At 54.5% G+C, this 278,203-nt stretch overlaps 5 protein-coding genes and 2 long non-coding RNA genes across 10 annotated transcripts; 3 read left to right on the top strand and 4 right to left on the bottom strand.

Annotated features, from left to right (window-relative positions):
* The first annotated feature begins 35,473 nt into the window (after positions 1-35,473).
* On the top strand, positions 35,474-37,403 carry LOC132674354 (uncharacterized). Its single transcript, XR_009608508.2, has 3 exons — positions 35,474-35,586; positions 36,018-36,184; positions 37,348-37,403. It is a non-coding gene; the product is annotated as an uncharacterized LOC132674354 (long non-coding RNA).
* A 57,511-nt stretch (positions 37,404-94,914) lies between these two features.
* On the bottom strand, positions 94,915-109,768 carry LOC132678990 (uncharacterized). Of its 2 annotated transcripts, XR_009609916.3 has the most exons (4): positions 107,837-109,768; positions 98,009-98,079; positions 95,944-96,491; positions 94,915-95,573 (listed from the first exon to the last, which is right to left on the bottom strand). It is a non-coding gene; the product is annotated as an uncharacterized LOC132678990 (long non-coding RNA). The 2 variants fall into 2 exon arrangements; XR_009609915.3 differs by lacking the exon at positions 94,915-95,573 and having other exon boundaries at positions 95,581-96,491.
* Positions 109,769-109,913: 145 nt separating this feature from the next.
* IGFBP3 (insulin like growth factor binding protein 3) lies at positions 109,914-117,345 on the top strand. Its single transcript, XM_060632066.3, has 5 exons — positions 109,914-110,444; positions 113,425-113,651; positions 114,354-114,473; positions 115,255-115,394; positions 116,114-117,345. Exons 1-4 carry the CDS (start codon positions 110,036-110,038, stop codon positions 115,378-115,380), a joined length of 882 nt encoding a protein of 293 aa, XP_060488049.1. The 5' UTR covers positions 109,914-110,035; the 3' UTR covers positions 115,381-115,394; positions 116,114-117,345.
* A 10,168-nt stretch (positions 117,346-127,513) lies between these two features.
* IGFBP1 (insulin like growth factor binding protein 1) lies at positions 127,514-131,688 on the bottom strand. Its single transcript, XM_060632065.3, has 4 exons — positions 131,248-131,688; positions 129,871-130,022; positions 128,848-128,973; positions 127,514-127,962 (listed from the first exon to the last, which is right to left on the bottom strand). The coding sequence occupies exons 1-4, from the start codon at positions 131,588-131,590 to the stop codon at positions 127,837-127,839; spliced, it is 747 nt and encodes a 248-aa protein (XP_060488048.1). The 5' UTR covers positions 131,591-131,688; the 3' UTR covers positions 127,514-127,836.
* Positions 131,689-131,785: 97 nt separating this feature from the next.
* Positions 131,786-135,232, bottom strand: LOC144615661 (uncharacterized). Of its 2 annotated transcripts, none has more exons than XM_078442626.2 (4): positions 133,165-135,232; positions 132,954-133,042; positions 132,494-132,570; positions 131,786-131,895 (listed from the first exon to the last, which is right to left on the bottom strand). In XM_078442626.2, exons 1-4 carry the CDS (start codon positions 133,180-133,182, stop codon positions 131,846-131,848), a joined length of 234 nt encoding a protein of 77 aa, XP_078298752.1. In that variant the 5' UTR covers positions 133,183-135,232; the 3' UTR covers positions 131,786-131,845. The 2 variants fall into 2 exon arrangements, with proteins under 2 accessions (XP_078298752.1, XP_078298751.1); XM_078442625.2 differs by having other exon boundaries at positions 134,683-135,232.
* Positions 135,233-142,108: 6,876 nt separating this feature from the next.
* Positions 142,109-151,236, top strand: CCDC201 (coiled-coil domain containing 201). 2 transcript variants are annotated; one of them, XM_060632064.3, is made up of 3 exons: positions 142,109-142,195; positions 147,726-148,148; positions 150,500-151,236. In XM_060632064.3, the coding sequence occupies exons 1-3, from the start codon at positions 142,178-142,180 to the stop codon at positions 150,662-150,664; spliced, it is 606 nt and encodes a 201-aa protein (XP_060488047.1). In that variant the 5' UTR covers positions 142,109-142,177; the 3' UTR covers positions 150,665-151,236. The 2 variants fall into 2 exon arrangements, with proteins under 2 accessions (XP_060488047.1, XP_060488046.1); XM_060632063.3 differs by having other exon boundaries at positions 147,726-148,151.
* A 3,728-nt stretch (positions 151,237-154,964) lies between these two features.
* Positions 154,965-268,141, bottom strand: ADCY1 (adenylate cyclase 1). Its single transcript, XM_060632062.3, has 20 exons — positions 267,408-268,141; positions 252,871-253,020; positions 234,873-234,991; positions 229,977-230,088; positions 218,054-218,181; positions 211,779-211,937; positions 209,366-209,507; positions 208,213-208,368; positions 197,753-197,947; positions 197,484-197,581; positions 196,390-196,474; positions 190,712-190,801; positions 190,038-190,294; positions 189,654-189,780; positions 172,166-172,282; positions 171,560-171,706; positions 170,954-171,052; positions 165,432-165,546; positions 164,260-164,384; positions 154,965-162,537 (listed from the first exon to the last, which is right to left on the bottom strand). The coding sequence occupies exons 1-20, from the start codon at positions 268,056-268,058 to the stop codon at positions 162,211-162,213; spliced, it is 3,399 nt and encodes a 1,132-aa protein (XP_060488045.1). The 5' UTR covers positions 268,059-268,141; the 3' UTR covers positions 154,965-162,210.
* Positions 268,142-278,203: the final 10,062 nt, after the last annotated feature.

The raw sequence follows: 278,203 nt of genomic DNA, 5'->3' as shown, positions 1-278,203 counted from the left end.
AGACATTGTTAAAGATCTGATGATATGAGAGCTCATTATAATGTAGCTGACGAGGAAATTCAGTTATTTCTGTGACATAGAACACTGCAATAATCAGAAAATCAAGTGATGACCTTATCCCAGAACATAACATACCGAATAAACAAGCCTAACTAGTCAAAGAGACTTGGTTTACAGTTTAAATCTCATGGAAGTTTGTTGAAACCCTTAGGAAGTTTTAAAGCACATGTCGAAAGAGGATTAGGGATCATCAAAGACTTGATAAAGACAAAACATAGAAACTGGTTTTTCTGGGCAGATAAAGAAAGAAAACAACTTTGTTTATATTTTCTTATCAAGAGCAGACCAGCAATTCAGGAAAACTTTGTCTTTTTAACAGAGTAAGCAGAATACCAATGTACTTTTAAAATCCATTCATTTTAACCCTAGTCCCTCCTGACCACACATAAAATTCTTTTCCCAAGATTTCCCTTCACAAACCTTCTACAACTTACTTTCCTCTGTCCTCAGATTTTGTCCCAAGCCATCTCTCTCCCAAACCAGTCTCATTTAGGACAAAATTACCTTCTTTCACCTCCAACAAAAATGCATTCCTTTCCTTAGATCTTTCTTATACGCACATAGTTGTTTCCCTCATTTCCACCACTTAGCAGAATTTTAACTCTTAGAAACCTTAGTCTCCAGTGAAAACTAAGTAGTGACCAATTGTGAACTGTTACACTGAAATTCTTCAGATAGCAAATTTATGAATTAGTTAAGCACGAAGCATGTTTTCCCAACAGATTTAAATATCCTTAATTTCTTTGCAACGAGAAGCCTAAAAGACAAGCCTGTGTTCAGTAATCGATGGTTCAGAATTCCATCCTATTTGGGAAAGACCCAGATATCCAATGAATTCAATCCCAATTTATCATCCAAATGAAATTTTAAAGTTTCAGGTTACCAAAGACTTTGTAGCTATCTTAACAATTACCCATGAAAACTCTGAGACAAAATTAACCATCATTTTGCATCATCTCTTTGTTAACAGAGATAACATGAGTTTATTTGACCTTTAGTAAACCTTGGTAGAATAAAAGTTTCATATTTAATGCTGATAACTCTGAAGACAGATCTATCTTAATTAAACCAACAGACTTAAATTAGTTTAAATCCCAAATTATGTCCCACCTGGGTCCACTTAGAAGTCAGTCAATTTGATCCCCATTGTCAGTTTTGTCCTGGGACACTGGTGGGGAGATCTGAGGTGGGTGGTCCAGGGGGGTGCTCTCTGCTCCTCGACAGGGAGTGGAGAAGAAGAAAGGTCCTGAGCAAAGGGTCATCATCCAGGCAGCTGAGCTCCTAAGGAAGGTCACTCTGCCTGGCCCAAGAGCTTGTCCGTGGGCTGTAAGGATATTTGATTTTTTCTCTTGCCTTTGTTTCTACTTCACCGCTCTTACCCTCCTTCCCCTTCCCAGAGACAGTTGTGTCCTGCCCCCTTCTCTACAGGACTCTTCCCCAAACTCAGTTTTGATTGGGTTACTTTTCTTAAAATCTGTAAATTCACCTTTAAATCCAGAGCGCCTCGTCTGTCTGACATAAAGTCTCTCCATGTGACTAATATTTCCTACCCAGACATTTTATGTCTCATTGATCATATCGTGGCACATTCTCTAAACCAAGTACAAATGGGTCCATTGTTCACCACTGAGGATAAACTTGACCTTGCTCCTAGTGATACAGACTTCACTCATTTTTCCCAAGGGCATTTAAAAGGACCCTTACCGATGTTTACTTTGACCCAGTTCCAACCTCGAAGACACCACAGGCCAGTAGGCAATTGGACAAGCAGACAGGTACTCACAACTCATAGTGTAGTGACTGTGCAGGACCCAGGGTGAGGGGAGCAGATGTGGGGCGACCACTACAGGGGGAAGACATGACAGGCCTGATCCAGCTTGTGAGGAATGTGGGGAGCCTTGGGCAGAAGACAGGATGAGGATCTTTGAGGCAATGCAAAAGCAAAACCTTATTATGTCCAGAGACCTACAAATCGGCCAGGATGGGGAATAAAGGAGCCCCATGTCAGTGTAGAAAGAAATGGGGCAGGAAGGGCCACCTGCAATCCTATTATTAAAGATCACCTGGCCATGCTTCAAAGATCAGGTTTCATCTCAGAGCTAGTAGGTGGCTTTGGAATACTTCTCATCAAGGCAATGGCATAATAAAGTTTGAAGTTTATGGAGCTATGATATAAATAATCCTGCAAAGAATAAATCGGAAGGCACTGGGGTTGGACACTGTGAGGTAGAGTCAGGAGGCGGCTCTCGTGGTTCAGGAGGGACATGAGAGCCTCTGCTGAGGCCGTGCAGTGGCAGAGAGGGGGCCGTGTCCATGTCTCTGGGAGACACGGTAGACAGGAGACAGTGGAGGAGGGGTCTGGGCTGTGCGCTGGCAGGGACCGTGCCCCAGGCATGCAGTGGATAACGGCTGAAGATACACAGATTAAGGAGAATCTGAGCTCAGTCTGGGATGTGCTGGGTCTGCAGCTTTGATGGGCAGTCCAGGTGGAGAGGCTCAGTGGGCAGTGGGTGTGGAGCCAGAGAGACACAAGGTGAAAACATTGATTTGAGGAATCCTATGGACCGGTGATGAGTGCTCATGATAGACCTGGAACATACTCTTAAGGAAAATCTATGTTTAAAAAAGGGGCACATGGGGGCGCCTGGGTGGCTCAGTCGGTTAAGCGGCCGACTTCAGCTCAGGTCGTGATCTCGCGGTCAGTGAGTTCAAGCCCCGCGTCGGGCTCTGTGCTGACAGCTCAGAGCCTGGAGCCTGTTTCAGATTCTGTGTCTCCTTCTCTCTGACCCTTCCCCGTTCATGCTCTGTCTCTCCCTGTCTCAAAAATAAATAAAACGTTAAAAAATTAAAAAAAAAAAAGGGGGGGGGGCACATGGGTGGCTCAGTCAATTAAGTGTTCAACTTTGGCTCATGTCATGATCTTGCGGTTCCCGAGTTCAAGCACCGCGTCAGGATTCTGTGCTGATAGCTGGGAGCCTGGAGCCTGTTTTGATTCTCTGTCTCTCTCTCTCAAAAATGAAATAAACATTAAAAAAACTTTTTTAAGGCAGAGGAATTCAGCTGCATTCTAAACATAAAAGATACGAAGAAATAGAAGAAGAAGGAGGACAGGATGATCTGAGGAAGCTGAGGCAGGACAGCATTTCCAGGAGGGAACAGCCGACCCTGACTCAGCAGAGGAACCTGAAAGGCAAACCAGGAGGCCATTCATGACCTTGTTGGGAAACGCACTAGCTGAAAACACGGAGCAAGTCCTCCCCGACACGGCCACCTGCCAGGCCCTTCCTCATGGCACATCCCCAGCCCGGGCGTTCCTGAGAGATGCCAGACAGTCATGCTTCGCCACGAAGACAAAATCAGATCCACTCTAACAAAGCTCATAATCTTCAAGCAATCCGATGCCTGTCAAAACAAAACTCAACACACTCTAAAGAAAGAATTCAAAATGCAGTCACTCAAGAATGCAACGTTTACAATTTCCAGCATCCAGCTGAGATTTATTAGTCATATGAGAAAGCCGGGCACTGGGAGCCCCAACCAGAAAAGAAAAATTTGTTAATGGATATCATATAAAACCATGGATGCCAGAGACAAAGCAACTGGTAGACGAGGTCTGTGATGAAGCCATCACAAGTGTGTTCAGTTATTTAAAGAGAAGCATGAACATAATAAAAGGAGAATTCGAAGAAGTGTAAAAAAAAAAAAAGTCAGTGCAACTTCTAGAGACAGAAAATACCGTATCTACAATAAAAAAGTACCACGGGATGGAGTGAACAGCACATCCGTAGCTGCAGACGAACAGAGGGAACAAAGACCAAACCATTGCAAAGTAATCCCTGACTGGACAATACCAAAGGCCAAGCACAGATTCACTGGGAGTCCCAGGAGGAGAGGGGAAAGAAATATTTGAAATAATGGCCAATTTTTTCCTCCAAATTGAGTGAGAACTGTATTTCCACATATACAACAACCTAAGTCAATCACAAACAAGATAAACGCACACACACAGCAAAGCAAAGCACATCATAATAAAATTGCTGTAAGCCAGAGGAAAAGAAATTTTTCTTTATTTGGAGAGACACATAGATAGCATGAGCGGGGGAGGGGAAGAAGGAGAGAGAAAGAGAGATAATCCCAACCAGGCTCTTGCTGTCTGTGCAGAGCCTGATGCAGGGCTCGATCCCAAGAACCGTTGAGATCGTGACCTGAGCCGAAACTAAAAGGCAGGTACCTGACCGACTGAGCCATCCAGGTTCCCCGAGAAAAAGAAAAATTTTAAAGCAACCAGAGAAAAAAAAATCAAACATACAGGTGACCAAAGTTGAAAATGAATGCTTGCTTCTTGGCAAAGACCAGAGGAAAGTGAAACATTACAGAGAAAAATCAAAGAGGATTGAAGTAAATTGAAATGTGTATCAAGCTCATTGGTTGGAAGACTCAATTAAGCTACCCTTTGTCCCCAGATAGGTCTATTTATTCAACACATTTCCGGTAAAAATCCCAGCAGCATAATGGTATAACTTGGTAAGCTCATTTCACATTTTATGGACATGCAAACGTTCCAGAATATCCAGCCCATGTTGGTAGGAACAAATTTAGAGAATTCACACTGTCTATTTTAGGTCTTACAATGAAGGATGGACCCACAGATCATTGGAATGAAATAAAGGACCCCAAAATAAACCAAGATAGCTACAGTCAGTACATTATAACAATGGTGCCAAGGTAGTTCTTTGGGGAAATGATAGGCATTTCAAGAAAAATGTCAACACTACCGGATAATCCCACAGTGGAAAATAGACCCATCGCAGTCCCCAACACACACAGATAATTCCAGTGTGTCATGCACGGAGAGGCAAAACCTCTAAAAGAAATCAGAGAAGAGTATCTTTGCAAATTCAGTGCCCCATAGAGTTTTCCTAGTCGGGTCATATAAAACACTAACCAAGAGCAACACAAAATGTTAAAAATGTTAAAAACTGAAATGTAGACTCTATCAAAATTTAAAACGTTGTGCTCATAAAAAGGGCATCATGAAGATAACAAAAAGGCAAGCTGTTGACTGGGGGGAAATATCTCCAAGCTGTATATCTGGAAAAGGTTTGTAGACGGAATAGATAAATGTTACCTATGATATATAAATATATCATAAGGTACAAAGAAATCAACAAGAAATGCATTAAAATTTGCAGAAACGTGAACAGACGCTTGACAGAGAAAGAAAAACAAATGATCAACGGACGCTGATGGTGCTGGACATCACCGGTCACCAGGGAGATGCAAATCAAAGCCACACTGTGAGACCCTTTCACACCCACCAGAATGGCCAGAATCGAAAGTGACAGACGATACAGGTATTGACAAGGGTGCTGGGTAACCAGAAACTCACGCGTCGTTGACGTCAAGGTCCACCCCCACATCCATTCTCACAGTTGAACGCGCGCCAGCCACAGGACCCCAAACCCCATGCCTGGCACCTGCCCCCCAAATAAAAACATGTGTCCACAGAGCAACAAATGTTCATAGCAGCCAAGACTGAGGGGGGAAGAAGAAATTAGATAAAACACCTTATACCCATGCAACCGGCACAACACTCAGCAAGAAAACCCCAAACCTATGGATACACACGACCATATGATTCCCGCGTTTGAGCACAAGCGGCCTGACACAGATAAATGCAATCTCTCTGAAATTGTCTCCACAACAGACGAAATCAACCCAAGACACCCCGGACTGTGGCTGTTTCTGATGGCAGGTGTGGTTGACTTGAAAGGGGCATAAATCTATGCCAACATTCAGCAAGCTGTGAGCTTAAAGTTTCCGCCTTTGGCTGGACGGGAATTGTACCTCAGTACCTGGGCCGGAAAACCAGAACCGAATACATTGTGCATGTGGAACGGGGCATAATCACGCATGACAGCACGAGACGGCCGGTGGGCAGGGGGGACCCGGATTCAAAGCTTGCAGTTAGCTGGGTGTCCTCGGGCAATAATCTGCCTCCTCCTCTTATAAAGAAAGGATGGCGGGGAGGGAGGTGTGGGGTTAAATGAAGTAATGGAAGTACGGTAGTAGGAACAGAGCCCACAGGGAGTAAGCTGTGTAGACCCTAACTGGCCACATTGTTCCTACTGACGCGTAAATACAGTTACACAAAGTGTGTAAACAGCAACACCCCTTGGATTACTCAACGGGCGGTTCCCTCTGGAATGCAGATCACCACCATCAATGATGCAAAAAAGCGCCTGAGACAACTTAGCTGGAGTTCCAGTGTAATTACGAAGGAGCCCTGCTTTGAAAATTAAAGCCATTAAAAATAATAATAATAATAATAATAATAATAATAAAACCAAAAGGCAGCACTTGCATTTACAGAATAAATAGCCAAACAAAAAAGAACAAATTTGGAGGATTGTGTCTCCCTCTTTCTCTGGCCCTGCCCCACTGGCGCTCTGTCTCTCTCTCTCTCTCTCTCTCTCTCTCTCTCAAAAATAAATAAACATTAAATTTTTTTTTCACGTCACCAAAAGCCTGGGGTTTTGCACTCAGAGCACAGGGGGTCTTGGAGCAACGGGGTGTCTGCTGGGGAAAGGGAGGCGGCAGGATGGCCCAGACTGGCTGGGACCACCCTAGTATTCACTGAACTGGCCTGGAACACAGAATAGAGAACAGGAGAGTGACAGGTGTGCACCACGGGGACGGGAGGCACCAGACCGCCTGCGGGGACTTGGGGGATCCCTGGGCAGGTGCCCGGGCTGCACAGGGATGGGGCCCTGTCCTCCCGGCTGCAGGCTGAGAAATCAAGGCAGGTTCCTCCCAAAGGAGACCGAACACGGCCTCCTGCAGTGGTGGCCAGGCGAGTTCAGAGAGGGTGGAGTCTTTTTCCTTTTATTTTAAAGGCCTGGTCGGAGAAGCAGCAAGCCTGGGCTCTAAGTGGCCACATTTCTATTTGCTCTCTCTCCAAGTGGCTAGATCTCCGCCGCTGCCCTGGCACCAGGAGCTGCGAGGAAGGTTAATCATCTCAGCTCTGAGGCTCCAGCAGTTCAGGCTGTGGAGTCCCGGGGCCGAGTACCTTGTGGCTGAGACCCCAGGGCGCCCCGGCAGGGGCCCCACGGGCAAGAGCTCTCGGGGAAGCTAATCATCTCTCTCCCCAAAGGCTCATCGCAGGAAAGTATTTGCTCCAACAACTCACGATAAAAGCTTGCCCCACAAGGCGCCTGGGGGGCTCAGTCAGTTGGGCGTCTGACTTCGGCTCAGGTCATGATCTCACGGTTCGTGGGTTCGAGCCTGTCATCTGGCTCTGTGCTGACAGCTCAGAGCCTGGAACCTGCTTCAGATCCTGTGTCTCCCTCTCTCTCTGCCCCTTCCCCACTCGTGCTCCGTCTCTCTCTGTTTCAAAAATAAATAAACATAAAAAATAATTACAAAAATAAAGTTTGCCCCACGCTTAACCATCTGAATTTGAAACTGGTTTTATAATCCCCTCCCCCAACCCTGTGTGAGCCCAGGGAGGAGGCTTAGAGGCCAGAGGGGTTTCGGGTCTTCGCCCGGGATGCCCAGCGGGAACTGTGCACTGGATGTGCTGAATGAGGATGATTGGTGATCTACACAGTGCTTGTTCAACTACAGTATTTGCCAGAGTTTTATGTTGGTGCGTAAGACGGTGGTAATGGGGCTTGAGAGCCTGGCTGGTATCTTCGATTCCGTACGATGCATTATTGGTTTTCCTACTTTACATATAGGAGTGAGGGCCTGCGTGGCTCAGTGGGTTGAGTGTCCAACTCTTGATTTCGGCTCAGGTCATAATCTCCTGGTGCATGAGATCAAGTCCCATGTCTGGCTCTGTGCTGAGCTTGGAGTCTGCTTGGGATTCTCTCTCTCTCTCTCTCTCTCTCTCTCAGGATTCTCTCTGCCCCTCTTCTGTTTGTTCTCTCTCTGTCTCAAATACAATTTCTAAAAAATCCTAAAAAGAAAAACCATAACGAAGTGAAAGTATCTTATCTCTGATACTTGCAATATCTCGTCATTAAGGATTGTACTTGTCCAAGGGAGAAAGCTACCCTGAGTGGTGCACTCACGATTTGGGTAACACACTGGTCAGAAGAACAACACGATCCGACCAGATGATCAGAAAGGCTTTCCAGGGTCAGCAGTGATGGAGCCTGCGCAACTTTGTGACCGTCTCTAGTGCCCCTGCCCCCTCGACAGGCCCACCCCACCCACAGTCCCTGTCACTACAGAGCAGTCTGCATTTTCTAGAGTTTCATGTAGAGGAAACCAAACAGTACATGGTCTGTTCTGGCCGGCTTCGTTCACCAAGTCCAATGGTTAGGGATTCATCCGTTCAGCTGTGAGTGTGAATTCTTCATTCCTCTTTCCTCCGGACTTCACTCCATTACCTGCATGTGTCTCGATCTGTTTCTCATTCACCTGTCGCCGAGCTGGTTCCCAGTATCTTGGGGCCCTGACCACCTGTGGGAGCCCTCATATGGGCACATGTTTCCTTTTTCCCTTGGGCAAAACCTGTAAGAGGACGGCTGGGTCACTGGCTGTGTTTAGCATTTTCAGAAATGGTCAAACTTTTTTTTTAATTAGGTTTTTTTTAGGTTTATTTATTTATTTATTTATTTTGAGAGAAAGAGAGTGAGTGGGGGAGGGGCAGAGAGAGAGGGAGAGAGAAAGAATCCCAAGCAGGCTCTGCACTGTCAGGGCTTGAACTCACTAACCGTGAGATCATAACCTGAGCCAAAATCGAGAGTTGGAAGCTTAACCAACTGAGCCACCCAGGTGCCCCCAAACTGTTTTCAGAAAGGAGTTCCCATTCCAGAGTGTATGAGAGCTCCAGTGACCCCACACCTGGGTCAGCACTGAGCAGGGAGTGGCTTCCCGATGCGGAACATTCTGACAGGTACAGGGAGAACTCGATGCGGTTCCCACCGCCCTGCCCAGTCTCTACAGCAGCCGTCTGCGGGCTTTTATTTCTCCTTTATGTCTCTGTGTTTCTCCTTTAGTGAGGTTCATGCGTTTGCCATTTTTCAGGTTTGATTAGTATTGAGCCCTTTATCTTACATACGATTTGTAAATACTTCCTCCAGAAGTTCTTAATTTTAATGAAGTCTAAATGATATACTTTTTCTTTAGCGGCTTGTTTGGTTTCTAAGAAATCCTTGCCGCACCCACTCACAAGTGTATTATTCTGTGTTTTCTTGCAGTATGTTTGACAGCTAGGTTTGTAATCAATTTTGAGTTCATTCTAGCATATTGTGTACAAGAAGTTTATTTTTTTGTGTATGGATGCCCACTTGTTCTAGTTAATAAATTCTCCCCTCACCGCACTGCCCACTTGCCTCTTCAGAAAACAAATCAGCCGTATTTCTACCAATTGGTCTATTTGGGGTCCACCAATCTGTCTCTCTTGATGCCAATACCACATGGTCTTGATTAGTCAGGACTTAAAACAAGGCATGAAGCCAGGGAGTGGAAGCTCTCTGACCGTGGTCTTCTGAAAAGTTGCTTTCTAGATCCTTTACACATTCACATCAGTTTTAGAATCAGCTTTCCAGTTTCCATGAAAGACCACTGACATCCTGATTGAGGTTACACTGAAGCCATGGGTGAATTTGCAGAGAATGGGCACATCCACACTTGGCTGACCTCTGGCCAAGAACACAGTGTACCCTGGTAAGCGTGTCGTGTGCACTTGAAAAAGAATGTTTACTCTGCTGCTGTTATGTGAACTGTTCTATACATTGTGACTACACATGTTTGCCAATAATGTTCTACAATTCTTCTGTATCCTTACTGATTTTCCATTGGGTTTTTTCCCTATCAATTATTGGGTGAAAACTATTAAAATTTCCAAATATAAATTGTGACTTTGCCTATTTCTTCTTGCAGTTCTAAAGCTTTCTGCCTTATCAGTTATGAAGGTCTGTTATCTGGTGCATACAAATTTAGAATTGCTATATTTTCTGGATTGAATGACACCACCATGAGTATGAAATTCTCTTTATTCCTGAGACTATCACTTGCTATGAAGTTGACTTTGATGCTCAAACAGCTACTCCAGCTTCTTTTGATGAGAGTTAGGTAAAGCCTATGCCCATCCTTTAACCCTTAGCCAAACTTTGTCTTTATGCTTAAAGTGGATTTTATATAATAGCATATCATTGAATCTTGCTTTTTTATCCAATCTGACAATCAGTCTTTTTTTTCATAATTAAACTTTTTATTTTGGAATAGTTATAGATTCACATACAGTTGTAATAAAAACTAATACCCAGAGATCTCATGTATTGATTACCGGTTTCCCCCAAATGTAACATCTTGCAAAACTATAGGAAAATATCCTAACCACAGTTCTGACATGGACGCAGTCAAGATGCAGAACATTCCTTCCCCACAGGGACCTTGCATGCTGCAAGGTCATCATCACACCCAGTGACCTCCCACCTACTCCCTCTTTAATCCTTGACAGCCACTAATCTGTTCTCCACTTTTATAATTTTGTCATTTCTAGAATCTTCTATACATGGAATCATCCAGTATGTAACCTTTGGGATTTGACCTTTTCTACTCAGCATGATTATTCTCTGCAGACTAGTCTAGGTTGGTGTGTGTATCATAGCTCTTTCCTTTGCATTGTCCAGCAGCACTCGGTGGAATGGATATATTATGGTTGGTGTAACCATTTGCAGATTAAAGAGCGCCTGCGTTGTTTTCAGTTTGGAGCTGTTACCAATAAAGCTGCTGTAAACATTGATATACAAGGTTTTGTGTGAACTTGGGTTTTCATTATTCTGGGAGAAATGACCAAAAGTGGAAACAGTGGGTCAAGTGGTAGTAGCACGTTTAATTTCATTAAAAAGTGTCGTTATTTTTCCAGAGAGGCTCTACAATTTACATTCCCACCAGCAAGAGATGTGATCTGTATCCTTGCTGGCATTTCATGTTATCATACTTTTTATTTTCACGTCTCATAGGTGTGGACCGATACCTCACGGTGGTTTTAGCTGGCACTTCCCTGAAGGTTCATGACGCTGCATGTATTTTCATGTGCTTATCTGCCATCTGTATGTTTTCTTGGGTGATACATCCCTCCGTGGATTTTGCCCATTTTCTAATTGGGCTGTTTTTTTTTTTCTTTTATTGTTGACTCCTGAGAGTTCTTTATGTATTTAGATACTAGTCCTGTGCCAAATATGTGGTTTGAAAATATTTACAATCTTGTAAATCTATTCTTGTCCTTTTGTCATCTCATTTGACTCTGCAGAGCAAAGGCTTTGCATTTTGACAAAGCCCAATTTATCAGTGTTACCATTTATGCTTTTAGTGTCAAGTCTAAGATCTGTGCCTACCTTTGATCCTTAAGCTATTCCATCGTTGTTTTTTTTTCCTAAAAGTTTTATGTTTTATGTTTTACATTGAAGTCTATTTTGAGTTTACTTTTGCATAAGGCATGAGATTCAGGTTAGGGTTCTTTGTTCTCCAACAAAGTACCGATGGTTGGAGCACCATTTACCAGAAACACTGTCTTGCCTCCATGGGATTGCTTTTGCACCTTGGTAAAAAAAAAAAAATGCATTTGGGTGTATCTGTGAGGATCTGTTTCTGGGGTCTCTGCACTATTCCACTGAACTGTGCATCTATCCCATCAACCAATGCCAAATAAATGTGACTGCTGTAGATACATAATAAGTCTTGAAAGCAGGTAGATTGATTCCTCCCACTTTATTCTTTTTCAAAGTTGTTTTAGCTATTCTAGTTCCTTTGCCTTTACATATAAATTTTGGAATAATCATGTAGTGCCTGGAAACTTTTCTGGGGCTTGGATAGACATTACTTTAAACCTGTATATTAATTTGGAGAGAACTGGCTTTAAAACTGTATTGGGTCTTCCCATCCGTGAAGATTTACATATATTTTTTGAGAGATTTTAAATAGTATAGTATTTCAAATTTTGTTATCCACATGTTCACTGCAAGTATATATAAAAATAGTTGATTTGTGTATTTGTCTTCTATCATGTGACATCACTGAACTTACTGGAAATGTAGATTTCTTGGGATATTCAATGTAGATAATTATGACATTTGCAAACAGACAGCTTTCTCCTTCCTTCCTCCCTTCCTTCCTTCCTTCCTTCCTTTCCTTCCTTCATTCCTTCCTCCCTTTCTTTTTGATATTCATGCCTTCTGCTTCACTGACAAAAACTTCCAGCACTATGTTGAATAAGGGTGTTGAGAGCAGATGTCCTTGCTTCCTTCTTGATCTGAGAGGTATCTTAGTCACCCCAAGGTTCTGGAGGCTGAAAGTCCTAGATCAGGGGGTCAGCATGGCCAGGTTCTGCTGGTGGCCTGTGTCCAGCTTACAGATAGCCATTTTCTTGTCATATCCTTGAAAGGCAGGAAGTGTGTGGGAGCTCCCTGGGGCCTCTCTCAGAAGGGCACCAACCCCATTTATGAAGATAATGCCCTCAGGACATAGTCACTTCCCAAAGGTCCCATCTCCCACTGACCATCACCAGGGCAGTAGGGATTTTAACATGTGAACTCGGGGACACGAACATACAATATACAGCAGTTGGGATGTATTCAGTCTTTCCTCATAAATATAACATTAGCTGTAGTTTCCGTATTCTAGTCTTTATCAAGCTGAGACAGTTTGCTTTTATCCCTAGCCTGCTGAGTTATTGTCATGAGTGGGTGGTACATTTTGCCAAATGTCTTTTCTGCATCTGTTGATATGATCGTGTGATTTTCTTTTTAGAAATAATGCCATGTAGTGCAGTAATCGACATGGGACTACTGAACCAGCGTTTTACACCTGGAAGAAGCCCCACTTGGTCACAGTGTATAATTCCTTTCACATATTGCTGGGTTCTAACTGCTAGCATTCAGCAAAAACGGTTTTGCACATGTGTTTATGTGGGAAGTTAATCTGTACTTCGTGTGTGTGTGTGTGTGTGTGTGTGTGTGTGTGTGTCTTTGGTTTTGATAACAGGGTAATATTAGGTTCATAATAAGAATTTAAAAGTTTTCCCTCCTCCACTTCTTTGTGGAATAGATTGTGAAGAATAAGTATTAATTCTTACATGGGATGCCTGGGTAGCTCAGTCGATTGAGTGTCCGACTTCGGCTCAGGTCACGATCTCACGGTTCGTGGGTTCAAGCCCCGTGTCGGGCTCTGTGCTGACAGCTCGGAGCCTGGAGCCTGCTTCGGATTCTGTGTCTCCCTCTCTCTCTGCCCCTCCCCTGCTCGCACTCTCTCTCTTCTTTTCTCTCTCTCTCAAAAATAAATAAACATTTTTAAAAATTATTTAATTCTTACTTAAACATTTGGTAGGATGCTCCAATGAAACCATCTGGGCCCAGAGCTTATTTGGGGTTGGGAGGGGGAATAAAAGTTCGATTTTTTAAACAGTTTACAGGAGTCTTCAAATCATTGATTCAGTATTGGGTGAGCTGGGATTGCTTGTGCTTCTGCAGGAATTGGTTCAATCCTACGAAGCTGTCAAGTTTATATGTGCAGAGTTGTTTGTACTATCCCTTACCGTTCCTTCGAGGCCCACAAGATCTGCAGAGATTTCCCTGGACTAGTTCCTGGCGTGTGTAACTTGTGTCCTATTCCCTTTGTTTTCTTTGTCAGCCTTATTAGATATTTATCAATTTCACTGAGGTTTTTAAGGAACAACCTCTTTTTTCCCTCAGTTTTTTCTCTCGCTTGTTTCCAATTTCATTGGTTATAGCTATTCTCTTTATTGTTCCTTCCTTGTGCTTGCTTTGGATTTATTTTTCTCTTCTTTTGAAGTTCCTAGAGGTAGAAATGTATAGGATCCATTTGAACATTTTTCTCTTTCCTCCCGCGTTCATTCCATGGTGTCCGTATACCTGTAAGCCCTACACGTGTCCTCCTTCTGTTTTCCTTTTTACTCAGTACAGTATAGTTTTCATGGGCTTCCTTTGAAATTTCCTCCTTGAACCATTTTTGGGTTATGTAGAAGTGTATTTTTTAGTTTCCAAGTGTGTGGAGGCTTCCTCGTTAAGATTTCTACTTTCATTTCATTGTGGTTGGAAAACACGATCCGTGACACCTGCTGCCTGGGACCTAGGACTCAATAACCTCAGTTTTCCTGAGCCTCTCCTGTGTCTCTTCTCATGGTCCCACCTGACTGGCCATCCCATTAAAGGGCACAGAACATGCTTAGATTGTTCAAGCCTTGATCTTTGATTTCTAGATCATTCTACATGGTCTCATACCACACTTTGTAGTTCTACTCTTTGAATCTTTGTCAGGTATGTTTTATGGCCCAGAATGTGATCTGCCTTGCAGAATGTGTCCTAATGGCATGAGAAGATTGTGTGTGTTTTGCTGTTGTTGGATGGATCGTCCATGGACATCAATTGGGCCAAATTGATGGATGTTATTGATTACTATTCATTTGTAGTCTCACTGACTTTCTGCTGCCAGATCCATCAGTCATTGGATGAGGAGAGGGAAAACCACCAACCAGAGCAGTGGATTCATGTGTTTTCCCCTCCAGTTTTTGCCTCACGTGCTTTGACACTCTGCCGTGACGTACGCACCCATTACGTGTGGTCTGCTTTTTCCTTCGCCGTGTCTTCTTGGAGAACATCTTCGTCACCGTGTAAGCTGTCCCTCCACATTCCTACTGTCTGCTCTCTCTCTGAAGTCCACTGTGTCTGGCATTAATGTCGTTAGTCCAGCTCACGGTGGCCAGTTAGCACAGGAGACCCCCACCTCCTCACGTTCAGCCGCCTGTGTCTTTCTACAAATTGGGCTTCTCTCAGACAACACTTAGTTGCATCTTGTTTTTATCCTTGATAACAATTTGCTTTTAACCGGTGGGTTCAGTTCACTCACATTTAAAGTGATCATCGCCACTGTTGGTCTAATTTCTGCCACGTTTGTGCTGTTTCTACTGGCCGCGAAGCCCCTTAGTTTACTTTGTGTGAGGATGTCCTCACTTCTCCACAGCAGGTGCAGGATCACATCACAGGATACGGAATTCTCGGTTGCTAGTGTGGTTGGGTTTCCCCCTCCCTACTCTCCCCACTCGCTGGCATGGTTTGGGGGCGAAGATGCATGTGGTTCTCATGTTGGTTCATGTACATGTAAGGTGTTCCCCCTTGGGCTGTGTTCAAGATTTTCCCTTTGCCTTGGATTCTCTATCCCTTGATCATGATGTGCCCACACACGGTTTTGTGCCGTATCCACGTCTGGTGGACCCTGAGCTTCCAGGTTCTGTGGTTTGGTGTCTGCCGTTAATTTGGGGGAAATGTGTGCACGCAATTACTTCAAACGTGTCCTGTGTATCTTTCTCTTTCCTGCATGTTCGTTAGGACTTTGAAATTACTCAACAGTTCTTAGATACCATGTTCTATTTCCTGTTTTCATTCTTGGATCTGAAGCTCAGAAAAGCTCCTGCTGGACACATCTTCCAGCCACTGACCCTCTCCCGACCGCACCCAGCTCTTTAATTCCTCTGAGACTGTCTTCAGGCTGCTGTGTTCCTGATTTCCCCCATTTCCTTCTGATTCTGGCAGTCTGTCTGCTCACATGACTCATTTGTGTCTGCACATTCTCTCCTTGTGCCCGGAGAGCCTTCCACGGGGGCATGGCTATTTCAAATTCTTGTCTGGTAATCCCGATGTCTCTGCCCATCCCAGTTCCATTCGGACACTCGTTTTGCCTCTGCAGATGGTTTCACCCTCATGCTTCCTAGCATGCCTTGCAATTTTGGGGGTGGAAGAGGACGTGATATGTCCAGCAACAGGAACTGAAGTGAGAAGAATTCCAGTGGGGTTTCAGTTTCTCTGTCGGAGACTCAGGCTCAGTTTAACATTCGTGGCCCCTCAGGTGTCAGAAGCTTCCATTTTCTGTTGTTCTGGGCTCCCTGGAGCTTGTGCACAAGAGTCCGTGCCTGGCGACTGCAATCCACCGCCACTGCAGCAGCACTCCGGCAACGCGGCGGTCGGGCCTGGCGAGGGGTGTCACGCCGGACTCACACAACATCCACCTGCTCCTGCGTTTGCGTCCCTGTCCCCGGGCTGTGACCCTCACGAGTCCCCCCCTGGGGTTATCCTCCTTCCCTGGAACAGGGAGACAAACGGGGCTGAGTTTGGGTAAAGGAAGGTCTCAGAAAGCTCAGCATGATCCCCTCCCTCGCTGAGCAAGCCTGGCGGAGAAGGCTCTGGGTGGGAGTCAGCATGCTTACTTTGCCCCCTTCCTGCCAGAGACGGGGTAGGGAGGGTGTTTTCCTTGACTCTTCATGATGAGAAGCTGCCACAGCTCTCATGGGTGGAATCCGTGGAAGTGTGGGCCCCCTGCGTCTGCAGCTCCCAGGACCCCCACACTCCCACACTGGCCGACCCCCCGACCCCGGTTCCCCACTGGCCGTGGGTACCCGCTGATTCATGGTTCCAGGGCCACTGCCCAGTGGCAACTGTGTCTCTGAATTCACCTTTTATCCCAGTTTCAGGGGGATCATTTGCCCTCTGCCCTCAATTCCCTGAAGGGCCCAGGAGAAGCCTGTACGGCTGCCCATATGTGTGGGTGTGCTCACCATGTGCACGTGTGTGCGTGTGCGTGCGTGCTTGTGTGCGTGTGCACATGAGTCACAGCGCCCATGTGTTTGATACGCTGTAGCTGAAAACCGTTGATGTTTTTCGATTCCATCCCAGCACCCCATGGACTCGCTGGCTGTAACTCTGCTGTGTTATTTCCTTATTTCTGTGGCCGCTGTAGGCTTTGTGGACCACATTGTGGGTACGAAACTCACAACGGCGCACGTATCAGGGTCGGGGCCATGACTGTAAGTCTTACGTCTTCGCTTGTGATAAACCACACAGTGTGTTCTTCCTCTCTCTGCTCTAAGCGATCCGTCATCTTCCGGGGGAACAAATGGGTAAGGACAATGCCATCACCTGATCACCGGTGTTTTGTCACTTCCCGGGCCCGGGTCCCCAGCTGCACGAAGGAGCCCCTGTGGTGCGGGTCTGCCCGCCACAGGCTTCCACTTTCATATGTCAGAAAAACGTATTTATTTCTCCTTTGTTTTGAAAGACATTTTCACTGGGAAGAGCATTCAATGTTAATAGATTTCTTCTTCCTTTCAGCACCTTGGGGATGTTTCCCCACTGACTTCTGTGCCTTGTTTTTGATGACAAACTGTCCTCATAACAGTGGGAGACCAGCCCTCTGTAGCTAAGTTATATCTTGTTTTTCCTGTCCGTGCTTATATTGTCTCTTTATCGTGTGCTCTTAATTTTTTTTTTTTTTTTTTTTTTGAGAGAGAGAGAGAGCATGAGCAGGGAAGGGGCAGAGGGAGAGGGAGACACAGAATCGGAAGCAAGCTCCAGGCTCTGAGCTGTCAGCACAGAGCCCAACACAAGGCTCGGACTCACAGACCGTGAGATCATGACCTGAGCTGAAGTTGGCGCTTAACTGACTGAGCCTCCCAAGCGCCCCTATCATGCGCTCTAAGCACTTTGCTCGTGATATGCTTGGTGCCATTTCCCTCATTTTGTGACTGGAATCATTTCAACCTCCTGGATCTGTGCATTTATAGTTTGACTCAGATGTGGGAAAATTCTGGTTCTTTCCTCAGATATTTTCCTCCCGGCCCCTCTTTTCAATACTTCAGTCACAGGTGCTGATGCCCTGTCCCCCCAATCTTTCTTAGACTTTTTCATCTGTTTTTTTCAGATTTTTTACAATGTTTATTTATTTATTTTGAGAGAGAGCAAGCAGGGGAGGGGCAGAGAGAGAGGAGAGAGATAGAATCCCAAGCAGGCTCTGCCCTGTCAGCACACAGCCTGATGCAGGGCTGGATCCCATGAATTGTGAGATCATGACCTGAGCCTCAACCGACTGAGCCACCAGGTGCCCCCACTTTTTCAGATTTTAAGCAGTTTTGTGTTAGTTTCTTCAGGCAGCTGTGACAAATGGCCACAAACCGGCGTTTTTGGGAGGGGGGGCTGGGATCAGAGAAATGCTTGTCTCTGGTTTCCAGAGACCAAGGTCGGGATTCACAGGGCCAGGCTCCCTCTGATGGTTGTGTGGACAGTCAGCGACCCCTTCCCGCTCTGGAAACCCTGGCCATGGAGCAGATGTAGAGCCACCTCACCCGATTCCCATCCCTCTGGTCTCACTGCTCGCCATCGTCTGATGTCCAACGTCTGCAATGCCCTTGTTTTTTGTACTTTATCCAGTTTTTCAGTTCTTGCAGGTGGAAAGGCTAATCTAGCCCCTGTTACTACAAAATGGTTAGAAACAGAAGCCCATCTAAAGGTCGCAAGCAGGAGCGGGGACCCAACGTCACATTTCTGTTTTGGGATAATCGCCCTTCGCAGAAGCATGAAGGGTGGGTGGGATGGTGAGTTTCCAGAGGCAAAGAGAAAAGTCACCACCACAGCAGCACCTTGGTGTCAGGGTAGGATTTGGGCCCGAATCTGGGAGTGGCATTGAGAGAGAGGCTGGCTGGATCGGGGGGGGGGGGGGGGGCAGGGCACGGGGGAGCAGGGGGGGAATGAGAGGGAAAGACAATCCACAGGCACAGAGGACTTGGCTTCGCTCCCTAAAGGGAGAAACCACGGCCGCCTCCCCGAGGGAGGGCGGGGGGATGGCTCTGTGCACAACTCTGACGTGTCCACTCCATGCTCGCTGGGGATGTTTGGAAGTGAGATCTGGTCTGAAGACGCAGACCGGGGACGTGGTTAGGGGCCGAGGATGGGGACAGTGGGGCAGGGGATCCTTCATCGCTCAGGGTTTGGGGACCGACCTAACACCGTGTGGCCCACTCGCCACTTCCGATCTCCTATGAGGTGACCCTGAGCAGGGACCGCGCATCACCACGAAATCGAGAGAAATACTCCAGATAATACCCCAGATATATTTAGTCATGGCGATCCAATCATGTCTGAAAGCATCGTTGATGTCGTTGAACTCGGGTCATTTTCAGAAAGAACGGTGTCTCCAGCAAGCAGAAACAGGTGTGTCATCCACAGCAGAGGGGACACTCTCCCGGGCGGGGGGTGGGCGTGCACCCCAGCAGCGGATCGGAGGGACAGGAAGGAAGGGAGACAGGGAGTGGCCTCCCGGAGCACCGTCTTCACCACCATCTCATGAGATCATTATTGCTACTTCTTACATTCAGACACCGAGAATCAGACCAAGTTTACACCCCTAGCAAGTGACAGAATCCAGCCCCACAAACCCCAGGGCCACCCCCTCCCCGGCTTTCTCGCCACCCCTCCTGCCTGGGGATGGTGCTGTGGGACAGCTGCCACGGACCTTACAGCCAAAGGAAGAAACAGAAATTTTCTCTCTTTTATGGAAAGTAACAGCACAGCTTAGATGAAGTGAGGTGACCTCCCTAGCAGGCTCCCTAAACTCTGCTGTTACTACCAGCCAGGTCAGATCCAAGAAAAGTGAGCATCCTGGGGGGAAATCAGCACATACTACCTCAGCTCCCCAAGCTGAGCGGACACAGCCAGATTCTCCAACACAAATTCGAATTCGCTCCGCCCTGAGGAGCCTGTGGGTATGTGTATACAAGGAGAGTTTTGCAAAACAAAAACACAGTTCCTTGTTGAATGCGAGTGTGGGTGCAAACACAGGGATTCTGACTGCAAACATAGTCCTAGGAGGTGGCCTCCAACAGCCCACGTGTAAATTCACCCTGCACGACGGGGTGAATGTTCACGGGGCCCGGGGGGCCCTCGATGCCCGTTCACAAGATTTCAGGTGACGTGGGGCTGGAGGGGGTGACACACACCGTGCCATCACATCCCCACTCACGTGCAGCCGAGTTATTAAGACAATATGCTCCGTTCTCGAGTCTGAGTGATGGCGTAACTTACTTTTGGGGTCAAGTAGCAGGAAAGCGGGCAGAGAGGTTTTGAAGCCAGCAGAATCCGAGATCAGAAACAGTGAAAGCTTGGCGAGCCGCGGGATCGCTTCGCCTCCAGCAGGTGAAACAAGAAATCCAAACGCCAGCCTCGGCCAAGCCTTTCGGCACATGTCACATCAAAAGCTTCTTTAAAAAATACTTCAGATATGCCAGCAAATTGGACAACCTGGAAGAAATGGACAAATTTCTAAACACCCACACTCTTCCAAAACTCAATCAGGAGGAAATAGAAAGCTTGAACAGACCCATAACCAGCGAAGAAATTGAATCGGTTATCAAAAATCTCCCAACAAATAAGAGTCCAGGACCAGATGGCTTCCCAGGGGAGTTCTACCAGACATTTAAAGCAGAGATAATACCTATCCTTCTCAAGCTATTCCAAGAAATAGAAAGGGAAGGAAAACTTCCAGACTCATTCTATGAAGCCAGTATTACTTTGATTCCTAAACCAGACAGAGACCCAGTAAAAAAAGAGAACTACAGGCCAATATCCCTGATGAATATGGATGCAAAAATTCTTAATAAGATACTAGCAAATCGAATTCAACAGCATATAAAAAGAATTATTCACCATGATCAAGTGGGATTCATTCCTGGGATGCAGGGCTGGTTCAACATTCGCAAATCGATCAACGTGATACATCACATTAACAAAAAAAAAGAGAAGAACCATATGATCCTGTCAATCGATGCAGAAAAGGCCTTTGACAAAATCCAGCACCCTTTCTTAATAAAAACCCTTGAGAAAGTCGGGATAGAAGGAACATACTTAAAGATCATAAAGGCCATTTATGAAAAGCCCACAGCTAACATCATCCTCAACGGGGAAAAACTGAGAGCTTTTTCCCTGAGATCAGGAACACGACAGGGATGCCCACTGTCACCGCTGCTGTTTAATATAGTGCTGGAAGTTCTAGCATCAGCAATCAGACAACAAAAGGAAATCAAAGGCATCAAAATTGGCAAAGATGAAGTCAAGCTTTCGCTTTTTGCAGATGACATGATATTATACATGGAAAATCCGATAGACTCCACCAAAAGTCTGCTAGAACTGATACATGAATTCAGCAAAGTTGCAGGATATAAAATCAATGTGCAGAAATCAGTTGCATTCTTATACAATAACAATGAAGCAACAGAAAGACAAATGAAGAAACTGATCCCATTCACAATTGCACCAAGAAGCATAAAATACCTAGGAATAAATCTAACCAAAGATGTAAAAGATCTGTATGCTGAAAACTATAGAAAGCTTATGCAGGTAATTGAAGAAGATATAAAGAAATGGAAAGACATTCCCTGCTCATGGATTGGAAGAATAAATATTGTCAAAATGTCAATACTACCCAAAGCTATCTACACATTCAATGCAATCCCAATCAAAATTGCACCAGCATTCTTCTCGAAACTAGAACAAGCAATCCTAAAATTCATATGGAACCACAAAAGGCCCCGAATAGCCAAAGTGATTTTGAAGAAGAAGACCAAAGCAGGAGGCATCACAATCCCAGACTTTAGCCTCTACTACAAAGCTGTCATCATCAAGACAGCATGGTATTGGCATAAAAACAGACACATAGACCAATGGAATAGAATAGAAACCCCAGAACTAGACCCACAAACGTATGGCCAACTCATCTTTGACAAAGCAGGAAAGAACATCCAATGGAAAAAAGACAGTCTCTTTAACAAATGGTGCTGGGAGAACTGGACAGCAACATGCAGAAGGTTGAAACTAGACCACTTTCTCACACCATTCACAAAAATAAACTCAAAATGGATAAAGGACCTGAATGTGAGACAGGAAACCATCAAAACCTTAGAGGAGAAAGCAGGAAAAGACCTCTCTGACCTCAGCCGTAGCAATCTCTTACTCGGCACATCCCCAAAGGCAAGGGAATTAAAAGCAAAAGTGAATTACTGGGACCTTATGAAGATAAAAAGCTTCTGCACAGCAAAGGAAACAACCAACAAAACTAAAAGGCAACCAACGGAATGGGAAAAGATATTTGCAAATGACACATCGGACAAAGGGCTAGTATCCAAAATCTATAAAGAGCTCATCAAACTCCACACCCGAAAAACAAATAACCCAGTGAAGAAATGGGCAGAAAACATGAATAGACACTTCTCTAAAGAAGACATCCGGATGGCCAACAGGCACATGAAAAGATGTTCAACGTCGCTCCTTATCAGGGAAATACAAATCAAAACCACACTCAGATACCACCTCACGCCAGTCAGAGTGGCCAAAATGAAGAAATCAGGAGACTATAGATGCTGGAGAGGATGTGGAGAAACGGGAACCCTCTTGCACTGTTGGTGGGAATGCAAATTGGTGCAGCCGCTCTGGAAAGCAGTGTGGAGGTTCCTCAGAAAATTAAAAATAGACCTACCCTATGACCCAGCAATAGCACTGCTAGGAATTTATCCAAGGGATACAGGAGTACTGATGCATAGGGGCACCTGTACCCCAATGTTTATAGCGGCACTCTCAACAATAGCCAAATTATGGAAAGAGCCTAAATGTCCATCAACTGATGAATGGATAAAGAAATTGTGGTTTATATACACAATGGAATACTACGTGGCAATGAGAAAAAATGAAATATGGCCTTTTGTAGCAACATGGATGGAACTGGAGAGTGTGATGCTAAGTGAAATAAGCCATACAGAGAAAGACAGATACCATATGGTTTCACTCTTATGTGGATCCTGAGAAACATAACAGAAACCCATGGGGGAGGGGAAGGAAAAAAAAAAAAAAAAGAGGTTAGAGTGGGAGAGAGCCAAAGCATTAGAGACTGTTAAAAACTGAGAACAAACTGAGGGTTGATGGGGGGTGGGAGGGAGGGCAGGGTGGGTGATGGGTATTGAGGAGGGCACCTTTTGGGATGAGCACTGGGTGTTGTATGGAAACCAATTTGACAGTAAATTTCATATATTAAAAAAGAAAAAACAACAAAAAAATATATATATTAAGTAAAAAAAAAAAAAATAAAAAAAAAAAATAAAAATAAAATAAAAAATACTTCAGAAATTGTTTTTAAACTATTTTAAAATTATCCAGTATTTAAATAGTTTAAACGTAATATAATTTAATACATTTCAAATAATATTTGTTTTCTTTTTTAAAAAAATACACTTTTTTAATGCGTTTCTTCGCAGGAGCAGGCTGTGGGACACTGACACTGACCCCTGGGCCTGAAGGCCGTCCAGGTGGACAGAGAGCCCTGCAGCCACAGCCTCCTGCCACCAGGGAGGGCGACTCTCAAAGGTGGTGACAAGCGGGCCTGTCATCTGGTGACCAGCCACCACCGGGGGCCAGGGCTGAGGGCGGGACTGAGACACGGGACTGAGAAGTGGACAAATGAGAGGAGGTGGTCCCTTTGTAACATGACCCTAGAGGAGGCCCGGCAGGCGCCTATGGGACCGGTTGCCACCTGGCCATCGTGCCAGGTTCCCAACGTGTTCTCCTAACGTCCTGGGATATCAGTGGGTCCTTTCTCCTCAGCTGGTGACCCCTCTCCGTCACTGAGGAAGTTAGCAATCAGAAGAGGACTCCCTCCGGATATCCTGCCCCACACCTGGCCCCAGGTCCCCCCGACCTGCCCTCCCCCCACCTGCCCCTGATCACCGCGCTCCCCCCCGCCCACCTGGCACCAGCTTGCACCTGCCTGTTAGTTAGACACCTGTGAGTGATTCTCTCTTCTGGGCATTTCTCATCAACACACAGACCTGCTCCCCGACCTGTGCACACGCGTGCACATACATGATCCAGCGCTCTGTGCCAACATTCTCCCCGTTTCTCTGCTTCCCTTTGAGAAACCTCTCCAAATGACCTCCTCCCCATATGCAACCCCTCTCCTCTGGTTCTTTAGTGACATTCCGGCCATTCCCAGCGGGCCACCAAAATTACCCGGCGCCAGCCTGAAGGACCACTGTGTTGCTGTGTCCAGAGACCAGCTGTCTTCATCCCAGGTGCCGAATTTGACGCAGCTGCTCCGTCCCCATTCTGCGAAGTGGCTTCCAGGAGGGACGCTACTCTTACCTGCCACAGGTAATAAGCGCCTGCTTTGTGCACAGCCCTACGTTAAACACTTTGAATGATGTTTTTACAAAATAAACGTATTTTCTGTCGACCTGTAGACTTGTTATGAATGCTACTGGCTAGTGCAGGGAAGAAAAACCTTCATTGTGATGCAAGACCAAAGTGTTCATAACTATTTTCAACTTGGGACACATTAACTTCTGAATTCAGAATCACTTTTGCAAATTCAAATGGCCGTAAAACTCCTAGCTGCCTTCAAGGGACCAGGAAAAATCCTTAGATCCTGCTGGAGTTTTCATCAGCCACTTGGGAGAAGCTTCTCCCACTGATGAAAACGTGAAAAAGACAGCATCAGAGGACGTCTGACAAGACTCCGTAAGTCCCGCTGTTCTGCTCACTACCCACCCACACTGGGGGGGGACAGGCAGGGGTGCAGTGCTCTGGCATGGGGGGCAGGGATGCGGCACCCCTGAGTGGAGGGGGGTTGGGACAGGTGGGGGTGCGCTGCTCTGGAGTGGGGGGGGCAGGGGTGCGAGGCAGGCAGGGGTGCAGTGCTCTGGAGTGGGGGGCAGGGGTGCGGCACCCATGGGGGGCGGGGCAGGCAGGGGTGCCCCAGCAGACACCACATTTCCAGGCTCTAGTTCCCCCTGAGACAGAAAGCTGAGTGGGCATTTACTTAGCATTTCTTAGAAACTTAAACAATTGGCTCTCCACATAATTCTGGACACAAATACTTAGAAAAACTGTCCAAAGAGTTCTGTGCACCTTGACCCAGCTTCCCCAAAAGCCAAGGTCTTGTGCCAGCACAGTCATCTATCCAAATAGGACATTACCTCTCATGCGATGTGTTAACTGGAGTTTATCCGGATTTCCTGGGGGTCCCTCAGAGGCTCGCCATCTGCTCAGGGCACTAACGAGGTGTCCCCTTAGTGTAGTTGAAGTCCCCGCAGCATCTGCAGGGAGGCAACGAAGAGCATTTGTTCAGGAGGTGGGGACAGGGACACCGCACATCAGAGGGATGGGCGTGAGAGGGAGCGGGCCGGGGTCTTCTAGACATGGTGGAGGGGCCCAGAGCCACCACGGAGGGGAGGTGAGTGCCTCTCTGAGGACCAGGCGGACGGCCTCCTCCTGTGTGACCCTGGGTCTCTCCTCTGTCCCAGCCTTGGCCCCTGTGAGGGACGCCAGGCAGGCTGCGGGGCACTGGCCCCGGTTCAGGGTGGCCTGCTGTCCTCTCACGGTGGACCCAGCTTCCGGGTTCGGGACAGAGACCACACGGGTGACGTGCCTCCCCTCCCCCGGGGTCTGTGATATGACCACAACTTAATGCCTCGATGTCACTGGGTCCCGGCACTGGGCCAGGCACTCGCAGGCTCCGAGCACTCAGATTCGAGCGAGAACCACCCATTCCCTCGAGGAGCCCGCCGTCCCACAGGGCGGGGGGGTGGGGTCCCCGTGGGGCCCCCGCCAGCCCGTCGATCCCCACGCGGCCGCAGACACCCCCCGCAGGCGCCCAGAGGCTCCTACTGAAACCCACCCTGTGTCCTGGGCAGACTGCCAGCACGCTGTGAGGGGGGAGCTGCTCCCGAAGTTAAAGAGACAGAGAAGAAACAGAGAAGTGGTCTGTGTCATGGATGCATCGGGGCAAGCTCAGAGTCCGGACGGAGGAGGTGAGGCAGCAACAGCAGGGCAGGCAAGGACGTGCACTGTGGGAGGCTCGGCTGGGTCCGAACCCCCACGCGCTGCTCCCAAAGACGGAAGGGCCCTCCTGTGCACGGAGATCAATGTCTGTCATAAAGAAAAGAGCAGGAACCCAAACAGGGACTCGGGGGGACATCCTGTGCCTCCCCTGCACCCCTCCATAAGCACCAGCTCATCCTGCCATCACCGTGAGTGTTCACCACCCTTCCCCATGCCGGGCATCGGCCCGACCCTGTCATCCCACGGAGCCACTGCTCCAGAAGTCCCGGCTTCCGTGTCTGGGCCCAGCATCCAGAATGCTCTCCATGAAACAGTATCTGAGCATCGTGCCCACCCGACACCTTCCCCCACACCCACTGGGGAAGACTCCACCCACCTGGACACCCACACCTCACCTGGCACCTTCCCCACGGCCCCTCCCCGCCCACCTCCGTGACTTCCTTCCCACCGGTGGGAAGCGTCCCTCCCCTCCTCTGTGTGCACACCTGATCCACCTTGAACACTTTCCTTGGGCCACCCTGTCCAGGCCACCTGGACTCCCCCGCTCAGTCCCCCACTTGACTGTCCGGGTCCTCCTGCTGAGTGAGCCCTCTGGTGGCCCGCACACCTGTCCCTTGTCAGCTGTGTGACACCCTGGAAATGTCACTAGCCCTCTAGCTTGTGTCCTTATCCGGACACATAAGGATCATCCCAGTAAGGGCTTTGCCTGGTGGGGGAGCAGTCCCCACACGTGCTCAGCAGAGGGCCCCGCACAGACCTCCCGCCCCACCCTGGGCTGTGACATCCTCGCGGGCACCCCTGGGCCAGAGCCACCTACGGCCCCTTCAAACACCACAGCTAGGCCACATGTTGCTCCCAGTAGACAATGAAGGAGGAAGGAAGGAAAGGAAAAAGTTAATTTATTCTGTCCCCAGTGCTGTCAAAGCCAAGCTCCTCCTTAATCAATACGTTGCATTCATAAACTCAGCTTCCAGCCAGAAAGCAAGGACAGTGCCCATCAATACAGACAGTATTTGGGTGGGTCCCAAGTAAAAGCTCATGGAATTAAGGAAAAAGAACCGGCGTAGAAATAATTGCTGAACTCTGCTTTCCGATAACAGTCTTTCCGTAAACATTTATTTTAACAATAAGGAGGCAGTGGAATGATTTCTGAGTGGAAACGACCATGCTCCTGCCAGAAATGCCAGACGATTTCTAAATTCTAAAGCTTCGCTGTAGAAATGTCTTAGTCACCACAAAATAAGCCTTTGGAAAATGCCTGCGTTGGTCCAGACACATTCTTTGATGCCAGGGCGACCTCGGGCCCTCTGACCTTTGTCTCGGGCTCCCCACTGAGGAATCGCGTGGGACCAAGAGGCCGCGGCCACCGTGAAACGTCAGCCCGGGACCCCAGGGACCGTGTCCCCTGTGTGTCCATGCCCAGTGCGGGGAATCGGTCCCTAGGGCAGTGCAAGGCTGCATCTCCCGAGATTCTGTGCCCTGCACAGACGTTCGCCCTGTTTGCAAGAAAGTAGGGGAAATACGTTGAAAATACAACTTAATGGGGCATGTTTGGTCTCACAGAAAATCTCAGCAGCCAGTTCCCAATTCCGCCTCATTGCTATTGACTGACCATCTAGAGACAGCGTCGCTGTTCTCGTCTCCTGTCGCCCCCAGACCAGCACCCTCACGTCGGAGCCCTGACGCGATCTCCATATCCCCCTTCTCCATGGCTTCTCTCCTCCTCGTGGCGCTGAGAGTGGTATTTTCGCCTCCGAGCTCTGACCTTCCTTCCTCCAGTGGGAACACTCTCGTGGAGCCCCCAGTGGACCCAACCCGAACACAAGGGCCAGGAAGTGTTCGGTCTCCATCAAAGGGGCTGCGGACAGCGGATGCCTCCCTTGTCCAGAAGGCGCTTCCTTGCGAGCAGCCGGTGCCCCGGCGTGTGACCTCGCCCTGTCCTGTGCCCGGGGATGGCTCAGCTGCCTGCTCATTTCTCCATATTTGGATAATAGCAATTTCGGCCGTGATGTCCCCCAAATGGAACATATATTCCCAAAGGCCCAGTACACGACACGCCCCCAGGAACCCCACAGCAGGATGCCAGGGGTCTCCAGCCCCTGTGGGCCCTCCCAGCGCTGCCCCATCTCACCGCCCCTGCACCCTGGGTTTCCTGTGGATAAGCAGCTTCAGGACAAGACTTTCAAAGCTCTTTATCAGCACTCGTGGGAATAAAATCCAGTTTGGGTCTGTGTTTTGAAGAAGGTGCCGTTTGATACCCACATGTCACATTCAGGACACGGATGTGTCGGTCATATTCCCTGACCTTCCTTTTCCAGCATCTGTGGGATCTCCTTTGGTGCTGACATCATCTCTCTATCTCCGTCCGCGCTCTCTGGAGCCCAGGAGGCAGTGCTCATACTGACGGCAGGTGCATGTGGGACCACCCTGCGGCACCCCAGCAGGAGCTGGCCCAGCCCCCGAGTCCCTGCCCGGTACTGGCTCCTCGCCCATCACACGTATTCCCAGCTCCGTGAAAAGCACCACGTAAATGCCTGATGAAGACGTACGTGGGAGAAACTTGCAACCGTCCAAGGCTGCTAAAACTCAAGGGTCAAGGGCACCGGAGCTCCCCAGACTGGAAGCCTTCCCCTGCCTGCCCTGTGCATTCACATCACCTCACCTGGAGAGCCTCCCGGGTCCCAGCACCCAGGCTTGGCTGTGCCCTCCTGTGATCGGAGCTGCTCCCGATGACCTCCCCGATCGGCGGGCTCCGAGTGGAGCCGCCGTGCCCTGTGCCCCGTGCCCTGTGCTCCAGGCTCAAGGCCTGTCAAACTCGGCCCCTCATCGCGGCACAAACAAAGATGGCAAAGAGAGGGATGGGGGCCCTCGGGCCTTCATGCCATCCCGCTCAGGCAGCATCTCCAGCTGGCAGGTGACCAGACAGGAGCCGGACGTGGGTCAGCGCGTGCCCAGCGTCACGACTCGTCTGAGACACAGAGACGCAAGTGGACGCGGTAGGGAGCACCTTCACCTGAGGTCAAGCTGCCGGAAAACTGACCTCGGCCTTCTCCATTTCTCCCTCCCGAAACCGTTTGCAAATGGCTCCCACCTCTGCCTGGCAGGGTCATGGGTGCTGCCAACAGGAGCCCTGCCCTCCTGAGCGTCCCTGCCACCAGGGGTCCCACACCAGGAGACTAGAAGAATGTGTGTGGACAGTGGGAGCAGGCGGGCACTAACGGGACAAGGAGGGCAGGTGGCGGGGTGCATGCTGCCCACAGGCCCGGGTTGGTTGGAGGGCGGGAGGGGGTCTCCCAGAGGAGGTTTCTCAGTGGGGGCCCTTTGGGAACATGGGTGGTGAGCACGGAGGCTGCAGGGGACCCTGAGCTGAGGGATCCTGACACAAGGGGACCCTGAGCCAAGGGGACCAGGCAGAGGGGACTCTGAACTGAGGGGACCCTGAGCCAAGGGGACAGCATGTTGTGCTTTGCTGGAGGTCAGAACACAGAGCTAAGACTTTTGTGAGTCGGTGACAGGAGGGAACACCCCAGATTGATAAATGATGGGTTTTCAATAATTTGGGGCAAGACTTCCTCCCTAAACCTCTTGGGAAGAGACCCCAGCAGCAGGCAGAGGACAGGAGTCTTCAGGGGGATCTGCACCCCCTTCCAGGGCTCACCTCGCCAGCTGAGTCTGCAGCAGACCCGGGAGCAGAGAAGCAGGGGACTTGAGAAGGGGGACAGGGGACAGGACGGACTTGGGAAGTAATTGGTTTTCCTTCCCATTTCACAGATGGGCACGCTGAGATGCTCCGAGGGAAAGGGTTTGACCAGTCACAGAATAAACTGTGTGTATGTTTACGTGCATGGACGTGTCTGTTGATGCATAATACACACGGAGAAGATACACCTTATGAATGTGATATTCCACGCCCACGGATCCAGACACACGACACCAGCCATGCTGCCTCCCCGTCACACCCTCAGAGGCAACCACTTCTCAGAGCACTGTCACCACCAGGCACGTTCGACCCTGAACTCGGAATCAGTGGACTCTCCTGCTCAGCATCACGTCTGTGACATTCCTAAAGCTGCAGGAAGTGGTACTTTGTCAGCTTGCATCGCTGGGTAGTGCCTCCGTTATCTGAACAGAACAAAGTGCGTTAATCCATTAAATGTCGACAGACACTGGGTCCTTCCCGGTTGGGGGCGAGTATATCACTGCTCGTGTGAATATTCTCACAGCGTCACTGGAGGTCACACATGTGCACACGTGCGGATCGCGCACCTTGAGGTGTGACAGCCCAGGGTGTGCTGGGGTGAATCTTCGGCAGACAATACGCCCAAACGTTGTCCAAAGTGGTGACGGCCACCGGCATGCCTGGGAGCAGCCGGTGCCTCCCGTGTCTGTGGAGCAGACCCTGAGGTGTGGGCCCTGGTCCTCGCTCTGCTGTGACGTCCCTGCGACCCTGAAACGTGTGTCACTTCTTGGGTTCTCCGTCCTTTCCTCTGACAAGTGCTAACGCACCTTCAGGCCCTCCCCTCACCCTGACTCTAGAAGACATACTTGCATATCTGTTCAGGGACAGTGTGTGTATATTATGAGGAAAGCATGTTAGAAATCTCTGAAGTTGAGGTGCACCGGGGGGCTCAGTGGATTAAGCGTCGTCTCTCGATTTTGTTTCATGAGTTCGAGCCCCACGTCGGGCTCTGTGCTGACAGCGTGGAGCCTGCTTGAGATTTTCTCTCTCTCTGTCTTTCTGACCCTCCCCCACTCATGCTCGCTCTCCCTCTGTCTCTCAAAATAAATAAACTATAAAAAATATTTTTAAAACATGTTAAAGTTGAGGCTACAAAAGTACTTTCATGCTGATGGGGCATACATCAGGATTTTGCTTCAAAATGCAAGCTCTTCTGATTATTTAAATCACTCTGGAAGTAATGATAGAATAAATTTGCTGACATGAGCACAAAGGAACACAAATTCTGTTCTATAGAAAGCCGTTTCTGACAAATACACAAAGAACAGAAGAAAGCGCTTCACTCTGCTGGGTATTTGAAATGCTGACAGTAAACCGTCACATGCCTGACCCTCAGGCAGGGCTCAGCGATATCTCGGGATAGAAGCCAAATTCTGCATGATGGAAACACGTGTACCTGCTCTTATAGGGTCCCTCGCTCCCTCTAGCACGTGTCACCGCAGGTACATCTGGAGGGAGAATGTGAGCACTTTCTACTGATCAATCAAGAAAGTCGTTACTACCGGCCTGTGAAAGGGGGGTGAGGGAAGACCCAGTGGCCATCCCCAGCCACCTCCCCGGGTTTTACGCCTATCCGAGGGGAGCCGACAGTGTCATGGAAAAACTCGCACCAGAACTGCACCCTGAAGTTGAGGGGGCTATTGAGGTCACCAGGAAGATGACAAACACTGCCCCGGAGCTGGTGGGCCCCAACACTGTCCCCTCGTAACAGAGAACACAGGGAAAGGGCCAAGAGAGTGGGGCGTGTCGTGTGGCAGGATATACCTGTGTCCACCACGGGAGAACTGGATCCAGGACTCTGACAGGATCCCGGGATCTTCATCACCTTTCTGGGCCACTTAACCTTGCTCCATTCCCATGTTTTCCCATGAAGCTTTCAGTGAGGTGCTTCATAAAGCAAAGGGTCAGGAAGTGTTGGTGAGGTAGAGTTTTATTTAATATAAACTGTTCACCCTCCGGGAAGGTTGCCGTTGGGATGAGCGGCAAAATATATGGCGTAGGAAAACTCAAAGTGGGGGAGGAAACAGCCCATCCACAAGCCAGAAACAGTGAGGAATCACCGCCAGAGGCCTCACGGATGAGCCGCATTCGGAGGATGAGCACAACGAGGGAATGTGCACAATGAGGCCATGAGGCTGTGGGCGAAGGCACTGTAAACCTCGCTGACATTCCCAAGCAAAGGTGGGTATTTGCCCTCTAGCCTCGGGACCCACAAGGCACTGGGCAATCTCAGGATCACGGCTGAACTGTCTGCCCCATACAGCAGAGGGGAGGGCGTGGCGGGGCCCTGAGTGGATGGACGCCAACGCCACTCCCAGAGTATGGACACCCGGTCTCGGTTCCCGCAGTTACAGCCCAGTCCTAAATGTGGCCAAAGCCATTCCCGTAATGATGAAAAGGGGGCACAAAAAGAAAACTGTATTAAAAAGAAGAGAGACATCCCATGAATCTAAGGACACAGCACCTGTGAGAACAAACATCCCCAGGAAAACGGAAGGGTGGATGAACATTACAACCACCCAATCAGAACAAGCCTTCAGGAGGAAGAAACACTAAAAATGAGGAAGCAAAGAGTGAAGTAGAGAAGGCAGGAATGCTGGTCGGTGATGACAAAGGCACTCCAAAGCTGAGGGATGCATGAGGGGTTGAGAAAACATGCAGGATGTGCGTAAAACTTGGAGGAAAAATGGAAAAATGTATGAACATAAGTCCAGAAAAGCCACGGAGCAAGGAGAACAGACCCAGGAAAGGCACAGTGGTCCTCGTGATGAGAAAACTGAAGAAATGGAATGAAATCAATAACCAAAGAAACAGTTGAAACAAATCTCTGAGCCCAAGAAAGATTTAAGGATCAGGGGCCAGCAAGATTTAATGGGAAAAACAGACAACCCCATCAGTCTTTAAAAAGAGTTCAGGGGGGCCTGGGTGGCTCAGTCGGTTAAGCGTCCGACTTCGGCTCAGGTCATGATCTCACGGTCTGTGAATTCAAGCCCCGCGTCAGGCTCTGTGCTGACAGCTCAGAGCCTGGAGCCTGTTTCAGATTCTGTGTCTCCCTCTCTCTCTGCCCCTCCCCTGTTCACACTCTGTCTCTCTCTGTCTCAAAAATAAATAAACGTTAAAAAAAATTAAAAAAAAAAAGAGTTCAGGATGTGTAGGTGAAGGAAAATACAAAGCCACCTGCAAAATAAGCACATATTTGTTTCCTATTCTACAACACTACCATTATAACAAAATGGCACATGTTTGACATAGTGTTGAACAGAAACCATCTTAACTGTAAATTTTCTAGACTAGATTTCACTCATGAATAAAGACAAAAGAATGGCATTTTCAGATATCCAGGGAGTAGAACATCAAAGTATATGCTTCCTGGAAAACACTGCCTGAAAATTAGCAAGATTAACCAGGACACAGAACTCACCACAGTGGGTCATGAAAGGAAATCATGGGAAGCATCAGAGCCATACTTACAATACCAATGTTTGCTGTAAATTTTGGTTGAAAATCTAATGCAAGGAAGAAAATAATTCTTGAAAGGCAAGTTAAATCATGTGTTAAAAAAAAACTAACATTGAGCTGGCCCTAGTGGAACAATAATACCAAGAAATGTAATAGAAATAAAGATGGGGAAAATTAAGAGAAATAAAGCTTGTTTAAAATAGTCCCATCTTAGAGGCACCTGGGTGGCTCAGTTAGTTAAGTGTCCAACTTCAGCTCAGGTCATTATCTCACAGCTTGTGAGTTTGAGCCCCATATTGGGCTCTGTGTTGACAACTCGGAGCCTGGAGCCCACTTTGGATTCTGTGTCTCCCTCTCTCTCTGCCCCTCCCCTGCTCATGCTCTGTCTCTCTCTCTCTGTTTCTCAAAAGTGAATAAAACATTTTTAAAAAATTAAAAATAAATAAATAAGTAAATAAATAAATTAGCCATCTTATCTATATGTTGGGCAGAGAAAGGAATTTAATATAAACTGAGTGACTGTCAACACTGAGCATGAAAGGAAAAGAGTGTTCAATATTAGGATTGAAAGAATACATAACTTCCAGAATATTAAATAAATATATGAAAAAGGAGACATCCACTTGCAAGAGCAAGGCAGTGGGGAAAGAAGTTATAAAATAAAACTAAAATAATAATAGACAATTTACAGATTACAATAAATGTAAATGGGTTATATTCTCCTCTTAAAAGTGATTCTACATTGAGGCAAAAATAAAACCAATTTTCATTTATGAAGCACATGATAAAAAGAAAATATGCAACAAACAAAGATGTGGTAGACTGCATTAATGATCCCGGTTCATCAGCACCATTTCTACCCATGCAAAGTTGCATCCCCCCAACTATGGGTCACGAAATTCCCCAATACTGGGCTCAGTCATGTGATTGGCCAATGAGACACTAGTCAACATGATGTAAGAAGCATCTTGGAAATTTCTCATCCCGTCCTGTGCTCTGCAGTCACCAGGAGAAGATAATGGTCCATTGGTTCCAGGGATAGGATGTAAGAGGTGTGCAGTGGGGCCACCCCAGGCTGATCCTAGCCCTGCTCACCCAGCCCAGGACTGATCCCTGAACCACGAGTGACTCCAGCCAAGGTCAGCTTGGAAGGCTTGGAAGAGTGGAAGCCCCAGATTCAGGAAAACAAATTGTTACTGTTGCATGCCATTGATCACGCCTTATCATCCAGAGAAAGCTCACTAATATATTAGCTCAGGTTTTTCCAACCTTGGCGCCATTGGGGTTTGGGGTGGGATAATTTTTACTTGATGCTGTCAATAAACAGACTTCAGGTGACATTATGGAACACTCCCCAACAACAGCAGAGCAGAGACCCTTCCCAAGCACTTGAGGAAGCATGAGGGAGAGGTTTGTGTTGACAGAAGAGCTCTGTATGTTGACATGCTGATGGTGGTTTGGTCACACAAATCCACATGTGGCTGAAGTGGTATAGGCCACCCCCAAAGGGAGAGGTACACACAAAACTGGTGACATAACAGTCAACTCCACTCTTTTTATACTGTACTTAGTTACATAATGTGTCATCAGCAGGGGGACAGGGGACACGGGGCTCATCTCTACAACTTCCCCTGAAGGGAATCTATAATTATTTATAAATAAAAAGTAGCAAATACACACAGTATGCTTACAGCTCGTATCCTCCTATACAACCTAAACAAAAGTACGAACCAGAAGACCGGCCAAGGCAAATGTGACCTGGAGTTGCATTTCATGCTGAGTTTAACACTGGCCTTCTTTGAACTGGGTTAGCACCTGTGGCTCTGTCCCTTGTCTGTTTAAGTAAGTAATTCCGATTAAATTAATGCTGTCTGGTGACAGAGCAGTCTTGAACAGAAGCATAAATCTGGTCTTGGAAATTTCAAGGCAGTGCTAAGTAATGATATGTTCATCCACGAGATCCGGCATACACTTGCATTTTTATTTAGCCTTCATGTATTATCAAAATGAGGAAACAAAATGAAACATTAATTTTCAGAAATCTCACAAAATTCTGAGAATAACTGCTTCCGATTAAAGAAATATGGCACGTCACATCTAGCTCAACTGTATAATGTGTATGTTATATTTTGTTTCAGCCTTGGCATCCTCCGTGGATGTCCCGACCTTGGAAAGGGTGATAGATTGATGCATAAAAAGAGACAAGATGAGAGTAATGTGCGAAAAGACTCACGAGTGATATGGTGTTTTTAAAAGCAAAATACATGGCTGCACGTATTTGCTCTAAATCCTAATTTTGTTTTCTTGCATGTGTGAGCATCTGTGGGTCGGAAGACAACTGTGTGTCAGCAGTGGTGTTACCTGTGTAGCGATATGACACAGGTGTATACAACTTCTATAATTTCCATGGGTTTCTGATATGGAATAAAGAACATGTATTACTTTGACCAAGTAATCATATTGTTCAAAACAGATTATATGACAAATGTTCTTTATGTTGTCATAGTTGTGTGCCCCGCCTTCCAGCACTGGATGTCCCCGGCCCCATGCTGCAGAATGGCAGTTTTCCTGCTTACCTTCATGTTGAAATAGACTTCACACTATCCAGGTGATGAAAATAATCTCCAGGGACTAAGTCATTCTTTGAAGGTATGATTTGAATGTGATTCTATTCAGTGTGGTGCCCCCAGAATCTAGAACCTTGTCTGGGTTGTTGTTTTTTGTCAAGGAACCAGCTTGAATTTATTTATAAGTTCCAATATATCTGTTTTTAATGTATCTTTGTTCTCTGGGGGAAATCATGTATGCCTATCATAAATTAGAAACAAACACTTAAAAGTGTAAGTAACAGGTCAAAGTAAAATGGAATTGAACCACAAAGTTCAGTAACTGCCGCCATTTTGGTAAACCTACCTCGAGACACACATCCCTATCCACACCTGCAGAAGCAGATTATAAAGTACAAAACTTCACATCACCGAGCCACATGTTGTTTCATTACTTGATTTTTAAATTCCGAATTATGTTGTAAACCCTTTCTAGGAAGACAAATGTAAGTAAATGTCATCTCTTTAAAATAGATGAACTGAATCTGTGTACCATGGAACATAAAATTGTGGGGGAATGTGTAACCTACTGGCCTTAGATGTGAAACCATAAAATTATGAGCTACTGAAACCAGGAAAACATACCTAAAAAAAGAAAGAAAACATCCTTGGACTTGAAGAAAGATGTATAAACACAAAAGGTGAGCCAGAGTTTCCTGTCACTGGCAGTTTTCCAAATGCATCCCACAGTTTCTGCAGAGTCCTCGAAGGACAGCAGGATGCGGTCACTGTCCCTGTAGGGAGCCTAGAGTGCTGCAGGACACATATCTGTGGGACAGCTCTTGTGATTAGCACGTGTATAGGAAGCATGTACGATTTACTGGAAAGAAGCCCCAGAGCCGGGCCTTCTGAGACCTGAGGAGGAGCACATCTGCTCAGGGAGGAAAGAATCCAGGGAGGTGTTCAAGATGTTCAAAGGCTGCTGCCTTTCCCTGTTAAAAACACCAACAACATAACAATGCAGGGAAATGATTCGACCTGACGTTTCACTGTATGCACATAGCAGGTACTCTACACCACTTTGCTCCCAAATGTTTCTCCTTAAATGAACCTGATAAATGACAGTATCAGGGAAGACATTCCAAGGCTTACCAAGTCACCATCAACTCAGCTTTGGAAACAGGGCTTTCGGTACCTCCCGTCCTCCAGCCCAGGAATTTAACACGCAGGTGCTTTTAAAATAATTACCTTGTTTTGCATTCTGTATGTTAATATTACATTCCCAGAGTAGAGAGCACACACAGCATCCACTGACTTGGCCAAGTAGGCTGTGCCCTTAATAGTCTGGTTGCACATTGTCTTGGCTTAATGGGGAGTGTAACTGTGGGGCAAAGTGCAGGCAGAAATCTGTAGAGAACGAGTTTGGCTCCAGAAACCCTAGGAACATGAGGCCAGGTCCCAGCTGTGCAGGTGTGGACAAGTATTCAAATTTGACAGCCCTCCCCCCAGCCCTGTTTCTTCCACTAAAACTGAACAGAGCAAAACCGACTTAGAAATTAGAGGGATATCGTGCTAGAGAATCTTGCCCGTCACAAGAGCACTGCTGTCAAGAACACCCCCCTCCCCTGTTTCTAATTAAGAGTCTCAGCACCCTGTAAACCCCCAGGGGGTGCATGGCTTCAGATTTCTCAACACCTCCGACTAAGTACCAGCCTCACACACCCGTGTCTTTGCCTTTGGAAAACATGCTGTAACAGTGTAGGCATCTGGTTGAATGTCACAAATTTATATGCACAAAATACTTACTCCCTACCTTGAATCTACTGGTTCTTTTATATTTACAATTTTGTTTTATTATCAACAGGAGAAATGCGTGGTGACAAGGGCAATAATACAATTTGCAAAACTGGCTTGACGGTCCTTTGAGTAAGTGTCACCTAGTGGGTGCTGGAAAACGCCACAGGAGTTACCATAGAAACTGATGAAGATTCCTGAAAATAGTTAGGGACTAAACCATTGGTCCACCTGGGGCCAGGACGCATGCGTTTCCATGGGAACGGAAGCTGTTGCTGCTGGGTGATATGAGGGAGATGGAAGGGCATGGCTTCCGGGAGTCATGCGTTTACTGGAAACGTGGTTAAAAGTCCTAGTACAGCTTTGTCAGGCACAGATTCAGTGTGACCTTCTGTAGGGAAATTGAACATAAGTGATGAGGTTTGGGGTGTCGGGGGGTGGGGATCTGGAGCCAACAGCCAAGAAAGAATTCTTGAAGATGTCTTTGGTGCATAAAGGTGGTTTATTAAAGCACAGGGACAGGACCCATGGGCAGGAGGAGCTGCACTGGGGTCGTGACGGGTAACTCATCACATACCCTCAGCTTGGGAGGGGGCGGGGATAGAGTAAGTCTCTTAGGAATTTTGGAAGCAAGGTTTCCAGGACCTTGAGGGGGTCGCTGTGGCCAGGGAAACGCCATTTATTACCATTTAGTGAAACCTCAGTCCTGAGACCCCTCGGATGTATATCGGGGGCCCTAAGCCTGGAGCATGATGCCAGCGTGTGTCCTGGGGCAGTTGAGATAAAGGAAGGAGACTTACAGGGTCCTCGAGGTGGGGTGATGTGAAGCTGAGATTCCCTTCTGTCCCCCGCAAAGTGTCATCATGGAGGCAGCTGAGCCCCTGGAGGGAGGTCACTGTGCCGGTTTCAAGGACTGGTCAGTGAGCCGTAGGCAGTAAGGGGATTTGATGTTTCATTTGCCTCCATTTCCCATGTCACCACGGCAAGCACTTGAACCCCCTTCCTGTGTTCTTGGGCGGCCAGGAGTGTCTGAGGAACATCACACAGATCCACCTGGGGGAGGGGTGCTGTCCACCTGTGCTCTGCCCTCAGCCCACCCCAAGCTCCCTTATCAATAAGTGTATTCTATTTATATTAAATACACATAAACGTGTGTGCATACATATATATATTCAGTCCCCCCAGGTGAAGACCACAGTTGACAGAGGTGGGTTGACACTCACTAGAACGGGGAGGACTCCTCCCCTGGAGAACCGTGGGCCGTCTCAGTTAAAGGGCGCAGGCAACTGTATTTGGGGGGAGGGTCCAAGAAGGCGGGGTTTTGTTCTAGATTGGATGCTGTCAGACAGTGGGGGCAATTCTGTGGCTACATGAGGAAGGCACTCGCCTGGTAAAAGGGAGTTGTTGGTATTTTGTAAGCTGCCCAGTGACGCGTGTCTGTGCACAAATTATTCTGCCCCATTTTGTCATGGTCCCAGAGTAAACTGTCTGAGGTTTGTATTCCGTGAGATTGTTTTTGTCTCATAGCAGAAGACCAATCACAAAGAGGCTGTTAGTGTCAGGGGCTCCTTGGTGGGTAGACAGATAGATGATAGATACATAGATACATAGATACATAGATGACAGATAGATGACAGATAGATAGATAGATAGATACATGGATGACAGATAGATGACAGATAAATGATAGATAGATACATAGATACATAGATGACAAATGATAGATAGATAGATAGATAGATGACAGATAGCTGACAGATAGGTGATAGATAGATACATACATACATACATACATACATGACAGATAGATGACAGATAGATGATAGATAGATAGATACATAGATAGATAGATACGTAGATAGATACATAGATAGATAGATACGTAGATAGATACATAGATACAGATAGATGATAGAGAGATAATAGGCAAATGATAGATGATAGATATTTAGATAGATATTTGGATAGACAGATAACTGAGAGATAACAGATGACTAACAGACAGATCGTGGACAGTCAGGGCCTCAGCACTAACCCCTTGAGGCCCCCCATGACTAACGGTCAATCCACCTAAGCAAACGGTCACACAAATAAATCTGTGCACTTGCCAAGGTCCAAACTGCCGAGTGCTTTCTATGGCCATCGTGTTAAATATAAAAGTTTTTAAGTGACAAGGGGAAATGCTCTTGACCTAATGTTAAAAACTGAAGGTAGGGTAAAAATAGACACAGATGGGGGTATGGCCACAGGTGCAGACGCACACCCTAATCAGGAGTGACACCTGGAGAATGGAGGGTCGTCCTCGGCACCTTGTCCAGACCCCGCCTGGGCCACACGTGTGGCTGAGAGAAAGACTGGAGTCCTCAGGACCGCCCCACCCCCTGCCCCTGACCTCTCACTCTTGATGGCTGCCACGTCCTGCTCCCCCCCTCCCCGTGAGGCCCCGCCTGCGAGTTGGGAGCTGGGACACTGTGTCCCTCCCCGTCAGCACAGACCTGCCCGTTCTTCCAACCTGCCCCAGTGTTCGCTTGCTCGCTGCACTGAGCCTTATTGTTTTTCTCCCTCAAAACTCCAAGTGCAGGCTGGCAGTGACCTCTGCCTGTGACCTCTGCCCATCTTGTTGGCTAACAGCCTCGCAGCACCTGGAACAGAGCCTGCAGCGCTAACGCCCTGTCCCCAGCCCCAGGAAATGCACGTAACCAAGTAACACCACATTCAAGATACTGTCTGAGGAGCTGTGATCACCAGCTGTTGGACTGACGGCTGGTTTTTCTTCTTTAACTACCACTTGGCTTTGTTTTCCGTATGTGTATAATGTTCACGTATATACATTCTATTTTCTGCTCGCAGAGAAAATAGGGCAAGAATGGTCTCCTTAAGATCTCACCTGCCTCCAGGGTGCCTGGGGGACTCACTCGGTTGAGCTCAGGTCATGATCTCACAGTTCGTGTGTTGGAGCCTCGCATCAGACTCTGTGCTGACAGCTCAAAGCCTGGAGCCTGCTTGGGGTTCTCTGTCTCTCCTCTCTCTCTGCCTCTCTCCTGCTCAAGCTCTTTCTCTCTCTCTCTCTTTCACAAATAGGTAAATAAAACTTTAGAAAACAAATAAGATCTCACATGCCTTGTTTCATTGAACAAATACTGATTGAACATTGATTCCTCCACCATCGAGAAGACATAGTCTTTCTTAGTTATAGTAGGTACACATGACATAAGCAACATGAACAGTCATTGGCCGCCAAGGACCAGGCCACTGGGACAGATTTCAGCAGAAGGCAGAGGCGCGGAGAGAGCTTGGACCTGGAAGGTCGGGGTGTCTTCGGGGAAAGTGTCAGAGCCACAGGAAGGCAGGTGGGCCGGGAAGCTCCACTCACCTGTTCCTCCTCTAGGGACACCTGCCCCTCCCTGCCCACGGCCCCCGGGGAGCAGATTCCCCAGGCAGACTTCTCTGTGGCCAAGCTAATCCATTTCTCCTTCCAGAGCCACACACGCCTCCCTCAAGGACCAGAGAGTTCTTTATTCCGGTAATTCTCTACACCTTGGCAGGCGAGAAAAAAAACAAACACAGCCATATTGACAACATGATCTTCCGGAAAATGTCTTCTCCATCCTGAAAGGGTCCTGTGGTGCGTATTTAACGTATAGTGTTACAACATTCAGTGTCCCTTCAGTGCACTGGGTGAGTGGGGACATCACACTCCACGTGGTCAAGGGGTGCCTCCTGGAGCCCTGCACACACAGGATGGGGTAGGTCGGAGCCCCGTGGAGGGGGGTGAGGACACCCACTCCCCATCTCTTGTGCCAGCTCCCACTGGCCCTTTCTCTGCCATCACGCTCAGCATCAAGCTCGTAAACCAAACGTTTTCCCGTTTTATGAACTCGGCCAGCGACCCCAGTCGCTCTCTTGCAAAGGGCACAGTGTACTCTTGGAGGGAGGGGCTCACACAGCCTGGCGAGGGCTAGAAGTCTGCAGCGTTGATGGTCCTGAGGTCCCAGCACCTACAGACGTTCTTGTGCAAAACACTCCACAGCACAATCAGGGCCGCACAAGTATTTGAAAGCTGGAGCGAGGTGGCACTCAGCGTGGACTCTGACCCTGGAGCAGGCGCGGGCGGTGTGTTCACGTCCCCGGGACCACTCTGAGCTCTGTCCCCAGCTCCCGGTGCCTCCCAGGGCTTTCTTCAGCTGACTGCCGCCTGGAAGCCGAGAGGGGACGTGGCCAGGGATGGGAGTGAAAACCCAGCTCCTTCCTCAGGGCAAACTCTGCAAACAGGCTTCCCGTCCCTGCAGGTGCCCCCCAGGCATCACCCAGGCCCCAGACTTTGCCTGAGTCTTCATTTGTCCCTTTCCGGACCCCCGCCCCGCACCTCCTCTGGATCCCTTCCTAATTTCTTCTTGGAGCAGAGGCTTAATAAACCTCTCGCACATGAAGCCTGGGCTCGGTGCACCTGCTCTGGGAGCACCTGACCCAGACGGGCCCCCGATGGGAGCACCAGGACCAGTGTGGCACCTGGTGGCCAGTCAGTTGGGGATCCTACCTTGGCTCAGGTCATGATCTCACATATCGTGGGTTCGAGCCCCGCGTGGGGCTCTGTGCTGACAGCTTGAAGCCTGGAGCCTGCTTCGGATTCTGTGTGTTCCTCTCTCTCTCTGCCCCTCCCCTGCTCATGCTCTGTCTCTCTCAAAAATAAATAAACATGGGCACCTGGGTGGCGCAGTCGGTTAAGCGTCCGACTTCAGCCAGGTCACGATCTCGCGGTCCGTGAGTTCGAGCCCCGCGTCAGGCTCTGGGCTGATGGCTCGGAGCCTGGAGCCTGTTTCCGATTCTGTGTCTCCCTCTCTCTCTGCCCCTCCCCCGTTCATGCTCTGTCTCTCTCTGTCCCAAATATAAATTAAAAAAAACGTTGAAAAAAAAATAAATAAATAAACATTTAAAAAAATGTTTAAAAAAGGACATGTGGCTTTATCCCTGGGCACCAGGAAGGGGCTATTCAGGGCAAGAGTAACGCATCTGACGTAGAGTAGTTTTATTTCGAACAGTGTCTAGCTTGACCCTCGGGCGGCACTCTCCTGGGTGACTTCAGTTGTGGGGGTAGGCGGTCTTCAACTCAAGCGTAAGCATATTCCTCCAACAGGCTTCCTAGCTCTTACAGGAGGAGGCCCACCGGGGAGGCGGGGCAGGGCTCTTGCCTCTGAAGAGCAGGACTACGTGCCACTGGGCCTCCTCGTCTCCAGGAGGCGACGCTTACGTGACCTCCAGCCACGCGAAACCTAACACCTGCCATGACTCACAAGCTCACCTTCAGAGGGGGATCCCGACTGCACACACGGAACCCACAGGCAGGCGTTTCTAATCCCCCCGGCAACACTGCACCGGGAGAAGCGACAGCTGCTCTCATGTTCCCAGATGGCATATCTTTCCTGGCACTGGCGCCCGAAGGGCGCAGGGAAACCAGAAGTGAAAGCCCAGCACCTGCCGGGGCCTGAGTCAGGCTGGGCTCGCCAGCCCGGCTGCGGCTTACCCACCGATGGCTCAGCGCTGTAAGTCATAGCTCGGAGTCACAGGTAACCGAGCCCAGGATGGAGTGAGCAAGTTCGGACAAAGAAACTATGCAGCTTGGAAATCACCTCTGTCCCCAATTCGTTTTGCTCTACTCCCTGCATTTCATGGAATCCAAGAAGGTAACGCACCAAGCGGTCACCGAATCCCAGTGCAGGGACAGCCGAGCTGGCCAGGGTCATACGGAGCCCTATGCAGCACTGCCCAATAACGGCCAGCTAGCGGCCCAGGAAGAGCTTCCTGGTGTCTTCAGAACCAACCCTCTACTCCAGGGTAGATGGTGCGAAACTTCGGGGCTGAATTTACCCCCATAATTAGAGTTTATTTATTTATTTTGAGAGAGAGAGAGAGAGAGAGAGAGAGAATGCCAAGCAGGTTCCTCGCTGTCAGCTCAGAGCCCGACGCAGGGCTCAATCCCCCAAACTGTGACATCATGGCCTGAGCTGAAATCAAGAGTCACTCAACCGACTGAGCCACCCAGGCGCCCTATCTCTGTTTACTGTCAACATAGGTTATCGAAGACCTTAGGCCGCAACTTTCTCATGCAGAAAAACACCTCCCTTTGCTTGCACAGTATTGTCTCTTGGGATGAGGCCGTGCCCGTAAGGCTATTCTGAGTGAGAGCTCTTCCAGGAGGGACTTCAGAGAGAACAGAAATGTTTGCAGAGATTCTCTGGTTGAGCCAGGGGTTCACGCCTCCTGTTTTCGGTGGAAATGGTATAAACACTGGGTCAATGTTTGCGTAAAGGCGTGCTGTCTATTCAAAGCTGATCCAAGGCCACGACTGACCCTCTGCCTTCAAGTCAGACTCGTCCACCTGAGCAACACACACTGCTCAGTCCTCATATCAAAAATCCCTCAGTTTGTCTCGAACAAAGTCAACTGAATCTTCAGTTCATTTCGAATGCTGAAATCATTCTTTAATTCTGGAAAAACATCCCCAAATTCATGCTGACTTTTTAAATAATTCACCCAGTGAAGCCTTCTCGTTCCTTAGTTGGTTTTCAAGGTCTCTTCAGCAAAAGGAATATGCAAATCAAAGAAAATCAAATAATATTATTGTACCTACAGGAGCCTGTTGAACACGTTAAAGAAATAATTGAACAAAATGTTTCCCTTTAAGCGAAAGGCTATTATGAAAAGGGACAGCATTAATTAGGAGCAGAAAAGGAAACTGTGACTGGAAATGGATCATTATTACAGCACTTGCCGTGACCACGTTAGAAATGGGTGTCACCCCCTCGGGGACTCCTTCCTTGTGCGTGGATGTCAGTAAATTCCCCTCCACACGTGGACGAGGGGAGTGTCACTGTCGTGTGAAGGGCAGGGACAGAAAGGAGGCCAGGCTCTCTCTTGTGCATGTTCGTGGACACAGGAGGCAACGCCACCCCAAAGATGGACACGTGAACTCCTCCATAGGAGGGGGCGGCCAGCACCTGCGGAAACCCACCGCCAGCAGGCAGCCCCCACAGCTGTCCACGTTATGTGGCTTGTGGCGGGAGACCAGCTCCCTGTGCTGGTGCTGAGCGTGTCTCCTTGTCAGGGGGACGTCAATGGCACGGGAAGCACACAGGGGCGTGTGACCCTGAGCAGGAGCACAATGCCGGGGAGGAGAACACGGGGTCACCGCCAGGAATCCGTAAGCAGGAAGCACGGGCAAGGAGCGCCAAGGCACCGTGGGGACGTAATTAAAAAGGGAGGAAGCTTAGGCACTCAGAATTTATCTCAGGGGCGCGGGGGAGGGGGGGGGCGGCGCTCAGTGGTTGAGCGCTGAGGTCATGGAGACCATTGGTGGGTTCAAGCCACCCCCCTGCCGTCAGACTGCACCCACAACTCATTGCCTGCCTGGGATTCTCTCTCTCTCTCTCTAACCCTTCTTCCCTCTCTCTCTCTTTCTTTCTCTCGTGCGCGTGCTAATAAATTAACAAACTTTAAAAAACAATTTATTTCAGATAAACAATGAATAATTTCAGTCTCGGTGTGTCTGGCGTGTCCCACGCAGTCGTGTTCTTTGACCTCGGGCTCGCGTGCCTGGGTGATGAGAAATAACTCAGATCTAAGTGGGCGCCCCGTGTTTGTATCCACTGAGTGAGGCGGCTCCGTGTGAGCCCCGCCTGCCTGGAACTGGAAGCTCAGCCCCACGGCCCCGCTCCCCCGGCCTCTGCAGAGCCGGCGGCCTCGCAGCGCTTGCCGTCCAAGGGCTTTGTCCTCATTCAAGGGGTAGGGAGCAGGCGCCTTAACGGGGCCGCATTATTCACGTGAGAACGTGCACGAGGTCAGCGTGCAGACACTGACCTTACATGCGAAAGCACATGCACACACACACGCTTGCACAGTAGCACATGCACGCGCACGCAAAGCACGCACACGCGCTAATGCACGCACACGCACTAATGTATGCACACGCAAAGCACACACACGCGGTAATGCACACACACTCTAAAGCATGCACACGCACTAATGCACGCGCACGCAGAGCAAGCACACGCGCTAATGTACAAGCACGTGAACGCACGCACACGCTAAAGCACACAGAAGAGTCCGCGGCCCGCCCGCCCGCCTTGTGTGCACCCACCTCACGTCCTCAACGTCCCTTCCCTTCAGTGTCTGCTCCACTCTCAGCTATTAAATGACTTCTTCATGGTTTTCCAGTCTTCCACTTCTGTCTGTAAACCGTGTTTCCCCCCGAATCTCTCAGGCTCCCAGACGGGGATGCTGGGTCCCATCGGCCTGGGACGGGACACCTGCCCACGGCGGACACAAGGGACCCTGCATCCCTCCCCCCACCCCCCGCAGTGCAGGTCCGGGCGCCTCCTCCCCTGGGCAGGGCTGGGCCCCAGCCAATGCCGCCGCTGCTGCTGCCACCGCCGGGTCTGCTCGGGTCCTCGAACCTGTGATTCACGCGTCTCCCCGAAGGCAAGGCCCCTGCACCTTCTGCACAAGCGTCTTGCTTGTGGCCTGAGACTGAGCCGCCTTGCCCTGCCCTGCCCTGCCCCCGGGACTCCTGCCCTGGGCCTGTTCGCCCCGCGTGGTCCCTCTGCCCCCCCCGCCCCACCATCCTTGCTCCTCGCGCCCCACTGCCCAGGACCCTCTGGCCTGTCTCCCTGGGACGCACAGCATCTGCCGCCCACTGGCCCCTCTCCCGCGTCCCTGAAGGGTCTGCCCCAGTCTCACCTCCCATAACAACCCGTGGGACCACCGCCCAGACCAGCACCAGCCACCCACCCAGGCCCCCATGCGTGCCCCCACTCTACCTGTGGCGCTGGCGCTCATCATCTGCGGCTTCTCACGTGTCACATGGACGTGTCTTTGGTGTCCTTTCCCTGTCAGAACCTGACCTGTAAATGGACCCTTTCTGCCCTACAGTGTGCCTTGCACGCCCCATCAGTGGCCCTTACATAATGGGTCTCGGTAACGTGTGTCGAGCGCATCAGCCTCCCCGGCAGGGGTGTGAGCACAAGCTCCAAGGATTCTGGAATCTTCCAGGGCAGGCTTGATGCCCGTGGACAGCAAACCTCCAGGCCACAGGCCACAGGCCACGGCGGCTCCAAGCATGGCCTGGTGCCACAGAGCCTGGGTGGTGTCCACAGCAGTGGCTTCTGGGCCCTCCGCTGGCCCAGGGGTGCGTCCTGACCGCCCGGCCAGGGTGCACTAGACAGTGGCCGACCCAGCACACCCTGGGCTTCACCTCTGTCTGCCCCTCACTTCCCAGGTGACGACTGAAAACTATTTCAGTTTTAACAGAAAACCAGACCTGCTTCCTGAGGCTGCATGCGCATTTTCATAATATTGGTTTTCTTTGGTTTTTCTTCATTACAGATGGAATGATGGGTTGATTGAATCACAGTGAATTCCCAAACATTCGTCACGTCAAGAGTAAAGTTGAATTATACCATTTTTTCCCCAAATTTCGCAAAAACTTTAATTCCTTTTAAAAATTCAATAAATTTTGAATTGTAGCCAATTCAATGTCTGAGTTGTAGCCAAGAGAGGAAACAGAAGTGTCACAGCTCCCCCAGAAAATTTGGAAATTTGGTTGCACGTTGGAATAGCGGAGCCAGAAGCCCCGTGAGAAAGCCTGTTCTCATTGCCCTCCTGGCTTGGTCAAGGTCACAAATTTAAACCTGGGTGAGCCACAGCCCAGCTTGGGCACATGACTCCGTGCTGCCCTCTTTCCCTGTGTCCACGGGAGATGCCGGGAGAGACAGGGTGTCCCCCACCTGGGGAGCTACTGTATCCCCAGATCCATCATAATTCACGGATCAAGTCCCAATATAAAATGTGGTTAGCCCGCAGTGCCTTTGAACTAGCTGTGGAAACACAGACAATAGCAAACAATGTGGGTTACTATTACTCCCCCAGAAAATGGCCTTTCTTTCCGTCCTGATGCCCTGAGAAGTCTGAGCGGTCACGGCAGGCGCAGCCAGAGACCGGACAGGGTCCGCACAGGGAGGCACAGAGGCGGGGCAAGGTTTGGGGGCAGGGCACGTCCTGAGAGTGGTCAAAGCACAGGGATCCCTCTGCAGGGATGTGGGGAGACCCTGGCCGGGCGCTGGAAGGCTGAAAGGCAAGAATCCGATTCTGGGTGGATCTGAACAGGCCCTAGATGAGGGGCCGTGACCCAAAGAACAGCTGAGCAGGGCAGAGGCTCCCGCGTTGAGGGTCTGAGCCAGCAGCCGGGGGTGGGGGGGCCTGGAAGAGCAGAGCACTGCCCCCCCACCCTGCTGTCCTCATGACCAGTGTGAGCCACACACACCCCCCCACCATGCACAAGCTGTGAGCCCACCATGTCCCTTATGTCCGGGTCCCCGTGTCCACTTGTCTGAACTGTCAGGGCCTGTGAGGGAGCCTCCCTACCTCAGATGCCCCCCTGCACATCCCAGATTCCAGCACTCAGCCAGGACAGGGTCTCAGGCTCAACCCACTCTCAGTCACAAGAGGGCTGGCCCGAAGCCAGGCTGCTGGGAGCGCGTGCGGGGGTCACAGGGACGGGCCTGAGCGTGTGCATTCCCGTAACATCCCCGGGTGAGGCCGATGCCGCTGGGAGAGCTTGGTGAGCAACGTAAGGGTTCAAGCACCAGCTGGAAGGTTCGGCTCTGGGGACCCATAACTTCCTCCCAGCCTGTGGTCTCATGTCTGAGGTTTCAGGCCCTGAGTGGGGCTTGAACACTTTCCTGGGGCTTCATGGGGAACCGCCTGCAGATTCACTGATGTGTGAGATTCTCACCCCCCGGGCCAGCTCTGGGAGCTACCTGTCTCCTGGCTTGGCCTCCGGGAGGCCTAGAAGCTTGGGGTCCTTGCCGCGATGCCAAGGGGTCAGAGACTCAGGGGCGGGTGCCCGGTGCCACAGCACACAGAACTAACAGGTAAGGTTCGATTAAACGGGCCCGGTTATGTCACATGGTAACTTCACGGGGCCGTCACGTGTCACCTTCCCTTTGACTTAAACCACCTCTGGGGACAAAATCTTGACTCCTGGGAGGTTCACACCCTGGCCAGCTACCTCAGTGGCTCCTGTAAGTCCAAGAGGCTCGTGGCCAAGGTTCCTTCCCGCAAAGCCTTGATGTGACAGTGGAGCTGGAGCTGAGCCAGAGGCGGAGCCAGGGCCAGACTGGAGGCTCCTGAGGCAGAGAGCACGGTCACGGTCCGGGGTGCACAGATGGCCCCCTTGTGAAGGCACAAGCAGGGCAGGACTTAATCTCACTTGTCTCCTTTTTTTTTTTTATGTGTTATTTGTTTATTTTTGAGAGAGAAAGAGAGTATGAGCAGGGGAGGGACAGAGAAAGAAGGAGACACAGATTCCGAAGCAGGTTCCACACCATCAGCACAGAGCCCGATGTGGGGAACTCAGGAACCGCGAGATCATGACCTGAGCCCAAGTCAAGACTGAGCCACCCAGGCGCCCTCTTTTGTCCCCTTAATCGTGGCCTTGGAGGGAACACCCTTGGATGGCCCGTTCAGGAATGGTCTTTTATCTTGTTCTCCATTGATGAGGAATCTACTGTGCCCGACAGGACGAAGAATGTATAATGAGAGTTTCTTTCTTCAATATGCATGACAACTGGGTGAGGTAGGAATTATTTTCCTCATTTATTAAATGAGGAACCTGAGCTTCCATACAGCTGAGTCTGGTGAGTACAGGAAGCGATCCCTTCATCCCAAATGCAGAATCACGGCCAACCTCCTGCTCAGGGAGACTGGAAAGCCTCCACTTCTCGAAGGCCCCAGTGCAACTGTCACCAAGTTCTCACCATGCCACTGGTTTATTCTACACAGCGCATCCATCCGATTCTTCCCTAGTCCTCATGTTCCTCTTTCCAACAGGTTTGTAAGACGCCCAAGGCTACGTAACAGACTGTTCATCTCTCTGTTTGACATCCCGGACGGCCCAGCATGGCCCCCATGGCCCCGCACGGCCCCAGGAGTTGCAGGGCACAGGAAATCATCCATTTATGCCCCGAAGACCTGAGTGTGCCCCCCCGCGCCTCTCTTCACCCTGGACTTGGGGCCAGACGAGCCCTGTCTTCTGTACATCTTCTCTGTAGCCTGGGCTAAGCTACTGCATTCTGTGTGTTTACTCTGCTGGGCACTGAGCAAATAGTCGCTGAGGCGAAAATTCAATACGTGAATGGAAGGATGGGTTTATGTCTATGAAACATAAGGGACATATTTTACACAATATTTTTAAGTTGGATTTTTGTGGCTTTGATTTTTAACAAGGTCAAATATAGATGTCAGGAAAAAGCATTCCTACATACCTCTGTCAACTCACCTGAGCCCGGTGAGAGATTCTGTGACAGCAAAGTACCCTGGCCCATTATGAGTGACCACGAGGGGCATCTCACAGAGTCCTTTGAAACTGTGACCTAGCTCCTTCTTACTTATCCCGATCAACATAACCAAGTCAACCCAATATTTTAATGAGTCCACTCTTCAGGATCTCCCCAGATGAATATGACTTGCTTCTAAACTTTTCACCATATTTGAAAAGTCGATGAACAGAGAGGAGGCTCCCATCAAGACCCAGACCGTGTCCTGTCTTTCTGACAGAGTCGTGAGAACCGAGCCACCTGCCCGCTACCCGTCAAAACCGTGACCATCCACACAGCTGCTGGGGGTGAGCGAGTTCACTGAGCCGTGAGGTTCTGATTTGGTCCCACCTGTTTGGGGTTTTCGTATAAACTGCACGTGTTTCTGCCCGTAAATTTCAGGAATGCCGTGTTGGCTCCCAGACTTCCTGTGGGGGGCAGGGGTAATGAAGTTACACAATTTAGTGTCCCACAGAAGCTTTGTTCCCACAGCTGCAAACCTTCATCTGTTCCGATACACGCGGACCTTATGGGTCCCATGAGTGCAATTTCTACAGCCGCGCAAGATTCCCATAACCAGTGTTTAGTTACACATGTAGAAAAGCAATTTCTTAAACTTTGAATGTAAACATTGCAGATGCACCGTGCTGATTGATACAGACTGTTTCTGCACCCTGAACCAAGAAGGAAGACATAAGCACTTTTAGGCAAATCAGAGAAACATTAGTGAGTAGGTTAGTTGTTTGAAAGCCATATCTAGATGATACATTTTCAAGTGACTTATTTAAATGAAGGGGATCCCCCCCTCCTCCCTGAGGGAGAAACACTGTGATTTTTGGAAGGAAATCCAGGAAATAGTCTCCCTCAAATATTTTGAAACAATCTTCATTATTTTGCTACTCAGACTGAAAATATTGTGTGTGTGCAAGTGCGTGTGTGTGTGTGTGTGTGTGTGTGTGTGTTTACTGGAAGGAACAATGTTACAATGTTATGTTTGCAGAATTCAAGACAGGAAAGAATGATGATTCTCAGAAGATTATCCCTGAAACATTATAGTTACATTTTTTGTGTGTTGGGTCCGTGACTCACAGACCTTTCAAACACTGAGGTGTTCATATTTCACCAGTTTGATGAAGGCAGACAGTGAAGGTTCCAGTGCCCATTTGGCTGTGCAGGCAGCAGAAAAACAGCTGTCCCTTGGATCCGATTCCCGATTCCCGATTCCCGTTGAGTCCGCCGGCCACACCCACCCGGAGGCCAAGGGTGAGGGCCCAGGGATGCTGTCTGTGTGGGTCAGGCTGGTGAGGAACAGGGCTAGAGGGGCCGGTGGAGAACATCCAGCATAAAGCAGATGTCTCCAGAGTCATGCGGTGTGAAGGATTAGACGGTTCCTGGAATTCTCCTTCAGAACTCTTTCTCATGTAAAGGGGCCGAGGCTGAGGGGAGGGACGACACTTCCCCGGGGCCACCCAGAAAGTCCGGGAGACCAACAAGGCTGCTCTGAGACTCCCTCTGTGCTGTAGGTGGACGCCTTGGGCTTTCTCTTAGGACAGGGGTGATAGTCTGTTGCGACAGAGGACGGTGGCATGCCCCAGCATGGAGCCAACCCCAAATTTTGGCCTCAAGAGTCTCGTGAGCTATCCAGTTAAGCTACATAGCCACAGACTCCGACCCGGTTCTAAAGGCAGGCTGTCTTGGTCTGAGGGACAAAAGAGACAATCGGGGCTTGAAAAAACCTTAGCTCTGTTTAAAGAGCCAAACCTGAAATGTCTTTAATCTGTCTTCATTTGGAAATTGAAAAAATACACTGAAAAGAAGGATAGATTTGCAAAACACATTTTGACAAAAACTAAACACAAAATTAAATTTAGGATATTGTGTAAAATGTATTATCTGTGTTTTATAGACATAAGCTCAGAGATCCCTCCACTTGGTAATTACTTCCAAGCGCCTGTCAGAGTGAACACCAGACGCTGAGTAGTTTACAAGCCCATTGCTTTGAAAGTATCAAATGCCAAAGTCAAAATGCAAGAGCCCAACAGATACATGATGGGGAAACAGAGAACCGATACCCGTAGAGCTGGGTGCAGCAAAACCAGAAATAAATATGAACAGATTTTTTTAAAAGCCATTTCTCTGTGTCCCGAGAAATACAGCTGCAAGGAAGTGGAAATGGGCAGAGTCAAAACAATTAGGGATAAAATTCGGGCAGGGAGACCAACACGGAGTGTCACCAACACGTGCGTGTACAATTCCACCTGCAGACGGGAGAATAGAAGAAACCGAAGATACAATTCAAGGAAAGTTTCCGGAAACAAAGTGACCTGAATCGGGTCATTAAAACGACCTCCCGGATCTCGGAAGGGGTTTGCAATGGACAACGCATCCTTATAAATACATCAAACATGAGAGTGAATATTGAGGGCAGAGGGTTCCGACTGCCCCCAGGGGGAAGGACAGTAGGGAAATGCTCGGCCACCATCACAGGAGAGAGACATAAGTGGAATTGTAAAGGGAAACCGAAGCGTCATTGCGCTGTAAGAAGCAAACACGACACGGCTTTTGTCCAGGAATCCCGTTTCTAAATGTTAACCCCGCACATTTGGTCATTCGGTGCCGCACGTGAGAAGTTCAGGGTCTACGCTGGTACGTGAGAGCCACTAAAGATAGGAAACAACCTCAATATTTTATCTTTTAAGGGAAAGAATTAAATCAATTATGATTCACTTACAGAACGGAATTCTGAAAAGCCATGAAACAGAAAGGTCCTGTTCGGTGATGGTCCGGTTAGTGGAAGAAGCGGGAATGTGTTTTCGCTGCTTGGGTGTTGTCATGCACGTTCCTGGCACACGGGAGGACATGTAAGTGTTAGCACACACGGACCGCACCTGATACGAGCACACGGAAGGTTCTGGGCTGATGCACAGGAAGCTGACGAGGGTGACGTCCCCGGGAAGGGGCGGCGTTGGGAACAATGGTGAAGGCACACACGGCTCCATCTTTGGGATTTTGTGCCACACATGTGTGTGGCAGACAGAGACCCAGAAACACAGCGTGGCTGTGTTTATAAACACTACGCCTGGTTTATAAAATCTAAACATCCCAGGTAGGATAACCCAGGAAGGGTGAGCGCCGTCACCCAGCCCCCAGGAGGTCTGTGCCCCAGAATGCCACGGCTCCGGCCTCCACGCCCCCTCCATGAACTCAGGACGTGGTGATGTGGTGTGGGGAAACTCCACACCCCTGCCTGTCACTCCACGCCCCTGCCCGTCACTCCACGCCCCTGCCCATGACCCCACGCCCTGGGTACCACACTGCTCTGCTTTGTGGAATTTCTCCCCTGGGACCCTGGGCAGCTTGGCTGGAGAATCTTGCCGACTTTCCCTTCCTCGAGGGTGACATCACCCAGGAAGGCGGGAGGTAGTGAGCACCCTCTCCCCCAGCACCCCTACGCCCCCGTGGAGCGCTTCTAGCTCCGTGACCAGCCCAAACTGCTTTCCAGCCAAGTCAGAGAAGCTGCCGTTCCGGGACAGGTAGCCGACAGGTGGCTGCGGTCTGGAGCACACGGCCTGGAAGGGAGCCCTGCCTTTGGTCCTGGGACGGGCTGGGTCAGGAGCGCAGGGACGTGCTGGCCGTGTCGCACTGTGGAGCTGCCATTCCAGAGCACGCAGCGATGCACCTCCTGGCAGCTTCTCGGAGAAAAGGATCTTCCAGGCCCTGGGTTTGAAGCAGAAGTGAGAAGGGAAAAGAAGACGCGACGCCATGAGTGGCTGGTAACAGCCCAGTGTTTCTGGGAGATGGGAGCCGTCGAAAATTGAAAACGTGCTGAAAACCACATTTGTTTACGATTAAACTCGGGGGGAGTGTGGTTAAGATTGATCAGGACGCATACAGTGTGAATTGGCAGAAAATAAATGCTGGCACAACAGCAGCCCCTTGGGTGCCGTGACGCCTAACGCTCACTTTCACAGGGTGTGTTGGAAAGAGACCTGTATGGATAAGTCCCGGGGGCCTGCAGACAAAACGTCACTACCACAAGTTAGCCAGTGATAAAATCCAAATGCCACCCTCTGCACCGTGTGCCTTCCCGAGTGGCTGCAATTCACAGCATTTGCCACTTCGAGCCCTGGTGAGGTCTGGCAGGAACATAAACTGGTCCAAACCCTTTGTGCAAGTTTGGTAACTGGCACTAAAGTTAAACCCGAAAGTTCCGTGTCACCTGCCAGTTCTCCTCAGTGTTTATCAAGTGAAATGAAAACGATGTCCTTGGAGAGTCTGGCGCAGAAACCTTCAAAACAAAGTTCTTCAAGAGATTAAAGGATGAAAACCAAAGAGGCACCGGGCCTGCGGGAATCGTAACAACGTCCCCATCACCGCACCCAGCACCACAGCCTGACGCACACGGTCCAAGTTTTCTCAAATCATTTGAAGAAAACAGGAAGACAGTTTTAGATACACAGAAAAATTGAAATTACGTGCCCCCGTGCTCTGCTCTGAAAAAAATTACTCAAAATATTCCCGATGGGGAAATAAAATAAAAGATACAAATGTAGAATAGTTTACAAAATAGACAATAGCGAGCGATGAAAGCAGAATTAAGAGGCACAGGTCTAAATACTTCAACACAGCAGCGTAATTATACCTGGAACCTGGAGGGGCCTGTCAAGGGCTGGCCACGGGGCTGAGGCCTGGATTCGGGCTCCGCAGGCCTCCGCCCGGGAGCGCAGTTTGCAGATAGCCCGTCCTGGGGCTGCTGGCTGAGCGCCAGGCACCATTCTTATGGATCTCTGTGAACCCTACATTGGTAAAATGTGATGGGGCGGTTATTGGCAGAATTATGTTCCACTGTATATAACTACGCTCAATGGAAAAGCTTTAACCAGCACAAAATAGGTGCTCAGCAAATATTTGTTTGCTGAGTGAATGAACAAACAGGGAGCACTTCGGTATTATCCCATGGCATTGGTTTCGTGCCCGGGTAGGAGGTCACCAGCATCCTCTTTATCACAGACAAGCAGGCACGGGTGGGGGGTTGCTTATGGGATTTTCCGACGTCCCACAGCAAATCAAGGGTAGTGCCACGGCCTTTGGCCCAGGACCGACCACCTTCAACAGCCGGGTTCACGGTGGACCCAGACGTCATCCAGGCTTCAGATGTGGCCGCCTCTACTGTCTGACCCTCACCCCAGCGGGACAGACCAGGGCTCAGGAGGGAAGCCCTGTGACGCCCGTGCAGCCCCAGAGGATGGGGAGCACCTTGCTGTCCCGATGCCAGCACCGCCAGGAAGGAACGTGAAGGGCACGCATCACAGCAGTGTGCCAGGTGCCGTTTCTGCACTTTGCACATGTGAACTCAGGGAGCATGGGGCTGCCTCAGGAGGAACACGCTCACGGTGTCCATCCTGCAGGCGAGGAGACAGCGGCATGGGCTCCTGCGTGCGCACACGGAAGATTCCCGGCTAGAAACCGCAGAGCTAAAAACAGCATCGTCCACAAGGAGTCTGCAGGCGTGCCGGAAACTTGCCGGGAATGGGCCGCAGGGGGCTGCGTGTGCCGGCTGCCCGTGTGCTCTCGCCATGCGAACGCGTGCCCACGAGAAAGCCAGGCTCCAGGAGCAAGGCTGAAATGGCTGTGCTCCGGCCGGCCGTGGGGAATCGGGTGCGCCTCCCGGGGCCCCGGAGGGGAGGGGGGACAGGGACGAACGAGTGGGTGAATGAATGAATGAGTGAATGAATGCACACGGCCACATCACCGATTCTGGGTAGCTGTTCGTTCCACTCCTGCCCACCACACCCCTGACCAGTGTAGCCCGTCTTGGCTGGCACACTCTCCATAATGGAATGGAATTTATTGCCAGAAATTTGGAATTGATGTAAAGTCACTCTCCAGCCCTGTCTTCCCTCCTCATGCTCCTGCCTGTTTACACAGCGGGCCTGGGGCATCGGTGACACAAGGTGATGGACTTATAAAGACAGAGGGGGTGCTGGCTCTTTCTACCTGCGTTACAAGTCTTGGGGGGAAGAAATGATAGGTTCAGGTCAACTCACTATTTATTCAAGACATTTATTCAAGACCAAACAGCCTCCGTGGCAGATACAGAAAGATCTTGTCTCTCATAGCTACAGCGTATCTTGCACCAAAATCCAAAGCCAGGATTTTACTGTAACAATATCATTTCTACAAAGATATCTGAGTGCATACAATTGGCAGACAATGCTCTGCTGAGGTCGGGGACCTGACAGGACAGCGGGTGGCTGACACTAAGAATGTCTCTAATTTCGGGGCACCTGGGTGGCTCAGTCGGTTGAGCATCTGACTTCGGCTCAGGTCATGATCTCACAGTTCATGGGATCGAGCCCCACGTCAGGCTCTGTGCTGACGGCTCGGAGCCTGGAACCTGCTTCCGGGTCTGTGTCTCCCTCTCTCTCTGCCCCTCCCCTGCCCATGCTCTGTCTCTCTCTCTCTCTCTCTCTCTCTCTCTCTCTCTCTCAAAAATAAACAAATATTAAAATAAAAGTCAGGGGCGCCTGAGTGTCTCAGTGGGTTGAGCGTCTGACTTCAGCTCAGGTCATGATCTCACAGTTCATGGGATCGAGCCCCGTGTCGGACTCTGTGCTGACAGCCTGGAGCCTGGAACCTGCTTCGGATTCTGTGTCTCCCTCTCTCTCTGCCCCTTCCCCACTCATGCTGTCTCTCTCTCTCAAAAATTAATAAACACTGAAATAAAAGTCAGGGGCACCTGGGTGGCTAAGTCGGTTGAGCGTCTGACTTCAGCTCAGGTCATGATCTCACAGTTCGTGGGATCGAGCCCAGTGTCGGGCTCTGTGCTGACAGCTCAGAGACAGGAGCCTGCTTCAGATTCTTTTTCTCCTTCTCTCTCTGCTCCTCCCCCGCTTGTGCTCTCTCTCTCTGTCCCTCAAAAATAAATAATCATTTTAAAAATGCACCTATTAAAGAACAACATACTGTGTGTTTTGCTTTTTTATCTGGTCTGACAACCCTTGCCTTTTAATTGGAGCGTTTGATCTCTTACCTGCTTTAGAGAAGCATCTGTTGATGGACAGAAGCTCTCTGTCCATCTCTGTCCAGCTCTCATATGGCAGGTGCATTGGGCATCGCAGAGCGAGCCGCACGCATTCGGGAGCCATTTGAAAGCACAGCCCTCACCAACACCCCCAAGTAGGCCCGCCCGGGTGCGGCTGAGATCTCATTTACAGAGAGCGTGTGCCCAGCACTGAGGCTCGGCCTGAAGCCAGGCGTGCTGGCCACGGTTTTGCGGTGGGAGGTGGAGAATGGCGCTAATGGGCTGTTGATAATACTCAGCCCACATGCATCCCCTTCTTTTCGGATTCCAGGGCCTCGACGCTACGGATGTTACAGAACACAGGAGGCTGAGAAGTCACGCAAAAACCAGAAATGCCAGAACAGTATCCCACCTCCTGGTCTGCAAACAGAGGAAGAAATAGAAAATGCCAGGAATGCATATTTTTGGAACTGGGCAAGTGCTCCTGGATCAGAGCTTCCTGAAAGGCCAACGGCACCCTGGGACCAGCCGATGATTACTGGAATGTTCCTGGTGAGTCGTGGAGGGCACTCTTTGGTTGTTGAGAGGAAGGAAGGGGGGATAAGGAGGAGAACAAAGCAGGGGGGTAGGGGGAGGAGAGGCGGGAGGCAGAGGACTGGACGCACAAGAGCATGCAACTCCAGACCCGCCTTAGAGGTGCTCAGGGAGGACCCACAAGGATTAAGTGAGAGTTCCACATGGAAATTGCTTTTCCGTGCAATGCTCTGCCAAGGTCAGGGACCTGCAGGACAGTGGGTGGCTGACACTAAGAATGTCTCTTAGGGACAAATTCCCACCCCGTGACTGCGCCTCCTTCAGTGCGGGCTGCAGGCCGCCGTCACTTCCTGTAAACCGCACAGCGTGGACGGGGGCGGAGCCACTCTACACGGGAAGGTTTGGTAACTGCGACCTCAGCCAAGTCCTCGAGGTCAACGCCAGCACTGACAAATCACACCCACAGCACTCTGATGTGACAATGAAAACGGCTCTTTACCCCTGTGGACTTCCTCCGATAACCCATCCCCTCTCCCATCGCAGGATAGTCCTCACAAAGGCCAAGGTCATCAAAAACAAAGTCAGAAATTGTCACAGCCCACAACAGCCCATGGAGACGTGATGACAAAATCTAATGTTTTCTTGGGACAGGAAAGGAAATCTGCACAGAGGATGATCTTTAGTTAAAAATACATCAATATTTGGTTCATTAACTGTGACAAATGGACCATACTGATATAAGGCGCTCATACTAGGGGAAGCTGGGTGAGGCAACTCTCCAAACAAGCTTCACAGTTTACTGTAAATCCAAAACTATCCTTAAAAAAAAAGTTCATTTTTGAAAACACCCCAGTTAGATCATAACTTACTGTGAAGTGCTGAATGTACCCCCCTCTGAGGGGCAAAAATTCAAGCACAGCCACCCTCACATCTTATTCCACATCACATTAGAAGTCCTAGCAATAGAGCAATGAAAGGAAATAAAAGACAAACAGATGAGATAGGAAGAAATAAAACTGTCCCTATATTCAGGTGACATGATCATCTCTGTAGAAAACCCCAATCTGCCCCCAAAACTCCTATAACTTGTGAGTTCAGTGATGCTGTATGATACAAGATCAACACAAAAAATCAATTGCATGTATATTATTTTTTTTTAATTTGTTAATGTTTATTTCTTTTTGAGAGAGACAGAGCATGGGCGGGGCAGGGTAAGAGAGCGAGGGAGACACAGACTCCAAAGCAGGTTCCAGGCTCCGAGCCGCCAGCACAGAGCCCAACTCGGGGCTCGAACTCATGAGCCGTGAGATCATGACCTGAGCCAAAGTCGGACGCTCAACCGACTGAGCCATCCAGGCGCCCCGCATGTGTATATTCTAAAAACAAATAGGTTGCAAACAAAAATTAAAACATAACACCATTACTATAGCCACATAAATAAATTGTGAAAAGTAACTAGTTAGAAATCCAACAAAATGTGTACAGGACCCATATGCTGAACGTTACAAAATGTTGATAAAAGGAGTCAATGAAATTTAAATAAACGGAGACACATACTATATGTTGGAAACTTCAGTGCAGAAAAGATGTTACTTCTCCCCAAATTGACCTATGCATTTAATACAATTCTTAGCAAAAATCCCAGGAATATATTTTTGTAGATATAAACTAGCTTATTCTAAAACTTATATGGAAAGACAAGGGAACCAGAATAACTAAAACTATTTTGGAGAAAAGAAAGAATAAAGCAGCAGGGTGATAAGACTCACCACCATCACGGCAATGATCCAGGCTGAGTAGTGTTGGCCGAGAGACAGGCAAAGATCATTGGAACATACTAGAAACAGAACCTCAATAAACATGCCCGGCTGGTTTTTTACAAACAGACAGAAGTAATTCAACAGAGAAAACTTGGCCTTTTCAACCAGTGGTGGAAATCCATGGGCAAATCAAGTAAGTAAATAAGTAAATGAATAAATAAATAAATAAATAATCTCTACATAAACCTCATGCCACACCGTGTACAAAATTGATTTAAAATGTCATGGATTTAAGTGTAGGACTATAAAATGTTCAGGAGAAAAATCTTTGGGACCAAGGGCTAGGTGAAGACTTTTGGACACAACACCAAAAGTCCAAACCATAAAAGAAAAAAAAATTGATAAATTAGACTCTATCAAAGTTTGATGTCAGACTTCATCAAAGTTTGAAACTTTTGCACTGGGAAGGAAAGAATAAAAAGACAAGATAGAGGCTAGGATAAATATATCTGCAAACCACTTCTCTAAAAAAGGTCTTGATGTCCTCTCATATACAAAGAGCTCTTAAAATTCAATAGGAAAGTAGCAAACAGTCCAACCAGAAAGTGGGCAGAAGACAGGAAGAGACATTTCATCAAAGACGAGGTCTGGATTCCTCACTGGATTCTGCACAACACAGAAGCTAATTGCATCAAGTTGAACGTCTCCAGCCTTTAGAGAAATGCAAATCTAAAACCGCAATGATAAATCATTATGTCTAAATAATATCTGAAATAAAAGACAGTGATAACATCAGATACTGGTGAGGATGTGGAGAAGTTAGAGCTCTCCTGCTGCACCGCTGGTGGGCATGTGAAAGGGCGCAGTCACTCCAGAAAATAGTTTAACTTTTGGACAGATAAGACTGAACATGCACTTTCTTTACAAGGAAAAAATTGCACTTGGGGGCATTTATCCCAGAGAAAAGAAAACACATGTTCATAAAAAATTTACATGAATGTTCACGGCATCATTCATGTCACATGAAAGAAAAAAACTGGAAACAACCCAAATGATCTCCAACAGGCGTGGCAGCACTGAGGAATAAGAAGAAATAAGCCGGTGCATGTGAGGTCCTGGGCGGATGGTGAGGCATTACGTGGAGTGACGAAAGGCCACGTAAAGGCTACGCACAGTATGGCTGTTTATACGGCATTCCCTTTTTGAATAGCTTTCTTGAGTATAATCAAACAAAACTGCGCATTTTTTACGTATAAAACTTGATGAGTTTGGACAGATGGATGCACCTGTGAAACCATCACTATGATCAACGTAATAAACCTACCCGTCACCTGTAAAAGTTTCCTCACGCCCCTTTGTTGTTCTTTGTTTTGTGTCGTGGGAGGAACACGTGAGACCGCCCTCTTAAGAAAACACGTCAGTGCGCGGCACAGTGTTGTTGCCTGTGGACGCTCGTCCCGCAGCACCTCTCCCTTAACCTCGGCGCGTGACGTAAACTTCATACCCGTCGACCGGCAACGGCCCACTTCTCCCCACCACAGCGATCACCATTCTGTTCTCTGTGTCAATGAGATTGACTATTTTAGATACCTAAAATGATATGCCTAAAAAATAAAAGCATACGAATATACAATGAGAGGAAGAGTCTCTTCAACAAATGCTGCTGGGAAAACTGGACAGTCATGCAGAAGAATGACCTGGACCACCTTCTCCCACCACACACAAAATAAACTCAAAATGGGTGAAACAGAAGACCTGAGACCATAAACCTCCTTGAAGAGAGCACAGGCAGTAATTCCTCTGACCTCAGCCTCACAACGTTTTTCTAGACACGTCTCCCAAGGCAAGGGAAACAAAATCAAAATTAAAATATTGGGAGCCCATCAAAATAAGAAGCTTCTACACAGCGAAAGAAACAATCAACAAAACTAAAAGGCAACCTGTGGAATGGGAGAAGATATTTGCAAATAACATATCAGATAAAGGGTTAGTATCCAAAATACATAAAGAACCGATACAACTCAACCCCCGAGAAACAAATAATACAATTAAAAAATGGGCAGAAGACATGAACAGAGATTTCTCCAAAGATATACAGATGGCTAACAGACACATGAGAAGACACACGACTTGACTTATCATCAGGATAATACAAATCAGAACCACGATGAGACACCACCTTACACCTATCAGAATGGCTAAAACGGACAACACAAGAAACAACAAATGTTGGCGAGGCTGTGGAGAAAGGAGAACCCTCTTGAACTGTTGGCGGGAATACAAACTGGTGCAGCCACTCTGGAAAACAGTGTGGAGGGTCCTCAAAAAACTAAAAATAAAACTACCCTATGACCCAGTAATCAACTACTGGGTGTTTACCCAAAAAGTACAAAAACACTAATTGAAAGGGAAACACACACCTCATTGTTTATCATGGCATTATTTACAATAACCAAACCATGGAAACAGCCCAAGTGTCCAGCAACTGATGAATGGACAAAGAAGATGTGGCATATATACAATGGAGTATTACTCGGCGATCAAAAAGAAAGAAATCTTGCTGTTTGCAGCACTGTGGATGGAGCTAGAGGGTATTATGCTAAGCAAAATAAATCAGTCAGAGAAAGAAAAATACCATATGATTTCACTCATATGTGGGATTTAAGAAACATGAAGAATGATCTTAAGGGAAAAAGACAGAGAGAGGCAAATCAAGAAGCAGACTCTCAACTACAGAGAACAAACTGATGGTCACCAGAGCGGAGGGGGGGGGGGGTGGGGGGGTGGAATAGGGGAGGGGGATTAAGGATGCACCTGTCATGATGAAAAATAAATAAATAAATAAGTAAAAAAATAAATAAGTAAATAAAATGATTTTGGAAAATAGATCCAGGCAAGAAAAATTAAATAAAATTACATAGTGACTACAAAAAATAAAATACATTGAAGTAAATAATTAAATTAAATTAAATTAAATTAAATTAAATTAAAACCCCTGCAGGATGTGTCCTCCTATGACTGGTTTGTTTCGCTCTGCGTACCATCCTCCAGGTTCATTCGTGCTGGATTCATTCAGGCAGGATTGCCTTCTTTTTCTTTTTTTTTTTTAAAGTTTTTTTTTTTAACATTTATTTATTTTTGAGACAGAGAGAGACAGAGCATGAACGGGGGAGGGGCAGAGAGAGAGGGAGACACAGAATCGGAAGCAGGCTCCAGGCTCTGAGCCATCAGCCCAGAGCCTGATGTGGGGCTCGAACTCATGGACCGCGAGATCGTGACCTGAGCCGAAGTCAGACGCTCAACCGACTGAGCCACCCAGGCGCCCCAGGATTGCCTTCTTTTTCAAAGCCGAATAATAATCCGCTGCAGGTATGCACTGTATCTACTTTATCCATTCTTCTGTCAGTGGGCCCTTTGGCCATTTCCATCTATTGGCTACTGTGAATACTGTTGCCGTGAGCACGGGAGTGCGGACTGTCTCTGAAGACAGTAACTTTATCCCCTGTGGATGCAAAGGGGAGCGGGATTGCTAGGTCACATGGTATTTCCACTTCCAATTTTTTGAGAAGCCGCAATACTGTTCACATAGCGGCCGTGCCATTTTACACCATCGCCAACCGTACACGAGTGTTCCACGTTCTCCACACCCTCCCCACGCTCATCATCTTCTGTCTCTTTGATGACATTCATCCTAACAGGTGTGAGCTGGTACCTCGCTGTGGCTTTGACTTGCATTTCCCTGATGGTGAGGGATGCTGAGCATCTTTCCAGGCACCTGTTGGCCGCTTACTGATCTTCTTTGGAAAAACGTTTCATAACCAAGAAGTCAAGACCAAAGCCAAGAAGCTTCCGGATGGCCGTATATGTTAATAATGGGATACATATGGATAGAATGGAATGTATATAATGCATTATAATATATATAATATGGAATGGAATAATCTGTGTATATATAGTTGTGTGATGCAATAATATTCAGCCTTCACAAAGTAGGAAAGTCCGTCATTCCCAACAATGTGAACGAACCTAGAGGGCATTATGCTGAGTGAAATAAACCAGACACTTATTCTGTGATCTGGTGTGTTCTTTTTTTTTTCCTTTTAACTTTTGTTTATTTTTGAGAGAAAGACAGAGCACCGACAGGGTAAGAGGCAGAGAGAGAGGGAGACACAGAATCCAAAGCAGGCTCCAGGGTCCGAGCTGTCAGCACAGAGCCCGACGCGGGGCTCGAACCCACGAACCTGGGAAGTCACAGGAATGGGAAACCCAAGACAGTCTTGTTCCACCCCCCAGAAGCTGCTGGTGGCCGACTGTCCAGTGAGAGCATGTGAGCTCAGAGCCACAGGCGTGTGTGAGTGCAGAGCCTGGGGCACGTGTGAGCGCAGAGCCACTGGCGTATGCGCCAGGCTGAGCCTCTGCTCGCGGACAGAGCGTCTCCCGCTTCTGGTTCTCATTCCTCAAGCGCATCTGCAGCCTCCCAGCATTGTAACGGATGAGCTATCTTCACCAGGACTTTTGTCCACAAACCTTGGCTTGTGTCATCTCCACAAGGCCGCAAACAGGTGGACATTTGCACACAGGAAGTGGGGACACGGGCAGGGAGAACGGGCCTGTGGGCTCGGAGGAAGGGCCAGGCACTTTGCTCCAGGTCCCACTGACCTTGAATTTGCCCGATGTGGCCTCCAAAGGCGGGCATTCGAGGCACCCACGGAATACTAATTTCCAGATAGAATGGCCTGGAGTGTTGGGCGGGCACAGAGAAGGGCAGAGTTTGACAAAGCGCAGGACGGGAAGCACCTTGCCAGGCCCCTGACCACCAGTTGCACTCAGCCAGCATCTCTGCCCCCTGGTCAGCTCGTCCGAGCCACAGCTGGGTGGGGGGGGAGGGGGGGCAGGAGGAGACTCACCCCGCAGTGCTGGGAGGGGACAGTACTAGGAGGGGACGGGAGGGGACTCGCCCCGCAGTGCTGGGAGGGGACGGGAGGGGACTCACCCCACAGTGCTGGGAGGGGACAGTGCTGGGAGTGGACGGGAGGGGGTTCACCCCACAGTGCTGGGAGGGGATGGGAGGGGACTCACTCTGCAGTGCTGGGAGGAGACAGTGCTGGGAGGGGGCTCACCCCGCAGTGCTGGGAGGGGACAGTGCTGGGAGGGGACAAGAGGGGACACCCCGCAGTGCTGGAAGGGGACAGGAGGGGACTCACCCTGCAGTGCTGGGAGGGGATGGGAGGGAACTTACCCTGTAGTGTTCCCCGAGCCTCCTGTCTTATGTCTCAGGCCCCACGTGTGCTGGGACTCCTGCCTTTCTCTCCCTCACCTCCCAGATCCAGTCCAACATCTCCGCCCCAAAAGTGTAACTTGCAGGGGTCTGCACATCCCTAACAGTCTGTCTGTCTGTCCTTCCACACTAGTCTGTCTGACCACCCTCCCCAGAGCACCAGGACCCCCTCCCCCTGGCCATCTTTCCAGGTCCCCCATCCACCTGCTCTGACTCAACCTCACTGTCCTGCTCTCTGTCCCCATGACACCAAGTTTCCCAAAATGTGCAGCCCAGACCAGCCCCATCAACACCATCAGCACCAGCAGGGAACGTAATAGAAACGTAGACCCTCGGGCGTGGACCTGCCGAATCAGAACATCTGGGGCCGGCACTCGGTGCTTCTGCAAGACCTGGGGATCCAGGCGCAGCCGGGGGGCGGGGAGCACACCCCCCTCCCCCAAGCCTGTTCCCAGGTTCTGTCGGTCCTGCCCCAGGGCCCCACCGCTGCTCCTTCCGCTAATAAACGCCCTTCCCACCCATCTGGCCACATCTGACTCCTTCTCTGAGTGTCTAACATATTTACTTGCTTACTTTCTGCTCCCCCGCCCCACCCGGGAGACTGAACGCCGTGAGGACAGGCCAGGGTCCACTCATCCTGGATGTGCATCTGGCACAGAGTGCCTGGTCAGTCAGCACGTGCTGCGGGGCTGTCCGTGTGCGCGCAGTGGGTCGTCGTTGCCCCACTTGGCAGATGAGCCAACCGAGGCTTAGGGGAGCTAGTCAGCTGGCCTGGGGTCTAAGAGCCAAGAAGCTGGGAGGCTGGAGCTCCCTTTTGCACACATGTGGCTAGGCGTCCTGGAAACCCCACTCGGAACTACTCCCCCTGTGTCCAGCCCCCCCCCACCCTGGCCCAGAGAAAACACTGTGGCTCCTCCCACGTGGACAGCAGGCCCAGCACGGATCGGCAGCTACCATGTCTGTGGGACACGAGGCCCTCCCCTTGCCCGTGGGACCTGCCTTGAGATGCCCCTTGGAGACCTCAGTTTGGGTTAGATGCCACCCTGCAGGTCTCTGCAGGCAGAAAAGGGCCCTGGGAGCGAGTCTGTGGCACACGGCAGGCGCTCAGGCCCGGTCACCCTCACTCTGCCACAAAGGGAGGACACCCAAGGCTTCCAGCACGGCAGAGGCTGGTTCCCACACCCAGCGCTCCAAATGCACGATGGCTGCCTCCCAGGTCCTGCTTTTTCTACGTGCGACACCTTCTCCCCAGAGCCAAATCCCTGTGGGCCCTTCTGTTGCACAACTGAAGACAAATCTGCAGAAAACGTGTAATGAGAGGCTCCAGCAACGAGGATGCACAATGACGTTTTCATCTGATTGTGGCTCATTATGTCTCACAAAAAGGAAACCAGGCACTCAAAGTCTTGTCCATCGATGGTACGGCCTAATGTTCCTGGGTCGCCTCTAGTCTCCAGACTGGGAAGTCCTACGTAGATGTAGAAAAATCATATACGTAATTAGCCGAGAAATTAAGTCCTCGTGTCGCCGTGTGGTCTGAGCAAGAGAAGTCGCGAGTGTCAGACCTGCTCACAGCCTGCAGCTGTGTCCACACGTCCCATCTGGGCAGCGGCCGGGCCCGCATCCATGTCAGCCTCCAACTCCCACCCGGCTCCTCGACGGCCTGGGGTAACTCGCACCATCCTGCCCCACCTCGCGTTTCCAGTCCTGCCGCGGTCACCCCAGGCCCCTTGCCGCTGCCGGCACCCCTGCTCACCGCCCCCCTCCTGCATGGCATCCGACATCCCGCCGGGGTCACCCTCCCTCTGTCAGCCGGGACTTCTGTGCTCCACCTGGAAAGGCAGACTCCTCCCCGAGGTGCAGTTGTGAGCTCTCGGGGTCAGAGGGCCCGGTGCAGGGCTTGGCAGACAGTCGCTCTCACCCCCAGGAAGACAATGCTCACCGCGACCTGCCTGTCCCGGGAATCCAATAGCGGATCCTGCAACAGAAACGGAAGGGGTGAGGGGTACGGAATGCAGGAGGGACGTGTGTGTGCTCGTGCACCTGCTGCCATGGCCGGTCACTCTGACACTTGTCTCCGTGCAGAGACATGTGAGGAAGCCCTCAGTTCCCCCCAGTAAATCCTCGGACATCCCAGCGTTAGGCTGTGATCACATCTGGGACCCCCGGGGCCATGTGAAGAGCACAGCACGTCACCCCGGGGACCTCTCCCCAAGTCCACATCCGTGCTGCCCTCATGAGAAGACACCAGACAAACCCGGATTAAGTGACATTCTATAAAATCCCTGACCATTGCCCTTCAGAACGGCCAGGGTCACGGTGGACAAGGAAACACTGGAAAATGTCAGACAGCACAAGACCAAGCGGTGGGGTGACCACCAGCAGGTTTCCCAGGACGTGGGGGTTCACGACCGGGACACGTGGGGCACACGGGAGGTTGTGATCCTGCAGAAACACGGTGAGCACACAAGATGAGCTCACCCAGCGGGATCCACGTAAGTCTGCAGTTTTGCTAAGAGTCCAGTCCCAACGTTCAGTTCTTCTGTTTAAAAAGTCCGTGAGGAGGTGGGGGCGTGAGAGTGTGGGTCGGGCAGCCGGTGGCATGTTACAGCCTGGGGGACACTCAGGCACCGTGACAGCAGGGATCAGTGGGAACGGGGGACGATACATGATATTTTCTCCTGGCACACCACTACTTTTCAAATGTCCTAAAATGCGTTAATTTTGGAACAAGAATAAAAGAGAAACATTTATTTATTGTATTTTATTAAATGTTTATATTAGAAAATACGACACACATAAAGAGAGTTCACATAAAGCATAAATATTTGCCTTCAGGAATAATTACAAGCCAACTGCAGGGAAACCATCGAGCAGATAAAGAAATGAGGATTGCCAGGATCCCGAAGGTCCCCTGGAGATCAGTTATTTTTGAAGGAGACATAGATTGAACGTAATTGCTAATAATGTTGATGAGAACTCACAGCATCTATGATCTCATTTGCATTTCCCATAAAGAATGCACAAGCAGAGGTGTCATATTTAATACAATCAACCTACCGGATATTGGACAGATACCAAGCAAATTGTACTTGTTGAAAGATAAATATTTTATAAAACACAGAAATGCTGCCGATGAATTCAGTCTCATGGGGATGACATAACTTACTTGACAAGACACTGAAAGTCTTTAAGGCAGAGAAATTCACCCTCTGGTCAGTGCGGGAGGAACAGTGAACTCTCCCCGGGGCAGGGAAGGGGGGAGAAACAGAGAAGCTAAAGACCATGAGCCAGTGGGGCCAGAGCTGGGACAGGACCCCAACCTACTCCTGCGAGTCCACAACAGCTGTCTACACGGCAGATGAGCACAAGCCGGGACACGTGGCAGCACCATCAGATAGAGCTTCACGGTGTCAGTCAGGGGGGTTGTGTGAGAAGCCGGAGCCCGAGGATTGAACTCAGAACAGTAATAGTCTCAGCTAATATTCATATTAATATTCAGACTATTCATATTCTCATTTTCTTGGGGTACACATTTGAAAAGGTGCACGCACCCCTGTTATCGCACTGTTATTTACAACAGCCAAGACACAGAAGCAGCCCAAGTGTTACTGGAGGATGGATGGGGAACAAAGATGTGGTTCACACACACACACACACACACACACACACACACACACTCAGAGGAATATTACACAGCCATGTAAAGGGATGGGATTTTTTTTTTTGCCATTTGCGACAATATGGCTGGACCAGGGCGTGTTGTACTAAGTGAAATAAGTCAGAGAAAGACAAACACCATATGGTTTCACTTATGTGTGGAATCCAAAAGACAAAACAAAACAACAAAAAGCAGAAACAGACCCATAAATACACAGAAAGAACTGACCATTGCCAGAGAGGAGGAGGGTAGGGAGTGGACAAGATGGGAGAAGGGGAGAGGGACTGAGACACAGGCTTCCTGTTGTGGAAGGAACGAGTCACAGGATGAGAAGAATAGCACAGTGAACAGAGTCGTGGTGTTGTAATGGCGCCGTAGGGAGACAGGCAGCGGCCAGGCTTCGGCGAGCGCGGCATAACATAAAGAAGCTGAATCGTCAGGGCGCCTGGGTGGCTCAGTCGGTTGGGCGGCCGAATTCGGCTCAGGTCATGATCTCGCGGTTCGTGAGTTCAAGCCCCATGTCGGGCTCTGTGCTGACAGCTCAGAGCCTGGAGCCTGCTTCGGATTCTGTGTCCCCCCACCACACCCCTCCCCCACTCGTGCTCTGTCTCACTCTGTCTCTCAAAAATAAATGTTAAAAAAAATTTAAAAAAAAAAGCTGACTCGCCATGTTTGCACACCTGAAACCAATGTAACAGTGCATGTCCACACTCAGGAAAAGGGAAAGAAAGCAAAAATGATATGTGGGGGCGCCTGGGTGGCACAGTCGGTTAAGCGTCCGACTTCAGCCAGGTCACAATCTCGCGGTCCGTGAGTTCGAGCCCCGCGTCAGGCTCTGGGCTGACAGCTCGGAGCCTGGAGCCTGTTTCCGATTCTGTGTCTCCCTCTCTCTCTGCCCCTCCCCCGTTCACGCTCTGTCTCTCTCTGTCCCAAAAATAAATAAAAAAACGTTGAAAAAAAAAATTTAAAAAAAAAATAATAATAAATAAAAAAAAAAAAAAATGATATGTGGATGGTGGCCTGCTGGATGAGGGGCTCACACCACCCACTGAGGGCGTGGTTTCCACGTCAAGGAGGTAAAGTCACAGGACCTGCCACTTAGGGTCCCAGAAACGGGGTGGGGGCTCACGTCCCCCGTTCCAGGCCACGGTCCCCGGGGAGCGCAGGGCACCAGCACCTGGTACTTACGGAGGGGCGGGGACAGAGGGTGTGGGCATTTCCTGGGATTTACTGTATGTAGGTGGTTGTTTGGAAAGTGCCTGGGGGGAGGGGGGAGGGGAATAAATAGAGCAGAAGGTGGGAATGTGACCGTCCAGGCCCAAGGGGAGGTTGTCCTGCTGTCAAATGCCTGGGCAGCGACACAGAATCACAACAGGTGTTTGTCTCATCGCAAACGTCTGGGCCTGGACCTCAATGGCCTGATACAAAGAAATATTTCTCACACACGAAGACGCAGATGTGGGTCAGATGGTTTTCCAGGCATCTCTCCTCCATGTGGCAACCGGTGACCCAAATGGCCTCATTCTCGTCCCACAGGTGCTTCTGGTCCCCCACACCAGCTCTGAAATGCATCAGCACCGAAGAAAAACACATTGCTCCTGCTCAGAGCCCACTGCCCAGAGACAGGGACGGGATCAGCCTTCGGTCTGTCCAAGGAGGCTGGGAGTGGAGGGGAATTAGGTGCCCACTGGGAACAAGTGTCTCACCCACAAGCACATGTCAGGACATAGCAGCCCGACCTCGCACAGCCGGTCAGAGGACACTAAGGAGGGCACTATGGCAGCTTCACGGGGTGCACACGGGGTGAGGGTCATGAGAAACACGTCCACAGAGAACACGGACAGGGCGTGCCGCACGCAGGAGCCTGGACCTTATCTGGCAGCTGGTGGGGGTTAATGGCGGGTTTTCTGCAGGGACACAGACAGATAGAACAGACCAGTCATGTCAACGTTGCGGCTCAGGGACATTCAGCAGGACTAGGGTAGGAGGCAGAGGTGGACGGCCAGATGAACCCCGCGCTTTCCTAGGAGAAAACCCAGCCCTGGCATTTGCTGGATACTCCCGGCTTCGGTTTCGTTTTACTTATTTTGGGATTTGTGCCTCTACGTTCATAAGGGCTGTGCTGGTCAAGGTCATCGGCAAAGTTGCCAATCCAAGGTCAAATCCCCGTCTTCACTGGACTTAATCTGTGGGCACTGCTGAACTGCCTTGACCAACACCTCCTCCTGGACACACTTCCTCACTGCATTTCCTCGTTCTTGGCTTGCTGCCTGCTCCACGGATACTTTTGTCACCGCTCCTGTCGGTTGCTGCTTCCTCCCAGATTCCTTAATGTCGGAGTGCCCACTGTGGTTCTCCCCCTCCCCTGGATGACCTCAGGAAGACACAGAACTTGAAGGACCATCCACTAGTCGATGACTCTTAATTTCTCTCTCCAGCCCACATGTCTGAATTCCACACGTCTGTCCCGTGGCCCCGACAACATCCATGCCAGGAAGTCTGATAGATCACAGCTCCATGTGTGTGACCAATACAACGTCACCTCGTCACCTTGTTTGTTCGTCCTGGTCTGTGCCGGAAGGATCCATTCGTTAATTAACTACCCCCTCAATTATTTAATAGATTAGGGACAGTCAGGTTATCAATTTTCCCTTGAGTGGATTTTCATAGCTTGCATCTTTCAAGAAACCTATCTGTTTAATGTCAGTTGTAAAATAAACAGGCACATGGTTTGTTTGTGATGGTCCCTTATCCTTCAATGACCGTGGGTCAGTAGCAACGACCCCGCCTTCATTCCCGATAGTGGAAATTTGTAAGTTTTCTTTTTCTGGGTTAGTCTGGGCTAGAGGTTTATCATTTCCATTGACGCTTCCAAGTCACTGTATTTTTGTTTCATTAATTTTCTCCATTATTTCTCCACCTGTTGATTTCTGCTCCAAATTTTATTGTTCCTTTTCTTCTGCTTGCTTTATAGTTGCTCTGTAACTGCCATTCTTTCTCTAGTTTCCTAAGAGTGACGTCTGGGTTGTTGATTTCCTTCTCCCTTCTTTGCTAACACGTGCGTTCAGCGTCACCAGCTCCCCTCTCCGGGCTGCCTTGGTTGCATCCCACAAATCATGACCACTTGTGTCTTCATTTTTATTTAGTTCAGTTGCTTTTAAAATTCCATTTGAGACTTCTTCTTTGACCCCGGGATTATTTAGAAACGTGTTGTCAGACCTCCGCATATTTGGGTATTTCCAAGCATTTTTCTTCTGTTACTCACTTCTTATTTAATTCTACTGTGTCCTGAGAATGTATTTTGTATAATTTCTATTCTTCTCGATGTGACTGAGAATGTGGGCTGCCTCGGTGCCTGTTCCACATGTTCTGAACAAGAATAGGTAACCTGCTCCCGTCGGCGACGTGCTGTGTAAATGCCAATCGGATCAGGCTGATGGACAGTGCGGTTCAAATAACACGTGTCCTCACTGGTTTCCCGCTCACCTGAGCTACCCAATGCCTTTAGAGAGGTGCAGGAAAGTTCCATTCTTCCTCCTCCACAGACAAGGCACATCCTTCCCCAGCTTCGTTCACAATGTTCTCTTTGGCCTTGGTCGTCTGCAGCCTGAATACGTTATGACCAGCTTCTTGGATCTGTGATTTGTGATCTGCCATTAATTTTAGCAAGTGTGGGGCGCCTGGGTGGCTTGGTCGGTTGGGCGTCCAACTTCGGCTCAGGTCACGATCTCACGGTTTGTGGGTTCGAGCCCCGCGTCAGGCTCTGTGCTGACAGCCCGGAGCCTGGAGGCTGCTTCGGATTCTCTGTCTCTCTCTCTCTGCCCCTCCCCCACTTGTGCTTTGTCTCTGTCTCAAAAATAAACACTAAAAACAAATTTTTTTTTTTTAATTTAGCAAGCGTTGGCTATTACTTCAAATATTTCTTCTGCCCACTCTCTTTTCCTTCCCCTTCTGGCATTCCGGGCATGGGCATGTTATAATCTTTTATATTACCGCACAGCTCTTGGATATCCTGCTCCATTTATCATGGTCATTATTGTTATTTTTCTCTCTGTATTCCACCTCAGGAAGTTTCTAGAGACTGTAGTCAAGTTGAGCGATTCTTGTTCGAGCCAGCCTTCTGAAGAGCCAATCGAAGACACGCTTCCTTCCTGTTCCTGCAGGTTTCTTCCAATCCACCCAGCACGTCCTCCCGATACATGTTTATGGTGTCCACCTCTCTTCTGACACTGCCCACCTGCCTTGCTTGCTGTGTTCTTCCTTTTGAATTTTAGCCCTTGACAGAGTTATGCTAAGTCCCCTGACGGATAATCCCAGTCCCCACATCCAGGGTCTGCTTCCGGTGGTGGTTTTGCTTCTTCTGACCGTTGTTTGCTTCATTTTGCCTTTCGCCGCGGCTTACAAATGGTCTCTCCAAAGCCACGCGTGTTGTATCGCGTAATAGGAAGTGTGGTAAATAGGTCTTTCCTGTAAAGACTCTGACTCTCTCTCTCCTTCAAAAATAAATAGACTTAAAAAGAAAAAATGAAATGAGTGTGCCTTGTGTATGGAAGGGCCAGTGTAGGCAGGGCCAGGTTTAGAGAAACCACCGCCCCGTCCTGTAGTGCCATCCCACACACTTCCCGTTCTTTCCTACCACCGAGGTCACTGCCCGCACACGAGATCTGCTGTCTGTACCTTATTACAAACTTGTGCAGAACAATTTGGCGCGAGGTTAACAGATGGGGAGCTGAGCCCAAGCCTCCCCCTGCCTGCCGTGTTTCATTGTCTGTACGCACGGAGGTGGACTCAACCCTGCTCGCCTGGTGCCCTTGTCCTCACACACTGGCTCCTACCACATAGCTGGAATTCCCCAGGGCCAGTGTTGACCACGTCACGGACAGTCGCAGGGGTGGCTGACGGACAAATGCACAGACCCTGTGTGCGACTTGAGTCCCGCTCAGCACTGACAGGTCCTGGCCGCCATCACGTGGAGTGAGTCACCAAGCTGTCTCCCAGAGCGACCTGACCTTGTCGGCCCAAAGCAGGAGTGGCCTTGGCAAGCTTCCCTTCCTCCCAGCATCTGGCATGACCGAGCCAGGACCCGATACCCTCTCTTCCCCCGCACCTCAGTCAAGGTGCCTCCACGTTATCATTATGAGCTTTCCCTCATTCACCCTGGACCCCCAGCTGCAGTCTCTCCTTATTTCCAGGTCACTGACGTTTCCACCTTGGAAGGAACAGTAGGTTTGGCCACGGCGCTGGCCCAGACCACAGGCAGCAGCCTAGTGGATTGAGGGGCTCCGGCCACCCATGCCCAGCCAGGTGGGGCAGGAGATACAGGTGCAGAACCGCCACCCCACTCCTCTGAGGCTGGGGGAAGGGAGGAAGCCTTAGGGAATTCTGACACAGGGTCTAAGCTACCACTGCGCATTTGGGGATCGTCGTGTTTCGGCTCCTGTGGGAGATTCTGTGTGGGGGACCCGTCAGGCCAGGTGTGAGCATACACTTGTGGACAACAAGCGTTCCGATTCTCTGCAAAACCGCTACCCAGGAGACGTGCTGTGCACGACGCATCCACGTGATGTGACACCTCCTCTTCCCCCCACTGGACACGCGGGACGACACCCAGGGGACACCGGTGGCCAGGAAATGCGTCTGCACGTGGGGGCTTTGGTCTCTGTGAGCGACTCCGGGCCCAGCAGTATCCACCCTTCCTGCGGGCCCCTCAGTCAGCCTTGCCCAGGAGATCAAACCCTGCCAGGAACTCCAGACACAAAGAGCCCGAGTCCTGTCGCACATCCTTACCAGCAGGAGTCAGCCTCGTCCTCACCTCCACCAGGATGGGGCGCTGGAAGCCTTGTCTCTGCAACCTTCCACCAGCCCCCCAGAGTCTCTTCCCGAGGCCAACTCTAATCCACGTCCTCTCGCTGCATCGGAACCACGAATGTGGTGTCTTTCAGTGAGTTCTGGGTCCTTCCAGCACATTACTGAGTGTGGGAGTGTCTGGGGAGCCCCTGAGCTCCGCATGGGCGTCAGAACGCGGTCTTGATGGTCCCCTACTTTTACAAACACAGACGAGGAGTCTTTCCAGAAATACTCACCCACCCGAGAAGCATCTGTGGGACCGGGCCTGTCCATGCCAGCGGGAGGGCAGCCACGGAAGGTGGCAAATCCCCCGTCAGAGGGCAGAAGTTAATCGCTGTCTTAGAAAACGAAACAGGGTCCTGCCTGAAGTTGGCGTGACCATGTCTCTCATTCACGGAGAAACATTTTGATCCTTTTCCTTGAAGCACTAATCCACAAAAACCTACATCTTGCTTACTCCTCAGATAGAGATGAGTGCTGAAACCACACGAAATGCCAGAAAACCAGTCCCGCGACATCCCCCTACCACGTTATAAATACCAGCCACCCCCCAGTGCAAATGAAGCCAGGGCACCACCCGGTAACAGGAAGCCAGGTGGAGACGGCAGAGAAGGGGACCCGTGGGAGCAAACACGAGACAGGAAGCTGCCCGGTCTAGGGGGGACCACAGGGCACCCCCCCCCACCAGAGTCCCAGCCAGCACTGCGCCCGCCTGGGCCAACACAGACAGAAGAGCTCACCATGAAAGCAAGCATGGTCCCAGCCCACAGAGGAGCAGGGTGGAAGCCTGATGCTGAGCCGGACACGGTCACCACCTTGTTCTAGAGTCTCCAAACCCCCCTTCTTTTGAAAGGAGGACAGTAAGGCTCAGAGGGAGGACATGATGTGCCAGCATTACACGGTTTGCAAAGAGCCCAAGCGGATGATCTTGGATGGACAGGGGACAGGGTGGGGGGGACGGCAGAGCACAGCCCTCGGGCCCCTCGTGTTGCGTGAGAAAGGAGTCGCTGCTGCACAGCCACAATCGCCGCCCTTGCGTTGAACAACACAGTTGAGTCGACACCAAGACTGGGGCCTGTCAGGTGTAAACCACATGCCCCCTGGGGCTTTTCAGGACAGCATGCTGACTCCTGGTCTGCGGCGTCTTCGTTGTGCAGTCTTAAAGCCCCAAACTGAGAAGCACTGTGACATATGCTTTATGTTCAGACCTATTTTATTTTTCTAATGTTAATTTAAGTTTTGGTCAGAGGAGGGCAGAGAGAGGGAGGGAGGAAGAGAGAGAGTCCCAAGCAGGCTCCGAGCTGTTAGTGCAGAGTCAGGCTCAGGCCTCAAACTCACAAACCGTGAGATCGTGACCTGAGCCAAAGGCAGGAACTGGACGCACAACGGACTAAGCCACCCAGGCTCCCCAGCGCTATTTTCAATTAGGGCCACCAGTGACTGGTTTCTTACTTTGTGAGAAAGGAATAAAAGAATTTAAAACACACACACACACATAATTTCTTCCTCTGCCAACTATTCAACCCATGAATTTATTTCCAGTAAAATACAATCCTGCATCCCGAGAGCATTTGGCATAAGACAGTTCTAGAAAACAAAAAGAAACACATCCGTGTTTCAGGCATCCTGTCTCGAGGACTCATGAGAAAGCACTTTATTTTAAAAATAATGACGGGTTACTGTGAATTCTGCACATACGATTTGCCGGGAACATGCTAAACGTGTCACGGTATTTTTTTCACCTCAAAACAAGCCAGTGAGAGGGGTATCTGGCATGTGCAGGACCCAGCATACACGCTCCCCTGCCTCGGGTGCAGGCAGGGAAATGGAGGTGGGGGGGTGGGGGGTGGGAAGGAAGCTCTGAGACTGTTCCCATTCACGACGACCCTTTCCTGGCCTCCGTATTTCCGATTCGGGCAATCCATATCAACATCACAGAGTCGGACTCTTATACACCGGTGCTCCAGGACGGTATGGTGGGGCGACCCTGGGAAAGTCGTTCTAGCTCCCAGAATCTGCTCTGTGACAACAGCACATCCCTGGGCGTGCCTCTGGGTGTCTTCAACATGTCCCACAATGCCGTGCACCCTGGAGACGGAGCAGGTGCAGAGAGCACAGAGAGACAGAGTGGAAGACGCCTCTCGTTGATCTCCTGGCCGGCATCCTGGGGAACAGTCAACATCAAGACAACAGGACAGAGAAGGAAAACCTGAAGCCATCAATTCCTGGAAAGAGCTCCATTTGGGTTGCAAGAGTGAAGAATGACAAGAGCCGTGCCGGGCTGGATAACTGTGGTTTTACATGACTTTAGTCTTCCCAATTCCTTCTGTGTACAAAGTCCCACCTGAAAGCAGAGCTTTGCAGGTCGTGGGGCTGGGAGCTCACGCGGGGGCTGCAGCCCAGCCCAACCAGCAAGCCTGGTGACCGGGACGGAAGGGGCTGGCAAAGCTGTGGCCCAGGCTTGCCAGGGCACTGGGCCAATGGGGGTCTGCACCCTAGAGGCCGGCAGTGGGGTGTTCAGCCTCTCTTCCAAACTCCGTGGCATTTACCATCTGCAATCTTCTCGACTTTTCAACCTTAAGAGCAAACACAAATGAGGGCACGCGCCTCTCCCCCTCGCCAAATTTGTATTATGATGAAAAAGTTCTTCTCTCACTTGGTGGAGAGAAAAACATTCCATGAATCCCTTGGAAATCATAAATAACACGGTTTCAAGAAGCTATGATGTCATCCTTGCTTCCTGAGCAAAAAAAAAAAAAAAGTCAACATGACATTTCAATGAGCACCAAACACAAGACAACAGCTCTCTCCAGGGCTGGGCTCCAGTCAAGTCCTCCCTGAGCGCGGGTCTGTTTATCTTGCACTGAAGTCCCAGCCACATCAGGAACACAAAGTGAAGGGGACCATCAAGGGGACGAGGGTTTGATTCGAACCGGAGACGGGTCGCGGTGCGTCCAACCGAAATAGACCACGGTGCGTTCTGTGATGAATAACTCTTCCATCCACACCTGCCCTGCCTTCCTTCCCTCGTTCCCCACATGCTTGTCCCACATCCTGGACATGGCACTGGGCTCCCAACTCAGAGCTGAGAGGGGGCTCTGAGGTCCAGTAGGAACCGGAGGGGCAGCCCAGCGGGGGCTGCGGGGAAGGGCCCCTGGACGTCTCAGAAGCCTGAGCAGAACCGGAAGGGACACAGGAATGGTGCCCGCGGCGACCAGGGAAAGGCCATCCCAGAAGGAAGGGCAGGGAGCCGGTGGACCCAGTGTCAGAGAGGCTACACCGCCTTCTTCCCGCGCACCTGCAGGACGAGAGACACACCTCACGTCCACCAAGATGCTCACTAGATTTCAGAAGAAAGGGCTCTGGAGAGCACAGCCAGCCGTCACGAGGGTGTTGTAAGAGAGAGAGCAGGTAGTTCAGTTCAAGTTGACGGAGGGGGGGGAGGGGGGGCGGGGCACTCGCTAACCAGGTGTCCGGCCCCTCACTCAAGTGAGGACCTATCTCTCACCATCCCGGAGGCTGGCGCTCCCACACCGAGGACAGGGGCTTCTCAGCCAGGCGCAGGGTCCCCGGGTGACTGCAAGAAGTCCCGGACCCCATCATCACTGCCCCCACAGACTCTCCTATATGTCCCCCTTGGGCCCCCGCAGGCACCCCCTCCCCCCACCTCTGGCCTCGGTGTCCCTCCTCGTGGGTGAGCTCCAGCTGTGACCCCGAACCCCCCAGCTGCCCCCTTGTGCTGCTTTCAGCCGGGATTTTGTCAGATGCATGGCTGGCGACCACCACCCACTTTCTGCAGCCACGTGCAGACTGCTCCTTCCGTGCACCCCGGGTAGTTTTAGCTCCTGGATCGTCCTGATCTCTCCAATGTCTCTGGAGAAGCCCCAGGAGAGATCCCTTCAGCACCCACCCTCCCTGCCTTTGTGTCCCTCTTCTCAAAAAGTTTGTCCTCGCCGCCCCAGCGCATCCCACACCTGACATCACCAATGACGGCGGCTCCTCTGTCCGCTCAAACATCACACCTGTCATCCCCTGTTCGTCACTCACACTCACGCCCTCTGGCCCTGAGGCTCCAGAAGATGTCAGCCCCTGGCATGAACTCCCACCTGTGGACCCCAGTCCTAGTCCCTCCTGACACAGGTTGGATCTTACATTATGACCACTCAACTCCCTTGCACGCCTGAAACACTCCAAGTCTGGTTAACAGTGTGGCTGTACCAACTCCAAGCCTCCCCACTGCCCAGAGAGAAAAATCCACAACCTGCCGGTGATGCCAACTTATGTTCTATTGGTGGCCAGGCACCCAGGGAAGATAACTACCACTGTGCAGGGTGTGTGGGAAAGGGGTCCTCACACATTCTCTCTCCCTGCACGCCCACTCTGGGCTGATGACCATGCTCCCAGTGCAGGCAGAAGTAATGCCAAGAAGACTCCCAACTTGTCTTCTGCACACTCAGCCGACCCACATAAATCTGGACCATAAAAGCTGGCTTCCTTCGTTTCACTCAACAAATACTTACGGGAGATTCTTCTAAGTGCTGGAGATTCTGTAATGAAGGGAGAAAAAAGGAACAAACCCCTGCTTTCACTGTGATTATATATTAGTTTCCCATTACTGCTGTAACAATTTCTTCCAAATTTAATGTCTTAAGTCAACACAAATTGACAGTTCTGGAGGGCGAGAGTCCAAAATTTGTCTTCAAGGGCTAAAATCAAGGTGTCTGCATGGCTGGCTCCTTTTGGGCTCCAGGAGAGAATCCGTTCCTTTCTTCCTTCACTGACAGAAAGTCAGCGTCCCTTGGCAACTGGTCACATCGCACAACCTGGTCCATCATCACGTGTCTTCCTCCCTTTCGATTTATCGCCTGGTTAGGATCTGCATGGAATACCTTACCAATCTTATTTCCAACTCCTTTGTGTCTTGGTACCTACAGTGAGTCTCTTGTAGACAGCACAGAGCTGGATCATTTTTGAAAGAAATACGTGCCGTAAATCTCTGCCTTTTATTTGGATACTGTAACCCATTTACATTTAAAGTAGTTAATATTCAGGAAGGGCTTGCTTCTACCATTTTGTTATTTATATTTCATATTGTTTTACACCATTTTTGTGTCTCATTTCCTCCATTACTACCTTGTTTTGTGTTAATTTCTCTAGTATACTGTTTTTATTCCAATCTCACTTTCTTTTCTTAATAGTTTCTGTTTATTTTCTTAATTAAATCTTTCTTTGGTTATTTCCTACTTCATAACCTGGAGATAATAAGTAACGTCTTTAATAGATAACAACATAGATTAAATAATACCAACTTAGACTTAATTATATAAAAACTCTACTATCATACAGCCCCTCCTTTCCTTTACATTGTTTTTGTCACAAATACATCTCTATACACTGGGTGCCCATTAACATAGATTTATATTGAATTTTTATTCATTTGGATTTTAAACCATATAGGAAAAAACAAAAGAAGAGTTATAAGCCCCAAATACAGTACCTAGCTCTCATATTTTTCTCTATAGTTGCTTTTACACATGTTCTTTATTTTTTCATATGGCTTTGAGTTTCTATCTATTGCCCCTTTATTTCAGCCTAAAGAAATCTTTTTAGCATTTTTTAGAGGTCAGGCCTAAATGTAATGAGCTCCCTCAGCTTTTGATTACCCAGGAATGTCTTAATTTTGCCTTCATTTTTTAAAAAGTCTTATGTATGTATGTATGTATTTTGAGAGAGACAGAGTGGGGGAGGGATAGAGAGAGAGGGATAGAGAGAGGGAGAGATAGAGAGAGAGGGAGAGATTCCCAAGCAGGCTCTGTGCTGTCAGCACAGAGCCTGATGAGGGGCTTGAACCCATGAACTGTGAGATCACAACTGAGCTGAGACTGAGAGTTGAACACCTAACTGACTGTGTCACCCAGGCACCACTCACCTTCATTTTTGAAAGAGAGTTTTGCCAGATATAAAATTCTTGATTAACGGTTACAGTTGACCCTTGAACAACAAAGGTTTGCACTGCACGGGTCCACTTATATGTAGATTCTTTTCAACAATTACAGTACAGCCCTGTAAATATAATTCCTCTTCCTTATGATTTTAACAACATCTTTTCTCTACAGTACTTTACTATAAGAGTACAGCATTGTAACACACAACATATGTGTTGAGTGTCTATGTCATTGGTAGGGCTTCCAGTCAATAGTAGGCTATTAGTAGTTAAGTTTTGGGCGAGTCAAAAGTTGTACGTGGACTTTTGGCTGCATGGCAGGGGGGAAGGGGGTCTGCCCCAACCCCCACGCTGTTCAAGAGTTGACTGTATTTCTTTCAGAACCTTAAATCTCTCACCACCTTCTTTCTGGCCTCCATGCTTGCTGTGGGGAAATTGGCTGTTTTTCTTACTGAGAATCCCTTGTACGTGAACATGACAAATTTCTCACTTGCTGCTTTCAAGATTCTTTCTTTGCCTTTATCTTTTGAAAAATATGATCATAGTGTGTCACAGTACGGATATCTTTATTTGCCTGAAGTTCACTGAGATTCTTGGATGCGCAGATTTAGGTATTTCCTCATTTTGGTGAGTTTCGGCAATTATTTCTTAAAATATTCTTCCTTTTCTCCCTCCTCATCTTCTGGGACTCCATTACGCATCTGTTGTTACACTTAATGGTGCCCCAGGGATCTCTTAGGATCTGTTCATTTTTCCTCATTCTTTTCCTTTCTGCTTTTCAGACTGGATCATCTAAATGGAGCTATCCTCAAATGTGTTGATTTTCTTCTTCCTGATAAAATCTGTTGTTGAACCTCCCTAGTGAGTTCTTCATTTTAGATACTGTCTTTTCAACTTCAGAATTTCTACTTGGTTTATTTTCATATTTTCTTTCTGTGTGCTGATATTCTCTATTTATTTAGACTTCATTTTCCTGGTTTCCTTCAGTTTTTGTCTATGATTTTCCTTTAGCTCTTTGAGCAGATTTAAGATTATTGAGTTAAAGTCTTTTCATAACAAATCCAAGGTCTGGGCTTCCTCAAGGACAATTTCCATCTATCTATTTTTTCCTGTGAGTGGGTTATACTTTCTTGTTTCTTTCTATGTGTTGTAATTTTCTGTCAATAACTGGACATTTTGAATATTATGATGTGGTAACTCTGGAAATCAAAATCTCCCTCTCCCCAGGGTTTGCTGCGGCTGCTTTTTTTGTGGGCTGTAGTCGTTTAGTGCCTCTTTCTGGAATACCATTCCTTGTCATGTGCGGTCACTGAAGTCCCAGTTGTGCGAGCTCAGCGGTCAGCTAGTGATTTAACGGACAGGTCACACGCCTGAAGCCAACATCGTAAAATACTCTCCCAGGATTGGCAGATCAGCTTGTGTTTGTGCGCTCCCTCCACGCTTGGCCACGCCATTTACAATCCCGCCCTAGCCTTCACTTCCAGCTTGAGCAGAGCCTGAATGTTGGTTAGAGATAAAAGTGGAGGGTCTTCCCAGACCTTCCTGAGCTCCCAGCCCTGGGCATGTGTGTGGCCTCCCAGACCCTCCAGGAAATGTGGGAGATGTTCAAAGCTCTATTCCCTTTTGCTTATCCTCCCCCCAGCCTCATCCTAAACCTTCAGTCTGATTGCTGCCTGTTCTGCTGTTACCCCTTGCCTCGTGCTAACATATCTGTCTTCAAATGCCTCTGACAAATGCCACCCCCAAGTCTGTTCCAGCCCTGCGAAGGTTCCAAGGAAAGTAAAACAAAGCCCCCAAGCAATCTCTCTGGGAGGCACCTGCCAGACACACAGCCATACATCTAGGAGACCAAAGTCAGTATTGCCCCTTCTGGCATGAGCGAGTCACATGAGGAACACAGGCCAGCATCCCCACAGCCACCATGGAGCTGGGACATGCGGGGTTGTAGGAGGGCAAGTTAAAATGCCACAGTAGGGTCATCCTGAAATTCAGGAGCTTCTTTCTTCATAAAACATTCCCCTGGGTGACTAATTTTTTATTAGATTCCGGAATTTGGAAACGTTGTTTATGATCGTGTTTTCCAGCTTAATCAGCGCTTGAGTGGAAGAGACTCGCTGGCTGCTGGATCAGAGGATGGGGCTGCAGGGATGAGAAGAGTCACGAGGGTGCCCCGGGACGGGACGGTGGCAGTGAGAACAGGAAGGGAGACATGGCGTACTGAGAAGGTACGGACAGAAGGGTCTGCAGGCAGGTTGGAAAGCTGGTCACAAAAACTCTGGATTTGCCATGACAGGCCTGACTCCTGTAGGAGCCCTCCAGACTGGTCTCCCTGCGCCCAGCTCAAACTTCTGTCACCTGTTCTCAACAGAGCAGCCGGCGTGAGCCTTTCAAACGCCAAATCGGGTTATGTTACTCCCATGCTCCAGCGCCCCGTCTCAAGTTCCTACCATGGCCGGCAGAGCCCTGCATAATCTGACTCCTTGAGACCTCTCTGTCCACCCCTCCTAACCCACTCACTCTGTTCCATGCCGGCCTCGTTGCTGGTCCTCCCACTCACCATACAAGTTTCTGCCTCAGGACATTTGCACTTGTGTTCCCCAATACACTGGGCTCCTCCCTCACTTCCTTATGTATCTAGGCAAATGCCACTTTGCTAGAGGTGCCCTCCCCAGCTGCCTTGTGCAAACAGCAGATTCGACCACTCTTGCTTGTCCTGGCACTTCCTGCTCCCCTTTTAATTTTTTTGATGTGTATTTATTTTTGAGAAAGACAGAGACAGAGCGTGAGTGGGGGAGGGGCAGAGAGAGAGGGAGACACAGAATCGGAAGTAGGCTCTGGGATCCGAGCCGTCAGCACAGAGCCCGATGCGGGGCTCAAACCCACAAACCGTGAGAGGCTGAGCTGAGCCAAGATCCCGACCTGAGCCAAAGTCGCACACTTAACTGACTGAACCCCCCGGGCGCCCCTGGTTGCCTCTTTATCTGATCATTCTCCTTCCACATCCCCTTTGCCCCACAGGATATTAGCTGTGAGCATGAGACCGTGGTTTTCCTCGTGTCTGTATCCCCAGCACCTTGAACAACACCTGCAGGCAGGACGGTGAAGTGCATCTTTCCTGAGGTCACAAATTATACAGTCTCATGAGAGACACGGTCATTCTGCTCGGAGACTCCACGGATGAGAAGGGAAGAGAAACCAGCACACCAGTGATGGTTTACAAAGGATGGGCTCCACACTGCCAACAGGCACGGGGAGGAGGGTCAACAGTGTTCCTGGGATTCGCTGAGCCCCGTGGACACGATGGCACGAGAGGACCAGGCAGCCTGCAGCCCCATTGGGACGATCCTGCCTCTTCCTTTTTTGGTCCACCTAAGGCTTCATTTGAAGAGAAACAAAGCAAAATATTCCTGAACCTTAAAATAATGTTGAAAAATAACTAGCCCACAAAAATTAACTCCAAATGGATTAAAGACTTGAACATAAGACCTGAAACCATAAAGCCCCTAGAAGGACACACGTGTAGTACCTCCCGCACATGGGTCTGGGCGAGGATTTTTTTTTTAATGTGAACCAAAAGCAAAAGCAACAAAAGCAAAAATAAACAAGTGGGGAGACATCAAACTATAAGAGCTTCTGCGCAAAAACAGAAGCCGTCAACACAATGACATTTTTCTACCGAATGGGGATCATGTTTGCAAGTCATACATCCGAAAAGGAGTTAATGTCTAAACTATATAGTAAATTCATACAACTCAGTAGCCAAAAAAAAAAAAAAAAAAAACCCAAAAAACAATCAAATTTAAACATTGGCCAAGGAACTGAGCAGACATTTCTCTGAAGAATTCATCCAGATGCCAACAGACACACGAAAATGTGCTCCGCATCACTCATCGTGGGGGAAATGCAAGTCCAAGCCATGATGAGACACCACCCCACACCTGTCAGAGTGGCTGACATTAACAGGAGATGACAGGTGCCGGCCAGGAGGCCGAGGAAGGGGAGGCCTCGTGCACGGTTGGTGGGAACGCAGACTGGTGCGGCCGCTCCGGACGACAGTGTGGAGGGTCCTCGAAAAGCTGGCAGTAGACCCTCCCTGCGGCCCAGCCATCTCACTACCGGGTATTCGCCCAAAGGAAACGAAATTGTCAACTTGAAGGTACCTCCGCCCATGCCGACTGCAGCCCTGTTCACAGCCGCCAACACGTGGAAACCTACGTGGCCACTGGCAGAGGAGCTGATGCTGAGGAAGATGTGGTTCTCTCTCTCTCTCTCTCTCTCTCTCTCTCTCTCTCCCACACACACACACACACACACACACACTGGCTGGAATATTATTCAGCCATAAAAAAGACAAGTACCATATGATGTCTCTTATACACAGAATCCAAAAACGAAACAGAATGAAACCGAGCCCATAGATGCAGAGAACAGGTTGGTGGTTCCCACAGTCCGGGGGTGGGGGAGTGAGTGAACTGTTGTTCCGTGTTTCGGTTTAAGCAAGTTGACTAATAAAAGAGGAAAAGAGAGAAAACAGCTGGTCTACACCACAGGCAGAGTCGGTACCCAATTCCTACGCTCTGGCCCCTGCCTGGGGGAGCCCTGCCACTGACCACTGCAGGGTCAGGGCTCTGCTCCCTGGTCCTAAAATCCAACACGAAGGGGCTTCCGTGCGGTGCCCTCCAGCTCCAACAGTGTGGGTCCGAGTCCATAAACATTTGGACAAACAGCAGAGCACCCTCATGAATAAAACAGTTGAAACCGAGGATTCACCAACCGTTTACTTTCCCCCCGGGGGACTCTCTGCCATCGCTTGGCTTTGACCATCGGTCCTTGGAATGAGGTTTAATGAGCAGCTGTGATTCAGGCCGTGCAGTTGCAGTGAGTTGAACTTTGATATTACATTTTTCATTCTCTTCCTTGCATTTGAAAGATTTGCACCAGGTTTAGGAAGACTCCCTTCTCGGCTTTGTTTACAACAGACGCTAGGGAACTACAGCAAAGAAGGGAGAAGCACCATCACCTCTCCACATAAACTTCCATCCGCTTCCCCAGTAGATGCAAAAAAACCCCAAAGCAGGTGGCGGGGTGGGCACAGACCCCACAGAAACGCACAGAGTCCTCTCCTCTTAAAGACACACAATCCTCACGTCACATTTTTAAAACCCTTGACATTTAAAAGAGAGGCTCCCTCCTGCGAAAGCCGTTTCTGATTAACTGTTACGGCCAGTAATGCAAAACCAAATCCCATGGGGTTCTTTATCACAACGGACTTACAGTCTTTGAAAAATGGGAACAATCAATATCTAAAAGCACCCCACTAGGGAATGGAGAGCGTGTGCTGGAGGATGAGGGGTTCTCCGTGGGGTAACGAAAATGTTCCAGAATCAGATAATGGGATGATTGCACAAGGACATTAAAAGCCATGGAATTGTGCCATTTAAAGGGGTGAACTGCACCAATGTGCCTGAGCAGGGGGATCAGGAAGGGCCTATGGATCAGAGAGGCTATCACAGCTCTCCCCCGACCCACAAAGCCCCACACAGCCCCCTACATTCACCGGCCCCTCTCCCTGTGTGTGGCTGGCTGAGTCCAAGCCCCACACTGGCCTCTCCTCCAGACCACTCCAACTGGGGTCCCCGTCCTGCCACCTGCCATGCGTCCCCGAGGGGATCCCTGTAACGCGCCCCCCCCCAAGCTCAGCCACAGGCGCTGTCCTGACCATGGCTGCCTCCTCTCTGGTCTGCCCCCCAAAGTCGACTGTCACACATCCCCCAAGGGACGCGCTCAGGTGCGCGGGCCGGCCATGCAGTTCCAGACGCTAAAGCCCACCCCCCCCCACCCCAGACTACAAATCCAAGCCTTGTGCACCTGACGCACACACCTGGGCAGCCTCAGGCACCTGCCCTGGGCGCCCACTGTGCACTTCTGTGGTTCCCGGGCCCATTTGCTCCCACACGCTCAGCGATTGTGGGACCGACCTGGCCTCTGTAACCTGGTGACTCTGCAAACCAGAGAAATGTGTCGAGAGCTGCCCTGCCCTCCTGCTCAGTGCAGCTGGGAATGAGTTCGAGGGGGCCCGGGCACCCTGCTCCATAGGTGACCCTGTACAGGGGAGGGCGGATCCGAGGGATGAAGGGGGCCCTGGGGGTGTACCCGCCCCGTCCAGCTCTTGGAGGCTGGGGGGGGCTGGGGGAGGCTGCGCTCCTTACAGCATCCCGGGCCCCCTGTGGCCCCTTCCCTCTGCTCAAGGTCCCCTGGAGAGTCTGTCCTCCCCTCCCCTTCCCTCTCCCACCAGCCCTCACCCCAACCCTCTCACCGTGCATGGCACCACTGGCCTGTTCAACCCTCCTTCTGTTCAGGAGTCGAACTATTTTATGAAGTTTCTACTGGATTTGAAATCAGACCTCGGAGGCAGGTCCTCACGGGGCTCCTGTCAAGTCTCACTGGCTAATTGGACCATCACTCGAGGAGCACGCCCATCAGCCCGGAGGCTTCATAGCTGGGTCCTCGGGCTGCCCAGGGGGATGACCCCAGTGGGCCACACCAGCCTCTCCCCCAGAACCGACAGACCCCGTGTCTGCAGACAGGGCCCCGGCTGTGTGGATGGCGACCCCCAGGAGAATGTGCTGAGTAAGCCCGGATCCGTCCAGTTTCGAGGTTAAAGTCTCCTGTTCACAGTGATGTCTCCATCCTCCTCCTCCACTGCACTCGAGACTCGCCGTGTGCATGTTCTCGAAGGTTTTCCACGTTGATCTGGGATGCACTAATGTCCTCTCGTGGGGCGCCCTGGGGGCCGACAGGTGCCGACGCTTTGTGGCCTGAGCTCAGGTCTCCCAGACACTCTCCTTGTAGAGATGACCTAACAGCGGCTTTAGCCCTGACACAAACCCTCGGCAAGTGCTAGAACTCTCCGCCTGGTGGTCAAGGACACTGCAGGGAATGCGTACCTTCCCCAGGACGCTCGCTGCTTCTAAACTGGGAAGGACCCGAGACCCACCTTCCCTGAGGGTGTGAGCGCATCTTCTGGATGAAAAGACACTGCTACCTATGTGCCCTCCACATCCAGAGTCGCCTCACCTGCTTTCACCTCAGGAGACACCTGTCTGCCTCGGATCCCTGCTAAGACCTTCTTGTCTTGACGTTGCTTAACCCTTTCGAGCCTGTGTCTCTTGCCAGCCAGGCTGGATCCGATTTGGACAGGGCACTTGGGGAGAAGGCCTGCGGGGATGCCACCCCAGATTCAGGTGGGCCCTGGGGCCAAGAGCAGGAAAGGAAGATTCCCCCCACTCGGGAGCCCACTTCTGCCTCTTCACACTTGGATCCTTTGAGTCTGGGGGTCATTGGGAAGGGTCTGTGGTTTAAGCACGTAGGGACGGGGGGGGTGCTAAAGTGGGGCACCCTGAAACCCGCCACCCACCCAGCTCTGCAGCCCTACACTGCCCCTGTGCAGCCCCTACATTGTCCCCGTCCAGCCCCTACACTGTCCCTGTGCAGTCCCCACACTGTCCCCGTGCAGCCCCACACTGTCCCCGTCCAGCCCCCACACTGTCCCCGTCCAGCCCCACACTGTCCCCATCCAGCCCCACACTGTTCCCATCAAGCCCCCAGACTGTCCCCGTGCAGCCCCACACTGTCCCCGTCCAGCCCCCACACTGTCCCCGTCCAGCCCCACACTGTCCCCGTCCAGCCCCCAGACTGTCCCCGTCCAGCCCCCACACTGTCCCTGTGCAGCCTCACACTGTCCCCGTCCAGCCCCATAGGGGACAGGAGGACCCGAGTCCGTATGGCTGTGAGGAGGTCACCACAGAGTGGGCCAGGGCCCCTGCCATGTCCATGTGTTCACCAGCCCGCACACCCAGGTCCGAGGAGAGAGTCATACACCTCGGGTCTCACCCACACCCTGCACCTCTCCTCGCTCCTCCCTGCAGTCACCCCGATGTCTCCCAGAGTCTGGAAGTCCAAGGCTGTTGTCTGGTGGGTCAGCTTGGGCAGAACGTGGATGGCTCACCAGGTGCGTGCAGGCCCTCCCACCAGCCATGCCATGGCCCTGCCACACTCACCACTGCCCAGACTCGCCACCCTGCGCTGGCCTAGGGGGCCTTCTCAGGAGCCTTTCAGCTGGACAGCGGCTCCACACTGCTCTTCTGTGCTCTGGGCGCCCCCTCCGACCACCATGTGCCCTCTGGCCCATCCTCAGCCATTTTTCTCATCCCCTTGAGCACCGGGCCCTCCGTCAGCCTGCCAGGCCCCGTCCTGGGCTGCTGTGGGTGGCTCGAGCTTCTCTCTAGTCCAGAAAGCTGCCCAGCCCACAGGCGGGACTGGATGGGTGCTTTGGCGTGGGCTTCTCCTCGTCTTCCAGACGGCACGGCGTCCCGTCTGCCGGCAGGCGCAGGTGCACACACCGCCCGGCAAGGCAGGTGGGGGAAGCCGGAAAGCTCTAGGGCTAGAAAGACGCCAACAGCTGGACCACCCTGCTGAGCTCTCAGCACCACAAAGGAGCTCTGGGGATCGTGGTCAGCGTCGCGAACCTGCCGTCCCCAGGACCCAGGACTTACGCTCTGGACTTTCATTTCTCCTTCTTCACATGGGGCAATGTCCCTTTCTCGACGTGGGAAGGATCACGGAAGTGACATACCACGCCCGGCACACACCAGCACCCAGCATATGCCCCTTCTAACAGGCTCTAGAAGCGACCTTCCTGCTAGGAAAGCAGGATGGGGACACGAGTGTCAGGGCACTGGATGGCGGGATGTGAAGGGTCTCGAGCACTTGCAGGGCCTGACTCGGCTCCTTCAGCAGGTGAAGAAACAGGGAGGTCCCCTCAGGCGCAGCTGGTTTGCTACTCGCAAACGTGGTGGGAGAAAGAGCAGCCAAAGTCCTCGCATGGGCCGTGGGGGCTACAGGACAGCCACCGCAGTGAGGGGACACCAGGCAGCTCTGCCCCTTGCAGCTGTGCCTGAGGGGGGCCGGTGGAAGGTCTCGGCCGTCTCAGAACCTGGGGAGGCTGTGAGAAACTCATGATAGCCCCCTCCACTCAGGAAGCGACTTAGAGAGGGCAGTTCCCCACAGGCCCCCGAGATCGATCCCAGGGTCTGGGAGGACCACAAGGCATTCTGCAAAGACCTGCACTCAGCCACAGCCCCAGCCTTGCGTGTGGCCCACGTGGTCACCAGGGCCCCAGGGAGGAGCCAGCCCCCTTCCACGGGGACAGGGCACAGACAGAGTGGCAAACAGCAGGACTCAACAACGGTGAGAGCCTTGCTCTGAGCTTGGGATTTCCCCCAAACGGCACCAGGAGCCCTCCAGGAACTCGAAGCAAAATAACCACCGAATCAAGTTGGCGCCAGGTTTGGCTGTTAGTTTTCCCGAAAGCAGAAGAGAGCGAATATTCAAATCATCACTCGATGGGGAGGGCAGTTTTTTTTATTAAATAATATTAAATAACAACAGATTTTCAACTTGGCTCTGCTTAATATCCCGACTAAACTCCATTAATAATCGAGAAGCTAAGAAAACATGTTTTTCGTGATTTTTCTTGGGCTGCCCCACGCTCCCTCCGTTCCCTGGAGGTGGGTGTATTTTTATGTTATGAGAGGCCAGCTTTTCAGCAGGCATTCTGAGAAAGAGGGGGTTTTTTGCAGGGATGAGAGTGGGAAGCTCCTGATGTAGATTCCAGAGGAAGCTGGAGTTTGGACAAGAGAGGTTCAGCTTTGCTCAGAGTTTACTTAGTACCGCACAGGCGGGTCAGGGTCAGGTCAGAGTGGGACCTTCTGCCCCCGAAGCCAAGCCCAGGGGCAAGGAGATACTGTGAGGAGAGCACAAAGTCTACATCTACTTTTAAGATGGATGGTGAACGTTCTGGCTCTGTGTCCCCTCACCAGGGTGTGCAGCTGAGCGGCCCTTCCGGAACTTTCCACACAGCACCAGCTTCCAGGAGGGTCGGGGAGCCTAGGACCTCGGAGACTGCAGCCTGTGTCTCAAACGCCCTGGGGCTTCTGCCTGAGGCCCTGCGTTCGGATGTGCCCACTGGAGCGGTGCACCTGCCCCGGGGGCGCAGGGGCACCCACAGGGGAAGGGCCTCCAGCAGCCTTTTCAAAAAGTGGTGAGTTCCTTCCTCTGAAGTGGCTCGGAGTCCCCTCCCCAGGAAACAGCCTTGGCCTGGGGGTGTCCCTCGGTTGCCACATGGATGCTGACCGCTGACAGCACACGTGTCCCCCCACATCCAGGGTCCCCCCAGATGCACACATCCACGGCCTCACCTCGCCCCAGCTCCTCAGGCCCGCAGTCCAATGACCACAGCCCCTGCTGGGCAGCCGAAGGCCCACCCAGCGTGCACTTGTGCCCCCGCACAAGTGCTCTGACACCCACCACACTGGACTCGGCTCCCAGGCCTCCCAGCTACCCTGCTCTGGCCACCCCCTGGGACCAATTCCATGACCCTGCGTGATGCCAGCCCAGAGATGACGCCTCCAATTTCACTGCATTTAACCCACTTCTGGACCCCATGAAATTTGAGCATCTGGAGGGAAAACGGCACCTGGGATCCTGTGTGTGCACGAGAAGGTGCTGGAACAGTCAGAGCAGGCTGGCTTCAAGGGCAGCATGATCCAGGGGCACACCCACCTTTCCTCGTGTTCATTCCCTCACTCTGCCAGCACCCAGGTCCACCTGGGGGACTGGAGGCCAGCGGGTCCCCTACAGATGGGTCCATACAGCACTCCCTCCTTGTGGGGCGGACGAGTGAATCAAAAACTTCACTTGGAAAGTTCAACACATTACACTTTTATTCATTTCCAACATCAGCCACATTAATTTCTAGCTAATTAAAAGTTTAACAGCCTCGGGGCCCCCGGGGAGCTTGGTCAGTTGAGCATCCAACTTTGGCTCAGGTCATGATCTCACGGTTCCTGGGTTCGAGCCCCATGTCGGGCTCCATGCCGACAGCTGGGAGCCTGGAGCCTGCTTCAGATTCTGTGTCTCCCCCTCTCTCTGCCCCTCCCCTGCTCATGCTCCGTCTCTGTCTCTCAAAAATGAATAAACGTTAAAAAAATATATTTTTTAAGCTTAACAGTCTCAACCCATGGCATAGTGTTTATAGTCACTGAACACTTACCCTACTGGGATAAAGGGGGGGAAGTTCAACAGATCAGGGCTCTTTCACCATAGGAAATTCCTCACAGCCATTGAAAGGATGATGTAGGTATGTGTGAGCTTGTAGAAGGAGCCGGCGACACACTTTGCAAGAAAAAAGCTGCCACACACCATCCCCGTGTACCCTAGTCCTGTTCAAATTCTACACGGCACACAAGCGTACAAGGAGGGCCTTGGGGACACTCACTGACCAATGGCTACATCTACCTCTGGGAGGAGAGGGGGAGCAGGTGAGAGCAGGTGGGAAGAGGTGAGGGCAGGGAAACCACCTAAGAGCAGGTGGAGACAGGTGAGGGCAGGTGGGGGCAGGTAGAGATATGTGGGGACAGGATGGCTGGGTTTTCCCGGAGCAAACCTTCGCTCGTCCTGAAGGCAAGGGCCGCAGCGCATTCGGCCACTGAGTGGAGAGCCCCTTGGGCCCTCCCGGGGATGGCGAGGGGGGCGTCCTTGCTAGCACTCGTCTCCCCCAGGACTATGAGCTGCTGGTGCCCCATCAGAGGTGAGCTTCCGGTCTCCTGGACGAAGGCAGATGAGCTTCCCGGGGAAGCGCCAGGCCGGTCCCCCAGGGCCCTTGGCCATGGCTGTGGGGGCAGGGAGATGCCTCAAAGTGAGTAGGATCGAATCTGACCCCGTGTTTTTATGAAGATCCTCTATCTTCAAGTCGGAGGGGGGGGCGGGGGGAGGGAGGCAAGACCATCTAACAGGCGCGCTGTGACCAGGAGGGTCCACACCAGGAGGGCTGACAGCCTGCCACCGACTCCCCGCGGCCCCCTCCCGAACCTTTGTCCGTCTCCTGGGCCGGCACGCGGTCCTGCAGGTCTAGGCTCCTAATGGAATACGGACTGTTCCCGGGACCCCCTGCGCCCACGAGAGCCCCTCGGCCAGCACAGGTGACCCTCCGGCCTCCACGGCCTGCTGTCCGCACTCTCCCGGGTCACAGGTCCCCGCCCCTGCTCACCAGCACTGCTGTCCCGGATCAGTCACAGCCCAAAAGTTGTGGTCTGGCAAGTGACGTCGATGAGGACGTGAGTAGACCCAACACAAAGAATTACGGGTCCAGTCCTGGAGGATTTCTGTGTCATGGCTCAGTGTCTGTTGTGACCCTACAGAGAACGTCAGGCCCCTCTGGAATGTGACAGGAAAGGCCGTTTCCCCGACCTCTGCCCTGACCAGAAACTTCTCCAGATTCCTGCTTGCTGGAGGTCACCGTGGCGGCCAAGAGCGGAGCCTCCTTGTCTCAGAACCACGCGGGAGGGGGTGGGTGAGGAGACAAGCATACTCGGAACGGAAAACTCTTCTGCTACCGAACGTTCGGACCCCATTTCCTGGATCTCTCAGGGGCCCAATCCTGCTGTTCCTCAAGGTGCTTCTGTCCCTGTGTGTCTGGGGATTTGGGAGTTGGAGCAGGTGCACAACCAGGTGTGACGGCAAGCGTGTGATGTTGAGTCCCGGCCCCGCCTGCAGGCGGGTGGTTCGCACACTCCCGCCAGGGGCCGTGGGACCAGCCAGAAACCCCGCCCCTCGGGCGACAGGACATCTTGCCCTTGGATTCTGCCCCTGCCGTGGCCCAGCGCCACCCCCATCGCAGCCCAGGAGGAAAGGACCAGCCACCTGGGCACAGCCCCAGAGGTCGGGCGGGGAGCAGTGGACACACATGTCACAGAAGACACCAGTTAACTCGAAAACCCCTCCTCTCTACATGAACGGGGTGGATTCTTCGATCCTAAAGAGGCAGGCAGAGGCCAAAAACCAACGTGTATCCACTTGGTGTGGAAACCTGCACCGCTCAGCCTCTGTTTGGTCATAGGGCCCCAGGCCTCTGCAGGTCTACAGACTGAACAGACTGCCCAGCCAGGGCCACCCCCGCCCCCCACCACCGGCCGTTCAGTGAGGCAGCGCTTCTGCTCCCGCCAGTGAGCGCGCCCAGAAGACGCAGGCAGGAGAGGCCCCCCGGGCCTGGGAGCCCTCAGGACCCTGCACTTGGAGCCCCGAGACCCTGTCTGCCTGACGCCAGGGCCCCCACCCGCCGCACTGCCCGCCGAGTTGGCCGCCCGCGTGACTCTCCTCCTTAGACTTCAATCTAACGAAACCCTATTTATCCTCAAAGCTTCTGGGGCGAGGAAAGCAGCTACAAGGGCAACAATGCCTGCCCGTCAGGACTCAGAATATAAAGTTGACCTGACTGATCTATGAGGGGACCACAGGTCACCCCTCCAGCAAGACACACAGCCAATGCTCCAGCGAGTGCACCCAGTGTAACCTTGGGAAACGTGGGGTCACAGGAGCCAACTACCCTCCGCAAACACCTACGCTGAAATAACAGAACTTGTGGATATGTTTCCACTCATTACTCTTAGATTTTTTGAAGGGTCGGTATTTTAAGTTTTTTTGAGTTGAACTTGTGGGACTCCACAGGAGGTGACATTTCCAAGTACCCCGAGTTCCCATGCTTGCTGCGGGACTGCAGAGAGATGCCCGTTTTCAAAAAGGGGAGACAGCCTGGTTCCGTGGTCCTTCCGAAACGGACCGCATCTGCACAGCCCTCCTTCACCTCCACCTGGCCCCCAGCAACAAAGACGGACAAAACGCCCCTCATGCAGCCAGCTGTAAGACCCGCAAACCACGGCCACGCAGTCAACCTGCTTGGCTGGCCAGGCGGCCCCACAGGGGAGATTCCTCTGGCTTTCTCGTCCTGTGATGCTGAAAGTTCTCCCCACCGTGGGTGTGCTGGAGGGTTCCACCCACGACTGAGAGCACTTCCTGGGGATGGCTGCTGCAGAAAACAAAGTTATAAGTATCTGCTGGGAATTTCGCAGGTGTTTGGTTTGTGAACAGAAACACCAGCTTTCCAAGAGCAGGGTTCCAGATGCCCTCCCCAGCCATTCCCCGCGGGCAGAGGGAACACGCGGGGTCCTGATGGCAAGGGGTTCAGAGAAGGCTCCCTTCCATTGGACAAAAGGGGCTTTTAGAACCAGCTTTCTGGTGAACTTAATATGTTAACATATTGTAAACTATAAGGAAGAGAGATTAGGTCTTTGTCCCAGTTTCCAACACAGAGCTGCTAAAATCCTTGGGGTTTCCTAAGTGCAAGAGCAGGGAGGTGTCTCTTGTGCTAACGGGGTGGGGTGGGGGCTGGTCTGTAGCTGCTGGGTCAGAACCCAGGTGACACCTGGACTGGTGTCTGGAGTGGGGAGGGGCCGTGCTGGGGGACGGAGCCCTCAGCCTGGGGGGTCTGACGCTGTCTCTCCGGGTAGATGGTGTCAATCAGCATGAATGTATTAATTAACAATTGATGACTTGGACAAATTTCAACAAGTTGCTAACTAAAGAATAACTTTTCCCTCCAGTATTTCTTTCTTCAAAATGCCTAGTTGGGTGGGTATTATTGGGTCACCATAACACCTTTTGTGACCTGATGACCTAAGTATACAGGGGTGCACACCGTGGCTCACAAGGTGGCCTTCGGCAGTTGGCAGACCGGGAGACGCAGTCCCCTACAGACCCCGCCGGCCCCGACACTGTGCCCGCAGCGCACAGGCACACACTCCACGACTGCATCGTAAAGGCTGGTGCGGGTTGGAAATGCCGCGGAGAAGGCTCTCTCTCCAGGAGGGAGGGACGCCAGGACTCTTGGTGTGAAAGCCAACGTGTGATGGGTGACCCCAGTTTAGGGAAGCCGTGTGTCCACCAACTGGCCAAATGGAGAAGGGCGCAACCCCGAGGCCCATATGAGGCTGTATGAGCTCGGCCACCCCAAAGATGGGGTCCCACTGCCCACTTGGGGGCCGGCACAAGGGGAGCCAGGAGCACAGTTCAATGACACACACATCCAGAGCCACCAGGACTGAGCGAGGACGGGTGGGGACACTCCCAGGCCAGCTGTGCGGGGCAGGCCCAGGGGAGGGGACCAGCCAGACGCCAGCTCCTCCCCAGCCCCGCAGGAGGCCCTGCCCTGAGACCCTGCCTTCACCTCCCTCCCTGGGCTGGCCCGACCTGTGGCCTGGATCTACCGGCCTCACTCAGGGTGACCAATGCCATCTGTTCCTCCCGAAGGGCCCCCAAATATTCCTGCCAAGCTCTCCTGGCAAAGGGAGCCTGCACATGAAGTGTCACACTGATGAAGTTTTGGGGTGATGGGGGGGGTGGTCCAGAGCTGACAGCCCGGAAAGAATTCTTGAAGACGTCTTTGGTGCATAAAGGTGGTTTATTAAAGCATGGGGACAGGACCCATGGGCAGGAGGAGCTGCACTGGGGTCATGATGGGTAACTCATCATATACCCTCAGCTTGGGAGGGGGCGGGGATAGAGTAAGTCTCTTAGGAATTTTGGAAGCAAGGTTTCCAGGACCTTGAGGGGGTCGCTGTGGCCAGGGAAACGCCATTTATTACCATTTAGTAAAACCTCAGTCCTGAGACCCCGCGGGTGTATATCGGGGGCCCTAAGCCTGGAGCATGATGCCAGCATGTGTCCTGGGGCAGTTGAGATAAAGGAAGGAGCCTTACAGGGTCCTTGAGGTGGGGTGATGTGAAGCTGAGATTCCCTTCTGTCCCCCGCAGTGTCATCATGGAGGCAGCTGAGCCCCTCGAGGGAGGTCACTGCGCCGGTTTCAAGGACTGGTCAGTGAGCCGTAGGCAGTAAGGGGATTTGATGTTTCGTTTGCCTCAGTTTCCCACGTCACCACAGCAAGCACTCGAACCCCCTTCCTGTGTTCTTGGGCGGCCAGGAGTGTCTGAGGAACATCACACAGATCCACGGTGGGAGTGTGGGGGGGGTGCTGTCCGCCTGTGCTCTGCCCTCAGCCCACCCCACGCTCCCTCATCAAACTCATCTCCACACTTCACCACACGTGTCTCAGGTGTGTTTTTATTTCAAATCCCCCGTGGCAAGGTGGGGTGTTGTGGTCAGGGCCCCCAAACTGCTAATATGTCCAGGCACACCGGCTGGAGCCTTGGACCCCAGAGGAAGTTCCATGCGGGGACCCCCAGTCTGGAGCCCTCGCCCCCCCCCCCCGCCCAGGCAGAGGCTGTGGGGGTTGGGGTCGTCAGTTCCATAGCCCAACAGTGGCCTTCGAAGCAGCAGGATGTGCACATGCCGATTACCTTTCCTTCATCAAGCTGACCGGAATCCCAATGCTGACAAAGCTGGAATTCAGGCAAGGCTTGGGGTTCCTTCAAAGATGTGTCACCTTACCCTGGTCCAGCATCACTATATAGTCCCCAAAGAGAGATCCCTGCCCCACTAGGTCCCCTTCACCTGCCTCTGCCGGGCCGGGGATCCGCTCACGTCTCTCTAGGTTGTTAGAGAAGGCACCTACTCTCGCTTTTAGTTTATCTTACACATTTCGGGGTCTCTTCGCATGCTCAGAGCTGCTGGATTTGTGAGGCCAACAGGCCCCCACTTTAAATAAATCTCATATTATCCTGTGACTTTAGCAACAAGCGGGGGTGGGGGGAGCCATAATCAGAAGTGTTTACACAGGCTTTATTTTTTTTAAGCCCTCAAACTAAAATTAATGAAAATTATTTCCTGCATCTCAACAAAACACGACCTATTTTTGGCCCCTAAAATTGTTTTCGACTTGAACTGATGCTTGCGCTCTTGCCAATCTTGATAATTGCTGCTCCGTCATGGCTCCAGCTAATACGTACTTTGTTAAAGTGAAAACAAGAGATAAAATCAGAAAATGCGGATTTGTATCTTCATCGTACATGCACGCGCACACACTCACAGACTCACACACACACACAATCTCCCAGTCGCACATGCTCACAGGCTTGTGCATATATGTGCACCCGCACACGCGTGTGCACACGCTTACACCCACGTGCACGGTCCTCAGGAAGTGTGTTTTCAGCGCAATGGCGAGAGCATTTCCACTGCCTCCCGAGAAACCTTCCGTCTGCTCTTTAAAAGCAGCTGATGTGCCCACACAGAGGGACACTTGCCCAGACACCCTTCCATTAGCCTACACCACCAGTTCCCGGTTCAGCCCAGACCCCCACTCAGCAGACACTCTCCACGGGGTCCGGGAAGCCGGACCCTCCTAACAGCACACAGGTGCATTTGCATGGGGCACATGACTCGGGGAGGGTCCCCCGACATCCTGCACGGACGTGTGGCTAAAAGAAATGCCCTCCAGATCAACACAAATTATCGAAATAACAATCAAGAGGAAACGAATGGGTGGCCTGCCACGGGAGTTGGGCCCTTGTGACTCTGCCCTCGTTGTAGGCCGGCGGGTGAGCCCCAGGGACCCACGGAGTCAGGCTGCAGGCAGGCGAGGGGTGCCCTGCGCTGTGCACGCACTCCACAGAGAATCTGTTCTCCAACTCAGGTCACTGCTGCCCAAGTCAGGGCCACTCTGCCCGCCCCCCACCCTGGTCAGGGGCAGGGGGTCCATGCCTTTAGAAAACATCCGCTTGGAAGAGAAAAGAGGGGCAGCCTCAAAGAGCAGTCTGTGAGTCTTTGTGGGTGACCCCCAGGGTAAACCCCACCCGTGTGCTCTGGTGAGAGGCGGACAGGGTTGGGGGGGGGGGGCATTCCACCCACACCCGACACCTCGCCAGGCTTCACCCTGTAAATATCTGGCTTCCTTTTTTCTCCTACATCCTCAAATTCAGAAAGTAACTGCAACCTCCTCAATGTAGTGAACAGTGGCCTCTGTGCAGAGAAGGGCTATTTGAAATCACTCTGGGAAACAGTGTAGTGAAGGCCAGGTCACCGGAGATCTGCGACCACTCCGGGCCAGGAAACCACAGAATGCATCCCTACTGTTGCAAACACCCATTGTAATGGCCTTTTCCGAGGGGCCCCGGGTCGGATCGTCATCTGCAGAACTCATACAACAGCTGCTGCAGGGATGAAACACTACAAGCCAGCTGAGGTGCCCAGCACAGCGACGGGCACTGCGTAAGTGTCCGATGAGTGGCTGATCTTGCTTCTAGTTCCCCATATCTGCCCCCCACAATTCAGCTGCCAGAGGACCAGCAGCAGCCCATCCTGACCCTGGCCCCAAATCAAGGCTCAGCCTTCCCCCTGCTACCCCTGAGTTTTAGATCCCTGAGTCTTCGGGTGGCTAGGACACGCAACCCCACTATCATGGGTCAACACCCTCAACATCCCAGTTTTCCAGGAGGCACGGCCAATACACCAGGCTTTCCCCACCTTTTAAGCATCATTCCGCACCTGGGTTCAGGAACAGGTATCAGAGGCATGAGCGAGATCTGGTCCCTGCCCTGCAGAGGAGAAACAGACAGGAAATCAAGGTTCTTAAAAGCCAAATAAACTCTACGATAGGAGCACAAGGAAACAGGCAGTAATGAAAAGTCTGGCGGTGTGGGGAAGGCTCAGCGGAAGATGTGACTTCTCACCAAAGCTGTCAGAGGCAGGGAACGGCCCGAGGGCCTCTACACAAGTGAGGTGATGCGAGGATGTAACCCAGGGCAGCCAACAGCTACACAGGATCGTTGCACAGAGACGAGTCAGGTCAGAGGTCAGCAGGGCTGCTGCACCAAGCCTGGAATTTATCTGATAAGTAACAAATTTGAACGAATAGACTGCATCAGAAATAACTACAGGTGTCTCCAGCAGCTACACCTCCAGGTGGGTTTTCAAAAACCTACACAAAACATTAGAAGGACAGAGAAAAAATTAAAAGAGAAAAATATTTGCAACCTGTATCACAAATGATTAATAGCCTTAAAACATGGATCTTCTACAGAGAAGAGAGAGGAAAATGGGCAAGAAACCCACAGGAAAGCGGGCTAAGACATGAAGAGCTGACAAACGCGAGTTGGAAGTGACCTTCAAGTCCAGGAAAAGACGTTCAGCTCACTCATAAAAGGAGGAAAGCAAATCCCAAGTTCCTCAGACACTTGAATAGCTGGGTTTGAGCTGAACGTGTCCACTTACACACAGGTTTTTTTTTTTTTTTTTTGATAAATACCATACGTCACCGCAAACGTTATGTTCTCTTCCTTATGATTTTTAAAAAAATTTTTTTACGTTTATTTATTTTTGAGAGACAGAGCACAAGGGGAGGGGCAGAGAGACAGGGAGACACAGAATCCGAAGCAGGCTCCACGTTCTGAGCTGTCAGCACTGAGCCTGACGCGGGGCTTGAACTCACGAACTGTGAGATCGTGACTTGAGCTGAAGTTGGATGCTTAACCGACTGAGCCCCCCAGCCTTCCCAACCTTTCTTTTTCTCCCACCCAAAAAGTAGCTGCTATCAATCCAGTGTTTCTCCTTTTTGTAAAATCGCATTTCCAAATAATAAGAAAGAGAGACAGAGCATGAGCGGGGAGGGGCAGAGAGAGAGGGAGACACAGAACCAGAAGCAGGTTCCAGGCTCCAAGCTGTCAGCACAGAGCCCGGTGCAGGGCTGGAACCCACGAACCATAAGATCGTGACCTGAGGTGAAGTCAGACGCTCCACCGACTGAGCCACCCAGGCTCCCCTTCCTTATGATTTTCTTGACAACATTTTCTTTTCTCCAGCTTACTTATTGTAAGGAGACTATATATAGTAGACATAACATACACAAATACTCAAAACACAATACACAAAACTAAATACACAGTGTTACTCAACTGTTTACATTATCAATAAGGCATCCAGTCAACAGTAGGCCATTATAGTTAAGTTCTGGGGGGAGACAAAAGTGATACATGGAAAGTCAACACCCTGAACCACTGTGCTGTTCAAGGGCCAAGTGCACACTGAGGTACAAGTTCTCACCCATCAGACTGGCAAAAATCCAAAAGACTGACCGCTTATAACAAGGTAAGACAGAGCAGAAAACGAGCAAGACTGCCAGGAGGAGATTTTCTGGGTTGGCATGCAAGGGGCTGGAATCTGGAGGACCCTGAAGGGCTAGCTCATACGTCCTGACAATTCTCCTACTGGAGAATCTGGAAAGAGAGAAATCTCCATAGTTCTGAAGTATTTAGATCCAAAGGTTTTATTACAGAGAGGACTCTGGTGTCACCTGCAAGGTGTTTGAGACCAGAAATGAACTGCACGTATGTAACATGGAGACGAGCCATGGCGCCCCCTTAACTCTGGATGGGCCATGGTCACGGGCTGCTCACTCCGGCCGCCTGACAAAGCGCAGTGCCTGCCCTCACCACTGTCCTTTGTATTCAAAGTCAAACATATAATAAAAAATTATCAGACATTCAGAGAAACAAGAAAATAAGGTCCATAATAAAGAGACAAAGCAGGTTATAGAGATATGCTGAGAAATGACACAGATTTGGGGATTCACAGACAAGGATTTTAAAATAGCTGTTACAAATATACTAAAGTAACTAAAGAAGAGCATAAGGATGAATTAAAAGATGGATAATTTCAGCAAAGAAATGAAAACTACAGAAAAGATCCAAATGGAAATTCTAGAATGAAAAAATAGAACCATCAAAATTAAAAACACATTGAGTTGGGATAATGGAGGCTGAACAAAACAAAACAACCAGTGAACTCAAAAATAAATTCACAGAAAGGATTCACACTGAAGCACAGAGAGAACAGAAAACAGGTATTGTGGCGCATCCCCGATGTAGACAGTATCAAACGTGGTCGTGTTCACAGAAGGAAGGAGGTTAACAGAGCAGAAGAATCTGAACAGATAACGAGCAAGGACTTGCCAACATTGCCAGTCATCAGGCTGACAGTTGAAAAGCTCAACAAATCCCATGATGGGTAAACACAAAAAAATCTACACCAAGCCACGTCCCAGTCAAACTTCTGAAAACCAGAGAGAAACTGGGTAAAAACACCCAGAGGGAAAATAATCATATTCTGGGTAACACCAAAAAGAGAGGCTAGTGGCTTTTCCTAAAAACAAAGGAAACCAGAGTGAGGAACATGAAATATTTTTTTTCAAATGTTGAAGGACAGTATTTCCAACCCTAAATTCTATAATTGGCAAACATATCCTTTAGAAATGAAGCTGAAATAAATCATTTCCAGAAAATAAAGGAAGCTGAAAGAATCTGCAGCAGCAGATCCTACACTGAAAGAAACACCACAGGGAGACCTTTGGGCCATCAGGATCATCCAAGACGAAAGCACAGGTCTCCTGGGAGGAATACTGTGCACCAGAGGGAGTCAACATGTGGCCAAGATAAAACATAGAAAGATGTATGTCACACTATTAATTCTTTAAAAACCTTTTTTAATGTTTATTTATTTCTGAGAGAGAGAGAGAGACAGAGCGCGAGCCAGGGAGGGGCAGAGAGAGAGGGACACACAAAATCCGAAGCAGGCTCCAGGCTCCGAGCTGTCAGCACAGAGCCCGAAGCAGGGCTTGAACTCAGGAACGGTGAGATCATGACCTGAGCCAAAGTTGGACACTTAACCGACTGAGCCACCCAGGCACCCCCAGACTATTAATTTTTTAAAGCAAAAATAATAACATTGTTCTGTGTGTTTTGTAACACATGTGTAAGCAAAATATATTATCTCAATAGCACAAGAGTGGATGGAGGCCCTGGTAATAGAATTACACTGTTCTAAAGCTTTTACATGGAGAAGTGGTCCAGTATTAACCCGCAGTACCCTGAGAACGGTTTATAATGTCTAAAGTCAACAATCAAAAAAATACAAAAAAGCCAATAGAGGACATGAAGTAGAATACCAAAAGGTATTTAAAGAATCCGAAAGGATGTAAAGAAAGAGAAGCAGGACAAAGATTCAATGGAACAAAGAGAAAGTAAACAGAAAATGGTAGACTGAGCCCAGTCACCTGGATGATTGTATTAAATGTTAATTAACAAAAAAGTTCAATTAAAAGACAGAGATTAGAGGACTAGGTTCAAAAATAAAAATCAAGACCCAACTACCTGCTATATAAACAATGAACTTTAAATACAAATGCACCATTAGGTTTAGATTAAGGGATGGACTATACATACCTGGTAGACACTGGTATGAGAAGGCTGCAGATGGAAAATTGAAGGATGGAAGAAATCAGAAGAATTGTGAGACTATATCCAAAGGAATACTAACTATATTAAAACAAGAACACTAACATGTTCTGGAACTCAGAATCTACAGAATTAAGACATAATAACAACAACAGCCCAGAAATCGGGGGGGGGGGGCACAAATATAAGTAAACTTTCTGAATGTGCTTTCATTGCACAGAAGTAGGATAAAAGTATCAACCAATATTAGAAGTCTATTGATTAAGAAGACCTTTGTAGTTTCTAGGGAGCATTGCAAAATGACTAATGAAGAACTTTGAAACCAGTAGGAGGAAGTAAGAGTACAGTCGTGGAAATTAACAAGTGGGACGCCACTTCTGACTTCGACGGAGGGAGATTTCCCGAGCTCCTCTATCAGCCACGTTGACTGCAACTAACAGGTGTAGTAACTACAACTGGGTCAGGTAGAGGGGAGCCACCGCATGGAAAAGTTGCCCATGATGGAGTGTTTCCTGGTGCAATGATTCCTCTGGCCTCTCTCAGTGTTGCCCCAAGCACAGAAGAGGCAAAACTGGCTTTCAGGCCAGAGCAACAGAGAGAATTTGCCTCTCAAGCTAAGAGCGTCAGCGGGAAATGCCTGTTTTCTTTCATTCTCTTCGCTCTGAGCTTTGCCCAGAGGCGTGGCCCCGGCCGGGAGCTACAGCTACGGCTGTACAAGAAGCCACCAGGGAAGGGACGTCTGCAGGCCAGAGCCGGTGGGTGACCCCAGAGAAAGGCTGCCTGCTTCTGAGCACGAAGCTTCATAAGTCCCGGGCTCAGCCAAGGGGCACAGAGTAGGACAGACCCAAGGCAGCACAGCAAAACTTTGAACACAGAGCCGAGATTAGAACCACGGGCCACAGATGGTGAAACAGAATTTGTGACTGATAACCAAGCCGAAATCCCGCTCAGGGAAGGAAGCAAACAAAAGCATTGGCATTCTCCAGGAGATGATAATGGGACCCTGCACGGAGAGTCTGAGGAACGTGACACTCCCCATGGGGAGGACACAGTTAGAAACACCAAGGGAAGTGAACAAATTTCTAGAAGAGAGACAGTGGACAAAGGCCAGCCTCTAGACAGCCCAAACGCAGAAATGATCAGACTTCCAGCAGCTTCTATCACCACACTCTGTGAGGCCAAAGGAAAAACTCCAAGTGAAAGACAAGATTGGGGTTCCCAACAGAGATAGGAAGTGTTAAAAAATAACCCCATGGAGGGGCGCCTGGCTGGCTCAATCGGTTAAACGTCCAACTTTCGGCTGAGGTCATGATCTCACAGTTCGTGAGTTTGAGCCCCGCGTCAGGCTCTGTGCTGACAGCTCGGAGCCTGGAGCCTGCTTTGGATTCTGTGTCTCCCCCTCTCTCTGCCCCTCCCTTGCTCATGCTCTGTCTCTCTGTCTTAAAAATAAATAAAACATTTAAAAAATTTTTTTAAATAATAATAACCCCATGGAGATCGGAGAGGAGAGAAATGTGGTAAATGAACTAAAAACTCACCTGATCAGCTCAATAACAAAATGGACATCATAGGGGAAAGGGCTTTGTGAATTTGAAAACAGGGTAGGTAGAAATTGCCCAGTGTGAAGAACGCAGAGAAAAAGAAAACCAAAAACAGTGACAACGATAATCAAAATAATACGAGAGAAAGAGGAAAAGACTGGTATGGAAAAAAGAATTTGAAAAAATCTTAGCTGAAGACTTCCCCAAGGTGGTGGGTGAATAACACAAACTTAGAGACTCAGGAAGTAAGAAATACCAAGGATATTAAGGAGAACCTCAAATGAAACCATACCCAACATTTCATGACCCAACCGCAGAAAACAAAAGATAAAAGAAGGAGCTGGAGAATGTGACACATTTCATGACAGGGAACAGGGATGCATGTGACTGAGGACACAGATCAAAGGGAAGGAGGCTTTGCTGAGTGGCGGGATGCCCACCCAGATGCCGGCATGCATTCTCTGGGACCTCCGGGGGAAGCTGGACCTTAAGGTTCCTCCTGCCCTGAACGTGAGCACGTGCATTCCTGGGCACCTCTGAGGTCCGCATCAGAGCCGGGACACCCAGAACAGGGAGAGGGTTTGGAGAGTGTGCACAAAATGCCCACACGGCTGACTCTGGGTTGAGTGTGGATCTATAGCCTAACTGTAGCTCAAGATTGAAAGCCACGTGAAACTGGGCACTCTCTCTCCGGACCCGAGGCAAAGTCCTGCAGTCAAATCCCCTGCTGATGTGTCCCTGTCCAGGCTTTCAAGCAGAAGTGTAGACTCTGTGGGTGGTCCCAGGGGAGACCGTGGGCTCCGTCTACAATGTAAATGCTTATACAGCGCTTCTCAGAAGTTCTTTGAGGCAAATTATCTATGCATAAGTCAGTTTTATTTTTTTTTTAATTTTTTAAATGTCTTATTTATCCTTGAGAGAGAGAGACAGACAGACAGACAGACAGGGTGCAAGCAGGGGAGGGGTAGAGAGAGAGGGAGACACAGAATCCGAAGCAGGCTCCAGGCTCTGAGCCATCAGCACAGAGCCCGATGCAGGGCTCAAACCCACAAACCGTGAGATCATGACCTGAGCTGAAGCCGGACGCTCAACCGACTGGGCCCCCCAGGTGCCCTTTGGTTCTACCTTTTATAAAAGCCCTTCAGTGTCTCACTATAAAGTAGACATGACTACCCATGACAGCTTACTCTTTATATGCATCAATAATGTTTCAGGGAACATTATTGTAGTGATGATTTTGAAAGCTTGATTATTGATGGGAGAAAATAGCTTGGGTAAATTAAGCTTGGGTAAATTAAGTGATTAAAGTAAATCACTTTACTGTCTAATTTCAAATACTTGTAAAAGAATAATTAATTCTTAAGTGGGCGAATTAAAAACAATAAAGGGACAGAAAGGGAGCATGCAAACAGCTGTCAAAAGGAACGGACATATCTAGGGATCCCTGGGTGGCTCAGTCAGTTAAGCGTCCGACTTTGACCCAGGTAATGATCTCACAGTTTGTGGGTTCGAGCCCCGCATTGGGCTCTGTGCTGATGGCTCAGAGCCTGCAGCCTGCTTCGGATTCTGTGTCTCCCTCTCTCTCTGCTCCTCCCCCGCTCACGCTCTGTCTCTCTCCTTCAAAAATAAACGTTTAAAAAAAAAAGAAAGAAAGAAACAGATGTACCTAAACTACTATCAAATGAGTGGGTTACACAGCAAGGAATCAACAGGACAAGGAAGAATATTAACGATGACAGGGTGAGAGTGTGGCTTCACCAAGAACACGGAGAAATTCTCCAAGCGTCTTCCGAACTCAGAGCCTTAAAATACATGCAGCAAAGGCTATCAAACTGGAAGGAGAATTGATTTTGGAGTTAAGTGCTGTGGCCCCTCAGCTGGCTTGTCCTTGTCCCTGGCCCCCATCACCATCCAGCCTCCTCTCTGGGGGAAACCACTCCCGGCCGAGCCACCTCCTGGGCCAGCACCTGCTGCTGAGTCCAGGGACCGGGAGAGTCATGCTGACCAGTCTCACTTTAAATCCCCGACACCCCAGTGGGTCCTTCATGCTGCCAGGACCCTGTGCCTCTTTTCAGGGCGGCCCTCTCCCCAGTCGCACCTCCACACCTTCCTCTCCCCCCACCTCACACCCACTTTGGCTTTTCTCCTTCCTCACTACTGGCCCAGGCTTCTTTCTTCTGACCTCTCAACCCTCAGGCTCATCACCGGCCCTCTGTCCACCACGGCCTCACTCACTGTTTTGGAAATCGCATCAAATCTCATTGCTTCAAATTCAAAATGTATTTGTATCTTAAGGCTGCCTTAATCAATCACCGCAAACCGGGGACTTATTACCTCCTGGTTCTGGAGGCCAGGAGTGTGAAAGGAGGGTGTGGGCACAGCCACTCCCTCTGAGACTCTGCACAGGGTCCTCCAACCCCACCCCCAGCTCAGGTGGGGACAGCCCCCTGGGGCATCCGGGGCGTCTGAGGCACTCTCCTCCCATCTCTGCCCCCCTCCCTCCGCATGTTGGTGTCTCTCTGCTTGCGTGGCCACTGGTCAGTGGACTCAGGACCCACTCTAATCCTTCATGACCTCCTCTTAACTCGAACAATTACCTCCTCGAGGACCTACTTAAAACTACGGTCACATCCTGAGGTTTCCCGTGGACAGGAAGTTTGGCTGACACTGTCCAACCCAGGACGGGCCACCCTCTGCCTGCAAAACCATGCGGCCCACACACAAAGCACATTAGGCTCATCTCAGTACCCTCCACTCCAGAGTGAACTCTAAATCCAAAGTCTAAGTACCATCCACTCAAAAAGTTCCAGGCATGGGGGGGCATGGGGGGGCATCTGGGTGGCTCAGTCGGTTAATCAGCTAATTCTTGGTTTTGACTCAGTTTGTGAGTTCGAGCCCCACGTGGGGCTCTGTGCCGGCAGCTCGGAACCTGCTTGGGATTCTCTCTCTCCCTCTCTCCCTCTCTCTGTGCCCCTCCCTCTCGCTCTAAATAAATAAATAAATAAATAAACTGTAAAAAAGTTCCAAGCCTCATTACCTAACCACCCAAATGGCCTGGATGGGTGATCCATCCTGGGCAAAATTCCTCTCCCTATGGATCCTTTAACCTAGAAAACATGCCAGCTGCTTCCAGAAAACACGGTGGGACGGCATGGGCCATCCCAAAGGGGGAAGACTGGAGGGAATAAAAGGGCGATGGGTCCCAAGAAAGTCCAACACCCAGCAGGTGGGGCCCCAGGAAGACCTGTCCTCTGGCTTTCTCAGGGAGCTTGAGCCACCTCCAAATTGTCGGGCCAAACAGGACACATGGACTCTGGCGTCCCCAGCTCCAGACTACGGGTCTCCAATGGCACCAGCACCACCCTGCTGGTCGACTTCTGTCGTCCCTTCCGAACCTGAGAATTCCACCTCCACCAGGAGACACCACTCCCTCCGAGCCCCTCGACCCCTCCAGGCACCCAGAGCACCGGCCCCTGGGTGCACACACCCTTCCTCCCGTCTTTTCCCTTCAGCTGGGCTCGTCCACAGCTGGTAAGACTCCACGGGAAAGCCACCGTCTCTCCGTGACCACACAGGTACCCCCTCCCGGGACACAGACGCCCACTGCCCACTGCCGTCTGGCCCGGCCAGCCCGGGAGACCCCACAGCCAGCGCAGGAAGGTGCTCGGTAACGTGGCCTGAATGGACCGCTGGACCATAGCGGGTGTCACCTGCAGGTCGTGACCATTTCTAGCCACCTGATCAGCAGTACGGTCCTAACGCATCCCCCCAGCCAGAGCACAGAGCCGGGAGGCTTACCTAGCAGGACATCTGACAGAGTGACAGTTAGGTTCCCTGTCCCCACCCCTGTCTCCCCTGGCTGGAAGCTTCAAGCAGCTCACCACCGAGTCCTAAAATGAGATCGCCCCCACGTTACTTGCCTCTGGGAGTTAGGACCTTCCTGTGGTGGGAGAGCCTGACAGCCACACCTCTGGGGACACAGAAGAGGGCTCGGCGCTCCCGTCATCCATGTGCATGTGGAGAGGGACCCTTGGTGACAGGCCAGCCAGGGCCTGGGCAGAGGGAGGCCACATGTAGGCGGTGCTCGTGAGCTACAGCAGGGAGCCCAAAGAAATGACAAGCTCATGTCACCTGGTTAAGATGACAGGCTGACCCCAGCTATCACCACCCATAATCAGGCCAACCGAATTGTGTTAGCGAAAAGGGACGTGTTCTGAGTCTCTCTGATTCCCCTGGCTGCACTTAACTGTACAAGCATTCAGGTACCTTGGAGGGGGGGGGTCTTTCCACTGAACATCCCCCCCCCCCCGGGGGGTTCATTAACCACCACCACAAGATGACTCAAAGTCTGACAAAATTAACCAGCATGACACCTAGCTCAGTTTCAGCCCCTCCAAGTCCACCCCACGACATTTACGATCTTGGGCGGGGAGGGGAGATTCCTTGCAGTTTTGTCAAATAAAAAGTGACTCAAGACTGAAACATGATTCTCCCCACGTCGCTGCCCCCTGCCACAGACTCACCTCGTTGTCGCGAGACCTCACGGAGCGGGGGACGACATCCCTGCCGCACGTGGTCATGGAACATTCGCGGGAGTGACGAGGCAGCCTTGGGTTACCGCGGTCGCGGCGCCCGGCTCTTCGACGCCCCCTAGGGTCTCCGCGCGGAACTGGCTCCTGCTGTGCGGCCCCGGCCCCGGCGGTGGGGGGAGGGTGCTGGGAAGCCCAGGACCAGGGGAGGACCCGGGTGTCCTCCCTGCGCTTTCCGACCACACTCGGATGGCAGCGCTGCAAAAGGGCCACACTGCCTGGTGACACTGGCCTAAACACAGAGGCTCAGGAATCTGGCTGCGCAGCCGGCTGTTTCAGAATCCAGGTCTCCATGGATAGGAAAGGAGTCGTGCAACCAACCCGGAGGGATTTTTGTTTGTTTTTTGCTTCCTCTAATTTTCCAATGCAATTCGAGACCCTGTTCTGGGAGGCTGAGGGAGATAACACGCAGCTACAAGGAGGGATGGGGGCGGGGGGCAGCCAGGAGGTGACGCACGGTGTGCGGTAACCTGGACGAGTCCGCACAGCCTGCACGCTGGAGTGAGAGGGTGGCTGTGCCTCCGCGGGGCTGGGGACGCAGGCCCCTCTGCGCATTCCAGCTCTCTCTTCCTGTGGAGCAAGTATTACTCCTGCTTTATGTCTATATGCCAAGAGTACATCGGTCCCCAATTCTAAAGGGAGCCCGCACACACCTACCCATGTGCGCACCTACACACGGCAGGGCAGAGAGACTGTGGGTGCGCGATGGCTTCGCCCACAGCCCCGCAGGGGGCGGGCCGGGCTGGAGGGGGGAACGCACGGGGGTCCCCAGGGGCAGTTTCCACTGCAAACTGCAAAACGGTCCTCCAAGATACCTACCCACCTCCTAGGGCAAGTATCCATTTCCGAGAGAGTCCAGGAAAGCCCCTTCCCGCGGGGGTCTCTTCGGTTTGCATTGCTGACCCACTTGCTCTTGGCAGAAGAGCCTTGGACCCGGTCGTTGTCGATTCAAGCCTGGACCACTGGCGCCCTCTGTTGGTCACCGAGGGAAGGGGCGCGCAGACACTTGAAACCACCGGGCCGGAGCGCGACCTCGGGGGCGCAATTGCGCCCTGGGACTTCCACGCTGGTGCACAGGGTTTAGATTGCACAGGGAAGCGAGAATCCCAGACACTCTCCACTCCAGCGGACCGGAGGCAACCCAGTACAATGCGGCCCGGAAAACGGTAGTAAAAGTAACCAACTGTGAGGCCTATTCGGTTATTAAATACACCTCGGCGGTGCCCGCCTTATTCTTTTAATTATTTTCTTGTGGTGGATGTAAATAAACTCCATGTGAAAACATAATCAGGGAGCGTCCCTCCGACAGGAACAGTGGTGACGTCAATCTCTGGCAAGTCTCCTAAGGACCCACTCGCTGCCAGCCCCCTTTGCCAGCTGGGGACTTGGCAGGAAACACCCAGTGAGGCTGCACCGCTTTGAGGAGCGGGCCTGAACCGGGTGGGGACCACGTGCGCACCTGTACGTCCCGGGGGGTGGGGGTGGTCGTGGGGGGGCTAGTGCAAACGGCCCCACGCGTGCAGACAGAACCAGAGACCTCGATGCAAATCGAGTATCCTAACTCAGACACGTCCCACAACTGTCCCGACCCGAGGACTTAAATTTTGCAAAGCTTTGCGAAGTACACCCGGGGCGGAGCGAGCACGCCAGTGTCCCCGACACCAGCTCTCGGCGGGGCGGCCTCACCCAGACCCGCAGGCAGACGGGCGGCGGCGTCGGGGTGGCCGGAGGCGCCGGGAACAGCGGGGTGGCGGGGCTGCCCAGTGCCCGCGGCCGGCGGGGTGGCGTTGGGGCCGGAGTGCGCGCGTGGAGCAGGTGCCTGGGCGGCCGCGCGCTGCGCGCCCCCGCCCCTGCCCGGCCGCCCGGCCGCCCGGGGCGCCGCGCGGGCCCCGGAGCCTAGTGCGCGCGGGCCCGCCCCCTCTCCCCCCACCCGCGCGCCGTTCCGGGGCGTGTCCTCGGCCACCGGCTTCTATATAGCGGCCGGCGCGCCCGAGCCTCCCAAACGCGAAAAGGACGGCGCAGCGCGGAGCACCGGCCACCGCCTACCCTGCTCCCGCAGCCTCGAGCCGCGCGCTTTCGCCCGGTCCCCGCGCGCCCCGGCTGGCCGAGCAGCGCGCCCTCGCCGTGGGCGCCATGCAGCGGGCGCGCCCCGCGCTCTGGGCCGCGGCGCTGACCGCGCTGGCGCTACTCCGCGGGCCGCCGGCGGCTCGGGCCGGCGCGGGCGCGGCGGGCGCGGGCCCCGTGGTGCGCTGCGAGCCTTGCGACGCGCGCGCTCTGGCCCAGTGCGCGCCGCCGCCCGCCGCGTCCGCGTGCTCCGAGCTGGTGCGGGAGCCCGGCTGCGGCTGCTGCCTGACGTGCGCCCTGCGCGAGGGCCAGCCGTGCGGCGTCTACACCGAGCGCTGCGGCGCTGGCCTCCGCTGCCAGCCGCCGCCCGGCGAGCCGCGCCCGCTGCAGGCGCTGCTGGACGGCCGCGGGCTCTGCACCAACGCCAGCGCCGCCGGCCGCCTGCGCGCCTACCTGCTGCCCGCGCCGCCCGCGCCAGGTGAGCCTCCCGCGCCGGGTGCGCGGCCGCGGGGGACCCCCTGCTCTCCCCGCCCCGGGTGCTGTGTGTGCGCGGAGACCCCCGGCCCCGCGAGGCAGGACGCTCGCCCGAGGCCCGCCCCGCAGCCGGCCCTCCGCGCGCCACGTTCTCGGAGGGCAGAGCGCCTGCAAATTGCCGAGCGCTTTCGGCAAAACTGGGTCAAAGGTTCTGTGGCTGCGAGGGAGCGGAGCCGAGGGGGCGGTCACGGACCGACCCCGTGCCCGGGAGCATGTTCCCGCTCTTGGTGCGGACTCAGCGCGGGACGTGGGCTGGGACGGTGCGGCCCACCTCCGGAACGCGGCTTCCGCGTCCCCCAAACCGGGAGCCAGCGTGCTTGTGCCAAGGATGCGGCGGGAGCCGGGGGAGCAGGGAGGTGGTCGGGGCTGGTTTGGACTGGGGATGGGTGGGCGGGCACGTTGTGGGAAATGGTGTCCGTCTCTAAGATGGCAACATTGGCGCAGACCAACGACGTGTCTCGCGGTGTGCGGGAGACAGTAAGGTGGGAATCCGGTACTTGTATCTTTCGCGTTTGGGAACTTGACGTTCAGAAAGAGGTGACTCTCCAGGGTCCCGAGGCAGGGAGGAAAGTGAGTGCTGAACCCGGTTGCCACGCCCCGCATCGTCCCCCTTGGTCGCCGCCCCGGCCCCCCGTGCGTGGGTGGCCCCAGACCGAGGCCAGGTGCGGGTACTGCGGGGATGTGGACTCGGAGAATTTCAGTGATGGTGAGGGGGGTGGAGTCAGCCTCAGGACTGTTTGCACTTACTCCGAAGTGGAAGGGATGGGGTCCCGCTAGTGGGGGGGCCCAAGAGGACAAAACCTAACGTTTGGCAGAGTGACTCCACGGGCTCGCCCGCGGTCAGGCGCGGGGCTCTGTGAGGGACATGAGTTGTTCCCTTGGAGAAGAAGTGTAAGCGGAGTCCGCGGCTCTTCCTCCAAATCTCAGCAGGGTCGGCCACCCTCCCGGTTCTGTGAGCGAAGTTTCTGAGACCCTTTATGATTTCAGTTCTGCACACTTGCACGCAGGGGTGAGGCTCTGTCTCTGGAGGCAGGGCTGGCTCCGTTGATCCCCGAGACACGGACACCATTCCAGGATTGGTGGAAACCCAAAAGTCCGGTTGCCTAAAACGTGCACCGTTTTAGCCAGCGGACCTAAAATCGCTGGATGGGTCTGTCAGGGCAATGAGGTCATTTGCTTGTGTGCACTTTATTTTCCTAATGTGCTTTCTGGGCAGACGGTGACTTCACGTTCCTCTGGACACGGCTGTGCTTGGTTAGGCTGCGGTGGGCGTTGGGATTACTACGTAGGAGCACCACAGTATTGGTTGACACGCTTCACTGTAAAGCGACAAAAAGATCTACAATTTGAGGAGACCCGTGGGGGGAGGGGAGTTTAAGTGGCAGCCAGAAGTTAAGACCGTCTGTTGCTTAAATTCCGAGGTTTTCTGTTCTTGCCGACGTCAGCAGGCATGATAAAGAAAACCTGGGAGGTTTCAGAAACTACTCAGTTCTTGGAAAAGAAATGCAGATATGTTTATTTACATATTCTTAGCATCTCCTTTGTTGCCGGCAGTTCCCTGGAAAAGAAGGGGAAAAAAAAGCCCTAAGGTTCAAGGAAATTGAAACCAAATTCTACCTGTTGAGGAGTCTGTCCGGCTCCGCTGCCCCAGACGCCAGACCCATTGGGAGCTCGGCAGCTCCTCCCCTCACCCACTGGGGCTCGCTCTTCCCTGGTGAGGAAGTGGAGCCTGGGAGAGAGTGTTCCCTGAGCCCCAGGGGAGTGCACCTGCCCTGGGCGCGTCCCACGGAGAGCACGGAATCTAGCTGTTCACTGGGTCCTCTGGCCAGCCTCAGGGAGGCCTGTGTTCCTGTCACCTAGAGCCGCAGGGCGTCACCACATGGGGCTGGCCCCTGGGCGGCAGGGCGCTGGGGACCCCAGGGGTGGTAGATTCTGGACCAGACAGCGGCCCAAGCACCCCCTCCCGGGAGGGAAACCCTAGCACTGCTTGCTGATGACCTACCAAAGGCTCCCCCATAGCCACCCCCGCCCCCACCATCCTGGAAAAGGACCCCAGACAGCGTCTGGCTCCGCATCCAAATCCCAGTGACACAGCGGATGGTCCAGCACGGGCACAGGCGTCAGGGCGCCGGTCGCAGAGGCAGCTAGGGAGGGGGTCCTTCTCAGGGACGGAGGGCTCCGGCCCGCGTGGGGTCTGTGCAGCTCCTCTGGGCGCCCCAGCCCCTGCATGGACAGTGACAGATGGGACCAGGGCACCAGTGGCACACCACCAAACACGCCCAGAGCCAGGGGACCTAGCCGGCCTCTGAGGGGAGCTGGTTTTGCCTGGTGGCATGAGGCAGCGCTGGGATCAGAGGCCCTGGGGCTTGTCACCTGCAGATTGCTGCCCCCACCTGGCGCCTTGGACTCAGCGGGGCGTTGGTGGGGACAGAAGCGCAGGTCCCCAGGCCCGGGAGGCTGCCCTGGGGTAGCCTGCGGGGTCGGAGGTGCACCCCCTGCTGGTGGACGGTATCAAGCCCTGCCAGCTGGGCTGGGAGAGGCCTGCGCTGCACCGACTTGTGCAGTCGGCACATTCCAGTGTCTTTATTTGTATTTTTTGTAAGTTCACTTAACTTGAGAGAGAGAGGGAAAGAGGATGCCATGCAGGCTCCAGGCTGTCAGCATAGAGCCCGACATGGGACTTGAAGCCCCAGCCATGAGACTGTGACCTGAGCCACCTGGGCACCCCCAGATTCCATTTTAGAAAGCGGGCTTCCTGGGCCGCAGTGACTGCCCTCTGCTGCCAGTACCTGGAGTTTCAAGGTTCTTTGGAATCGCTGAATGACATCTCCACTTAGCTGTGGCTCGGTGGCCACGGTCAGGTTTTAAAAAGACCGCTGACTGTGGGTGGCCGTCACATCTGCGTGTCCCTTGCACTTTTCAAGGAAACAGCAGCGAGTCGGAGGAGGAGCACAGTGCGGGGAGCATGCAGGGCCAGCCCTTCCCCAGCGCACACCGGCTGCCTGACACCAAGCTCCAGCCCCTGCACACCAAGATGGATGTCATCAAGAAGGGCCACGCCAAGGACAGCCAGCGCTACAAGCTGGACTACGAGTCCCAGAGCACCGACACCCAGAACTTCTCCTCCGAGTCCAAGCGGGAGACGGAATATGTGAGCGCCCTCCTCTGTCTCCTCCGCCTCCTCCCTCCTCCCTCCTCCCTCCTCCCCCCTCCTTCCTCCTTCCCCTCCTGCTCCTTCCCCCTCCTCCCCCTCCTTCCTCCTTCCCCTCCTGCTCCTTCCTCCTTTCTCCTCCCCCTCCTCCCTCCTCCCCCTCCTACTCCTCCTCCCCCTCCTCCCCCGCTGCTTTCCGTTCCTCCCCCTCCTCGCTCTTCCCCCTCCTCCCCGTCCCCCTCCTCCCCTCCTACTCCTCTTCCCCCTCCTCCCCCGCTGCTTTCCCTTCCTCCCTCCTCTTCCCTCTCCTCCCTCCTCCTGTGTCCTCCCCCTCCTTTTCCCTCCCTCCTCTTCCCCCCTCCTCCCTCTTCTCCTCCCCCCTCCTAGGGGGCAGTGGATGCCAGCCCCAGGCACTGGGTGACTCTTCCCTCCATGGGGAACTTCTGGGGGTCTAGGTGGATGACATGAGCAGGAGCGCCCCAGTGCCCTGCACAGAGATGGTCCATGAGGCTGGCGGTATTTTGTGAGCCTGGTCTCTGACTTGCGGTGACTCTGTCCCCAGGCCTTGCTCAGGGGACCTCACGACAGGGAGCCACAGTCAGGGTCCTCGTGAGAATGGCACGGCAGGTCCCTCGGAGGGTGTGCGGGGCTGCATGAGGCCGCCAGCGCTCCCGAGTGACCCATGGCTCTCCCCCCACCCAGGGGCCCTGCCGCCGGGAGGTGGAGGACACCCTGAACCGCCTCAAGTTCTTGGACACGCTCAGCCCCAGGGGCATCCACATCCCCAACTGCGACAGGAAGGGCTTCTACAAGAAAAAGCAGGTGAGTGGCGTCCTCACGAGTATCCCATGCCCGATGCCCACGGGAGGCCGATGTGCCCTCCCCCCACCCACGGCAGTGTGCTGTCCCCGTCCCCCCCCCCCCCCCCCCGGGGCCCTTGGTTAAGTGTGACAGCACAGGGACACAGCTGCACTGTGTCAGGGGTGACATTGTGAATAACCATCATAGGGACGTGAGGTCGCGGGCCAAACAGTGTCCCTGAGACACCCCCCCCCCGGCCCATCCCGCCCAGTGGTCCTGACACGTGGGCAGCATTGTTACTTGAAGCCATGATAAGTGCGTCTCTGTGGGTCTGGTACTGCATTACAGCCCCACCGGATCTGCAGGATTCGCGAGGCCGCCGCCAAAGTGCTTGTGGCCCTGGCTTCGGTCCCACGGCCCGTCTGCCCTGGCCACCATCTCACCTTCACGCTTGTTCCCGCTCACCAGCAGCACTTCTGCTCCCCGTTCGTCCCCATTGGTCACTCGCTCAGCAGACCCACACCGAGAACCCGGGTGGGCCTCTTGGCGTGTGGTCTGGGACACGCGCACTCCGAGCTGCCGTGCGCCCTGGGACGCAGGTGCACTGGGGGATGTGTGCCCCAGTCCCCAGGTGTGCCTGCAGGTGTACCCGAGGCCCGAGGGACACAGAACTGCCCTGGCCCTGCCTTTCTGGAGGACTCACTCCTACATGCAAGCGCAGAGGGCCCTGAGAGAGCCTCCATGGGTCGGGACCCCGTGGTGGCGCCTCCGGGCTCACTGTGTCCCCTGCTCCCTCCCACAGTGCCGCCCATCCAAGGGCAGGAAGCGAGGCTTCTGCTGGTGCGTGGACAAGTACGGGCAGCCGCTGCCGGGCTTCGACGCCAGGGGGAAGGGTGACATTCACTGCTACAGCATGGACAGCAAGTAGACACTGCTCACCACGTAAGCCTGGGGGCCTGGGCTCGGGGGCCCCAGCGTCTCGGGAGCAGGGGACAGACCCTTCCGCAGGGCACAGCCCAGGGAACCGGGGTCTGAGGTCAGGGTGTCTCCAAGGCCCCTTCCCTCGCTTGAAGGATCTTGGACGTGTTACGTTCACACACATGCAGGGAATTCCAAAAGTGAGCTTTTCCCGCCGGCTATGGGTGGTTTACCTTCCTGGCGGCTATCTGATCCACAGGGACTTGCTCTAGGAACATGCTTCTGACTCAGTGGCGTGGCTGTTCTTTTCTGTAAAACACGTCGGGGATATTCCGACAGCCTGTGATTGTAACACAAAAATGAGATTTTTAAACCCTGCCTTTCAAGAATGCCGTCCTGTTCGATACTATTTTCTCTCTTAATAAGCGAGAGGGCCGTTGGGGAAAACAGAGTGTTTGGTCTCCTCAAGAGAAATCGAAGTAAATAGAGGAAATTTCCCTGTCGAGTTACGTTTGTTTCCCTTCCAGTGGGAAAGACAGAAGTCACGATTCTGGGGGACGGGGGACTCCACCAGCATGTCCCCACTGGCAGGTGCTCTTTGCTTTGCTGGGTGTGTGGGACAAGCCACCAACCCCCCCCCCCCCCGACGTGCCGGCTGCCTGGGTCTTGAACCCCGTTATCTCAGGGCAGGAATCGAGCCTTTTGACGTGGGGGAGTTATTTCAACCTGTTTCTCTGTTTTAGTTCACGTGGAGCTCAGAAACGCCTTATTTTGCACAAGAGACCGCCAAGGACATGATCAGCTGGCTACAGCCCCAATTTATATTTCTTTTTGTGGTGAATTGATTTTTCTTATAACCAAAGTTTAGAAAGAGATGTTTGCAGCTCTAGGGTTCTTCTGGATGGTGGACTGGAGCCCCTTGCGCTCCCCGGGAGTCTGTGAGACGCAGTTTGGCCTTTCCTCTTGCTTCCTTTAAAAATTCGTGTAAGTCAAGCACAGCGCGGCCGGACCCCGCCTGTCCCCGGGGGCTGTCCCCACCTGTCCGCCGGCACGGCTGGCCCTCCGCTTCAAGACCGAGCAGTTGTTACCTCTGTAGAGTGCACGATCCGTCCCCACTCGGCCTCTGTTCTGCAAGAATGGGGACCCCACACCCTGCTGTCTGGACGTCCCGGCTCCGGCGACAGAGATCTTGCAAACCTGCAGGTGGCCTGTCCTGGGGAACTGGCAGAGAGCACAGGTGGAGTCTCACGTGTAAAAAAAAAAAAAAGAGGAAAAAGACCCAGAATGTTCTAGGGAACAACTCCAGAGACACGCGGGGGTAGGGGGGTGACTGGCCTTTGCTGCCGGCTGCAGGGGTGGGGGACCGGGGCAGCAGGACTCCCCTGGAATGAGAGCAACGTTCTTTGATGACCGCAGAAAATAGCGTTTTCCGGTTCAGCAATTCCAGAAAGAGAGTTTTTTGTTTTTTTGACAAGCTCTGTAAAGGCAAAGGATGTTTATTTTATTCTCTCGCCTTTGTCCTCCTTGGCACAATGTAAAAAGAGTAAAAACGGTTTTATTACCTACAAAGACAGATGGCTTGTCGGGGACGCTGGGGGCACGCCCCCCACACTTGGCCTCGTCCCCCCTAAGTCACACATGGGCGCAGAGGAAGTATGTTCTCCACGAGCTGTTCCCCAGATACGCTAGAACCCGTGCGAGATCATCATAGACGAGACACTAGAGAAGAGTGGGAAACACAGCCTCCACCGGGAAGCGGAGCTCTGGCAGGCGAGCGGGGGTGGGGGGGGGATGCCCCGGGTGGTCACACGGGTGGCTCACGGCCTCCTTGAGAACACAAAGGGGTCTCAAAACCTTCTGCCTACCTATTAGCTTTCCTTTATTTTTTTAATTAAGTTTTTGGAAAAAAGTATTTTTGAAAAGTTTGTCTTGCATTGTATTTATAAATAGTAAATAAAGTTTTTACCATAAAGAACCCCCCCTGCCCTGTGTTAGTGACTGACCCTGGGCTTTGTGTCACTAGTGAGATAATGCAGAGTGGGGAAGATGTCCTGAGCACAGAGCAAGTGTCTGTTAACAAATGCCTTTGCCAGTCCGCCCCGGGGGGTGGGGGGGGGGGGATACCCGGGATGGGGGAAACCCCAGCGAGCCCCCCCCCCAGGCCTCTGCTGGCCCCACAGTGGCATCAGACCACACCCGATGGGAACCTGCAGCCTAGGAGGCGGATCGTGGCCCCGTTTCTGCCGAGGGCGTGCCCAGCAGATGGCCGATGCTCCTCACTGCATTTAGGTGGTGTTCCCTGCTGACCTGATCCCATTGGGTAGTGTTCACCACTGGGCGGGGGAACCCACCCTGGACCACCTCTCCCATGACCCTTTGAGCCCCTGCCTGGAGGGCAGTGGATGAGGCAGGAGGAGACGAGACCCCGAGATGCTGGCGGGCGCCCCCCTCAGCAGCCCTGGCAGGAGCCGGCCAGTCCCAGTTCTGAGCAGGAGCCCCCGGGCGCAGAAGGATGAACCACATGTCACAGAACTGGCTGTTTAGAGCCATTACTAACCCACTAAAGAAGCATCTAGGATAGGGCCTTGATGCGCGGGCTGGCCTGGAGCTCTGGAGCTGTCACAGCACAAAGGAGCTCAGGGGTGGCCTGTGGGGTAGGGGGACAGGCCACGGGTGGGTGGGGGCTGTCCCTGCACAGTGCTGACCCCGAGGGGAAGGAGCTGGTGAGGACAGCAAGCCCGTGGGGACAGCAGGTTTCAGGGGGCCGTGGGGTGCACCAGTCTGGCAGGTGTGGGAATCGGGGACAGGAGCTCAGCAGGCCCCTCAGGCGCTGTGGGCTGCGTGTGACGCCCCCTCCGGGCCCCGGGCTGCCTTGTGGGGAGCGCAGCATCGTGTGTCCCCCTCAACCTCCATCCTGTGCCCACTCCCTGCCCCCGCCCTCAGCTCCCCCCACACCCCAGCCACTGTCCCCCAAACACTCATAGAAATGAGCGTGCCTGGCCGTGTGCCTCACCGGGCCCAGGGACACAGCTGCCCCAGCACCCTCCGGGGTCGGAGCAGCACACCCACACATGGAAGAATGAGTCACGAATGAGGAGGGCATGGGAAGGGGGCTTCTGTGCTGCGGCAACTCGGCCAGAGACGCCCCTGTCCTGCTCCTGTGGCCGGACGCCTGGAGCCCAGCGTTCCTTCCAGACTCGTGCCCACAGGTGAGCGCACAGAGCACACACACACACGTGCCCACAGAGCACACACAGGCACACGTACACACGTGCACAGCTAGAGGGAAATAAAGCACAATGTCAGCCCTGGTTGCACAAATGTAGGCAGTGGCTTTGTTTTACTTACACTTCATGCAATTTCAACAATTTCCGAGAGACACGAATGAATTCCTGTCCATGTGGAAAAGCCTGCCTCTCCTGGGAGTCGGGGCTGCTGTAGCTCAGGTGACAGCCCGACTCCCCCAGCCCTCAGCCCCAGCTCCCACGGCTCACCCCTCCCCCCCCCCCCCCAGAGTGGCACTCTCCCAACCCTGGCAGTCGCCTCTCCTGGCCCCCAATACAACCAGGACTGTTTGTCTACACTGTGTGTTCTGGGACAGGGCCCGCGGGTGGTGAACAACATGTGTAAAACCACTGGTCCTGTCGAGAAAGACACCCGGCAAGACTGGTGCATGGGATGTGCCGCTGGTGGGGACCGAGCTCTACAGAGATGCAGTGAGGGGTGTGGGAGCCCCATGGCCTCATTGGCCCGTCCTTTCCTTTTCTGTGTTTTACACGGAAGAGTCATGGGACCGAAGGAAGGAGGCCAGGGGGCAGTCACCTGGTGCTGGGGCCACCAAGCCAGCAGCACAGGAGGGTGGGAGGTGGGGGGTGGGGGGTGCGCAGGGCCCAGGTCGGAGGTAGGTGGGTGGCCGCAGAGGAAAGTGCTGGGCCGCTGTGCACAGGGAGGCCTCAGCCCAGCACTGCCGTCCAGACCCCTGCTGCCCCTGGGGGCCCAAGAGGTGCAGTCGGGGCGTATTTTGAACACAGGGCCCCCTAGTTGCAGACTGGATGTGGGGGCTGAGAAGGACACAGACTGAGTTACCCAAGACAGCGCCCCAATTGAAGAAGCAAACGGGAGGAGGCAGTTTTGGAGGGACACCAGGATCTCCATACAGTTAAGGTGGGGGACACCTGCAAGCAGGTCCCTCCGGGCAGCCATGGAGGGGTCCTAGGAGAATGTCAAGGTCACTGGACACTTGAGGAGTCCCCCCGGGGAGCCGGCAGCCTGAGGCTGTTTTAAACGGGAGGGTGTGGAGGGGGGGGTGCCCGGAGACACCTTGTGGAGCAGGAAGCAGCCACAGGAGAGGGGTCGCTGTCCCTCTGCCCCCACCACTGCCCCCACTGCTTGGGAACCCTCAGCCCCGCCCCACAGGTTCAGGGACACCTGGTAGAGCAGTGAAGCGTTACAAGCTCAGGGTGTCCCTTCCACTCGGGCAGGTGCCATCGGGGAGGTGACATACGGAGTGTTTGCTCCCCAGGCTCCTCCCCCAGCCAGGCGTTACGAGTGATGACTCCCAGAATGACGATCCCAGAGTCTCGGTCCACCAGGGCTTCAGGCGGGGACACAGACCCACGTGGCAGGGGTGCAGTGCCCTGGGCAGCGGGAGTTCACAGCTGCAAGACCTTTGAGCAGCACCATTATATCAACAGGTAACAAAAAAGCAGATGGTCTCCATTGGAAACAAAATTGCAACTGTCAGTGGGAGCACAGGTTTGAAGAGCCAGGGAGGTATTAACTTACAACGTGAGACGTTGGAAAGACGAGGCACCGAAGGGCACGAGGGGCAGGCGCTGTCTAATAGTTGAAACAAAGAACAAATACACAGAACACAGAACAGAACGGCTATCTAGCGAAGATGTCCTTGAGGATACAGTTGAGGACCCGTCTTACACGGAAGCAGAAACAGGGACATAAAAGGAATAGTGGACACCAGTGGAGGCTGGAAGCAGGGACGTCGCGTCCAGACCACAGACGTCCAACATTTCTCAGTGTAAGAAAAAAACTGAAAGACTTGAGGTTGACAGGCTCCACGGAACGCACAGGGGCATAGAGCTTAAAAACACAGATGGAGAAATCAAGGTGAATCCTTAAGATATCAAAGCTCTGAGAGAGGGGCGGGGGGCAGGTCACAGACACAGAAACAAGTGTCGGGCGAACGCTACAGTCTGTCGTCACAACTCTGGACACATGAGCGACAGCGAATCGCGTTTTATATCCGACACACCGCCATTAAGTGTGAGGACAGGAGAAATATTCCCGGGCACTGAGGCTCCGGAAGGCACACCTCCAAAGAAAAGCACTTCGAGAACATTTTGGAGGAAGACCTCATGGGGGAAAGAAGGAATCCCGGCATTCGAGACACCCACCAAGTGATGGGGAGCAAATACCATCGTTCCTTACCTTCCCGGTGGGCACCCCGGGCCTTAGATCCAGCAACAAAACTGAGCCATAAACACAGAAGAAGGGGGGGGGGGGTGGAAATAAACCAAGAAGCCAGAAAAGGATTCAGCTGTGAGTCAGTGATTCTCAAGCAAGGGTGGCACTGCCCCATCCCCAGGGGTCATGACCGGAGGGCGTACTGGTGTCTCGCAGGGGGACCCTGGGATGTGCCTCCACTTCCACAAGACAGCCCTGCCCCCGGGAATTATCCCAGAAAAATGTCGCTAATGCCGAGATTGAGGGACTCCAGTTTAAACAGATGTTAACGGGGGCGCCTGGGTGGCTCAGTCGGTTGAGCGGCTGACTTTGGCTCAGGTCATGATCTCACGGTTCGTGAGTTCAAGCCCCGCATCGGGCTCTGTGCTGGCAGCTCAGAGCCTGGAGCCTGCTTCAAATTCTATGTCTCCCTCTCTCTCTGCTCCTCCCCAGCTCATGCTCTGTCTCTCTCTCCTTCAAAAATAAATAAAAACATTTTAAAAAATAAAATAAAATAATAATAAAATAAAAAATAAATAAACAGATGTTAATGTTTGCCAGTTAAACAGAGAGGCGGATTCGCCAGCTAAAAGTCAAGGTAGGTTTTACTACGACAGACAAGGCTAAAAGCTAATGGGTAGAAAATTGAGTTCAGAAAAAGCTGTTCAAACAAAGTAGAGCGGCTGTCCCATCAGAACAAATAGATGTTAAACCAAAGACAGTTGTGTTTTAGGCAGGGAAGTCACCACAGGATGACACAGATAAATTAGCCAGGAGTCCTTACTCCATTCTAAACACACAGGCACCTAAGGAGACAGCTTTCAACTGTTTTATTTGAAAATTAATATGATCACACGAATGTTTACCCTCTTTTCATTGATAGCTAACCAGAGAAAAGCTAGCAGGGATTTAGGAAATCTTGAAGCTCAAAACTAACCAGCTTACCCATCCAATTCACATGGGGAAATTACACACGGCACATCCTTCTCAAGGAACCTACAGAACAGTTAAAAGTCGATCGTGTATCAGGTGGTAAGAAAGCCTCAGGGGGTGCCTGGGTGGCTCAGTCAGTGGAATATATAACTCTTGATTTCAGGGTTGTGATTTCAAGTTCCACATTGGATACAGAGATTACTTTCTAAAAATCTCGGGGCATCTGGGTGGCTCAGTCGGTTGAGCATCTGATTTCAGCTCAGGTCATGATCTCACAGTCTGTGGGTTCGAGCCCCATGATGGACTCTGTGCTGATAGCTCAGAGCCTGGAACCTGCTTCGGATTCTGTGTCTCCCCTCTCTCTCTGCCCCTCCCCTGCTCTCTCTTTGTCTCTCTCTGTCTCTCAAAAATAAATGAACATAAAAAGAAAGACTTTTTTGAAAACAAAATCTACAAATAGAGCAAATATAACTAATCACATGAGTATGTTAAAGCCAAAAGAGAAATACTTTAACACAGACACTGTAAGAGCAGTTTACAGAACTCAACACAATAAAAACTGTGAATAAGTTAAGAGTATAAGAGGACTGCCATTACCCAATAATGTGTGACCATGGAAACACCAAACCCACCAAGCACCGTCAGAGGTGGGGAGATGTTAGGAGTAGTTTACCGCTTCCTTCACCAGCCTGAGAGAGGGTGGCTCGCACAGACAAAAACGTCGAGACATAACAATCGGAAGACATGGGATTTGCAGATGTTCTGATCCTTTACATGGAAACCATAACAGAGTCTGCAGGCAAGTAAGTTACTGTGAGTAAGGAAGGTATTTACCAACGCAGCTGGATGTAAGTCTACACAACGGTGAATAGTCACAGAGGATTATCAATTTTTAACAACTTTTGAAAACCTGGAAATTACCTAATTCCCCTCGAGAGGAGCTTGGAAGAATAAACTGGGTGTATTTGCAGGGTCCCCCTCTTGCAGCCACATGCACGACACAACGCTCTGTCGTGTGAGGTTCAGAAACCAAGTCTCTGAAAATCACATGCTGCATGGGAACATTTTTAGGATGGTAAAAAAAAAAAAAAATGGGGGTGGCCTGGGTGACTCGGTTGAGCGTCCAACTTCGGCTCAGGTCATGATCATGCAGTTCATGAGTTGGAGCCCCGTGTCAGGCTCACTCCTGTCAGCAGAGAGCCCGCTTCAGATCCTCTGTCCCCCTCTCTCTGCCCCTGCCCCACTTGCACACTCTCAGAAATAAGTAAACCTTAAAAAAAAAAAAATAACCAGAATCATCTAAAATGAAAAAATACTTGAATAAATAAGTACAGATGAGGTACAACTATATCCACAGTGAAGCCATGAGCAACGCGTTCCCTATAAATTATTGCCCGAATGGTGGTTTTCAAGTTGCAGGGTGAGACCACGGACCCCTTCTTGACAGCCAAACGCAGACCCGCAAGGGGGGTATGCTATCACCCGGGGATTATGATCAGCCTTGAAGCTGATGAACACAGGTTCAAAGACAGCAGAGAGAGAAGCTGGGGCTGTGAGCACAGGTGACTCCAGATGCTGGCCCCGCATGTCTGCAGCCACCGTGTGCCCAGCCATTCCCACCTGGCTTCCTGGCTCCTGTGCCTCCCCTGGAATCCAGCCTCTGCCCCCCGAGTCTTCTTCCTACAGCCCAACTCTGTCAGCTTTTTTTTTTTTAAGTTTATTTATTTATTTTTGAGATAGACACCTCGAGTGGGGGAGGGCCAGAGAGAGAGGGAGAGAGAAGATCCCAAACAGGCTCCGTGCTGTCAGCACAGAGCCCGACTCGAGGCTCGAACTCACGAACCGTGAGATCATGACCTGAGCCAAGATCAAGAGTCAGACGCTTAACCAACCGAGCCACCCGGGCCCCCAACAAAGTCTTTTTTTAACAGCTCTGTGGAGACAGACAACCCATAGCACACAATTCACCCATTTAAAGCACACCATTCGGGGGGCGCCTGGGTGGCGCAGTCGGTTAAGCGTCCGACTTCAGCCAGGTCACGATCTCGCGGTCCGTGAGTTCGAGCCCCGCGTCGGGCTCTGGGCTGATGGCTCGGAGCCTGGAGCCTGTTTCAGATTCTGTGTCTCCCTCTTTCTCTGCCCCTCCCCCGTTCATGCTCTGTCTCTCTCTGTCGCAAAAATAAATTAAAAAAAAAAAAAAAAAAAAACGTTGAAAAAAAAAAAATAAAGCACACCATTCGGTATCGACAGCAACACGTGGAGTCGTCCCCACTCATTCTAGAACACTGTCGTCACTTGATAAGAACCCCTGTGCCCTCTAGCTGTTATCCGCCAGCCCCCTCTTCCCAACCCTACGAGACCACAAGCTACTTGCGGTCTCTGCCGCTTTCCCCGTCGTGGATTTTCACATGAACGGGATCACGTAATGTGAGATGGTTTATGACAGGTCTCTTTGAGCATACTGTTTCCAGGTGCCTCCGTGTTGTGGCGTGTTTCAATACTTCATTCCTTTCTGCGGCCAACGGATGCACCATATTGGGTTTGCGCATTCGGCTACCGACGAGCTTGGGTAGTTCCACCTTCGGGCCATTAGACATAAGGCATCTGAGAACACCCGGGCACAAGTGTTTGGCGGACACATGTTTCACTTCTCTGGTGTATTTATCTACCTGGAAGGGAACTGCAGGGTCCTATGGGAATTCTATGTTTGATCATTGGAGGACCTGCCAGACTGGTTTCCAAAGTGGTTGCACCATTTTACATGACTACCCTCGAGGTGCACGACTTCTGCACATCCCCACCAGCACTCGTCGCCTGGTGTTTTGACCACAGCCAGCCTAACGGGTGCAAAGTGGTGTCTCACTGGGGTTTCGATTTGCGTTTCCCTGATGACTAATGATGTTGAACATCTTTTCATGGGCTAATTGGCTGTTTGCGTGTCTCCTTTGGAGAAAAGTCTATTGATGTATTTCGCTCACTTTTTGAATTGGGTTGTCTTCACACTACGGAGTTGAGGGGGTACCTGGGGGGCTCAGTCAGTTAAGCATCCGACCCTTGATTTTGGCTCAGGTCATGATCTCACGGTTCATGGGTTTAAGCTCCTTGTTGGTCTCTGCACGGACAGCACAGTGCCTGCTTAGGATTCTCTCTCTCCTTCTCTCTTTCCCCCTCCACCACCTGATCTCTCTCAAAAATAAACATTTAAAAAAAAAATCTACCACTGAGTTGTCAGAGTTCCTTATATATTCTAGATACCAGTGTTATCAGATTTGTAATTTGCAATTATTTCCCCCCATTCTATGGGTTCTTCTTTTACTTTCTTGATGGTGGCCTTTGAAGCACAGGAATTTTAAATTTTGATAAAATTTGATTTATCTTTTTAGTTTTGTCACTTGTGTTTTTGGTGTTGTATCTAAGAGTCTTGTGTTAAGTCCAAAGTTATGAAGATTTACTGCTATGTTTTCTTCTAAGAATTTTATATTTTTAGCTCTTATGTTTAGGTCTTTATTGACTTTGAATTAATCTTCCATATAGTGTGAGGTAGGGGTCCAATGTCATTCTTTTACATGTGACTATCCAGTTTTCCCAACCACATTTATTGAAAAAACCTATTTTATCCTCATTAAATGGTCTTCCAACCCTCATTGAAAATCATCAGTGTTTGGGTTTGTTAATGGCCTCTCATTTCTATCGCATTGATCTATATGCCTGTCCTTACTCCAGTAACACTGATTACCATAGCTTTGTAGTAAGTTTTGCAATCAAGAGGTAGAATCCTACAGCTTTGTTCTTTCTCAGGATCGTTTGGGCTTTTCTTGGCCCTTTGCAATTCCATGTAAACTTTAAAATCAGCTTGTCAGTTTCTACAGAGAAGTCAGCTAAGATTCCAGAAGGGATTGTGTTTAATCTGTAGGTTAGTTGAGGGTGTTTAATGCTGACAATGTCAAGCCTTCTATTCCATGAATATGGTATGTTTTCCATTTATTTAGATCTTTAATTTCTTTCAACGGTATTTTGTAGTTTTTATTTTGTGCTTCTTTTGTTAAATGCACCGCTAAGTATTTTATTTTTTTAACGCTAAAAAATGAGTGAGATTGTTTTCTAAATTTTATTTTGGGGTTGTTTGTTGCAAGCATACAGAAATACAATTGATTTTTGTATATTGATCTTGCATCCTGCAACCTTGCTAAACTCACTGAATAGTCTTTTAGTGGATTATCTAGAATTTTCTGTATGTAAGATCATATCATCTTCGATAGAGGTAGTCCTATTTTGCCTTTATCTGAATACCTTTTATTTATCGTTCTTGCCAACTGATAAAACTTCTAGTAGAATGTTGAATTGAGGTGGCGGGAGCACACATCCTTACCTTGTTTCCTGTCTGTGGGGGAAGGCACACAGACTTTTCCCCATTAACTACACTGTCAGCTGCGGGATTTTCCTAGCTCCCTTTTGTCAGCTTGAGGAAGTTTTTTCTATGCTTTGTCTGTTCAGATTTATTTTGTTTGCTTTGGTTTTGTTTTACCGTGAAAGGGTATTGGGTATTATCAAATACTTTTCCTGAGTCTGTTGAGATGACCATGTGATCTTGGTTTTTTATTCTATTGATATGATTTATTACATTAATTGCTGTTAGGATGTTGGAATGACCTTGCATTCCTGAGATAAATCCCACTTAGTCAAAGTGCAGGATGATTTCAATCGTTAATATTTTCATATGTTGCCAGGTTTAGCTTACTAGTGTTTGGTTGCGGATTTTGTGTCCATTGTCTTTTAAGATAATATGAAATTGGATACTGAGTTCACAGGTCATTCCTGGGGGCTTGGCAGAGAGAGGATGGCACCCACGGGGCACAGGGTGGAGGGAGAGACCCAAATGGAAGAGCAGGAAAGGGGACTGACGGGAGGGGTCTGGGAGGCTCTGGGGGCAGGCCAGACTGCAGAGGGTGGGGGTTGAGATAGGGAGACTCTGCCTTTTCCCACAGCCAAGGGAGGGGGACTCCCAGGAGACAGGGTGGAGGCAGCCAAGAGGCCAGGTGGGACCCATGGGGGTGGATGAGATATGGAAGGAAGAGTGTGCAGGGCAGAATCAGGAAAAGCAAGTGAGGAATAGTTGATGGAACAAGGGATCCAAGGAGCAGAAAAGCCCCACATGCTCAGGACCCAGCCATCCACACCAAAGGGGCCAACAGGGTGCCCACCTGAGACAGTGAAGCCCCAAAGACCCTGCAGATGACGGGGACAGCACAAGACAGAGGCAGCAGGGGAGGAGGGGAAATGAAGGAAGTATTGGTGTCCCTCATGTAAGATGGGGAAACCCTGGCCTGCTCACAGAGGCAGGGAAGGGGCAGATCATCAGAGGTCAGGCCCCAGGAGGTGAGTGGGGGAAGGGCAGACCTGCCAGCAGCAGACAGGGATCCTGAACCACCAAAGCTGTGTGAGGAGGGGTGAGTGACAGGGACTTCAGAAACAAAGGAGGTACATCCAACCAGTGTCTACGGCAGTCGCAGTGTCCCTGGGTGCAGTATTTGTCCCGACCAGGTCGGCCCGTGCAAGTGTGTCTGACTGCGCAGACAATCTTAACTCTGAGTAACACCACCACGCGCAGCTCTGGTCACACGATCAGCACCGAACTCTCCCTGCAAACTGACGCTCGCTCAGATCTGTGTGTACAGACCGAGTCCTGTCTCGGCACGGCTCAACCACCCCCGTTAGGTCACCTGAAAACAATCACTGACACACGTTTCAGCTCTGCACTTTCCAGGCTGTATTTATTTCCCCTGCTCCGTAGAGGCAGGAGCAGGGAGCTCGGAGGAGTTACAAGTATTTACACCCAGCGACGTGAACGTGTCTCGTGATATACAAATCCACACGGCGGAGTGACCGTGTAGAAGGATACATGTACATGGAATAAATACACAGCTTTAAATGTCAGCAACACGTGTGCTCATATACACATACACACACGGAGAGGGAAGTGTGTCGTTTCTAGAGTATAAATATGCTACGTACTTAAATATTTCTGCGGGGGCGGGGGTGCGGGGGACGGACGACAGCACAGCTGCTGGCAGCTCTATCTGCTAAAATACTGACTGCAGTTGGGGTCGCCTCTGACCTCCACGGACCCTGGGATCTTCTCCCTGCTCCATGGGTAGACACACCAGCAGAGCCCCGGCTCATCATCCAGCGACGTCTCGCACTGCAGAGGCAGGACACGTGAGGTGCACGGTCAGGGGTGGCCCCCGTGAAGCTGGGGGGGGAGGGGCTTCGCCAGCACCACGGCTGAGCGCCTGGCCACGGGCACGCCAGCTCGCCGTGGCCACGACCGTAACCGAGGGCTCACCCAACACCCTCCTGCCCAGCTCTCCCTGTAAAATGGAGACCGAGGCCGAGTGTGCAGTCGACGAGGACGTCACGCGTGTGCGGAAGGGTACGGTGTGTGCACGGCTGTCTGCTCTGTGGCCCCAACAGTGGGGTCGCTGAGCCCAGGAGTACATCCCGTGGGTGGCTGCCATCCCCTCGGACTCCCGGGCAAATTCCTCATCAGGAAAGCTCTGCCTCGTCCTCAGTTTCCCCTGGCTACACCCCCAGAGCCTGTGTTTCACTGAGTCCTAAAGAGCCCCTGAAAATGAAGTGTAGGCTTGGTTTTGATCTCATGGATTATGTGGCAAGCTGGAGGATGCTACTGTATTTAACCAAGTTCGTGGTTTCCCGTTGTGGGGAGAAAGGCAGGAAGCCATGTCCAAGGGGACACCCTCTCTCCTAAGTCCAGCTTCCTCCTGTGTTATAGATGAGACAGACCTGGAGCCTGAAGGGCCTGTCCCCCACCTGCTCAGGCTTGACCCAGAGCCCCTGGCCGAGCGCAGGGTCCCCCACTGGCCGTGACCACTGAGCTGGTCTTCAGGCTCCCGGGATCTGGCCGCCCCTAGTCCCAAGGGGTGGCTCTTTACTTAATGTGGTCGGTTATGGGGCTTTACGGTGCATATTTGGGACTGGCACCCTCCCTGGCGAGGAAAGCGGGATTTTGCAGGGATGCCCCGGCAGGGACGGTCCCCACGAGGATAGCCCTTGGCAAGGCGCACACCTGTCTGCTGTGATAGAATCCGTTCTTGCTGCAGTTGGGCAGATAGAATCTGTAAAGCTGTCCTGACGACTGCTGTTCCTCGTTCAGACGGCCCAGCACCTCGTGGAGATCCCGATGGCAGGGCCCCTGGAAGATCAAGAAAGTGGACTGACGGGAGGGGTCTGGGAGGCTCTGGGGGCGGGCCAGAGCTGCCCCCCAACCCGTCGGAGGAGGAGGCTGGCGTCTCTCTGAGCTGTAAAGATGAAGGATGGGGTGCCCTCCCTGAACGCAGGCCACACAGCTGCAGGGAGACAGAAGCTCCCCCACCCTCGCGGCCTCTCCCCTACCCCTCTGCTCTGTGGGGGCTCCACAGCTCTTCCCACAGCACAGAGTTCTGGATTATGAACACCTTTCCTCTATTTCATTATTTCACAGAAGCCAGATCAAACGAGGATTAAGCCGTCCGCCTGGCACTTGGAGGTAAGACGGCACTTTTCTTCACACTCCATCACTTCCAGATGAGACCCTGAAGCATCAGGGAAATGGGTCAGAACCTCTGCTTTTCTGGGTGTGCCTGGTGGCCAGAGCAATGTTCTCGCTCTTTTCCACAAACCAGCTCTTCGCGCCAACTCTGGTTCTTGGTCGCCCTCCCGTGGCAGAATTGGAAATGGCCGTCGAATCGGATGGGACCTGGCAGTTTGAGTTTAGCGGGGACAGAGTTTCCGCGTGGGAAGATACACGTTCTCGAGGGGGACGGCGGCAGAACCACACTTTAATGTGGCCAGAGTCATAAATTTTATGTTATGCGCATCTGACCACCATTTTTAAACGTGGACGGGGCATAAAGTCCTGTGCTGAGCTCCAGGGCCCGGGGCCAGACGCCGCAGCCGAAGCCACCTGGCAGGCTTCTCTGCTCAAAGTCTTTGCAGGAAAAGCCAGACAAAGCTACTGTGGGCAGCGTCTACCCACCTTGGGAAGGAAAGCGCTGATTCCTGGGGCCCCACGGAGCTCACCTGCCCTACTGGACACCCGCCCAGGCCTCACCTTCCACGTGTCGACCTGAGTCCCGCTGTTCATGTAATTACTGATGGCGTTCCAGAGAATGTGCATGTCGTCGTCAGAAGGGGCCATCAGGTGGAAATTCTCCAGGAGCTCCTCCTGGGTCATGTCTGCACTCTCGGAGGACGACATCACATCTGAAAGATTCAGCACCCGGACCCGTGAGCGCTCCCCGAGCACCTTGTCTGCTCCCTCGAGTGTATCCAGGTGGGGACCCCAAGGGTGATCGAACTTTTTTTTTTTTACATTTATTCATTTTTGAGACACAGAGAGACAGAGCACAACCAGGGGAGGGGCAGAGAGAGAGAGAGGGAGACAGAATCCAAAGCAGGCTCCAGGCTCCCAGCCATCAGCACAGAGCCCAACACGGGGCTCAAACCCACAGACCAGGAGATCATGACCTGAGCCGAAGTCGGACGCTTAACAGACTGAGCCCCCCAGGTGCCCCTTGCCCACTTCCTCTTTAAAGATGCATCAGACAGTTTCCAGGAAATGTGACGACCCAACAGCAATTCTGTGCTTTGGGGGTCTGGCAAGGGCCTCCTGGGTTTTTGCTCCTAAAGCAGCTGGTGGGGGAAGCCACTGGCTTTCCTGCAGGGCCCCTGGGGACCCAACTCCTTTGAGGACCATTGAGGTGACTCCATTTTACTGATTCTGAAGTTGGAGAACCAGCAGAAAAACGGGGTCCCTCCTCGGAAGGGTCACGCACCCTAGTGAATTCCTACCAGAGTACGGGACTGCGGGAGTCCTCGGAGAGTCACAGAGGACGTGCGTCTGCCTGCCTGCCGATGGGGAGGTGGGGACAGGGGGTAGAGGAAGGGGTGTTTCCTCTGCTTCCCACTACAAATAAATCGCTGCTAAATTCAGGAAAGGTCTGATTGTCCTTGGAGGCGACATACACATCAAACACTGTTTTTCTATGGTGGTGAACGTAGCGAGGTTTACAGCCTGCGTTCACATTATGTTCTGTAAACACTGGGAAAGCACAGTCTGCACAGGAGTCCCTTACAAAGGACATTCCGAACCCTCCCCGGGGGTCCGGCAGGAGGGATCCCCACGCCAGGCCTCCCCAGAGGCTCCAGGCCCTGGAAAGGAGGGCCGGCCACCCTCCCCCCAGCTCTCCCACGGGGCTGTGGGGGCCCTCTGCCTCTCCTCCCCTTTCCTGGGCACCTCCCGCAGGACCGCGGTGGTGGGGCTCATCTGGGTGACGGAAGATCCTCTCCCCTTCGAGCTCCGGCCTCGGGCCGCTTTGCTCCCGACCGGCCACTCCTTCGGTGGAGCCCCTGCCCCTGTCCAACCTCCCTAATCTGTCTTGTGGGAGGATGGGGGGGGGGGGAACCCCTGCAGGGGCGTCTGTCATACCTGTGTCACCACCGGTGGGCACGCAGGTGCCCTGGCCGCGGATGAGGGCTTGCAGGGGCCGCTGCTCCCCTGGCAGCGCCCGGCAGCTGAGCCCGCTGGCACAGCGCGCACTGGCCACGCCACAGGCGGTGCCCTCGGGCAGCGTGCACAAGGAGCAGCAGCCGCAGTTGGCGGGCCGGGCGCTCTCGGTGCAGGAGTCAGGCACGGGCGGGCAGAGCGCCAGCTTCTCAGGCGAGCAGGGCGCACACTGCCAAGGCTGGGGGGCCCCGGCAGTCGCGCTGAGCCGGGTGGCCAGCAGGAGCAGAAGCGGCCAGGCGCAGGCAGCGGGGGCCCCAGGCATCATCGGGCAGCTGTGGCGGACGGACAGACGCTGGCGCTGGCTGTGGGCGGTGGGGGCGCGGTGGCCGGTGCTCGTGCTCGGTGCTCCCTGGGAGCCGCGTGTACCTTATGAAGGGTGCGGGACGGCCCCGCCTCAGCCGGTAGTTAATGATTGCCAGTGCTGCGTGCTTAGGGCTGGCGTTCAAAATAAGTTTGGAAAAAAAAAGTTTGTTTTGCTCGTGCGCCCAAGGCCCTGCGCAAACCGTGGGTGGAGAGAGGGTTACCGGTCCAGGTTTCCAGCCGTGTTTGTCCTGTTGTTACTGTTCTGACCTGGAGAAAAGTGCAATTGTAACCAGGAGCCCACGGCCAGCGCTTGCTTTGTTCATGGGCATCCCCCTGCCCGCCAAGCAGCGTGGTCGTCCGCAGACCCGAGGGGAGCAGAAGTCAGGAGCTGCGCGAGGCCAGCCCATCTGCCAGTTTTCAAACGGGGAAACCAAGGCCCAGGGAGAGGGAGGGAGGAGCCCTGGGCAGTTTTTAGGACGAAGCCCGTAACTACTTCTCCGTCTGCAGGAAGGCCTCCAGTCCCACGGCCTGCACTCATCACAGCCTTTCCCCTGAGGGAGGCTGGGAGGGAAGGGACATTCCCCCAGGGCTGGTGCCACCCTCCTCCCCAGGGTCACCTCAGCCCCCAGAGACCGCTCACTGGTTTCCAGAAGGGACCAGGACTCAGAGCCTGCGAAGAAACAGGGCCAGGGCTGCAGAAAGGAGCCCAGACCCCGGGGCTTTCCCACGCAGACCAAATTTTTATCCTGACTTTCCCACGCAGACCAAATTTTTATCCAGCTTTGATTAACGAGTCTTTTTCTTTAGTGAAAACTGCCATTTCTTGGCTATCCTCTGAGGTTGCAAGGAAAAAACGTCATTGTACCTTTAAAGGCAGTGAGAAGTGGGCCCGCCCGTCCCCAGGACCAGCAGGTGGACACCAGGTCCCCGGAAACTAGGCGGCTGTTAACAACAAGGGGGTAGCTCGACATTCACACATAGAGAAATTCCCAAGACCAGTGAAGTTTTATAAGTTAAGGATAATTTCCCCCGGACAGTACAGAATATGCAATGTCTGTATAAAAAAGGCAATATGAATAGAGACATGTCTCTGTGACTCTAAATTCACGGAAAGGGGGGGAAGAACAGGTAAGACACCGGGATCAGTGCCTGCCTTGGTGGGGACGGGTGAGAGATCAGGTCCCTGAGGGACTGGCCTCCCCTGTGCACACTCTTACCCTTCTGATTTACGTTACTAGTGAATACGACACCATTTCACACAGTCAGACACTTGCATATCCTTCGCATCATCAACCTCAAGAGTAACCAAATCACAGTTAACCTACCGGCTCCCCCTGCAGCTACTGGGCCGGGCCTGGGGCCTGGCGTAAGCACCCTCGTCTTTGCTCTGCTGTATCCCTGGCCACGGCTCCAGCTACAATCAAAACAAGGTCGGCGGAAATCACCACAGTTACAAGTTCAAGGTCGTGTTTGTCATTATTTTTACAGAGCAAAGTTCAGCGTCTGGGTGAGGAGCCAACCGATGCTTTTGACTACCTGAATGCTAGTTTTCATGTGGTTTCCTCAATGATTCCATTCCCTCAAGAAGAACTTGTGCTCTGAATTTTCTCTGACTTGCCCCCCTCAGAATCTGTGGGGTCCACCTGAGATGGTCCCTTAAAGACATATGTGAAAGAGAAGGCAGTCTGATACACATTCAGGGCCCGCCTACTGTGTGTGGGCCAGTGCCAGCCCTGGACAGTGCACCCTGTTGTGCACTTGCCCGGTGAGGCCCCCACCCCCACCCCTGGTCTCGCTCGTCCAACACGTAGTGGAAGTTCCTCTCTGTGTAGGTTGATTTCCCAAATGTCAATTGCCACTCCTTGCCTCAGAGGAGTAGTAAGAAACCAAACGGCCACCAAACCCAGAGAGAATCTCTCCTCTTCTCTGGCCACAACAACACAAGTGGGGCAGGTCCTCCTAGAGGCCTCAGGGGCCACCTGTCTGTCTGTCCTGTGGGTGGCTGCTCTTGTCAGGGGTCTGAGCCTGTCTGTGAATCCCAGGTCCTCCTGCCCCCCATGGGCGTCACGGCTCTGGCCGGCCTTCCACGCCCCCAAGTCCATGCCACCGTGACTTCTGTGACTCCCGGTCAGAGGCCACTTTGCCCAGTCACCCCTACTGGAGAGAGGGGGTGCAGGGTGGGCCAATAGGGAGCCCCTATCGTGTTATGCACGTCTTACGCCCTCGAGGCCTTATCTGCCTCCCCTAATCCCTGATCCCTCCAGCAGCCACCTCTCCCAGCACCTCCCAGCACCTGTCTTGAGTGTCCATCTAGCAACCTGTCCTTCCCCCAGCAGAGAACACGAAGAGGGGGGGCCGTCCTCGCAGTCCGCGCAGGCACGGGGCCAGGCGCGGAGGACGGGCTAGCCGATCACCACGCGCAGCCTGGCAGGAGGGATGCCCCGTGAGGGCTGATGACAGGCTGGTCCTTGACATGACTGCTTTCCTGGAGAGTCCAGAGCGGGGCGGCCAAGAGCAGGAGAGAGGGCACCGAGCCATGCATGGGCACTTCCCACAGAAGGTGCCAGCCCAGGCAGGTCTCGGAGGAGAAGCAGGGCCTCCCCAACAGTAGAGTAGGTGAGGCAGGGACCAGAAAGAGGGCCGTGTGCTCAGGAGACCCAGGGGTCTCCTGCCCAGAAGCTAGAAAGACAGCAGGTGGAACAGGAGACAAAGGCCCTAAATATTGTGCGACAGGCTCAGGTCCTGTTGTTAAGGCCCAGAGCCACCAGGGGAGGGTCTAAGCAGGGCCAGGAGTGCTGGTCAGAAGAGAGCTCCAGAAAGATCCAGGGCAGCAGGCCCAGAGACCAGAGACCAGCACTGAGACCCTCCTTCTCATGTCCCTTTAGGCTGGGCGCCCTGCCCCTCTGACCAGTGACTACTGGACCCAGGAGCCACGGAGCCGGGAGAGCAGGGGCAGGGGGAGTGGGGATCAGGGTTTCCTATAGACCCACTGTATGCAACTGGAGCCAAGCCATGCTCACCAGCATTGCCAGAGGACCCTCCCTGGGATCTCACCATCTGGGGTGAAGCCCACTGTGGCCCCATCACAGCCTGTGGGCATCCAACGTCAGGGAGGGTCACAAACTCCACATTCAGCGGTAATCGGGGTGTATCTGCGGGGGCAGAGTGGAAAGGCAGCCTGGGGGTACACACGGGAAGCATTCTGTGCCAAACACGTTACATCCACCAGGCAAGAAAGAACTTCAGCCTCGTGGAGTCCCAGCCACAGGGGGATGCCATGGCACCTCCCGGGAGACAGTCTCCACCTCCACAGGGCAGGAAACCGCTGCTCCAGGTTGAGAAAAGCAGAGCGGGTGGCCAGCGCCCCCAGGCAGACGGGACGTGAAGGGCCTGGGCTGCACGCATGGTCTTCGCCAGTCCCTTCTGGGCGCTGTCAGCCTATCGGCCTCTAGCCGCGGGAGCTGTGGGAACAGGTGTCAGCTGCTGCGTCCGGGACTCGGGGCACAGCCTCTGGGCAGGTCGGGGAAGCTCCGGGCCTCCCAGCAGGACTGTCTGCGCTGGCACCTAGGATTTCCACATCCTGGCCCACTGTGCTACCTTCCTGGGCCTCGGTCTCCCCACCTGTGAGGGGGCACTGTGAGCCCTGAAAAAAGGGGCGGGGGCCCCCACCCTGAGCTGCAGCGTGGGACCCCACAGGGGTAGGGGCATCGCCAGATGATGAAACCACACAGACTCTTCCGTCACCCAGGTCGGCCTCCACACCGCATGCCATTTACTCACCAGCAGCCGGAAAATTGGGCAATCTGAGCTCACAAAAACAATGCGGGGTCAAGGGCACAGTGAAACTCCCAACAGGCGGGACCGCGTCATCCAGAGGCCCCTCGCAGGGAAGTTGTTTTTAACCTGCGGGGGGAAGAAAACAAAAAGATGTTCCCGACCAACACCGGGGATGATGTAAATCCGTGCAAGCCCCCCGGCGATGCCCTGTCCCCCGAGTGTGAAGGCACCGTCCTGACACGGAGGCACACCCACTCCCCGCTAATCAAGGTGGGGATGTAGCCTTGCTCCTGTCACATCCACATAGCCCAGATCCTGGACACAGGCTCCCACTGGCACACCCGAGGCCAGTGCCCCAGGGGCCCCGGGAAAGGACAGGGCTTTCCTGGGCGATGGAGGGCACCCAACCCGCGTGCACAACCCGTGGGCCATCGGGGTACCAAGTGCAGGTACGTGCGCGGTGCCCAAACATTCCTTCCCGTGACCTGCTCCTGAACGTGCGACCCAAGTGTCAGGGCCTGGAGCAGCCTCACAGCACCCCGGGCCTGGGTGGAGACACACATTCCCAGCCCCTGGGACATTGACTTGGGGGACCCCGAGCTCCAGCTTGAGCCTTGGGCTTAGGAACCCCCTCCGCTCTCGCTGCAAGCGGCCTGCGAGAACCCGAGGGTGCCGCTGGGGTGGGGGTGACGAACAGGGGTGCAGCAGGCAGGTGGGTGGGCTGCGCAGCACGGCGCAGGAGCTGACAGACCCCCAGCTCGTCCCGGGGCCGCCCGCCCCCTCCCCACCGCAGGCGGACTCCCAGGGGGCACTAGTGCCCTTCACGGCGTGAACCTGGGGCCCTGAGCGGCCGTCTGCAGGGAGTGTTCGGGGAGCACTGGCGGTGATGTCCTGCATCTCTGGATCAGAAGTGTCCGCGACTCTGCGAGGAGAGAACGCTGCACAGACCGGCCCGGGGCCTCCTGGGGGGGGGGGGGGGGGGGGGGGGGGAGGGGGCGGGGTCCCCGCTCTGAGCCCTGGCCTGGGGCTGCGCTCTGCACCCAGTCACCTGACGGGTCCACACCATGTCGGACCCTCCCCAACCCGGAGGACCCGTCTACGGGCGGGGGACCTCTCCCACCCGCGGGGCAGCAACAACGTGGGCACCGGTGCGGCCAGGCCTGGGGGGACACGGCTCCGCCAGCGGGGCGACCTGCTCACAGGAAGAGGGCCGCGTGCAGAGGGGAGGATCGTGGGCAGAGGGGAGGATCATGAGCAGGGCGTGAAGCCGCTGCTGTGTTACAGTCTAGTGCATCACGTGGGGGCGTCCCCCCATCACACAGCGGATGTCAGGGCGTCTCCGCCACACCACGGCGCGGACGTCACGGGGGCGTCTCCCCTACGTCACAGGGCGGACCCCATGGGGGCGTCTACCCCACGTCACGGCGCGGACGTCAGGGAAGTGTCTTCCCTGCGTCCCAGCACGGACGTGGTGTTCTCCCGCATGGGGGTACTGTCACCCTGGTCACGCTGTGCACGCCACGAGTGGCATCCCGTGCTGGTCCCCACTTAGTGTTGATGGCGTCTCTGGGCGATTCTAACAGGTGCTCACTTCTACCTCCTTGTGCTAACTTGCGTCCCCAGATGACGTGCGATGTGGAGCAATTTTCATGGGCTTGGTTGCTATCTGTTTGTCTTCTTTGGGGATGTGACCACGGCCTTTGGCCATTTATTAATCAGGTTGTTTGTTTTCTTGTTTTTGAGTTTTAAGAGTTCTTGTAACATTTTAGGTAACAGTCCTTTATCAGATTCATCGTTTGTAAATATTTTCTCCTGGTCTTTGGCTTTTCTTCTCATTCTCTTTGCATTTTCTTTCATAGGTCAGAAGTTTTTAATTTTATTGAAGTCCAGCTTCTACATTTTTTCTTTCATGGATCACGCATTTGGTAGTGAAAAGCTCGTCACCATACCCAAGGTGATCTGGGTGTTCCCCGTGTCATCTTCTAAGGGTTGATAGCTTTTCATTTTAAACTTAAGTCTAGGGGCGCCTGGGTGGCTCAGTCGGTTACACGTCCGACTCCAGCCCGGGTCATGATCTCGCGGTCTGTGAGTTCAAGCCCCGCGTGGGGCTCTGTGCTGACAGCTCAGAGCCTGGAACCTGCTTCTGATTCCGTGTCTCCCTCTCTTTCTGCCCCTCCCCTACTCATGCTCTGTCTCTCTCTGTCTCAGAAATAAATAAACATTAAAAAAAAAATTAAAAAAAAAAAACTTAAGTCTAAGATCCATTTGACTTAATTTTTGAGAAAGGTGTAAGGTCTGTGTCTAGGTTCATATTTTTGCATGTGGACATCCAGTTTTTCCAGTGCCATTTATTAAAAGAATCTGTCTCTGTGTTGTATTATCTTTGCTCCTTCATCCAAGACCAATGGACTGTGTTTACTGTGTTTCTATTTCTGGGCTCTCTAAACTGTTCCATTGTTCTGTTTGTCAATTAATTCAGCAGCACCCCTCTCTCTGCTCTAGATGCATATGTTACAATTACTGTAGTATTGCCATAGAGTCTTGAAGTTAGGCAGTGCCAGTCCTCTCTCTGTTCTTCAATATTGTGTCGGCTATTCTGGGTCTTTTGCCTCTTTTTTTAAACTTTAGAATCAGTTTATCAGTATCTACAACATAACTTACAACAACTTTGATTGGGATTGCATCAAATCTGTAGATTGAGTTGGGAGGAACTGACATCTTGAAAATATTGAGTGTTTCTATCCATGAACATGGGATGCCTATTCTCCATTTAGTCATTTGATACCATCCATCAGAGTTTTGTAGTTTTTTCATACAGATCTTGTACATGTTTTGTAATATTTATACATAGGTGTTTCATTTTGGGGGTGCTAAAGTAAATGGTGGCTTTTTAATTTCACATTCCACTTAATCATTGCTGGTCTATTCAAAAAGGATTGACTGTATCCTGCAACCTTGCTTTGATCACTTAATAGTTCCAGGAGTTTTTTCATTGAACCTTTTTGTCATCTGCAAAGAAGATTTTATTTATTCCTTCCCAATTAGTATACATTTTATTGCCTTGCCTTGCCTTATTGCTTCAGCTAGTAGTCCCAGTGTGATGTTAAAAAGCATTGATGAGAGGGGACATCCTTGCCTTGTTTTGATCTCAGTGGGAAAGCTTTGAGATTCTCACCATTGACTGTGTTTTAACTTAGGTGTTTTTTTTTTTTTTTTAATTTGAGAGAGAGCAAGTGGGGAAGACGGATGGGAGGGAGGGAGAGAGGGAGAGAGAGGGAGAATCTTAAGTAGGCTCCATGCTCAGCTCAGAGCACAATGCAGGGCTTAATCCAACAACCCTGGAATCATGACCTGATCCAAAATCAAGAGTCAGACACTCAACCAACAGAACCACCCAGGTGCCCCTTAGTTTAGGTTTTTATAGGTATTCTTTATCAAGTTGAGGAATTTCTCCTTTTTTTGTATTTTACTGAGTTTGTATCATAAATGGGTATTGGATTTTGTCAAATTCTTTTTCTGCCTCTACTGATACAATGATATTTTTTTCGCCTGATGCAATGGGTTACCTTAGATGATTTTCAAACCTTTTTATTTTGTTTTATTTTATTTATTTAGAGAGAGGGCATGCATGCAAGAAGGGGAGGGACAGAGAGAGAGATGGAGACGGAGACAGAGAATCACAAGCAGGCTCCATGCTGTCAGCACAAAGCCCGACATGGAGCTCAAACTCACGAACCCATGAGATCATGACCTGGGCCAAAATTAAGAGTCAGACACTTAACCGACTGAGCCACCCAAGTGCCCCAGATGATTTTCAAATCTTGAACCAGCCTGCACATCTGGAGTAAATCCCACTTAGTCATGACATATAATTCTTTTTATACATTGTTTTATTTGCTAGTATTTTTAAAGGAATTTTTCATCTGTGTTCAAGAAAGATCTTGTAATGTCTTCATCTGTCTTTGGTATTATGGTAATGCTGGCCTCAAAGAATGGGTCAAGAATTATTTTCTCTGCTTATATTTTCTGGTAGAGATGGTGAATTGGTATAATTTCTTTTTTAAATGTTCAGTGGGATTCACCAGTGAACCTGGTACTTTCCATTTTAGAAGGCATTCTGACAGTTTTTTTTTTTTTTACACATTTGAATAGTTTCAAAGCAGTGTTTGGGATATGATATTTTGCACTTACTTGATTACTAATGAAGTTTACAGGGTTGTTTTTTTTTTTTTTCTTTTCTGTGTTGTTTTACAAAAAGTATTAGTCATTAGCCTCTAATTTATACCCTGGGGTCAAATGCAACTATAAGCATAGTGATTGCATAGAATCTGTCCAAGGAATATATGTGTTGGATATGGGATAGTAAAGTCCATGGGACACAGGACTAGATAGGAATGGGGCTTAGGAAGAAAGTTCATTGTACTCTGGGTCCTAGAGACAGGAGACACGGCATGCCACTCAGGGCCACCGGGAGGCACCAGCGTGATCAGGAGGAGGGGAGAGCCAAGCCCACGGTCCTTATCGGGGTTTCCACGGGAAAGGCAGGGCAGAGGAGGAAGAGTGGCTTAGGCGTGGCTACCTTGAATAATTCCAGAGGGCTGTAGGGTGTCCCCAGTTACCTGGCACCTGGCCCTGGAGTGACGAAGCCAGAGAGAATCGTCCCCTGGGCCGCGCGTCCAGATGGAGGAGGAGGTGTGGCTCTGGGACGCCTAGTTCCCGTATGGAAGGCAAGCTCCCAGCTGGATCCTTTTCCATCTCCAAGGATCGGCTAGCCCCAGGCAGGCGGGGAGCCTCTCCCCAGCCAGAAAGACACCAGAACATCATAACATACAGAAAATACAAATATATATCCATCGCAGAAGCCACAGTCACTCAGGGTGCTGGAGTTCTGAAAGCCCCAAGCCAGGTGGAAAGGAAAGGCCGGCGGTACCGTGGACGCAGCTGCTGTCGTTGCCGAGTTTACCGCCTGCCGGGCGCTGCTGGGGGGCGGGGGGTTCCCTGCACACGGTCAACAAGCCCAGCGCGCCGTGCTCACTGACCCAGGCTGTCTGCATGTCTTGTCCAAAGCCCACAGCTTCAAAGTGACAAGAGCCAGGCTCTGAGCCGGACTGTCCGACACCAAGAGCATTATTTGCACCTGTGATGAAGGTCTCGGTGTGGCAGGCCAGTGGGCACGTGTGCGTCTACAGCTTGGATTTGAGTCACACCTGAATTCAGCCTCAGCACAGCGAGAGGTGTCCAATTCCGGGCACCACACAAGGAATGTGCTGGGCCCTTGGTGGGGACCTCCACGGACTGGCCCGGACCCCCACGCTTCTCCTCAGAGGGCTGCCCGGTGCGGCAACAAAGGGCACTGGTGACAGGTGACACCCGTGTGCCAGACTAACATGACCCTAGACATACTCTGTGGATTTCAAAATTGTTTTTGGTCACAAACACAAACAGAAGAGCCTTACGCTGCACTCAGAGCACTGCCCAAGTGCCAGGGGGTCAGGGCACCCTGGGGTTAGAGGTCAAGGCACCCTTGGGAGCCAGGAGGACAGGGGCCACTTGGCCTGACACGGTGAGGAGACATCAGGACACTGGGATGTCAAGGCAGCCCCACTTGGTTCACTCCAGGACTTTGAACAAACTCTTCCCCTTGGTGGCCCTCACTTTCCCCATCGGGAAAAGGATGGACTGTACAGGGGGAGGTTTTTAAAAATTATTACTAATTATATGTCATGGTTACATAAAAATGAAATGGATTTCAGTGATGTTAAAATTCACCCATCATCCATTTCCATGAATCCACAAGACCGTGAATCTTTCTCAGTTTCTGCAAGGCTGACCTGGTGTGTAGATGAACTATGGCAGAGGCTGTTCAGGTGGGCCCCTAGCCTCTTGTCTGCACCCCTCCCCTCAGTCCCACTCCCAGAAATGCCTGGGGGGGTGGAGGGGGTAGGGGGGGTGGGGTGGGCTGGGGTAGGGTAGAGGAGGTAGGAGGTGGAGTGGAGGGGGGAGGAGGGAGGGGGTAAGAGGTGAGGTGGGCTGGGGTGGAGGGGGTGGAATGAGGATGGAAGGGGGTGGGGGTGGGGTAGGGGAGTGGGATGGAAGGAGTAGGGGGAGGGGTTGGGGGGTGGGGTGGGTGGAGGAGGTAGGGGGGATGGGGTGGGGTGGGGGGAGTTCCCAGCAGGGGGTACCAGATGGGGTGGGGGTGGTGGAGGTGGTGGAGGGGCAGGAGGGAGCTCTCAGCAGGGGGAATGGGGTGGGGTGGGATGGGGTGGAAGGGTTAGGGGGGGCACTCCTGGCAGGGGGCTAGCACAGGCCCCAGGAGCTGCCCTGATGCCAGTCCCGGAGCCGCCAGGGCCCATCTGACAGCCGGTGCCCCTTTGTCCCGCAGGGTTCTGACAACCACCCAGCGCTCCGCTCCCTAGCTCGGGACGCAGGGACACGGACCTTGCCGTGGGTGCCAGGGCGGAGTGACGGTGTCCCCTCTCTAGCTCACTGTGACAGGCAGGTAGACCACCCGGCGCCAGGCGCGCTCGCGGGGCTCAGGTTCCGGCGTCCACGGCCCCGCGGCCCTGACCTCTTCGGGCCAGAAGCGCACACAGGTGCGTGGAACCGACCAGGTGGACACCCTCAGGACTCGGCCCGCCCGCGCTCCTCCCTGCGCCTGCGCCGCCACGGGCCCAGGTGGAGGCGGCGCGCAGGTGGGGTCCCGCCCGCGGGTACTTCTGGGACCGGGCTCGTGGGCCCGCGGCTGCAGCGGCTGTGTCCTCGCCGAGGCGGGATGGAGTCCGGGGCGCAGGTAGGCCGTTATGGGGGGCGCTGGCGGCGGGCGGGTCAGAGTCACCGCGCATCCCCTGATGTGGGGCGCCCTGCGCTCAGACCCGAGGCGCCTTCACCTGACACATCAGACAGGTGCCGGGTCCTGCACCTCCGCCCCTCCCCCAGCCCGTCAGGGAGGCCGGGTCAGTCGGTGTCCGCCCCGCGGGGAGCCTGTGCGACGCCCGTTCCGCGTGCGCACGGAAAAGCGGGGTGCCGGGCTGGGAGGGGTCCCCGGGGGAAGTTAGAGCCTGCCCTCCAGAGCCCTGTGCTGTGGCTGGGAGGGGACCCCTCGGACACTCCCCAGGCCGGTCTGGGCGGCTGTTCCGAGTCTCCCCGAGTCTCTGCTCACCTGGTTCCCTCTCCAGACAAGCGGGGACCTTTCTCCTGTCCTTGCCCATCTTCATTTGCAGCTAGGTAATGTCTTCCCGTGGTGTCGGGGTAAGGGACTAAACAGGTATGGGTGTCCCCTCAGCCTTCCCCAGCCCCCACCACAGGCTAAGGATGTTTTTATGTTTTACTAGAATGTTACATTTGTAGTTTTCCTCAGTTTGGGGGGGGGAGGGTGGGGAGGAGCCTGTACCCAAAGCATAGGGACCTTTTCTTATCAGTGCATGAGAAAAACGTGTGTGCGTGTGTGTGTGTGTGTGTGTGTGTGTGTGTGTGTGTGTGTGTCCGTGTGTCTGTCCATCCATCCATCCATCCATCCATCCATCCACCCACCCACCCACCCACCTGCTCAGGGTCTTTGCATGTTTGTTAGGTTTTGGTTTTTTCCTGAGTCTGAGGAGCATTAACCTCTCATTTACCTTTCACGGGAGGTGTGGGCTGTGTGTTTTCACTGAGTACATTGCCGGTTTGTCTTTGCAGAAGTTTCAAATGTATTTATTTTAACGTATTTTCCTTTATGGCTTCTGTGTTGTGAGCTATCATTTGAAAGCCTTACTTCTGACAAGATTTACAGAGAAATCACCCATATTTCTCTCCAGTGCTTTTATAGTTCTGTTTGTTTGTTTGTTAACATTGGCCATGGAGAAAAGAGGCAGGACCGAAATAAAACAAAAGTGTTCATGTGGGGGTCTCAGAATTGTAGTTCGGGAACAGCCCAAATCATGTCCCCCCTGGGGACAGAACTCAGGGTTTTTTTAAGACAATGGGGAATGTTGGTCTATGTCAGTTTTGATTGGTGTTGGCCGCAGAAAACTCAGATTGGCTGAACAGAATTTTTTCTAAGTCTCTCACCAAGCAAAGTCCATTATGGTAGTAGGTTGCAGGGTCTTGGGGTGAGTCCTTGGAGTTTATGGAGGTTGGCACAGTTCAAAGTTCATGGTTGCACCATGAGAATTGAGTGTGAGCCGCCCCCGCCCCATGGCCTCCTGGCTCCCTCTAAACACCCTTGACATAAGCGACCCCATTTCATTGCCCCTCTCACAAAATTTACCCCTTCTATCCATTTGGAATTTATCCTGGTGGAGGATCTAACAATCCAATTTGTTTCAGATTTTTCAAAATTATTCTGTTTTTATTTCTAGTAACCTGTGAATTTTTAAAGAGTATAATACTCAGTCCCTTGTCATTTATTTTCATGTGGGGTACAAGGTAGAGGCGTGGCTTTGCTATTTTTTTGTTTTCCTAAGTGACCAACCCAGCAGAACAACGACATGCAGTGGAAAAAACTCCCTTCCCTGCTCATTTGAAGCCCAGCTCTCCGGGCAGTATTCCCACATGTGTGTCTAGATCATTTGCGTTGCCCGTGTATCGCTACAGACACATGCTTCTTTCTGTAAGCTGTCAGCATCACAGCATTGTCTAATCAAAAATGTATCAAATTGTTCTTATGGAGAAGCCTATCGACATTTGGTCGTTTATTGGCTCAGTTTGCTTTCCTGAACAGGCTAGTTCGAAGTAACTTCTGCTAATGAGAAAATGTGTCCCCATTCCCCTGTAGTGTCTTTTTAGCAGAAGCCCCGGTCTGTGCTCACACCCCACGTGTGCCCTGAGCCTGGTCCCTGTAAAAAGTAGCATGGCCTAGCATTTCCCTTTACAAGCAATTGCCTTCATGGGACTTGGATCGTTTCTTTCTCTTTGATCTACCAGGGGCTACAAAAATACATAAATAAAATGTGGGCTTGCCTCAATGACTTGTTTATTTCCGTTTCTCCATACGTCTCTGTGGATTTTGCTCTGTGTTGATGCTACGGTATGTGTTGCAAAGGTAATTCCAGAAGGAAAACATTTTGGCTTTTGTTTCCTATCACACTGTGGGGCTGTCTTGGGTCTTTTTCCACGCATTTGGCCTTTTCCAGCGATGACATCAGAGGCACTGCCTGTGTTTACTTGGTTCCTCCCTGCCTGGCCTTTCTTGTCATCCTGCTTTGGATCTTTCAGAAGCCTTCTGTCTCCCACACAGCTTCACATACGCACCGCAGCTGGACGTGTTTTCGAACCCAACGCCAGCCTGCTGGCAGGCGAGCGTATTCTGTTTGCCTTTGCTGCCAGGGCAAGGGTGCCTGGACTTCGACTACCAAAGAAGATGTGCACGTGGAACATAGGTGGCGAGGAAATGAAAAGGTGTTTGCCCCCGCTGGTTGTCAAAGCCCGCGCCGCTGGGAGACAGCACCGTTCACCTATTAGAAAGCCGCAGAAGGTGTCAGGAGTGGACAGCCCCAGGTCCTGGGAGGTTGCGGAGCCCCTAGAATTCTCCCATGCACCCACGCCACCCGACGACAGGGCAGTTGCATTGAGAGACCGCTGACTCATTCTCTGGAGCAAATCCAGTTCGGGCTGTTTGAGTTCACGTTAATCAATTTCTAAAGCTTTTGCTAAAGGAAACAAGGTGCCAGGAGCAGCCCAGGAGCTACACAGTTGAAGCTCTGCAACCGGCCCCCTCCCAGGAGGGCACTCCAGCCTGGCTTTCTGACTCAGGGGCTGGTGGGGGGGGGGGGGTGCCTCCTGCGGGCATACATGGAGCCAGACCTGTTTTCTGTTTCCAGCTGGGCTTGTGCCTCCCTGAGCCACCCAGTGATGATGCGCTCACCTCCTAGGAATGCTCTGATTGCTCCCTGAGGTCAGATTTTGAATGCCCGGCACCTTCCACTGAGCACGTTTCTGCAAGACCCAACCCCTCCCCCCACACTGCTTGCAGACTGTCTCCTGCCCTGGCCTGGCTCTCAGCCCCTGTGGGAAATTCAGACACCTAACTCTGTTCTCACAGCATCTATGCCGTGTGTCTCATTCAGAGAGTCGGGGACGTGGAATATCATCGGTGATTTCACACACCCTTGTGTATCAGGATTCCATTTATGACACAAGAACTTCTTTGCGTTCGGGACACATATTCCGTGGTTTTATTCTTTGTTATAAATCGCTAACAGGGCAGGACCAGAGAGAGGTTGAAATTGGACTTTCTAGTTTTCCTTGTTTCTCTGTTTGACTTCAACCAGGACGGCCAGACTGCAACCCCACGGGAGACCCCAGGGCCCTGGCCCACAGAAACAGACCGCCAACATCTCCCTTGAGCCGCTCAGTGCCGGTGTGATTTGTTAGACAGCAAACCGAAGGCTGCTGTGCGGTCTCCCTCCCCCGCAGCATCCTGAAAGAGACAGCGGGAGCATCTGCGCTTTCTTCCAGGACAAGTTTAGCCCTTGACCAGTTCCACATCGTTAAAATGCTTTTCAGCTCTGCCTCCCCCCAGTCCCTAACCAATCACTCCCCTTCATGCACACATCACAGCGGGAATTCAAGGACCACAAAGTGGCAGTGTGGTACGCCGGCCGCTGGCGCTGTTCGCGCCCTGTGTGGAAGCCGGTGGACATGCTGCTGCCACGCCTATGGTGCCAGCAGGCTTTCCAGAACATCGGCGTCATTTCGTCTTGGAGATTTTATACACTTGCTCTTTTGAAAGAGTTCTGCTTCCTCCTGTACCCTGTGCGACAGCCACTTTCTTAATGGTTTGGGGCAGCACTGTCAGCAATGGACTCTATCACTGGAAACTGCTCTTCCCACCACCGAAAACACACGTGGGACGTCCTGCCAAGGGGGATCCAGCTTGGAGATGAATAGTGACTGACGCTGCAGCGAACAAGGCAGTGCTGTCACTTCTTCAGGGTTTTGTATTCCTTCCCTTTGGCTACGTGCCTGGGGGTGCAATTGCTGGGTCGTCGGTAGTTCTGGTAACCTTCTGAGGAAACTCCACACTGCTTTCTATAGTGGCTGCACCAGTTTGCATTCCCACCAGCAGTGCACGAGGGCTCCCCTTTCTCTGCATCCTCACCAACACCTGTTGTTTATGTTGTTAATTTTAGCTTCATTGACAGGTGTGAGGTGATGTCTCATCATGGCTTTGACTTGAGTCTCCCTGATGATGAGTGACACTGAGCATCTTTTCATGCATCTGTTGGCCATCTGGATGTCTTTGGAGAAGTGTCTGTTCGTGTCTGTTGCCCATTTTTAATTGGATGATTTGTTTTTTTTTCTCTCAAGTTGTGTCTCTCAAGTATGCCTCACATACTTTGGAGATTATTCCTTTATTGGATTTGTAGTCCACTGATACTCTTCCCCACTCCATATGTGGGATTGGACTTCACTTTGAACATGACCTAGCATGGTAGTAGATTGGCTAGATGCAGTACGGTGCTAATTAACAGCACGAATTGATATGTATTGAAAAGACACACGAGAACTGCTTACAAAAAACAAACTGCTCAATCTGTCACATAGTTTTGATGTGACAGCTTTGCTTTTTTTTTTATGTTTATTCATTTTGAGAAAGAGACAGAGTGGGAGAGGGACAGAGAGAGAGGGAGACAGAGGATCCAAAGTGGGCTCTGTGCTGACAGCAGAGAGCCCAGTGTGGGGCCTGAACTCCTGAATCATGAGATCATGACCTGAGCTGAAGTCAGATGCTCAACCAACTGAGCCCCACAGGTGCCCGAAGTGACAGCTTTTCAAGGAGCACTGTGCAGACCATGGCTTTATAATGATGATAAAACTATTTGCTGAGTACAGTGTGTTAGCATCTAGAAAAAGCCGTGAGCACAGGAGTGTGAGGGGTTCCACCAAGGCTTTGTTCTGGAGGAAGAACCAGCCCTGACAAAGCCACTGCTGCAGGCCGGGGTCTCAGGACCCAGGATGGGGACGCTCTGTGTCCCCCTACCCTGCACACCTGCCCGATGCATGCACCTCCGCCCAGACTCCTGCTCCTTTATGTTGAGTGTAAATGTTAAGATGAATTCACTGATGACGTTTTTGCAGTTTTCTCCTGAAAACAAGTGTCTTTACGTGAAAACCGTCTGTTTTCCGGTTCTATCATTAAAACCATTCTGACTGGGGTTTGGTTTTGACCAAACAGCAGACCAGGCGGAGCCGGAGGAGTGCGGCCCGCCCTGCGCTGGGGTCTGTCTCTGGGCGGCGCACTACCCAACCAGGGGCACAGGCCCAGGAGGAGGGTGTGCCCTCAGAGGCTCGCTGCCGTGACCTTGTAGAGAAACGACCTCCGTGCTCCGTTTCCACAGGTGTCTGGGCTGAAGTCCACCGCAGAAGATGAGGGTCCTTCTTCAGTGACGAGTCAGCTGTCCCCGAGAAACGTCCCGAAGCATAGCACCCCCCGGGATGCCACGCCCAGCCTGCACAGGAGGCCACCGGGCCGTGTCCCCTACCACCCGGAAGGGAGCCCCGTGGCTGAGTCCCCGCTGCCCGAAAGCCTTTCCTGGAGCACCATGGCCACCCTCCGGAACCTGCAGCTCTCTACCGTCTGGCCGGCACCCACCTCCGACCCCTGGGATCCCGAGGAAGATCCTCTTACACCCGCCTCGGTCACTCGGAGGCAGCAACAGGCAGAGTCCCGGGGAGCACGGAGCCGGTCTCCACACTTGAGGTTGCCTGGGGTCCCCAACACCTCGGGGAAGAGAAGGAGGGACCCAAAGGAGCTGGCGGCTGTGGTAGGATTGTCCTGACCCCAACCCTGTCCCTGTGCCCCTGACCCTGTCTCTGTGCCCCTTTGTCCCTTACTGTGTCCCCACCCTGACCCCAACCCTGTCCCCGACTGTGTCCCTGACCTGACCATGTCCCTGTGTCCCCACCCTGACCCCAACCCTGTCCCCAACTGTGTCCCCGACCTGACCCTAACCATGCCCCTGTGTCTCCGACCTGACCCCAACCCTGTCCCTGTGTCCCTGACGCTGTCTCTGTGCCCCTGACTTTGTCCCTTACCGTGTCCCCACCCTGACCCCAACCCTGTACCTGTGTCCCCGACCTGACCCTGTCCCCGACTGTGTCCCCACCCTGACCCCAACCCTGTCCCTGACTGTGTCCCCGACCTGACCCCAACCCTGTTCCTTACTGTGTCCCCGACCTGACCCCAACCATGCCCCTGTGTCCCTGACCTGACCCCAACCCTGTCCCTGTGTCTCTGACCCTGTCTCTGTGCCCTTTGTCACTTACTATGTCCCCAACCTGACCCCAACCCTGTCCCTGTGTCCCTGACCTGACCATGTCCCTGACCTGACCCCAACCCTGTCCCTGTGTCCCTGACATCCCTGTGTCCCCAACCCCTGTCCCTGACTGTGCCCTTAGCTGGACACTGGCCCTGTCCCGGCTTAGCCCCACCCCATCCCCACCTGGGGGCTCAGGGCCCATGGAGGTGGCTGTGACCTGAGAGAGGGTAGCTACCCTTCCCTCACTGCTAGACCTTTCTGATGTCCTGGGCCTGCCCCACCTGCTCTGAGGGGTCATGTGACCCCATGGGGAGCATCTGTACCCCCCAGTTCCCATCTGCTCCCCCAAACTCTTGAACACGCTGCCATAAATCCTGCTGGCCTTCTTAAGGTGGAGTGGGTGAGCCCAGGAAGCTGTGGGCTCTTTCCTCGTGGCTCAGTGCAGACCCGGGGCCTCCCCCCATGTTCCCCTGGCCCCTGGGGCCCCTTTCCTACTGTGAGCTCTGCTCCCTGGCCCACAGCAGCGTCACCCTCTCGTCTGACGCCCTTGTGTTCTAGAAGGTTCTGAGAAGGGCACTGTGGGGCTTCGGCTGGCTCCAGCTGGCCTGTCCTGCTGACCAGAGGTGGGATGTGTCTGGTGGACAGTGGGCCTGTTGGTTCCCTGGGGGAAATCCCCACTCTGCCGCCCTCAAGGCCCTTGTCCCCCCCACATCTGCTGGAACTCAGGGGAAGTTGGGTGTGGGGTGGCCTGGGCAGTGGCTTTCTCCTCTTACCCCTCATCTGCCCTCGAGATGGGTGCCGGGATCCACCTTCTGAGGTCACCGTGGGATGCCTGGCCTCTCCCGCTGGCTCCTCTCTTTGGCCTTTCAAACCCCTGTGCTTGGCTCCGCTCATGTCTCTGGGGCGTTACTGGGGGAGGGGGAGCTTCCCTGGTGCCCCCGCCTGCCTTCTGTGGCCGCCTGGTTGCAGTTGGGAGCCCGGCCTCACAGGGCTGTGTGGAGCACTACGCGCGTGTCCCTGCGGGCCAGTGGTCCTGCCTGCTGCCAGGAGGGGCGTGAGCCTGGCCAGAATATTCTGGAGCTGACAAAGGGAAGGGGACTGAGGGTCTCCCTGCGGGGCAGATATTGCGATGGTCACAGGTCCCCACCTGCCCCCAGAGATGGGGCAGCCCTCTCAGTGCAGACACAGAGCTCCCAGCTGCGCTGACTGCTCTGGCTGGTGGCCCCGCCCTCTGGTTCCACCATCTGCCCCCCTCCCTCAGCATGCCAGGGCACCAGCCTCTCCTGTTCCTTATTTACCCCCAGAGGGTTGTCACTATTGTTTACATTTTGAAGCAATTGGGAGGGCCTGCCATGGGGGCTGAGAACTTCCAGACTTGTCCTCTGTGGCCCAGCCCCAGCACACCCCCCATGTGGTCTGGCTCAGCTCCCCCGCCCCGGCTCTGCTTTCTAACAGCCTGAGCCCCCCTTGTTTAGAAGCAGGGCTCATCCTGTCCCACCTCCCCACTCCCCGACCCCCAGGTCAGGGGGCCTCCCTGCCGCAAGCCTGGACAGTCACCTGTCTGCCCCAGGCCGATGGTCCCACACAAGCCCAGCCGGCCCCCCAGCTACCCCTCTGCACCCTTGTCAGACCTGGATCCCTGGTCCTTACCCACCCCTCCTGTCCCCACACCAGGATGCGGCCCTCTGGGCGGTTGGGGCACGTGGGAGCAGACGGACCGGGTGACCAGGGAACCCAGGGGGGCAGGGGTCTGCAGCCTGCATGGGCACCTGCTGGCCATATGAGGCTCGTCTCAAGCGACAGCCAGGGCTCCTGCAACGTAGGCCTTCTCAGGGACACCTCTCCCCCCACAGACAGAGCGCGTGAGGCAGTGGGAAGTCAGGCTGCTTCGGGACATCGAGGAGGCCACTCAGCACGAGCTCACCATCGAGGACGACTGCATTTTGGGGCCGGGCCAGGAAGCACTGTGTTCTGGGGCTCCCGCGGCCAGCCCTCCATCCACCGACTGCAAACCCTGATCCTCGGGGCTCCCCCAGGCCTCACCTTGACCACTTCCCTCTCCACTGTGATGCTTGGGTTGGGTGGGGGGCAAGTTAAGGCTCCCGTAACTCCGATCCCATGCAAGGCCCTCAGAAGCACCAACGGAGAGCAGGGGATGGAGGGAGCAGGTGCCCCTGCCCCCGGGGGTTCCCCAGGGCCACCCAGGGACCAGGGAGCGTGGTGAGCTGCACCCCCCCCCAACACAGAGCTGGGGCCACACTCCCAGCAGGCTCAGGGTGCATTCCGGGGAAGTCAGACACCGCGACTCACCGGGAGGTGGTTCCAGTTCAGGCACTGGTTTTGTGGGGGTGGTGAGAATTTAACCCCCTACGGTAGTGCGTTCCTGGGGCTGGGGTCCCACCAAACAGATGGGGGGGTGCGGGCCCTCTGTCGAGAGGAGGGAGCGGGGTGCTTGGGGCCCTTCAATTAACACACAAAACCACATGGACCTCCCAGTCCAGACCATCTCGGGCACAGCTTTGCGGGATACTTCATGGTTATAAAAACAGAGCTCAATTTTATTCTTATAAATGTGTTCATCCCCACTCTATTTTATTTTGTAATATTTATTTTTGAGACACAGGGAGAGGGAGACACAGAATCTGAAGCAGCTCCAGGCTCCCAGCTGTCAGCCCAGAGCCCGACGCAGGGCTCGAACCAACGAACCGTGAGATCATGACCTGAGTGGAAGTTGGACACTTAACCGACTGAGCACCCCCCCGCACCCCTAAATTCTTTAAATCATCTGAATACAGTAGGGTATCTCATTTGTGGGGTTTTTAAAAAGCAGGGATTTGAAATAGTGGCTAAGAACAGCGTGTAGCTAGGCTGGATGAGGATGGCGGCTCTGGCGTTTATTCTGAGTCAGGAACAATCCGGCATTTAACATGATGCTTTGAAATGTGGACACCTTCTAAACATGCACAGTATTCGGGGGCTTTCTGTGCCAGTCACAAATGTGTAGAGATGTGGAATACGGTGTTTTAAATCAACAAAAGGAAAAAGCATACAAAAAACAATATTTAAAAGCATGATGGGAGAAACAAGTTCAAATATAGCAATAATCCTATTTTCTAAAGGGAGCTTAAATTTCCCAGTTAACAAAGAGGTTCTGACCTTGTGATCTTTTTAACCCTGGCACGTGACACTGTAGAGCGTGGTTACCCCGAGGGAGAAGGGGGCCTGCTCGTGGGGGCACGTGAGGGGCTCTGGGGCCGGAAGAACCACTGCCGGCGTGCGCGGTGGCCATGGGGTGCCTCGCATCGTGAATACAGAGGACAGGTGTCTCCCTGTAGGTCCTGGAGGCCACGCCAGGCCCGGGGCCCCAGGAGGACAGGGGACATGGCCTGAGAGGAAACACCTGGGCACAGACGTGGAGGTGCCCCTGTCCCAGCCACATGTGGAACTTTCACGGATGGGAACACACACCATGCGGGAAGCAGGTGTGAAGGCAGAGACGCACCAGACATGGGAGCAGCGTCGGGGGACAGTGGTGACATAAGAGGATGCCACACAGAGAAATACCCAGCAGATAACGTGTAGGAATTAAGAACAGGGTGAGAGTAGGGGTGCCCGGGGGGGCTCAGTCAGCTAAGCATATGACTTGATTTCAGCTGAGGTCATTTTCTCTTGGTTTGTGAGATCGAGCCCCCTGTTGGGCTCTGTGCTGACAGCAAGGAGTCTGCTTGGGATCCTCCCTCCCTCTCTCCCTCTCTCCCTCTCTCCCTCTCTCCCTCTCTCCCTCTCTCCCTCTCCCTCTCCCTCTCCCTCTCTCTGCCCCTCCCCTGCTCACGCTCTCTCTCTCTCTCTCTGCCCCTCCCCTGCTCTCAAAAAATAAAGAATAGGATAACAGAAGTGAGCAATCCCACAGGAGCCCTGGAAGATAAAATCGAGGGCATCTCCCACAAAGAGAGTAAACTTGGAGAAAACAATGGCTGAACTGGCATCCAGTGTCCAAATCCTAGGAGGTCAGACATGAGGACAGAGAAACGGACAGGCCCTGCACATCAGGCTACTCATCCAGGACAGTTCCCAGCCACAAACACCTCTCACCAAGTTCCAAGGATGATCAGGAAGCCTGCCGGGTCCTGCTGCCTGGGGACCCACCGTGTTCTCAGTACTCAGGGAACCGACTGCCAACCTGGAATCCCAGTTCCCCCTACAAACACCCCAAGCGTGCCCCACCCCCCCACACCTGATCCCAACGCGGCAGGTGCATGAAAAGTCCAACTTGCGGTTCTGGTTTCAGGAACTCTGGATCCGCTTCTGTGCTGGTGTCGGGGCCCCACCCTGTGGCTGCTGTGGGGCCAACGCTGTTTGTTGACATCCCCATGCCCACCGGCTGCCGCTGGGTTCACAGGCAGAGAGCCCCCCACAACCTGAGAAGGCGGCCTTGTCCGAATCTGCCAGTTCCCACGGTGCTTACTCCTCGCTGTCCTGCAGGCCGGGCACCGGAGATCCGGGCATCAGTGCGGTCAGTTCTGGGGGGTCTCGTTCTGCACGGGCACCCGTCCCATCACGGGGACCAACCCTCGGCCTCCTTGAACCCCGACTGCCTCCCTGCAGGCCCAGCCTGGAATTTGGGGAGGGGGACAATTCCATCCCTACCAGACCTCCCTTGGAACACGGGTCCTCGCAGTTGTGATTACCATGAGGGTGCAGAGATGACGTCATTCTGGATTAAGGTCACACCCTGCACCCAATGCAGATGCGCAGGGAGAAGCCAGCGGCAGGCACGTTGGGCCACCGCGAGCCCAGGACGCCGGGGGCCCCCCAAAGCTGGAAGAGGCGCAGGCCGGACTGCCCCCCACACGCAGAAGGAACGCGGCCTCCAGAGGCGGGAGGGTACATCTCTGTTGTTGAAGCCCCCCAGCTTGGGCTCCTGGGTCGTAGGAACCCCCAGAAATGCATACAGCCATCTACGCAGTCACCCTGTGCACTCATTCATTCATTTCATGGCAGGGACGGCAGAGCAGGGGGAGGGCAGGTTCTAAACACAGAGACGAGGCCCCTGGGGAGGCTGACCGCGAACCAAGACGTGGAGGCATGTGCCGCAGAGGGACCCCTGGCCCTGGCTGAGCATCTGGGGTGCCGGGGATGGCGGGGAGCCCGTGTGGAGGCAGGGGCTGGGACAGCATGGAGCAGGAGGGGGCGGCCTTCGGAGCGCCTGGAGGGCCCCGTTCACCTGCGTGAGCTGGGGGCCCCTGCAGGGTTCCGGCACAGCTAGGACGTGACCGGTTGGCATCCGAAGCCCCGTGAGAGTAGCTGGGGGGGATGCAGTGGCCGGAGTGCCTAGGGGCCCCCGCAGGACGGGGCAGGGGCGGCAGACGGGCACACAGGCCAGGCAGAGCCAGAGAAGGTGGTGGATGTGGGACGAGGAGACGGGGCCAGCAGGGCCCCCGATGGCCGGGGCTCCGAGACAAAGCCTGGGGGCCTCCCTGTGCGTCCCTAGCATTGGAAATGGGGGTCACACAGGCAGGGGAGCAGCGGGCAGGGCAGGTTTGGGGCCATCAGGGGTGTGCTCCCTGTGACTTCTGCCAAGCTGCTGAGGCCGGGGGGGGGGGGGGGGCGGGGGAGGGGGTCAGTGGGTGCTGGAAACAGCCTGGGGCTCAGGGCAGGGAGGAGGCTGAGCCAGCAACTGCCCCGCCCCACCTCTGCCCTCGGGGGGCGGGTCTCGGGCTCCATGGGATGAGCCTGGGCCACAGGCTCCTGCTCTCCAGGGTCCGGCCTGTCCCTTGCCTCCCACCAGATATGTGCGGTCCCTGCACCACTGGCCTCTCTTGCCCCCTAACCTGGGGGTAGGAGGGGGCTTCCCCGAACGGTGGCATTAGCTGTGTCCTGGCAGAGGGTGGCTGGTGTCACTGCTGGCAAACCCTCCCTGACACTCTGGTCTGCTGCCTCAGGGCCTTTTTTCCGCTATGCCCCGACCTTGGCCCGACTCGGCCGGCACAGCCCACTTTTAGTGAGCGGCATGGCTCAGCCTGTTGATGTGGCCCCCCCACTCCCTGCTGTCCCCTCTTGATCTGCTTCCATGGGAATCCCCAACCAGGGGACACTTACCGGTCTGAGGAACCAACCCGAGGTAGTGAGTCATCTCCCCGGAGACTCTTGCTGGGAGCAGAAACTCCACGGCCAGTGGAGGGGTAACTGAGGCCCAGGCGGGGACCCCCCACACTTTATAGGAGACCACCGTCCCCCTCAATGGGGAGTGAGGCAGGAGCCGCTCCAGATCCCACCCACGACCACATGGCTTTCAATGAAAACCGCCACAACGTTTAGTCAAGCAATTTTTTCCTTTATTTTTGTTAAATAAGATTCCAGAAAGTATAGTGCAAACACTCAGTAGAAAAGTCGCAATTAAGAAATGTACATTCACGTTAACTTTTCAGTCTGTTCACCTCTTTGTTAATAAAAATAGGACCAATCACTCAGTTCTCTGTCTCGGTTGAACCATCTTGGAAAAGACCGGAAGGTACAGTGAGGGGCTGACGTAAAAATAGACCCGTATTGATTATACAAATCTATCGAGAGAAGCTATCCGGTGACCGTGAGCCGGCGTCACTCCGACCCCGTCACCTGGTTTTGTGTCTGAAGAACTGTTCTCGAGTGAACTCGTGGGCGGAGAGCCCGTCCCCATGCCCACCCACTCTGCCTTCCGCATTGGGACACAGCCACAGCTGGCAGGACGCGGAGGGTGCGGGGCTCACACCACCTTTCTTGGCAAGTGAGGAAACCCCCCAGGGTGGGCTTTGGGTTGACCATTGGCGAGAACGGAAGCTACTCTAAGGTGGTGGCGGTCACGTGTTACCTTCCTTGTGCAAGGGGGTGTGCAATCGTGCGGCCGGGGCGGGGCAGGGAGGAGGGGCGTCCGGGCTGGGACATGCTGCATCATTGGTGCAGGCGCTGCTGCCCGGACTTGGGCCCCAGGGTGCGCTGTGTCGCGGGGACGCTCTGCGGCCAGCCGGCAGATGGCCCGAGACGGGCCCGTCCCTCTGCGCGTGATGCGTGTTTTCAAGTTCAAAGTGGGTTCACACACGTGGGGGTTTCACGGCATGCAATTCTGAGTGCACGTGGCTTGTGAGCCCATAATTTGTACAGGGTGAAGGCAAGACCGCGCGACCCCGCAGGACGGATGCTCCGGAGGTGTGGCACCCCAGGGTGTGCAAGGGACGCAGTGGACTTCCTCAGGCTCCCCACGGCGGGGGTGCGGCGGTCCCCTGAGACATGTGCTTCTGTCCAGGGCCCGGGGTCGGGTGGGGCCGCTGGTGGGAGGTGAGAATCGAGTTCTGGCTGCTGGTGGGCCCATGGTCTGCGCCGTGGGGGGCGAGAGTGCACAGACGGGGCACTCAGAGGGGCCGTTCCCACAGACCGTCCCGCACGTCGCACACGACTAGTGAGCCCGAGCGGTCGGCCAGGTCTGGGGGGGCTGGCCTAGGACGGCTTCTCTGTTTACACATCAGTCCCCGGCAGGTGATGCACACTGTTTGCCTCCGAGCTGCCTAGGGCAGAAGGGGTCGGGGCCGGGGAAGCTGGGGACCCGGCACCTCCACGACACCTGTCTTGCCTTCCACGCCCACCCGGGGAAGCCTGCCCTTGGCTGTCCTCCGACCTGCAGGAGGGACCCCGCCCGCCCACAGCGGGCCAGGAGCGTGAGGCACTGGGTGGCTGTGCCATCAGGAGGGACATGGCAGACACGGCCTTCCAGGGCTCACACGCCTTCTGACCAGGACTTGGGGGCCACTTGGCTGCGTGTACGTGGGGAGGCGTGTGTGTGGTCTGGGGGTTTCTGGGGGCCCCTGTCTGCCTGACACCAGAGAGGCCTCGCAGGAAGACTTGGGCAGCTGTCCCCCCGCTGCTCCGCGGTTTGCTCAGGCTAGGACAGGTGGGCAGCACACAGATTTAGGACAGAAAGGGATGGAGACAGGGTTCCTCAGGCTTGGAGCAACCTGGTGGGGGCGGCAGTCGAAAGCACAAAATGCTGTGCCGGGGAGAGCAGGACGCCAGGTGAGGCCAACCCGCGCCCGGGGCACAGCCGCGGGCGGCTGGCCACACACCACTCAGAGCCGGCCCGGGTGTGGACCAGCAGGGAGCTCCATCCAAACCAGCAGCGTCAGCTGAGGGCGGGGGGAGGGTGACAAAAACCAAGGGCTCAGGACAGACAGGCCCTGCCATTCTGCACTGTGTGATGCCGCTCAAGTCAATAACCTCTCCGAGCCCCGGGGTGCCTCACAACACCGCGGGGCATGCAGCTCAGGGAACGGGCCCTGAGGGCCGCCAAAGAGGCGCTGTTTCCTTCGTCTATGGCCACGTGGAGACGTCCAGACGTGTTTTCACCCCGGCCCTTCCCGCGGTTATCCGAGCGGAACCTACAGAACCCAGTGACGCGTGGGGAGGAATGCACAGATTGCACAAAGGAATCGAGGTTGTGTCCGGAGCGACCTCACCCACAGGGCATGGCCGCCCCTGTGGTCAGCGCGCTGACCGCTGACAACGTCACCCAAGAGGGCCCTGTGCGTGGACGTCTGTCTGCACGGCCGCGGGCAGCCGACGACCTGGCCTCCAGCCGTGAAGCCAAGAGGCAGGTGCCCTGCTCCCCGCCAGCTCCTCGTCCAGGGTTCCTGCCCCCCATCTACGGGCCCCTCCGCAGCCTCCGTGCACAGGGAGCCCAGACAGGCTGAGGACAGAAACCACCATACCCAACAACAGAACACGGGCAGTTTGCTGCCTCGATGGCCCTGGGCTTCCTCACCGACACGGCAGACGGAAGGTTCTAAGAACATCAGGAAGAGACTCTGCTCCTGTCTATGGCCGGACACAGAGGTGCCGTGTGGGGGCCACGGCCACTCTGCCCCTGCCCCTCCTCGCCTCCCAGGGCTGGGATTTCTAAGGGAAATCAAGGCAGGGCACGCAGGGACAGTCCCACCAAACACCTGGGGGCAGGCTGGCTGCCCCCCAACTCAGTCTGTTCTCTGTGACCCCATCTTAGCCTCAGGAACACACCATCGGTTTGTATTTTGCTCATGCCAGACCGCGTATGCACACACACACGCACACACGCACTTGCACACACATGAACATTTCACACCCATGCAAGAACACACACGTACACACATTTCACACCCGTGCATGGGCGTGTGTGCACACACACACACTCACCCATATACATGCACACATGCGCACACACACACACGCACATACGCACTGATGTGAGCAAATCATGGCTCCAGCACAGCAGTTACGGTTTATCTGTGTGAACAGATCTGATGGGAAACAGACGGATTACATCTGCAGGGAAATTAAGAAATTCGAATGTAGGAGTCATTACCACAAAGCCCTTTAGAGAGCTGTGGTCCCCAGACGCCCCTGCAATCACGTTTACTCCCACGAGGGGGACAAGCAGGTGACATGTGTCCCCGGGCACTACAGGACCGGCCTGCAGGTGCGCACAGACAGCAGCCGGCTTCTGGAGCTGGCGTCCCTGGGAGCGCCCCGAGGGCACGGGGTCTGGGGTTGGCACCCTGCCTCGTGCTGCTGGCCACACCAGGCTGTCCCTCCCACCACGGGCACTCTGCATTGCTACATCCGCTGCTGCGGGGCCCCCACGGTCTCTGGGCACAGGGCCTGCCTCTGGCTGCTTGCCACCTGCCACAGTATCGGGGACCCGGCCCCACTCCCCAGGGGCCCGCACTCCCGGGACCAGCTGCCAGTGCCGACCCCACACCTCCGGAGTCCAGCCTGGCCAAACGCACAGGCAGAAGTATATTCCTTAGGCTGAGCCAAATGGAGCCTTCCTGAACGTCTGCCCCTTGACCCCATCCCCACCCCGCCCTCCAGGACGGGGGTCCTCAGGCCACCCCCAGCTGACCTGGGACCTGATTTCAACCCACTCCAGCCTATGACTCGTGAAGACAAACACTACCGCCAGATGCCACAAGAAGACAGGCCACACCCCACGTTTCCCACGTCCCGTCAGAGGGTGTTGGGGCTCAATCGTCCCATGTGAACTTTCAAAGCAAACGCAGCCGGGCAGACAGGAGGTCCAGGCGCCAGGACGTGGCCATGCCCTCTGCTTCCAGCCGGCCACAGCTGCCCCTTAATTTCACCAAACCAAACATTTTAAAATCAACAGCTTCTAAGAAGGTGGACTTTTTGTTTTTGTTTTGTTTTGTTATGTTTTTTTAATCGAAGCCACTACAAAATCGGGGTCAAATCAGTTTCCGGGGGTGACTTTCCATACAGCCAACAGGCCTGCACACTTCAGAATTCCATGTGTCAGCTGTGACCCAGCTGGTCAGGGGGCCACTCAGTGCCCGGCAGGGGGGGAGCACCTGCCAGGTAAGCCGTGCATGGGTGCAGTGGGCGGGGCCTGCCTCCCAGGGAGGGACCAAAAGGACCCGACTCAGGGAGTCACAGGTACACAGCGCACAAGGGCACATGCACACACATGCCGGGATAGAGACGGGTCCACCAGACCGAGACAGAGAAGGGCAAGGCCAACCGGACCCTTCCTCCTTGAGTGGGACAAAGCAGGGGTTCGGTATGTCTAGGCTGCTGATGGGGCCCAGCATGAAGCTACGGGGGACCTGGGGTGTGTGCCTCTGAAGGCTGGCCGGGTCCTGTCTGAGCACGGAGGCCGAGTGTCAACCAGGCTGAGTGGGGAGGATGGGCGTCCCGGCTCTGAAACACGCGGAGATAGCGTAAGGGGAGTCACAGATGTGCACAGACCCCAGCCTGCCCTCCCTGTGTCCCTCTGCTCCCTGTGCCCGGGGCACCGACAGCAAAGCCCATGGAGGAGCCTGAGCTGGGTCTGGAGGAGGGGCTGGGGGGGCCCTGGAGGTGTCGGCCCCCCATAGCATGGCTCGACTTGGGCACACGTGTGCACATGGCTTGTGTCTGAGTTACCGGTCTGCTCTGCACCGGGCTTGGTTCCACATGTTAAAGTTGTTATTGCTTCTAGTGACAGAAGGTGTCTGGAAGCTCTGGTGGCTTTGGAGGCTGATAAAAGTACAGGCTCGGGGGACCTGGCCTGTGGGGGGTGCCGCCCTGCAGGACACAGATCCTGTGGAGTGGACCACCCGGCCCCATGGTCCGTGGAAGCATCTGGAAGTTTGGGGTTGCTCTCTAGTCTACTGAGGTTGGGCATAAGCAGCACACAGCGGGGGCGCCAAGGGACACCCCAAAGTGCCCCCCAAGCAGGGCTTGGCTTCCCCAAGCAGAGACGCGGGGCCTTGGGGACATCGCACATCTGGGTAAAGGGTGTCATTCGCATGGTGACGGGCTGTTCTCATTTTTGGTGGGAGCGAAGGGGTGTCGTGTGAAACACGGTGTTGTTTACAGAGCATCTCAAATAATTCAGAGAGGACCCCACGCGAAAGGCTAACGTTTGTCCGTGAACGCTGTACAAGAGTAAAAACAAGTAAGGCAATATCCTACAGTCCCATCCCAAGTACGGAGGAAGATGGCACACAGCGACCGCTGAGGCGGCACACGGATCCTGCACCCCAGGGAGCCGCGGGGCTGAGCCGCTGGTGACCGACGGTCGCTCGTTCGTGGAGGCGGGAGCCTCGCTGCCGGAGTTGGTCACGGAGGTCAGCTGATCCTGGTTCCGTGGACCCCGGGTTGGGCCCAGCGAGGCCAGAGGGCCACTGAGAGTCCCATGGGCGTCCACCCGCCTCTGGAACCTGCTGTGTGTGTCTGGGGAGCCACCAACCCATCTCCGCCAGCTGAGGGCCGGGGCCCTGAATCTTTAACAACAACTTCATGCTTGGGCCGTCCTGACCGCCCGGCCTCCACGTCCACTTCGAGGGGACACGCGGTCCCACCGGGGCCACCCAGGGAACTCAGGACCCTGCCTCAGTTGAAGGCCCGTACCCTCAATTCCTGTAAAGTCCCCTCTGTCTTGTGACAGAGCACGTTCACGAGGTCAGGCCACAGTGCCGTCCACCGCTCCCCGGCCCCCAACCTGCCCTGGGTGGAAGACGGGCCAGGTCCCCAGCCCTGCAGCTGGGTGCAGACAGGCACACGGGCCACATGCTCACAGGACTCTTGAGGTGACTCAGGTTCCCCTGAAGGAATCATGCCATGTCTCTAAATGTGGGCGGCGGGGGGGGGGGGGGGGGGTTGCGCGGGCCGGGCCACTGAGACCTTGTCGATGTAGCGATGGCTGTTGCTGGCCCAGCAAACAGCTTGTTCTCAGGAGGGAGGCTGTCCACCCACCCACTTCTGTCCTGAACCTGCGCGGACTGCCCCGCAGAGCCCCCGCCCGGCAACACGGCTGGGCAGGGTCACCCCCCACGGAGCATGCCACGCCTCGCAGGCCTCCAGCGGGAGCAGCCTGGGGACATCCCCGGGAGCAGGACCCCCAGGCCCCTTCACTGGCTTCAGTCCCCCAGAGCCCCCCGCACTGCATGCTGGAGCTGCAGGTCAGGACTGGTCCCCAGATGGACTTGTCTGCCCAGACCCCCTCCGGTGCCAAAACGGTCTTCCTCCTGCAGTCAGAGCTGAGGCCCCCGAATGTCTCGTCCGGGTATTTCTGGTCTGTCCTTTCCCCCGGCTGCCGCCCTGTGCCCCCAGTAGCACATCCCGGCATCCTCGGTCTGTCCCTGCGCACATAGGTGACTCCCAGACCTCTGCACAGTTCCCTGCAGGGGGCCGGACACCCGCACGTGCAGCCCGAAACTCACTCCGAGACTCCCCGTCCGGCCGCTGGTTCTTCCGCCCAGGCTCTCTCTGGGTCGTGAGGTTCACTTGTTTCAAAATCCATGCAGGCTCATGTTGTAAGTACTGGAGACCAAGATGACCAGCACGGTGACCAGAACAGCCAGGGTCTGTAGGAACCGGTGCCTTCAGGGGTCAAGGGACAGCACAGCGCAGAACAGGGAGGACGCTGGTCTTGATGTGGAGACGTGGCTCGGGGGCCCGTGAGTTCCAGAAGACCCGCCTCTGGCTCTCAGCAAAGACCGTTCTGGAAGGAGGTGTCCCCACCACCTGTACAGCCACACAGGGGGCTTGTCTGTTCTCCCCAAAACCACCCATCAGGGGCCCAGCCATCTGGGTCACGTTCTTGCCCTCACGGCCCTGCCGAGCGAAGCCTGGCTTCTGTCCACGCAGGCCCCACCACACAGGGTTCATGGTGCATCTGCCTAGGGGCACACTCGCGCTCACGCCCGCCGGCCACAGCTCCACAGCTCTGGCTAAATGGAAGCCTGCAGCCCCGCAGGATGTCCTGAAGGGCCCAGAGCCTGACGCTGACCCGGCCGCTCCCAGGCAGCTGCTCCTTCTCTGCCACCAAGGAAAGGACCGCGCGAGCACAGTCCCGTGAAAGCCTCAAGTCCACGCGGGCAGGGCTGCCCCTGGCCCGTCACTGCCCGGCTGCTTCGGGTCATGCCTGGACGGCTCCCCTTCCGCAGCCCAGCCGCTGGCACCCGGCCCTGCTGTCGGCCGGGCTGGTCCCTGCTGGAGCCCCCGAGGCCCAGACGCCCCGCACATTTGTGCCCTGAGCCCCCGGCAGCCAGCGTGGGCTCCGCTAAGCCTCCTTCCCAGCTGCTCCGGGGGGCAGGTGCTGGCCATGGGGGCAGGGGGGGAGCCCTGAGCCCTGCAGAGCCCCCATCCCAGCTCTGACCGGGAGGCCGGCCATGGAGGACACCGGGGGCGGGCCCGTGCCCAGTCTGCCCTGGAGGCCGGCTCGCCCGTAGCCACACACTTTCCGCTCCCTGGCTTGGGAGCCGTTTCCGTCCGTCCTGCCTTCCAGGAAGTACGTCAGCATCTCACCCTTGCCCTTGACGCTGACCTTCCCGCGGCACACGAAGCGGTAGGTCCCCCGGCGCAGCAGCCGGTGAACCTCCTCAGTCACCTGCAGTGGAGGAAAGCAAGCGGGCACCCCTCTGGGTCGGCGGGCGAGGATCCTGGGGGCAGGGCCGCCCGGAGGCTCCCTCCTCCACCCGCCACAGCCTATCTCCAGCATCATAGAGAGCCGGGGACCCAAGGGGCCGCGGGGATCCCCAAAGGGACAGCCCGGGGTCTCGGCCGCCTGCACACCAGCCAGCCACGGGCACGCAGGAGAAAGCAGTGCTCTCCAGGGGGAGGCCCGGGCACCAGCCGGATGCCTGGGCGGGACCAGCTCCAGCGGCTGACAGTGAGGGGCGGGACACACAAACCTGCATCGCTAACATCTGGGGCCCTCATTCGCTTCTTTGAGGAAAGAACCAAATGTCTGATTGGGCCCCAGCAGAGGAAGGATCCCATAAGAAGCATTTACTGGCGGGCGTGCTCAACATGGGAGGGGGCCCAAGTGAGGGGCCGCTGGCGGGAGAAGTGTCTCCGGGAACAGAGGTGGTCAGGGCATGTCGGAGCCCTGGGACCCTGAGAGGCGGGCACCTGGGTCAGAATGTGGCCATGCAGGACTTGCAGAGACCCACATGCAGCATGGGGGCCGGGGCTACGGAAGGGCGGTCCCTGCGGTATGACAGTGGGGTGAGGGAGGCAGGCACTTCGTGGAGAACGGCCACAGTCTGTGGCGGGGGCTTGCTGGAATCTGATTTTGGAAACTTAGTGGACCTGGGACAGTGGCCTGGCTTCACCAAGGTCCCCTCATACGTGTGGCCTGTCCTGGGGAGGCCGCAGGGTCCTGGATGGCAGGTGGGGTCACTCAGTGCCTTCGAGCTGTTCACGAACCACACACAGTGATGCGGGAAAGTGTGCGAACTTCACGACAATAAAAGAAATTCGAAGGAAGGACTGCAGATGTGCAGACGCACCTCAGGGGATCCTGTCCTGTGCTGGGCACAGCTCTCCTGACAGTTTAAACCCAGGAACCCAAGGGCCTGCCAGGCACCTGAGAGGGACGTAGCGCCTGCTGGATGCTGGCGGGGGGGGGGGGGGGGGGGGGGCAGTGGGAGGAACGACTGAACACGCAGATGCCGGGGAGTTGGCAGCCTCTACACAGCTCTCGAGGACCCTGCCAGGCATCAGGGCAGAGGGGGAGGCCAGTGCTGGACCCGGGGACACTGACAGAGCGCCCTGCATTCACTGTCCCGGTCCCATGGGCCCCCAGAGGCCAGCAGCAGCCACACAGAGGGACAGGCCTCCTCCCCCCAAGGCCCCAGGGCCTGTGGTGTGAGCCCCCGCAAACCTGACCGAGGTCCCGAGAGCCACCCACAGCCCTGCACACCTGGGAAGAGCTGTCACTGCCCCCAAGCCTTGGGGTGGCCGGTCCGGGGGGTCAGGGCCAGGCATCTCACAGCACCCGCCCTTCAAAACCACAGGAAGCCCTTCCCTCTAAGGCAGCCGGGCACGTGGGCAGGGTCCTGCATGCTGGAGGGGCTCGCTGTCTTTGACTGGGACCCCAGCCCTCACCACGCCCCCAACTCTGCACACAGCCATGCGGGAGCCAACCCCCGCGGCCACAGAGCAAACCAGACAGCAACAACCACGCGCCCCACAGGCCACGGACACACCGTGCTAGGCGGCGTTCTGTCCTTGCCAGGCCCTGGGGCTCAGGGCCGCCCACTCCCGCCAAGCCGGCCCCCGCCTCTTGCGCCTCGTCTTCCAGCCTCGGCACTCGTGGTGAACTGACCTGGATTCTGCCCTGGACGCCGGTGCTGTCCATCCGACTGGCCACGTTGACCGTGTTCCCCCAGATGTCGTACTGCGGCCTCCGAGCCCCAATCACCCCGGCCACCACAGGGCCCACGTTGATGCCTGGAAAACAGCGTCAGCACCGTCAGTGCCGGGAAGGCTTCCGAGGGCAGGAGTTTTCCCCTCTTGGGGTCGTGGGGTCCTGGGGATCCTGGCACAGTGTCCGGTCCGAAGGGGCCGTTTGGAAGCCTGGGCATACGGCCCCGTCCTCATCCTGAATCCCATTCCCTGGAACAGAGACCCCGCACTGCTCAGACGCCTGGCCTTTCGGGACGGCAGTGCACCCCCCACACTGCCGCCCCCTTCCGTTTCCCTGGCTGCGACCCCGCAGGTCTTGTAGGGTATGGGGCCCGGAAACGTTCACGCTATTTCGGGGTGCTCTGAAGTGGGGAACGGAGGCCCCCTTCTCTTCATGTGGCTCAGGGTGTGAGTGCCCATCACCCCTGCAGCCATCCCAGAACTGGGGCCTCCTGGCCCTGCAGAGGCCACGTCACGTCGCCCCACACCGCACCCCGCAGACTTTTCTGGGTCAGCCACAGGCACTACGTCCCAGCCCAGCAGCGGGGTGCCGGTGTGGTGTGCAGGACGCGGGGCCCAGACAGGGGCCAGAGGGCCACTTCCCCCACGGCTGGTGGGCCAGGCTCCCTGCTAGGTTCCCATGGGGGAGCGGGAACAGAATTTCTGTCTCCTGCCACGTCACTACACACGGTGGAGTCCCGGCCAGAGGAGAAAGCAGGACGCAGGGACTCGGGCCGGGCGGGCGCCAGGTTCCGCAGACCCCTGCCGTCACCCTCACACTCAGCCTCTTAGGATTTTTACTGGACACTGGACGTCTGAATTCTAGAACCACCACAAACAACCATTTTTGGAGCATTCCCCCACCCCCACCCCCCGCCGCCCCCCGCCCACCACGAGTGGACTTAGGCATTTTGTGAGCTCAACAGCAACCCTTTGGGTCTCAGGTCCGGTTCCCAGGACCCTTTCAGAGGCAGCTGTCCCTGTGCCCCCAGGCCGCCCCTGGGAGGTCTGCCCTCCCTCCTGGACAGGAGGGGCCAGGCCACCAGCCCTGGGTGGGGCAGGAGCAGCATGCTGGCGTCCGAGGCCACATACCCACACGGAGCACAAAGTCGTTGTAAGACTGGTAGTTGATTTCATCCAGGACGTCGAACATCTCGATGGCGAAGTCGGCCAGTGTGCTCAGGTGGGAGGAGATGCCCTTCTTGGCCTGCACGGAGCAGACGGGGGGCGGTTACCACGCTTGGGGGGTGCGACCACATGTGGGGGCTGGGACGCTCCACGGGCACCCCGCCAGGGGCAGGACCTGACCCCACAGGCACAGCAGCGCCCCGCCCACTGTAGGCTGGGTAGTGGCCTGGTGTCAGCCCCACGGGGTCGTGGGTGCACTGCCGGCACAGAGCCTGCTTAGGATTCTTTCTCTCCTCCTCTCTGGACCCCTCCCCAACTCAAGTGCGTGCTCTCTCTCTCAAACTTAAAAAAATATTCATTTGAGACAGCCCCTCTTGTGTAAAACAAAGACAACCGTCAGGTTTTTCTCTTCTTGTGACAGTTCAAGGTTTCTCATTTTTCTCTGTTTACGGGTATTTTACTAGTCCTCGAATAAAGGGAACAGATGCTTTAAAAAACTTAACTGACTTAACTCTTGTCCGAACGGGTTAAGGTCTATCAGTAAATAGAGCAGATGGCCTAGAGAGTCCCATAGACTGTGCCCCTGCCCCCACCCCACAGTTTGCCTACTGTTCACATCCTGCGTCAGGACCTTTGTCGCCACTGATGCGCCCACGGTGATTCACTATCGTCAACTAAAGTCCACAGTTTATATTATGTGTGTACATTCTATGCGTTTTCCCAAATGCAGAGTTTCGTGCACCCACAAGAGTAGTTTTACTGTCCCGCCAGCTCCCATGCCCGCCTGTTCATCCCTCTCCCCCAACCCCGCTGGCAACCCCTAATCCTTCCAGGTCCCCATGGTTGTGCCTCTTCCAGAATCTCCTGTAAGTGGAATCACACAGTACGTAGCCTTTCCAGATCTGCTTCTTGCCCTAGTAAGATGCATTCAAGGCTCCTTCATGTCCTTCTGTGGCGTGAGAGCTCATTTCTTTCTAGAGCTGATGGACCGTAGTCTGTCATCCATTCACCTACCAAAGGGCATCCTGGTTGCTCCCTGGTTTTGGCAATCATGAGTAGAGCTGCTGTAAACATCCGTGTCAGATGTTTCATGGCCCTAAGTCATCTGTCCCTTTGGGTAAATGCCAAGCAGTATTGCTGGAACGTACGGTAAGAGTGTATTTAGTTCTGTAAGAAACCACCAGACTGTCTGTCCCCCACAGCGGCCACCCCACTCTGTGCTCCCACCAGCGGTAAGCGTCCCTGCCACTCGGCGTCCTCACCAGCACTGGGCGTCGTCAGGGTTCTGGCCCTTCTAATCAGTGTGCAGTGGTGTCCCATTGTCTTAATTTGCATTTCCTTGCAGACGCCTGATACAGAATATCTCTTCCAATGCCTACTCATCATATGCAAGTGACATGTCTGGATTTTGTGCCCACTTTTTAACTGGGTTGTTTTCTTATTGTTGAGTTAGGGTTTGATGCAAGCCCTTTATCAGAGAGATGGTTTGCAAAGATTTTCCTTCAGTCTGTAGATTGGCATTTCATGATAGTATTTCCCGCACATATTTAAAATTTTCAGTTAGGTCCAACGTAATGATGATTTTTCCATGGGTCATCTAAACACTGATCACAGAGGTGCCTGGGCGGCTCAGTCGGTGAAGCACCCAACTCTTGATTTTGGCTCAGGTCACGATCTCACGGTTCATGGGATCGAGCCCCCACATCAGGCTCTGCGCTGGCAGTGTGGCGCCTGCTTGGGATTTCTTTCTCCGTCTCTCTCTCCCCCTCCTCTGCTCACGCTCACTCTCTCTCAAAATAAATAAACATTAAAAAATAGCTTGGGGGCACCTGGGTGGTTCAGTCGGTTAAGGGTCCGACTTCGGCTCAGGTCATGATCTCACAGTTTGTGAGTTCAAATCCCACGTCAGGCTCTGTGCTGACAGCTCGGAGCCTGCAACCTGCTTTGGATTCTCTGTCTCCTTCTCTCTCTGCTCCTCCCCTACTTGTGTTCTGTCTCTCTCTGTCTCTCAGAAATAAATGTAAAAAAAATAGCTTTAAAAAATAAAATAAATAAACACTTAACACCAACCCAAGGTCACCTTGATTTTCTCATGTGATTTCTAGATGTTTAACACTTCTGCCCTTCACATTGAGGTCTATGATCCATTCTGACGTAATTTAACCCATTTTGTGTTAACATCTCTCTAAATACAGGTGTGTACTTGTTCTGGCACTGTTTGCTGAAGATTACCTTTGCTCCATTCACTCTTCTGTCAAAGAACTGTTGACTCTGTCAATGGGGGTGTCTGGGCTCTCTATTCCATTTCGTTGATCTAGTTGTCCGTTCTCCCCAACACCACATGGTCTTGCTCATGGCAGCTTTCTTTCTAGCAACCCTAAAGTCCGTAGTTCAGTTCTCCAACTCTGTTCCACCTCTGCTGTCCTGTGTTAACGGCTCTGCGTGTTTTGCCTCGTGTAAACTTAGGGCCAACTGGTCAATATCACACAGTGACATGCTGGACTTTTGAGCGGGATTGCAGGAAATCTATAAGGTCAGCAATAACTGGCCTCTTGACCTTGAGTCTTCCTATGCAGGAACGTTCCTTCTACACCTGTTTGATCTCAATTTCTTGCATCAAAGTTATACACTTGCCCTCATAGAGATCTTGTTGTAATTATTTTTTAAATGTGCACCTAGTATTTAACTTGGGGGGGTATGCAAATATAAGTGGCACTCTTTAATTTCAAATTCCACTTGGGCATTGCTGGTATGTAGGGAAGTGACTTTATTAATCTTGTTTCTTGTGGTTGCTTATTATAGACATTTGGGGGATTCTTTTTTAATGTTCCACATAGATAATCATGTCATCTGTGAAGAGACAGTTTCTCCTCCCCAGTCTGTATACTTTTACTTCCTTTTCTTGTCTTATTGCGCTAGCTAAGTCTTCCAGTATGAACGTTGACTAGGAGTGGTGACAGAGCATTCTCGCCACACTCCTGATGTGAGCATGATGCTTTGTTTGTCATCATTAAGTATGATACTAAACTACACCTTTTGGTAGATGTTCTCTACCCAGTTCACGAGGTTTCTATTTGTAGAGTTTCCTTACGTTTGTTGTTTTTTAAATCAGGAATGAGTTTGGATGTTGTCAAAATGGCTGTTCTGCCTCAATTAACTGATGTGATCATGTGATTTCTCTTCTTTATCCTGTGGATACAATAAATTTCATTAACTCATTTTGAAATGTTGAACCAGCTTTGGTATTCTGAATAAATCCAACTTGTTTGTGGCGTATTATTCTCTTCATACAATGTTGGAGTCAATGAACATTTGTCGAAGACTTCCACATCCATACTTGCGAGAAATACTGGCCTGTGATTTTCCTTCCTTGTAATCGATCTGGTTTTCGCATTATTGTAATACTGGATCCATAGAATGAGTTAGAAAGAAATGAATTAGAAACTTCTATTTTCTGGAAGAGAGTTTATAGAATTTGTGTAATCTCTTCCTTAAATGTTCAATGAACCCATCTGGGCCCAGTGCTGTTCTGGAAGGTTACCAATTATTGGTTCAATTGTTTTAGTAGATACGGTCTGCTAATATTTTTTATTTCCTCTTGTTCAAGTTTTGGTAGATTGTGCCTTTCAGAGAATTGGTCCACTTGGTCCAGATTATCACATTTGTGGGCACAGAGTTGTTCATAACATACCTTTTCATCCTTTTACTTTCCATTGATTCAGTACAAGTGAATATTTCTAATATTAGTAACTTGTGTTTTCTTTTTTTCTCAGTTAGCATGGCTAGAGGTTATAAACTTTTTTGATTTTTCAAACAGCCAGCTTTTAGTTCCATTGATTTTCTTTGGTGCTTACCTGTTTTCAAGTTCATTGATTGTGCTCTGATGTTTCCCCCGATGCTCACCACAGATTTATACTGTTCTCCTTTCTGTAGTTTGCCAAGGCGGAAGCTTACACAGTTGATTCGGGATCATTCTTCTTTTCTAATATATGACTTCAGGGACGTAAGTTTCCTTCGGAGGGCCTGCTGCATCTCGCAGGTTTTGTTCAATTGTATTTCCATTTTTAGTTAGTTCAACACGTTTTTAAGACTTCTCTTGAGAGTTCTTCTTTGACTCATGTCATTTCGACAAGTATTGCTTAATACGCAAATAAATAGTTTGGAATTTTCCAACTATGTCCCTATCGATAGATTTCTAGTTTAATTCCATTTGGGTGTGAGAACACACTTTACATGATTTCAATTGTTTTACACTCATTAAGGTGTGTTTTATGTGCTCTATCTTGGTCAGTGTTCCGCTTGAGCATGGGAAGAATGTGTATTCTGCTGTTGTTGGATGGAGTTGTCTATGGGTGCCAATTACATCCAGGTGCTTGATGATGCTGTTCAGTTCAACCATCTTTGCAGATGCCCCCTTGGCCCTGCCAGTGACCAAGAAGGGTGCTGCAGTCTCCAACTGTAACAGTGGGTTCATCAATTCTTCCCTGTGATTCTATCTGTTTTTGCCTTACATATTTTGACACACTGTTGTTAGATGTATACATGTTAAAGATTGTTATGGTTTCCTAGAGAATTGACTCCTTTATCATTTTGCAGTCTCCCTCTTTATTTCTGTCTCATAATTTTCCTTGATCTGAAGTTTGCTTTGTCTGAAATTAGATCACTACTTGAATTTTGTCTTATTAGTGCTAAAAGGGTATCTCTTTCTACATCCTTTATTTTTAAGGTATCTGTGTCTTTAAAGTGTGTTTCTTGGGGCACCTGAGTGGCTCAGATGGTTGAGCGTCTGACTTTGGCTCAGGTCATGATCTCAAGGTTTGTGAGTTCAAGACCTGCATGGGGCTCTCTGCTGTCAATGCGGCCACTTCGGATCCTCTGTCCCCTTCTCTCTCTGTCCCTCCCCCACTCGTGCTCCCTAAAATAAATAAACATTTAAAAACAAATAAATAAAGCATATAGCTGGGTCTTATGCTCTTGGCCACTCTGTCAGTCTCCTTTAACTGGCATATTTCCACTCACATTTAAAATGATTACTGACATAATAATCAATGGATTATTATGAATTAGTATCTCCCATATTTATAACTGTTTTGCATTCATTGCATTTTTTTTGACAACTTCCTCTCTTTTCCTGCCTATTTTTTTAGAGGCAACCTGAAGACATTATTCACAGTTCTGCACTGGGAAAGGGGAACACTCCACGGTGCCCAGCTGGCAGGACTGGGGTGCAGCTGGTGGGGAGGGAGAAGGGCTGGTGGGGAGGGGGCCAGTGGGGCGGAGCAGGGCTGGAGGAACCCCTGTGACTGGCCTTGGTGCCGATGTTCTATGGGAGAGTGTGTCTGGAGACAGCTGGCCACTGGATGGACAGCCCACGGGCTGCTGCTCTGACCCACTTATCAGGCAGACTGGGGCTCAGTGCAGAGCCTGCCCAGAGTTCCGGAGCAGTCTGGGGCAGAACTGGGACCCAGTCCCCGAGCGGCACTCACCTTGGTCCCAGTGGTAGGCGCCAGCCCCACAGCGGCCATGTAGGTGCTCCCGATGGTCTTGATCTTCTCCAAGTCCTTGTAAAAGTCTTTGTCCATGAGCTTTGTTTAAAACGCAAAACTGTTCAACGTTACATAACATCTTAGAGAAGCCACTTTGAGAGCAAGCCCAGGGCAGGGGGAGCGAGTGCTGAGAAGCAGTGTGTCTTGTCTGTAGCAGGCACCAGACAAGGTCTGGGGAGATCTGAGGGGCTCTGGCAAGGGCGTGGGAAAGAGGAGCCCAGGAGGGACCTCACAGAGCGCAGGTGTCATGCAGCAGTGACCTCAAGGTCACCTGGAGGAGACGCCCCAGGGCGGGGAGCGGGGCAGGTGCAGACCCCAGGGTCGTCAGCCCGAACACCCCATTTACTAGGTAGGGGACAGGCGTCAGCACCTGCCACGGGAGCTCAGTGCCCACAGGTGGCGAAGGGCCCTCCTCCAGGGTCAGGGTCTGCCTGGACCCCCCGGGGGGACAGAACGTATGAGCCTCCTCCCGGTTCCGTGTGCAGGGAGCATGCCACGTGGCGGGCACAGTGCAGACGCGGCCTCACAGTGGCTGGCGGCCCTCACCTCGTCGAAGTCTGCGATGATCTCGTTCAGGAGACGCAGACACTCCACCCCCATGTTGTTGCCGTCCAGCTCGATGTAGAAGTCGTCGAAGTTGGGGATGGAAGCAAACATGACGCCCACCTGTGAGTAGGACTGGTAGTACAGGTCCTGGGGACAAAGTTCAGATCAGCCATGGCGCCCAGCCATGGCACCAGGGGTAGCACGCGGGGCCAGGGGGGTGGGTGGTGGGGGACAGGAAAACAGCCCTGGAACCCTGGATGCTCTCTAGCCAAAGCCGGTCAAGCTGGCCCCGCCTTCAGACTTCGAGGTCTAAAGCACTGGCCAAGCCTATTGTTGAGTTGACAGTTGTGAGCCCTGCTCTGCCAGGTGGTGGGTTCCTGAAGCCCACCCTCCCTCCACGCAGGGTGGAGGCTGCTATGCTCCCTCCCAGGACCAATCCCAGGGGCTTCCCAGGGCCCAGCCCCACCTGTGGCCCGGGCGTGGGCAGAGGGGACCCACCCAGCCTCGGTGCTTTGCGATTTTAAGCAGAGACGTGATGGGAGGGTCACTCCAGGTGGGACCCCAGCCGGAGCAGGCGGGGTGGGGGGGGGCAGGAAGCAGGCTCACCATGTTGCGGGGGTTGGACATGAGGAAGTGCTGAGCCACGTGGGCCGGCAGGAGGTTGAAGAGAATCCTCTTGTTGTCCAACTTCACCCTCTCCATGTCGTCTCTCTCCTCCTCTGCCTGGGGACAGACCCTGCGTCACCCACTGAGCACTTCCTTCCCCCACACCCCGCATAGGCTCCCCCAGACCCCTCCCAGCCAGGCGCAGCTACTCTCCTCAGGACCATCAGTCCAGCCACACCCCCGCCCTTGACCTAGGAGGGGGACCCTCAGCCCCTCAACCCTGCGTGATGTCTGATGTCCTGTCCTACCTTCCGCCAGAACCCTGCCAGGTCAGTTCAACCGGACCCCTCAGCCCCAACATTTCCCCTTTGGGATTTTCTGTCCGATGACCCCCTGCCTCTTCCTTGGTGATAAGCCCCCGCCTGTCTGTTCTGTCCCTGTCCCGATGGCCCTGAATGATACCTGTCTTGCCACTGCGCACAAATGCCATGGATCCCTTTCCTACAATGCCTGGGTCTCTCTAACCACCCAAAGTAAACTCCAAGGGCACCGATCGATGGTCTACACAGGCTCCTCTCCACCCCCACTGGGCAGAGCGGTTACATCAATGTCACTGGGGTCCAGAGGAACCACGAATTTCTGGGTTAAGTCCCCAGTGCTGATCAGCTGGAACTTTCAAAGGGGAAATGGGGAGATTCAAACTTTCAGTGGGGCCTTCACCCCATTTCCAGAGTACACACCCAGCCACCTTCTGGGGTCCAGACCATGAGACATGTGGGGGACCTGGGGTGCAGCACCTGGGCGGGGGACCTGGGGCGGGGGACAGATCCAGCACGTGCAGACTCCCTGGAGCAGGGATGAAGCCCAGCGGGGCCCCACCAGGGTCTGCTGCTGGGCGGGGGGACCTCTTAGCGCCAGTGCCACGCACAGACTAATGAAGCCCGTGGCAGCAACCCCGCCCAGCAGCCTGTGGCAGCCACACCGGCCTTCAGGGACCAGAGCCACCAGGTGGCCGCTGGCTACTCATCCTGGATTCAGCCCGACCTGGGAGAGGAGTGGCTCGGGGAACATTTCTAGGGTGCGTCAGCCCCATGGACACCGGACTCTGGGGATAGTGACAGTGGCATAGTGAGGCCCCGCTGGCAGCCTGAGGCCTGGCCTTCAAAGCTGGGTGTCCTGGGCACCACTCCCCAGTCCCCACTGCATGATCAGGTGACACGCTCCGGCTTCCTCATCGTAAAATGGATGTAAAATACTCAATTTTAGGGGCCGCGCTCCTTGTCGACGGTTAGGGGAATGTGTGCTATCTACTCAACCTGGACTGTCCGTTCCAGGAAACTCAGTAAAACGTGTACCAATTAAAGTGAGAAGTGGGGGCTCCCAGAGGCAGAGCTGCGGCAGCGGGACAGGGGGACGCCCGGAGCGCGGGGGATGCCTGGAGCACAGGGGACAGCGCGGCGGGCCAAGAGCCCCGGGCCTCCTCTGGGGGGGTGCGCTGGGGAAACAACCCGGGCCGTCTGTTATCCAGGAGCCTGGAGACGGGACAGGTTCCACTTCCCCCTCACAGCGGGCAGTCAGGCAGCAGGGGGCACAGCAGAGGGAGCCCAGAAGCAAGCTAGGAGACGAGCCAGCCTCTGCAGGGGGGAGGCCATGGCCATCAGAGCAAGGTGAGCGTCAGAAGCAAGCCAGGAACGTCCGCTAGGACACACGCAACTCATTACCCGTGACACGTGTGCACTCACAGCCACAAAAGAAAGCTTTTTGCAGGAGGAGATAAAAAGGAAGTAAACAGTAGTTTTACAATAGCAGTTTTACTCTGGCCCTAAAAATTTTGCTGTCCCTGAAACACTGTTTGTGTTAATGATACCTTTAGAAAAGCAATGTAACTAAATACGCTTTAACTTTGTAAAATAAAGAATCTTGGCTTATCACCTTGTGAGCAAAAGCTTTGGACTTACGTTCAGTTTATTTCAACGGACTTAACAATTCATGGAGATTTACAGCCCATCAGAGCAGCTCTCTTTAAAAAAAAATCATTGTCTGAGGGGCGCCTGGGTGGCTCAGTCGGTTAAGCATCCAACTTTAGCTCAGGTCATGATCTCACGGATCGTGGGGTCAAGCCCCGTGTCTGGCTCTGTGCTGACAGCTCAGAGCCTGGAACCTGCTTCAAATTCTGTGTCTCCCTCTCTCTCTGCCCCTGCCCCACTCGTGTTCTCTCTTACAAAAAATAAACATTAAAAAACATTTTTTAATAAAAACTAAATCATTGTCTGTTTTTCAATCCATCCCCAGGTGCGAAGGTTTACATTAAATGCGATGGGGAAATTTCCATCTTCTTACAAACTAAGCGGAGGAAGTTGTGTTGTTATGTTTACAACAAATTAGATGAAAACCCACTGAAATCCTCTTCCGGCCAGGAAACTGTAAGTATTGGTAGGAAGGAGCGGGTGTGGGTGACACATGCCATTCCTGTCAACACACGGGAGATACATCCACACCCACCGTCAAGCTGTTCCCTCTGCGCGAGCACTTGTTTCCAAAGGCATTTCCCTTCTCACACGTCAAAATCTGACCTTGGACCCTAAGGGACAGAATGCAGGAGCTGGCATCTCGGAAATTACTCCCCAGGGTGCACCTACCAACAGGCACATGGCACCGAGAAGGGCCGACAGGCTGGGAGCACCGTCTCTCCATAAACAGAACAAACCAGAACAACATAACCTGGCAAGTCCCAGATCGGCTGACGCTGGTGACCGGTGGGCTGTGTGCGCCGTGATGGTTACCGTGACCCCCACAAAGTGCTGCAAAGACTTTTTGTCCAACCAATCAGCCCCGCAGACCCTCCCAGCGCCTGCAATCAAGGCTGTGCTCACTCAAAATGAACAGCCAGTCACACTCTTCCTGGGAAGCGATGTCCCTGCCTCCTCCTGGAAGTGATATCTGGCTGGAGGCAGGTGCTCATGGCCAGCTCATTCTTCAAACAGTGGGAAAGTGCTTGTTTTCATTTCCAGAACCCTGTGAACAGAGCTGTTGATGCTGCACAAGCATCCTCAGGAGACAAGAACCAACAGGGCACGTGCAGACGCCAAAAGAGATCTGTGACCAGGATGTGGCTCACGGGATCATGGAGGCTGAGCAGGTCCCACCTCTGTTCTCCACCAGCCGGGTGCCTGGGAGAGCTGGCGGTGGGGGTTCCATCCAAGCCCCAAGTCCCGACAACCAGGGGAACCAAGGGCAGAAGGCTAATGTCCCAGCACAACAGTCTGGTAAAAGGGGCTGGAATCTTCCTCTTTTTGTTCTTTTTTTTCTTAATTTTTTTTAATGTTTATTTATTTTTGAGAGAGACAGAACATGAGCAGAGGAGGGGCAGAGAGGGAGACACAGACTCCGAAGCAGCTCCAGGCTCAGAGCTGTCAGCACAGAGCCTGACGCGGGGCTCAAAGAGAGCACGCACAGAGCATGAGTGAGGTGTGGGACAATTTCCGAAGGCCTGATGCATGCGGAGTCAGGGCCCCTGACAGAGAGAGAGTGACAGAAAAACATCAGAAAAATAATGAATGAAATTTTCCAAAATTTAATGGAAACTTATAAACCCACAGATCCAAGATGCTCCACAAACCTCAAGCCAAAAAGCATGAAAAATGATATCAGCGTGCATCACAATCAAGCCACTTAAAACCAGGGATAAAGGGCAGATCTTAAAAGACACCAGATATAAAGACATGTTACACACATAAAGATGACAGCAAATTGCCGGAAACGACCCCAGACAGAGCCAGAGAACACCTTTAAAAACTTTTTTTAATGTTTATTTTTGTGAGAGAGAGAGAGAGAGAGAGAGCGAGCGCATGAGCCAGGGAGGGGCATAGAGAGAGAGACACACACACATGGAATCCAAAGCTGGGTTCAGGCTCTGAGCTGTCAGCACACAGCCCGACGCGGGGCTCGGACTCACGAACCACAAGATCATGACCTGAGCCGAAGTTAGACACTTAACCGACTGAGTAGAGAATGCCTTTAAAGTGTGAAAGGGAAAAAGCATCATCAACCTACAGTCCTATCCCTGGCACACGTATCTTTCAATCACAAAGGCAAAAGAAAGACCTTGTCAGACACACAAGATTTGAAAGAATGAATTGTCATCAGACCTGCAAGAAATGTTAAAAGTGGTCCCTCAGGAAACTAGGCAGATACCAGATAGAAACTTGGACCTTCACAGAAGAATGAAAAGCACCAGAAATCATAACTATGTGAGTACTAAAAATACTATCACTTCTAGGGGCGCCTGGATGGCTCAGTCGGTTGAGCGTCCAACTTTGGCTCGGGTCATGATCTCACAGTTCACGAGCCCCGCGTTGGGCTCTGTGCTGACAGCTCAGAGCCTGGAGCCTGCTTTGGATTCTGTCTCCCTCTCTCTCTGCCCCTCCCCTGCTCATGCTCTGTCTCTCTCTCTCTCTCTCAAAAATAAACATTTAAATAAAAAATAAAAAAAATACTATTTCTTCTCATAAGACGGCTTTAAATATAATGAAACGTTTATGATGGAAAAATATATGTTGGAGTTCATAATACATGTACACATAAAATCTATGATGTCAACAGCAAAAACCTAGCATGGGAGGAAGAAACATACGGAGGAAGAAACATACGCTTCTGCAAGGTGGAATATCCTCAGCTGAAGACAGACGATGGTCAGTACCCACTGAAACGATACAACAGGGGAGGAGCTAAGATGTCAGAGCAGGGAGAGGACACTGGGCTCGCCTCATCCCTCAAACACAGCCAGACAGATCTCAAATCACTCTGAACACCCAATAAATCGCTCTGAGGACGGTCAGAACAAACGGCACAACTGGAGGGCGAGGAGAGGCCACGTCTGGAAGGTAGGAGGTGCAGAGACGTGGTTAGGGGAGAAAAGGATCATGGGTGTTGCAGAGGAGAGGGAGAAAGAGGTCACGGAGACAGGCGAAAGAGAGAGAAAGCCACAGGGAATCACGCAAGGAAAATACTTCCCCAAAGCCATGGATGGGGAAAACAAGACGGGCTGACTATCTATCGTGGGTTTTTACAACCAGTGGGGCTCAAAGACTGGGGCTTTAGGGGTCCACGGCGTGGCGGGTGCGGAGCCCTGAGTGTGCTCGTGGAGAAGCAGGGCAGAAGCCCGGCAGCAGACAGTGTGATCTGAGGATGCCCTGGGACACGCTGGGACAGATGGTTCCCCCTTCTTAGGGCACACCTGGGAGAGGTGGCATTGCCTCTCTGGGGACAGAAGAGCCAGCGGGCACCACTGAGCTGCCCTGTTCATCAGCACAGGGGCAGAGACACCTGCTGAGGGCAGCTCCACTGGACATCGGCTTTCTGTTGTGCTTTACTCCAAACTCCAAGCTCTTGCGCCTTGCTGTGATGGCCCTTCTGGGACAAACACGCATCAGTCCCAGTGCGGTGAGACCCTACCCCAGAGGACTGGAGCAGGTCTGCACCACACGAGGTTTGGAGTTTTAAAATTCAGCTGGCCTTCCGGGGATAGAGCCCAAGATGCACTGCGCTGTCGGGTGGGCAAATGGCCCAGACACAGACACGTGATAGGAGATTGTCCGCTCTTCTGGGAGGGCTTCCTGGACAGCAGCAGGTGCAAACTCCCCTCTTCAAGGACGAGCAAGGGGGCTGGCACCGTTTCTCTCCCCCACCCCTCAGCATAAACTGACTTCAGGAAACGGCACAGAGCCAACAGCGGCAGCCTAAATTGCTTACGCCAAGTCCTGCCCCGCCCTGCACCCCGCAGGTGCTGCTTTTTTCTAGGGCAAGTGCGCCGAGAACCGGAGCAGCGGGCCCCTCCCCGCAAAGACCAGCACAAACCCCCACATGCACCAAGTTTACTGACCACAGAGGGCTGCAAAGCTTCAGCTCTAATAGACACAGGACCTAGCCTCTTTTAACAAGCAGATCAGAACACACCTAGTTCAAACTCATCACATTGTGGTCAAGGTCCAAGCACTGCCCACGGCAGGCAAGGACTAACTCTGCAGAGGGCTGAGCTCAGGGAGACAGCGGCCAAAACACAGCAACAGAGAGCACACGGCCCAGACCACAGACACTTTCCCACGTGCCAGGCCCTGGACAGTATGTAACCCCTTCTTAATAAAGCCACCGCTCTCGGGAGCAGGAAATATGACAGGATTTCCGCAGCCACAGAAGAAGGCACAGACCTAGACGAGCTGCCAAGATGGAGGAATTCATCCTAAAGAACAAGGAAAGGTCACGGCCAGGGGTCTAGGCACAGATGTAAGTCATATGCCTGAGCCAGAATTTAAATTAATAATCGTGAGAATCCTAGCTGGGCTTAAGAGGAGGATAGAAGACACCAGGGACATCCCTACTGCAGAGATAAAAGTTCAAAACCAATCAGGCCAAAATGAAAAACGCAATCAGCAAAACTGACTGGCTGTAACGACAATGAAGGCGGAAGAAGCAACACAAATAAGTGATACAGGAGATAAAATTATGGGAAGAAGAAGAGGGAGAGAAAAATATTAGATCATGAATGCAGACTTGAGGAGCTCAGCAACTCCTTAAGCTTAATAACATTCATAAGATAGGAGTCCCAGAAGAAGCGAGGGGGAAACAGGGGCAAAAGGTTTATTTGAGCAAATTATAGCTGAAAACTTCCCCAATCTGGGTAAGGAAACAGACATCCAAATCCAGGAGGCACAGAGACTTCCCATCAAAATCAATAAAAGCAGGCCAACACCAAGACATATCGTAGGTACATTTGCAAAGTATAGTGATAAAGAAAAAATCCTAAGAGCAGCGAGACAAAACAAGTCCCTAACTTACAAAGGAAGACCCATAAGGCCAGCTGTAAATCTCTCCACAGAAACTTGTGAGGCCAGAAGGGAGTGTCACAATATATTCAGTGTGCTGAATGGCAAAACTATGCAGCCAAGAATACTCTATCCAGCAAGCCTGTCATTCAGAATAGAAGGAGAAATCAAGAGTTTCCCAGATAAACAAAAACTAAAGGAGTTGACGACCGCTAAATCAGCCCTGCAAGAAATATTAAAGGGGGTCCTTTGAGTGGGAGAGACCAAAATCAACAAAGACTAGAAAGGAACCAGAAAAATCTCCAGAAATGACGATAAAACAAGTAATAAAATGGCACTAAAGTCATATCTGTCAATAATTACTCTGAATGTAAATGGACTAAATGCTCCAATCAAAAGACACAGGGTATCAGAATGGATAAACAAAAACCCCAAAAAACAAGACCCATCCATATGCTGCTTACAAGAGACTCATTTTAGACACAAAGACACCTCCAGATTGAACGTGAGGGCATGGAGAACCATCTATCATGAAGTCAAAGAAAGCCAAGCAGTCATATTTATATCAGGCAAACTAGATTTTAAACCAAAGACTGTAACAACGATGAAAAAGGGCACTATTTCATAATAATAGGGTCTATCCAAGAAGATCTAATGATTGTAAATATTTATGCCCCCAACTTGGCGGAAAACAGATGTGTAAATCAACTAATAACAAACACAAAAGAACTAACTGATAATAATACAATAATACTGGGAGACTTTAACACCCTACTTACAACAATGGACAGATCATCTAAGCAGAAAATCCACAAAGAAACAATGGCTTTGAATGACACACTGGACCGGATGGACTTAACAGATATATTCAACATGCCATCCTAAAGCAGCAGAATACCATTCTTCTCAAGTGCACACGCACATTCTCAGAATAGATCACATTCTAGGTCGCAGATCAGGCCTCAACAAGTACAAGAAGACTGAGATCATTCTATGCATATTTTCTGACCACACCACAAAACTTGAAGTCAACCACAAGAAAAAAATTGGAAAGACCACAAATACATAGAGGTTAAAGAACATGCTAACTAAAGGAAGCATGGCTAAACCAGGAAATTAAATAAGAAATAAAACAATTACATGGAAACAAGTGAAAATGAAAACACTATGGTCCAGAGCCTTTGGGATGTAGCAAAGGCTGTCCTAAGAGGGAAGTATATTGCCAATACAGCTCTAAACTCAAGAGGCAAGAGAAGTCTCAAGTATACAACCTAACCTTACACCTAAAGGAGCTAGAAAAGGAGCAGCGAATAAAGCCTAAAGCCAGCAGAAGAAGGGAAATAATACATATTAGAGCAGAAATAAATGATATGGAAACAAACAAACCAAAACCAGTAGAATAGATCAATGAAACCAGGAGCTGGTTCTTTGAAAGAATTAATAAAACACATAAACTCCAAGCCAGACTTCTCAAAAAGAAAAGAGAGAAAGAGAGAGGACCCAAATAAATAAAATCACAAAAGAGAGATAAGAGGTCACAACCAACACCACAGAAATACAAACAATTATAAAAGAATATTATGAGCAATTATATGCCAACAATTTGGGCAATCCAGAAGAAATGAATGCATTCCTAGAAACATATAAACTACCAAAACTGAAACAGGAAGAAACAGAAAATCTGAAAAGATTGATAACCTGCAAAGAAGTTGAGTCATTAGTCAAAATTCTCCCAACAAACGTAAGTCCAGGGCCAGATGGCTTCCCAGGGGAATTCTACCAGACATTATAGAGTTAATACCTATTCTCAAACTGTTCCAAAAAAAATAGAAATGGAAGGAAAACTTCCAAACTCATTCTACGAAGCCAGTGTTAACTTGACTCTAAAACCAGACAAAGATTGGACTAAAAAGGAGAATTACGGGCCAATATCCCTGATGAATGTGGATGCAAAAATTCTCAACAAGATACTAGCCAACTGAACCCAACAATACATGAAAAGAATCATTCACCACGATCAAGTGGATTTATTCCTGGGTTACAAGTGTGGTTCAGTATTTGCAAACCAATCAGCATGATATGCCACATTAATAAAATAAAAGGATAAGAAACTATGATCTCTCGATAGATGCAGCAAAAGTATTTCACAAAATATAGCATCCATTCTTGATAAAAAAAAAACCATCAACAGTGGTGCACCTGGGTGGCTCAGTCGGGTTAAGTGTCCAACTCTTGGTTTTGCCTCAGGTCACGATCCCACGACCCATGAGTTCAAGCCCCACGTCAACCTCAGTGAGGAGTCTGCTTGGGAGTCTCTCCCTCCCTTTCTCCCTGCCCCTCCTCTGCTCACTTTCTCCCCACCCCACCCTCTCAAAGTAAATAAATAAACTGGAGGGAAAAAAAACTCAACAAAAGTAGGGATAGAGGGAGCATACTTCAAACATCATGAAGACAATTTACAAAAAAACTCATAGCTAAATATCATCCTCAATGGGGAAAAGCAAAGCTTTTCCTCTATGGTCAGGAACAAAGACAGGGATGTCCATTCTGACCATTGTTATTTAACATAGTGCTGGAAGTCCTAGCCTCGGCAATCAGACAACAAAAAAGAAACAAAAGGCATCCAAATCAGCAAAAAAGAAGTCAAACTTTCACTATAAGCAGATGATACAATGTGCTATGGAGAAAACCCTAAAGACCGCACCAAAAAATTGCTAGAACTAATACATAAATTCGTTAGAGTCACGGGATATAAAATCAATGTACATATACGTTACAATTCTATATACCAATAATGAAGCAGCAGGAGATATCAAGGAATCAATCCCATTTACAACTGCACCAAAAACCATAATATACCTAGGAATGAACCTAACCAAAGAGGTAAAAGATCTGTATTCTGAAAACTATAGAACACTTATGAAAGAAATTGAAAAAAATGCAAAGAAATTGAAAGACATTCCACGCTCACAGATTGGAAGACCAAATATTGTTACAATGTCCACACTACCCAAAGCAATCCACATATTGCCTGCAATCCCTATTGAAATACCACCAGCATTTTTTGCAGAGCTAAAATAATTCTAAAATGTATATGGGACCAGAAAGGCCCCTGATAGCCAAAGAAATGCTGAAAAAGAAAAGCAAAGCTGGAGGCATCACAATTGCAGACTTAGGTTACATTACAAAGCCTGTAGTGATCAGAACAGTATGGTCCTGGCACAAAAAGAGACAGACACATGGATAAACGGAACAGAACAGAAAACCCAGAAATGGACCTGCAACTATGTGGTCAACTAATCTTCAACAAAGCAAGAAAGAATATCCAATGGAAAAAAGACAAATGGTGTTGGGAACACTGGACAGCATCATGCAAAAGAATGAAACTGGATGACTCTGTTATACCATACCCAAAAAGAAATTCAAAATGGATTCAAGACCTAAATGTGAGATAGGAAACCATCAAAATCCTGGAGGGGAACAAAGGCAGTAACCTCTTTGACACTAGCTGGAACACCTTACTAGAACACGGCTCTGGAGGCAAGGACATAAAAACCAAAAATGAACTATTGGGACTTCATCAAGAGTCTCACAATGAAGGAAACAACCAACAAAACTAAAAGCAACCTACTTAATAGAAGAAGATATTTGCAAATTACATATCCAATAAAGTGTTAGTATCCAAAATCTATGAAGAACTAATCCAACTCCAAAACCAAATGATCCAGTTAAGAAATGGGCAGAAGGCGTGAATAGACATTTCTCCAGAGAAGACATCCAGATGGCCAACAGACACATGAGATGTTCAAAATCACTCATCACCAGGGAAATACAAATCAAAACCATGGTGCAATACCACCTCTCACCTGTCATAATAGCTCCAATTAATAACACAGGAAACAATAGATATTGGTGAGGATGCAGAGAAAGGGGAACCCTCTTGCACTGCTGGTGCGAATGCTGACTGGTGCCGCCACTTTAGACAACAGTATGGAAGTTCCTCAAAAGTTTAAAAATAGAACTACTACCATACAATCCAGCAACTGTACTACTAGATATTCACCCAAAGGACACAAAAATAAAGATGTGAACGGGGCACCAGAGTGGCTCAGTTGGTTAACTGTCCAACTCTTGGTTTCAGCTCAAGTCATGATCTCATCATTTGTGGAACTGAGCCCCACATTGGGCTCTGTGCCAACAGTGCGAAGACTGCTCAGAATTCTGTCTCTCTCTCTCTCTCTCTCTGCTCCTCCCCTGATTGGTCTCTACCTCTCTTTCTCAAAAATAAATAAGGAAACATTAAAAAATACAGATTTGAAGGGATACATGCATCGCAATGTTTACAGCAGCATTATCAACAATAGCCAGATTATGGAAGGAGCGCAAATGTCCACTGACTGATAGATAAAGAAGATGTGGTATATATATGGAATGGAATATTACTCAGCCATCAAAAAGAATGAAGTTTTGGGGTGCCTTAGTGGCTCAGTCTATTAAGTGTCTGCCTTCACCTCAGGTCATGTGAGTTCAAGCCCTGCATCGGACTCTGTGCTGACAGCTCAGAGCCTAGAGCCTGCTTAGGATTCTGTGTCTCCCTTTCTCTCTGCCCCTTTCTCCCTCTCTCATGTTCTCTCCCTCTCAAAAATAAACAAACATTAAAAAAATTTTTTTTAAAGAATGAACTTATGCCATTTGCAATGACGTGGATGGAGCGAGAGTGTGTTTTGCTAAGAGAAACGAGTCAGTCAGAGAAAGACAAATACCGTATGATTTCACTCATGTGGAATTTAAGAAACAAAACAGATGAACATAGGGGGTAAAAAAGAGAGAGAGGCAAGCCAAAAACCAGACTCTTAACAATAGAGAACACACTGAGGGTTGCTGAAGGGGAGGTGGGTGGGGGATGGGTTAAATGGGTGATGGGCATTAAGGAGGGCACTTATGATGATGAGCACTGAGTGCTATATATAAGTGATGAAACACTAAACTCTACTCCTAAAACTAATATTACACTGTATGTTAATTGGAATTTAAGTGAAAACTTAAAAACAAAAATAAATAAGGAGTGCCTGGGTGGCTGTTGGTTAAGCGTCCGACTTTGGCTCATGTCATGATCTTGTGGTTTGTGGGTTCAAGCCCCATGTCAGGCTCTGTGTTGACAGCTCAGAGCCTGGAGCCTGCTTCAGATTCTGTGTCTCCCTCTCTCTCTGCCCCTCCCCCCGACACATTCTGCCTCTCTCTCTCTCTCTCTCTCAACAATAAACATTAAAAAAAAATTTTAATAAAATAAAAACAACAATAAATAATACAACAAAGAATTACAGCTAAAAAAATAGAGGGAGGAAGAAAGAGAAATAAATTATAATAATTACTATCATGAATAAGAGAATCAATAATTATTAATGGAATAATAAAGATTATTTTATATTTTAGTCGAATAATAAAAATATTTAACTAACTTAAAACAGGCAGAAAAAGAGGAAAAAGAAAACAAAGAACAGATGACCAGATCAGACAAATAGGAGACAGCAAAAGATTAAAATCTAACTGCATCAGTAATCACATAATTGTAAATGGTCTGAACAGCTCAATTAAAAAGGCAGAGATTTATAAATTGGATAAGTCGACAAGGTCCAACTGTATGTTGCTTGTAAGAAATCCACTTTAAGTAAAAAACAAATAGATTGAAAGTAAGATGATAGAAAAAAATACATAATGGGAGCTGGATTACCTATATAATATTGCATAAAGTAGACTTCAGAGCATATAGTAGACTTCATAAAGTCTACTTGCATAAAGTAGACTTCCCATTACCTGGGAAAAGAGGTTGTTTCCATAGTGATAAGGGGCACAAGGGTTTCAGCTTACCAAGAGGACATAATCCTAAACACTGATGCACCTAGTAAGAGATCGTCAAAATACAGGAAGTAAAAATTGACAGAACTGCACAAAATTCTGCCCATAGGTATAGTTGGAGACTTCAATATCATTCTCTCAAAACTTGGTAGAATGGGAAGAAAGTCCATAAGGGCACAGGAGACCTAAGAACACTCCTGGCCAACTTGACCTCGCTGACATTTATAAAATACACCATCCAACAGACACAGGATGCAGCAGGAACGATACAGCAATTCTCAAGAAATTTAAAAGGATTCAGAGAGTATGAGCCATACTCTCTGACTATGGCATAACTAAGCAGAAGTCCATAACAGAAAGGTCTTTGAGATTATTCAACAAAAATATAATCTTCATAACGTTTGGTCCCAAGAAGAACCCAACAAAACAAAGAAAGAAAAGAAAAGAGAAAGTTCTTTGAACCAAATGAAAATGAAGCCACATACAATATCAATATTTATGGAACTAAAGCAGCACTTGGAGGAAATTTTAGAACAAAATCCCTGAATCAGAGAAGATACAAATCATATTGAGAAACTAGCAAATACAAGTAATCTAAACCCAAAGTCATCAGATAAAAATAAAGATCAGAGTGGAATTTAAGTGAAATAGGAAACAGAGAAAAATCAATAAAACCAGAAGCTATTTCCTGAGATCAATAAAATGTATGAACTTCTAGTCACACTGATCAAAAAAAGTGTCTACACAATCCTACATCAGGAGGAGAAATGGGATGTCACTACAAATCCTACAAATATTAAAGGGAAATAAGGGAGGGGTGCCTGGGTGGCTCAGTCGGTTGAGCGCCCGACTTCGGCTCAAGTCATGATCTCATGGTTTGTGGGTTCAAGTCCCGCGTCGGGCTCTGTACTGAGTGTGGAACCTGCGTGGGATTCTGTGTCTCCCATCTCTCTGTCCCTCCCCTGCTCATGCTCTGTCCCTCTCTGTGCCCCAAAAACTAAAATAAAATAAAACATTAACGGAGCAAAAAAGGAAGAGTATGAACAAGTTCGTGTCAGCAGACTGGACAGCGTTCAGGGAATGACATATGTGTCCGAAGCTACCTCAGAAAGAAATGGAAAGCCTGATGGCCCTCCATCTTTCGGGAAATTGAGTTGAGTTAAAATGTTCCCACTCTAAATACACACACACACACACACACACACACACACACACACACACTCACACACCCACGCCCAGAGGGCTTCACTTCCTCAAACATTGGAGGAAGAAAGGACACCAATTCTACAAACTCTTCCAGAAACTTGACAAGGCAGGAACCCCCCGCCTTGTGAGGACTGCTTTACTCTGACATCAAAGCCCTCTTGGCCTAGAGAACTACAGAACAACGTCACTCATGAACACTGATACTCTTACCAAATTTTAGCAAAGTGAATCCCAACAATACATGTAACCGTAACTACGTCACACCCAAGCCCACGCCTGGGCCACCTTCCGTCTGAGAGTGGACAAAATGGTGCCAGTACCAGTGGGAATCCCACTCCAGGGTTAAGCATTCACTGGCAGAGAATATTGCTCTACCATAGTCATCATGATTATCTACTGAGCGCAAAGGAAGGAACCACACTGGAAACAAAGCATCGTGACAGCCCCAGGTTAGGTGGGTTTATGTGACCAGCCTGGTGTCAGTAGATAATTAACCCCCAGGCTCCGGCCCGGCCGTTTCACAATAGTTTGTGATGTGACTGTGATGTGTACATGACAGACGTACCTACCCAGGGGGTAATCGGGCAAAGTCTGGAAACTTCCTTGTTTTGCTGGGTTTACGGGAAACTTAGGTGACATTTCTTGTCACACATCTTTGGAAAAATGTGTCAGTGTGTTCCCTGTAGTCAACCCTTCCTCATGACACAGGGAGGGTCTCTCTTGCACTGAACTCAATGGAAAGCTCACTCAGAAGTGGGGGCCAGCTGTGGCACAGGGGTACTGTCGGTGGGGAACCCCAGAGCAGGGTCAACCATGAGGCTGACCGACACTTAAAGGGACACTACAGCCAAGGAAAGCACGTGGGAAGCCAGAGGGGAGAAAATGCGGCCTCAACCTTGCTTTGTGAGCGCCTGGCCACAGAGCAGGCGCCCAGCAAGTGCACGGGCTGGGAGCCCAGGTCTGTGCCCCTCCAGGCCGGGCCGGCTCTCCGGCTCCACAGGAGTCTGTCTTTCTCACGCTCTGAGCAGCTATTCACAACTCAAAGATCTGAGATCATGGGGGCCAGCTGATGGCAGGGAGGACACATCTAGGGACTGGCCGGCCTGTTCGCCCTGGACAGCCAGCTCGGTGGCCCTTGGCACAGCCCACTGAAGACGCTGTTCTCCGCTAGCTGGCAAGGCTCTGGCAAACAGCAGCAGTCAGATCTCCTTCTGGGAGCCCTGTACACAGGTGTCCTCTCGGCATCTGCTCTGACTCAGGACCTCCCACAGGACACTGCCAACAGGCCCCCGAGCCACCTGCTCCAGCGGAATTGGCCCGTGTGGAGCGCCAGCAGGAGTGGGGAGGCCTGGGTCCCTCCTGGCATGTTCACTGAGGGCTGGCTGTGTCCCTTGGCTGAAGGCTGTGAGTCTTGTCTGGTGGCCTGCCCTGGGGTGGATGCCCTCCAGGGTGGTGTCCCAGGAACTGGGCCATGCTGGGGCTGCCCCAAACCCACCCATCTGTCAGACGATCCAAGGTCTGCAACCCCCCTGACTTCACACGAGTGGGGCCGTGGTCAGGCCCTCATGCAGGACGGCGGTGGCACAGCCCAAGTCCCTCAAGGGGCAGAACCAGCATTGGGCATGTTCCCCTATCTGCAGCAGGACTCTGGGCCTACCCTGTCCACGCAGCCCAACCCCGGTGTCTCATCCCCATGGGGATGGGAACGAGGGGCTCAGGATCTCAGTGGCCTCCACCTGCCCAGAGTCCAGGTGTGGAGAGAGGGCAGTGCTGGGCGGTGGGACCCTCAGAATCAGGGGCGTCCCCAAAGCAGGAGCAAACCCGGCACACCTGATGGAGAATGACCCAGATGGGCAAATCCATGGGGACAGGAAGGAGAGTAGTGGCCACTCAGGGTTGGGGGTGGTGACCACTGATGGGCACGGGGTTCTTTTGGGGGACATGAAATGTTCTAACATTGAGGTGATGGCTACACAGCTCTGAATACACTGAAGGCCACCGAGCTGTGTGCTTTACACAAACTGTTGAGTGTGGATTCTGTCTCAGGAAGGTTGTCACATAAAAAAAGAATAAATAAGCCATGTTCTCTGCCTGGCACATCTATGCGCGTACGTATATACACGCACGCGGATATGTGCACAGAACACACGGATACACGCACACACACGCATCTTTCCTCTTCTGTTTACCCAAAGCCACAGAATCATCCTCCCTGAAGTTGAACAGACAACCGGCCCGGATGTCCTGGCGGGAATCTGCGCAGCCAGAATCCGTCTTCCCAGGTGAATTAAACCAGAGAAAAGCCAGCAGGCCGGCCCCTTGCCTCTGTCCTTTGCCTGCAGGTGGAGTGTCCCGACAGATCACAACGCGGTGTCTGAAGGGCGCTCAGCCGCACCGAGCACCTACTGTGCACCAGGCTGGCCGCCAAGCTCAAGCAGGGAGGAAGCTACAATTGCTGTATTCCGCACTGGCAGGGAAAATTCTAGGTGTCACCTGGATGGGGCCCCAGAGTGCCCTGACAGCCAGCGAACATCACTTCCGGGTGTGTCTCCACTGGTCTCCAGAGAGACTCACGTTTGAACCATTGGCCTGAGGGACCCAGACGGCCTTCGTCACCCCAATCCCCTGGGTGTCACCTCTCTAGGGTCGGACACCGGCCATCCCTGTGCCCTGGCCCTGGGCTGGGCTCCTGGTACAAGGAGGCTCCCATGACCTTGGACACCGCAGAGCCCTGGCCATCCTTGCTCAGCTACGTCCAGCCTGGGCCTGCACACAGGTGGCCTTCACACCCGTGCCCGTCCCACCTCCTGGGCAGGGCTACCGCGAAGACCAAATGCAAGCCAGGGCCCCGGCCAGTAAAGAGCTGCTTCCCCAAACATCAAGTGAGATGACACATGGCAGCTAACATGCGGTGGTCTCTGTTCCGTGCACGCCCCCTGCCCATCTGTTGATGGGGAAGCAACTGGCCCGGGGCCCAGAAGTTTGCAGGCTGTACAGATGGAGTGTGAACCTGGACGGGCTGGCCCAGAAAGCCAGATGGCCTCCCCTTCCAAAGGCTGGGGACACAGCAGGTGACAAGGGGGTCAGGGCACACCAGCCATACATCCTGGGCTGGGCCCAGAAGTGCACCTGTGAGTGGGTCACACGGCAGGTGCACAGGGCATACCACCTGCCTGGGACTCAGGGCCCACTGACCCCTCTCCTCGGCCCCCTTCAAGCCTCTTTCCCAGGAGACGTGTTAACAGTGTAGACTCCTGCCCCCCTCCCGTAGACCCACTAAATCGTGGGGGGACCGTGCAAGAGTCAGCATTTTCTGGAGTCTCCCATGACCTGAAGAGACTTGTCACATGCAGCGCAGCAAAGGCTGCGCCACTCTGCACCACAGCCCCACTCGCTGGAATGCCTTTGGGGATGGGGAACTCACTGCCCGAAACACCGCCGGACTCTCGGTCGTCAGACAGGGCTCATCAGACCGTGCCCAGCTTGCCGGCGCTGCCTCCCCCACCCGCACACCGAGCTGGCACCCGGCAGGAGCCCCTGAGTGCCCTCCCAGGGTTCCCTGTGCCACACCCCACCCTCCCAGAAGCAGAGAGAGCTCGGCCTGCCTGTGCCGCCCAGAGGTAGTCCAGCCGCAGCTTGACGTCCACCTGACGGGCGTGCAGGGCCAGGGTGCAGGAAAACAGCAGGATGGCCATGATCGGCTCGAAACTGCGCCCCGACGCCACGCCGCCCCTGTGGAAGACCAGGAAGGAAACTCCATCGGTGCGCAGAACCTGAGAGCTGTCCGCACGTGTCCCCAGACACGACTCTCAGCCGTGCAGAGCACTGGCCCTGGCTAGAGCCGCTCCCTCCAGGAAAGCCAAGGCCTTGCTGGAATTGGGGCCCAGACAGACACGTGGAGAAGCCACCAAGGCGATCTGCTTCCTGGTCCGCAAACCAGAACGGGCAATGCCCGCCCGGCTGTGCTCCAGAGGGAGCCGCGCACCTACCCGGGGGCCCTGGTGTAGCCGCTGAGCTCCAGGACCAGGATGTAGGACGTCGTGAGCACAAAGAGCAGGATCATTTTGGGCAGGGAGGACACCCGCAGGAAGACGGCCAGCGGGAGGGTACCCACAAGGCCGCAGAGCAGGGCGTGGGGCGCCGACTCACAGGGCGCGGCAGGCAGCACGGCGTTGCGGCCGCTGGGTGTCAGGACCACCAGGGACCCGTTGGGGGTGGAGCTCCAGGACCAGGGCAGGCAGCCCACCTGGAGGGGAGGGAGGGACAAGTATGGCGGGAGGCACTTGCTCAGGACCAGCCCTCCCTCCTCCCCAGCCCGCCAGCCCCATCGAGGCGCTCCTGCCCAGGCTCCCCCCACCCCGATACTCCGACCCACGCCCCCAGGAGCCACCAGCAGGCTCTACAGCAGCCCCTCCTGCGCGGCCTTCAAGGCTCCTCAGTGCAAGGTGGACAAGGCCAGGGGGCAGGAGACCCCCGCCCTCCTCCTCCCCAGGCGGCCAGCCCCATCGCAGTGCTCCTGTCCCTGCCTCCCCCTCTCCCATTACTCCTGCCCCACCCCCCCATCCCCTGCACACTGTGAAGAGGACAGCAGCCCCCTCGGCCCCCGTCCACACCTCACGCCTCCAGGAGACCAGCGGGCCCTGCTGCCTGTTGAGATGCTCACCACACATCCTTGGGCCACGGAGTAGATTAAGACCACGACGAAGATACACAAGACGGTGCGGATCTGAATCGTCAGGCACCCTGGAAAACACTGAACGGTAACACAGGTTACTGTGAAAGAGCCGAAACACAGAAACAGTCTCAGTGAAGAGCGCAGGGCCCCAGGGGCTGCCGGACTTCACCCGCCAGGCAGATGCCTAGGCTGTGCTCCAGGCTTCACCTCCCAGGTGAAAAGCTGCCCCAACTAAAAGAAACAAAACCCAGTATATTTGCATTAAAAAGAGCACCCCCTGGGGGGCCTGGGGAGCTGGCAGGTTAAGCTTCCCACTTGGGCTCAGGTCATGATCTCACAGTTTGTGGGTTCAAGTCCCTCACTGGGTTCTGTGCCTACAGCTCAGAGCCTGGAGTCTGTTTCAGATTCGGTGTCTTCCTCGGTCTCTGCCCCTCCCCCGATCGTGCTCTCTCTCCATCTCAAAAATAAATATTAGAAACAATTTTTTTAAGAGCACCCCTGCCAGCCTTATCCCACACTGTGACTTGGGCACCGAAATGAACTGAATCCGTTAGTCACACTTTTATTACGTTTAACTCCATCTCAGAAATAGCAAGAATTCACACGCAAGAATTCATTCTCGCGTCGTCTTTTCTCTGCTTCATGTAAGTTTTATCATTTCCTTCACACGGGCTTCATGTCAGTTTTGTTAAGTTATTGGGAAGTTAATTTTACGTCTATTTTAATACGTTTTGCAATATCCAACAGATGACCTCAGGGGTAAAAGTATGAACCTCTTTTTATACTCAGGCTCACGAAATTCGAAACAAAAACTAAAATCAAGCCTGCAGGGACCCTGCACAAGCTGCTGACGAGACCCCCAAGCAGTTGGGGTGCCTGGTCCTCCCGGGGAGGTCAGGACCCTGGTTGTCTCGGTCTGGGGGCAGGCTGACAGCGCCGCTTTGCCTGTTTTGTGGACCAGGGCACCGGATGGCTGTGGGGCTTGCACCGTGGCAGCTACAGATCTGGGTCCCGGTCAGGATCCCTGAGCCCCAGCTGCATCGTGCAGACATGCTGGGCCCCCAACCTCAGAGAGCAGAGGTGCAGCCCTGGAGCCCACCACCCCCCTCCTGGTCTGATCCCATCACCCCACAAGACTGAGGACGTGGCCACGGGATTGTCACCCCCAGCCGGACAAGGCACCCGCAGCTCGCACATTCACCCAGCAAGCACGGGAGGGCTCCTCCCAGCGGTAGATGTCAGGAGCCCCTGGGGGCACAGCGGTGAGTGAGGCCTGGCCCCTGGAGACCCGGGAGAGGCAGAAATGGCACAGAAGTCCCTCGGGGAGGCGGTGAGGGGAGAGCCGCTGGCTGAGGCTGAGCAAGTCCTGTCCGGGGTGCACAGAGGCCGCGTCCCAGTTGTGCAGTGCACAGCAAGGGCAGCTGTGCAGGGCTCAGCTGCAGAGTTACATGCAGCTACCCAGTTGAGCACGCCACACCCACTTGTGTGGCAAATGGCCAAACAGGGGCGGGCTCCCACGGCCATTTCCTATCTAGGACACACAAGCCACCCACGTGGACGCTCTGGGTCCGGTCCCTGCCTTTGAGCTCTATTGACCCGATACCATGCTCGGCGAGCTGTGACCGCTCACACAGTGGTTTATTTATGGACGGAATTCACGGAGTCACGGATCCACTCGTTCGGCACTTCTAGCTTTGTTTCCCGCCAGCTATGCGCCATGCCACATGCCATTCCGTGGAAATGAGAGCGCCAGCAAGCCACCACAGCTGGGTCTCAGTCACTTGCCCTCCTGGGCACCACGTGACCTCCCGTGACACAGTCCACACCGTGGGCGGCCACGGTACGCTTCCCCAGCAGAGTGGGTGCTCAGCCGCTCCAAGCACTGACCCCGCCCCAACGCTGCCACTGCAGAGATCGCATCTTTCCACAAAACCCACACCAACGGGCCACAGGACTTGGCACGCTGCCTCGCCGGGCCAGGAAGCCACACCGGGGGCTGTGATGTGGGCCGACACTGCGGCTTTGTGTGACCTAGTCACTCTTTGTCACCCTTCTCCTGGGCCCTGCTTCAGGGTCACTGACCCCAGCTGCCTGAGAATGGGGACGCAGGTCCCCACCAGCTCACGCTCACAGGACCCCGCTGCGTCCTCCTCGCCCCACCTGACAGGCACCTCCCCGCCACTGCTCACCCTGGGGACTTCGAGACCCACCAGAGGCAAGAGCATGGCTAACGATGACTCACGGGCCCCCTCCGCTCGCGAGCTCACTGTGGGTTGGACCCCTGGCGCTGCTGGCCGCCCGGACGTGTGAACCGCAGCTCAGGTTCTGCACGGGGTTCACAGCAAAGCCCAGCCGTTCTCTGGAGACACCCGCGTCCTGCTCCCGGGCCTTGCGGGGACTCGCCACTTGGCCACGGGCCAGCAAGGGGTCGCGAGACCTGAGCCGGGTGCTGGCTGACCCTCCAGGCCCTGAAGCTGGGCGTGCACAGCAATGCTCCATCATCCATGGGAGAGGCACGGCCACGACTGGGCCCAGCAGGCCGTGGGATGCACGTAAATCACACAGAGAAGCGGCCCAGAGGCCGCAGTCCACGCTCCAGCTACCCCTTAGCCTCATGGATAGTGTACATCGGCCGACAGAGGAACAGCAGACACCGCTGCTCGCGGACATCAGGCGGCGCCCGGCTGGGCACCTGGCTTGGAGGGAGTGACGGCCACGTGTGCGATCATTCGCTGATTCGTGGGCCCCAGCCGATGTCTGGCTGGATGGTCCGGGAAGAGGCATGGCTGGAACACTGTGACAGGAAGTCACTGGTGGGGCAGACACGTGCGGGAAGACCCGTGTCAGTGGGCGGGCAACACCAGTGTCCCATGTGAACACCGGTCGGCGCAGGACGTGGCAGACAAGGAGTGTGCTAACCAAGCAGGTGAGACCACCCATTCTGTGGACACTGGTCGGCCTCCCTCCCCAGTCACCCCTGCTATTGCCCTATGGGCTCACGGACACAGTGGCCACCGTGGCAGGGATGGAGGTGACGCCCAGGAACGCGGACTTCCGCTCACGAGGGCCAACCTGACTACGGCCACTGCAGAGATCAACGGGGAGCCCCCACACGGCGCCCTTCTGACAGGAGACACAGGGGAGGGTTCTGGGGATGGGTGTCGAGGCTGGCAGCCCCCTCACTGACCAAGTGACACTGCCGACCTCACCTGGGGCCCCGCCTGCGGCAGCAGGATTTGCTGTCCTCCCTCCGTTGTCCCAGGGGAGTTGCTCTGCATGTGGATTTGCCTTCCCTGCCCACATGCTTCCATGGAAATTCCCCCCACGGACATGCACGACGTCTCACCCTCCCATCTCTCCCCAGAAACGAGCGTGGCAATGGCTACGTGCTGGGGTATCCCGCCAGCCTGACCGTGACCCTGCGATCCCAAAGCAGAGGCTTCACAGACAGTGAAAAGCGTCGGCTGTGGTGCCGATGGTGTGGTAGCTCTCTCAGAGCCATGTGCCACAGGGCTGTGGACAACACCGTGCGAAACCACGCAGGGAGCAATCCTGCTGATTGTCCCAAGACCCTTAAAAACATTTGTCAAAATAGCAAAGTTCTCTTACTGTTGGTTACATAAACAGAGAGAAAAGACGTTCAGACTAATACGTATCTGGTACGTTTGTGACGGGCACCAGTGGTCCCCACGCTTTCTCTCTCGAGCCCCAGGCCAGTGAGGAGGCAGCATCCCTCGGCCACATGGCGTCCTGTGGTGGCGGGTGGCAGCCACGACTGGCTTTACCAGGGGCGGACCCGTTACTCAGCAAAGACAACTGGGGCCTGGGTCACCCACACCAGGTCTGTATGGCCAGCAGGTGGCAGAAGGGAAGCAGGAGGGCTGGGAGGACGCCACATGCCTGGGCTGGCGTGGGGACGGGGACGGCCACAGGCAAGACTGGGGACGGGCTACTGGGAACTGTGGTGACAGTCCCACAACCATCCAAGCTGGACCTGCTGACAGTTGGACTGAAGGAACCCCCGACAAAGCCCGCGGGCACCTTCCCTTTCGTGGCCTCATGGTGCCTGGAGTGCAGAGCCAGCTGGCCGCCCCTGCCCCCGCCCCTCGGAGGCTGTGGTCACCTGTCAATGGGCTGAGAGGACAGACATGAGAGCCTGGAAGCAGGGAGCAGCGGGGACCGGGCAGTGGGGGTGGGTACCGGGTGGGGCAGGGGTCCCCCAAGCAGCGAGATGGGGAAGGTGTGCCTGCCCGCCAGCCGCTTTACTTCCATCTTCTCTGCTCTCTGGCTGCAGGTGCCGGGCTCCACTAGGGGCAGAGACCCGGCCAGGGAGAAGGCTGAATCCCTTCCGCCCGGCAGGGGCACCCGGACGCCCCCGTGTGCACATGCCACTTCCCAGGGGCTCTGCCTGCCAGAGGCCAGGGAGCTGGGAGGGAGGCTGCTGGGTTTTGAGGGGACGCCAGGCCTCCTCCCAACTCTGCGCTGCTGGGTGAGCACAGAGCCGGCTGTCCACGACACGCCTCGAGGAAGGCCGGCCCACGGGCAGGAGGGCCCAGAGCCCGGGTCTTGGTGGCAGAACGGAGTCCCCAGAGAAAACCAGCCTGGGCCCTCCCTCCTCTCTCGGGCGTTTGAGTATGTGAGGCAGCAAATTCCCTTTGTCACCCGAGACCTGTACGTAGCTAGCGATTTTGTCACTTGTAAAGTATCGTTCCTTACGGCCCCCGCACAAAGGCCTGCACTCCACACGAATACCTGATCCCAGAGATGTTTGCTCAAACACAAAGGGCTAAATTGCTCTTCTGAAAACTGGCCTTCTGATCCTGTCTCTATGCCCCCCTACCCGTCTCTGGGCCATGACCCGGCGGGAATGCTCAGAACTAGCACAGGGCCACCCACAGCCTGGCAGACTCTGAATCCACACGCGTCCGGCTGGAGACCTGAGGCCGCCTCTGCCAGGAACAAGTGTCCACCCGCACTGGCTCCCAGCTCCCTGGAGGGCACAGCAGGCCATAGAAGCCAATCACGTGACTAAGCTGTCTTCCTTGGAGTGCGAGTGTCACTCCATCTATGAAGATGAAAAAGCCAGAAACATGGTTTAGGTAAGTATAATTTTCCCAGTTAAAAACAAGAAGTTACCTATGCATAGCAACGCAGCTAAGTGAATAAAACCGAATTTAGTTTTTCACAAAGTTGCTGTTTCCCACAATCACGCAAAGCTAACACTGGGTCTGCCGCCGTAGCTGCGGGGTGACAGGGAAATGGGGGGCGTGGAGATGAGGCCTGGAGGCCACCGTGGGGCTGGGACCCAGCGCTCCCCTGGGAGCACGGCTGCTCGGGGCGCCAACCCAGCCCCGCCCCAAAAGTCACAACAGCAAAGCCAACAGAGAACCCCAACTACCACGTGAGCGCACAACAGACCTCCAGCCTCCTGCTCTGGACTCTCTACTCGGGAGAAGGCGCTCACGGGTGTCCCTCACTCCATCACTACAGACCGCCTGCCCCGTGTCCCCAAGGTGCTCCCAGAACTCCCGGCAGCGCCCAGCCCACAACGGGGCTTCGTGAGCTCCCGCTACTCCAGAGGGGGTGAGGGTCTCCACCGCCCTACCTGCGCTCCTGAGAGGGCAGGCGGAGGCCACACACAGGACACGACACACACACACACACACCTGGACCCGGGTGACGTGCAGGTACAGGACGCAGGCCACCAGGAAGCAGATACAGAAGGCCAGCAGCAGCAGGAGGACCAGGTTCCTAGAGCAGAGGATGCAGGGTCACCGTGGCTGGAGCAGGTGCCGTGTGCTCACTGGGAGCCTCCCCTAGCCCCCACCCCGCCAGCTCCCTTCCCGCCTCCACCCCAGCTTCCATCAGCCCTGGACCTGCCAAGAGGTCCTCTCTCACGAAGGGCTGGCCGCCAGGCACTGCCCTCTGACTGGAGTTCATCTGGGAGCGGCTCTTCTAGAAAAGGCTTGATCCCCAGGCAGGGCCATCGGGAGGTCACCTCGCTCACGGTGTCTGGAGACGGGGCGGCTCCCGTGTGCTTTCTGGAAACTCTAAGGGGACTACTGCCCTTGGGAGGGCTCATTAAGAAAGTGCTCCGTCTGAGGGGCGCCTGGGTGGCTCAGTCGGTTAAGCGTCCGACTTCGGATCAGGTCATGATCTCGCAGTTTGTGGGCTCAAGCCCCGTGTCGGGCTCTGTGCTGACAGCTCAGAGCCTGGAGCCTGCTTCAGATTCTGTGTCTTGCCCCTCTCCCACTTGTGCTCTCTCTTTCTATCAAAAATAAATAAATGTATAAAAACAATTTTTTTAAACAGAAGAAAAAAAAGAAAGTGCTCCCTCTGGGAGACAGGTGTATTGTCCCCGCCAAGAAACAGCCCTACCAGACTCACTGTGACTCAGCAGCCCGGATGCCGCTCTGCTGCTACCTCTTTCTTCCTCCCTAGAGCCCACTATCTCATTCTAACGTGTCTGAAATGACCCACACCTGGAAACCCAGCTGCATTTCCTCCCTCAAAACCTGTCCTGAAGTCGAGGGTGCACGTGTGTGCATGGAGACGCTGAAAATACACGGCGTCCCAGGACTGGCTCAGTTAAACGTTAGAAACAGAGCGAGCGTCCCGCACATGTGCATCGGGGCCTCGCACAGCCAGCCACTGGGCAAATGGACAGCTGGCTGTGGCCGGGACCGCGGGGGAGTAACCAGCGGACAAGGAGGGAGCCCCCATGCCCTTGTCCTCTGGCCCCTGGGCCCCCGACACTCACTGTGGGATGATGAGCAGGTAGACGAGGCCGAACAAGGCGGCCAGGACGAGGGCCAGAACGACGGCGCTGGTAAAATACTCATCCTGGAGCTGGTGGTACTAGGAGACACAGAGACCCGCCATCGGTGGCTGCGGCTTCCAGGAGACATGCGGGGTCCTCCTGAGGGTGCCCCCCTGGGAACCGCGGCCACGTCCGTAAGAGCGAGTGTGGGTGGCCACGGCCGAGGGGCCTCCGGGATCCCCCGCGCTCCTGAGGTCCCGGTCACCTACCTTGCGCTCCCGCTCAGCCTGCTTGTACTTGAGAGTGAAGAAGTCCAGGTCCGCCATCTCCAGCTCCGTCTGGCGCGCTTCCAGGAGGCGGCCGATGTACCTGTTGACGCGTGTGCCCGGGGTGGTGTAGACAGCGTTTGCGGAGAACGACGAGCGGTTTCGCAGTTTCTCCGACGCGGTTCTCAGCGCCCTCCGCTGCGGCCGTCGGGGAGAGAAAGAAACGTCAACAAATCCTCCTCGTGTTGAAGAGAAAGCTCTCTTGCCCTCTCAGGCCCGTGTGCTCGCCCGCTGCAGAGTCTGGGGGCCCGGGGCTGGGGGCCTGAAATGCAATCATGGCTCCACTGCCTGCCGGCACCTGAGATGCCAGGGGACTTAGCTCAGCTTCGGCGCTGGGGCTCCGTGTCCGCAAATGGGGTCACACGATGTGTATGTGGCAGCCGTGTGGATGGGGGGGGGTGGGGATGAGAGGCAGTGCCCAGCACAGGGCAATAGAACAGAAATTGGTTCTTTAAAAATATCAGTAAAACTGAAAAGTCTGTAGAAGGCATGACAAAGGAAAAGAGGGAAAGACACTAACAGATTCAGGAAAAAAAATGCGATTCAACTACAGGCCTTGAAGACGCCAAAAGGGCAAGAAGGAAATACTTTGAACAGTGGTACACAATTAAGTTGACAACTTAGATCAGTGAACTACTCCAAACACACATATACTACCACAACTCACCTGACATGAAACACTGTCAGACTGGCCCTGTAATTACTAAAGAAATTCAATTCATAGCTTCAAAATTCCTGAAAAATTAATCTCCAGGCCCAGATGGTTTCACTGGAGAATTCTCCTAACTATTTAAATGAGAACTAACACTAACTCTATACAATCTCTTCCAGAAAACAGAAGAGGCAACGCCTTCCAACTCACTTCACAAGGTCAGTATTGTCCTGATAACACAACCAGACCAAGACAGTATGAAAAAGGAACACCACAGGCCATCTCTCTCAATACTGATGCAAAAATTCTTAACAAAATAGTAGCTAATAGAATTCAGCACAATATGAACAGAAGTACACACTGTGACCACATCTAGAGACACAAGGCTGTTTACATATTTGTACACGAATGCAACATATCACATTAACACCTGATTAACCACCATATAAAAAACCCCATGGTTGTATGAATTGACGCACAAAAGGCATTTTGACAAAATTCGATACCCATTCTTGATAAACATCATCAGAACACTAGGGAGGGAGGGGAACTTCCCCAACCTGATGAGGAAGATCTACAGAATACTGACAGCCAGCATCATACTCGCTGGTGAAAGACGGAGTTTCACCACAGTACTAGAAACCCCATCCACTGCAATAGGGCAAGAAAAGAAAATAAAGACAAACTTATTAGAAAGAAAGAGACGAAACTATCCTTATGATAAGTGACATGATGGTCTACATACAAAGTTCCAAGGGGAGGAAAACAAATGAATTCCACAAGATCACTAGATACAAGATGAACATAAAGAAAGTATTTCTTTAATACCAGTAATCAGCACGTGCAGACGAAATTAAAATTCAGGACCATTCATAATCACGAAGAAAAATGAAGTAGGTACAAATCTAACAAAACACGAACACAACATGTATGCTTAAAACTATATAATGTTGGGGCGCCTGGGTGGCGCAGTCGGTTAAGCATCCGACTTCAGCCAGGTCACGATCTCGCGGTCCGTGAGTTCGAGCCCCGCGTCGGGCTCTGGGCTGACGGCTCGGAGCCTGGAGCCTGTTTCCGGTTCTGTGTCTCCCTCTCTCTCTTCCCCTCCCCCATTCATGCTCTGTCTCTCTCTGTCCCAAAAATAAATAAAAAACGTTGGAAAAAAAAAAATTAAAAAAAAAAAAAAACTATATAATGCTGATGATGAAGGAGATTAAAGATCTCAATAAATGGAGAAATGCGTGCTTGGGGATTAGAAGACACAACACAGTGAAGATATCAATTCTCCTCAGATTGATGTACACAGGCTTAACATAATTTTATCAAAATCCTAACAGGAACTTTTTTATGGATAGACAAGCTTTTTCTAAATATTAAACAGAAAGCAAAGAGACTAGAATAGCTCATTTGTCTTAAAAATAATATAGTGAAAGACACCACTCGGCCCAACATTAAGACTGTGTAACTACATTACTTGGGATGGTATGGTGTTGGTGGAGGGCCAGACACAAAGGTCTGTGGAAAAGACCAGACAGCCCAGAAGCAGCCTCCTATAAGTATGGTCAAGGGTTTTTGACTAAAATCCAAAAGCAATTCAATGGAAGAAAAACTGTCTTTTCAACAAATGGTGCTGGACCAAATGGACGTCCATAAGCAAAAAAGTAAATCTTGACCTAAACCTCATACCCTATTAAAAAAAAAAAAAAAAAAAACTAACTCAAAATGGATCACAGGATTAACTATAAAACATACACAGTAAAACCTTGGATTGTAACTTGTTCTGTGAGGGTTCTGTAAGACGAGCAAACATTTCTAAGAATTTAACTTGATAAGCAAGTGATGTCTTGCAACATGAGTCGAACATGACACTGAATGACATGTGATCACAACTGAGCCAATGGTCCTTCTCTCTCTCTCTCTGCGGGATTGTGGGCGATCATCTCCCAGGCTTGGATGCTCAGTCTCAGGCTGTGGTGTTTGGCAGAAATTAGTGATTTTTCAGCAGGTTGGAAGGTGCCCACAACTGGCATTGGTGTCTTTTCTGTCACTTCAAAGCACCTGTGGAGAGTCCTTTGCTTTTCCGTACAAGAGTGAGCTTAGGAATGCTTTGCTTCATTCTAGCTCAGGCTGCCTGCGGACAGAGACCCTTTCCTCTGCTGCCTTATTACCAGTTACAGTAAATACAGTCTATGACGAGAGTTTATTAATACTGCACTGTAGTCAACATCCATGTGAACGTATACAAGGGCCCCCATGCAGAAAAAGATCCCATGGTACCAATAGACAGCAGTGATTCCATTAGTGATCGTGAAAGTCGTCCTACACAGTAACCCTCCTCTCTCGTCTCCCTCACACCAGCCACCAGGTTTTCAGAAGTAAGTGCAGGTTAACTTATTTTTCTTTATATTCTATATTTTCTTTATTATTTTGTATCATGTTACAGAATTGTAATCATTTTTGTATGAATATTTTTTGGGTTGTGGAATGAATCATCTGAGTTTCCGTTATTTCTTCCAGGGAAATTTACTTTGATGTACAAGTGCTTTGGATTACAAGCATGTTTCTGGAAAGAATTAAGCTCACAAACCAAGGTTTTACTGGTAAGTATAAACTCTTAAAAGAAACGTTAAAATCTTCGGGGTTTGGGCTACAGAGACGGCTCTGAGGACACCAAAAACACAGCTCATAAAAGAAAAAATATCGGTAACCTGGACATCTTCAAAGTTTACAATGTCTGTCCTGTGAAAGATGCTGTACACAGGTGGAAAAACAAGACAACAGCACCAAAAAATCAATCCAATCAGAAAGCAGACATTTCACCAAAACAGAAGAGAAAACACGGATAAAAAATAAGCCCCTCGAAGAGCACCTGGGTGGCTCAGTCGGTTAAGCATCCGACTTTGGCTCAGGTCGTGATCTCCTGGTTCGTGGGTTCGAGCCCCGTGTCAGGCTTTGTGCTGACAGCTCAGAGCCTGGAGCCTGCTTTGGATTCTGTGTCTCCCTGTCTCTCTCTGTCCCTCCCGTGCTTTCTCTCTCCCTCTCTCTCTCTCTCAAATAAATAAAACATTTAAAAAAATTTTTTTAAAGAAAATAAGTCCCTGGAAAGATGGTCGGCACCATTAGCCACCAGGGAAATGTAAAATAAAATCGTGACATGTCACTACACACTTACTAGATCAGCCAAAATTAAAAAACAACAATAGCGGCAGCATCGAGCGCAGGCGATGACACAGAGAAGCGGGATCCCGTACGAGGCTGGTGGGAACGTGAGGTGGGGCAGTCAATCCGGAAAATGGGTGGGCAGTTTCTCAAAAAAGGAAAACAAAACAAGACCCATCCTGTGTACCCTGATGCACGGCTGGGCATCCCTCCCAGAAAAGGAGCATTCGCGTCCACACAGGACTCTCGACGTGAGAGCTCACTACAGTTTTATTTGTCGTGGCCAAAGCCAGAAACAACCAGAATGTCCTTCAACAAGAGTGGTCAAGCCAACGGCGGTCCATCCACACCGTGGAATGCCAGCCGGCCACGGAAAGGGGGGAGCTGCTGACACAGGGTCAGCCTGGAGACACCCCAGGGCTTTGTGCTGAGTGAAGAAACAGCCAAGTTCACAGGGCGCAAACCAAGGGATTCCACGTGTACGACGTTCCCAAGTGATGGTCACTGGGATGGAGAGGACTCAGCAGAGCCGGGGTTGGGGGTGGCGGCGTGACCGCAGCAGAAGGGGGACCATGGCGGTGATGGAAATGTTCCATATCCTGAGTGCAGCCACCAGGACGGGACGGGGCAGAGCCACACACACCACCCACCCAAGTCCATTCCCCACACAGGAGCTGGGTGAGACACGACCGCGAGGGAGGCCGCTGAGGGCCCCAGAGCCTGTGTGTGTGCGCGGGCGGCTTGATGCCACAGCTGACACGTGGGGGGTCAGTGCAGTGCATCATCTTGACTTCCGGAGAGCTGTGGAAACGTAAAGTAAGGACAGAAACCCGTCACCCGCAAGCCGCTGACGTTTGTGCCAATGCGAGGCTGCGAGTGTGTTCTTTCCGGTTCCACGGCCCCTGCCTCCCTGGGCCCGGGAACAAGCCCAGGAAAACCCACCGGCGAGCAGGGCCAGAGGGCCCGCGATCCTGAACTGGCCCCCATGAACGTGCTGTCCCCCGGACCTGACGCATCTGTGCAACCACCACTCCCACCACCTGAGAGCCCTCAGCTCCTATGAGGGTCCGGCACGCAGGGAATGGCAGGCGGAGCATGGCCCCCCGACCTCGGCTGTTTCGAGAGGATTAGCTGTGCCCACCTGCCCATGTCTGCAGAGGCAAAGGGGGCAGGACTGAGTTCTGGGGGCCAGGGTCGTCCTCACTCGGGACCCTGGGCAGGCTCGTGAGGTCCTTCAGAACACCTGCGTGCAGAGCGCCGCCACGCCCTGACCCCCAGGCCCTGACCCCTGACCCACAGCTCCTTGAATGGGGCAGGACCTGAGCCGGTGCCACTCCCCTCTTTGCATGCTTTTCTCTGCTACCCTCAACAAGCACGTATTTCCTTGGAAAACAGATCAACATCAAGGCTAAGACAAAACTTGTTTCTCGTTTCAACGTGGAGTTTGGCTGTCTGAGCCTCTCCCTTAACCCGCCAAAGGGAAGGACAGTGGCTCAAGTGCAGAGACCTGAAAACCAAGGGCCGTGCATCCCCAGGTGGGCCGCTTAACCTCTCTGTGCTCCAGCTTCCCGGTCTGTGAAATGACGACAGCAGATGGTCGTGAGGATCTGGAACGTTCACCCCCGTGAAGAGCTGGAAGCGTGTCCCCGCCGATGGAGTCCTCGAGCTGGCTCTCACCATCCTCGGCAGGTCCCCCACTGCCACCAGCAGGCGGGTCAGGAGCCCCAGTCCACGTGGAAGCCCACATGTGTGAGGTAGTGTTCCCGGGGGCTGGGGTCCCTCTGCCCCTCCATTCCCACTGGACCCCCGCTGCTCTGGGATACGGCTGCTGGGGGCGTGGGCAGTGAGGCAGGGCGGGAAGGACGGCCGCCTGGCTGGGGCCAGGTAGGAGTGCACCCCTGGGGCCCGGCATGGACACCCAGCGTGGATGCCCCGCGTGGACACCCCGCGTGGACACCCAGCGTGGACGCCCAGCTCCCCTCAGGTGAGCAGCGCAGACAACGGAAACGTCTCCCACCCGCGAAGCACAAGCTGGGTCTCGGTTTCCTCTCAGGCTGACACCCCAGACATTGTGGGCCGAGAACTGGCCCTGCCTAGCGTCAGCCCCTCCCAGCCCATACCCTACTCTCCCTCCCCGCATGCTCTCCCCACAGGCCCCGAACTTAAGACACCACTTCAGAGACAACCTTCTAGAAGTGACCGGTCATCTTGGGAACTGGAGGGATTCTCCCTCTGGGGCCTGGGTGCCCACGGCCTCCACAAAGCAGCGGCTGAGCTGCCTGGACACCAGAGGCCACCATCAGAGCCATGCAGGCCGGGGGCCACATGAGAGCCACACAGGCCAGAAGCCACATCAGAGCCACGTGGGCCAGGGGCCACGTCAGAGCCACACAGGCCAGAGGCCACATCAGAGCCACGTGGGCCAGGGGCCACGTCAGAGCCACGTGGGCCAGGGGCCACGTCAGAGCCACGTGGGCCAGGGGCCACGTCAGAGTTACACAGGCCAGGAGCCACATCAGAGCCCTGCAGGCCAGTGACCCCGGCTGGGAAGAGGCCCCACCATGGACTTGGGGTCCTGACTAAGGGACGTCCTGCAGAAGTGCTCAGACTCGCACTTCTCCATCCATCCTTTTCCTCTCTTCATGCTTACCAGGAATTTACCCCTTTCTTTGTAACTGTGAAGCGTGTTGCTATAAAGCTGCTGCCTCCTCTCTCACTAGGGACATCGTAGGGTCCACGCAATGCGCCTTGCTTGCCCGGGACCCCAGGGAGTATGTTTGCTGATTGCCACGCTGATGCCTGTGGGCCCAGCCGGACACGCCAGGGACGGGGGCGCTGAGGCCACAGAACTCTGGGGCTGGGCGGTCAGGGGTGCTCGGTCCGATGAGAGTCCCGGTGACAAACCCCATGCCCACGCTCCAAACTGTCCTTGCCGAGGCTTGAGAAATGAAGGCCACGCTCAGCCGGCTTTCCTGATGCCCTGTGGCTGACCCCAGATGGCAGGCCCAGCCTGAGACCTGACCATGGTCCATGGGCACCTGCCTGAGCCGGGGTGCTCAGGGGTGAGCGGCTCATGGCGATGGTGCCCTGGTCTGACCCGTCCAGGGCTGACGGGCAACCCCACCTATGACCACTGAAAGCCACAAAAGAGGTGCACGCGTGGCTGTGGTGGCAGAGACGGAGGCCATCGCTGTCCCAGGCAGAGAGCAGAGGGCAGGCATGGGCCGAGTGCACAGCTCGGGCACCCAGACCGCATGGCACAGACAGTGAGGGGCAGCTTCTCGGCATCCTGGAGACACGGGAGGGTCCCGGGCAACCTCTCACTGTGTGAGTCGGGGACAAAACCACGGACGGGTCACTTCAGGAGATACTGAAATTCAACATCTGCCATTTGCATCGTGGCACCAGCACAGGAGTCAGGCCTGGACACGGATGAGCGGAAGACAGGGCCGGTGAGGGACTTCATCCCAACGGGGAGGCAGGCTCCGGGGCCAGTGGGGCCAGTGGGGTCAGGGGGGCCGGTGGAGACAGCGGCCGCCAATGGAAGGGCCGGCCCTGCAGGTCACTGGGTGGTCGCTCGCAGTCCTCGCTAGGGGCCCCTGCTGGTGGGCCAGCCCTGCCTCTGCACCTCTCCACCCCGTCCTTAGGAACCACGTGCCTTGTCACGGCCCCGCATCAACCCCCCGAGGGCCTCCCGTGGGGCAGACACTACTGTCCCCCCATTGGGGCCTGCTGTCACTAACCGTGAGGCAAGGGGACGAAGGGGAGCCGCGGGCCCCAGCCGGCTACCTGCCTGTCCCTCCATGCCCCCAGCAGGGGAGCCACCTGGGCCAGAGGCCGGAAGCGCTGGCTGGAGGGAGGCACCAGACATGGGGCCGAAGCTCGGGGTCCAGGACACGCTGGTGGTCGAATCTGATGCACCGGCCGGCAGCTCACCAGGGGCACAGGGAGACCCTCTCGGGTTGGGGAGCTGTGTGCAGACGGGGAGCCTTGAAACTGCACAGTGGTTGTGGAACTCGGCCTCGGACCCTGGGGTGAAGGGCGAGGTAACAGGGATGGCGGCTGGAGCACATGCCTGCACAGAGTGAGGCAGCAGATGTTCCCCAAGGTGGGAGGCTAGAGGGCCAGGACCTTCTGTCCCCAGCAAACACAGATGAAGGACCAGAGTCTGAAGGCATGGTCGCCATGAGGCGCCATGAGGACGCATGAGGCGTCCTGCACTCCGGAGATTCCAGGTGTCGGGGGCTGGGCCGGGATTTGGGGGCCTGGGGACAGGGGGAAACCAGGCCTGGCTTGCTGCTCCCAGAGGGAGGAGAGGATGCAGGGTGAGCAATCCAGCGGCAACTCCAAGTGACAGTGAGGGAAGGGGCCATGAACACACACACACACACACACACACACACACAAACTCACACACGTGCACACATACATGCACATGCATATTCGCACACGCATGCACACATATGCACACACGTGTGCTCACATGTGCACTTGTATGCACACATGTGCTCACATGTATGCACACATGTGCTCGCGTGTGTGCACACATGCGCACATATGCACACATGCAAACTACACTGCACACAAACTCACATGTACACGTGCCCACTCACGCACATGCACACACAGAACACACACACATACACATGCACATGTGCAAATTCACAGACACGTACACACCTATGCACACACGCAAACACACGTGCACGTGCACATAAACTCACTCATATGCATGTGCACACAGGCCAACTCACACATACACACATATGGAAATGCACACACACGTGCACACACATGCACACACCTATACATGCACACACACAAACTCACACTATGCATGCATGTGCACACAAACACACATGCACACACCTAGGTACACACATGCAAACACACACGTGCACGCACAGTCACTCGTATACATGTGCACACAGGCAAACACACGTATGAAAACACACACATGTGCATACACACGGACACACCTATGCATGCACAGAAACTCATGCACGTGCATACATATATGCACACTCACACACGCACTTCCAAATGCACAAGAAGCTATGAGAAAAGGAAATCGCGGGAGGATGTCAGGACTCAGAAGCCCAGGCCAGGAAGGTACCTGACACACCTCTGCTGCCGGAGACTCGGAGTTTCTAGAGCCCATCATCTTCACGGGGCAATCGTAGCAAAGAGGGGCCCAAGCGGGGTGGGCCATGAAGTCATAGTTCTAACGGAAGCCTGTGCCTCCACAGGCCCCACGGCAAACACTGACGTGCAGAGACCTCGCACAGGGGACGGTGAGGAACGTGACCTTCGACCCGGCTCTGCACAGAGGGGTCCCCCCAGGAACACGTGCACACACCTGCCAGGCACGTGAAGCCCATCCGGGTACCTGGCAGAGGGAAGGCCACTCTTGATGGAATTCACCACCAGCAAAGCTGTCCAGGGGTTTCCGGCAACATTCTCACAAATACGAACTCACCAGCAAAACCACAAAAAATCCTTGGAGGCAACAAACCCCTAGGAGTCCCAGCCAGCAGCTTCTCCCCCAAAAGCAGGGATGGAATCCCTTCTAACGCACAAAACCCACACGGCAGGGAAACCGGGAGTGAGGGGCGCAGTGCGCTCTCGGGAGATGGAAATCAGTCACCGACGGAGCAATGGTGGCTGGGCACCAGGACACGAGGACACAGGAGGGCGAGGCTCAGAGCCGCTTGGGAAGGGGTGGCAGACCAGGCTCCTCCGGGGCTCTGGGACACGGCCCCTGGCCCCCGCCCCCTGAAACACAAGGCCCATGTGGCTGAGTGGATGTGGGGACCCCCGCAGAGCAGCACCCCACAACCCAGCAGGAGACCAGAAAACCCAAAGATGGCTCTGACCGAGCCGAGAGGAAAGGTGGAAAATCCTGGCAGCCAGGCCACACAGCAGGGACACCCAAGGGGAGGCCACCTTCCATCCACTAGAGGACTCCACCACGGAGAAGCGTGCAGGCAAAGCGGGAGGCCTGGGACAGGAGGGGCAGCCAGAGGCGCTCCCTGTGGAGGGTTGGCCTGTCTGACGGTCCCCTGGCTCGCAGGCCACGGCCAGACCTCCCAACAGAACATCTGACATGCGCGAGTATCTGGAGGGCGGGTTCAGCCAGAGGCTGGGGGTCTGAGCACGAATTTCCCTATACACACATGGAAAACCAAACTGCAAGAGTAAATAAGTAAATAAAAATACAAGATACCAGAAAGATTTTTGCAGGAAAGCAAAAGCAGCCCAGCCCTGAACGGCATTTACAAGGTTGAGAAGCAGAAAAGGCCAGGGCTGACCCGGCCGAAGTGCACCTGCTCAGGGACCAGCGCTGGAGGTTGTCCTCACACGTCATGACAGCCCCCCTGCCTTATCGTCATCCTCACATGTCATGGCGCCCCCACCTTGTCATCATCCTCACATGTCATGGCGTCCCCTGCCTTGTCATCATCCTCCCACGTCTGGGCGCCCCCTGCCTTGTCACCGTCCTCCCGCGTCATGGCACCCCCTACCTCATCGTCCTCACACGTCATGGTGTCCCTGCCCTGTCATCATCCTCACATGTCATGGCGGCCCCTACCTTGTCATCGTCCTCACACGTCAGGACATTAGAGAACGGGATCTCTGCTTTGAACATCTTCCGACAGTGCATCAGCTGCACGAGCAGGTAGCACACGGTCTTGAACTTCATCCTCTTGGCTGGTTTTATGTCAGAGAGGATCAGCCCTGGAAATATCTGTGTCGACACGTGGCACAAAGAAACCCAGTGAGGACACCCATGCTGCCCCTCCAGCCTGGAGCATGAACAAGACGGGAACACTCCAGGAGGTCACGGGGACCAAACAAGTGAACAGAACTGGCACCAGGTCCCACAGCACAGAGCCGCACCCATGGCCTCGGAAAACCAGAGTGAAGCCGGCATCCGGGGGCAGAACAGCAGAAAGCTGTGGGGCCGGGCCAGGGGGAGACCCCAGAAGCCTGGTTAAGGACCACACATGCCGACCCCTGTGGTCCCTGCCCCTCAGAGACCACCCTCCACTCCCATCCCCCTGGGGCCCAGTGCTAACCCCTCACCCGGCCCTCCTCCAGGCCCTGCTGGCAGCTGCCACTCTCTCCCCTTCTTCGCAAGCCCAGCCTGTCCTGGCCCAGGGCCACCCTCACCCATGGTCCCTAGGTCACAGGGACTGCTGCATCTCAGGGACCGCAGAGCCCTGATCCGTGGGCGCACCATGACAGCGAAGCTTGAAGCTGTCCCCCACATATGACACGCTTATGTCCTGAAGGAGAGCTGGGGCCACCTGTGCCCTGCACCCTCACCTGCGTCCTGAGCCCCTCAGTTGTGCCCTGAACCTCTCACCTGAGCCCTAAAAGGAAAAGGTCACCTCTAATCATATCCAAATCAGCTTCCTTGGACACAGTGACCTCAAGCGCCCCCCCACACGATCCTCCTGTGGGCACAGCACCCCTCAGCGTTCCCCCCACCCCTCACCTGTTTTCCAGGAGAGGTGGTAAAGGACCAGGGAGGTGAGGAGGGAGGCTGCAGGAGGCCCAGCCCCTGAGAGGACCCTGCACTCTGACGGAGGGTCTAGGAGCTCACAGCCCCTGCCCCACACACACCCCATGCCCCCCCACGCACCCCTCCCCTCAAACCCCTCCCCCCACCCCGAAGGCCTGGCCCAGGGGGTGGACACGCCATCCTGTCTGTGTCCACGCAGGAGGGTCCTGGCGCCTACCTTCCGCCGATGTGACGGCACGATGAAGAAGGTCTCGATGTTGTGAGCTTTCAGAAAACTGTTCCTCTCATGTCCGTGACCTGGCTCCACCTCGTAGTCCCCGTTCAGGCACGCCAGGGTCGTCTTCGTGATGTGGACCTTCCTGCAAAACACAGCAGAGGCGTCCCTGAGCACAGGCACGTGCAGGAGAAGTGGTCAGGCTCGCCGAGTCACACATGTCACACGCAGGTCACCGGGGAAGGGAGGGGGCGGGAGCCTAGCCACAGGGACGACAAGAACCTTCAGCAGGACGGAAGACAGCAGTGGGGTGAGGGGAGAAGCAGAGTGTCCCCAAGACCTCAGGCCCTGCCCAGTCTCGCTGTCCCCACACCAGATGGAGCGTTCACATTCATCCCGGCACATTTTCTGGCGAGAAAGAGAATCCGTAGTCGATGCCTCCCCACACCCGCCCCGGAGCAGAACCGTGAGCCTGAAAACCCACAGCAGCCCCAGAACCCCTCAGCCCCAGTGCCTCCCAGAGACCTGAGCACTGGGGTCTGCGGAGAAAAGCAAATTCCCCAGTGTGCAAAGTGGTCCTCAAACCACCATGTCTCCTTGATTTCCTGCAGGGACCAGGGCGTTCAAGCAGGATGAGTGAGAGTCCTCACCGCTGGGAGGGACTCTGTCACCCGCCAGCCTGGCCCAGAACTGCACAGGGACAGCGGAGCAGCAAGGGTCTCTGGAGAGGCAGGGGAGCATCCTGCATTCAGGGTCCTCCGTCCACAGCAGAGATGGGAGCTGCACACAGTCACTGAGCTGAGGGTCCCCCGGGTCACAGAAATCTCAGCAACTGCTCTCAGTGCAGAGCGCTCCAGGCTCTGGAAAGAGGGGGTCTCAGGTGCAAGCACGTGGTGGGAGTGGAGGCCCCCGTGGGTCCCAGCTGGGATGTGGCCTGAGGACAAACGGGAGGCCTGACCAGGCCGGGGCCGCAAGGCCAGTGAGACAAGGCCCCACCTTCACCAGCGAGCACTGCCTGCCACTGGCCCCAGGCGCTCACTCGCCCCATGTCTGTGGTGAGAGAGCGTCAGCCCCGGAAGCTCCCTCCCAGGACGCGAGCAGGGCTGGGATGCCAGTGCCCACTGTCTCAGTCCTGTGGGATCGGAGGCCCAGCTATGCGTGTGACTCTCCCAGACGGCAGGAGCAAGGGGACATGAGGTCCGGGCCTGGAGGCCCCCCTGATCCTGGAGCCAGGGAAGACACAGGTGACTGTGCTTCCCCTTGGGCCCGCGGGGCTCGGGGAGTTTACTCAGGACCCAGCGCTGTCTGCTCCAGGGCAGCCTGGAGCGAGCACCTCACGCGTCAACTCGGGGAATTGGCCGCAGTACCAGGCAGCAGGTATAAAGGGTCGGTTTTAGACCAGGAGATGCATGTGAAGAGTGGGTGTGTTTGGCCTCCTCCGATTCCACCTCTGCCTGGCCCTGGCCCCTTCAGGGCAACTGCTCAGGGCGTCCAGTTTGGGAAGGGGCCCAGGAACCCAGCCTCAGGGGTCTCAGCGTGAAATGAAAGCCACGCAGTGACAAGACCCACCTACCTGTCCATCCACCCACCCGTCCGTCCACCCACCCATCCGAGTCTAGTCACGCTCTCTGAATACCCCATGGTGGACGGGGTGTTTGCTGAATGGGTAGATGGGGGGGGGGGGGGGCGGGGAGGGATAGGTCGATTGGAGGCTGTGACGGTCCACGGGAGAGGTGCTCAGGGACGGCCAGGCTCACAGACGACAATCATCTCTGAGCACCCTTGGAAAGCCCTCAGCATCAGGCGGGTGCTATGTGTCCCCCACAGTCTGTCCAGGAGGGAAGAAGAAAGATGTGCCCCCAGGAACCAGGTCTCTGGGGCAGGCAGAGGGCAGGTAGTGAGGGACGGGGGAGGGGCAGAGCCCTGGAGGCACACACGGCCGGGAGCTCGGGAACAGACACTGCACGGCCAGCATGGGTGCGAGGGTGGCTGACGCTCACTCCAGCGTGGGGGCCACGTGAGCCCTGGCGGCACATAGCTGTGCCTGGCGGCCCTTCTCCCGTGGCCGCCGCTGAGCGGGGGGAGGGAGAACCCCATTCTTGCCTTGGCCGTGGGCCTCACTGGGCAGGGGAGGCCACCGTAGTGGAGCAGCCACAGGGCAGGGACCACACGAAGCACACCGCGGTGCCAGGAGGAAGGCCGTGCAAGCACGGAAAGGCTCTGAGGCCACGGCACCTCCCTTCCTCAGTGAGTGCAGGGAACGGAACCGCCAGCAGGTGGCCAGGCATCGGGCCTGCTCTCCGGCCAGGACCGACTTCCCGTGGAGGCTGTGGGGTCCCGGAGGCCCAGCACAGACCAGCACCCGCGCCCCTGCCCTCGCCGCCCCCCCACAGCACACCGCCTTGCCCCGACTCACCCAGGTAGGCCAGCCGCCTCCATGACGTTGGCCAGGGTCACGTCATTGGACCACACATCGTACTGCCACTTGCGCAGGCCCAGGACCCCGCAGAGGACCCTGCCTGTGTGCAGCCCCACGCGCATGTTCAGGTCCACCTCGGTGGCCTCGGCCACAGACCTGCAACAGACGAGTCACGGGCGTGACACACACGCACAGGGGAGCCCGGCCAGGTGAGAGCACGGGGTCTTCTGACCTTAGCCTGACCCCCGGGTGGGGCCCCAGGTGGCCAGGGCCCCTCAGCCCCCCAGCCACCGGGCACCCCACACTGTGTCCACGTCGCCTCCTGCCCCCTCCCCACCCAGGGTAGCCCCTGAAGGCAAGCAAGCCTGGGACCTCAGATCAGAGCCCCCGATCCGCTCTGTGACCCGCTGACCCAGAGGCCAGGGTGACGACCAGCCAGGAGCATCTGACAGTCTCCGTGGCCCAAGCGCCCTGGGGGACAGCTGGGGTTTGACCCCCAGCTCCAGACCTGGCCTGTGGGGAGGCTGTCGCTCCAAAGTCGTGGCCTGACCCCCAAGCAAACTATACGGGATGGAAAGTGGGCCTCGACACACATGTGGACGTGGAATCAGTCGGCAGGTCCCGGGGTGCAGGTCACCCCTGGCTGAAGAACATGGGACAGCGTGCATCCCCACGGTGCCCAGGGGAGATGGCCTATGGTCGGCAGCCACAGTGGGGCGACCCTGCAGGACGCTCTGTGGGAGAAGGGGTTCCCTGCAGCCGTGGGGGGATCCAGGGGGGTGTCCCACCCCATTTCCCAGCCCCTGGACGTGCCGCCACAGTCAGACACAGGAGGCATATGACACACTTTGTCTAGGCAAAGGGGACGTGTGGCTGTGCCGACGCCCTCCGATGCTGTTTTCCTCGTTCCGACTTCCCCAACGGGCAGAAGTTGTGTTATTAAGGAAAACTCTAAACCACACCGCTGAGGAAGCAAGAGCGGGCTGTCTGGTGGGCTCCCAGGGACAGAAGTGGGCTGCACAGGAGGAAGAGGGCACTGTCCGCAGTGACCCCCAGGCAGGTGTGCCCGACAGGCCTCCTGGGTCAGCGGCCAAGCCCAACCAAGAAGGGCCAGGAGGCCAAGCCGAGGTGCAGGACACGAGGGTCCCATGGCTACAATGCCTATCACAAGGGGGAAGGGAGACCGGCCGCCACCCTAAGGCCGGCTCCACCAGACAACCCGCCCTCTGCCCCCTCCCAGCGGAAGGTACCCTGTGGCCCAGCCACATGCAGACCCCCATGAGCTCAACGAAAACTCCGCCTCCTGCTTCGACACTGGAGCCGATTCGTGTGCACTGCCTTGTCCCGAACACGAGCTGGCCCAGCCGAGATGCAGCCTCCAGGAAGCCCTCCCAGATCTTTACCCCCAGTCCCTGAGGGCTCATCACTGGCGCCAGTACAACAGGGTCCATCAGGGACTGCTCCCGGCCACACCCTGACCTCCCGGCAGGCTGACCCAAATCACCAGAGACATGGGGGTGCCTGGGCTCTTAAAACATCTGAAATAAAAACCCTAAAGGAAGACAAGGGGCTTCAACAATGAAACAAAGGTGTTCTGTCCAGAACATATGGACAGGACACTGACTGCATCCTGGGGAGGACGAGATCCGGAGGCTTTGGCTCTCAGAACCTCACACAGGCAAGGCGGCCACTCCTCATGGGGAGGGGATGGGAGCAGAGCCTACACTGGGAGACACCAGGATTTCTAGGGAAATCCCACCGGCCCAGCAACTATGACCACACCAACCACTGCCCTCTCTGAGCCTCAGTTTCCCTGTGTGCAATCCAGGGAGGGGCTGAACGAGTGCCAACAGGCTCTGACAGCAGCCAAGCTACCCTGGTGCCTCCAGGCTCAAGGCCACGGCCACGGCCTGCTAACTCCTACTCTGGCAGGTGCAGGTATGGGTGGAGACATGGGAGAGGGTCCACGAGGACCCAGGATGCTCCACGCCACTGCTGGGGTTCCCAACATGGGGCCTTCAGATGCCCATTCCTCTTGCCAAAGCCACCCCACCTGAGGACGGTGCCCCCTGGGCCCAGCTTGCTGTGGCCCCGACTTCCACGTGCAGACTGCCCGCCACTCCCGCCAGGTTCCCGCCAGCTGGGCCACCCTGCCCCCAAGGGGCCTCACGCAATCCTGGACCCACCTCCCATCGGGGGCCCACCGCTGCCCACCGTGTCCACCAAGGGTTCGTCCCCCAGAACCAGAGGTGTTCACGGACGCATTCAGAAGTCCGTGTGCCACAGACCATTCAAAGGGTTACTGAGAAGTCTGACTGTGGCTGTGTCTTCAATACCTATTTAGTTTTACACACATGAAATGTATTTTTCTCTTAATTATAACTTTTTTCAGTCATTTGCCAACCTCTACCTAGAGGCACTGAGACAAAAAAAGAAGGTTAAAATTTGGGGTAGTTTTTTTTTTTTTAATTTGCAAAAAGAAAAGAACGTAGGGAAAGACGAGTAAGAAAATTTGCAAATGGTGTTTCTGTGCATTTTCAACATTTGTGCCCTCTGCACCAGGGAAGGGACAAAGGGCATGGAGACCCTGGCAGCCACATGTAGCGTGCAGCATGCTGCCAGCCTCCAACCAAAGTCTGCAGCCCAGACACCCCTCCGGCGGGCTCTGTCTCTCCCCTCTTCCAGAAGGTTCTGCTTCAAACACCTGAGTTCTATGTCAGCAAACGTTCAGGCACCTGGACAGGCGCTTCTCAACAGATCGTGCATCAGGAACTGTCTCCCTGAGACATGCTGGCCAGGAACAGAGACAGCCAGGGGCCTCCAGGACCATCAGAGGCACCTTCCCTCCGGGGCCAGCCCAGCTCCGACCTAGTTACATGGGCGTCCACGCCCCGAGGACCATGCAGCCCCACCAGCTCCAGCATGGGTCCCAGAAGGCAGAGCACAGGCCGCTCGCTTCCCCTGACCCAATACCGCAAACCAAACACGCAGCCTTCCGCAAAGCCACATCTGCGTTACATCTTATAGCAACATGGCCCCTGGCCTGCTTCTGGTCTGGCGCACGATGTGCTGAGGCCTATGACAGACGGGGCTACCCTGCGTGAGTGCACAATCGCCCACTGCTGGAGGCGCACAGAATCCAGACGCTCTGGAACCGGAGGGGACCATGCAGAGGAGTCTCCGCACCCCGCTCGCTGAGCCGGCCCCCTTTTCTGGGCGGGGGGGTGAGTCAATGTCCCAGTGGCTGGGGAGCCAGCAGAGTGCAAGGGCCGGCCTGCGGGGAGAGCCCCCGGCCCCGGGAGCTGTGCCCACCACCCAGGGTGAGGGCCGGGGCCCCCACCTCCACATCGGGACTCGTGGTGTGGCCTTAACACGCAGCGGATAAATATTCCCATCCGTTATTCCCACAGGAGCAAACTTCCCACCAAGTGCAACACATGATCCTTCCCACCTGCTGGACAGGATCCTCGGCCCCTCCAGGCTCAGGGGGGTCAGCACCCAGCCGGGCACAGGCTGCACGCGTCTGCTCTTGAGGAGATCTCTTCTGTCACCGTTAACTCATTCGGCTCTGCTCCGTCCAGCGGCAGCAAACGCCCGGCCCCTCACGAGCCCATCCTGAGCTCACGTCAGGGGACTTTCGTGTTTGCGCAGTGCGTGACCCTAGCGAATGTGCTGCCGGATGACAGTGGGTCTACACCCCGGGGCGGAACTAGCAGCATCTCCCCCCCGATCCTGAGCACCCAGAACCACACACGGGGTCCGCATGAGACACTTCAGCAATCTCACAACTGGCCCAAACCATCCTTCATCTGGGTCTCCCCCGTCCACTGAGAGGCCCCCCCCCCCCCGGCCTGGAGCAGACCTCTCCATGGCCTGACCGGGTACGTCTGCAGGCACCATTTTCCTGCTGGTCACCCACAGCCCAGTACAGCCGCCCAGGGCCACCAGGGACCTCACAGGGATGGCGCTCCTCTGGAGAGCGCAGGTGGAAGACAGTGGCCTCAGGACAGGAGATGTGGCTGAGAACACAGACCTTGCTCCCCGGGCTCCATGGGTGGCACGCACAACCTGGCCAGAGGCCCAGATGCCCACTCCGGCCACCACCCTGGTCCTCATTTCTCCTCCAAGAATTCTTGTGTTTCCAAAGCTCCAGTCAAAACTTTCGCTCTGCGATCAGTGTGTCTGGGCAGACCCGCCTTTGGATAAACAAATTCTGTCCTGCATGTGTTCTGTGTGTCACCCAGGGACAGTGTGGCCAGCGAGGAAGGCTGCCAGAGGACCAGGAGTGGCATCCTTGGGAAGCAGTCCCGGCCTGAAGCCCAGCCATGCAGCGGACACACACTGGCCTGCTCTGTGGTACCTAGAAGGGCTCATCTGTGCAGGAGACCACCTCTAAGCTGTGACCCTGGTGGCCTTCATTTCTGTGCAGAGCCAGGGCCTGGGCCCAGCAGGGACTCCCAGTTTGTCAAGACAGAGACCTGGAATGCTCTGGGCATAAGGAGCTGGGGCAGGGGGCAGAGGGCAGCCTTCAAAAGCCAAGCAAGATGCCCCCAGCCCTGTGGGGGACCACGTCAGAGGGCAAGACCGGGAGTCAAGGTGTCAGGGCCTGGCAGGACCCCAGGGACCAGGAGTCCATGAGAGAAGGCAGGAGGCACAGCCACGGAGACCCTATTTCCCAGAACAAACAGACCAGGGACACATCTCCACACGGCACAGCGCGAGGCCAAACCCAAGGGCAGATGACACACCCACAGGACTTCCAAGTGCGGGCACCACTCCAGGTGAGGCCCAGAGCCCATGAGAGCACAGCCCGTGTCTCAAGTGCAGGGGCCTGGGTGGCCGTGCTTGGGGGCCCCACCTGGTGAGGAGGCTCAGGGTCTGAAGGGCACCAGGCTGTCACGAGGACCCGGAGGGGGAAGGGTGGGTACCAGCATCATCTGCCTTATTCAGGGCACCATCTGCCTGGCCCAACTCTGAGAGCCGTCCGCTGCCCCAGTCAGGCCCCTGTCTAGCTCACAGGCTCCTACGTGCACCATGCGACCCCCGCCTGCATTTGTGCCTGCGACCCTAACGCGGCCCCACTTTACCCCAGGGGATCACACAGGAGATGGAGGCGCTACAGGGCACATTCTGTACTCTGTGACACAGCACACGATGTGATGTGACAGGTGATCGGCGTCACTCGTGTGATGCGCTGACAGGTGACAGGACGTGTGGCGTGTGGTGTGACAGAGGACATACGGTGTGAACAACATGGGGTACCCATGATGGGGCGCGCTCTGCTCTGACGGGACAGGTGACCCGATACGACGCCCTCTCGGAGAACAGACGTCATCGAGCCTCCGAGTCCCATGCACAGCAAATCTCTGCTTCCTCCCCGACCCGCCTGCCCTGCCCTCGGCCTCCTTGAGAGCATGTGCTCTTGTGTTTGGACGCACAAGGACTCACCAGGGCCCGTCCACCCCGACCCTAGCGCTGGGCCCACGGCGGCCACCAAGGCACCGGGACCACGCCGCCCTGCCCCCTCCAGGGCCCCCTCACTCACTCTCGACAAGAAGCGGGCGCCAGGCTGGGCGCTGGCGAGGGCCGGTCTGCAGGTGCTGGGTCTGCAAGGTCCACCCCCCTCCAGGGCCCCCTTGCTTGCATTTCTCTGTCCCTCAGTCATTTATGTCCCACAGACGACAACTCAGCTGCCACTTCCAGGCTCCGACTGTGACGCACACACCAGTCGCTAGGCCACACCACGTCTCGCGCTGCCGAGATGCCAGAAGGCGGGCCCTCCACCTTCCAGCCCCACACCCCCCTGACCCACACGCACTCTGCATCCACTCAGAACGAGACGAGGCTGGACAAGAAGGGGGCATGGCAGGGCACAGTGCTCCCGGGATGCACACCTGCTCTGGCCAGGCCTCCCCTCGCAGAGAGCACGTGGATAGCCACGCCCATGAAGGCAAGAACACGCAGTTCCTTCGAGTGGAACTTGGCTGGATGTGAGCCACGGCTCCCCAGCGCGGTCCCCCACCGGGGTGTGTGGTCTGGCTGAACAATGAGAGTGACCTCTTCGCGCACAATTACTGCACACCTGACGATACCCAGGGTGGTCACGGACAAAGAAACGCTGTCCCGGCAAATTGCAGAGGAGGGGGCCACGGAGGCACAGCTCGGGAGGGAGCCCTCCCGCCACGCCTCCCCGTGCAGCATGGCTCTCCACGGCCCTGGGACCTGGCCCCCGGGACCCACCGACCAGCTCGGCATAGGCCACGGGCACTCACGTGATGGTGTCGATCATGTCCAGGCCCATCTCCACGCAGCAGTGGGCGTGGTCGGTCTTGGGCTGGGTGAGGCCGGACACACAGTAGTAACAGTCCCCTAGGATCTTGATGCGGCGACAGTGATTCTCCTTGGGGGCAAGAGGGCAAACCACACGTTAGTGATGCAGCCGGGGCTAGGGACCCACACCTTCGCCAGCACGGGTGCCGGTGACCACGGAGTGCGCCCCAAGACCCCACACCCCCAACCCAGGGGACCCCCTCCCCAGGCCAGGGCAGCCTCAGGAGGGTGGGCAGCCCCCACGGCTGTGACCGGGGTCACCCTGGGGCACCCACGCTCCCCCAGGCCTATTCCCCTACAGGCATCCGCCTGTCCGTCCCTCAGCTCACCTGGAAAACCCCGCAGACAATTCAAGATGGGGAAGCCCCAAGTCCGGAGCCAGCTCTTTCCCGGGGGGCAGGGGGTGTCTCCCAGGTAGGCCAGCACGACGCCCCTCTGACCACCACCCCGGACGGCCACACATCCACACCGTCTGTGGCCATGACCCCACCACACACACACACACACACACACACACACACACACACACACACACACACCAGCCCCGGGAAGGGCAGGTGCACCACCTCAGGGTCCCTGCGTTTGGGGTCCACTGGCCGTGGGATCGGCTATCACCAAAGAATCATCTTCCAGGGCCGGAGCCCCAAGCAAACCACCAGGGTCTGCAACTGACCTCGCTGCCCACAGGGACACCCAGAAGGCAGCCAACACCACGGAACGTCCACGCTCACACGCAATGGGAAGAAGAGTGCCAGCCCCCGCCTCACCCACACGCTGCCCGGGGACTCACTAGCACCAGTCATCTGGGCTGTGATTATGGCTGGGAAGGTAGTTTTACTATCAAACACTTTGGGAAAGCCCTCCTGGACACCCTTATGTAGCAGAGGGCTGCACAAAACACTTTCCCGCAAGTGGGTCATGTCCACAGACATTCACCACATGACGCAACCAAGAAATTCTTCAAACTGCATTAATGCTTCCAAACGTAATAGCAAATCCAGTGCGTGGGGTTTTTTTAGTTTTTTTTTTTTTTTTAATGTTTATTTACTTATTTTGAGAGAGAGAGAGAGAGAGACAGACCATGAGTGTGGGGGGGTGGGCAGAGAGAGAGAGGGAGAGAGAGAATCCAAAACAGGCTCTGCACTGTCCGCGGGACTCACACTCAAGAACCAAGAGATCATGACCTAAGCCGAAATGAAGAGTCGCACACTTAATGGACTGAGCCACCCAGGCGCCCCACAAATCCGCCTTGTGTTAACGTAAGTAGCAAACATTATGAAAATTTACAACATTTTCCAGAACAAAAATGAGCAGTGAGAAGTATAGCGTTGTTTTCGCTTTGCATCTGTCACGTGTGCCCGGGCGTGTGGGCATCTGAGGGCCCTGCCTCGCCAGCGCGGCATGGGGGGAGCACCTCACAGACCCCCCACGTCCTGTGACAGCCTAGAGCTCCGCCCCCACCCTGAGAACCATCCTACAGCTTCTATTTCATCCTGCTCTGGGACGTCTCCCTGAAGTGCTCACTCCCACGGGACCACCTCCCCAACCTCCACATTAACGTGAGAATCCCCGGCTCCCGCTGCCCACACGCCCAGGCAGACGCACACTCGTGCACGACACTCTGTCCTGAGAGGCGGCCCGGCCACTGCCCCACATCAGAGGACAGGCGCCAACCCAGCCCTGGGCCTCCCTCGGCACGCAGATGCCCCAGACTCCAGCCGTGGGCCGCGAGCTGACCACTGGGAGGTCAGCCCCCGAGGGACCACGGGCAGCCGCTTAACGTTAGGACACAGGCCTCCCCGTCTGCAGAAGGGGGTTCTCCCTGTGTCCCAGGGGATGGCCCAGGGGACCAGGATGGTGTCTGGGAGCCTAGAGCCGGACAGCCGGGTGCCGATGTCCACCCTGCGGAGCCAAGGGCCGGGCCCCCGGGAGTCAGCCCACCATGCTCATGCAAGCCTCCAGGCCAGCAGGCAGCACTGGGCTCTCTCCTGGCACTTCCAGAGTGTCCACCCCCCTGTCCCCATTGTCACTGTCCTGTGGGAGGGCACCCACTGTGCCCAACAGTCAAACCCGGCCAGGACACTCCATGCAGGCCAGGGAGAGGGAGTCCTTCTCCCAACCTCCCCTGTCCCCACATCCAGGCTGCTGTCCCCAGGCCCAGAGATGACACCAGGGGCACCTGCCAGGCCTCGCCCCCTCCTCCTGTGGAAGGCTCCCACCGTCAGGACGTCCTCTCAGCTCCAAGATGCCCACAGAGGACACGGCCCTACCGCACATGGCACTATTCTTGCAGACGATGTCGGGAGAGTCACCAATCCCCGGTTCTGGGCACCTCAAGGATGACGTGTGCCCATCAGCACCTCCGTGGGGTTTCCCTGTGTCCTTGGCTCAGCTGCAAGGTGCTCCCAGCCGCCTCCTGCCCTTCTCCGAGTGTCCTGACAGTCCCGTCTCTGGGCAAGCAGGTGTGTGAGCCGAGTGCAGGGGGACAGGTGCCCACAGGGAACCTCGAGTGTGACCATTACAGCCCCACATGGCTGGTCTCCAAGTGGGGGCCTGCAGCAAAGCCACTGAGCAGGTGGCGTCCAGGGGCTGCAGCCTTGTAATTACAGCCTGTCAGCAGCAGATGTGTCCTTCCTTGGAGACTGTCCTCCAACTCGAAGCCTTGGTGCCCGCCCGCCGGCCCACCACGGGGCCAGGGCAGGGACACAGCCGGGAACAGACTGGGGGAGTGAGAAACTGACACTTGGTCTTGTTATTCCAATCTCAAACGTCCTGGCTTTTGTCAGCCAGCTTGAGAGACAGAAAGGTATCTTTTGCTGACTTTGGTGTGTTTTGATTTAAAATCTTCCTGGTGGTTATTGGAAGCTGGCACCTGGAGCCAGAGCCCAAGCCCTAAAGAAGGAGGCAGAACACCAGGAGAAATGGAGGGGGGAAGCTGGAGGGCCCCGAGACCCTCAACCCGCAGCTTCCAGGCCAAGGAGGGACAGGAATGGCCGGTGACACCAGAGGGGTTGCAGGGGGATCCAGGTAGGAAGGTCTCATGCTTAGCTTGCCAGGAGTGGTCTGCAAGGTCGAGGACAGGCTCTGACCCACCAGCCCTGCCTAGCAGGCAGCTGTGGGGGCCTCGGGGGGCAGGGACCCAAAATCTAAGGGGTGGCTGTTGCTGAGAAGCAGCAGAAATAACCACTTGCTTCAACCTCCATGCACCCTAAACCATCCCTACGGTTCCCTTTGGCCCTTCTGTGCCAGCCGCTGGGTCAAAGGAGGGTCCTGCTCTCCCAGAGCCTGCGCCCACCGGGAGGAACCACACGGGAGTGGTAGTGTTGAGGCCATCAATGCACAGACACATGTCCTGCAGCAGGGCGGCCGCGTCAGCCCAGCGCCCTCCTCTGCAGCCCCAGATGGGCCCGAGGAGGCACCGTGCCCACTGAGGGCAGCGCCCAGCAGCAGACGGTCACTTGTGCGCGCTCGCTCCCAGGAGCCGGTGCCGAGAGGAGCGTCCGAGGGCACGCAGCGGGACACCTGACCTCGCAGGTGGGTGGCCCTCCCTGCACATCTCATCCTGGGGTCTGCACTGAGAGACCAAGCCACACAAATGCTGTACATACTTAAAGAAAGAAACCTGAAAGCAGCAATGCCTGAAAACCAAAACCAGAATGAAATAAAGTTCAGTGTGAGCACGTCGGGAGCGTGACCGCACACACAGCTGTTCCGAGAGGCGGGAGGCTGTGTCTAATGGGACGTCATCCAAAAACAAAACAAACGGAGACATCTCAGACCGCATGCAGCGGTCCTGTGGGTGCTCCCCGGGGCAATGATGCTCTGAACCGACTACAAAGATGCACAGAAGAGCGAACGGTGTTGATGGTCCATGGGATTTCCAGCTTTGGGGAAACAGACACAGGTCAAAATGAAAGGAGCAAAGTCATCCAGCGAATGAGTTGGAAACATCAGTACGAACTCAGAATTTGTTCTTACTCTTCTGGAAAGTGAGAAGCTAACGATCTCCTGTGAGATCCCAGAGTAGGACCTGGAAAACCACTTCCTGCCGGAAGGAAGCAGGGCTCCCGGAACCACAGATGGCTTGCTGTGCCTCGGGCTGGGCTGGGGGGTGGATCCTGTCCAGAGTGACAATGGCAGGGCAGTGCCCGCTGACGGGATGCGTGCATCAGAAGTAAGAACACACAGACTGGGTCAGGCACACCCAGTTTCTACAAGACTGTGGCTTCCCAGTAACAGAACGGAAAAGCAGGAGAGAAGAACCCCCCGCCCGACCTTGGCAGGCTCTAGGGCACTGATTCCTCGAAAATTGATCGGTGCCGAGACTCAACTATTTACTGTTTTTGAGGATAACCAATTAGCTGACGTGTGAATGTTCTTGTTTTTTAAAGAATCATGAGTGAATCGGCGCAGGAAAAAGGACAGAATTAAAAAACCATGCGGCCCAAATCCCACTGAATTGCCAGCCAGGACAGCTGTCGTGGCACCCCTGGTGTGATGTCATGGGGAGCAAGTGGCAGGTGGGTCATACGGGCACCACGGGAATACCTGGGGCAGGAACTACCCGACATCGGCCGGGGAGGCCCACAGGCTCTGGGGAGGTGACAGATGGGGGGAGCACCTGGCATCCATGTCATGCCACCCCGAACAGTTTGTTAGCGCTGACATCCGAGGGCCACAGGCACATTCCCCGTTTTCTAGTTCCTGTGTCCTGCGACGGACATGTAGAGGCCTTGCCGAGGAACTCCTGCTTGTTCTACTCTGCCAACCCCAAGGGTCAGGAGCCCACACCCCCACATCCACCACATGCCCTCACACTCTGGCCATGACCCCACCGTGTCACCCAGGCCAGGCACCAGACAGCGGGGGACATCCCAGAGCCCAGGGTCCACATCTCCCAGACTGTCTGGCCCTGCCGTGCCCCTCCTCTCAGGGACTGTGGGGCTGCTGTGACAAATGGCATCAGGCCCTGTGCCATGAGTTAGCCCAGACACATGTCCCCCTCACCCATATCCTGCCTGGCCCTCCAAGGGCAATACGCATGAGTTGACAAGTAGGTGACACGGCCCAGCAGGAGTCAGAGCCACTGCACCTGCAGTCTCCTGAGCGGGTGACCAAGGTGTCCTGGTGGCCAAGTCGGGCTCACGGGAAGGACTGCCAGCCAAGGCTGTGAGCACGAGGTGAGGGACGTCCAGGACCAGACAGAGGGTACAGACGTCAGCTGCCATCCAGAGGGGGTTGTGGGTGCCAGAGTGGGGCCTGCTGTATCGTCTCTGCCTTTGTGCGCATGTGAAATTTCCGTAAAACAAATTCTACAGGCCCTTGAGGGCAGGGCTGGGTCTGACTTGTACAGGCTGCACCCCATCACCTAGAGGGGTTCGGTACACAGCAGGCCAGCGGCACACAAGGTAGGTCGGCTCCGCACACAGTAGGCACTCCACAGTGAGCACTATCTCCTCGGTGCCACTGGGGGAATGTTCCTTCACACCACAGGCGGGGCTGCCGTCCAGGCCATCCTGCCTCCCCTCTGCACCTCCCCCCGCGTGCCCAAGAGCTACGCGCTCAGCCCCAGGTTGCCGGGCTCTGCACATCTTCCCAGGAGGAGCCACCACAGGTGCTGAGTGGACGTCCCCTCCCAGAAGGAACCAGTGTGAAGCCGCAGCCGTGGGCCACATCTCTGTACACAGAAGCAAACACAACGGAAACCACCGGGCGAGTGATTCTGGGGAGAAGGACCCCAAGGCCCCTGCTGACACCCGCCAGCCAGGCGGTGACTGTCACAGCCCAGGGAGAGCCTGGAACCTTCTCCCAAAAAGGACACATGCGGGCGCGTGGGAGCGGGTTTCTACAGACAGCCAGAAACAACAGTCTCTTCAGAATTCCAAACACCTACTGGTTTTCCAGAAAGCAATATTTCCTGCTAATTAAGGAATAATTAAAGAAACCCAGGCTTGTTATTAACAATGCAGGAAGCTCAAAAAAAGTAAAACGTGTGACTCCGCAAAAACCGCAGTCATTATGGACCTCCCCTCCGCCCAGCGCTCCCTACAGCGTGTTCCCCCCTCCCCCAGTGCTCCCCCACGGCATGTACCTGCATGTGCACACACGTTCTGGAAGGGGGTTCTGCTCCACGCTCGTCCAAACGCAGAGCCTCGCCCTTGGGTCGGTCTCTCGAGTGGAGCACGGACGATACACGCGCTGCCTCCTTCCTCAGGATGGCGGCTCTGAGTCCTGGCCACATGCGCTAGGCTCCCGCCTCCCTCCTGGGCTGGAGGGTCCAGACGGACCCCTCGACACCACCCCGCCCACGTGCAAGCCCGGCTGCTGAGAGCACAGCGAGCAGACGAACACGCCCCAGGCCCATGGCGGGCAGCTCGGAGCGGCGCCCGGGACGAGGGAGTCCGAGCAGCAGGGAATCGTGGGCCGTCGGTCTCCTCACGTTTCACGGGCCACAAAACCCAGGCTCTGGCCCCTGGATGGAGCCCAAGGGAAGCCTGAGGAGGACGGACGGGGGCAGGAAGGACAGACCTGAGCACACACCCCAGCGAGCTCTGGCTCTCGACGGCTTCGTCCGGAACCCGCAGAGTGACACAGGGCAGAACGGTAATGCGCCAACACGCACATGACAGTCTCTGAGCAAGTGTGGGTGGAGCCAGACAGACAAACGGTGCTGAGAGCCTCTCTGGTGTGCTGCCGCCTGTGGCCGGGGTCGCACCCTCGGCGCTGTCCTGTCTTCCCTCACAATCTCCAACACGAGGCCCCGGGCACCCCTGCCCCAGCCCCGAACATCCCCACCCCAGCCCCGCACATCCCTGTCCACTCTGCACGCCCTGCCCACTCCAAACACCCCCATCCTGGCCCCATGTACCCTCGCCCCAGCTCTGAACACCCCTGTCCGCTCCACGCGCCCCCATCCCAGCCCCACAGACCCCCGCCCCGGCCTCAGGCACCCCCATCCCGCTCCCAGGTGTCCAGTCCTGTGGGTCGCTCCCACAGCATGCACGTCGGGGACGATGCAGACTGGCCCAGCCCAGGGCCGGGGTCCCCGGTGAGGGCCCACCTGCAGACACAGCGCACCTGCAGGAAGGCCCAAGTCCGGAAAGGAAAGGCCTCTCAGGCCATCCAACCTCGCTAACCGCCCACTGGCTCATGTGCAAATCAGCCGCCTTGCCCCGGTGTACCGCCTACATTGTCCTAAATCCCAGCGTGTCCCCTGTCACGGGCCAGGCACAGGCACCTCGGGGCTGAGAACTTACAACAGTATAACAAGGTCTGGCTGGAAACAGCCCCCAGACAGGGCCTCAGGGCCATGACCCAGACTAAGGACCGTTGTCCTTGCCTGTGCGGGGAGCAGGCCGGAACTCGGGCCTCCGCAGCGGGCACAGTGAGACCCCAGGCCACCCTGGAGCTCAGGAAGGAGGGACATCGGCTTCAGCCAGCTGTTCGCTTTCTGTGGCTGTCAGCTGTGGACGAGGGGTAAAGGCCAGCCACCACGGAGACCAAGGCAAATATGTGCTCACTGTGAGTCTAACTGCCCAGCAGGGACCTTCATGAGGACAGACGTGCTGGGTGGCAGCGTGTGAGTTTCCCAGCACACCGGCAGGGGTCACTGCCTCCTGCACACCAGGCTCTGACACACGTGCCACATGATCTCAAGAGGGGCTCAGGCAGTTGGTGTGAAAATACATTAAACAAATACTTGGCACCATCGATGCCCAAAACAACAGACTGACAATTCTCAGCTGCCAGGCATGACTTTGATGGGGCGGAGGGTCCACACTGAACTTCCAGAGAGGGAAACATAAACCCTGAGACCCACACCGTGCCAGACGGACAGACGGGTGGTCCCACCTCACAAGAGACAAGGCCGGTGACCATACAAGTTCAGCATCAGAAACCATCCAGAATGACGGAAAAGGAAAAAGAGCCCCAAATTAAAAAGGATCATCAGTGGGCCGTGGGACGTCAAGATCCAGATGCAGGCGAACCGGGGTCCCCGAAGGAAGGGGGAGAAGCATAGAGTGTCTGACAGCTTTCTCCCCGAAACGACAAAACTGTAAACCTACCGATGCAGGAGGCTCGATAAACCACAAGCCCAACAGCCATGAAGAAAACCACACGGAGTCACGTCAAGATTGAACTGCTTCCAACCAGCGGCCAAGAGAATGTCTTACGAGCAGAGAAAAAAGACGTCTTTCACGTGTTCGGACAGAGGAGCCGGGTGCAGTGGGCAGGTTCCCGCTGAAAACACACAACCAAGCAAGCACCTGCTGGCCCACCATTCTGCAGATGGTGAAAAGAAATTCTCAAAAGTCAAGGCCAGATGAAGACTTATCTCAGAAATAAGAGACAGAGAGGACGGGTTGCCGGCCCACCATGTGGGAAGCACGGGAGGAAGTCCTGTGGTGGGAGGAAAGCATGGCCACGTGGGCATACCCACATGGCCCAGAGCCACAGAAACAGAACCATGTAAGGAGATACACACCCCTGCTTGTGACCCATTTCTGCAAAAGAGAACGGTCTGTGGGAACAAACAGGGTAACGATGCAGGGCTGAGCTACAGCAATCAGCCACAGACCCCAACGCAGACCCAGCGACATGGTGAACCGTTATGACCCAAGAGCCCACAAAGACACTCAGGCAGGGTCACACAAGACACTCAGCAAACCCACAAAATGGCAGAAAAGGGGAAACCAACAAAAACAGATGGAATGAATCAACACTGGGACAGACTCAACCCACCACACTGACAACACAGCCAGCGACCGCCGACCATCAGATTCGATGTAACTTAAGGTGCAAACAGGCTGGGAAAAAAAAAAGGGAGGGAAAAAGCCATGCCTCCTGACGATAATCAAAGGAAAGCTGGAACAGTTACATTAACATAGGACAAGCTCAGATTTCCAGGTAAACAGGTCATGTCTTTATTTTTTTTTTTAACGTTTGTGTATTTCTGAGAGAAAAACAGAGCATGAGCAGAGAAGGGGCAGAGACAGAGGGAGACACAGAGTCCGAAGCAGGCTCCAGGCTCCAAGCTGTCAGCACAGAACCCGATGTGGGGCTCAAAATCACGAACTCGATCAAGATCATGACCTGAGCAGAAGTTGCTTAACCAACTGAGCCACTCAGGCGCCCCTAAAGAGGTCATTTCTTAACGAAAAAAGAGTTTATTCCTCAAGAGGACCCAAGATCCCTAAATGTTTACAAATCGAATAGCAGAGCTCGAGAGCATAGGACGCAGAATGGGCAGGACTGAAGGGAAGCAGACGAATCCATAACTACATCGGGGAGCCCGATGCCCCCACTTGGTGACGGAGGAACACAAGATCATGCAGGAGCGGGTGCACCTCACTGCTCAGTCACCAGAGGAGACCACATCCTGAACCACACGTGTAAGACGACTCAAATTCCCTGAAAAGTACTGTTCTCTGACCACTGGAGAATTAATTTGGAAGTCAAGAATAGAAAGGCCTTTGGAAAATCCCGCAAAAAACATACCTCTAAGTAAGCCACGGGTCTAACAAAGATTAAAAGGAAAACCAGAAAAGTATTTTGAGCTGAGTGAAAACAAGAACACGACGTTTCAGTAACTCGGGGAAGCCGCCTCGGCAGCACACCCGGGCAGTTCGCAGCACCAAATGTTCACGCTGGAAGGGGAGAAAGATCCCGATCGGTGGTCTCAGCTTCCACCCCACGAGGCTACAAAAACAAGAGCAGAAGAGAACCAAGGGAAGCAGAAAAAACACAATAAGAAACATCAGAGAGGAAACCCATAACAGAAAAACAGAGAGATCATTGAAACCAAAAGCCAGTTCATCAAGAAAACCACTACCACTGATAAACCCACAGCTAGAATGATGAGGGGAAAAGGGAAGACACCAATCATGACAGTCAGAAAAGGAAGTGATGTGTCATTACCGATTCTACAAACATCAAAAGGACGAGGAAGTTCTGTGAGCACCTTTATTCCACTCATCTAAATAACTGACCTCGAGTGGACACATTCCTTGAAAGACTAAGACACAGAAAGCAACCTGTCCAGCCTTACTTTGTAAAAATCGCATTTTTAAATGAAAACTTGCCCAAGGACAACTCCACGCCCAAATGGGTTCACTAGCAAATTCTGTCACAACTTGAGAAAAAATAACAATAGCAATTCTACAGAAGCTCTTCCAAAAAGTCGAACAGGAGGGGACGTGACCAAACGCCCCCAGGACACCAGCGAGATGAGATCCCACATGAAGACAATGGAAGACAAGAAAGCCACCAAACGGTGTCCTTCAGAAACCTAATGGGAAGACATCTAAACAAGATTTTAGCACACGTGTGCACACTCACACACGCACACCTTCACACACATACGTTAACGCATGTGTGTGCACATGTACGTGTGAGCTACATACACGTGCATGCACACAGGCCTGTACGCAACACACTCATGTGTACGTACACGCTCACATGCACGTACACACCCCACCACGTGTCGCACAGCCCACCAGCCACGCAGCTCTGATGTGTACAGTACATGCTGTCTACAGGGTGTACCCTTCCCATGAAAGAAGTATTTAGCCAGCGTCCCAAACACAGGTGCATGTCCCGGTGAAAGAGCCACATAGCGAATAAAGAGGCCCGTCTCTCACACACCAGCAAGACGGACAACCTAGAAGAAATGGATAAACCCCTGGAAACACACAACCTACCAAGCCTGAATCATGAAGAAACAGAAAATCTGAACAGACTTCTTTCCAGGAAGGAGGCTGAACCTGAGACCAAAAACCCCGCAACACACAAAAGCCCAGGACCGACGGCATCACTGGTGAACTCTACCAAACATTACAGAACACCAATCCTTCCCAAATTCTTCTCCAAAACAGAAGAGAAAAGAAAGCTTCCAAATTCACTCTACAGAAGCAGCATTACCCTAAAACCGAAAACAGAGTTTTCGAAACAAGAAAAGACAACGCTGGCCAGTATCCCCGGTGAACGGAACACAAAAGTCCCCCAAAAAGTATAGCAAACCTCTTCCCACAGTATGTTAAGAGAGAGGATCATTCAGTATGACCAAGTGGGATTTATTCCCAGGGAGGCAAGGTAGGCGGATTGATATTCGCAGATCAATCAGCGTGACACATCACATGAACAAGAAAAAAGACAAAAGCCATAGGATCATCTCAGCAGAAAAAGCATCTGACAAAATTCACTGTCCCTTTCAGGATAAACTCAACACAGGGGGTACAGAGGGAAGGCCACGTGGGACCCGCCTATAGCACACCTCGTCCCCGTGGGGAAGCCAGGAGAGTTTTCCCTCCAGGATCAGGAACCAGACAAGGAGACCCAGTCCTGCCGTGTCCCCTCAACAGGCTGTGAAGTCCCAGATGGGACAGTCGGGCACAAAAAGGGAACCCAAGGCGTCCAACTCGGAAAAGAAGTAAAACTCTCTCTCTCTGCAAATGACTTAGTATCTACCCTAAAGACACCACCAGGAACCTGCCAGAGCCAACAGATGACTTCAGTAGAGTTTCCGGAGGCAAATTTAACACACAAACCTGCTGTTGCACTAACAACAAACTACTGGAGACATTGAGAAAACAATTGCACATACAACTGCATCAAAAACAATAAAATGCTGAGGAGTAAATTTAATGAACAAAAATAAGAAAGCAAGTCTTATGATCCGAGGAGACGTTTGGAATGTGTGACACCCCCAGAACAGGCCCAGGTCCCCCCCCATCAGGTGCGCCCTAGGTTGGGGTGCCCATGCAAAGGGACATTAATGTCACAGCCGGGGCGTAGGCCCTGCCTGGGCCAGGGTGACACTTACCGCGGCCAGTTCGTCAAACGGTAGGGGGCGGGGAGTGTGCTTACCGTGGCCAGTTCATCAAACTTGCCGAACAGCTCGTTGAGGAGCTTGACCAGCTCCTGTGCCGTGCACTGCGACGCCAGGCCCGTGAAGCCCACAATGTCCGCAAAGAGGATGCTGCAAGGAGAAGGCCCAGGCTGCCTCCTCTGTGGCCATGCGGGGCCCAGCCTCCCCGGCAGACTGCGACCCCTCCACGCACCCCAGAACCCACCTCCCTGCTTAGCCTCAGGGCGGGCTGGAGGGGAGGGTCCCACGTTCCCACTTGACGGGCAGCAGCACGGGGGCTGGGGAGGGCGGGGGATGCCCTCACAGCCATACGGGGCCTGAACGCCAGGCCACCAGCTCCTGCTCACCCCCCAGGGACACAGGGGGCCCAGTTCCACGGCCACCATGCCTGCGCCCAGCCCAGGGTGGCCCATGACGGACCGTGGCCAGTGGCTGGTGAGCAGAGGAACATGATGGTAAGAAGTGTGGCCCTCCTGCCAGCTGACATGGCGACAGGACATCGGCGTGTTGGACCGCCTGGATCCCTGCGCCTCACGGAGGGGCCCCCTGGGTCTGCATCAGGGCGAGGACTCATCTTGCCGGGTCAGAGCCTCAGCGTGTGGGCGTCCGTTTACTGCAGAACTGGGTCCCATCCATGCCCACCCGCCCGCACAGCCTCCTTCCTGGACACTTGACCATCATGAAGTGACCGGCAGCACAGACGGGCCGTCGCTGTGAGTTTTGCTGGACACAGTTCTCGTCCATTCCTTCGGCCCTTGAACGTGCCACCCTGGCCTCCCCGCCTCCAACGATCCTGGTGAGAAATCACTCGTCGATCTCCCCCCCCCCCCCCCCCGCTTTGCCCCTCATCTCTGGCTCTTACGATTTGCCTACGACGTGTCCAGGGACGGCTCTCTCTGCGTGTGTCCTACCTGAGCTTCGAGACATTGTGAGCCATATGTTTTTCAAATATTCTTTCTGCTTCTTTCTCTCTTTCCTCTCCTCTGGGACTCATTGCATGTGTGTTGCTGTGCTGTCCAGGGTCCCTCGGGTCTCTGAGCCTCTGTTCCTTCCCCTTCACCCTTTTGTCATTCTGTTCATCGGGCAAGATATTTTCAATTGTCTTTCGTCAAATTCACCAATTCTTTCTTCAGCCTGCTCAAATCTGCTCAACGTTGAGCCTCCCTAGTGAACTTCGTGTTTTATTTTTCAAATGTGGAATTTCTGATGTTTTTTCCATAATGTCTACCTTTGTATTGGTATTCTCCACTTGATGAGAAGTTATTCTCACACTCACTCTTATTCAGACAGTTTGTTATTTGCACATATTTAAGATGGGTGGTTAAAGTTTCGTCTGGGCTCCCTCAGGATGGTTTCTCTGGACGGCTTTTTGCATTCCCATGCGAGACACGGCTTCGTGTTTTCTTGCACGTCACATGTATTTTTATCGAAAAGTGGATAATATGGTGTGACCACTCCGAAAATCAGAACCCCTTCCCACCTCAGGACTGGGGTTGTTACTATTGCCGTTTATGTCGTTTGATGACTTTTATGAACAAATTCTGTAAAGTCTGTTTTCTTTCTCGTGTGGGGCCATTAAAGTCTGCGTGGTTAGCGTGGCGGTCGGCCAGCAACTGGACAGGTTTCCTCACGTGCCCGGAAACAGTGAGTCTCTTGGCGTTGGAGGGTGGGCACTCAGCCAACTCTGTCTTGTTCTGCTCTTCCTGCTCGCACCCGGCCTCAAGGTCAGCCAGTGATGACAGACCGGACACCTCATGGTCTTTCCTGAGTGCGCACATGGCCCTACTACCCTCATGTGTGGTCCTCTGGTTCCCAGAAGCATTCCCACAGCCTTTCAAAGCACCCGGCAGACCTCTCCTTCCCCAGTTTTTTAGCACCCCGCTCCTGCCTCTGCCATTCTCACTGCCTCGGACAGCCGGGAGGTTAAACAGTTGCCACTGATTGTGGTTAACAAATGTCCCAGGGCAAAAGCTGCTCACACTGAGCGCTGAGTCAGGTCACATAGAGATAAGCCTGTGAAAAAGGTTTTGCAGGGAATTCCCAAACGGTCACGTAATGACAGCCCTCTGAGGGTTTTCGAGGCCCCAACCCCATTCTGTCCCCTCTGGTGGCTGTCAGCAGTCAGGTGTCAGGATGTGGCTGCAGGTGCTGCCTCTCAAAGCCATCACGGTGCTGAAGACAGCAGAACAGACATGTTAGATTCCACATAGCTTTACTCTTCTTACCCAGATTGAGCTGTTTCTCTTCAATAAATATTCCTGGACTCTTGCAAGAGTTTGCTTGATTTCCAGTGTGCTGACAACGTGGGCTCTGACAGTTTCTATCAGCACTGTCATCGCTTCTACGGAGGAGAGGACGTTCAGATGTCCTTCCCCCCATCACTGATGGCATCAGTCGATTAGTTGTAAGTCGTGTGCTGACTGGGGACCTTAATCCTGGAGTGACGGGGAATCAGTGAGGGACTGTCACAAGGGTGGCGAGGAGGACAGAGCCAGGTTCACATCCAGGCTGTGGACTCTGATGCTGCCAGAGGGTGGCTAGGGGAGCTGGGGCGGAGCCGGGGCCGGGCCCTCAGCTTCCTCTCCTGTCTCAGGACTGTCACACCTTGCAGCCGTCAGGAATAAGGCACCCACCAGGGTAGAGATTTTTCAGCCTCAAAGGGAAATGGTGATTTTCCACATCTGGCTTTGCTCTCCCAGGTCAGAAAAGAAGGAGGGGAAGGTATGTGGGCTCCCTGCTCCCTGCTGGCCCCTACCTGCTGCCCCAGGGCATCCCTGACACCTGCCGCCTTCCTGCTGTGTGCACCTGCTCCACACCCCTCCCCCGGGCACCCCCCGCCCCACCCCGGGACTGCTCTGGTGGCCTGGTGCCAGCAGAAGGCTGGGGCCACGTGCCCCCCATCGTTTCCCACCAAGGAGAGGCAGTGGGTGAACGGGAACGTCAGCAGCAGCCAACCCAGGCCCGGCCCCAGCCCCACCACTCACTGGCTTCACTTTTCTGAACCTCAAATTTCTTCCCCTACAAGTGGGGGTGACCGTGTCCCGGCTGCCTGGGCCAGAATGCTGGCCCCACACACTGGGCACTGCGTCCTCCGCAGAGAACACCACTGGTCCCTCCCGAGAGACCCCGCAGTGGGAGTCAGCGTGTGGTGCTGGCAGGCTGGCTGGCACACAGGGATGGCTCGGGGGCCCGGTGGGGACGGGAGGGCAGCCGCAGGCCTTGGCTCATTCCAGGTGGGCTAGCACCTGCCTGAGGGGTCCCAGTCCACAGCACTCAAAACAAACACAAGGGGCTTTATCCTTCTGTGTCTGCAGGGGCCCAGGGGCAGGGAGACCCGACACCAACACCCAGAAGACCCAGAAGAACACTGAGAAGGGAGAGAACGTCGGTGTTGCAACCACCACCGCCTGCCTGAGTGGCGCTTAGGTGAAGCGCAACGCTCAGCCAGTCCAAGTACCTAAAAGGAATCACGCGATTTAACAGGATAAAATTCTTTTTAATCGTGTCTTTTAAAACAAGGAAGCAAACCACGGGGGGGGGGCAAGCTAGTTCGCCTGACGGCTCAGTGTCCTCACCTGTAAAATGGGAACACTCTCTACCTCCTGGGGCTGCCACAAGAGAAGCAGAGGTCTAGGCCACCCCAGACCCTGGCACCAAGGAGAATGATGCTCAGCTATTAGCCCGACGTGGGCCAACTCCCACCCCAACGCCACTGCCCAAAGGGGGCTCAGGACAGAGTGCCGACCCTCTCCAGCCACGCAGGACGTGGAGGGTGTGCAAGAGGGCCAGAGCAGCTATGACACCGGTCACCCAAGGAGTCACCACACCCGGCAGGTCTGCTCACCTGGGCCTCCCCTCAAACAGGGGCCTCCCCTCCACTCCCTCCCCTCCTCCACCTTCTCCTCCTCCCCCTCTTCCTACACCTCATCTTCCCCCTCGCTCCCCCTCCCCCTGTACCTCATCCTTCCCCTCCACTTCATCCTTCCCCTCCCCCTCCCCCTCATCCTTCCCCTCCCCCTCCTCCCCTCTCCCCCTATACTTCATCCTCCCCCCTCCCTCCTCCCCCTTCCCCCTCCTCCTACACCTCCCCCTCCCTTCTCCCCCCTCCCCCTCCCCCTCCTTCCCCTCCCCCTACACCTCCCTCCCTCCTCCCCCTCCCCTTCTTCCCTCATCCTTCCCCTCCCCTTCCCCCCTCCCCCTGTACCTCATCCTTCCCCTCCCCCTCCTCCCCCTCCCCCTCCACCTCATCCTTCCCCTCCCCCTCCTCTCCCTCCCCCTCCACCTCATCCTTCCCCTCCCCCTCCTCCCCCTCCCCCTACACCTCATCCTTCCCCTCCCCCTCCTCCCCCTATACCTCATCCTTCCCCTCTCCTCCTCCCCCTACACCTCCCCCTCCACTTCATCCTTCCCCTCTCCCTCCTCCCCCTTCCCCCTCCTCCTACACCTCCCCCTCCCTTCTCCCCCCTCCCCCTCCTCCTCCTTCCCCTCCCCTTTCTTCTATACCTCCCCCTCCCCCCTCCTGCTCCCTCCCTTCCTCCCCCTCCCCCTCTTCCCCCTCCCCTCTCCTCCTCCCCCTCCCCCTCTTCCCCTCCCCTCCTCTCCTCCTACCCCTCCCCCTCCTCCCTCTTCCCCCCTCCTCCCTCTTTCCCCCTCCCCCTTCCTCCCCCTCCCTTCTCCCCCCTCCTCCCCCTCCTCCTACACCTCCCCTCCCCCCTCCTCCCTCTTCCCCCTCCCCTCTCCTCACCCCCTCCTCCTTCTCCTCCCCCTCCTCTGTCTTCCCCCTCCTCCATCTTCCCCCCTCCCCCTCCCCCTCCTCCCCCCCTCCCTCCTCCCCCCTCCTCCACTTTCACTCAGTGCCCCAAAGCCCACCATTGCCAGGACAGTGCCAGCCGTACCTCACGTTGTCATGCCGCTGGATGTAAATCTTGTGGAAAATCCTCTCGGGGGGCTTCAAGAAGTCCTCCTTCATCTCCATGGCAACATTTCGGGGCAGAAGGCTCATGAGCAGCCGCTCCTGGACAGGGGAGACGGGCCCGCGTGATACAGCAGGGGCCTCCTGCGAGACCCGTCACCCCACCAAGGTCGCTGCTGAGCCCTGTACGGGGGCTGCAGACCCTGCCTGGCCCCTGAGTCCCAGAGGGTCATGCCCAGGCCTGGACGGTCATCGCATAAGTAACTGCTCCCAGAGGGCTGGAAAACCGCCAATATCACCCCCAGAAAACACAGGCCCCCCCCGGCCCCCCCCCCACCTGTTCTTCGTGCCCACACGCCCATGTGCCCTGGCTTCACTGAGCAGGGGTCAAGGGGGCGGGGGACACCACTGCCTCCAAGTGGGACAGCCCGGCCTCACTCCCCACTCCACCGCCCAACACGGCCTGAGAGGGGCCTCGAGACAGGCTGCGAGGGCCCGTCTCCCAGGACAAAATGGTCCCCTCACCTCTCAGAGATAAGCAGCGTGGCCCATTGCCCTGGCCTTGCCTTCTGGTTTCTCCCTTCCTTGCAGGGCTCAGATGTTTCTTTCCCCACAGAGAATGGAGCAAACGTCTAGGCTTTTCCAGAGGAGCCCGCTGCTCCAGGGCCTCAGTTTCCTCATCCAGACTGCCTGTCTTCCCCTTCCTGCCTGACCTCACCCCACTGGCCCCCGACCAGCTGCCACACCCAAGGCCCATCCCTGTCCTCCTCACCGCCCTTCCCACCCTGCTTTGGAAAGCAGACAGATCAGAGTTTAAATCCCGCGCAGAGTTAGGTGGCACAGCCTGCTTCTGAGGGCAAACGCGGCCTGAGAGGGGGCGGGAGAAGCCTGCCTCCCGTTCCATCCCTGCGGCCCGGCTCCCCCTAGCCCCAGCCCCTCAGCCGTGGCCTGTCCCATCAACAGGAACTCTGGCAAAGCCCTCGGGCACCTGCACCACCCCCAGCCCAGAGCAGGCAGCCGGGTCCCCCCACCAATCGGGCCCTGGATCCACTCCACTCTGCAGTGTGTGAGGCCACGTCCCTGACTGCAGCAGCCACAGTCCCATGCAACCACCTCAGGAGAACCATTGAAGCAGCAGTGACAGCAGTCACAGAGCCCACCAGACCTCTGGGGCTGGGAGGGCTTCACCCCTCTCGCTCCAGACTCCACAGAGCAGGGCACATGTCCAGGAAAAAGTACTGCAGGCCCTTGCAAAGTCCCCCCAGGTAATGTGTCTCTGTGTAGACTTCCAGGGGGAAGGCCAGACCTGGCGCCAGGAGGTCCCGCGTGGAGCTAAGCCTGTGTCAACGACGCCTGTCACAGTCCTGGCCCTGGAGCCTGTGCCCGAGCCCTGTGTCCTGAGCGAGGCCCAGCACCACCCCGAGGCCAACCCACACAGCTGCTGACTGGACAGACTCCGATGCAGAAGAGGGACATCACAACAGTGCCGCGGCCCGTGGCCACTCTCGACATTGGTCACCTGGGGAGACGGGCCTCGGAGGGGACACAGAAGTGTCCAGGCTGAGCCTGCGAGCACAGCCCCAGGGACAAAAAGGCCACCGCCCGGGCTGTGGGAGCGGGTGTGTGACCAAGGCCTGGCTGGGTGGACGCTGACCCCTTCCTTAGCTGAGGGGCCGCTGGGGTGAGGCCATGTGAGAGGTGAGGGAGCTCGGGCAGGGGCTCATTGGGCCACCACAGGGGCAGCAGCAGCAGCAACATGAGCACACCCGGAAGCTTCTGGAGATGCCCCGAGGCACAAGGCGGGGAAACACAAGGAGCCAGACACCACGGAAGGCCACCCACGGAAGGCACCAAGAACACAGGGCAGCTCGCATTCTCTCCGGGGAAGGCCCAGCGTCACAGGGCCCCACACCCCTGGGCCCCCTGGGTGGCCAAGCCACATCCAGGGACTCAGTGGGCACTACCCCCAAATGCCCTGCACGAGGGTCCCTGGAAAGGACGGCAGTGTGGCCCGGCATCCCTGCTCTGCCCCTGGGATGGTCGGTTCGGCCCTAGCCGAACCCCATCCCGTCACAGGGACGGCGGCAGGTGCTCTGAGAAGGGCTGCAGCGCCGCGGGGCCCCACTCCCCACCACACTTGCCATACCTCCGGGTGTGCTCAGGTCCCTCACCTGCACCTACAACGGGACAGGAGGACCCGGAAAGGCAGAGACAGGAAAGACGTGGTACCAGGTGCTGGGTGTTGGGAGAGATGCCAGGGTAGAGCCGGCCACTGTCCCCAGAGCCCTTCTCTACCCCTAGCACAACTGTCTAGCCCCTTACTGATACCTAGGCCTGACGACCTGAAATACACACTACATCATCCAGCCTCCCACTGTGGCCAGAAGTGGCCAGTGAGATAGGGTCCAAATGGCCACGTGAGAGCTTCTGGAATGTTCCTTATAGACAGCCTGTCTGTTGCTGGGGATATAGGCATGATGGCTGGATCTCTACCTGCCATCTTGATTAATGAGGATGAGGTCCCCATATTAACAATGGCAGACCAGTTACCAGAGGAGACTGGGTGGTAAGGGCTGCGTGGGTCAGCTCTGCCACATTAGCCATAAGGGGCCTCCCTGCAATCTACATATGAGGGGACAGGAATGCTCTCGCTTGCATAAGCCATTGTCACAGGAAATGCATTTCCCACCAAAGGCTAGGCATCAGCCCAGCTCCCCCGCGAGATTAATGAGCCAACACACATAACCAAGAGGGAGAGCGCACAACCTTTCCCACAGGGAGCAGAACGCCATCTGGCAAGTTCAAGCACCCATCCCCAGTTAAAAACAGCAAAACCTGGGACAAAGTCGCTGCCTGACATCATACGGATCCTCCCTGAAATCCACATCCAGTCTCAAATGAAGCCCTAAAGCCCCAAGCAGCAACAACACGGCTTCAGAAGCAGACAACACTGATACGTTATAAGCAGCAAAATAAAATACGAGGCCAGAAATCAAAGGGACAAATTTATGAATACGGATCATACAAAGTATCCCAGCCTCCTACAAACTTTGGTACACTTATCTCGGCTATCAAAATGTGACTTAAAATACGTGTATGCTTCTTTAAAAACATTCGATATGTACGTAACAGTTGTGAGGACCCTGCTTCCAGGAGACACACAAGTACTTTCCAGACTCACCACTCCCACCCCCGCTACGTGCACTGAAGTCCCGGGCACCACACGTGAAAGGCATCAGAAGACTCTGAAAGGCATAGGGAAGGAGGCACAGATGTGGGGACCAAGCAGCAGCTCAGAGGTGAGGCCTCAGTCTCTCCATTTGCCACGTACCCCAGACTGAGAGCTGGAGCCGGGGTGGCCCAGAAATGCCCCCAGCAGGCATCACAGCATGCTCCCCAAAACCCAGCTCTCTCCGGCCAAAGGACCAGGATGGGGGCGGCCACACGAGAAGAAAACCATAGACAGCAATCACCCTACTCCAGGCAGACCGCCAAAACTTGCACACACCTCCACTCTCCGCCAGGTGTGAGGGGGGCACCAACCACACAAGGGTACCAGGAACCTGGCCCTTCTGGCTGGGAGCACGCACACCCTGCTGCTTGGAGTCGGGGCAGACCGAGAGCTCACAAGTCCCAACAGAGGCCCGTCGTGCAGCCCCTCCTGAAGTATCAAGGTGGCAGCCCCTCCCTGGCAAGCCACGTCGCGGAAACCCAGCCAAAACACAAGGGCCAAACAAAGACCCAGACTCTCACACATAATACCCCAGCATCCAGGTTCTGATCAAGAACCAGAACATTCTCAACAAATGAATGAAAACAACCCACAGACAACAGCACCAAGATTAACAGAATAGTTAGAATAACTAACAACATTTGAAAACAGCTATTGTAAGAATAATTTAACAAATAACCACAAACACACTTGAAAAAATGAAAAAACAAAAACAAAAACAAAAAACCTCCAGCAAAGAAATAGAAGATGCAAAAGAGAATCAAATGGAAATTTTAGGGGCATCTGGGTGGCTCAGCTGGTTAAGCATCTGACCTCGGCTCAGGTCATGATCTCACAGTTTGTGGGTTCAAGCCCCGCATCAGGCTCTGTGATGACAGCTCAGAGCCTGTAGCCAGCTTCGGATTCTGTGTCTCCCTCTCTCCCTCTGCCCCTCCCATGCTCACGCTCTGTCTGTCTCTGTCTCAAAAATAAATAAATGTTAAAAAAAAAATTTTTAATGAGCAGAGAATCTGATTATACATTTCTCCAAAAAGACACATAGATGGCCAACAGGTGCATAAAAAGATGCCCATCATTAATCATCAGGGAAATACAAATTAAAACCATAGTGAGATATCACCTTATACTGAGGAAACACATCCCAATTCATTATAGAAAGTTAATATTATCTGACACCAAAACCGGACTAAGACTAAAAAAAAAATACAGACTAATGTCCCTAAAGAACATGGAAGTAAAAACCCTTAACACAATATTAGCATGTCAGCAATACATACCAACAACTGACCCAAATTTCATCAGGAGACACACCATAACCAGTCCAATATTGAAATATCAATCAATGTTATACACCATATCAACATACATAGAATAAAAGTCACATATCTACACTTGTGGCGAGCATAGCATAACCATACACGTCAGATCATTATGTTCTATACCAGAAATTAATGTAACATTGTACATACACTGTTGCACACTGTAGTTACGCTGCAATTATGATCTATGCTCAAATTTAAAAAACGTTTTAATCCCATCACAATTTATTCAGAAAAAGAATTTGACGAAATTCAACATCAATTCCTGATGAAACAAACACTCAGAAAAATAGGAAGAGAGGGTAACTTCCTCATCTTGATAAAGAACCACCAGAAAAAGCCTATAGCAAATATCACACTTAATGGTGAAACCCTAAATGCTTTTACCAGGAGCAAGCCAAGGATGTCTGCTTTTCCCACTTTTATTCAACACATAGCACTAGAAAGTACAGTGCATGAAACAAGGTAAAAAGGAAATAAAAGGCATACATATTGGAAAGAAGAAATAATACTACAAATATTTGCAGATAACCTGATGGTCCATATGAGAAATATGAAGGACTCTGCAAACCATACCAAAGTAAAACATCAAAAGAACAAAAATAATAACAAACAAAACAATACCCTCTCCCCAGAAAAACTTGGTAGAACAAGCAAAGAATGATGACAAGCAAAGTAGATAGTTGCAGGATACAATATCAACGTACAAAAAGCAGTTGTATTTCTACATACTAAGAATGACCACGTGGACATTGATATAAAAAATACAATCTCAGGGAGCCTGGGTGGCTCAGTCAGTTAAGCATTAGACTCGCGATTTCAGCTCAGGTCAGGATCTCACAGTTCATAGGATCAAGCCCCATATCAGGCTCCATGCTGACAGTACAGAGCTTGCTTGGGCTTCTCTCTCTTCCTCTCTCTCTCCCCCTCCCCTGCTTGTATGCACATGCTCTCTCTCAAAATAAATAAACATTAAAAAGAATTACAATCTTACTTGCAATCACTCAAAAAATGGAATTGATAGGGGTAAACATATCAGAACATGTACAGGACTTGCATGCTGAGAACCACAAAACACTGGTTAAAGAACTTAAAGAAGATCCAAATAAATGGGGAGACATACCATGTTCGTGGACTGGGAGACTCAGTACAGTAAAGATGTCAATTCTCCACTTAACACAGATCCTATCAAAATCCCTGCAAAGATTTTAGTAGCTATAGGGCAGATTATTCTAAAACTTATATAGAAAAGCTAAGAAACAATAACAACTAAAATCCTTCTGAAAAAGAACAGCAAAGTGGAAGGAATCACTCTACTTGATTTCAAGATTTATTATACAGCCACATTAACCAAGACCATGTGGAAGGATAAACACATAGAGCAATGGGACACAACACAGGCCCAAGAAATAGACTCACACAAATACACACAACGGATTTTTGACAACCGCAGAAAAGCAGTTCAGTGGAGGAGGTGTACAGAACTACCATACAATCCAGCATTATTTACAACAGCCAAGACGTGGAAACAACTTCAGTGTCCATCGATGGACGAATGCGTAAAGAAAATATGGTACCCGCATACGATGGAGCATTATTCCACCATAAATAGAAGGAAATCCTGCCATTTGTGACAACATGGATGGACCTAAGGGGTATTATGCTAAGTGAAGTAAGTCAGAGAAAGAGAAACACTGTATAGTCTCACTTACATGTGGAATCTTTAAAAACTGAGCTCAGAGATGCAAAGAACAGACTAGGTGGTTGCCAGAGTGGGGGAGTGGGCAAAATGGGCACAGGGAGCAGGGTGGTCAAAAAGTACAAACTTCCAGTTATAAAATAAGTAAGTTCTGGGGATGTGATACACAGAACGATGACTGTAGTTAACCATATTGTACACTTGGAAGCTGATGAGAGTAGGTCTTAAATTCCCATCACAAGAAAAAAGAAACCTGTAACTATGGTAGGTGAAGGATGCTAACTAAACTTACTGCGGTCATCATCTCATGACCTATACGTATATCATGTATGTTGTATGCTTTAAACTTATACGACGTTATGTTGATTATATCTCAATAAAACTGGGGAAAACGGCAATGGAAGACATATAGCATTTTCAACCGATGGACAATAGACACCCACAGGCAAAAAAAAAAAAATGAACCTTGATCTAAAACTCACACATTATGCAAATATTAACTCAAAATAGATCATACAGTTCTATGTAAAAACATATATAAACTTTCAAACTTTTAGAAAAACTTAAGAGAAATCCTTGGGATATAGGGCCAGACAGAGTTCTAGGACTGGACACCAAAAGCACAATGCATAAAAGAGTCAGTTCACAAACCCAACTTCATCAGAATCAGAAGCATTTGCTCCACAAAAGACTTGTTAAGAGGGACTAAAAGACAAGCTACACACTGGGAGGAAATGTTTGCAAACCACGTACCTGCCAAAGAATATTATATATTCTATAATATATGAAGAACTCTCATGGCTTAAGAATAAAAGTTGGATGATAATGATGATTATGATGATAGATGACAGATGGATGACAGATGTGATAGATAAATATGACAGATTGATATGATAAATAATAGATGATAGATAAATATAAATTGATATGACAGATGACAGATGTGATAGATAGCTTGATATGATAGATGATAGAAAGATAGATACATAGATAGATAGATAAATAGACTGATTCCCTTAGACAGATAGATTATAGATAGATAGATAGATTACATAGATAGATGATAGCTCCAGTTAGATAGTAATACGTAGATAGATGATAGATAGATCGATAGATCAATAGATCCAATAAGAAAATGGGCAGAGACATCAACAGACATTTCTCCAAAGAGGACACGGAGGTGGCAAATAACCACCTGAAGAGATGTTCAACATCACAGCCACGAGGGAAATGCAAATTACAGTCACCATGATACATCAGTACACACCTATCAGAAGTGTTACAACAGAAAACAGTGACACCAGCACCTGCCGGCAAGAGCGCAGAGAAACGGGATCCCTCATGCTTTGCTTGGAGTAAAAAGCGATCCGAGCGCTCTGGAAAGCGGCTTCACAATTTCTCAGAGAACATGCCACACGGCCCAGCAACGGTACTCCTGGACGTTCACACCACAGCAACAAAGATTTACGTTCACACAAGGAACTGTAGGAATTCCAACAACTCTTCCCATGACAGCCCCAAACTGGAAACCATCAATTTGTCCTCCAGCAGCTGAGAGGTCCATCCACACCATGGAACACCACTGACAATACAGGGGGTGAGCTGCTGATACAGCAACAACCCGGACCTCCAGTCCCGAAAGTCTACACGTGTATGATTCCACATACAGTCACTCCTGCGATGACACATTTACAGAAACGGACAACAGACTGGTGTTTGCCAGCATGAGACTGGATGTGGGGAGGAGAGGTGGGGGTCCACATGGCGCCAGAACGTTCTGTGTCTGGGCTGCACCGGCTCGTCCTCCTGCCGTGGGGAAACGTGGTGGCTACCCAGGATGCCTGTGTGGTTTCTCACAACTACACGTGAATCTATGATCAGCTCAAACTAAAAAGCTCAGTCAAGAGAAAACACAGAAGCCGGGCACAAAGAGAACCCTGGTCCGTGGCCGGTGGGAACGGAAGATGGCAACGCCCCGCCGGGAAGCCTGGCCGGTCCTCCAAGCTCAACACTCAGCTCGTGAGCCCACGATTGCACCCCGGCCATCCAGCCCAGAGAAATGACTTCCGTCTCCCAACACTCCCGTGGGAGCGTTCTCAGCAGCACAGTCTGTAATGGGGACAACCAGGACGCCCACCAACCGCAGACAGACCGCAGGACGCAGACCCTCCCCACGGCAGGAGCCCACTCAGCCACGAGGAACCGAGCGGCTCCAACACGCGCTGCAATGCGGACGCGCCTCGACGACCCAACACTCGGGGAGGGCAGCCAGGTGCCACAGGCCACACACCGTACGACCCCATCTGCCAGAAGCATCCGGAACAGGCAGACCAGGGAGACGGGACACAGACCAGGGGGTGTCTAGGTCTGGGAGGGGGGCGGGGACTCACAGCCAAGGGGCACGAGTTTCTTTCTGGGTGATGAAAGTATTCTAAAATTAGATGGTCGCGATGGTTACTCTAAATACGGGAAAGCCGTTTTGTTGTTTCGAACTGGAAACTGAATTGATGGTACGTAGGCTATAGATCAGTAAGGCTTTTTTTTTTTTTTTTTTTTTAATTAAAAGTGAATTAGGGGTGCCTGGGTGGCTCAGTCGGTTAAGCATCCGACTTCAGCTCAGGTCACGATCTTGCGGTCTGCGAGTTGGAGCTCCGCGTCGGGCTCTGGGCTGATGGCTCAGAGCCTGGAGCCTGCTTCCGATTCTGTGTCTCCCTCTCTCTCTGCCCCTCCCCTGTTCATGCTGTGTGTCTCTCTCTATCTCAAAAATAAATAAACGTTAAAAAAAAAATTTAAAAAAAAAAAGTGAATTAATGACTATAGTTCTTCTGAAGGGCGCAGGGAACTAGCCGGACATCTTTAAGAGGTCATCCCAGATCACTTAAATGGGGCTGTTTCCTGTTGACACATTTCCTCACACGGTGGGAAATCAAAAACGCCCATTTTCCTTGGTATGATGACAAACCAAATACGCGCTCTATAAACAGCCATACGTTACTTTGGGATCACGACTTAACACAATTTGGGGAACAGCAGGGCCCTTGGAGCAGAGGCCTCTGTGCTCAGGGCCCAGGGCAAGGAGGCTGATCTCGGGGCGGGGTCTCAAGAGACAGGCTTCCCGGCTGGGCTGTGGGGGGTGGCAGGGGGGAAGCCACCTGGGAGCTACAGGGTGACCTTCAGAGGCCTATCACCCCGTCCCCACACTCTCCAGCTGTGACAGCCTCAGACCTCAGAGCTTCACCACCCAGTCGGGCAGCCCTCCCACCCCATCCCGACCCCCACCCCCAAGCCGATGGACACAGAGCTGCAGCTCACGTCCTGCCTGCCCTACCTCGTAAACACCTGTGACCCCTCTCTCTGCTGCCCGAATGCCCATCTACTGCTCCCGCTTCTCCAACTCTACCGGAAAACTCCTACACATCCTTCAAAGCCCCAGACAAATATTTCATGATGTGTTTCCCCTTCTCCATGCTGCCCGCCCCGTGGACCCCCCACTCCTCCACACGGCCCACCCCACAGGACTGGCTGGAGCTGTGTCCCATGCACAGTGCACCAGGCTCCCGCTGTCCCGGTGTCTCCAGAGCCTGGTGTGGGCCAGACATTCAGATGTGCGGGGCCATGGATGACCATCCCACACAGGAAATCCATAACTGCCTCAGCTCTAGAACTTACTCATGAACCCATAAGTTCAATTCACAACGTGGGATGCCCTAGGTCAGCTGACCTGTTGGTGGGGAAATGCTCATATGCCAGCTGGGTTGTAGCGACCCCATGTCCCCGTGACAAGGAAGAGATCACAGACAGATGCGTCCAGCGTGTGCTTCCAGCCAAGCCGATACGCTAGGGGCTGCGTGGGGAGTAAAGGGGTCGTGCATGACAGGCAGCCAGAGACTGACCGACGTCCCCTGTCAGGCCCAGGACACACAGAGTAGAGGAACCTCCCACCTCCGCTGCTCAGCAGCCCAGGGCCTGTCCACACATGTGCAGGGCCTGGCTGGATGCGGCTGAGCACCGGGGCCTCCAGCTGGGCCTCTCTCTGAGGCTGCACCAGCAGAAATCAAGCATGTGCTGCAGAGGGAGGGGGGCCAGGCCCATGCTGACCCCCAGGGACCCCCGAGTGGCCTCAGAGGACACTGGGGGAGGGGACACTTCTGTGGGGCAGGAAGCTCGGCCCCTCCCCAGTGATTCCCACAGACGCAGCAACTAAAACCCAGGCACCTTCTCCCTTGGGACCGTGGTCAGCATGGAGTGGCCCGCTCTGCGTGGTCCCCCATGCCCAGGGCAGGCAGCTGCAGACAGCACCATCCGGGGTTCGGAGGCAGAGCCCCCCCAAGCTCACTCAGGTGTCCCCAAATTCACCAGGTTGGTCTGCTGGTCAGAGGAGCGTGTTTCCCCGCTGGCTGTGGGCCGGGTCTGCTCTCGGCACCGCGGCCGCTGGTTCCTGGACGCGGCCCCTCCATCTCAAGGCCCCCCAGGGCTCCCCCTGCCCAGAGCCCCTCGGAGGTCCCCTCACCCCAGCCAGAGGAAACACCCATCTTCCAAAGGACTTGGGTGAGGAGGTCAGACCCACCCGGAGAACCCCCTTTTATTATAAATGTATCCTAATCAGGCCAGTAACCAGGGCCACCTGAGCTGGCAGATGAGCAGCCCGGGATGGTCAGCGACCCACTCACGAGGCCCAGAACCTGGTCCTGGTGCCCACTGGGCCTCCCACCTCACAGGACACAGAGCAGAAAGGGGAGAAGCCCAGGAGGGCTGCCCAGCCTGCTTCTCCCCACTGTCAAATCATGCACCTGACTTCCACACGGACACAGCAGATGCCACGGTCTGAAGGGTGTCCCCTCAACACCCGCGTGTCAAAGTCCTAACCCCCACGTGACTGTATTTGGGGAAGAGGCTTTGAGGAGGCTTAATGAGGTCTAAGGGTGGGGTCCTAATCTCACAGGACAACTGTCCCGATAAGAAGAGACAGCCGCATTGCTCTCTGTGCACGTGCACCGAGAAAAGGCCACATGAGGGGCTTTGAGAACTCAGCGGGATGCGCCTGCCTCCCTGCAGGTGGAAAGAGGCATCCAGCCGAAAGGAGGGAGGCCCCCTGTTCCCATGGGACCACCCACAATGAGGTACCCACACACAAAGCAGGAAGGAAAGCTGAGCAGGTCTGCTTTCCAGAGCTGGCTGACGGCAGGGGGAATGGGGGTGTCCTTTGCTGCCCCTGCAGCATTGCCCAAGTCAGAAGGTCTGGTGCCGCCGGCCTGAGCCAAGGGTGTTGGAGGACCTGGGGTGGAGTGCTGTAGCCCGAGCTCTGCTAGGGGGTCCCAGGGAGGAGTGCCGTGGCCCGGGCTCTGCTGGGGGGCCCGACTGGATTCTGCTGGGGGGCCCAGGGAGGAGCACCGTGGCCTAGGCTCTGCTGCGGGGCAGCGGGGGTGGGGGTGCGGTCAGGGAGGAGCACCATGGCCTGGGCTCTGCTATGGGGGGTCCAGGGAGGAGCGCTGTGTGGGGTCAGGGAGGAGCGCTGTGGCCCAGGCTCTGCTTCCCCGGTATCTGGGCAGTCATGGGGACAACACACAGGGCAGTGTTGGTCCCTGGCCGGCCTCAACCCCACGCACTGCACACTGATGTGCCAAGGGGTCCAGATGAAACCCACTCCCCACTGGGCTCCAGGAGACAAAAGGCATCCAGGCAGCCACACCCGTGAACACGGTGCTGGGAACCAGGGCCGCCCCCGCGTGTGTGTATGCCCTGTGTGTTGAGACTCAGGAGGACTGTCCTGTGCTGACCCGGGACAATCAGGGCTGGAATGGTGCCTTCTCCGCACGCCCGGTCGGCTCTCACATGGGGCTTGCAGCCTGACGTCTTACTTCTGATGCCACATCAACACATTTTAGTGGCCATGGGCTTCCCAAATCCTTGTTTTCCTTCTCGAATCAGTTTCCATAGCAGAGACCCTTCTGGGAACTTGTGCGTTTCGTCCAGGTTTTCAGATATCCTGGCGTCTACTCACCCTGAGTATGTCCCTCGCATCTATTTTTAACCTGGCTTCATCTGCAGCCACTTAACTGTCCCCGAGGCCCTTCTTCGTGTTCCTCGGCTTTCCTAGTTCAAAGACCCAACTTTGGACGTTTTTTTCTGAAGGCAGAAGACCCTTGTTAAAAGACCCAATGCATCCTTTCAGTCTTTGAACTTGGGGATCTGTGCACCCAAACCTTCTGCTGAGCCGTGGCTCGGGACACGTGGGGCTGGAAACAGGGAATGTGGCTGGTTTCGGTGGGGGGGGCGGGGGAGGTCCTGGGTCCTGGATGTCGGCCTCCACTGCCCTCAGTGAGCTCAGTGGATCACCGCCTCCTGGGACTCGGCCACGACCCTGCGCAGGAGCTGATCTGGTGGGAAGGGGGGGGGGGGGTCTCCGCACCCCCAAGTCCTTCCCAAAGCAGTCCTCCTCGGAGACACGGACAACACACATAGCTGTTTCCAAGTACGGCAGAGAGCCTTCTAGAAGTTGAGTAAGCATCCATGCAGCAGACGGCTGCCGCCCACCCTCTCCCACACCGTGTCTCCAGGGGCTGCCCCAGGAAGGGCTACAGAGCTGTTCCAACAGTCCCAGCTTCAAGACGCTGGGGCAGGAGCAGAACGCCAGGTTAACAACTCAGGGTTTCCAGCCACAGTGGTTGTACTTTCCTCTAGATTTACCTCCACACACAGAAGCTGTCAGTTCTAAGCCACAAGGGGAGGGGAAGGATGAGCACCCCCTTCCAGGGGGGTGGTTCCAGGCACCGGACACCCCGCCACCTGCACTGAAGAGGAACTGATCTACATGGTGTCGGATCTGCAAACAGCAGACAGGGCCCGCCAGCCCCTGACTCCGGAGCAAAGCAGTGCAGCCAACAGGTCCTGCCCAGAACAACACAGCCCGGCTGCTGGACAGACACGGGTTCTAAGGCAGGGTGTTTGCATTTCAGAGCAGGGCCCTCACTCTCCCCTCCCCTCCCCTCCCTTCCCCTCCTGCAAGCCCGCAGGCCAGGTGTTCACACAAGCCAGGCCCATCCTACAGGCACAGCCCCAGGAGGTGAAAGGCCTGCTCTGGGCCCTGCCCTCTCCTGTCAAGAAGCCTCCAGCCCGGGGACTCCTGGGTACACACTTGTGCCCCGCCCCCACCCCCAGTTCTCCCCTCTGCCTTCACCCCAAACGTGCGTCTAACCACGCCTCCTGCCTGCAGGCACTGTCAGAGTCCCGCACTTGGTCACACACCTTCCACGGCTCCCTCCCTCTTCTCCCGTGTCCTCCCAGCTGAGGCCACAACAAATAAGCGAGTCCCCTCGACCACCACGCGCACTGGATTTCTCTGCCTCTGCTCGTCCCCATTCGCCCCACCCAGGACCCCATTCCTGCCCCCGCCAGCAACCTTGCCTCCCACAGAAGCCAGCAGGCAGGCTGCACCAGTGGCTGTTCCAGAGCCGGACGCCCCGGCGGCCCCGCCCAGAACTCTGGGATCCCCTTTCCAGAATCAGGGTGTGTCCCCAGCACCCCCTCCCACAACCAGGATGCATCTGCCAATATCCCGTCCTCCCACATCACCCAGGGCACCGTCTTACTGGCTCAGGGTCTGGAGAACACCCTAGAAGCTGCTATTAAGTTGGACTAATTAAGTTGCAACATGAAAACACAGACAAACCACGCCCAGGCCACATGGTGGGGGCATCCCTCACCTGTAACCGTGGGACTTTGGGCCACCTCTCAGCTGTCCTGGGCCTGCCAGGTGGGGATCCCTAGGCAGTGGTGATGCCCCAAGTGCCTGAAGATATGTGAGAGCCGCTGAGAGGCACTCCCCCTCTGCTGTCCCACAGACAGGGCTTCGTGAGCTAAAACCAGCCGGGCCAGCCGGAAGAAGGCCATGACCCTGAGTACAGGTCACAAGGCCACCTAGGGAGCCACTGCCGGGTGACAGACCCGATCCACGGGCTCCATCAGGAAAGGCATGGCCAGTCACAGTCCGGCTTGCCCACTCTTGGGACAGCCAGGGATGCATGGAAACAACCTGTCCTCTCTCACCCTCCTGTTCCGAAAGCACCAGACGAAACCACCAAGGGAAATGACCGATGCGTCTGAAAATAGGAACGACTGAATTTTTACACAAAGAAGTGTGAGGCAAGGGGAACACGCCTGGGGACATGGGGCCCCTCCCGAAGGAACGTCAGCCTCTCCACAGTGAGCGGCTGGTCCACACACACAGGGACACACACCACAGAGAAATTCAAACGGCACACGCAGGAAAGTGGCATCCACATCAGTGAGCAGCCAGGAGGGGCCACGTCCTAACAGACAGTGGGGTGTGAAGGACCAGACTCAACACCGGGGACGCGCACCAGAATCTGGGGCCGAGGCCTCCCACCCAGGGACCTCCGGCCTGGGAATCTGCATTTCTGGCAGGTCGCCAGGGCCTGCCCAGAGAGCCACTGCTAAGTGCCGTTGGGTGTAACCTACAAAGATAAAATAGAGCACAACAGTATTTGCACAACAGCTCCAGACCCAGGGAGAAAAACGTGGTCGTATCTGCCCTCCCAACAATGTAACTGAGGGAACCAAGTCTCTGTGAACAAAGACGCTCATGGGGAATGACATTTTTAAAACAGTATTAGGGGCGCCTGGGGGCTCAGTCCGTTGAGCATCTGACTTGAGCTCAGGTCACGATCTCGCGATCCATGAGTTCAAGCCCCGCGTCGGGCTCTGCGCTGACAGCTTGGAGCCTGGAGCCTGCTTCGGATGCTGTGTCTCCCTCTCTCTCTGCCCCTCCCCTGCTCACGCTCTATCTCTGTCTGTCTCTCTCTCTCTCAAAAATAAACAAACATTAAAAATTTTAAAACAACAACAGCAACAAACAGTGTCTCACTGTGCTGGGAACGGACAGTCACACACGTGCACATGCACACGTAGCGCAGAAGCAGCGGCTGCCTGAAGGCAGTGGCAGAACCCTCCACGGGAAGATGCAGAAAATAAAATCATACAGACACCAGAACGACAATGACGTGGGGAAAGAACACTCACAAAGACCAGACCCGGAGAGTACAGAGCACTCGCTGGGCTGGCGGGACTGGGTGACATTCACCATCCTGCAGATTCCCTGCCAAATGAACGTCAGCCCTGAGCCTCCATTGGGCTCCCTCCTCCATGGGATGAGAACACGCGCCCTTGCTGGCACGGCCACTTCGGACCCTCGTGAGTGCCCACACAGCCGCCGCGTGGCATCAGGAGTGCGTGTGACCGCTGACTCCCGGGGCCGGGGCCGTGGGCGTCGGGGGAGCATGAGCCTGGGAGTCTTCTGCACACGCAGCCCACACCGAGGCCACCGCTACCACAACGCACATGGCCCCCCTGACCTCCGGGGGTGCACCGGCATGAGGAGACCCTCAGGTGGTCTCCGGGAAAGGCAGCAAATGGACGGGAAGAAATGAAAATAGACAAACACAGAGCAAGCAGAGGGAGATATAAGAGAACAGAGAGAAAACAGGAGGAAAAGCAAAGGTTAGAAACACACAGAACGACCCAAAACGGCACTTTTTCCAGGACATCAGGAGCCTGGAAGGGGCCACTCCGGGACCCCATGGGGGCGACAACACTGTGCTCAAGCGTCTTGGAAGTGGTCAAGAGACCGTCTGTGGGTGGGGGCAACGCCCGCCTGGAGAAATGCTCAGGGCACAGCCCCCGAGGACGCACAATCATACACACATGTGCGTGCGTGCATGCGTGCATGTGTACACACACACTTAGACACTCACAGCCCTGCACGCACATGCACACTTCCACACACACATATGCACACACCCATGTGCATACACAAACACACGCACACACACATGCATGTGCATACACACATGCACACTTATACTCACATCTGCATGTGTACACGCATACACACATGTACAGTTATACACATACACAATTATACTCACATCCACATATACATGTGTACGCACACGTGCAGACACAAATATACACAAATATACACGTGTGCACACACTCATACACATCCATGTGTTTGCACACGTACACACACGTACACACTTATACACTTGTGTGCACATTTATGTGCACACATATACACACATGCACACACCCACACGGATGCATGCACATGTACACATGTCCCCACAATACACACATGCACATGCGTGTACAGAAACCTAGGCATGCACACACAGTCCACACGAATACAAACCCACACACGTGTGTACACACACAGACACATATACACACATACGCTTGCCCCATGCTCCACACATCCACATCCACGTGCACACGGACAAATGCATGTGTCCACGCAGGTGACACACACACATGTGCACATACGCACAGCTACTTATCTCCAACAGACAAGTCCATCCACAGACGCACACACACGTCTAGACATACGTACATCGTCTACTTCTAAACCACACCCTACCTTCACTGTAAACACTAGGTAGCGTTACGTATCTATAAGTAAACACACGTGTGCAGGTTTTAAATGCGCAGCCAGGACTCCACGCCTTCCATCTGCAAGACAGTGGGCTCTCGTGTACCAGGCAAGTCACCGGCCACTCCCATGACAATGAGGCTGAGCCCCCGACACTCTGGCGAGACGATCCAGGGTCTCCCTGGTGAGGGCCTCGCCTGAGGCTCCCAGACCACCCTGTGGGCCCCAGGACAGCAGCAGATCAGGAGACACCGCCGAGAGGGACCAGCCCAGAGACACGCGGCTGACAGTGGCTCCGGGTGGTGGGGACCATTCCAGCTCACCCCTTAGACTGGAGTGGGTGGCCTCACTGCCCCCCAGGCTGTGGCAGGAGCCGGGCAGGGTGCCCCCCAGGCTCACGGCCGAACCGCTAGCGCGGGGCCACAGGCACGGCGCTCTCAGGGCCCTGGAGGCTCTGCCTCTCCGTGGGTCATGCTGGCCAGCAGGTCGGGGCCCAGCATCCCTGCACCCACCGGCCAGGCCCTGCCTCATCTCCCTCCGCCCTGCTCCGGGAAGCTGACTGCAGCTGAATGCCACCCCAAAACCCGCCCCCAGCAAACACAACACCCCCATCTGCACTTTTAGCATCTCAGCCCCCTCCAGGGCAACACACCCACACTCGGCTCCACAGCCCTCCCTGACTCCCCAGCCCTGTGGCGTCACCTGGGCACACCTTGTCTCGCTGATGGAAACCGAGGTTGGGGACCACATAGGGTGGCAGACCTGCACCTCCACGTCTAGGAGCCCCCACTGCAGCTGCCCTGTCTCCTCTGACTCGCCGAGGGCCACCTGGGCCTGAAGTCCCTAACCACTCCCACCCTACGGTCCCATGCTCCCTGCCCCACACCCCAGGCCCGCACTCCCCGCTCTGTGCCCCCTCACCCTGCCCCGTTCATGTGCCCAGCTCTGTCCCCCCTGCCCAGTCCTCTCACCCCAATCTCCCCACTCCGTGCCTCCTCCCACACCCCATGCTCTCCACTCTGTGCTCCCTCACCCTGCCCTACGATCCCCACTCCATGCCCCACTCCTGGCCCCGTGCTCCCATCTCCATGCCTCCTCCCTGCCCTGGCTCCCTGCCCCAGGTCTCTCACCCTCTGGGTCCCCCACCCCATGTCCCCCACCCCGTGTCCTGCTCCGGGTCCCCCGCCCATGCCCCCCGCCCCATGTCCCGCTCCAGGTCCCCTCTCCGTGTCCCCCGCCCCCTGCCCGCTATGTCCCTGCAGACAAAAGCCCCACCGCACTGACCTGCTTCTCGTTCTCATCCTCCAGCCTCAGCCGATCTTCGATGCAGTTCCGGGCTTGCAGGAAGGCTTTCCGCTGGGAGCGCTCGGCCAGGATGCGCACAAACACCCCATACATGTTCACGCTGAGGAAGAGCAGGGCGTTGGCACCAAGCTGGAGGAGAGAACAGTACAGAGCACTAGGCGCGTGGGGCGCTAGCTCGACGGAGGCTCAAAGCCCCCGACAGCAGCCCGCAAGACGACCTCACCCTCTAGGGTGCTGCAGGGTCGGCCTGACCCACGGCGCAAAGTGGGTGTCACATGACTACGAGCCATCAAGGCGGGCACATCCCTCCTCCTGGGCTTGTCACGGGGCAGAACGGTATGCCAGGCGCGTCCCCCAAATTCACGTGGAAGCCCTGCCCCCCAGGACCTCAGAGCGGGCCTGCGTTTGGACGTGAGATGTTCCAGGAGGTAATTACGTGAAAACGAGGTCACCAGGGAGGGCCGGAAGCCCGTGTGACTGGTGTCCTCATAAGAAGAGGAGACCAGGACACGGACACACAGGGAGGGACGACCCCATGAGGCCCGGGGAGGAGACGGCGTCCAAGCCACTGGGCGGAGCTGTGCTGGGCGTGACAGTCACCCCAGGTCACCATCCGAGGAAATATGAGCGCGAGGAGAGAGCAGCCACTCCGTGACCAAACAGCGGAGGAGAGCAGATCAAAAACACTAGGAAGAAAGGACCACAGCACCATAAGCACAAAGCATCACCCGAGGTGACTGAGCATCCAGAGTCCTGTGATCAGCTCTCGCTGCCTTCCGGGGACGGGAATAAGGAAGGGGCTGGCGAGAAGGAACGGTCTGGGGTGCTGGCCAAGGCCCACACTCGGAGGCTCACACCTGCTGGACCAGGAAGGAGGCCCTGAGGGACGTCCTGCTTTCAGCAGCCTTAACTCAAGGCCAGTATGGACCATCAGGGAGCCCACGATGGCCACACCACAGGTCGTGGCAGACCCGGGGAGGATCGGACCGAACTTCACCACTCAGCCTCTTCTGCTGGTCTGTCCCACCTCTCTTGGGCACAGGGCACAGGGCCCCCAGGCCATTCACAGAGACAGAGAGGACACCCACCCACCTCCCCAGGGGCTGCGGTGTGTCTGAGCATCACACAAAGCCGCTGTCCTCAGTCTCTGCAGAGAGGTTGGGTTTCTGTGTCTGATTCAACGTGGGCATTTCCCTCAGGTTCTGAGGGTCACTGCTACTCCTACACCAACCAGAAATGCCCCCCACCCAGCACTGTGACCCGCACACAACTGTACGGGATGAAAGAAACACAGAGGCAGTCTAGCAGCAGTCTCTGGTCAGACAGCCCCGCCAGGGACAAGCGGGAGGGCAGACCAAGAGCCGCGTGCATGGAGAGCCCGCAGCACTGGATGGGGCCGGAGCTGGGGCAGGGGGCTGGGGTGCAGAGCAGAGACCACACAGGCCACGCAGGGACAGACTGGGGCCCACGGAGAGCACATGGCACCTCCTGTGTCCAAGCCCAGGAGAGTGTGACATGTTCCTCAGGAGGGATACACAGGGCCGGGGTCACAGACAGCAGAGCTGTTCGAGGAGGTGACAGGAACAGGAGAAAGCCAGGAACACGAATCCCCAGGGCCTGGCACATGACCATCATTGCCCGAAACCAGGGTGAGCTCACCAGCACACCTGGTGGCCCAGGTTCACGTACACCTGTTGGAGCTCCCGTCTCAACACACTCGGGAACGTACCCCCGGGGACAGCACCTCCCACACACCACACCCTCCCTCAGGTCCAGGGAGCCGCCTAAGTCCTATGACCACGGTGCCCACGGTGACCTTGTTACCTCTGTGTGTCCCTATTCACCTCCATGTGACCTGCCCACCTCCATATGACCCGTTCACCTCCATGTGACCCACTCATCTCTGTAACACCTGCTCACCTCCCTGTCATCTGTCTCCCTGCAACCTGACCATTCTCCATGTGACTGGGTCATCCTCGTGTGACCCTGGTCATCTCTGTCCCCCTAAAACAATGCCCCTCTGTAGCTGGAGTACTCCTTGCCTAAAGCAGGTGCAGGGCTGGAAGGAAATGCTTCTGTGATGCTGAACCAGCCTCTCACCAGGCACGGAGGGGAGGGGGCTTATGTGGCCCTCCTGGGGGGCCTGTGCCATGTCCCAGTGACCAGGGCAGTGTCCTCTGCGCTCTCAGACCATCTGCTCTATTTGGGATCAGCTCCTGTGATCTGTTTGTGGAACCCCTTGTTGGAGGCGACAGAAGCCCGGCACATATGAAACCACCAAGGGCGGTTTTGCAGGATCAGTATTTAAACGCGTTCTGAGCGTGTTGCCCACAAGTAAGGTCCTGGGCACCCTTCCAAACTTCAAACAAGCACACATCACTGCACGAAGCACGCGTCTCTTCCTGGGCAACACATGGTCCGTCTGGCTTCTAGTGCCCCTCCCGGCCTGGGCTTCACGTCCTGGAGGCACGCCGGATGCTCTCCCGTCCTGGCTGCCCACAGCGTCCACGCCGGAGCCCCGAGCCACCGCTCTCCCCAGCAGGCACACAGGCAGAGGACCAGGCCCTCGTGAGGGGCCAGCACCCACAGACAGCCCGGCAGTAGGGCCAGGAAGCAAGCCACATTCGCAGGTGGCAGACAGCTTTTCCAGAAAGTAAGGCATCAGCTGGGCCCAGAGCAGGACTCAGAAAATGTGCTGTCCCCCCAGTGAGGCTGGGGCAGGGGCGGAACACGGACTGAGGGGCAGACCGTCTGGTTAAGGGAGAGGTGGGCAGCAGAGTGGGGGCATGCAGGGCCACCTCTCTCCACACACCTTTGTCACACCTTCCCTCCAGTCAGGAAGCCCCCCCCCCAGGGAAACTGAGGCCCCACAGGCCGGTCACTGAGTGCCTGCCCGCCCTGTCCACACTGCTGAAACCCCTCACATGGAGAAGGAGTCAGTGTCCGGCAGGCAGGGTGAGGTGGGGGCAGAGATCTTGGGGTAGGGGGAATCCACACCCACATGGCCAGAGGCCTCCATGCCCCCCCACCCCGCACCTGCCCACCTGCCTCTCTTGCGTCCCTCACTCACTCCCACCCCCGGGGATCAGGGTCCCGTGGCAGGTGACACAACAGGCCACGCTGGCCCCCTAATCAGCATCAGTGACAAGGTCACCTGCTGGCAGGTGTGGCCCAAACGGGCTGATAAGGACCCAAGCTCGGGGAAGGGCATGTCGGGGTCCAGACCAAGCACCCCTAGAGCTGCAGGCTGGCCAGTGAGGGGGCTCCAATGCGGCTACCCCTCTTGGCCACCCCTCCCGGCCACTCTCTGGGTTTGAGGCCTCCCCGAAGGGCCAGCCTGCAGTGGTCAGAGCCCTCAGTCCCCACTCACCCCCTCCCTGCTCTGAGGGAAGCCAGCCCCCAAGCCCCCGGGTTCCAGCTGCTCACTCCTAGGCGCTCAGGGCCTCCAGACAGGCAGGCGCCTGCCTCATGGCGCCACAGGCATGTTACGGCTGCTGCCCCCACGGCTCCTTAACCCTGACCCGACCCAGGTCACTGGGTCACGCCCTGGGATGCTGCCCACGGGAGCGCTGGGCTCCTCCTTGTCCCTCGTGCCTGTGCGGTGCTCCTGCCTCCGTTCCTCTAGTGCTCCTCCAGCTGGGTCTGGGGGAGGGGGCTCAGTGAGTAAGGCCCCCAGCCCATACCTCCGGAGCCCCTGGTACCACAGGGGACTGGGCCCAGAGACCCCTCTTCGCCCAGACATGGGCTCCCCAGACATGCCAGCACCGAGCACGTGCCAGCCCCGGGCGGGAGAGGGCAGAGCTCTCCCTGCAGTCTTGCACCTCTAGCCTCGGCACACCCGCCCCATGCACCGGCCTCAGCACACCTGCCCCATGCACCCATCCATCTACCCATCCATCCACTCATCCATCCATCCACCCATCTAACCATACAAACAACCATCCGTCCATCATCCATCCATCCAACCATCCAACCATCCTCTCAAACACAACATGAGCTGGGCTTTGGACCTGTGCCCACTCCAGGCTGGGCTGGCAGGGTCTCCTTGCCTTAGACAGGCCAAGTGGCTCCAGGAACCCCGGGGACCTCATGAGCCAACAGGGGTGACAATCAAACACCTACATCGAAGCACTTCTGGGAGGTGAAAATGTGTGTGTGAGCTCAGCTCAGGGGCACACGTGGCCCACCCTGCTTCACACCAGCCCCGTCACACACATTTTCTCAGACAGGAGCTGAGGCCAATGGTCTGTCCAAGGTGACACGGGAATTACTGCAGAGTGACAGTGGTGCAGAGCCCTCAGTCCCGCCGGTGCCGGTAATGCACGTGGGTCACGGAGAAGCAGTCTCCGGTCAGGGAGCCAGCATCATCGCGAACAAGCAAACCTCCCGGAGCCATCCACCATGGCAACACTCGCTGCAGAAAAGGCAGGGCACAGCATCTCAGACGTATCGCAGGTCCTGATCCCACCTGACCGCAGAGCACAGGAACCACAGGACCACCCGGCTCGCTGCCTCAGCAAGAAGTCCTGTTCCCGCCCCGTCAGCTCCGCAGATGCTGATGTTAACAAAGAGACACAGCCTTGGGTCATCAGCGGGGCACAAGGCTGCCGGCGGAGACTGCAGCGCGCCAGTGGCCAGAGCAGCAGGGAAAGCTGCCCAGGGCCCCTCCTGTGTTCCCGGGGAGGCGGCGGTGGGTCAAAGCAGACCCGCCCCATGGACCCCAGCAGACAGCCAGTGAGACAGGCGCTTCAGGGAAAGGGACGGATCACCTGGAGACAGGTGCACACAGCCCCCAGGCGAGCAGCGAACCCCCACGCCACAGAGGCACCTGCGGACCCTCGAGGGGGCGCCTGCAGGGAGGGGTGGAGCTGTCCACTGCGGCAGGCAGGCCCCTTCCCCCCGGCCGTGACCAACTGGAGGAGACAGGCTCTGAGTGGAGCCGGAGGTGGATTAAAAATGGACAGAACTGGGTCTGGCACGTGGAGATGAGACCGGTTCCTGCAGTGACCACAGAGCCCCAGATCTAGCCAGGAGGTTAAGGGCCACCACCCGGAGGGCAAAGGTAGGAAGGCAGCTATCAAAAAGCATGAGACCACCTTGTGTCTATGTCCCCTCCCCGGGAGGCTCGGGAGGGGGCTCCCCAGGCATCTGCTCTGCCAGTCAGGGGCGCAGTGAAAACACAGGACACCACAACGGACGGCGTCTCCCACGACTGGGACCTCTCCCAGCATTTGCCTCACTGTCATTCTCTTGGTGCAGGTGCTGACCACACCCCTCGTGTCCCCACAGCCAGTTTGCAAAGCAGAACATCCACCGTCACTGGGGAGCACACAGAAGGGCTCGCCGAGCGCAGCCTCCCCCCCACAGCCCCGAGCTGGGATCACACGCCCTTGGCAGGGCCACCTTCTCTGGCCCTTGTCAAGTGAGCAGCTGCCACACATGAGGAATTCTGTGCGCTGGCCTGCGTTTCATCGCCTGTCGTCCCCACTAGGCCTCCCTGGCCACCGCCTCTGGCCTCTCTGAGCGCATCTCAGAGCCAGGCCTTGACCCGGCAGCCTGGGCCCCTCCAGCCTGCTCCCAAATCTCCCCGTGCCACTAACACCACAGCTCGGGGACAGGTGCCTCCCCTGCGGGCCAGCCCTGTTACCTACAGGACATGGCCCCCTGCCCCCACCTAGGGTACACTCCCCATCTGCACACGTATTTGTTACATAAACCGTTAGCTGCATGCATGCACCAGAGTGATGCGGGCTGTGCTGACCAAAGGATCATCTTGAATTTCACGATCACTGAAAAATTTCGAGATAAATAACCTAACCCAAGACGACCCTTTAAAAACCACAGGCCACTGCTGAGGGTGGGCCACACCTTGAAGGCCAAAGGTAAGAGGAACGTGGAGGCCAAACAGGGACCCGAGCTGTGCGGGCCCTGAGTGGGTGGGAAGCATCTGGAGACCACCTGGAGACAGCAGACCCCGAGGTGACTCCGGAGTGCAGAGGGCCAGGCAGGCACTGCTCCTAGAGTTTACAGAGCCCCGAGGCGAAGCCTGCCACTGCCCACAGTTACCAGGAAGGACACGGTGCACAGAGGCTGACACACGGCCAGGAGTGACTGTCACGTTCCAAACAGGCATGAACTCCAGCTCCCACTGAGCCATCCCCAGATCCTGGGCGGGGGGGGGCGGGGGGGGGCTGGATGGATGGGCCTTGGGGGTCCCGTGGCTTCAGTGCTGCTGGGCTTGTTGAGAGCAGATAGATGGCCTCAGGACAAGGGGACTCGGGATAAGGACCCAGTGACAAATCCTGGGGAGTCAGGAAGTGCACACAATGCAGGGCTGCAAGAGGGGTGTGAGCAGACTGTTGAGACAGACGGACTTGGATGTGAGATCCAGACAGCGGCAGAGACCCTGGCCTCTGGCCGGACACAAGGTCGGGAAAGAGTCAGTGCTGCAGGAGGGAGCCGGGAACACCGGGCTCTGAGGGGCGCTTGGACCATTAGAGTCAACCGGAGGCCTCTGGAGAGGCTCATGCAGGCGGCCAGCACCCACCTGCTAGAGGAAGCGCAAGGTGACCCCAGCCCTTAAAATAAAAATTGCAAGAAAACAGGGACCGCCCTTCTGAGATCTTCCCGTCCTCTTCGATTCCTTCCTCCCACCTTCGGGGAGAGACCCCAAACGTGAACAAGGAGTCCACTGCGGTGTCATCTGTCAAGGTGACCAAGCAGTCCTCTGTCCTCATCTGCCAGGGGGCTGGGCCCCCTCCCACGTGTAGCCAGCAGCTGAGGGCAGCCGGTCCCCCAGCCCGGCTCCCCTTTCCTCCTGGGAAGCCCCCTCCCCATGTCTACACTGCAGCTCTGTCCCGGCAGGAGGGCTCTAACCAACCACAGTCAGGGTATCTCAGAGGCATCCTCACCAACAAAGCTGGTGCCCACACTGCACATCCAGATGCCCTGCGGGGCCATTCATCCAGCCAGAAGACCACCATCCCCGCCCTGCGCAGGGGAGCCCTCAAACAGGTTTCTGGAGACAGGATCTTTGGAGAGAAGGCACACTTGGGGAAGACTGGGTAGGGGCACCTGCCTGGGGAGCCCCAGGGCTCCCCCCTCCACGGCAACCACTGGGACCAGAAGTCCCCACGTCTTCCCACAGTCTTTCCCATGTCTTTCTCACATGTCCAGCCCATCTGATGACACAAACCCACCAGTCTGGAGATTTTCCCGGGATTCAGGATTTTTAACTCTCCCCGGGAACTATCTGAGCTCGTGGCCGCAGGTGCGCCAGAAATGGTGGCCACGTGGATTAGCACCTACTGTGCAGAAATGAGGAGGGAGGTGGGCTCAGGTCACCGTGAGCCCCCCTGGGATGAAGGCCACGAGTGGAGGGGAGAGGAGGCATCACCGGCCACGCTGAGCGGAGACCCCACCCATCCTGGGGTCGCCTCCAAAGAGGCCTGGGCCGGGCCAGGGGCGCTCATAGTGGGCCCACGGAGACAGCTCCCACAGGAAAGAGACGGCCACAGCCATCCGGCAGGCCCTCTGGGACAACACCTGCACAGGTGAGCACTATCCAGCCCAGACAGAACTGCCCGCAGTGAGGCAGGCCACGCCTGGGCGGCCCAGTGAGCCGGAGGCTTCTCCCAAGAAAGATGGCGCAGTCTGCATGCACGTGGCTGTACCCGGCCCAGGGTCACGCTCAGGCTTTAGGAGGCAGGCGGTGACACAGGAAAGAAGCTGCTGGATGTATCTCATCCCAGAGAGCCCGCATTCTCGGTGGGGGTGGGGGGTGGGGGCTTTGGAAGGGGGAGTAACACACACCAAAATAACCAAAAATAATTCTGTGCCTATTGAGACAGCACCTCAAAATTTAGCCAGTCACTGCACACCCCATACCCCAGGGTCACTGCCCCCATAGCCCGGGGTCACTGCACCCCCACCTCGTAGTCACTGTACCCCCATGCCCTGGGGTCACTACCCCCCCACCTCGTGGTCACTGCCCCCCCCATGCCCCGGGGTCACTGCTCCCCCCCCATCCAGAAGAATCAGGTCCAGGGTCCTGGGAACAGAGAAGGATCCAGGGAGGATGCAGACACGGGCCCACCCCTCGCCCCACGCATGGGGGAGCACAGGACGTGAGCCCCAGAAGCATGGCTTGGCCCTGCCTGGACTGCACTCACAGAGCACACAGAGGGGAGGGGACACAGGCATCCCGCCCCTGGTCACTCGTGCCCACGCTCGAACCTCTCACCTGACCCCCCACCCAGGCAAAGCCCAAGTGGGCTCACTTCATGGGCAGTCACCCCGTGAGGTCACCCGAGGTCATGGAGCCAGAGGGCCCTGGGCCCCGTGTCCTTCAGGACAGAACTCGGTACTACTAATTAATATAAGTATGCCCTGCGAGCGCCTCCAAGCGTGTGCCCATGTGTGTGCAGGTGGGTGTCTTTGTGTGTGTGAACATGGACAAGTGTGAGGACGTGCATGGCACATGCATGTCTGAGTGTATGTGCACTTGGTAAGTGTGTGTGTGCACGTGTGTACTGTGAGTTTGTGCACGTGTGGGTGTGTACTGAGGGTGGGCGCGTGTGTGTGGGTGTGTACGTGTGCATATGTGTGAGTGTGTGCACATGTACGAGTGTGTGCACGTGTGCCAGACCTGGGGCTGCACATGACCAGCACCACCAGGTGTGCAAGGTCCCTTCTGCCGGCCTGCTCAGCCCCTCGGTGCAAACCCAGGTGCCTGCAGCAGGGGTCGTCACCCAGGCCACAGGGCCACCCCCCTCCCCCAACCACAACCGACAGGAAGTGGTGGGACACGCCCCGAGGACACTCCGTCTGGACAGATGGCCTGCCGCCAGCATCCGGGGCGTCTCTTCCAACATTCGGCCAAGACCAGACGCGGATTCACAGAGCCGGAGAAAACGCGCAGGTCCCAGGCCACCAGCAGCTGGTGGGGACCAGAGGTGGCTCTCATCCCACTGAACACTGGGCCACAACCAGCAGACCGAAAGGTGCCTGAAGACGTATCCGCTCCTACAGAGCCATGGAACCACCCGGAGGAAACCGAGGCACGGGGGTAAGTCCCCTGCCCGAGGTCCCACAGCCGGGAACTGCACCCCACCCTCACACAAGCCCACCACCCCGTCTGGGTTGGGAAGTGGAACAAGGATGGTTCTGGGCTCTGAGTCAGCAGGAACACAGCACAGTTACCTGTCCCCCAGGGCGCTGAGCCCTGGCCCTCCAGACGTCGGGGGTGGGGGACAAGAGAACGGTTTCGCCGAGAGCCTCCGGGTTCCGGAAAGGGCAGCTGGGCAGCATTCACAGCAGGTGGAGACAGTGGCAAGCAGACACTTCCCCACAGAACCCCACTCTGGTCTGGGCCAGGCAGCAGCCCCCACGCCCACTCATGTGACCCCTGCTCCCCACTGCACCCCAGGGGGCCCCAAACAGAAACCTGATCAGACCCCTCAGCTAAAAAGGCTTGAAGGGCGTTGGTGCTGTGTTCTGAAGAAACCGAACTGCTGGCGTGCCCTGCAGCACCCACCTGAGTCCTTCCGTGCCCACCTCCCTGGCTGAGCCCAGCCCAGCAGCCGCAGTGCCATCCATCCAGGATCTTGGCTGGAGCACTGGCCTCAGGAAGTTGCCCTGAGCCCTCCTTCCACCCTGTCCCCTCCATACGCCTGCGAAGGTCACACAAACTCCCCAGCACTGACCGCAGTCCCGGTTGGTGACCGGGGTCCCTTGCAGACTGCAAATCCTGGAGAGAGGACCTGTTCCCGTGGGCCCCCTCCCCCTTCCCCTCCCCGGGGGCTGGCACCCAGGCATGGATCGCAGAGCTATCCAGAGAAGGTGAGCGTGCCCAGTCTGTCCCCGGCGCCTCCACCGGTCCACCAGTGGGGCCAGACTCCAGCACACGCACAGTTCCAGGGTCCTGGCACATGCTGGGGCAGCAAAAAAAGCATATGGGACCACCCTGAAGGGAGCAGGCCAGAGCCCTGGCCTGAAGCTGGGTGGGTACCGTAGGCGTCCAGGCCCCTGCTTCTGGTCAGCAGATTCTGCTGCCCCCAGTGTGGGCCATCCCAGGTGCTTCTTCAGGTTAGGGCCCGGCGGGGAGGACAACACAAGTGAGTCTCCGAGGGACACGCCGGATTGTGGGGAGGGGACCCAGGGGTCAGGCAGGCTGTGAATCAGGTGTTCCCCGGGGAATGCCCACAGGACGCAGACCTGGAGGCGTGGGGGAGACACCCCTTGCCACCGGGAGCTCACAGAGTGCTCAGGGCTGTAAGCCTGCAGGTGGTGGGAAGCCCAAAGTGCTAAGAGCAGAGCCCCGCCCAGCCACCAGAGGCCTATGGAAAAGGGGTGCCGCTGAGGACAAGAAGGCTGTCATGGGGGCACTCCTCACCAAGGCAGAGAACCCCACTACCCCCCCCCACGCCTTCACACAGCAGCAAGAGGACCCACCTGTCTTCCCCTTGCAGCCCCCACCCAGCAGCAAGGGGTCAGCCAAGACAGGTGGCTGCACCAGCAGGGGAGCAAACAGGTGACAGGGCCCAGCCAAGCTGGGGGAGGAGGAGGGAAGTACCAGTGGGGAGAGGGGCCAGCCCGGGCCTGGCTGGGGTGGGGGGGCAGGGGTTGGAGGCCAAGTCAAGGGGGTCCAGCAGGGGCAGTGCCCAGCTGGAGGAGGGGCCCTACTTGGTAAGGGCCCAGCTGTGACCAAAGGGCGGCAGGGGCGGGGCCTGTGGAGGGAGGGGCCGGGGAGCCAGTGCTGGGGCCGAACAAGGGGGCTGTGTGGGGAGGGGGGAGAGCCAGGGAGGGGAAGGGGAGGGGCCTTGGGGTGTGGCAGCAGGGGGACCGGGGCAGCTGAGGGACCAGCAGGGGAGGGAAATGAGGGCAAGGGGAAGGGGGAGGGAGCACTGGCGGGGGAGGAGCTCGGAAGGGGGCGGGGCACAGGAAGGGACAGACTCCCCCCAGCAGGAGGAAGAGCCGGCGTGTGGGTGGTGGGCACGAGGCGCATCAGCAGCCTGGTGGCCTGGGCGCCCCCTTGCCAGCAGCACTAGGGTTCCCCCAAGAGCTCAGAGGAATTGGAGGAGGGACACAGGGGGATTCCAGCCAACTCCCACTTCGCCAGGACGAGGGGATGGTGGTTTCTGTGGTCCTATCAGAGGTTCAGAAGAGGGGGAGGGGTGCACTGAATAGATTTCACTTATGAGGATAGGCGACCGAGCAAAACCATTGTGCACAACACAGTGGACCCTGTGTGGGCCCACTACAGCAATCTTACCCCACCCTGGCCCAGAAGTGGGTGTTTGGGGTCCGTGGGGGGTAGGAAGCTGGGGCTGGCAGGCACGCAGAGCCCTCCAGTGGGGGCACCCTGAGCCAGCCTCTCTCCTCCAGGCACACCCCTCTCCCTGCCACCACCCCAAGGCCTCCACCTTGGCGTGCACACACACAGTCCCCAAGCGGCCACTCTGTCCTCGAGTCCCTGAGTACCACCACCGGGAGCAGGGGGCACATGTGTCCTCTCCCCCTTCCCTCCTCCTCACCCCTCCCAGCACCCCAGGATCCACTCACCACCCCACCCCCATACCCCCACCTGGGCCCCAGGTCTCCAGGCAGACCTCAGGTGTTCTGGAACAAAATGCCTTCAATTCTGACACATTGCTCAGTTAAATAAAAACAAATTGCTTAGTTTAGATGCAACCAGTGGGCAGGGAGCAGGGGCACAAAGAAGGAAGGGGCTCCTCCTGGGGGCTGGGCTGGGTGGGGATAAAACCATGTCCCTAAACTCTTTCTGCCCTGAGGGCAGCAGCAGGCGCCCCTCTAGGGAAGGCGGTCTAGCACCAGCCCCAATGTCAACTGTGCAGTCGTGGCCTCCTGGGTCCTCTTAGCCTGGGCCAGCCTGGGTTCCACAGGGTCCCCACAGCACATGAGCCACATCCCAGAGCTCCACACAGCAGGGCAGAACAGGGCTGCTGCAGGAAACCCCAGAGCCTCCCTGAGGAGGGGCAGAGGCTCTGGGAGCCCCCACGTGAACCCCTCAGTGCCCAGAGCAGCACTCCCCAGCACACAGAACACCCCATGCATGTGCAGTAAAGCCAACAGCCTGGCACAGACTGCCTCAGTCACCCCACCCCTGCACAGCCTCCTTTGGGCCTCCACCTCCAGCCCCCAGGGCTTCCGCTTGCCCCGAACAAGACCCCGAGGAATACAGGACCATCCACACGCGACCACCCTGCAGGGTAGCAGGGACACTGGAGAGCATCGGCAAGAAGCAGGGGACGGGCCTGACACATGGGGTCCCACCTTCCCCGCCCCGCCTCCAGGCCAGGCTGCCCAGCTGCCCCAGGACAGGTTGGTCCACACCTGGGGGACACCCAGGCCCTCACCAAAGTTTCTCTGCACCCTCCCATCTGTTTGTCCACATCGCCACCACCACTAGTGTTTGTAGACTTGAACAGGAACATTCTGAAGGAGCCCAAACACAGTGGAAGCAGAAGACTCTGAATACGAGCTGTTCCAACAGATTTCCAACGGCGCCCCAGCCCTGCAGGTGGGGAAACTGAGGCCCTGGGATGGATGGGGGCGTGCGTTGCCCCGCTGCGGGAACCCCTGAGGATCCGGGCTCCCTGGATAGGCTCCCCTCCCCCACAGATGCAGGGGCCCCTCTCATCCTGGGGGCAGAGCTCCCTGTGCCCAAGGCAACTTTGCAGACTCTTTCCTCTCCCTGAATTCTCTAAAAGGAACAAGCGGAAGCTACGTAAAAAAAATTGTTTCAGAAAAAGACAATAGTACAGCTTTTCACTGAATCGACTGAACCTCGGGTACCCCAGAACCCTAGTGGCCCTGGCCCTGGGCCTGTCCAGGTCAGCTCGGGACCGGCACCACCGGGGGCTGACCTGGCCGCTGGGCCTCCCCTCTTGTGCTGGCAGGGAGGCTGTCGCGCTGGGGGGCCTGGCTGTGGGGGCCAGACAGCCAAGGGGGGGGGGGGGAGGGCTGCAGGGGAGGGGTTCAGGAGCACCTCCTGAGGCCATCAAGTAAGGGCCACATGCTGCCCACGAGAGGCCAGAGGGAGGTGTGCTGGAGAGCCCTGTGGGAAGGAACCCCCTCCCCTCCCTGCGTGCAGGCAGCCCTCTGGCCCTCTTCCCTTTTCTCTGCCTTACCTCTGTCTCTGGCTTTCACCCCTACTTTCTTCCTCTCTCCTCCCCACCTCCACAAGCCCCTTCCTGGGCCCCCCCCCCCACCGCAGCCTCTCTGCCAGCTCCCTTCCCCCCTTCCCTCCTCCTCACCACCCCACCCCCCGCCACGTGCTGGCCTCTCTGGGCCTGAATGCAGGTCCAGCATTGCACTCACAGCCCCTCTGACCATGTGGGCCCCTGCATCCCCGTCGGGGACACCTCCCTCGGTCCCTGGGTGGTCCCTGCATCCCCATCCCTCGGTCCCTGGGTGGTGGATCCTGGTCCTGGGCACCCCCCCCAGACTCCCCTGTCTGATTCCCTCACCTCCTCCTTCTTCCCAAGCTTGCTCTGTCCAGCTCCCCTCATCCCATCGCCCCCACCTCCTCCATCTGCCACATTCTGTCCCTGGATGGGCTCGCCCACCTCATCGGATTCCCCCACCCTCCTGCCAAAACGCCGCCAGAGACAGAAACAAAACCCTCCTTCGGGGCCCTCCAAGCCCCTGTGGGCTGGGCTGGGCTGCACTTCCCCCACCCCCCCACCCCTCCCCACCCCTGCCAGGCTCTGAAAGCCCCACACAGCAAAGACATCTGCCTCCAGGGTCCTGGGGCCCAGGGAGGAGCCCGGGGGGAAGCGGCAGCCTCCTTGTTCCCGCTAGTGTCTCACCAGTCCGCCCAGAAGGCAGTGACAAAGTTCAGGCGCTGCCAACCTGGGTCAGGCCAAGGCAGCGCGGGGGCGGCAAGGACCAAAGCCCCATTCGACCTTGGCAGACGTATCTTTCTAGACCAGAGACGGGTCCGTAATGGGTGCCAGAGTGACTGGAGAGGACCCAAATCCTCGTCCCCTCCCCACGTCCCTGGGGTGCTGCAGGCCGGGAGGGGGACTCTGCACGCGGTCCAGGCGCGCTGGAGAGGCGCCCAGAGCTGTGCGCACAGCCAGCAGGAGCCCTGCCCGCCCCGGAGCCGATCGCGCGCCCACTTTCGGTCCCTCCTGCGGGATGTGTGCCGCCAAAGAGCGGCAAACCGGGATCTGGCCCTGCTTGGCCGCTCCCCAGCTGCCTGACCTTGGGCCAATCCTTGCCCTCTCCACGCTCGCGTCTCCACGCCCCACACCCAGGGGCGCTTTGTGGACGGTAACTCGGAAAAGAGGCGGGCCCTCGCAGCCCCCCACTGCGTCCTCAGCTCGCTGAGTGACCTTGAACGCCCCCCCCCACACACACACACACACACACTCGGGGTGTCAGTTTCCCCACCTTCCCAGTCAGTTGATGCGCACCGGGCTTCCAGTGTCCCCAATCCCTCCCGGGCAGGTGTGCCCCAGACCGGACCAAGGGCGCGCGGCGGCACTTACCGTCCTCCAGAGACGCGGGCGCTTGGCGGGTACCAAGGTGGCCGTGACCACCAAGTGCGAGGCGGCCACCACGAGCCCGAAGCCGATGGCCAGCAGGCTGCGCACGGGCAGCAGGGCATAGGACACGAAGGTGACCAGCAGGAGCTGCCACACGCCCTGGTCGGCGGTCGCCGGCCCCGAAGCGGCGCCGGCGAGGGTCCCCGCGGGGCGGCCGAGCGCGAAGGGGCAGCACAGCAGCGCGAAGGTGAGGCTGAAGAGCAGCGCCAGCTGGCCGACCTGCTGCAGCTGGGGCACCTGCAGCGAGCGCACGTTGGTGACCACGAGCAACGCCAGGAAGAGCACGCAGTGCGCGGGGTGCGAGCCCCGGGCCAGGCCGACCGCGGGCCCCGGCGCGCCCAGCAGCTCGGCCAGCGCCAGCGCGCCCGCCAGCCCGCTGAGCACCGCCAGCGCCTTCAGCGTAGCCGCCTGCTCCAGCCGCAGCGTGTAGCCGCGGAACAGCGCCTCCAGCTCGGGGCACGCGAACTCCTCGTCGCACGCCCGCAGCCCGCGCCGGCCGCCCGGCCGGGCCGCCCGCTCCGCGCCCCCGGGCTCGCCCGCGCCGCCTCCGCCTCCGCCGCCGCCTCCGCCTCGGCCGCGCGGCGCCCCCGCCATCTCAGCGCCATGCGGCGGCGGCCGGGGCGCCGGGGCGGGCGGGCGCGGGCGGGAGGCGCGGGGCGCGGCGGGCCGACTCGGGGCGCCGGCTGCCCCGCGCGCGCGCGCGCCCGGAGCGCGTCCCCGGCCGCCGCCGCGCCTGCGCACTGCGCCGCCCGCCCCGGGCCGCGGCGCTCCGGCGGCCGCGCTGCGACAGCCCGGCCGAGCGCTGAGCCGGGGGGCCGCGTGACCTGGGCGCCCCGCTGCGCGCCGAGCCTCAGTTTACCCCGCTGGGCCGTGTCTTGGGGCGTGGAGAATGCTAGCGTCGCGCGCTGAGCCCCGGGGGTGGGGGGTAGAAGGGGGGAGTTGGGGGGAGCCGGGGTTGGGGGCGTCTCCCCGCCCACTGTGTGAGTCCCGGGAGAAGCAGGCCCCTCCGCTCTAGAGGCGCCCTGGGGGCGCCCCGGGGCCTGCGACGCCCCCTCGCGGGACCCTCGCGCGGCGCGCTGGACGCGCGTCCCGTCCGGGGCGGGGGCTGCGAGCCCTGGTAGCCGCGGCCGTGGCCTCCTGGCTGCCCCGCGAGCCAGGCCAGAGTCCCGGCAGGCGATGAAGCTGTAGGTGCAGGGGTGGGGTGGGAAACGGCGTCCCGTAGGGGGGACGCTGCAAACAGACGTGATGGCGGCACGCATTCTCCCAGCAGGAGAAACGCGACCGTGGGTCCCACCCAACGACTCCCGTGCCACGGCTTCTGCTCACTCGGTCCAAGGGAAGGGGCTTGGTGCTCACACTCGCCCCAGGGCGGGTGCCTCCGTCCGCCCTCACACCCCAGGATGGGGAAAGCAGCTGGCTTCAGGAGGCTTGCGGAGAAGTAAAGGCTGTCGGCAAAACCCCTGACCCCTGCGTTATGCCCTGCTGCTTCTCATCCACCCCTCCCTATGCGAGGACCAGGAACTGGGGGCCCCAGAAATCACAGAGCCCAGGAGGCTAGCCCTCTGCAGGGGTCCTTCCCAGGTGACTTCCAGACCCCAGGATGCGGTTGGTGTGGCCCAGGCACGGGTCTGTGTTAGAGGCACTACAGGGATTTCAGTCGGTCCTGGGGTGAGAGCCACTGGCCTGGCAGTGTGTTTTTGTATGGGCTCAAGATCTAGAACATGGGGCCATACGAAGTTGCCATTTTTGTTAATTGCACAAAGCAGTCACACGTCAGCTCTGATCATTGTAGAGATGGCACCTCAGGGTCTGCCTGGTCAGGAGCTCACACCATTGCATTCTCGACAGCTGGCATCAGCAGGTAGTCACATACTCGGTGGCCACCCCACCCCTCCTCCTGGACAGGCCTCCCCACGCAGGGCGCCTCCTCTGTGAAGCCCTCCTGACTCCCCCACCCCTGTACTGCTTCCCTGTGTGTGTCCCCAATCCCCCTAGGACCCTGTGCTCTATCTGATCACCTGGTCACTTGTCCTTGTCCCCTCTTGGACCTGGCAGCCCCCGGGGCAAGGGGAATCTGGAAGTCACCTGCCTACCCCTGTTCCTGGCTGGCCTGGCAAAGTGCCCATCTTCCTCATCTTGTCCCCACCTGTCCCCAGCAGTAGCACAGTCTGCGTGATCTTTCAGGCATCACCTATCAAGAGTACACTCTCTTGTTAAATGTATGGTGTAGTTTTATGTCCTAATGATCAGGAAAGGAAAGCTGAATAATGTCCAAAAGTTGGGCAAGCCACCCGAGAATGAAGGCATGAAGTGTCCTGGGGCCAAGTTCACAAGCCAACAGAGCCCCCTCCCTCACCAACACACCCACAAGATGATGTTGGCACCCACCTCTTTCCAAGAGCCCGCTCTCTGTTGGGGGCGGCAGAAAGAGGTTCCAAACAGGGACAGCACCCTTTGCTCACTGCCACAGGTGCGTGTCCTACTAAAGCACCCAGGGCCACCGGTCACTTTCCTGTCCGTCATCCAGTTTGCTCCGTGGCTGTCTGGAAAGGAGGAATCGCGTCCTCATTTTGTCGCTGAAGAAGCAGAGGCCTAGAGAGGCTTGCACATTGCTGCCCGAGTCACAGAGACTGGAGGTGCCAGGGCCCCCAGGGAGCCTCCTACTGCATGCAGGGGGGCTGCTGGTCCCGTTTGCTGGGTTGAAAGACAAGGACTTAAGTGGGCAGTTTGCAGCCAGGGATGACGGGCAAGCTGTCTGAGACACAGTGCGGTGCCCACGCCCCGTGCCCTCGTGGGTGTCATCGGTTTAATCACGCGCTGAAGTCCTAACCCCGCGGTACCTGAGAATGTGACCTTCTTTGGGGCGAAGGTCATTACAGGTGTCCTTCAGACAAGGCCACACTGGAGTTGAGCAAGTCCTCCTCCAGTATGACTGGTGTCCGTATACAAAGAGGACATTTGGAGACAGACACATAGGGAGAAAGCCTGAAGGCAAATCACGCCGCCAGAAGCCAAGAAGCCACCAGAAGGCAGGAGCCTCCCCCCCGCCCCCCACCGCCCCTGCCACCAGCGCCTTCCCAGAGAACTCAGTCCTGAGACGCTGTGATCCCAGGCTCCCTCCCAGCCCCCACAGCCGTGAGAATAGATGTCTGGTGTCCAAGCCCGGAGGCGGCCCTGGTCCAGCAGCACGCCCAGCACGTGCCGTACCCTGGGTAATGCTGCCTGTTACGCAGGGTAAATATTGACCCATGGCAAAGTGGCCGTGCAGATGCAGTCGGGAAATTATGCTCCTCCCGTAAGCACCAGGGCCGCTCGGGAGGTGAGCAGAGTAACCCATGTGTGTGTGCTAACTCTGGCCCTCCTGCTCAGGTGGCTGACAGCCATCTCCCACCCAGCCAGCTCATCATTCAAGGCAGGACGCCAGCCTCCCATGCGTCCCTCTGACTTTCCATCGCTTACAAATCTGTCTCTTTGCATCTGAGCCTTGTGCTTCAGAGGAACCCCCTGAACTGGCCCGGATCGTGGGTGGGCATGGTGTGGCATGGGCCCAGCCTGGAGCCTGGCCCAGCGTCATGGCCTTCCCAGGGGCCGTGTGGTGTCCTGGCTAAGGGTGCAGACCTGTGCCATGCCGCCCAGCCGTGTGACTTTGGGCAGGTTACTGACCCTCTCTGTGCCTCATCTCCACACAACGAGGATGTAAGAGTGCCTTGCTCACAGGCGGTCGTGGGCTGAGAGCCCCGAAGCTGCCCCTTGTAAGCACGGAGTAGAGACAGCTGCTGGGCCTAACAAGTCGGTGTTCTGTGCCCGCAGGAACGGGCGGGTGTCACGCTAAGTCTTGGAGCCGAATGTCAGGTAAGCCAGCTTCTGTCGGGGAGTGTCCCCCAGCTCCTGGGACTTCTGCCGGAGCTCTGGTTTCCAGACGAGGTCTCTTCCGGGCTCCCACTCTGTACTTTGGGACAGAGTGTCCCCTGTGGGTCTGTGGGACACACTCGTGGAAATGCAGGCGAGTCAGGGAAGGGAAGAGGCGGCCGGTACTCAACAGGGAACCACACTCAGGAAAGCTGCATCCGTCGGATCCACTGGGGATACGAGAACCGCACAAGAGGCCCTGTTCGCTGTAAGAAGCCCTGACCTGGGGGCTCAGCCTCCCCATCCCCTGGCAAGCTGGTGGTTTGGGGACATGCGGAGCCCGTGAGCGCACCGTGCACAGTGAGTGGAAACCGTCAGAGGACCTGTTCAGGACGGACGGGACCCCAGCCCGAAAGTTAGTTCCCTCGCTGACAGCCGGATGGCTGACACTGGGCGGCAAGCGGCCGCAGCCTCAGACCCACGGCGCAGAGGCCCGCGGAGGCCCCAGCCTGACTCTGCAGCCTGGCCGAGGCCACAATGGGGAACGTGGCCCCGGGCGGCTGGGACCGAGGTTGAGGGGTTCCTCCGGCTAACGTCGGGGCTGCAGTTAGAAAGGCAGGTGGGTGATCACGGAGCCACATAGCACAAGTGGCAGGAGGGACTCACTAGCCTGCCGCTTCACACGTCTCTGTCCCCATGCCTTGCCGGCCAGGAAGGCCAACTGGGCGGCCTCCCAGCCAGCTCCGCCACTTTCCTCCGTGGGGCCCTGTGTCGCGGGTCCCGGGGACTTGGCACCCTCACCTCTGCGCCAGGGTCTCAGAGCGATGGGCACCAGATAACGGCAGCCCGCACGCCTGGTCCGCAGGGAGACCTGGCTGGCAGGGGGAGGTTTGTGTGATGGGCACATTGGCAATCACCTTGTCGCTAGGATTCGGCACCGAGCCGAATCCTGGCCCCTGGGAGAGGCCCCTGGGAGAGGCCTGGGCCAGCCCGGCAGTCCCCAGATAACACACGCTCAAAACCATGGCCAGCGCTCCCACAGAAAGCAGCCACAGGGCGTGTCCTCTGGCCAGCCCTCTGGGGTCGGGGGAGTGGGGTCAGGCTGGGCCATCTGTGACCACACCTGAATCCCCAGAATGGAGCGGGCCTCCCGGAGACGGCGGGCAGAAATGGGACCCCGAGCTCTGGAGGCCCAGAGCCACAGGCCCTGCACAACAAATCCAGACATGGGGCTGGTGGGACTGACCTCTTTTCCCAGGAGCCAGGGGTGGTGTGAGGTCCATGTCCTCCTGGATTCTGGCCGTGGACCAGGCAGAAGGTCTAATGGGCCCAGGCGTGAGGGCGTGCAAGGTGGAGGTCAACAAGGGCAGAATGGGAGGTTCTGGATAACCCCAGCAGGGCAGACGCCAGCCACGGGCTACCCGGGAGGGTCTAGTGAGCCCCAGAGGGAGGCGGCAGTGGGTGGTCTCAGATGGAGAGGTGCCTCCTTCCAGCCCCCCTGCGCCCACCCGGGAGCTCCAAGGCACAGCCTTCTTCCCGAATCTGACCACATCTCCCTCCAGAGGCCAAACCAAGTGTGTCCCCTTCCGGCTCCTCTGAACTGAGACTTCTTTGTACTAAATTGAGAAGCCGCTGGATTCCGGGCAGGCTCTTCCCGAGAGGGAGGGGACTCTCCACCAGGCCCTGGCCATGCGGGTGGGGTTGGGGGAGTCCGTCCCACCCTGAGCATCGTGCGAGAGCAGTTAGGACACACATGCCACTCTGAAGCTGCTCTGGCACCTGCCTGTTGATTTAGAGCCAGGTCCCCACTGCTCTCACAGGAAGGACACCGTGTGGTCCCACCTGGCATCTGGGGGAAATGTGGGGGGGGGGGTGCTGCACCAGGACCAAAGCCAGGCCAAGGGCTGTGAACTGGAAATTGTTTGAGGTCAGAAAGGACCTCCTGTCTGGGCTTGAGGCTGGTAGGGAAGGTGAGTGTAGGCTGACTGTCCTCCTCTCCAGGGCTCTGGCAGGGGCCAGAACCTTCCAGAACAGGCCCAGAAGGAGACCCCGCTGACAGGAATCATTGAGGGGGAGAGGTTGGGGGTTTTGGTCCCTCTTTCAGCACCCCTGCCATTAAGGACATAGGGCTCCAGCTTTCCTGGCTGTGGGTCCTGTGAGGACCCGCTGAGCCCAGAGACGGGCGCGTCCACCCTGGCAACTCCCTGGCCGTGCATGACGGAGACCCCTATGTTTCCATCAGGGGCTCTGGTCAGGCGCCCAGAAGCCAAGGCCACTGAGGGCAACCTCAAGAGACCCATGGTGCTGGGTTCTGAAAACACAGCGGTGACCCAGGCCCCAGCCTGCGCACCAGGAGTGCACAGCCCAGCAGAGAGAAAGAGGGGGACACAGCGACCACTGGAGGGGATGAGGGGTGCCCCCCACGCTGGAGGCAGTGGGAGCCATGGGCAGCAAGCAGTGCCGGTGTGCCCCCCTCCCCGAACACAGCAGCCTCCCCCCCTCCGGCTGAATGAGGTCAGGACGGGACTCTCCATGAACCCCACTTCATGTGGTCCGCTTGCTCACTGGGAGCATTTGGGGTCCTAGTAGCTCAGGAAACAATGCTCTAGGATGCGCTCTCCTGGGGACCGTCCCCATTGCGGACAAAAGGCCAGTGGACAGGCGTGCGCCCTCGAACAGCGCGGACTGGGTGCCGGGCGTTCAGTGCATTGGGCTCAGTCGTCCTGGGGGGTCGGGGCGCTCACCCCGGACGGAGCCAGGAGAACCCGGGAAATAAGGCCTGCTCGCGAGAGCTGAATGCGGAGTCGGCTCTGACAGCTGCACCGAGAGGCAGGGAAGCTTCAGCCTGAGGATTTGCGCTAAAAATAGCATCGTTGGCTTGTGGGTAGAGAATTTGACCCAATTAGAGATTACCAGTTTCAGGAATTACTGGAAAAGAAATCTCATTAAATAGGTTAAATATAGGAGCCAGAGGCTGAGAAGGCCATCTGGGAGTCACAGGAAAACCAAAACCCGGGCAGGGTTGCCGGTGCGCGCCCGTCCCTGTCCCCGCGCAGGAGGGTGCTCAGCGGGGACACGTGAAGCAGAGCAGGCCGGGGGTGGGGCCAGGCGGGGTGTCCCGCCTCCTCTCGGCAGGTGGTGGGGTGGTGGGGAGGGCTGGCATTACCCTTGGGACCCCAGCCCAGCCCCCTGCTGGTTCTTCCCTGCCCCTCCGCAGTCTGCCTTCCAGACCCGGGACCCGCCCACCGGAACAGGGCCTCCTGGGCCTCCACTCAGCCCTCCCTCCGGCCTGCGGGCTCCTGCCAGGACCCGGGGCGCCCTCCCAGCTGCCCGCACCTTTTCCCTGAAAGTAGAGGAAGGGAGGGTCTTATCCGGTCCTCGCTCTGAAAAATCAGAGGCTTCCTTCTGCCCCCTGGGAGCGCTCCCCAGGCATGTTCCCAGCGCAGGCGCCCTGAGAAAAACCTAAGAAAATCATTGCTGTGTTCGAGGAACCCCTGCCCTGCACACCTGCCCAGCACCTCTACCCTACACCCCTGTCCAGCACCCCTGCCCTTCTTCCCTGCCATGCACCCCTGCCTTTCATCCCTGCCCTGTACTCCTGCCCTGTGCCCCTGCCCAGCACCCCTACCCTGCACCCCTGCCCAGCATCCCTGCCCTGCATCCCTGCCCTGCACCCCTGTCCCTGTGCCCCAGCCCTCCTGGTGATACTTTGCTCCTGGACGTCCCTGCGTGGCCAAGGACCAAACCTCCGAACCTCCCCCACCCTGCAGAGTTCTGCCAGTTGAGGTGGCCAGAGCGCTAGAAGCTAGGGCAGTGGGGCTGGTTCCCTTGAGTCCTTGACATCCTGAGGCCCAGGTTGTGTTCCCTGTGGCAGCAGGGGTGATGCAACACATGGAAGTCCCCTGAGCCCAGGGTCATCCCCAGGTCAGTTCTGCCCGAGTGCCGGCAAAGACGACCCCGTGGCCCCAGCCTCCTACCCAGGGTTGACCACGGGAGGGGAAGGTGACCTTCTGCACACACGCTCGGCACCTCTACCAGAGCCCTCCTGGCCCCGCGCGGCCACAAGCCTGCTCCTGGGCCGGTCGCTGTGCCCAGAGCCCAAGGTCTCTGACCAGCGGGCCCAGCCCGGGACCCCATGTCTGCCCTAAGGAGAGGGGGTGTCAAAGGAGCCCCTCCACACCCCCTCCACCCCGTGGCTCCTCCATGTCTGTCTTTGCGGTGGGTGTCATGGGGTCCCCGGAACACATGCCCACCCGGAACCTCAGAATGTGACCTGACTGGGCACAAGGTCTTTGCAGATAAAACTAGCAAGGCCCCCAAGGTGCATTCCAGGCAGGCCCCAAATTCAGGAGGAGGAGAGGACGCAGAGGCAAGCAGCCAGTGTCACAAGCCCGCAAGCCCAGGCCGCCAGAGGTGGAAGGGGTCCCCACAGGCTCCGAGAGAGCAGCCCCCCGACACCTGATTCATTAGGTGGTGGGAGTCCGAACTCCTTTTGTAGAACCACCACTTGGTCCAGAGTTATTTTTCCCAGCAGCCCAGGAAACTCATGGATTCCGGCATCTGTGACCCTCCCTTGTGAACTCCTGAGCATGAAGGTCACTTCTCATTCACTGTTACATCCCACTCCTGCGTCCCCGGGTTCAACCCCGGGCAGGGACCCGGGGATACCGGTGGACTGAGGTGCATTAAGTCTGACAGCATCGAGGGTCCAGGACCACTGAGTCAGGGCAAGCTACTCAATCAGCTGTGGCCCCCAGTGCGCCCATCAAGGGGGCCCTGCGCTGACAGCGTGTGCCAAAGACTCGGGAACAGTGCGGCCGAGCTCGGATGGCAACAGTGCCTGAAGCGGTGTATGCACGTCCCTCTGGGTGAGGATGTGGACATTTTCCCTCCTGTACAAGTTTCCATGGTTTACAAAAGCTTTACAACAAATTTTTGTAATCAGAATAATGTAAATCAACGTGATGAGGTTTGATGAGAGCTAGTGCACAGCAGGTTTGTGAAGACCCGTGAATAGATCACCGTACAGACGGACTTTGGCCGCTGCAACACACAGGAAAATACACATCATGGCGGTAACAATATTTCCTTTGAGGTCAAGACAAGTGAGGGGCAGAGCAAGGAGATCGTGTTTGTTGGGCTCACGGGGCCCGCTCCTGGCGTCCGGGGGGAATGTGGGGTGTGGTCCATGCGCGTTGCTCCCATGTTGTTTGAGGGGGAGGGAGGAGCCTCCCTCCTCCCCCCCCCCCCCAGGACAGTCCGGCCTCTTCCACCAGCTTGGCTCCCTGGGCCTCCCCAAGCCAAATAACCGTGTCGGTACCGCACGCGAATTCGGGTCCCCCAGGAGAATCAGTTGGGATGCCAGGAGGTCCCCGTGGACGGGGATCGACACCCCGAGGAGGCGCCTCTGTCCCTGGTGGGGCACAGGAGGGCGCTGGCGCATCTCCTGCACCCGGCTGTGGGGCGCCAGGTGCCCCTCCCCACCCCGGCCCCTCCCCCCACACCTGCGTGTGCACCTGCACCGTGAGTGCGCCAGCCAGCCGGGCACACCTTGATTTCCACAGCGGTTTCCAGGGCAGGGGCGCAGTTCGTTTGGCCAAAACTCACGGAGCTCAGGGTCTTGCTTCTCACACCCCACAGGGTTGTTTGGGCCGCAGACCCCTTTCCAGGGCAAGCCTTCCACCTGCCCAGGTGCGGGACGCAGCCCCCTCACGCTTGGCCTCGACACTGCCATCTGTAAAAAGAAGGGAGTCCCTGCTGACCCCTGCCCGCTGTGAAGACGGAGTGCCACCCCCTGCAGACCAGGCTGTCCTCCGCACCCCCAGCCTCCGCCCTTCCTGCTGGGAGAAAGCGGCCACCCAGCCACGGCCTCTGGGAGAGAACGTGCCCGGTGTGGGCATGGGAGCAGCCCCTGACCACTCCCCTTCGGGAGATCGTGTGTGAAGGAAATAAAGCTTTCCTTTTATATGAAAAGGTATGGAGACTGTTCTAGAATAACAGATGTGCCAGGACCAATTGCAACACACAAGCCTTGATTGGATCTTAGCTGCCAGGAATCCAGAGCCCCGGGGGACGGTGAGGGACGTGGGGACGGCCTGGTCTCAGATGACACTGGGCAGTTAGTAAGTGGCTGCCGGCCTGCTCTTCCCACAGAAGGTGACACTGTGACATCGGGCCAGCCTGTCCTGGTCCCCGGCCGTGGGGGCCTAGGTGCTCAGGGACTCAGTGCCTGCGAGTTCCACCAAAATGCTTCCGTCAGAGAGGACCCTCCGTCCCCCATCCTGTCCTACATGTTTGAAAGTGTTCCCCCTGGATGGTGGGGACACTGGCAACGTAAGGAAGCAAGCAGGAAAAGAAGACCATGCATGGAGACCCTGAAGGACTCGAGACTTTGTAACCATCACACATGGAGCACAAAACAATGAGGAACTGGCTTCTTAAGGCGTCGTGACAAGCGTGAGCAGCAGGGCTCTTGTTCACACAGCATCTGAAGGGCGGCCAGACTGAAGGACAAGCCACCACAGGGGACCAGGAGCAGGCCTTACAAAGGGCTGCCACCAGAAACCCCGACCAACGGGCGTATGGCTTGGAAGCCCTGACAAAAAATCACTCCCAGCCAGGAACTGCACAGTTTACAGGTTATTTTTGTGGATGAGGATAAAATACAGACATTTCCAGAAAATCAAAGACCAAGAGAATTGCAGCAATTAGCCTACAGCAGTGAAACCCTAGAGACACGTCTGGGAGGAGAGGAACATGAACCCAGAGAAAGGGTCAGAGGCGTGTCAGGGGCAGGCAGGTCAGTGACGGTGAACAGGGAGGGCAGGTGAGGACACGGGAAAGAAACACAAGCACCAGGCAAGAAGACCTTCACTATGACAAGTGCCACT

Source organism: Panthera onca, chromosome A2 (genome assembly GCF_046562875.1).
Source record: "Panthera onca isolate mPanOnc1 chromosome A2, mPanOnc1 haplotype 2, whole genome shotgun sequence".
NCBI classification, from domain to species: Eukaryota; Metazoa; Chordata; class Mammalia; order Carnivora; family Felidae; genus Panthera; species Panthera onca.
The sequence above is the reverse complement of the archived record's forward strand: the minus strand, read 5'-3'. Positions and strand labels throughout refer to the sequence as shown.

Excerpts from the sequence above, each read along its gene's own strand:
- CCDC201 (XM_060632063.3), top strand. Across the intron at positions 148,152-150,499 it reads CAAAGGAGCTGGCGGCTGTG|ACAGAGCGCGTGAGGCAGTG; the intron begins GTAGGATTGTCC and ends CTCCCCCCACAG.
- ADCY1 (XM_060632062.3), bottom strand. The coding sequence starts at position 268,058 with ATGGCGGGGGCGCCGCGCGGCCGAGGCGGAGGCGGCGGCGGAGGCGGA. Across the intron at positions 253,021-267,407 it reads GCCCGCGTCTCTGGAGGACG|CTTGGTGCCAACGCCCTGCT; the intron begins GTAAGTGCCGCC and ends TCTCTCCTCCAG. Across the intron at positions 162,538-164,259 it reads GCGTCCAGGGCAGAATCCAG|GTGACTGAGGAGGTTCACCG; the intron begins GTCAGTTCACCA and ends CCTCCACTGCAG.
- IGFBP3 (XM_060632066.3), top strand. The coding sequence starts at position 110,036 with ATGCAGCGGGCGCGCCCCGCGCTCTGGGCCGCGGCGCTGACCGCGCTG. Across the intron at positions 110,445-113,424 it reads GCCCGCGCCGCCCGCGCCAG|GAAACAGCAGCGAGTCGGAG; the intron begins GTGAGCCTCCCG and ends GCACTTTTCAAG. Across the intron at positions 114,474-115,254 it reads GCTTCTACAAGAAAAAGCAG|TGCCGCCCATCCAAGGGCAG; the intron begins GTGAGTGGCGTC and ends TCCCTCCCACAG.
- LOC144615661 (XM_078442625.2), bottom strand. The coding sequence starts at position 134,829 with ATGCTTCCCGTGTGTACCCCCAGGCTGCCTTTCCACTCTGCCCCCGCA. Across the intron at positions 133,043-134,682 it reads AGTGGGCTTCACCCCAGATG|CTGGAGCCGTGGCCAGGGAT; the intron begins GTGAGATCCCAG and ends TTTTGATTGTAG. Across the intron at positions 131,896-132,493 it reads ACTTCTCACTGCCTTTAAAG|GTCAGAACAGTAACAACAGG; the intron begins GTACAATGACGT and ends ACTTTTCTCCAG.
- IGFBP1 (XM_060632065.3), bottom strand. The coding sequence starts at position 131,590 with ATGATGCCTGGGGCCCCCGCTGCCTGCGCCTGGCCGCTTCTGCTCCTG. Across the intron at positions 130,023-131,247 it reads GCCCACCGGTGGTGACACAG|ATGTGATGTCGTCCTCCGAG; the intron begins GTATGACAGACG and ends TGAATCTTTCAG. Across the intron at positions 128,974-129,870 it reads CTCAGGTCGACACGTGGAAG|GGGCCCTGCCATCGGGATCT; the intron begins GTGAGGCCTGGG and ends TTGATCTTCCAG.